We start from the raw sequence: 276224 nt of genomic DNA, 5'->3' as shown, positions 1-276224 counted from the left end.
ATAACTTTTTAGTTTAAGTATGTTCCAAATGCAGTATTTTACAAACACTCTATTTCCTCTGCCAACCATAAAAAGAATACAAGGAAGGCTGGAGGTGAAGCTCGGTGGCAGAGTGTGTGCTTAGTATACACTCATGCTTGACAACTGGATTTGATCCTCAGCACCTCACACAAAAAGAACAAATTCATAGAACAAATTCTCCTCGCAGTGGATCATAATTATGAAGGATTTTTGGAGTGGATCAAATTGAACATGCAATTCTACTTCTAAATGTTCACCTAATAAAAGCAAAAAGAGGCAGTCATAAAAATACCTGTGCAAAAATGTTCACATCAGCCTTATTTATTAAACGGTCAAAAATCCAGAAACAACCAAGCGTTCATCAGCAGTTCTGGATAAGCAATTTGAACTTCCAGCAAGATCTAAAGTGTTGCTGATGTTGCTGCTTCTGGCACAATACTTGAGCAACTCAAGTCGTTTGAGGCGAAATATGTAGAAAACGGACTGGATCAAAAGAACGGTAAGAGAAGATGCAAGGAAACTCCTAGCTCAGAGTCAGGGTGAGTGCAAACCCAGAGTTAGAAGGGGACGCTGAGACAGGATTGGGACAATTAATTACAGACCTGAATCCACAACAGCAAAGCCAGTCCTGTCTCTGACTCTCATCACCAGTGCCACTGGGTAGCCAGTCTCGGACCCTGGGTTAAAAATCTCAGGAGAACGCCCCTCCAAGGACATGAGGATATGTCCTTCCTATTTTAAGGAAAATTTTTAAATAGCTCTACATTTTTATTGGCATGTATTAGTTGTAAAGTGGGTTTCATTTTGACATTTACATATGTGCTTACAGTGTATCTTTATTGGATTCACCCCCTCCATCATTCTCCTTCATCTGCCCTCTCCTTCTCTTAGGACAATTTCAACGTTTTATTTTCATACAAGCATACTAAGTACATCGACCATATTTGCCCATCTTCACTGTGTCTGTTTACCCTCCCCCCTCCCACTGAGACTCACCCCCACACAGGACCTGTTTTACCTTCCTGTCTTTCATTTTCTTGGATTGAGGCATAGGAGTAGAGGACTGAGAGACCGAGAGAAATAAATAGAAACTTCAGAAGGAGTGAAAATATATCATTTTTGCTTAGGGCAAAAATTCACTCAAGTCCTCCCATGCCAAAGAAAAGCCTTCCTTTTTCTGGCAATGAGGGGAGAAAGGGAAGGCAGGAGAGCAAGGGGTCTTCAGCTGCCTGTTCCCCATGCCATGTCATCTGTGGTGCTGCCTCTTGGTCAAGGCCCCTGCCCACTCACGTGTATCCCACAGCCACTCTTTCTTCAGACTGTTGGGAAAAACAAGCCCGAGCAGCTGCAGGGCGAGCCCAAGCCAGATACCCAAAATCATAAAAGTAGGAAGAACTAGGGATCACCAAACAACAAAACTGTGAAGAAGCAAGAATAACACACTGACCATGACACTGACCATGATGAAGCAGAGCAGACCTTGAAAGAAATACTAATTTGTGAACTAGGAGCTATTTGAGAGCCCATCACACTTACAAAACAAAAAAATAGGAACAGTCACAGCCTAAGACTGCCAAAGAAATGTAATAGAAATCAAACATGGCGGAGGACAGTTTCCCTCTTGTTTTCTCTGTCAACAATAGTGGCAAGATATAAAATGTGCATGAGAGCTGCAGGAGGGAGAAGCATAGGCCCTGCCAGAGCAGAGCTGCGGGCTGGCAGGTGGTGCAGCCGTGGGATACCTCAAATTGCTCATAAACTGGAAGTGTATGAAATTCCAGATTTGGTGTGGGAAAGGCTTTTTAGGGGAGGCATGTGTAATGTGTGAAAATTGGGTTGTATAAAAGTTAAATATGTGAAAGTTAAGAACCATCTGTGTCTACATTCCTCTTGGCTTTCCCTAGAGCTAAGTAATATAAATCTTTCAGCTTAAATTCAGGGTCTCCAAAACAACAACTATCTATATGCTACTTTACCACTTAATAGTCTCCACCACACTTTTACTAATTCTTGTGTGTCATCCTTATCTTGGAAGGTAGCTAATACCCTTTACCATTCCCTTGAACAAATAGAGGGACAAAAATTTGTATCTATAACCTTTCAGAAAATACAGATTGCTCAGAATACAAATTATTTCCCCAAAGATGCTCTGCAGACTGTTGATCCCAGAAGACAGTGGTTCTCAAACTTCAGTGTGCATCAGAATTGCCTAGGGGCTTGTAAACACGTGTGTATGTATGCACAAGTGCACATGTGTGCTCATGCGTGCGCGCACGCGCACACACACACACACACACACAGACACACAGACTGCTGCCCTTCTCCCCTCCCCATTCTCATTTCTGACTCAGAAGGAGCTAAGAATTTGCTTCTCCCCATCCCAGCAGTGGTCCTGGGGTTTGAACTCAGGGCCTTAGGCTTGCTAGGCAGGTGCTCTATCCCTTGAGCCACTCCTCCAGCCCCTTTAGCTTTTAGTTATTTTTCCAGAGAGGGTTTTGCATTTTTGTGTAGGCCAGCCTGGACTTCAATCCTACTTTTTACATCTCCCATGTAGCTGGGAAACAGATGTCCACTACCACAGTCAGTTTCTTGGTTAATATAGGATACGACTAGCTTTTGTCCTGGCCAGCCTCGAACTGCAATCCTCTTGATCTCTGCCTCCCTAGTAACTGGGATTACAGGCATGAGCCATTGTACTTGGCCTTAGAATTTTCATTTCTATATATAATAAATCTAAGTGATGCTGCTGGTGAAGGTCTTGGGTGACATTTCAGGAACCACTACAATAAGATGCTCTTTGAAGAAAGGGCTTCATATTTGAACTGAGATGCATTTTTCTATGTAATAAAAATAGCTTCATCTCTGTAAAGAAAAGGGTAGGTAAAATGAAAATGACTGTACTAGAATAATGGGATTGTAAATAACTGCTATTTAAAAAATCTTTTAAAATGCCATTGAGACTATCTTCTGAGCCAAAATTGAAGAGGACAGAGTGTGTTAGGAATAACTAAGATAAAGATAATATACAAGACCTAATGGAACATTCTTAATGATCTGGGAAAATATTTATAATATACAATATGATCTTAACCAAAGATGTCATTTTTTGAGTGGGAAGGAGGAGAAAGAAATTAAAAGAAACTGCCTCAGAATTTTGCAGTGACTTTCTTTGGATTTTGAGCTTATGCATAATTTTTAGTTTCTGCTTTGTAGTTTCTACACTAAGTACATAGTATTAATACAGTCAGTAACATCAATCTGTAATTTCTTCAAAAGGTGCTTAAAGTCTACAGAAATCTCCATTTTAAAAGGAAAAATACCCCCATTTAAAGCCCACCTTTCAAATTCTACTTCCTTTGTTTAAGCAATCTCTCTGATAGAATTACATACTTCTTGTAACATAATTCATATAAAAGGTAATTTGGGGCTATTTGCTAGTGCAAAAAAGGGATAATACCATTAAATCAGCCAGTGTCAAATCACCACATTTTATTGTACATAGACTATAATTAGGGCAAGTCTAAACTAATCCCTCTGTTTCCTGTTTCCCATAATAATCTTGTTTTATCTCCTTCCCTATGACTCTTAAGTATTTTGCTCAGCTGTGTTTGAAAACTGCCCCAAAGATATAAGTCAATCTCTGATATTCATAGGTAATAAATGTTTTATTTCAGAAAAAGGATAGCAAGCCTATACCCCTTGTATGTGCGTTGCCTGAAGACTGTGCCCATAGCACCAGCTCATTCTGTTACAGGTTTCAGTGTAGGAAAAATATTCCTTTTAGAGAAAGAATGAATGTAAGGGTCAAACATTACTGCATTTAAAGATTTCTCAGATGGACTCAATATAATTTTTTCAGTAGATAACTTAAGTCAGAAACTTTCAAAATGGTTATTTCTATAATGTGTTCCTGAAAAAGAAAAACCTCTTTGAAAATTCAGTTAACAAAGTATTATGATGTACATCTAAGCTCCCTGGTCTGTGAGATCTACAGAAGTTTCCTACTGTAAGAAGGTTTATTTCTAAATTCTTAGAGCTAAAATTTGCACACTTGACACAAGAGTGCTGTGCATGGTGGTACGTATCAGTAATCCCTGAACTCCAGAGGCCAAGGCAGGGTGATTATGAGTTTGAGGTTAGACTGGGTGATACAACAAGGCCCTTTCTCAAATACCAAAATAAAATAAAAAACAGAAACAATAAGATACAAATGAAAGACAATATTGATGAGTGGTTTAGTGAAGTTAGCCCAGTAAATAGGTGATTGGAAGACCAATCACCTTCATCAAACTTCTTCTTTTTTTTTTGGTAGAACTGGTGGTTTGAACTCCAGGTCTTGCACTTGCTAGGTCTACTCTACCATTTGAAACACACTTCCAGCCTTTCTTGCTTTTGGTTATGTTTCAAATAGGGTCTCATGCCTATGTCTCTCACATAACTGGGATTACAGAGATGTACTATCACTCCTGGATTATTTGTTGAGATGAAGTCTCCCTAACAAATTTTTGTTTGTTTGTTTTTTGGCAGCACTGGGGTTTGAACTCAGGCCCTTATACTTGCTAGGAGAGTGCAATTATCCCTTGAGCCACTCCACCATCCCCTTGTCTGTAATGGGTTTTTTCATGAACTATTTGCCCAGGGATGTCTTCAAACTGTATTCCTCCTGATCTCTGACTCCTGAGTAGCTAGGATTACAAGCATAAGCCACTGGCACCTACTCAACCTAACAATTTTGTGTGTGTGTGTGTGTGTGTGTGTGTGTGTGTGTGTGTGTGTGTGTGACTGGAGTTTGAACTCAGGGATTCAGGTCTACTGGTTGATCCACACCTCCAGTCCATTTTGCTGTGGTTACTTAAGATGGGGTCTCACCAAGTATTTGCCTGAACAGGCCTTGAACTGCAATCCTCCCAATCTCAGCCTCTGAAATAGCTTATACTGAGGCATGAGCCTCTGTACTTGGCTTTTAAACCCTTGCTTCTTGCTTGAGACCCTTGCTTCTCACTGTGAACACAGATCACTGAAAGCCCAGAGTCCTTAAGAGTGTAGCAATTTCTAAAGGATTTTAAAGTCTACTTTAAAAGATTTTAAAGTTTACTAAATTAAATTCTTGTTGTGGGAAGTCTGGAGTAAGCGGCATTGCTTTTTTCTTTCTTTCTTTCTTTCTTTACCCTACTGCTACCAGCCTGTAGTGAATTTACTATTCTGGGTATAGACAAAGTGGAAGAGTTCCCCTTAGGCAGGTATGGCAGCTTGGATGTTTTTGGCTGCAAGTAAGAGAAAAGCTCATCGGACTAAGTTGATTGGGAAATCTCACAAGACAGGAAGTACAGTGAGGATGTGCTCCAGGTGGATCAGGATTAGCAGCTGCCATCAAAGAACTGGGGTTTGTCTTGATCTGCACCTATCTCTCCATCCCCAGGCTGGCAGGAAAATAATGCCATAGTTCCACAAGGCTCTCAGGTGTGGACACTGCACAGGGCAAGGGCAGGCAAACTGTGACCCCTGTGACAAATCTGTACCTGATTTTGTAAGTAGGTTTTATGGGAGCACGTCCAAGGGCATTCCTTTATGTCGTCAGTGACTGCTTTCACACTGTAACAGCACATTTGAGTAGTTGCAACAGAGAATTTGAAAAATTGTCACAAAGTTAGGCCAAGTCACTGCTTCTCACAGTTCATCTTATCCATTCCCATCTCCAGTGAGTATCCACATATCCAACCACTTGTTGGCCCTTGCTTGCACTAACATGTTGTGTGTTTCTACATGATTGCTGTGAGCAGAGAAAAGCTCACATGCATGCTTGCCCACCCACGACCTCATCATTATTTTAGGAGAGATAGAGAAATCCTAATCAGACCCTTGCTTCTCAGTAACAGGTCGAATCGCTTGACTCTGAACATTTCTGTACTCTTGTTAGCTTGTTGCTCCCAATCTCTAACCTCTCCCTGCCTTTTCAGGTCAAGTGTCTTCCTCATGGGGATCCTTTCCAGAGTGAGTCAATTCTTGGATAAACTGAGACTGTGAGAGTGCAAGGCAGGGTGAAGAGAAGAAAGAGAAATGGAATCGCATCTTCAAAGGGGCTCCTGGGGGCCGTGATTTGTGCGAGGCACACTCTGTGCTTCCTATCATCTTTCTGGAGTCAGCTGTAGACCAGCATGAGGACTCTAGGCAAACAACATGGGAGGGGACCACAGAAACAGTGTTTCATCAACAGTTACGGAAGAGAGCGCCTCCAACTTCTCTGACAGTCACCTGAAATCTTTTCATAATCTGCTCCTGATAAAGTACATATTATTTCTAGTCCTCCACTCCTCATCTAACATAAAGTTAGAGTGAAACTAGAGATGAACCTGGAAAACGTTCCTTGCTAGGGGATTTACTCTTAAAAGGAGTTTGCACAAAATGTCAATACTATCAGTTCACTAGGAAATGAGATGTGAAGAGAAGCATCCTGTCTTGAGCATTTGCTCTATGCCGTGTGATTTGTGTATTGATCTCATCTAACGCTCACAATAAACCTGTGGTATACTGAAGTTACTTAGGAATGGATCTGGATGAAAGTGCAGAAAATATGACCACAGTCATTAAAAGTACGGGCTTAGTTTGATTCAGCTTCTCAGTGATGGCATCAAGGAAACAGTGTCTTTCTGCCTCACTATCGTTAGCAAATTAGCATTCAATCTATGTCTGTCTTCTCCTAATCACAAAAACTGGGCCCGCTGCAGATATTAGGACTCCCTCAACTGAAGGAGGAGAAAGTAAAACCTTTGCCCAGCACCTCATCATCAGGCTTCTGCTTAGGTATCAATGGCTACAACTGGGTCACGTGGTTACCCAGAGGAAGACAAGGTAGGGAACAGCACTGTCAAGGTTGCCTTAGAGTAGAGCTAAGGACATTGCCTGGTTTTGTGAATAAAGGTTTCCTGAAACATAGCCACAGTTATTTATTTTCATATCATCTATGGCTGTTCTCATAGTACAGTTGCAGAGTTGTGAGAGACTGAATGACTTGCAAAGTCTAATATTGTACTTTCTGACCCTGGACAAGAAAGTTTGCCAACCCTCCACCTTACTATATTCATTAGCCATTACCTAAGCGAGACATTTTCCTCCCCAAACCAAACTGGGAGAGCTTCTGATAGCAAATAAAGGAACACTGTCAGTGCAAGCCACAGACATCTGCCACATAGGCAGCTGTTAATAGAGAAAACAGGCTTGGAAAGGACATTTTCTGAGGTACTGCCCAAGGACATGAGTTGAATGAATGCTGTTGAAACTCAGGGCTCCCTAATTGCATGTCTGCTATGGTTTGGATATGAAGTCTCTCTCACCCTCCAAAAATAAGGCTGATGTGTTGAACGGTTGGTTCCCAGCTGGTGGCGCTATTGGGGATGCTAACTTCTTCAATGGATTAACCCACTGATGGAGTTCATGAACAGCTGAGCGGGCTGTTGTTAGGAGCCCACAGGGGCCCAACTGGAGGAAGTAGATAACTGGGGGCAGGTCTTGCTCCTGGCCCCTTCCTGTCTCTGGCTCCTGTGGGACCATGAGGTAAGCCACTTTGCTCCAGCACGTATTCCTCACCATGAGGTTCTGCCTTACCATGCACAGGCACAGAAGCAAAGGCCGAGTGACCATGGACTGAAACTGTGAGCTAAAATAAATCCTCCCTTTAAGTTGTTTGTTCAGACATTTTGTCACAATGATGAAAAGCTAACTAAAGCAATGTCTTTTTGACCATATCATACTTTTGGGAGTTTTTCATCTGTGAAGGAGCTGTAAGATACCCACCTGTTATTCAAGTCAGCCCTTAAATGAGTTGTACAGAAGGACAGAGAACTAGTAGTCTATCTAAATAGAGTCACAAGACAATCATCCATTCCTAAATTGCATTTCAACATTCATTTCCCATCTTTTTTTCTTTCTCCTACATATGTATGCTGGCTATTAGATACTGAGCTACTTTATGATAACTTTTAAAAATTCGTCCATATTTTTATCTCCAGAACACCTAATACACAATAAAGACTCAGTAAGTTTTGTACCCTCCACTCCACTATTATCTCATGTCAAGTAAATACATTTTTCCATGTTTGTATGATTAGCTTCCAATGAGGTTATGAATTACATCAGTGGTCACCCACTCTGCATTTGACATATGCATTGTGACTGAATGACATCGCCCTCCCTCCCCCAGACCCCTTGGAACTGAAAATGACTGCAGTAGCAGTGTTCAAAGGCATCTTGAAGGGTCAGTCATCTTTGGCTTGGCTGGTTGCTCTCCTAAATGATGGCGGTATCATCTGTATGGGTCAAAGACCTCAAGCTTGGGCTGTCTTTACCATTTCATTTCCTCTGCAATCTTGAAGAAGTTACAGAGATGTACATGCTGTGTGACAAAGGAAAAAGGCCAAGTTTTGAGACGACAAAGAAGGCTTTAGAAAATTGACTTATCTTCTTTTCCTTCTCACCTTTCTCCAGAGTCAATCTAAGGGGAGCTGGGAAAACTACTTCCCCTTTTCACGTCTTCCATTCTAAACTTCAGAATCTTCCTCAAATATTCCTCACCTCTCTTGCCATCTTCTCAGCCTTCTTCTTTTCTACCCTCCTCATTGCCAGGTTAATTCTTTCACAGTTATGCTTTACAGTCAATTTTCAACAAAAGGTGATCCCTGTATCACAGCCATGGTATTCTGGGGGCTAATTGCTCCCCCTGTTTGTTCCTTGTATGAGTCTGTAAGCAAAACCTGTGAGGAGAAAAATCTGGCTTATCCTATGTACTTAGTAAGTAACTGGCAAATGAAAGAACAGAAAAGAGGTATAAAAATTCAAAAGGTCCCCAGTCCTTCTAATGAGTCAGGCTAGAGATTTCCCCACTATGCCTTACAGGGTGTTATTTGCTCCTCAGACCTTGGAAACTGTCACCAGAACTAGTGTCTCTGTTTGGAGATTTTATCTTGTGCCTCATCACCTCTGTCTCTTTAGCCAGGCATTCCTCAGCCACCATCCACTGCCTAAGTCCTGCAGCTTGTCATCCTGGACAGAGTGCAACAGCTACAGTGTAATCTTGCTTTCTTTCAGGGCCACTGATGAGAGGAAACAAAAACTGGCCTGATTGGGCTCTCCTGATGCTGATAGCCAGTGGCTCTGTAGTTTCTTTCTGTGTTTAAAATTCCTTATCTGGCTTTGCAAGCAAGTTAGCAGACCCACAGGTCAGCAGGGGCTTATCTCCAGAGCTGGTACTTCAAAGAGAAATGCACACCACTGCCCTGGTCAGATGTACTGTGTCAGTGAGACAGGAGTAATTCGGGAATCAGTCAACTTAACACATGTAACACAATCCAGTACCATGTTTTTTAAGTAAAGTTTGTTTTTCCCGTTTGTTTATAGAAGTAATCAGTGCTTATTGTAGAAAAAAATGACAAATGACATAAAGTGGAAAGAGAAAAAACTTAACAGTTTAGCATAGTTGATCTATTTCTCTTTAGTCTTTTACTATATTATTGAATAGTTTTGAATATATATTTTGTAACACACACAAATTATGTCCTGACTTTTTAAAATTTAAAAATATAATGGGAATAGTTCTCCCAATTTTTACAATAATGCAATTTTTACCAATAATGGGTAAACATAATTTTAATGGCTGCATAATTGTTTTGACATAGACTAAGTTATTTAACTATTTCTTCTCTCTCTCTCTCTCTCTGTCTGGTGATACTGGGAGATGAACTCAGGGTCTTATACTTGCTAGGCGGGTACTCTACCACTTGAGCCATTCCCTAGCCCTGACTAGTTCCTTTTATTTAGATGGTTTAGATATTTATATAGCTTCCAGTATTTTCATCTGGATTGTTATACATTTACACTTATTTAAACTATTTATACTTATTTAAGTTTTTTGGGGGAGGGGTACTGGGGTTTGAACTCAGGACTTTACGCTTGCACTCTACCATTTGAGTCTCTCTGCCAGCCCTTTTCTATGTTGAGTCTTTTCAAGATAGGGTCTCATGCACTATTTGCCTGGGATGGTTTTGAATTGCAATCCTCTTGATTTCTGCCTCCTGAGTAGCTAGGATCACAGGCGTGAACAACCAGCGCCTGGCCTTACTTAAATTTATACTTATTTCCTTATGCTTGGATTCCCAGGACAAATAAAATGATTTGAATATTTAAGTTCTTTGTACATATTGCAACACAACTTACAGAGAAGTTCTAATTTATGTTTCTGCCAGCAAGGTTTAAGGCTGCCAGCCTATTAATCACTAGCTAAGACTAGGTAGGCTCCCTCAATTTTACATATTTTTCTTGTTATATAGAAAAAAAAATTCACCACACATTTAATTTGTATTCTTTTCATTATTAGGAATGTCAAACTTGGACTGGAGGCATGACTTAAGTGGTGGAGCACTTGCTTAGTGGGCATAAGGCCTTGCGTTCAATCCCCAGTACCATAAAGAGACAAAGAAAAAGAATGTGACCATTTTCTCCTGTAAATTACCTCTTTTTAGACATGGTGTTAAATTTTGACCTTTAATAATTTTAATGAGAATTAATTCTTATCTATATATGCTGCACATGTGTGGCTTTCCATTTGATTTTGGTTTGTCTGCATACAAATTTTTTTTTTTTTTGCTCTTTAATGTATTGCTTTCTAACACTGTGCTATCTTTTACTAGTTTATTTACTTATCTGGTGGGACTGGGGTTCAAACTCAGGACTTCATGGTTGCAAAACAAGTCGTCTACCACCTGAACTTCACCTCCAGTCCATTTTGCTCTGGTTATTTTGAAGATGGAGTCTCTTGAGCTATTTGCTCAAGCTGGCTTCAAACCACGACCCTCCTGATCTCAGTCTCCCAGGTGTGAATCACTGGTGCCCAGCTCTTCTGTCACTTTTAAACTTAAATGGCCTTCCTTCTACAGATTTGACAGCCATTTGCTGCCTTTATTGACATTGATTATATCTGTTTGTTTACCTAATGACAGAATTGATGAAGAAATCACAATCTGGAGTCAAAATGCTTGAACTCCAGTTGCAGCTCTACTGACTACCAGCCATCTAACGTGGGTCAGTTCACTTAAACTCCCAGTGCCTAGGTTTTCTCATCCTAGAAGCTCATGGTGAGTGCTATGTAAGTGTTGGGTATTAATTTTTCATAATTGTAGGTTTATACTGTCTTAACATTTTTTTAGAGCAAAGCTCTATTTTTCCCATTTCTCAAAAATGCTAAAAACAACTTTACCTACTTGTTTCTCAGGATGAAATTCAGTCATGCTCCTAAAATTTTTTCCAAAGGCAATTTTATTGGCTTCCCCCATCTCCCTTTTTTCCCCTGATGCTTAGGATTGAACCCAGTGGTCTCGAGTATGCTAAGCACTCACTCCACCATTGTGCAACACCACAGCCTCCCTACTGCCTTTCATGCTGACTTTACAAAGCTGTATGTTACAGTAAGAGGTTAACAGCAAGAATTATATCATCAGATGTACTGGGTTGTGTGTGCCTCTCAGCTTTGCCACTTCCTAGCTGTCAAATTATTTCCCTGATGTTCAAGATTCCTTATCTCTAAAATAAAATAAGAGTAATGATATCAGTACTTGCAGACATCCACGTCTATCCACTGATGAAACAAAAAATATGTTCATATGACGGAATATTATTTGGTTTTAAAAAAGGAATGAAGCATTATATAGACTACAGCATGGGTAAACCTTGAAAAATATGCTAAGTGAAAGAAACTAGTCACCAGATACTACATATTTTTATTTCATTTATTTGAAATGTACAGAAGAGATAAGTCTCTAGAGATAGGAAGTAGATTAGTGCTTGTATAGATCTGGAGAAGATGGAGGGTGAGAGGAGTGGTAACTAAAGCATACAGGGTTTCTGGGCAGGTCTCCTAGGGTTAGATTGTGCTGAGAGTGCTAAAACTCTACGTCTGCGTCTTTGAGTTCTGACTATATTGGAAATTTTTTCACTTAAATGTGGGAATTTCCCTTAACATAGGAAAGCTAGTCAAAGACAATAGGCTCAGATGATTATAAAGAGATGCTGATTATAAGGATAAAGCATACACTCTAGAAAATCCAGGCTCTTAGGGGTAAGCCGAGGAAGAGTATCCCTAGAAGGATGTAGAGAAGGAAGGGTGGTATAGGCAGAAAAAAATCCAAAAAAGAAAATAATGTCAGAAAATGGATTAAAGCATTTCAAGAAGGAAGGAATAATCAAGAGCGGCAGTACTATACATAAGTCAATCAAACAAAGGCTGAGAATTATCTACTGACTTTAGCCATTAGCAGGTCATTCACATCACTAGTATGAGGAGTAACCCCAATTTCAGTGGGCTGAAAAGGAACTGGGACACAAGGACATAAAGACATGTACTATCTCAGCCAGACATGGCAGTTCGTGCCTGTAATTCCAGCTACACAGGAGGCAGAATTCAGAAAGCTCACCATTCCAGCCCAGCTTGGGTGAAAGTTAATGAGACTCCCATCTCAACCAATAAAGCCATGCGTGGGCATGGCTGTGGCTACAGCTATGTGGCAGGCTGTAAGTAAGAGGATTGTAGTCTAGGCTAGCCTGGGAGAAAACACAAGACCCTATCTAAAAAATAATCTAAAGCAAAAGAAAAGGGGGGGAGGAATAGGGGATGAGGGAGGCTCAAGTACAAGGCCCTGTGATTAAATCTCAGTACCACCAACAAAACAAAACCAACCAACCAACCAACATATAGCATCCCGAGACACAGGGATGTAGTCCTGACATGTAGATGTGATAATAACCACAGTCTCATCTGATTCTTGTAAAGCTTTGTGAAGCAAGGACCATTATTACTCCACTCTGCAGATGAGTGAACAGGCTTTGCCAGACTCATCAGAAATCGGAGTCAGAAAGAACTGTCATGCACCACATGCACTGCTAACATTTTGTAATAACTGTGGTTTGGGGGGAAATCTTCAGAATCAGAGATTCTCAGAGTGGGAAGGGATTTGAACTGTGCTCTTAGTTGTTCTTTCCTGGTTCCTTCTTGGATTCTTATAACCAGACTATATCCCTACCTAGCTTTTCCTTACACTATGTTTATATCTCTACTTTGTTTGATTTTGAATATATTCCCCCCACTCTGATTTCTTTTTCCTGTGAAGTATTACTCCCCATTTTCTGGACCTCAGTCAACTTGTCTGACTTCACCTCTGTTGCTCAGTCTTGACCAGCTGAACATGGCATCCTTCCGGTCACTGTGATAAGTTTAGAGATACGTTTGCAATAAATTCAGGCTCCTGTGTGTCACATCCAAGACTTATATCACACTATACTATTGTGGAAGAGACATGTTATTTTCTGTTACACAGAACTCTGGGAGGATATAGGCCTGGAGCTATAGTAAGCAATTTCCCTATCACATAGACTATGAGAAGTGATGCCTACACTTAGGGGAGCAGATCCAGAAGTATTTGAGCCATTGGAGCAGTCCCTATTTGAAACAAGCACTTTTGTACTTTTCATTCACTGAGCTGATACGTTTTATTTGTTTAAGTCAGTTGCGATAGGGTTTCTATCACCGGATGTCTGGATCCCTAATACATAGCTAATCACCGCCTGCATGGCATTCTCTCCCCCAGTGCAATGTTAGCTCCAGTCTTGCCATATTTCTCTTTCTGCTTCATTCCCACCAAGGTCTAGGATGGTGTCTCAAAAGTAGCAAGTGCTCAGGAAAGGCCTGATACATCCTGTAGAAATGAATATTGGCTGATCCCACAAAGTTCTCTAAAAGTGGCTTCAGGAGAGTCTCCTGTCTGTAGGCTTGCTAACTGCTACTTTTGTCTCTTTATCTGGAAAGTAATCTACAGAAGAAGTTCCAAATATTTGATCTTTCTGTTTGTTTGAATCCACATTAAACTGAAGCTTAATGTAAATATGTACTTGGAATGTTCACTGCATGCTCCAACAAAACAGACTGGACATGCAGGGACGATTGCTCCTGAACCACTGGCTTGATAAATGAGATGTTTACTTTCCATCCTGTGAAAAAAAAAGAAAACCGGTTTTTCTTTGGAGCTTGATTCCTTTCACACAAAGCTACCGACATAGTCTCAAATAAAAAAGGGATAGAAACGAGGGCATTTGTCTGTTTATTGCTGTGAAAACTTGGCAGCAATTCTGTACCCGTACAGCCATGAGCTGTTGCTGTCGCACACCACTTAGGAGCACTGCTCTTTTCAGTTAGACTCACGAAACCAGAAAGACATGGATAAAGGAAAACTTTCAGAAAAAAACGAGGAACAATATTAAATGATGTGTCATAGCTATTCTTGTCTTAATAACTGCTGTGTTGATCATTCCCCATTGAAACAGGAGGGGAGAGCCTCCTACCTTATCTTCGTGGCACTAGAGGAACGTGACGAGTTGAACGCGTTAGTATTTCAGTTCACGACAGCTATGGCTCATGCTGAGAATTTATTATGCGCCAGGCACCGTTCCATGCATTTGGCACATATCAGTAACAGGTAGTGACTATTATTACACCATTTTTGCAGATACAGAGCATAGGCACAGCACAATCACTTACCTTGCTCAAGACATACAGGCTGTGATGGAAGAGCTAGGATTCATACCATGTCAGCTTGCTCCAGAGCATCTGTTCCTAAACATTACACTTTACTGCTTCTCAGAACACTTGCACAGATAAGTTGTTAAACTTATGGGAATGTAGGAATGTGACCTTTTGGGAAAGCTGTTTTGCAACACAAATTAAAATCTAAATGATACTCAATTTTTTGGTAGAATGAGATTTGAACTAAGGGCCTCACACTTGCTAGGCAGGCGCTCTACTACTGGTGCCATGCTGCCAGCCTTTTTCGCTTTAGTTATTTTTTGAATAAGTGCTTGCGCTTATGCCCAGGCCACCCTGGACCTCTATGTTCTTACTTATGCTTCCCGAGTAGCTGGGATGACAGACATGTGCCATAACACTCAGATTTTTATTATTTGAGATGCAGTTTCTCTTTTTTGTTCCACTGACTGGCCTCAAACCATGATTCTTGATCTTCTCCTCCTAAGAAGCTTAGATTATAGGTGTGAGACACCAGGCCTGCCTAAATTCCACTTATGTTTGACATGATCTAGGAACATACTCTATGTAATAGGCATGTATTGATAAAGGATTTAAACACAAGATTATTTATTGTAACATTGTTAGTAGGAACTGGGAAATCTTGAATGTTCATCGATAAATAAAGCTTGAATTAACAGTGATACAATCATATTTGTCATGTATATCTTGAATGAATTAGATCTGGATTTATTGACCTAGAAGTTTACCCATGGTGTCATTAAATAAGAAAATAGCAGAGAACATTTTTTATCAAAATGGAGGTGAGTGGGGAAAAATGAGTACAAGGAAAGGTCAGAAACCAATGACTAAAACAATGTGGAACAATAGGGATGGCATAATGTCGAAAGAAAGTATCAAATATGAAATTCCATAGTATTTCTGCACATATGTAATAACTGAGTATGTGAACTCAGTTATTGGACTTTGGTTGTTTTATCATACAGACTTTTGTAATTAAGGATTATTAATAGAGAAGAAGGATTATAAACCTTTTTAGGAGAGGAACAAGTCTTGAATTCAGACATGAAATTAAGTAGTGTGGCCAATTTATGGTGATGTAAACATGTGCTCTCTGAAGAGAGAACATGGGCGCAGCACTGTCAAGTCTCGTGGCTGGAAGTCCCAGAGAAAAGGTGAAGACAGCACTGAGCTGGTATGAGTCTGATTCACATTTCTCATCTGTGACTTGATTGACCTCAAACCACAGCTGTCTTTGCCATACGTATTTATTGAAGCACCCCCTAGCAACTCCAGAGCTGCTGAAATGACTTACCTCCAACACAGACTTGTACCATCTATTCATCCTACATCTTGCCATTTAACACAGCTATGGCTGCATGTCTATCATGTACCAGGTACATATTCTGTGGTAAGGTGGCTTCTACTACAGAATACAAGCAGGTTTTCTCCTTCCTTCAGAAACCTTATCTATGCATGAGCATGCTTGCTTGCCCTGCTCACTATTCAAAAAATAAAGGAAAGGGATGCTTTTTCTTTCACTGCATTGGAGGGGACATTAGGGGCACTAATAATATTACTATTACCAGTTACAGCTCTACCAAATACCCATTATCTAGCATGGCACACAAGGCACATGCTTGACCTGACCATTTGCTTAGGATCTTCTACCACTTCCTGCCTCCATCAACACAACCACAGAACGTTTCTGATTGTTTCCAAACAGATTTTCTAAGCCTCTTTGCCCTTGGAAATGCCACTCACTGTGCCTGAAAAACTCCTACTGATTCTTTGATAATCAATTCAAATGTCACTTCCAAGATGCCCTCAGTTACTATCTCAGAGAATTTTGAATTTCTCAAGAATTCCTTCATTCTTGTTGTCATTACCAGCTGTTGATATTTGAAGCCTACAGTAAGTTCAAGAAGTGGTAAACAAGCCAGATATGGTGGTGTACACCTGTAATTCCAACACTCTGGAGACTGAGGCAGGAGGATTACAAGTTCAAGGCTAGCATGGGCTTCATGGCAAGTTCCAGGTCAGCTTGGACTAAATAGTGAGAACCTGTTTCAAAAACAAACATTCTAAACCAGTTCAAGGCCAGTCTGAGCTAAATAGCAAGACCCTGTCTCAAAAACTTAAATAAAATAAGCAAGGGATAAAGTTGCAAACTTATGAAATAATCCACCTGTGTAATAATGAAATGCTGATGAATAAGAGTTCAGGGCAGAGAGAAAAAACTACCTGGAAGATAGGAGAGTTTACAAGCTTAAAGGATTTGACTGTAATTTGATTGAAAGAAAAAAATTACAGCTTTCAGAGAGATTGTTCAGTTGCAAGGCACAGAAAAAATGTCTGAGGAACAAATGTGAGCAATGCCCTTTGTAGCATGGTTCCAAGGGGTGAAGTTTCCCTGCTGGAGGTAAGATATGAAGTATTTCCAGGTCCAATGACAAAACTATCCCTGTATGGAAGTGGATATAAGGGATTACTAATTTCATCTCATTATCTAAACCCTTCTTATTATGGTAATCATGTAACAGAATACCTTAGCCAGGCCTACAAAGCAATGCTATCATTATAATGAGGCTTCCATGTACTTTATAACAAGGAAAAAAAGCATCCTTCAACATATAACATATAACTGAAATAAAATTGTGTAAATATAAAGGTGTGCAGTGTGATGATTTGATATATGTATATGGTAGGAATGATTACTATAATCCAGTTGGTTAACACACTTATCACTTGGTTTAGTTACTTTTTCATATGTGGTAAGAATATTTAAGCTGTCTCTTAACAAATTTCAGATATGTAATGTAGTGTAGCTATAATTACTACGCTGTATATTAGCTCCCAGAATGCATTAATTCTGTAACTGAAAGTTTGTGTCCTTTGACCACTATCTCTCCACTGTCTATCTTAAGTGCCATGTGCATTTTATCTATCATAAGTCAGACTCCCCTAGTATCCTTGGGAATTGGTCACAGCATGAGTATGGATTGGTAAAGCAGCAGGAAGACTCTTGGGAGTTGGCAATCATTGAGACACAGGCCAGTAATTCTCAGCCTTTATTGCACTGCACACATGGTGAATGGTGTTCACGTGAACAGTTCCTATGAACAGCTCCAGACTTAGAAGGATTTCCAGTGCACTAGTGCTAGGTCCACTTCTTTCTTTTTCACATAAGAAAGCATATTGGAATACAAGTCAGTATAAGATTGCTTCAGAGATTGCCTTAAATCTGTTCTAATTTTTTAAGGTAAATTATTCTTGCTATTTTCTAGCAGCCTCATTCTGGTTTTGTCCTATTTTGAAAGTGAGATCTGTAAAGAATTTTAGCAGGTTAGTGACAGGATTTTAAACATATTTTAAAAATGACATTTATGTAGAATATTTGGGCAAGAGACAGTTATGGCTTAAATCAAGGTTGGGGCAGTGAAGATGGAGAAAAAGAATAGATTTAAGAAGTGTTTAGCAGTATATTAATAAAAATAAATGCATATTGGTGGGGGATGGAGTTGAGAGAGAAGTTATAGATAACATATGATTGTTTGAATGAATGAGAAATAATAGTGCTAATAGAAAAATATCTGCAGGATAAGGAGCTGGTTTGGGATGGGAGAGGACACATTTTACTTTATATATACTAAATCTGAAATTCATAAGGGAAATCTGAGTGGATATATATAAAAATACATGTCTGGAGAGTAAGATAGAAATATAAATATATACTTAGAGTAATTAACTGTGATACCAGCACTCAGGGTGGCTGAGACAGAGGATCACAAGTTCGAGGCCAGCCTGCAGTATACAGCGAGAGACTGTCTAAAAAAAAAAAAAAAACAAGATGCATGGTTGGTGGGAATGTAAATTAGTACAACCACTATGGAAAACAGCATGGAAGCTCCTCAAAAAACTAAAGATAGAACTATCATATGATCCAGCAATACCACTTCTAGGAGTATCCCAAAGGAATTTGAGTCAGGTTACAATAAAGACATCTGCACACCCATGTCTATTGCAGCATTATTCATAATAGCCAAGCTATGGAAACAGCCAAGATGCCCACTACTGATGAATGGATTAAGAAAATGTAGTATTCATGTATAATGGAATTTTATTCAGCCATAAAGAAGAATGAAATTTTGTCATTTATGGGTAAATGGATGGAACTGGAGAACATCACCTTAAGTGAAGTTAGCCAGGTTCAGAAAGCCAAAGGTTGCAGGTTTTCTCTCATATGTAGTGTATAGAACCAACACAAATACAAACAATATTATGAAAAACAGATCAAGCTAGGGGAGGTCACTAATGGGAGGAAGGGGGTAAAAGAAGGAAGTTAAGAAGGTGAACATGGTCTTTTGAGCCTGGCTAACCTTGCTCAGAATGATGTTCTCCAGTTCCATCCATTTACCTGCAAATGATAAGATTTCATTCTTCTTCATGACTGAGTAAAATTCCATTGTGTATAGATACCACATTTTCTTGATCCATTCATCAGTAGTGGAGCATCTTGGTTGTTTTCATAACTTGGCTATTGTGAATAGCACTGCAATAAACATGGGTGTGCAGGTGCCTCTGGATTAACCTGTGTTGCATTTCTTTGGGTATATCCTCAGCAGTGGGATTACTAAAAATTATATGTTCTCCTTCATATATGGACTTTAGTCTACGGCAAATGCAGCAATGTGGTTGGACTTGGATCACATGACAAGGGGAGAGCACATATGGGAGATATAGGAATAGGTAGAAAACCCAAAACATGAAAGCGTTTGATGTCCCCACTCCAGAGGAACTAATATAGAAACCTTAAAGCGACAGAGGTTAACATGATAAGGGGATCAGAACCAGTGTAAAGATCAGTTAGAGATGAATCAACATGGGTTGTAGCACATGTGTATATAAAAGCAATGCTAGAAATCTTTCTGTATAGCTATGCTTAACTCAACTAGCAGAAACGCTTTGTCTCCCTTTTTATGCTTATGTCTTTTCCTCAACAAAATTAGAGATAAGGGCAGAACATGCTCTGTCTGGAAGTTAGCAGGGAGGGGGAGAGAAAGTGGGAAAGGGGAGGAGAGGGTGGGAGGGGGTAGAGGGGAGAAATGACCCAAACAATATATGCATATGTGAATAAATGAATAATAAAAATAAAAATAAATAAAAATTTAAAAAAGAAGGTGAACATGATTGATGTGCTGTCTATGCAAGAATGAATATAGAATATCTGAAATGACCATAAGAAGGGGACCAAGGTAGAATGGAGAAAAATAAAGGGATGAACTAATTTAGGTCATAATACACATATACATGGAAATGTCTTAATGAAACTCCCTGTATGCCTATCTTAAACAACAAAAATGCCTTTTTTTTTTCCAAAATAAAGGTCAGGAAGGTAAAATAGGTCCTGTCGAGGGGTTGGTACCAGTAAGAGAAGGGAGGATATAAGGGAAGGATGAAGGAGAGTGAATATTGTGGAAATATTATGAACTGTTGTATGAAAATGGAAAAAAGAGACCTGTTGAAACTATTCTAAGAAGAGGTGGAGGGAGGAATAAAGGAGAATGGTGGAGGGGGTGGCTCTAACTAAGACATATTGTAACTAAGATACATAGTAAGCACTTTTGTAAATGTCATAATGTACCCCCAGTACAACAATAATATGCCAATAAAAATAAAACTTAAAAAAGCATAATTAGGTTATGAATAATAATTGAAGTCAAGGTAAGACAGGTGAAATCGAGGAAAGAAAGGTGAAGGATTAAATCTTGGAGTAGTTAAATATTAGGGCTGTCCAAGGGAGAGAAGGTAAGAAAATTGAGAGGAGAGATATTGAGATGTATCAGGAGAGTGGATTATCATGACAACAAAGAGAGGACTACAAAAAAGAAGAGTGTTGGGTGATATCAAATACCCCACGGAAAGCATGGGAAACAATGAAAAGTGGTCACTGGCCTTGGGAATCAGAAAGGCCATTGAAGACCTTTAAAAGAACATCAAAGTGCACGAACAACAAAAGCAAAAATGAGGAAGTGGGACGACATCAAACCGAAAACTCCTGTACAAGCAAAGGAGCAATCCACAAAATGAGAAAAAGACCCATACAACTGGAGACTACATCTGAAAATAAAATTCTGATAAGGGGTTAACATCCAAAATAAATATAAGGAACTCATGCGATGCATTAGAAAAAAACCCCAAATAGTCCAATTTTAAATGAATGGAGGCCCCGAATTTTCCCAAGGAAGGCATACAAGTAGCCCATAAGTGCATGAGAGGTGTTCAACGTCATTAATCTCCCGAGAAATACAAATCAACACCACAATGAGACATTACCATATACCTGTTTGAATGGCTGTTATCAAAAAAGACAAGAGATTAGTATTAGCAATGATCTGGATAAAAGTGAACACTTCTGGAGTATGTAAACTGAGCATGTACAAATGGTGTATGTACACTTCTGGTGTTTATAAATTGGAATAGTTGTTATAGAAAAAAGCATGGAGGAAGCACCTCAAAAAATTAAAAATAGGACTACCATATGACCCAGCAATCCCACTCTGGGTATATATCTAAAAGAAGTGAAATCAACATCTCAAGGAGATAGCTGCATTTCCATGTTCATTGCAGCACCGTTCACAGTAGCAAGCACAGAAACAACCTTAAGTGTCCATTGATAGGTGAATGGGTAAAAAAACTATGATATGTATTCAATGGAATATTACTCAGCCATAAAAGAAGAAAAGTCTGAATTTTGTGACAATATGAATGAATTTTTTGAGCTTTACGCTAAGTGAATAAGTCAAACAGAGAAAGACAAATATTGTATGATTTCACGTATATGTGGAACCTAAAAACGTTAAATGCATAGAAACAGAGAATAGAATGCTGATTGCTAGGGTCTGGGTGATGATGACAGTGGAGAGATAGTGATCAAAGGACACAAACTTTCAGTTACAGAATTAATGCATTCTGGGAGCTAATACACAGCGTAGTAATTATAACTACACTGCATTACATATCTGAAATTTGTTAAGAGACAGCTACCACACATGAAAAAGTAACTAAACCAAGTGATAAGTATGTTAACTAACTGGATTATAGTAATCATTCCTACCATATACATATATCAAATCATCACACTGCACACCTTATATTTACACAATTTTATTTCAGTTATACTTCAACAAAGTTGGAACACTTTTCCGAAAATAAAAAAGTAACTATATAACCTTAGGGATGGATATGTGTATATATAGTAAAACATGTATACACCTTAAATATATAAAAACCAATTATTTAGCTGGGTGCCAGTGGCTCATTCCTGTCATCCTAGCTACTCAGGAGGCAGAGATCAGGAGGATGACAGTTTGAAGCCAGCCCAGGTAAATAGTTCTTGAGACCCTATCTCAAAAGACCCTTCTCACACATACACATACACACAAACACACACACATACACATACACACACACACACACACACACACACACAGACAAAATAGGGTGGAGTGGCTTAAGATGTAGGCCTCCTCCCCCCAAAAAATCCAATTATTTAAAATGCAAAGAAAAACTAGAGTGGTCACTGGATTGCAATGGGTTTAAATGTCAAGAATGCAGAGAGGAGTCAGATGATGAAGGAAATAATAAGTATTGATACCTAACATTTTTTTTTGGTGTCTGTTTTGTGTCAGACATAGTGCCTGGCATATAACATCTCATTTAATTTCTTAAACCAAATATAATTATTATCCTCTTTTGTTAATAAGAAAGATACTTTGGAAGTTAAGAGAGGTGTTGGGGATCACACAACAACAGGTGACAAACATTATTCAAAGTAGTGCTGACTGACCCAAACCAAAAGTCTTGATCACCATTCTGGGATCAGAGAAAAAGGTGGCCCAAAGTTTCTTTTGTTTATGTGGTTATAAAGTTATAAAACAAATGCTTCTTATTAAATGATAGGTTTAGTTTTTAATAAAGAAAATCACAGGCAAAAATAAAATCACAAGGGACTGTTTTCCTCATATTACAATTCTGATCTTGTATCTGGAACAACTGATAAGGAATGACCCCAGTTCTTTCCATATCAGAACTTTGCACTTGGTCAGCTATCTGGTCAGTGATTAACATGCACTGAGCACACACTGTACATGATGGTGAAATTGAAGTGAATTAAAACACCAGCCTTACCTTCCTGGGCCTTCCAGGAAGAGCAGTCAATGACAGATCCAGCTTGACATTCTGACCTGTGCTGAAGGGAACTCAGACAGGTGTTTTGATTACAGAGTCCCTGCAACCAAGCAGGTCCATGTTTGAGTGGGCTTCATATTGGGACTTGGGGTTTTCTCCAGACTCTATCTGGAAAGATCTGAATTCTCAATTTTATTATAAAAGTTGACTTTCTGAGGTTGCCTCCATGCTGGGCTAACTGTGTGCCAGATGTTCTGAGGATATGAAGCTAGCCAATGATATGATAAAGAAGATAAAAAACATCACAACCTCATTTACTGTCCTGGAATCCAAATATAATCACATCTCTTTAATTTCTTCAATTAATCGTACTACCTTATATACCTTCACTAACAGAAAGTCCAATATCTCTCTCCCCTGAATCATTTAAGAAATCAAAATATTTCCTCAATTCAAAGCGTTATGACCCACTTCCAAAAGCCAGGTTCAGAGACCAGTGAGATGATCAATCCAAAAATTTCTTTGTTCTGTTTTTGTCATACTGGGTCCCTGCTGTGTCATCACAGTCTCCTGGGCTGGTTTATTGCTGTTGTAGATCCTGTCCTGGCACAGGCATCACCAAGCTTTACCTTCACGCTCCAGCAACTCAAGAGCCCCTGTGCACACTCAGTGCGTTCCATCACTGCTTCCCTGTGGCATCCAGCCTCAGACCGAAAGCTTTGCAGGGCCTGCACTCCAGATAGCCCTGCACTCAGAGCAATGGCCTCTCTTGAGCCCTTGTTCTTCCTTCTTGCTAACAGAGCTCAGCAAATACCAATCCAATCTATTTGAGGTACAATAACTTAAAACCTCAACAAGAGAGGACCAAAACTGCTTTCTTTTCCTTTTTCCAGGGATGTCCCCTTCCACAGCTCCAGGGGCATCATCCGTACAGTGCCTCTCACAATACATTCAATCACAATGGATTACAACATGAATCATGCCCCTGGAGTTAGGCTACCCAGCATTGACTCCCCTATCTAACTAAACCCCAATCCCAGCTTTTTATCCAAGGGAATTGGAAAGAACAGCAATTTCAAAATTCATGTCCCATTGTTCCCTTATTCCAAAGTAATAGGTCTCTTGTAGTCACATAATTCACTTACATGACTCTTAGAATAAATATGGTTTCCTAGTGCTTTCTTTTTAAAAAATAAAATACATTTTCTGGTCCTTTAGGCACTCCATTGCACAAATAATAACAGCTATCATTTAATCAGCTGGCAATGGTACTAATACTTTATGTGCATTAGCTCATCCTTCTTGCAGAAGAATTACGAATTTAATAGTGGCGCTAAAGGGTACAGAAACTATAGTACAAGGTAGCATGTGAAAAGTATTACGTGGGTGAGGTAAGTGCAACACACCAAGGGAGCTCAGAGGAGGGAGGGATTATTTCCAACCAGAGGGGCTCATTCAATCAACATCCGACACATGATAATTGTGTGTCTTTTATTTTCTGGTCTCAAGGATCTCACAGGGCCAAAGGAGAAAAGGATAAGGAAACAGATCATCTCCAGGGAGTGATGTCATCTGATGACTGCAATCAGTCCATCAGGGTAGGCTCCTTGGAAGAGGTGGCATGTGAGCTACAAATGCTGAAGGTTTGAGGTGTTTCTGAACAGACCAGGGAGGGGATCCCTGACATCCCAGGGTTACAGCTGGGTCTCATTACACCAGCCCCATCCTCTGGAAGAGAGAGTGAAACAAGGGGTTGTTAACCTCCAAATTCATTTCTCCTCTGAGGCCTTAATTTTGAAGCCTTTAATGGTAACCAGTCCTTCTCTTCCATACAACTGGCTTTTTTCCCACTGCAGATTGTACTGCACTTCTCCTTACTTAACTCGGTGCAGTTTGTGACCTCCCCTCCAATTTACCAATTCTGATTCACATGCTCCTTCTTTCTCCCACAGAGAAGAAACAACCAGCTTTTAGACTTCCAAACCTCTTGGGAAAAGGCCAAGCTTCCATAAACTCCAGAATATTATTGTGTGAATTAAAATGTTCACATGCTATCAGTCATGCAGTTACTCCAACGTTTATTTTGGAAAATATTACATTTGGAAAATGGGAAGCAATCCAAAACATTCCCTTACCTTGAAATATCAGTAGACATGGGGTATTTTGAGAACATTTCTTGCTCAAAATTATCAAATAATCTGTACAAATAGACACATAAAATTTCCTAAATAACATTAGTTAAGGACTTTGAGGCTTAAAAAATTCCTATAGAGTACTTGTTGAGAAATTTGGGACAAAAGGTTGCAATTCTAAGTCACTGAAGTAAACTTTCAGAATCCCTTTGAGTTAACTTCCACTTGGCTCTTGTTGCACATTTCTCTTCCAATCACTCATGATTAGACTTTGCACAATCGTGCTTTTTTTCCAAGATCTTACATGCTCTGAACTCCATCCCCCTGACCATAGGAGCCCTAGAGAGAATTATATCTAGCCCCTAAAGACTCAGGCATCTTTTCTCTCTTACTTTCCTCTTCCATCCTTTTCTTCTCAGCTTGGTTTTATAATGCTAAAGCCACAAGAGGAAAAAGCCACAAGGCCAGATGTCCTAGGGAGATCTCATTGACTCACCTCTTTCTTTAAGGTGGCTCACTTCCTAGTGACTATGATTATGTTTTCAGTGGCTATGATACAGGTAAAATGGGAAGGCTTTGAAGAGGAAGGCCTGCAATGAGAGGCAGTTCACTACCTTCTTGTGTATTCTTTCAGAAGTTGAAATTTGATATGGACCGAAACCCAACATTGACCATCTTCTCATTAATGAAAAAGAAAACTCAATACACTGTGTGTGTGTATGAATAGAGAAAAAGTAGGAGGATATATAACAACAGATAGCAATGTTATCTCTGGGAAAGGAAGTGTAATTTAGAAGAGGGTAAAGAGTCTTAAATTATGTATAGATCTCTTTTTTCTTTTACATTGAGAGTATATTCATGCAGTGTGTGAATAGTTAAGCATAAAAAGAATGCTTAAAATCAAATGGAAAATATTTTTAAATGAACCTTATAGAATTCTATGTATTAAGACAGAAAACTAGCTAAGAAATGTCAAGTTAAAAATAGTGAGCTTAAAGTGACGTAAGTTCAATTTTGGGGAAATATGTAACTATACTCCCACATGATAGATAGTATATGCATAGAAAAAAATCAAGAGGAAATTCACTGTGGTTATTTCTGGCTGGTAGATTTAAGGGAGATTTTAACTTCCTATTCTCTATAATATTTGAATTTTTACTATTAGTATGTATTGTTTTTTTTCAAGGAACTGAATTGATTGGCATTGCCATATGCCCTTATTTACTTGATAGTGCCCTCAAATGGCTTTAGTGGTCCAATATGTAATGCCTGCAGAGCTAATTACCCCTTAACCTAAATGATAATAGTCACAAAAAGTCTCATGTTTAATAAAGATCCCAGATTTCATACATATGCCTACCTTAAACAACTTCCTTCTGCTATATATTCTTTTTTGTCTTCTCCTCATAAAACTCCTATTCATCCCTTAATACCCACTTCAACTATTAGCTTTCTCCAATAGAACTAGCAATTTCTATTTTGTTCCTATAGCATTTGCAATATACTTCTATTTCCACAAGTTACTCCATGTATTCTAGTTCCTTTTCCCAACCTCTGTCTCCTTTTCTGAATTGTTAGCTACTCAAGGCAGGGAGAGTATCTTATTTTTCTATGTCTTTACTATAGAACTTAATGTAATGAACAGCACTTAGAAGGTATTCAAATAAAATGTTTGTTTCTCCAGTCTTTCTTAATATAAGAGTTTTAAGTTCAGTGAATCCCAAACATAGCTATTATCAGAATCACCTGGAGGATGATTATTACCTTGGCCACAGTTAGCCATGAAAGATGGCCTCCTGGGAGAGCCCATGTATCAGCCACAGAAGGTCATAGATAAGGTGTTGCTTTTTCATAGTTCTTTGCCTTCCCTCTAACTCCAAGAGGAGCAGCAGTCATTTGTCTTGCTACTTGCCTGATTTCCAACAGCTAGAATAGTGTGGCTCACATTGCAAATACTCGATAGATACTTGCTGAATTAGTAAGCAATAAACACATGCCTGGAATGTATCTTAATCCTCTATTCATCAGATAAACTCCTATTATTTCTTCAAGACTTATTTCAAGTTTTTTGGATTTTCCCTGACTCATTCATTGAGAATCCAAAGAAAGTTCGGCACCCTGCTTCTGCCTTTATGTACTAATATATCTGACATACTTTTAATCACACAAGAGAGACCACAAAGGCATGGATTGACTGTGTTTCAATATTTGACAAAAGGATCCCTTGCAGGGGACTAAACTTATGAGTTTTTGTCTCTGCTTGAAGAGGCTTTAGGGAATGAATAATTGAGGCACAAAAGCTATAGCCTCAAAGGTCACAGACAGGAATCCTGGGATGTGAAGTTTGGCATCCATGGCAGGCTTTCCAAGTCCTATTTGCCAGGAAGAACCTTTGGTGTGTAAGGGTCAACATAGAAATGCTGCCAGAGAGCACTGGCCCTGGAGACCACCCAAGCAGTCATCTAAGTAGGCATGAAAGGGCCCGTTGTCTGCGAGAGGAAAGAAAATAGCACTTTGGTATTTTAATGGTTGAAATGAAAAGTGGGCTGGTTTCTGTTTTTGCCATCTATGAAGGGTCAACACCTGAGTACTCTGAGTGAGGTGTCACAGGGTCAATGAGGCTCGAAGGAGAATGGCTACCTGTAATGGAAAGGACTGAGCACTGAATGCTGCAGACTGGGAGATCTAGCAAGAGGCATTCTCTGCGGATCATGGTATAGACAGACTGGTCTCTTATGAAGTCACCTTTCATCAAAGTACCATCCTAGTCAGTGCAATGAGCTGAACTGGTGCCAATGCAGTTGCCACAAGGCCAAGCTGACAGTAAGAGACCAACTTTTAACAGTGACACCACAGGGCGGCAAGAAATCACAGTGGTGCTTGGGTACTAGGACTTACCTTGATGGGAAAGTCAAATGGATCACTAGCCAAAGTACAAATTCTCCTTCAGTGTCCTCAGAAAAACTAGAAGGAAAGGGACCCCAAGAAATTGCCACCAGATTTCCTATTAATCTAATACATGAAAAGAGTCGTCATTTTTTAAGTAGAAAAGAATTGAATATATGATCATAATTCTATCTTGAGTGTTGAGAAGTTTACACCAGTGACACTTCAGTGGATCAGCTTTGATTTCTACCACACTGCTTGAAGCATGATGGGATTCAGTACTTTTTTTACTAAAATATCGATAAACAAAATGCGATTATAAATCATTCCGTGATCAATATAATTTCTACAAATTTAGTTGGGAACACTTTTAGGCCTTCTTTTAATTTCTCAAGCCTTATATTAAACAGGTTACTAAGGCACAAAGACTATATTTTATAGTGCATTACAGATACATACACTCAGTCAATCTGGAACCCACCACACTGTGATTAAAGATGAGGTCAGATTTACCTTGTAATGCCTAAGTTACTGTGGTTTAAACTTGCATTTCATCTGATGACAGGAAGTCATGTCTTTTATGAGGCCTCTCTCCACAGGTCTTTATACCTCCCAATTTCACAAATGTATACTGCCCTAGCCACTTCTGCGGTTCTGGATAGCTCATCAAAGCACCAACACTGTTGTCTCTCACTTCTTGCAAGCCAAGGATTGATGCCACCTCAGTTATCCTGGTCTCAGTGGGCAAGAAAAGGCCTTTCTTCTCTTTACTAGATGTTCCCAAAGGTGCGTGTCTGTGTTATAAAACTGGGAAATTTAAAAATAACTGTGAATTCTGAATATTTTCAGCTACACCAGTCAAAGCACAGACTATCTTGGGATCTTGGTGGATGCTTCTTTGTTTAGCTCTCAAGATTGGGCTATCTGACCAGGATCTGCCTATATTCTCCCTTTTGGAATGACCTCCAGAGAGTTCATCTACTAAAATGCCCCAATCTCCAGTAGATCTGAAGACTACATTTATCATCAAGTTTCTTTAGTCTCAGGTCTGCCTTTCCTATTCTTTCCCTTTCTACTCCCTCTGGAAAACTCTCGGCCTCCTGCATTCATGGAGTCAGGCTTGTGTCTGGCTTCTCTGAGCCAAGAAAGCAAAAATACAAAATTGGGTCACATTCTCCAAAGTCTTTTTAAGTATTTTTACCTGTGAGATAATAGTGGGCCAGTCTTTTCTCACTCTGCCTAGCCAAGTCCCACTTATTTTTATGGCATTTTATTCAACATAAACTCAAAATCAGAACTGTAGTTTCTCTATAGTCCTAAGGTCTCCACTCCTGATCTCCTGTGAGAAGCTGTTTAAACAGGAAGCACAAGCATTTCTATTAAAATAAACAATTATCACGTAGGTCTGGGTAGTATACACTCACACTTGAAACATCTCCAAAGGCATCATAAGCTATAGAGAAGTAGCTCTGACTGTAATAAAACGACTTTTAATATTATTATGCAGAAAAGTTCAGCTATCTGGAGATGCACTGTCAAACTTCATGCCAGAAAAAAGGGCCTAGCTCAGTAAAAGCATATTGAACCTGGTCTATTTAGATCATTTTCTCCAAACCCAAGATGAATCTGCTTTAAAATGAATGAACGCTTCTACTTCTTGCAAAAAATGACTTGAATATCTACAATTGAAACATTCCAGCCTTAAAAAGCCTTGGGCCCAGTTTTAGACAGGGCTGTAGTCACTGGGTGACTGTCTTCACCAGCAGTCTCTGCTTTTCTTGAGGGCATCACTTCTGAAGGAGAGTCCAGCCTAGGATGAGAGCAGAAGGAAGCTGCTGTCTCGTTCCAGGGAACTTTATTTTTATTTCTTTTTCTTGAACAATAGATACCTGGCTGGTCAACAATAATTTAAAATGAATTTTATAAAGGTTAAAGAATTAAAGTTAGCCAAATCATGAAATTGAGATTCTTTAGGGGTGCAGTTTCTGTGATCATGGGTCATTTGGAATTAAATAGATACGGATTTTAGTGGGTTTGTGTTGTAGAGACTGTCAACTCAGATAAATTGAAACAAAAAGTTAATTTTTCTCATTACATTCCTGAATAGACTTTAAGATTTTATCATTAAATAGACTGTAAGATTTTATAATTAAAACATGGGCAAACCCAGCAAGTGCCCACGTTTGTCTCCATTTATATTGGTCATTAGCCAAAATAATAAAAATAGATTTTTATCAATCAATAAAAATTACCAATCAGAAATACTATTTTAATCTTAAAACATAAGTGGATACACAGTATAGAGCAAGGAGACATAGAGAAATTTGTTTTCTTTTCTTGCTTCAGTTCCATTCCTTTAAGTATTTATTGCCTACTATTCGTCAGACACTATGCTAGGTCTTGAGTCAATAACAATATGAATGAGCAAACCTGTCAGGTCCTTACTACCTGACCAGGAGATGGAGGTCAGTAGAATAGGAGGAAATGGTTAACTAAAATATTAAAATAAAAAGACCATTCTCAGGTGATAGCAGAGGTGTGGATCACATGTTTTGGAAGTGCAGAGAACAGCTTAATAACTCTACTTAGAAGGCTTATAGAGAAGCTGTATTTGAATTGGGTCTTGAAAGGTGAATAAAAGGTCATCAAAAGAAGGAGGGAGGAATTAAATATTTCTCTGATACTTATGCTTATTTCTAGATTGGTAAATTTCATGTGGGTAGGGAATTATAGAAGAAACCAGAGGCCTGCACCCTGTTATTAACTAGCTATGTGATGTTGACAAAATGTTTAGACTATACCATCCTTAGTTTTCTCACTTGTAAAACAGTCTTTGAAGGGTATATTATTGCAAGAACAGAAGAAAACTAATAGAAGAATAAAGAATGTAGAACCGATTTTTCTTTCTTTTTCTAAAGCAAAATTAATACATGTATACCAGATTTAAGATGGCAGACAGTGTGCAAACTCATCATGCCCTTTCCAAAATTGTAACCCTGATGAAAAATAGATTAATGAATGTTCAAAAACAAGAAAGGGACATCCCTTGGTTCAGAAGCTCTGACTAAATAAGAAATGAGAGCAGTGAGCTGTGGCTTTTACCACTGCAAAGCCGCTGCTCTTTGTCATATGTGACCCTGAGTGGGGGCCATCTAGTTCTCTCTAACCTAACTAAAGAGAAAAGAGATAGGAAGATGGAAAGGGAAAGAAAGTATATGAGGAATGGGGTTACAGAGATTTTACCATCATTTAAATAATGCTTTAGGATCATAGATCTCTTTGGCAGTTTAGTGACAGCTACCTTTAAGTAACTGAATAAAATAAAATAAGTACGATAATAAAAGAAATCAATTCTATGGAAATGCACTTATCAAGATATTAAAATTTTATATATAGCAACATATCAGGAAATTATATAATGACATCTGCCAGTTGATTTACTGATATTTTTGAGATCTGCCCTAATTAAAATATGCAAATACCTGTACTTTCTATTGGTAAAAATGTCACAGATACTGCATATACTGTGGTAGTTTCTTGCCAGTATTCAAGTGGTAGAAAATATTGTATCAGTTAGAGGTTAGTAAAAATAAAAATGCAATTTTTTTTCTTTTTTTGGTGGTACTGGGGTTTGAACTCATGAATTCGTGCTTGTTAGGCAGATGTTTCATTGCTTGAGCTTGAGCCACACCTCCAGGCCTTTTTGCTCAGGTTATTTTTGAGATAGGATCTTGCTTTTTGCTCAGGCCAGCCTGGATTGCGATCTTATTTTATTCTTCCTACCACAGCTGTGATGACAGGTATTTGCCAGTGTACCCAGTGGGGTCTCATGAACTTTTGCCTTGAACTGTGATCCTCCTGAACTCAGCCTCCCAAGTGTCTAGAATTACAGGTGTGAGCCACAGGTACCCAGCTAAAAAATGCAATTGTAATGGTAGAGAAAAGAAAATTGTGATTCTCCAAGTTCACGGACCTCCCTGAATTCTATTTGCAGACCCCAGGTTAAAAACTCTATCTGGTCTAATAGAATTTCCAGGAGATTTTCCAAGAACAGAGGCAATGCAATAATTTACTTTTCTAGAACTGAAATAAATTCTGATAGTTCAGAATAAAAAAACCTCACCAAATGTTAGCAGAATAATACAAAAAGGAAATAAAGAAATGTGACTAGAAACACAAAGTAGGACATTGGAACATCAGAGATAAAGAGAAAAATCCTAAAAACCAGCAGAGGAGAAAGACAGAAAGCTGACAAAAGAAAAAGAACCAATAATATCGGATCTCTAGCTAGCAAAATTCTATGCAAAAAAAACAATAGAGAAAATCTTTAAAATTGCTGTAGGAAAATTTATTTTGAACCTGTATTTCTATACATAACCAAATTATCATTTAGTTTGAGTAAAATAACGACATTTAAGGATTAAGAACAATTAACACTTATGACCTAAAAATAAACTGTAGCAAGAAAAAAGTTAATTTAGAAGAAAGTGTTGGAATCCAAGTATAATTTATAAAAGTTGGAAAAAATCTAATAGAAGGGTAGCATATAGAGTGAAAGTCTAAAGGGCAATGCATCATTCCTTTTTAACTGTGTGGACATATACACACATATACATAATACCTTTTATTTTTTAAGCAGTAATTTACTCTATAAACTAGTTTGTATTTTTCCTCCTTTTTTATGTAATGCCACAAATATCCTTCAATACTGGCACATAGATGTACCTCAGTCCTCTTTCTATCTGCATTCCATACATGGATGATAACAATCTATCATTTAGATTTTTACTACTTTTGATTTTATAACTAATGCTTGGAGAATGTTTTGTCAGTATTTCTATAGAATAATGGCCTAGAATTAGGATTGTTGAGTAGCAAGATATGTACAGTTAAAATGTTGGTAGATCCTGCCAAAATAACTTCTAAAAATATTGCAAATTTATAATCACATTAGGAGTAGATAAGATACAGTATTTTAAAGGAGGAAATCTTCAAACATAGGAATAGATACACAGAGAATTTAATTAACATTTTTTAAAGACAGAAAATATGTATTGTTTTAAGTACATATGACATTTGGCTTTGTCCTCCAGACTCTATGGAAGACAGTTTTTCCAAAAAAAGAGCTCAAACCAATCCAAAAAGATTTAGTAAGCAAGGAGGTCTTCAGCTATTCAGTTAGGTTTCATTCCGTTAAAAGCAGATCATCAAATAAATTCTTTATAAGATAATCTTCGTGAGGAACTCTGCCTTTGTACTCAATTCTAACCATAATGGAACGGTGTTTTGTACCATAAAAGTAACACGATCCTTGCTGAAAAGTATCTACATCATTTTCTAATTCATAATATGCAAGAAAATGAATTATGAGTATGTTTAGACATATGTTTAAGATTTTGAGGAAACAATGGAAAGTTCAGAGAGAAAAATATAAATGGCCGGCATTCCTTCAAATTTGAAATGAAAATATAACGGTAGTGCTAATGGTAAGGCATTAACTACAAAGGTATACTTAAAAATTGTGTTTTCCTAATTCAACAAATATTTGAGTGTGCTTCTCTACTATATACTGCGCTAGGCAGTGAAGATGCTGCATTGATTTTGGGAAAGATTATAGTTTTGAAGAACTTAATACAATTGATGTCTATCAGTTCTGTAAATTACTTCAAGCAAAAATACATCTCCATTTTGAAAATGGGTAATGTAAGCTGCAGAGAAGCAAACAGTACTATTTATTTAAAAATGTTAGATTGACATCCTATTATGAGCATCATCTGCCACACAAAGAAACATGCAATGATTTCCACTTTCAAACCACTTGTAGTTGTTTTTAAGTAGCAGACTTCCAAATAATAATGTTAAAAAAAAGCATTGGGACTTTCACAAAGAAAATAAAATGCCAGTATTACATGCCATGCATAGAATTTTAAAGTAATAGCAAAAATTTAGAGAAAGAAGCATCTCATCAAGGAAGAGCACACAAGAGTAGCAGAGGAAATGCTGAGGACATAGCCAACCTCCAGAAAGAACAATTGCTTGACTGCTACAATGTGGTTGACAAATAGCACATGGGGGCGGCAGCTGTTAGAGGCTTCAGCTAAGAGAAGGTGTAGGCCTTGTGATTGGGAGCAAGTGATGCAAGTTAAGTGGACAATAGGCAGAAATCAAAATAATTAACTTCTCTTTGCTTTTACATTATCTATAAAAATAACTATTTATTAAAAAGAATGAAATTAAGGGTAATTGAAGCCACGGTGGGTGAGAAGATGGTAAGAATTTGCCTATTTTTCATGACTTCAGAAGTTCAGATCCAAACAAATGGCACTGATTGCATGTCATAGAGCTATAATAACCTGCAGGTATCGTGGAACTGTAGAGCTGATGGATATCTTTGTGCTCATGGGTTAAGAGAACCAGAAACTTTATGGCAGGATACATGGCTCTCATATTAAAAATGGGAGTGAAAGGTCATTTCTAGAAACTATAGACATTGATGAGCTAAAAATTCTTTGCTACAGGCAGTCATTTGTTCCTTCAAAATTTTGTAGTTCACATGAGTATTTAAGATGCTGAAGGAAAATAAGATTATGACAAATAGGATGTAGGATCTGCCTGTAAGAAACTGACAGTTTAATAGCAGGGCTAAGGAAGTAAAACAAAAATGAATAAGCAAGTACAAAACATGAAATTGTAAGTTAAAGTCTTGAGTCTTCCTTTTTCACAAGAAGAAAAACTTTATTTCATTTAGGTCCAGTTATATCTGTGATACAGTAAAAGCTGATTTGAACAATCAGTTTCGTTTTAAAGATACATTGGCATATAAACCTGAAAAATTTTAGCAATAATCAATTCCTCTTAAAATGAAAATTAAATCTATCTTGAGTCTTTCTTTTTAGGAAGAGTATAGTACTTTTAAAATTTCTCTCCCACTAAGTATTTCATTTATTTGTGCATTAAATGTTAAATGTGTTCTGTGCTCTATGAACTAGGTGCACAGGTGTAGGCAAGATGAATTAGAATAGACCTTGCCCTCAGTGAGCTAATGATGAGAGAAAGATTTAATAAAGTCTAAAGGTATGTGATGATGATTAGCTTGTGTTAGTTCATTCAACGTTAAGCTGTAAGTTGCACGTGTTCATTTATAAAGGAGGGTCCTGCAGTCTAAGACCTCCCTTAAAGTGAGAAAGAGAATCAATCATCAATATCAGATGGCCTGGTATTGGGGGTGGAGGTAGGGGTTTTGGTGTTTGTGGAAGAGACAAATACAAAATGCTTAACAAATCTCATTTCATCTTCTTTTTCTGATCACATGGGAAGGCTACATTTTGTGTTCTCCTTTGAAGTTAGGCTGGGGACAAGTGATAAGTTCTGGAAATGGGATGTAAGCAGAAGTAACATAAACTTCTTCAAGACCTTACCCTTAAAGTAAAAACAAGTATCAATATGTACTAAAGTTAAATTTATGACCGTGCTATGAACTAGCACCTTTATTCCTAGGAGTATGCCCAAGAGAAACAAAAGTGGCCCTTCTTTTTTTTAATTTTTATTTATTTTTAAAATTCTAATCCTATCAGCACACTTCTTTAGACGTATTGAATTAGTTTGACTTTTTAGATAGATGCGCTAGTTTCTGTGGTATTAGTACTGTACATGTACTCTTATTTATTATATGTTGATTTTGTATTTTTCCTCTCAAAGAATAATTGTAAATTCTCATAGACAATTAACATGGACACTGGGAATTCTATAGAAAGTGTCCCTGAAAGTTTTGTACAGTTATTTGAGAGTATTTTGGAAGGGAAGACATTCTTATCAGAGGCTGGAGAAAAATGGATGCCTGTTACATAGAGGGGAAAAGTTTGGCAATAATGGTGCCTGCTGAAGCTTGGAAGACTGAAAATGTGTCTAATCAACTGGTATATTTGGTTAAGAAAATTTCCAGGTAGATAACTGAAAGAACCAATTGATTTTCTGAAAATACTATTACATATAGGAAGATGAGATTCAAAATGAAGTTTTCAATTTTTATGCAGAATTTGAAGAAACTATCAAGAATCTAGGAATTTTGGGTTAAAAAATAACCATTTTTCATCCCCTCTCCAGATGATAAAAGGTTCTGAAATTACGGTGCTACTTTAAAAGTTTAAATCCTGGTTCCAGCTGTAAGAGTCTTTGTTAAGACTATTCAAAGATTTAAAGCTTTTCTCCCGAGATCCTTTAGCTAGACAAGAGGGCTTCCAAGTATATTAAAGGCATTTTCCATCAATTTCCTGACTGTCAGCCCAAGATAGTGTTTGGCTCAGAGATTTATGGGTGTGGGTTTTTTCTAATGTCATGGATATATAAGGAGATATATAAGGAGACCCCAAAAATTTAAAGAGAATTGCATTGGCAGAATCACTGTCTGGGTGGTTTGAAAGAGTACAGGTATCTTTCAATGTTTATATGGTAAACATTTATATTTACATCTAAACACTGAATGTTATTTAAAATTGTTATTTTAAATAAGATAAATAAGAAAGAATATGAAGTTATGTGGCGACAAAAATGGTGTCATATGTAGCTATTTTGAAAAGCTTGCTTATTCTCAACAAAGGGAACGTTTATATGAAAGGGTGCTGGAATTAAGAGGTAACATGGCTTAATACTTAGCATGAGCCCTGTTTTGTTATGTGCTTTGGCATCTCTACAATGGCTGTGTGTGGAGCTGAACAAATTCAGTGTTGCTAAATCCTCCACATAAGATCTTAAGAACTCTTCTATCCTTTTTCATTGATATCTTCAAAGCCAGATTATTGCAAGGGTAACCATTTTCAGCTTGGCATGTCTTCAAAGCCTTTGAATTCCACCAAAATTGCAAGATTAGTTTGTTTCATTCACTGTGCATCTTCTTTGTTATTGGTATGTATTTGCTGTGACATGCAGTGAATTTATTGTTTATCATGAGGCATGCAAACTACAAATGCTATTATGTTCTGAGGCAGCTGACAGTTTCCATTCATACCAATTGTTTGGTTATTAAAATGCTTTTGTGTGTGTGTGTGTGTGTGTGTGTGTTTGCGTGTGTGCATGTGTGTGGTGCTGGTGATCAAAAGAAGGGCCAATGTTACTCAAGCACTCTATCACTGAGCTACACCCTTATCTCTAAAATGCTATTTTTAAAGTATTGTGCATCACATCATAATAGCTTGTTACTTATACTTGACATTTTACTTTAAGCAGCTATATGAAATTTTGGGGTTGATGTGCAATGCATTTTATTTCTCTCATTTAGAAGTAGGCTCTCTCATTTCACATTTTCTTGTGGAACATCAGGTTTCCAGAAATGGATTATTGAAGTTAAAAGGTAATCTGCATTGCTATTCCTATAATTGCTATCATAAATTTATGCTGTGGTTCTGATCCTCTCAATTTATGCTGTGTTTCTGATCCTCTCACTTTCTGAATTGGAGATCTGTTAAAAATTGTGATTACCTTGTTCCTACTCACCATTGTATATTAGGTGTGCTGAGGGGGCAGATAATTTGAACATGAGAAGTGCATTTAGTCTTGAGGAACATCTTGGACTTTGAACAGGATGTAATAACTGCATGGGACTTTGGGTTGTCTCCCTTGGGAAAGGAAAGTATATTTATTTGTGGAAAGAATGACATGCCCAGATATTTGGGTAACCAGAAACATAGAACTGTGGCTGACATTATTAGTAGCCCAGTATCTGTTCTTTCCATTTTGCTAACCCCCAAATGTTACCTTGGCATTTATCCAACCAATAAAATCACCCTTAAAAGAACATATTTCCCAGCTTCTCTTGCAACTAAGTGTGGTCATATTACTAGGTTTTGGCCACGGGATATAAAGAGAAGTGGTTTGAAACTTGAGGATCTCAAGTTTCTTTGTTTTCTATTTCTTTGGAAACAGAGGGCTAGGGTGTGGTTCCAGTGGTAGAGCACCTGCTTAGCAAGTGTGAGGCTTTGAGTTCAAACTTCAGTACCTTCCCCACCCCCACTCAAAATTAGGTTTGGTCTCTTTATGTAGCCCAGGCTGGCCTCAAACTCATGATCCTCTTGCCTCAGCCCCCCAAGTGCTAGAATTACAAGCATGCACCACCATGCCTGGCCTGTGACGTTTTCTTAGATAACTTTGTTATTCTTTCCCCCTTTCTCTAGCCTCCCTGGGTAGCATGTGGATGTCATGCTAGGTTATGATGTAACTTTATAAGTTAGGGTAGATGTCACAGGTGACAGCTGGCAGAGCAACCTGTTAGAAAGAGTCTGGATCTCTTACAGCTGTGGAGTCACCATAGTAGTATACCAGATAAGCACTTTTATCTTTTTACGGTCATTACTTTAAGTTTTCATCTGAGTATTCCTCTTTCATTTCCTTGAACTGACCTAAATCTATTTTATTTGGTTTAGTTTTCTTGCTTATTGTGTGACTTCTTCCTCTTGAATGCTGGTTTCATGAAAATGGAAACATTGCCTTTGGTTCACATCCGTTTCTCCATGGCTTAGAACAGTGCTTGGAAAATAATCCTAGCTCAGTAAGTGTTGGAGAATGAATGAAGACTAGAATATTAGAAGGGGTTCCTCTAAAAGTACTAAGTTCCTACTTTTTAATAAAATACAGAACTTAGAATTCCAGAGTAACTGCAGAGTTAACATGGATGAGGAAACCGACATTCGGACGTTATGTGATTCAGGCCACACAGGTCCGTGTCATGCCAGTCAATCGTTGGCCAAACTCTCTAGTCACGCACGAGTTCTAACCCACCGCCGCGGCCTCCACCGTGTGTACTATTATTCGGTTGATGCACCTGCCAAGGATGCGGGGGTGCCCAGTCCTTAGGGTTTGGACAGGACCACCTACTGCCTTTTCCGCACGTGGTTAGGTGTATGGACCTAGCTGAGATTTTTCAAACCTTCCCGGGCACCACAGAGCTTAGAAGGCTCCGCAGTTAGGAGCAGTTAGCGCTGGCAACCAGCAGGCTGCCCTAGAATTTGTTACGTGGCACTCCCGGGAAGGGGAAGCGGCAGCTCAGGCCTTCCCTGGGGCAAACCTCTCTCACTCTACCAGCTCTCTTTGTTCCACTACCCTCAGCCCTACTTGGCTGGGCTTTGCGAGGACACAAACCCAAGTACAAGCTGTCGCAAACCATCACTTAGCTCTGGCGCTCGGGACAGAGCGCCTGCACTCCCCCGCCGGGCCCGGCTCTGGGGTAGGAAAAGCGGGCGCGTGTCCGCGCCGCGCCACCAGCACGTGAGGCGCGCGCTCCCCGCGCCGCACGCCGAGGCCGCGAGCGCGCGCACGCTCCGCCTCTCCCCGCCTTCCCGTGCGCGCCCCGCCCCCTCGAGCTGCCATACGCCAGGCGCCCAACATCCGAGGACTTTGGCCCCGAGTAACCCCGCTCGCGTGACCTTTCCCCTCCATTCGGCACCTCGAGCGGACGGCGCGGCAAGAGGGCGGCGGTTGGTGTCCGCGCCGCTCCCTCCCGAGCCCCGGCTGTTCCCCTGCGCGCGGCTCCCCGTCATGGCGGCCCTCAGCAAGTCCATCCCTCATAACTGCTACGAGATCGGCCACACTTGGCACCCTTCCTGCCGGGTCTCCTTCGTGCAGATCACTTGGGCGGCCCTGGAGGAGTCCCTGAAGATCTATGCTCCCCTGTACTTGGTGAGCCCCGTCAGCCAGCCGGTCCCCAGGACAGCTGCGTGTGGAGGATGGGCCTGGGGTCCAGGAGGCGCCGCGCCGCCGAGGGGCTCGGGGACTCGTTCGAGTCCGGTTTCCTTTGGAGGGGTTCGAGAGCTTTGGGGTGGCCGAGCGGCTTGGGGGGGCCCGAGGCACGCAGGTCCTAACTCCTACTCGGAAGAAGGGGGAGGGGAGCTGGAGGGCGAGCTGTCATCCGAATGCCTGTTGCATGGGCGGAGGGTGGGCTCCCAACTTTTAGGGTTAAGTGTAGGGCACTTAAAACCTGAATTCAGAGACAGGCGTCGGGTTTCTTCTCTCCCGCCTTGTGATGGAGAGGTGTCAGTCAGTGACGCGATGAGGATGCCTGCTATCTTTTGTCATCAACTCCCCGTCTTATCCCCCCCCCCCCATTTTTCCAGTAATAAGAAGAAGGGCCTATTTCATCCGAAGTTCCTGTGGCCACCCAGAGTTTGTCTCATTGTAGAATGACAGGATTGTGACTTAGATTCCTGGTTTGAGATTTTTTTTTTTTTGTAGTGATTTTAAAGACTGGTTTCCAGGCATTGAGTCTATGAAGGTGTTCAGCAGATCTGAGTCATGTCACCTGGGTCATTTTGTTACACAGCTTTCCATGTAAGGTCAATTAATAGAGACTATATGTAACACTGACTCAGAACTGTTAAAGAGGTTTGTTCTTAAATGTCGTCACCAACATCTTTTCTTCAGTAACCTCATCCTTGAGATGAAAGACTTATTACTTTGGCTGCTGACATTCATTGCCTCATTTTCTTTCTTGTACAGTCTGTGCCCTAAAGGAGGCAGAGATCATAGGTTTTTTTTTTTTTTGTACGTTTCCTAAAAATTCCTTTCAATGTTCAGTGAATGATCAAATAATTTTTCTCATTGAAGTGATACTTCGGATTTATACTCTAGTATGCTTGACACTGTGTCATGGCCTTTGTAGTAGTACTTGAAAAGTTTGGTTGGTTATTACAGAGATAACACAGGAGAAGATGGTGACTCTCTGAGGTTACAGGAGCCAGGTTTCATTTTTATGGTATAGACTTGATGATGCTTCTGAAACTTTAATGTGTGTCAGGAATCCCCTAGGGATTAATTTAAAGTGGAGTTTCTGATTCAGTAGGTCTGGATGGGTCCAGAGAATCTGCATTTCTAACAAACTCTTAGGTAATGTCGTAACTTGGGGCCACACTTTGAATAGTAAGGTAGGCTTATTATTTGAGTTGGAAACTTCTTCCTTGATTTTCATTGGCAAAGACTCATGTTTATCTGCTTTTTTATGTGAATTGTGGCCAGACTATGGTTCAGCTATTTTTGTTTGTGTGTTTGTTTGTGGTGCTGGGGATTGAATCCAGGGCCTCACTCATGCCATATAAGTGTTCTACCACTGAGCCACACTTCCAGCCCCAGACTTTTTAAAACATAGAGTTTATACAAACAATATTGATCTCTTGATGTGTTAAACTGTACAGAATGTTTTTGGGCAGTGGTAGAGCACCCTCCTAGTATGTGCAAGGCCCTAGCTTCTATCCTGGCATACCACACACTGAAACACACACACACACACACACACACACACACACACACACACACACACACACACACACACACTTGTTCCTGACTTCAGAGGATTATGAACTAGATGGAAAGAAGATTTATGCTATGTAACTTCTCCCTCTGAAATTCCAGAGCACCTCACTCATTCATTCATTCAACAAATGTTTGTTGAATACCTAACATTTATTATAGCTACAGTTTAGACAGTTTATTGATTATATTCTGTGATAGGGAAGTTTAGGGGAGCAGCAGGCACATAGATTCTCCTGCTCCAGCAAGGTAGGATGGGTGGTGGTTAGGAAAAGAGTCATTTTACCTTTATATCTCCAACTAGATTAAATCTTGAGGATAAAATTTTCCATCTCATGTGACCTTGTATCTTTTACAGCTCTTTATTTCAGACTTTGCATTACTGCTTATCAGTGGTTGTGAAATGAAGTCAGTGTGATCTGACTAGAATTTTATTTTATTTTAAGCAAAACAGAAGATGTTAGAAAATGTTAGAGCACATTGCAAGCACTAGGGATAATCATTATTTCATGATGGTTTTGTGGCAGTTGTATATGTATATGTGGATGGGACTACTTACAGCATATAGCAGCACTATGCCCTTTGTAAGCTTTGGATAGTTGTTTACTAAATGTATATTCCCATGTGCCAAGATGCATGGTGATGTGTAGGAGGAGGTTGGATTTTTAAAAGGGACCAGAAGTATCTGGATTTTAATCTCATCTCTATCAGTTACCAGTTTTGTCTTTGTGCATGTTATTGTATCTTTCCCTGTGAGAATGAAATAGAGATGAAGAACTGATGAAGTACCACATATTTTCTAGTTCATAATAATAGGTGTGGAGTGTGCATTTTTTCTTCCCCATTTCCCCATGGATTCTTGGGAGTGGAGTTCATTTCTTCATGGAGGAGGAAGTGGAGTTTGACTTGAGCCTTGATGAGGACGAACAGACGTTGATTCTTATAGCATGTACATCTAGAGTGCCTGTTCCTAATGGAGAGGAGGCAATAGTGTGAAGCAAGGCAGAAATCCAAGTGGCTTTGTAAGAGAAGCAATATGTACATTGTCTAAAACAGAAGATTTCTGTACTGAAGTTAGGAACAGTAACTCCTATTTATTGAACACTTTTGTGTTTAGTCCTTTACATGTTATATTTTATCTAATCCTTACATGTCTGCATCTTATTATTGCTTATTTCATGAGCAAGAAAATGGAAGATTAGAGAAATTAAGTGCTTCACAAGATTTAGAGCTTAAAAGGAAAAAAGACAGGATTTAGTTCTTTTTTTTAACTCAAAGTCAGACTGAAGGTCAGGCTAAAGGAGCTATTGAAGGTTTTTGAGCCAAGGGGTTCCATGTACAAAGGGTGCTTTAAGATGATGAATCTGGCAGCACTAGGCAGGCTGGCCTGGAAGGACTGTTTTAGGAGTTAACACACTAGATTCACCAAGTAGTGGCAAGAGTCAGATCTGTAGAATTCATTTTGCGGTTTACTAGCAGAGTGATTAGGGAAAGTTACTTGTCTCTTTGTGCCTCAGTTTCTCTGCTTTGTGGAAGATAATTACACTTATGTTTTAGGGCTGTTATGAGGCTTTCCATGGGACACCAGTGTGTAGGAACAGCAAATGACATATCGGAGGGGCCGACCTAATAAAGTGATATTGTCATTAGAACATTGCACCATTTGTGATGTACATCTCCATCTCCTGTTAGAATGGGTAGCTTGTATTCAGAGCTGGTGTAGAACTTCAGTAAGTGCGCAATAAGTGTCTGATGAGTATGGGTATGAATGAATGAACTTAGGCATAGTGCAAGAGTGAGCAGCTTTTCCGCAGGCCTGCAAGAGAAGTTGAAAGGGCAATTCTGAGGCATTTCATGGGAAAAATGGACAGGACTTAAGGACTGAGGGTATTGAGGCAGCATGAAGACCTGTTAATATTTCTAAGATTTCAAGTCTCATTGACACCATTGCCATCACTGATGGAACAGGGGAGTTTTAAAGGGAAACTGGTTTTGGGGAAGGTTTTAATCACGAGAGTTTTGTGGAACCTTTTAAAATGGGTCTCATAAAGATGTAATCCTTTCATTTGAAGTATTATTGTATATGTTGTACTGAATGGTTCTTTTCATCACTGTCATATTTACTTTCATTTTGTATGTTTGTTCTCATGTTGGCATCTACAACTGTTGTGTTTGAAACACTTCAAAGTGTAGATGTGCTGTTCTTTTCAATAGTGAATTTTTGTGATTTCATAATTTGTGAAAAACATGGTTTCCACTCAACAATTCACTTCTTCTAGTTTTAAAAAATCGATTCCTACATGTTTTGTAATATATGCTAATAACTTACACATGTACCAGAATATATTTTAGGATGTTATAGTTCATTTCTTGGATGTTAATTGTTGCCTCCTCACCACAAATAAACATTCAAAATAGTTGTTAAACTATTTAAATCCTAGATTGCCACTAATGTTGAGGAAAGTTTGGTGTCCTTGTTTTTTTTTGGCATGCTTAGAGTACATAGTTGCATATTTGAGAGTATGAATTCCATGCTCTTCAAGTAATTAGGTGCCTTCCCAAAGAAGGAAAACTTCTTCACTAACCTCAGGTGGTCTGAAGAACTTTCCTAATTATCAGTTTCTTAGGTGGCTTTCTGTAGGACCTCCAGGTGAGGGGACTGGCATTTACCCTTAGCTGAGTCCAAAGGACATAGATTCTTTGGTACTGTTGGTGAGGAATGATTTAAAAACTTGTGTTTTCATTCACCTTTATATGTATGATAATGTTTACTTACTATTTCTTCTCCTTAAACCATATAATCTAACAAATCTGTTGTTATACTTTAGTAAGTCTGTTAGATTACAAAGGATCAGTTCATCATCTATAGATCTTAAAGAAATAATTTAAGCAAGAATTGGAATTAATAGGAATAAAAAACAATTTGTGGACAGTCTCCAGTTATTGCAAAAGGCTTGAAAACCACTAACTGAAGAAATCAGTTCAGTGATATGGACTGGCTTTGTAAAGGTTGTGGTTTAGAAGGTTTTCTAGAGATAAACAAGGCCAGCAGTGAGACTTTCAATTTTTTTTTTTGTAATGGACATTTGCTTTTGCTTTTTGCTAGAACCCCCCACAAAGCAAGTAAATCAACAAACAAACAAAAAACCCCAAGAAACCCTGAAGTTAATGAATAATGCAAACTTCTAGAAATACCTGTTGTCTATCTGTGCATAATTTCCCTTGGTTCTTTCTGCTCTAGGCTCACTATCTCTCTATTCAGTAAGTGTATGATGAGTTTTACTTGCTTTGCTATTATTCTTTTGGAGATGGAGCAAAGTCATTTGGTGTTTTTTCTTTTAAGTGAGCAATAAAATGGCAAGTTTTTCTATTTGTTAATGTGCCAATTTGATTTTTTTTTTTTTGGTAGTATAGGGTTTGAAGTCAGGGCTTCATGCTTGCTAGGTAGGTACTCTACCACTAGAGCCACTCTGCCAGCTAATGTGCCAATTTGAGTTTGTTGAACTTGTTTTTGTGTGTGACTTTTTGTTATTCTCTGTTGAGTACAACTGGCAGTGTATCACCTGAAGTTGAGGGTCTACTATTGCAGCAAACACTTTCTCAACTCACCCTTTCTGTAGCAGCTATGTCTGGTTAACTTTACTTGCCCCTTTAGTTATTATAGGTCAGTTAATATTAGAATATAGGCTCTAAATGATTATGCACCATTACCATTCATGTTTCTGAGCTAGCAGATTCTCATTAAGGTAGGAATTTATTTGATTAAAAATGTTAATTGTCAAATTGTTAATCATATTGTTCAGTGCTAGCATTATTTCCTTTTGCACAGTCACTAGAAAATTTTTTTGAAATCAAAATGAATGTTCCTCTTCTGGGAAAGTTTATCTTCTTCAAGAATAGTATATTTTGAAATAAAGAATACATTTTAATAGAGATACCTACCTGAAGGAGTGAGGGAGCCAAATCCATACTGATAATTCCCACAGTGATAATTTTTTCATGAGTTTTTTTTTTTTTTGATATATTTTAAAACAGGGACTCACTATGTATCCCAGGCTGACTTTGAACTCATGGTCTTCCTACCTATGTTTCCTGAGATTTGGAATTACAAATGTGGACCATGAGGCCCATCTCATCAGATTATTTTTATGTTCAACTTTCCAGTTGGTTTCATTGTGATACAGATTATTTTTATTTATGTTTTGGTGGGACTTGGATTTGAACTCAAGGCTTTGTCCTTGCAAAGCAGGTGCTTTACTGCTTGAGCCATACCTCCAGTCCATTTTGCTGTAGTTATTTTGGAGATTGGGTCTCAGGAATCATTTACCTGGGCTGGCCTTGAACCACGACCCTCCTAATCTCAGCTTTCCAAGTAGTTAAGACTATAGGAATGAGCCCCAGGTGCCTGGCCTGATGCAGGTTACTTTAAATGATCAGGCCTTTTGTTTACTACTTCGAATATCGTATTTGTCATGAACTTTTGACTCTTAAGAACTTTTTTTGGAGGGAAGATAAATTAATGCAGGGGAGACTGAGATTTGGTGATTAGGTTTAGTAATATTTAACTGGGAGGTAAGGTGAAACTTAATGGAAGGAATTTTTTTTTTTTTTAATGTGGTACTGGGGGTTGGACTCAGATTCTCACACTTGCAAGTGCTCTACCACTTGAGCTACACTCCCAACCCCAGACGCCTTGAAGAAAATGTTGGGTTTGGAAAGGTAGAATTAGGTGGTAGATTTGGGAGAGGAATGAAGAACAAAGACATTCAGGTAGCATAAAATATGGTCTGCCTTGGGGAATAAAGATAGAGCTTGAACTTTGTTTGGCGAGTAGAAGGCCATCACCAAAGGTTGCCCACAGGGAATAATATGCTTGGAGTTGTTTTTATAAAACTTAATCTGGCAGTACCACTGTTATAGAACTGTTAAATACAAGGTAGAAAATAGAATCAAAGCTCTAAGATTTTAAGCCTTATTGTTAGGATATGTTGAAGGTAGTGCTTTGGAAATATATTTTCAGTGAAATATACTGGATTACTTCAGCGCATATTGAGTTTTAGTTACTAGAGCAGTATGTAAGTGGAGAATGACCAAGAGGCATTGAGAAATGCTGGTCTGCCATCTTAGAGAAAAACTTGGAGATGAAAATTGAAGCTGTGGAAGTGGATTAGGTCAACTGAGAGATGGAGAGGGAGGAAGGAGAGAGAGAGATAGAGGGAGAGGGGAGAGGGGAGAGAGGGGAGAGGAGAGAGGAGAGGAAAGAGAGAGAGATTAGTTTAGAAAGTGAAGAAACCCTGTGGAATGGTCATATTTGCAGTAGAATGAAAAAAAAAGAACAGAGTAATGAAGAGATGGAGAAGACGGTGATGGATTGAGAAAAGTTGCAGAGAAGTGTTGACCAGGGAGCTTTGGGAAGTATTGAGTATTGCTAAGAGCTGGGAAGAATATGGATCTTCCATTTACTATTTTTGTGGCTTTGAGTAAAGTTCTTAACATTTCGTGAACCTCATTGTCTTCCACCATAAAATGGGGCTAAAATACCTATTTCATTTTGTTTAAAAATGCAACTTAGCCCTTGTTATTCCTCTGCTCATAACTCTCCAGTTCAACAGAATGTGAGATTTTTGATATGCCGTGCACGGCCTTATGTGATTTATCTGTTGCTTGTTTGATTGCATTGTATACCACTTCCCCTCTTTGCTTAAAGCATTCATCTTCATCCAAATTTAATTACATATTTTATTTTGTAGTTTTGAATCTAAGAATACATAGTTCTTGATACACATATATATATATTTTGGTGGGAGTGGTGTTTGAACTCAGAGCTTCATGCTTGCAAGGCATGGTTCTACTACTTCAGCTACACTTCCAGTACATTTTTGCTCTGGTTATTTTAGAGATGGGGTTTCTGGAACTATTTGGGCTGGCTCAAACTGTGATCCTCCTGATCTCAGCCTCCCAAGTAGCTAGGATTGCATATATGACCTACTGATGCCCAGCTTCTGGGGTATATTTTAAAGTGAACAGTGGCCAGATTGTCAAGAAACAAGCATTTCTAAGGAATGTATATAAGGTGACCTTTGCTTTTTATAAATTTAAGAAAAACGTTCTTGCCTCAGTTTGTGCACAAGCCATATATATATATATATTTCTCTCTATATATTCTATATATATAGAAAGGCTGGACCGCAGACTTTTACTATCCATATAAACTTTGGAAGTGATCAAAATGTAGTAAGACCTTGATAATAGATTGATCACTTATTCATCACATATTCATTGAGTACTTACCAAGTCACTGTATTAGGTGATAAACTAGGGAAGGGGAGTTAATTGATGTGAAAGCTTAACAAAGAACTAAATATAGTTGTTTAGAAAGTCATTTAGAAATATCTTGGTACAATTTCTTTATTACAAGTACTCTTATTACTTGTATAATACAGTGAATGTGAAATATGTTTACACCCCCAAGGACTATACTGGGTACATGCTAATGCAGAAGAGTGATTGAAGCTTTGATATTCAAGTACCTTATGTTGTAGGTTCATTATTCTTTAATTATCATAAGGTAGTATTATGTTAAAGACTTGTCTGAATCCCTGTTGACCTTAGGTCAAAGTTTTAAATTGCCTTTTTATCAGTCACTAGTCTTAGCTTGTTTTCTACTCATTGATATGCTCTAAAACACAGTTTTGAGATTAAGATTTGTATTTTTTCCCCTTCATGTAACACAAAACAAATGTTTCATCTTGGGATACTAGGAATATAAATTATATGTATTTGTTAATGAGTCTGATTAATTAATGAATAAAATTAGTTTTGTAAATTGATAATATGAATCGTATATGGGGCTTTCACTTTCCTTATGATTACACTTTAATACACTCAGTGATTAAAATGAATGAAAGCAGATTTTAACTAACTTTGCTTGAATTTATTGAAAAATATACATTGAAATATGTTGAAAAATATACATTGAAATATGTTGAAAAATATATTGAAAAATATTCAGTAAATTCAGTAAAATGAACCTCACAGCATTTATGTGCACAAAAAAAAGTATTAAAGAGGGAAACACGTTAGCTCAGGTGTCCTTAGACTTGAGTAGTTTCCTTTTATGAATGACAAATTTAGTGTCTTCACCTTGTTACCAGTAAAGTATTTTGACTCATTACCTTTCTCAGGTTGTTTTGTTTTCTTGATTCCAACTAGAACTTTGAAGTTTGAATTGTAATTAGTTCACTTTGGGAGTTTCTTGACAGTGATAGAAGGTTTGTATTGGTCAGCCTTGACTCTTAAACCTAGAAAAAGACAATAGATATGGGACTATTTTTTTCTCTTAGCCATGTATCCCAGAAACTCTCAAGTGCAGGAGGCACTGAACTCATTAGTTCTTCATTTCTTCTCACTCTCTTTTCTAATCTCCATCAAATATTAAAAATTTCCTATAAGTCAGAAATTCAGGGTTGAGGGGATCATAGAGATTATAGTTAAAGGGGGAAGATGAACTTAAAAGAAATACATAAGAATTATTTCAACTGTGAAAAATGTTATTAAAATATACAGGGTGTTACTAGGTGTGTTACAAGAGCACATATTCTAGGGTGGAGGGTTTAGGAAGCCTTTCCCATGGAAATGACATAGTGCTCATGTAACTTTATATTAAGTGAATATGTATTAAGTTTAATATTTATGGCACAAAAATAAGTTTTAGCCCAAGGAAATTAAGAGAAACAAGAGGCAGTTATTTTACAGAAAAGGAGTTGATTTCATAGTTTCTTAAATCCAGTACCCCAGTGAAGAAGTTGATTTCTTTTCCTTCACAGTTGGCTTTTCTCTATACTTGAAGCCATAGGTAGTAAGAAAACATTACCTTAGACTACATGAATACTTCACTTAACAGATTTTCTCAAATGGAAGATTCCTTCTAATAAAATTTGTTTAACGTATAGTAGAAAATTTGTTACAATTGTTATCAAAAGTATTTTGAACTTCCGTTTCTCTAAACTCATTTAAAGATAAATTGAGGTTATTTTAGGCAAAATTATGATATCTAAGAAGTTAAGTATCTTTTTAAAACTTCCTTTTTCTCTGACTTTTTTCCATGACTAATTTTCATGGTTAGTTTTTTGTTTTTTTTTTTCTGTTTAGGTAGGTGTTCAGGATGTAGCGATTATTAGACTTCAGTGTGAGTGTGTTGAAATACTACCTTTTTGAGAAGGATTTATTTTTCTGTTAATGAAATTTTTATGTCAACAAATGGTGATTCAGTTGTAGTTTTTAGTCAAGGCAGCCATCTCTTCCCATAACTGTGAATATCTGATTTCTTCTCTTGGTCAAATTGCTCTATTTCCTGGGCTTAAACTCTTTAATTGAGTTCTGTTTTAAGAATTCAATTTATTCATTCACTTCATTATTTTCAGTGTTCGTATTATAGAGATTGAATTAAACTTACCTTCTATTTTTCATCTGAATGAGATTTGTTATAAGGAGAGTATTATTAGAGTTTTTATTGTTAATTAAGGTGATTTATATTAGCAACTGTATTTGCCCTGATGTGTGCAGAAGATGGCAGGGGACAGAAGACTGTTTTGGTTAAATTTATAGTGCATGGTGGGTTACATCAGTGAAAGCTGGAGCAATAGTAGGGTGTTTTCAAGATCATCCCTGTGTTGCTAAAAAATGTTGTATTACTCAGCTTGTAAGACAGGCATAATGTATGCAGGGCCTGGTCTGAGTTTTGATTATATTTTGTGCCAGTATTGTATCTTAAGTATACTTTCAGGTTTATCTTTAAAGCTTATCTTATATTTAAACTTGGAAGTGTAGGAGAGGACTGATATTATGGGTAAGCTGTGCAAGGCTTAATGGTCACTATTAAAGCTTAATTGTATGATTTTCTTTATAGTAAATAGTTAAGGAAAAGTTTTGAAGATTTGCTTATATCCTCCTACATAAACTATTAACAAGTTGCCCTAGTTTTTGGTTTCTTGCTTGTTATTTTAAAATAAGCTGGTTGCCGGTATCTGATGAGGTAGCAATGATGTGGAATGTTGGTTGTAAGTTACAGGATCTGAGTTTTTGTTTTGCTTTGTTATATATATTGTGATTTTCTTCTTTATAATTATATAATAATAATGCTTTAACTACTTCATAGCTTGCTGTGGGAATCATTTGATAATATATGTAAAAACTCTGAAAACTAAAAGATATATAAATACAACTCTGTGATACCTGACTGATTTCTTGTCATTTAAAAAAATGTTCACATTTGTCTTTTGTAGCTTAGAATTTTAACCTTACAAATTAAAACATTGGAAGCAAGTGAGATGTATTGTGTCAGGGTTCTTCACAGAACAGAACCGTGTGTGTGTGTGTGTGTGTGTGTGTGTGTGTGTGTGTGTGTACAGTTGACCCTCTGTATTCATGTCTGTGGGCTCTGTATCTGAGGACTCAATCAACTGTGGCTTCAGAATGCAGTCATATGCTGCATAGGACTTTTTTGGTCAACAAAGGACCATATATGAGTATATATCATGTAAAATAAATGTATAGTAAGCTACTATCAGGCTTATGTAAGTTCACTTTATGGTGTTTGCACAGTGACAAAAATTGTGAAACGACACAGTTCTCAATGTATTCCCATCATTAAGTGACACATGGTTGTACTGAAAAAAGTTACCTCTGTGCTCAACATATAGAGTTTTTTTCCTTAGTATTATATCCCTAGCAACTATTTACATAGTATTTACACTGTATTGGGTATAAATTAATCTGGAGATGATTATATAAATAATTGTGTAAGTTATCTATACAATAAATAAAGTATAAAGAATGTAGTATAATGCACATAGGTTAAATACAAATACAATTTATTATATAAGGAACTTGAGCACCTGTGGATTTCAGTATCAATTGGGTTCTTGGAACCATTTCCCGTGGATACTGTAACTATATATATATATATATATATATATATATATATATATATATATAGTTACATAAGAAATTACCTCACAGTTATGGAGTACATAGACCTGCAGTCTGTAGGTCTATGTACTCTATATATACTCTCTCTATATATATAACTATATATATATATATATATATAGTTACATAAGAAATTACCTCACAGTTATGGAGTACATAGACCTGCAGTCTGTAGGCACTGTAGACTTAGGAGAGCTAATTGTGTAAATGCTGATATGAAAGCCAGAGGCACCTAGACTCAAGAAGAGCTGATATTTCAGTAAATCTGAAGATTGGAAAAGACCAGTGAGTGTTCTAGCTAAAGAAAATAGGCAGGAGCACTTTCCTCCTTCTTCCTCTTTTTCTATTGAGGTTTTAGGATGACTGGATGAGGCCATCCAGTCAATGAAATCTGTTTTATTCAAATCTGTTCAACTGTTACTCCTACCAAGAAATACCTTCCCAGATACACCCAGCATAATGTCTGGGCATTTCTTGACTCAGTCAAGTTGACACATAAAATTAACATCTAGAGTAAATTTACCTTCTACTATAAATTAATTTGGGACAACAAAGTAACTCCAACTTCTTTAATAAGATAGTTTTTAATACAAGGGGTTATTTTGTTATAGTAACACAAAGATGATACTTAAAACTGTGAAGTTAGGTGATTGGGGGCATGCCTTGTAGGGGGAATATTGGGATCACAGACCCTCCTTTTCCTCTCTCTTTTGCCACCTGACTCCACCAGTAGAGTAGAGGTTCCACAGCCTCGCAGTAGCACCATCAGCCAGGGACCAAACTTTTAACACATGGACCTTTGGGGACATTTTTAAGATACAGACTGTATCACTGTGCTCCTGGCACTTAAACAGCACAGCCCATTTCCAATAGTCCTGAAAGTCTTAACTATCCCATGAAAAGTACCAAGTCTTAAAGTTTCCTTTGAAACTCAAGGCAAACTCAGCTGTGAGACTCTACAAAAGTTAAAAAAAAAAGTTGCATACTTCCAAGATACAATTAGCACAGAGTAAATATTCCTGTTTCAAAAGGGAAAGATAGAAGCATAGAAAGTAAGGATTGGAGCAAGCAAGACCAAAACTCAGCAGGGCAAACATTAATTCCTATCTCCATGTCTCCCATCTGAGACACACTGTGGTAGGGTATGTGCTCCCAGGGCTTGGTCAGTCCCATCAAATGGCTTTGCTGCAGAAGGTGTTCTACATTCCGGCATCTCTGTCTTCCTAGCTCCATTGCAGCTTTGGCTCCACTCACACTGCTCCACATAACATCCTATCAGGGACTAATTGTAGGGACTCTGGTTCTGCCATATACTGCCTGGTATCCCAAGCTATCCTCTGCAATCTTGGTGGACGCCTCCATGACCCCATAACTATTACATTCTGCATGCCTGCAAAACAAGTACCATGTGGACAACACCATGGTCTGCTGGTAGCTCAAGCTCTTGCTAGGCCCATTTGGGTTTGAACCACAGCTGCCTCTACATATGTTGCCATCTACCCACTGGCAGTTGTGGGCAAGCAGGGTGCCCCAGCAGCTCTTTTCAAAGGAAAGTCCTTGAAACAAATTTATACTTTTACACCTTTGAGCCTACAGATGGGATGGGTGCTGATTCCTGAGATTCCCTCAAGGTATTTGTCCTATTTCCCAGGGTGCATATTATTTGGCTTCTTTTTTAATGGCATTAATCTCTTTAGTAACTGCACCCTCCATAATTATTAGCATCTTTAAATGGTCTCCTTTTTCACCCAGCTTCAAATGTTTCAGATCTTTCTGCTCTGCTTTGTGCTCCTGATTTTGATTGAAAATCTGGCTAAAGGTAGCCAACAATACCTGCGTATCCACATGAATGCTGTGCTACCTTGAAATCTCCTCCCCCTGATAAACTAGTCCATCACTTTCAAACTCAGCCTCCCACAAAGTCTAAGGGCATGGGCAAAGTGCAACCAAATTTCTCGCCATGATATAGTAAGAATGGCCTTTTTTCCAGTTCCCAGAAAAGTCCTCATTCCTATCTTGAAACTACACGTACATAGCCTTTACTGACAACATTTCTATTAGAATTCTGGTTTCTGAGCTCCACAGAATTGCGTGTCAAGATTCACGTATAGCATCCTAGGTATTCTCTAGCCCGCACCTCCAAATGTTTCCAAATTCCTTCTTTGCAGAAGCCAATTCTAAGGCTTCTCTACATTGTCTCAGGGATAGTCACAACAACAGCTCTATATCATGGCACCAATTTTCTGTGTCAGTTACCTTTGTGTTACTGTACCAAAATACCTGAGTTAATTAACAGGAGGAAAGATTTGCTTTGGCTCACAGTTTTGGGAGTTTCTTTCCATGGTCACTTGTCCCTGTTGCTTTTGAGCCTGTGGTGAGGCAGTGGATCATAGTGGGAGTTTGTGACAGAGGAAGCTTCTCATTGTATGGGAGCCAGGAAGCAAAAACAGACAGGAAGGGGCTGCATTCCCACTATCCTCTCCAAGGGCACCGCCCAACCCCGTGACTTTCTACTAGGTCTCACCTACTAAAGTTTCCATCACCTCCCAAATAGGACAGAGGACAGAGACTAGGCTTTTAGCACACGAGCCTTTGGTGGACATTTAAGATCCAAACTATTAGCAAATAAATACATTGATTTGGCTGTTCTCCCTAAAGCAGTTGTTTTCACTCAGTAGGGGGCAGTTTTATCTCCTAAGAGATATGTGGACAATACCTGAAGAGCTTTTGGGTTGTCATAACTGAGAAATGCTGCTGGCATTTAGGAGGGAGAGGTGAGAGATGCTGTTTGACATCCTGTCATGCAGAGGACAGCCCCAAGTGCCAATAGTTTGGAGGTTGAGGGATCCTGCTTTAAAGAAACCGGTATTTGCTAGTGATTACTTTAGGAAGGATTAACAGAATAAAATCTGCTCACTGCAAACCATTTTATTGTTCAAAGTACATAGATTTGTCAGATCTTCTAGAAATGAAGTCTTTTCACAGAGTTTAATAATGATCAAGCTCTGGTGTTAAAAATGACTGTTAATTTACACTTTGATACTAAGCCTAAGATCATGGTTATCCCCTTTGAGGGCCAATTAGCTTTGTTCTAGTCCATGGCCAAAGACTGCAGTCTCCATACTAGTAAACTATCTCTATGGAAAATGTATGGCATTAATCACATGAGGAAACAGACAAGGGAATAAATAGCAAAGAGTACTAATGAATAAGATGAGATGCATATAGTCTTCATGAATGTTTTATAGTGGTATTCTTGTGAAGAGAAACTTCTAACTGGGTGTCATAGTGTGCACCTGTGGTACCAGCTTCTTAAGAGGCTGAGGCAGGAGGATTGCTTGAGGCTATGATGAGACCCCCCCCCCCCCCCCGCTCAAAAAGAAAAAAAAGAAAGAAAGGAAGGAAGGGAGGAGGGAAGGCAGGAAAGGGAAGGGAAGGGAAGGGAGGGGAAGAAAGGAACTTGTGTTGGTCAGATGTCTTCATATTTACTCTTCATGAAGCTGTGCTTAATGCTGCTTTTGTTTCTTGATCCACACTTGGAATGTTCACAGATATATTTTTTTTATAGTTACTTTAATGTTTTATAATTTAAAAATTTAGGCCTAGGATCTATTTCAGATTAATTTTTGTGTGTAGTGTGAGGCAGGGGATAAAGTTAATTTTTTTCCCTCACACAGATACTTAACTCTTCCAGTACCACTTATTTTTAAAGAAATGACATAATTTTGGAAGTGGGGAAAGGAAATCCTTGTGTCATTTAACCTCTTTATTTAAGAAATGAGGAAATTACAGTCTGAAGAACATCTAAACAAGTATCTTCCATAGAAGTAGTTGTGGAGTTTAAGATTAAAAATCAGATCTTTCTAATTATTTTGTATTGTAGCCTATTTTTATTCACTATTCATATTTTTAAATAATAATTAATCCTTACACTCTCACACACTTATCCCCCTCTCCTTGGTATTAAAAATTATTCCAGAGAAAGTCTGGAATATATGCAAATGCTAAAAAAAAAGAAAAAATAATCTGTTTCCTACTACTTAGTGATAACCAATACATAACATTTCAGTATTTATTATATATGTTCATTAAAATTATTATTTTATAGACCATCTTTTCACTTTATATATTTTGATTGATTTTTCCAGGTCCTTAAATAGTCTTCTAAAACAAAAATAAAAATATCAACAAATGTTGGTATGTGTATTTAGCCATAGTGATATGTGATATATCTTGTTTTTATCTAACTCTTTATATACATATTTGCAAAATTCATAAGGATTTAATGTGGAATTTTTTGTCTAAAGTATATGAATATTGCAAAGTCTTTGATATAAAGTGTGATGTTTCTGAAGGTGTCTGATGATGATTTTATATATAAATACAAGGGCTCCTACAATTGCTACATGGCTAGTGTGAATGCTGGTATGTTGTTTGGTTAGATCAGTGCTTCTTAACCTTTTTCATGTTGTAGCAGACTGTGGTACATCTAGCAAATGATGGGAAAAGTGAGGTGGAATCGCCCTGCCCTATACCACAGACTTGGCCTGGCCTCACCTTAGCCTGCTGTGACCCTGGCTGTAAGCTCTGGTTAGAATAAAGTGATGGTACAGTCCTGGGCTATTTCTTGTATTTTGTGTCAGATACTCCCAGTTTCTCACAATAGACTGTATGTGTTATAAATATGTAAAATCTGTCTATTTTATTGTCAGTGGATATTTAGGTTGTTCCAGTATTTGTAATTTCAGATAGTGCTACCAAAATGTCTTTTGATGGAAAGAAACACTGTTTCTTTTGGGCATATGCTCAGTAGAGGAATTTCTGGATCATAGAGTAGGTTTATATCAGTTTCATTAGATACTGTCAAATAGTTTTCCAAAGTAACAGTAGAGTTATACAGTCTTACCAGCAGTGTGTGAGTTGTAATTGTGCTTATTTCCTGCCAGCATTGTATGGTATCTGTTCTTTTCATTTTCATTTTCACCTTTCTAGTGTGTGAGTAGTGGCATTTCATTGTGCAGGTTTCTGATGACTAATGATGCTTTGAACATTTCATATGCCTGTTGGCTGTATGAATAAACTGCTTTTTAAAAAAAATTGAACTTTTTGAGAGACTTGTAGATTCACATACAGTTATAAAAAATAATACAGAGACCCCTTGAATTTCTGTTAGCCATTTTCTCCCAATGGCAGCATCTTGCCAAGCAGTAATACAATTTTACAACAAAAATATTGCCATTGATGCAGCCAAGACACAAAACATTTCCATTTTGGCAAGGATCCCTAATTTGTTCTTTTATAGCCACACTTATTTCCCTCCTGTTTGTTCATCTCCTGGTAATCCTTTCAGCCACTACAATATTCTTCATTTCTATAATTTTGTCATTAAAAGAATGTTATGTAAGTGGAATCATGCAATATGTAGTTATTTGAGATCAACTTTTTTTACTCAGTCTCTAGGAATTCCTCGAGGTTGTTTCATGTATTGTTGGTTTGTTCTCTTTTATTACTGAGTAGTAGTTATTCCATGTTATGGATTCATCACAGTTTGTTAAATCACCCACCTATTGAACAGCATCTGGGTTGTTTTCAGTTGTTGACTATTATGAATAAAGCTACTATAAACATTTGTCTATAAATAAATAAATAATGAAGTTGTAATTCCTGGTTATATAATAGTTGCTTGCTTAGTTTTTCAAGAAACTGCTAAACTGTTCTGCAGAATGGTTTTATCATTTCATATTTCTTCCAGCAATAAATGAGTGATCTGCTTTCTCTGAATTCTTGCCATGTTTGGTGTTATCACTGTCGTTTTTAGCCATTCTGATGTTTATATAGTTATAGTTCATTATAGTTTTAGTTAAGATTTCCCTCATGGCTAATGTGATTATTTATATTCTGTTCTGTGAAATGCCTGTCTAAATCCTGTTCTAATTGGATTGCATTTTTATGTTGTGTTTTAAGATTTATTTATGTGTTTTAGATACTAGTCTTTCTTATATATGTGAGTTCTACTTTCTCCTTTTCTGTAGCTTATGTGTTATGCTCCTAATAGGTCTTTTCCAAAGAAAAAGTCTCAATTTTGACACAGTGCAATTTATCAAATTTTTCTTTTATGAATTGTGCTTTTAATATCAACCCTAAAAACTGTTGGTCTAGCCTTAGAGCCTTAATATTTTCTCTAATCTTTTCCTAAAAGTTTTATATTTCACATTAATGTCTATGATCTATTTTGAATTAATTTTTGCTCAAAATTTGACACTGTTTTTCTTTTTTATGCATATCTTCTTGATCCAGCACCATTTGTTGAAAAGCCTTTCTTTCATCCATAGAATTCATTACCTTTGCACTATTGTCAAAAGTTAGTTGGATGTATTTGGATGAACTTGTAGTTCTGTGTTCTGTTCCATTCATCTCTTTATCTCTTTGCCTATGTCACAGTTAGAGACTATAGCTACATAATATCTTAACATCAAATGGACCTATTCCTTCTACTTTGTTCTCCTTAAAAACTTTTAAACTATTTTAATGCCTTTGTTTTTCTACACAAATTGTAGACTATCTTGTCTCTGTCTACAAATATCTTTCTGGGATTGTGATTGGAATTGTGTTGGATCTGCATTTCATATTGGGAAGAATTAACATCTTTATTGTGGTGAGTCTCCCAATCCCTGAATATGGCATGTGCTGTAGTTTGAATCTTGAATATCTCCAAAGCCTCATGTTTGAAGGCTTGGTCCCCAGACCATGGTGCTGTTTGGAAGTTGAGGACTGTTAGTAGGTGGGGCCAAGTGGGAGTAAATTAGGTCACTGGGGGCATGCCCTTGAGGGGAATATTGGGACCCCAGTTCCTTCTGCTTCCTGGCTGCCATGAGGTGAGCAGCGTCTTCTGTCATGTGTTCCCATTTTACCACAGGCCCCAAAGCAATAGAGCCAATCTATAATGGGCTGAAATCTCTTGAAACCATGAGCCAAAATAAACCTTTCTCCTAGTAAGTTATTTATTTCAGATTTTTTGTCACAGTGATTGAAACCTAACAGCATGGTTATATCTTTTTTGATTACTTTCATCAGCAACTGTGTTGTTTTCAGCATACAAATTCTCTAAATGTGTTGTGGATTTAAACCTAAGTCTTTTATGTTTTTGAGGAGTTAGAAATGCCATTATTGTTTTAATTTTGATATCCATGTGCTCATTGCTCTTATTTCTTATGAGAAATACAATTGATTTTGTATCCTATGATCTTGCTGAACTGTCTTACATTTTTATGTAGACAAGTAGTTTATCTGTAAATAGGAACAGTTTTATTTCTTCCTTTGCAGGAATGGAGAAAGGTTTTCTTTTTTTTTTTTTTCCTGTAATGACTTGAATGTATAACAGTCTCAGATTCTTCCCATTGTTCAGTCTAAAATGAAAGAGACATTATAGTCTAAATCCTGAAGATGCTAGGAATTGATGAGATGGCCTAAAATGAGGGAAGAATTAAGAATGGCACTGACATTTTTTTCCTAATTAAGTGGATATGATCCTGTCTACTTGACAGCACTGACAAGAATGGCACTGACATTTTTTTCCTAATTAAGTGGATATGATGCTGTCTACTTGAAGTAGAGCCCTCAAAAGTATAAGAATATTTGGGAAATATAATGAGTTCTGTTTTGGAACTGTTGATATTTTTGGTGCCCATGGAACCCAGTGCCCACTTGACATTTGAAGTGTTGCTTAGAATTGGGGGACAGGTTAGGAATATAATCGGACTTCTTACATTCCGATGATAGATGGTGTGGTAGGACAGAGCACATGTACACTAAGTAGAGATCAGAAGAGAAACTGCTAAAAAGGAATAGCATTTACAAATAGAGGAGAATGAAAAGAATATACTGTTACAGAATATTTTACAGAATTTGCTGTCCAAATCCTGCCAAGTCAAGTGTAGTGGCTCAAGCTTATAATCTTTGCTACTCTGGAGGCAGAGATAAGGAGGATCCTGGTTCAAGGCCAGCCAGGGCAAAAAAGTTTGTGACACCTGCATCTCAGCAAATAAAAACTGGGTGTGGTGGCACTTGCCTGTCATCCCAGCTATGTGGGACAAATAATAGGAGGATTTGAGGTCCAGCACTGCAGCCAGGGAAAAATTCTGTCTGTTGAGATCCATCTTAGATGGTTAAATCTTCCTGATGCTATCACCTGCCCTTTCCCATATCCCTTTGGTGGTTCCCTTATGTATGTTTCTTTTTTTTCCCCCCACTTTTATTGGAGTGTATTTGTTGTACAGGGGGGATTCATTGTGACAGTTCTGAATAGCCTTGTATTGTTCATTGGTTAGATTGCTTCCACCATCTTCCCCCTGCACACCCCTCCTCACCCCACCTAAAGCAATTGCAAGAGGTTTCATGCTTATATTTCCTATATGTATATAAAGCCATCAACCATATTCCCTCACCATCATCTCCTATGTTCACCCTCACTTCTCCCACAAGTACTATCCCACCCCACTGTACTTATTTTACAGTCTTTTATAGTCTTGTTTCATTATTAATTCCAAAGTCAATGTCAAAGGGGTCTCTCAGTGTATTTCTGCTGTGAGTCTACTGTACTTTGGTCAATTCAGCTCCCTCTGTTACTCTCCCTTATTCCTCCCCCCCCCCCGCGCCCCCCCCCCCCCCCCCCCGCAGTTATTCAGTAGCTTTCAGTACATACTCTGTGTGTTTCTGTAGCATTTTTTTCTTCCTTTAGTTTGGCACTTACTACACTGCCATGTTATAGTTTATTATTTGTGTATTTTTCTCCTTGTCAAGATTTTTATGTTCTTTGAAGGTAAGGGTTAGGTCTTATTCATCATTTTTTCCATCCTGTATATGGCAGTTGAATTGAAGCAGGAGATGGTCAGATTCAGAGGCTTCAAGGGGGTGGAATTTGAAGAATTTAGAAGAGACCATTAGATTTGTTGATTACCGACCTTAGGGAAAGTGTTCTTTCTATAAAGACAGGGAATGAATCGAGAGTTTTTTAGTCTTCCTGCTTCCTAGTCAATTTTGTCTTTTCTTATACCTCCTCCTTCATTCCCTAATTATGTTGTTCTAGCCTCTGTTCCTTTAATACAGTGTTTGGTCATGCTGGAACAATATTCCTTCCCATGACCTGAGAGAATTCTGTTCTTCCAAATCCAGTCCATTTCCCTTCTTCCACAAGATTTCTGCTCATATATTAAACTCACTTTGCTAAACTTCCATGGCATCTTGTATTAGATTACTAAGACTTAATCATTCTTCATTATCTACATCCATAACTTGAGTATATTGTGACTTATTTTCTGTTTTATTTCCCATAATGTGCTCTGTAAGTAGATTTATGACTTGATTTTATGTGTGTGTGTGGTGGGGGGTTACTGGGGTTTGTGTTTGTTAGGCAGGTGCTCTACCACTTGAGGTGCTCTCCAAGTCCATGTCCTCTATTTTAAAAATATATTATTATTATTTTTTATATATTCAAAGTTCTAAAAAAAAAAAGGAAAAAAAAAAAAACCAAAAAGGTTTTCAGTCTAAATTTAAAAGTTTGGTCGTGAAAACTGATAGTTTTTTTTTTTTTAAATAAAAGATGCATCCTCTCTCTAGGAACTTGTTCCTCTTTCTGTATTCTAGCAGCACATGGTGCTTACCTCAATAATGGCTTCTTAGATCTTTTTTTGATGGGCCCCAGGAAGACAGAAATCACTATTTCTGTTACTTTTTACATTCCTAGCATGTTGTTTCCCTCACAGTCATCATGTCTGAATACTGAATGATCTTTTTTCCTGGTTTCTGTCACTGGGGTTCTCTAATAGTGGTAGGTTGATAAAACCTGCAATGTAGTAGATTTGTTATAGCATCTGATCTTTATTTGAAATGCAATTCATTTTTTCCATTTAAAAGTACGTTTCATGTTTAGTTTAAAGCTATTTTTAAGTCATTAAAAATATTTACCTCAGTATGTAGAGCGTAATGCAACCCATGTTGTAATGTCTTGATGTATTTTTTACTCTGAATAAATTTAAACATCTTCTTTGCAGTTTGGAAAGTTGTATTTTTAGAGAATAGGAGCCAGTAGCAGCCAAAGTTTTTACTTTAATAGGTTTGTGTGTGTGTGTTTGTGTATGTTGTTGGTGTTAGAACTCAGGCCTTGTGCCTTGGCAGGCATTTTACCTCTGAGCTGTACCACCAGCTCTACTTTTTATTCAATAACTTCCATGTAAGAGCTAATTTAAGTGGGAACAATTGGTTGGATTAAACAAAAAAGCCTTTCTCTTTCCAGATTGCAGCAATTCTCCGAAAACGAAAATTAGACTATTATTTATACAAGCTACTCCCAGAGATCCTGCAATCTGCTTCATTCCTGACTGCTAACGGGGCCTTATATATTGTTTGGTTTTGCACTTTAAGGTTGGTACTTGTAATCACCATTAGATGTTAATACACTTTTATCTGTTGAAATGTAAACAAGTGGTTGTTTACATAGGTATGGTTTAGGTCATTGTCTCTATTTCGGTTTTTTGAATCCATAAAGTGATATTTATCTCAGAGAAAGTTAATAAAATCAGGAGCTTTGCGGTTCTTGGTTTCAAGATGTAATATAGAGTTCAAATTATTGGTATGATTGTATAGCAAAAATGCTTTAATATGTCATACATTTTCTGAGGCCTGGTATATTTTTGAAGTTGGTGATCAGGATTTCTTAGCTTTTCAATTTCCTAGATCAGGACTTTAAAGCAACTGTGTATGACATAAGTTTGGTCTACATGCAGCAAGTAAGCTTCAAAAGAACTATAAAATACACATGTTTATGTATAAAACAATGAATTAAATCCTAGTTTATAGAACTGTTGGAACATTTGGTCCTGATCCAATCTTGCATACATTACCTGTGGTACATACTTTACCCATTCTTGATGCAGGTAGACGTTCAGTCTTTTGAGTGCTGCTACAAAACTAACATATTTACTAGATATTTTTGATCTCTTTTACTGATTGGTGAAAATAAACTGTCCTTATGTCTGTTGAGTTAAAATATTCACTTCTCATTATCCTTATACTTGTGTTGCTCAAAGTAGTTTTATATATTTTAACTGCAGTTATATATATAATTTCAAAATGTCTTTTGCAGATTTTCCCACAGAGCTTGACTATTTATAAACTTTTTGATAATGCAGAAAACATCTGATAAAGCTTTTATACTGTTGAGAAAAAAAATCATGTTTAAGTTAATCTGTGTAATGAACTTTCTTCATCAAATGGTCTCTGGAAAGTTTTAAAGACTTGTTAAAACTCTAAAAGTAAGGTTACAAATAATAATTCTTTAAAAATTGCACTAAGTGCACATTGCTATTGCGGCACATTTTGTCATGTTCTGTGACCTGTTTGGCTAGGTTGTGGAATGTTAACATTAAGATAACACCCATGTTCTTTCTGTAAATAATTCAATGAATAAAATTTCATTTAATTTTTATATTCAATAGCTTGTTAAGTCCTTTTTGGATTTTATGTTGGAGGGAAAACTACCTCCAGTCTTCCCAGGCAGAAAGTTTCTGATCTCTATTTCAGAAACACCCAAGTGTCACATTAGTTACTCTAATCTTTTAAAATCTGAACTTTAATTAAAAAGATCATTTCATCTCTGATACTTGATCCTTGCCTGTATGTGCACATACACACATATTACATACGTACGTATTACATTAGGAACTGACAAACTTTGTAAAGATAAATTCTTAAATTTTTACGTTGTTTCTCCCTTTGTTAGGAACAAAGTGTTTTGAAAGGAAAAAAAAAATCTTCCTAACACCTCCAAATTTCTTTTTTTTTCTCTTTAAAAACCCAAGCAGATAAGGTCATTTATAATGTTTTAAATACTATGCAGATTCTTTACTTTTAAGTGACACATTCCAGTAAATAAAAAACGATATACATAGTCAACTAAAAAATATAAAAGAACTCAGTAAGTGCTGAAACAAAAGCTATTAAGAAAAAAAGGAAAACATTTGTTGACTATCTACCATGTGTTAAAAATTTTAATAATAATAAAAATAATAATTGTAATAACACCTAATACTTTCTGAGTACGTGCCATGTGCCCTGCATAGTGCTTGGAGGGGAGACTGACAGAGTATGGTTTTAGACACATTGAATGTGAGGCACTGTGGGACATTTGGATGGAGGGTGGACTGAGAAGGGAAACTTCTCTTTTTGTAACAACTGAGATGACCCACTGGGAATTTCATACAAAAATTCCAAATTTGAATTTCAGGAAGATACTTGGGAAATTCTACTCATGGACTCCTGGATTTGGTGCTGCTTTGCCAGCTTCCTATGCGGCCATTCTGATTGAAAGGAAAAGCAGGTAAGAGTGGACATGTCTAGATGGTTAATAGAACTGCTTACTACTAGGACACTTATTTGCTTATCACATAATTGTTGTCCGGGGATGAGAAATAGCTCCAGAATTATTCTTTTAAAATTTCTGCAGATAAATACTTGAAAATTAACTTTATAGTAACGTTATTTATATTTATTAAGTACATAAAATAAAGAAGTACAACATAAAGATTGATATTAGACAACAATAATATTCATTAGCTCCCACTTACTAAAATCATTACAGGGTTCTGTGATATGGCCTAATTAAAACTTGGCATGTGCAGATTCTAATGAAAGATCATTTCTATAGCTGTAATACAGTTTTTGCACCTAAGAAAGTTACTAATAGTTTTCTGTTACTGTTTAGGTCTGAACTTCATTTCAGTTTCATTGAATGACCTCTGTTAATACTAATTAGTTTTTTGTCAGCCTGAAATTTTCCATGTGAGTTAATGAGATTTTTAGAGACTCACAAACTTACATAAACTGTCCAGTCCGATAAATACTTCAAGTTAAAGCTTTGGTTTAGGGAATATTTTTCATTCCATGAATAATTATTGTTATTTTTGAGAAGTTTATTTACCTCTTTTCCAGAGAATCAAAATGGGATCATATATGGAAACTTCTTAGTTTATAAAAATGCTTATCAAAGTTGTTGACCTCCTTGTAAGAGTATGAGTAGATCTTACAGATAACCATATACTGACTTAAGCCATCTAAAGCCATTCTTCTATTTTTTATTTTTAATCTTTTATTATTTTATTTAGTGTAGTACTGGGGATTGAACCCAGGCTTTGAGCATGTTAGGCAAGTGCTCTCTCACTGAGCTATATTCCAACCTATCTGAAGCCATTCTTCATGCACTTTTGTGAATGTAATGTTATGTAAAATTTTGTGATTCTTTGATTTATCATGATACTTTTGCATTATTAGAATTACTAAATTCAAAGAACTGATGGATGTTATTACTGCTGCAAAATCAATTCAGTAATTCCAGAAACATAATTTATTCCACTGAGAGGACAGTATAGCATGGCAGCTAATGTGCAGGTTGTATAGCTTAGTAGACTGGCTCAGCTGCTTACTGTGTGGCCTCTTTGGCTTATTCCTTACTAAGTAAATGGAAATAGAGATACTTTAGTTGTCAGATGATCAAGTTAATGTATGAAAAATACTTAGAACAGCACCTGGCACATTAAAGCATATGTGTTAAGTATTTTTTTTTTTTGCTCATAACTTAATAAGTTATTCTGGTGTTTGTAACATCCATCAATTTTAAAACGTGAATATTGATTTTGAAAATATGTGTTTAAAATATATGTTAATTATACATGAAACTAAATCAAGTATATCAGGATTGGCCTAACACTTGAATAAGATAACTTTTTATAGTTATGTGTCTACTTTTTGACAGAATACTTTTGTACCATCTGAAGTCAACATTATGGTATGTTTACTTTGTATGTGAGTGTGTGTGTGTGTGTGTGTGAGGCTTTGTGAGTGTGTGTGGGAGCATGTTGTAGACATCATGACACTTTACTCCTGAGTACATCAGCAGCACCTTCTCAAATAAGAGTCTTGTCCTATGTAGTTGCAATACCATTTCACACTTAAGACAATTAATGATCATTCCTTAATACTATCTAGCTCATACTGCCCTAAAGTGGCTCTTATAGCTGTCTCTTTGAACTAGAATATAGTCACCGTTTATGTGAATCATTTTATTTTCTTCATTTTCTTTTAACCTGATAGTCTTTTCACCTTTTTTTCTCCACAGCATTGATTTATTGAAGTGACTAGGCCTGTTGTCTTGTTGTCTGTAATATGTTTCTGGTTTCATTAAATTGTTTTCTCATGGAATTAATTGGTTCATTTATCTAGTGTATTTCTAGTAAACCTCAAGCTTGGTTTGAAGACTTGATTAGATTTAAACATTATTTTTAAAAATTTTATTTTGAATTAGCATACATGAGTGATATGAGAAGATTTCATTGTGATAATTCCATACATGTATACAGTGTACTTTGAACAAGTTCACTCTCTTCCTTATATTTCCATTCCCTTTCTCTGTCCTCCCTGCTTTTTCAAACAGTGTTTTGTGGGTTTCATTATGCTGTATATTTATGTATGTAGTGTACCTCAATCCTCTTCACCCCTCAGGGTCCTTTCCTTTTCTCCTCCTCCACTACTGACCTTTCCCCTAGATAGTCCCCCATATGCATTCATGTCCCATCATCATTATCATCATTGTTATTTTAAGTTTAAGTTCCACAAATGAGTGAGAACATGGCAATATTTGGCCTTTTGAACTTGTCTTAGCTCTCTCAGCATGATGATCGCCAGTTCTGTGCATTTTCCTGCAAATGACATAATTTTATCTTTCTTTATAGTTAAATAATACTCCATGGTATATATGTACCATATTTTCTTTATTCTTTCATCAGTTCTTGGGTACCTTAACTGTTTCCATAGTTTGGCTACTCTGAAAAGAGCTACAATAAGCCTGGACATGCAGGCCTCTCTCTTGTATATCGATTTACACTCCTTTGTATATATGCCCAAGAGTAGTATGGCAGGATCTTAAGGCATTTCTCTTTTTAGTTTTTTGATGAATCTCCATACTGATTTCCAGTATAGTTGCAGTAATTTACATTTACATCACTAGTGTATCAGGGCTCCTCTTCCCTGCTCCCCCATCCTAACTAGCATTTATTGTTTGTTTTCCTGATGATTGCCAATCTGACTGGAGTGAGATGGACTCTTAGTGTAGTTTTGATTTGCGTTTCCTTTATGACTAATGATTTGTCTTGAATTCTTGTTGTAGTTGCCACATCTGCCTTCTAATTTCTGCTTCCTCAGAGTGACTAATCTGTTTTACAGTTCTGGATTCATGTCATTTTGAGACCTTTGGAAAGTTATATAAATTGAATTATGGAATATGTAGCCTTTTACCATAGGCTTTTTCTTTCTTTCTTTCTTTTTTTTTTAAAAAACTAAGTATCCTGTTGTTGATATCCATCAATGTGTTACCAGTATTACTAGTTCATTCCTTCTTATTGCTGAGTAGTTATATGAATGTATCAATTTATTTATTTAAACATTCATCTTTTTTGGGACATATATGATATTTCTATTTTTGGGCTGTTTTATTCATGAGCATGGTATTCTCCATTTATTTTGATCTTTTATCAGTTTTTATAATTTTCATAATTTGCTAAATGTGTCTTCTGTGTTTTTTTTTTTTCAGTATAAGGGTTTAAACACAGGGCCTCATACTTGCTAGGCAAGTGCACTACCAATTGAGCCATACCCATATAGCCTCTTGTGTATGTTTTGTTAGGTTTACAATCTATCCTGTTAGTGTTTCATTTTCTTTTCTTTTTTAAATAGATTTTTTAGTTATTTAGCCTTTTTTTTTTATTCATTTATTCATATGTGCATACATTGTTTGGGTCATTTCTTCCCCGCTACCCCTGCCCACTCCCTCTCCCCCACACCCTCCTTGCTTCAAGGCAGTGTTTCACTTCCCGGGGACAATTGCAATGGTACTATTAATATTATTTTTGGTAACTTTACTGAGTTGTATTTCATGCCCAGGCAATTTGCCCTTTTTAAAAGTATGCAGTTTGTAGGTTGTATATTTACAAAGATGTTTAACCATCACCTAAGTCAATTCTACAGCATTTTCTTCACCTCCAAAAGAAACCCCTTTAGCTGTTACCCCCTAACCTCCTTCATCTAGCCACATGCCAATCCATTCCTAACCACTGGTCAATTTTATATCTATACGTATTTGCCTTTTCTGGACAGAATAGGCTTTTAAACAGAATCATACAACATGTGGTCATTGGTGATAGGCGTCTTTTACTTACCATAATGGTTTCAAGATTCACAGATATAATATGTGTCATTATTTTGTTACTTTTTATTATGAACTAACAAGCCATTATGTGGCTGTACCACATTTTATTTATCTGTTTGTCTATGGATGGAAATTGGAGTTGTTTCTACTTCTTGGTTGTGAATAGTGCTGCTGTGAACATTTGCATATACACTTTTGTGTGGACATAATGTTTCCATTTCTCTGGATTATGTACCTGGTTGTGGAATTGCTGGCTTATATAGTAATCAACGCTGTGAAACTTTTTGAAGGGCCAAACTATTTAGCAGCATATGAAGTGTCCAGTCTCTCCAGTTTCTGGCCAGCACTTGCTATTATATGAATTTCTGCTTATAGTCATCCTAGCAGTGTGAAGTGGTATCGTATTATGGCTTTGATACACATTTCCTAGGTGACTAATGATACTGAAGATCTTTCAGTGTTCTTTTTGGCCATTTGCATATCCTTTTTGGAGAAATGTCTTCTCAGATCTTGTGTTCATTTTTTAATTGGGCAATTTACCTTTTAATTTTTGAGCTGTAAGTGTTCTTTAGATATTCTAGATGTAATTCCACTGCCAGATATACAATTTGCAAATGTTTTCTCATGTTCGGAATCTTCCCACTTCCTTGATCATGTTCTGAGCCCAACAGTCATAGTTTGATGAGGTCCACTTTATCTTTTTAAAAAAATTTTCTGAGACAAAGGCCCATATAGGCTTTGAACTAGTGAAGTTTTTGGAGGCCTCCAGCTCCCAAGTACTGAGATTACAGTTGTGTGTCAACATGCCTGGCTCTATTTTTTTATTCTTTTGTTGATTGTGTTTTTGGTGTCATGTTTAAGAAATCATTACCAGCTGGGCACTGGTGTCTCATACCTATAATTCTAGCTACACAGGAGGCAGAGATCAGGCTGTTAGAAGCCAACCCTAGGCAAATAGTTCTTGAGACCCTAACTCATCACAAAACAGGGATTGATGGAGTGGCTCAAGTGGTAAGAGCGCCTGTTTAGGAAGTATGAGACTCTGCGTTAAAAAAAAAAAAACCCAAAACTTTATAATTTTAGCTCTTACATGTAGGTCTTTCATCCATTTGGATTAATCATTTATTTATTGTTTATGTATTTTATTTATTTATTTTGCTGTACTGAGGTTTGGACTCAGGGCCTCACACTTGCTAGTCAGGTGCTCTACGATTTGAGCCATGCTGCCAGTCCTTTTTGCTTTTTTTTTTGGAGTGCTTGAAAAACAGGCACTCTATAGTTTGAACCATGACTTTAGTCTACTTTGCCCTGGTTATTTTGGAGATGGGGGTCTTGAAAACTATTTCCTTGAGCTGGCCTTAACAATGATCCTCCTGATCTCAGTGTTCCAAGTAGCTAATATTCAGGTGTGAGCTGAGCCACCCGTGCTTGGCTTACTTTGTTTTTTTTCTGAGATGTTGTCTTGCTTTATGCCTGGAGTGCCCTGGACTACAGTCCCCCCACGTGTGCTTCCCCACATTGCTGGGATATCAGGCGTGTGCCTCCATCCCCATCTTTTGTTAGTTGAGATGGGGTCTTGTGAACTCTTGCCAGGCTCTGGCTCCTGACTAGCTAGGATTACAAGCCTGAGCTGCTGTATCTTGTTTTGAATTAATTTTTGTATATCATATGAGGTATGGTAGTATTGTTTTAAATTTCATTTTCCACGTGTTTATTGCCACTGAATATAAATATTGACTTTTTGTATATTGATCTTATCTCTTGTGACCTTGGTGAACTCTAGGAGTTTTTGTGTTCCTTGTAATATTCTACATAAACACCTGCAAAATAAGAAAGTTTTACTTCTTCTTTTCCATCCTGTGTGTTATTTCTTTTTATGTTTTCTGTTTTTTTCTTTCTTCATCTTATTGTGCTCGTATTTTCTTACTTGTTACTGATCTTAGGGGATGGCTTTTTAATTTAATTTAATGGTCAGTCTTTGACCATTAGATATGAGGGTCACTGTAGTATGTTTTTAAAGGGATGCATTCTCATGTTTAGAAAGTTCACATTTATTCCTAATTTGCTCAGACTCTTTATCATGAATAACATTTTGCTAAATGCCTTTACTGCATCAATAGATATAATCATGTGATTTTTGTCTTTAGCCTGTTTGTAGTGGTTTTTAAATATCAGTGCGGTAAAGGTTGTTGATAATGTTATCTGCAGTTGGATTTCTCAGCCTTGGTACTATTGACCCCTTTGGGTACAGATTGTTCTTTATTGGGAAAGTTGTGTGCTACTAGCATTCCCTTCTCCTCATCAAATTGAGACAACTAAATGTGTCTCCAGATATTGCAGAATATCCCCATGGGACAAATCAGTCTTTATTGAAAGCTACTGATCTTTATCTTTACTGTTTTTACTCTAAGTTTATCATTTGCCAAAAGTGAAGTGTGAGAGCTCCAACTGGTTTTGGAATTGTCTAGTTCTCCCTTTAAGTCTTGTCAGTTTCTGTGATGCTTTTATTGGTATATACACTTTTATGATTGCCATTTCTTCATAATGAATTAACCTTTTATTGATGTGATATGTCCTTCTGACCTCAGGTAATGCTCTTTGTCCAAAGTCTGTTCTTATTTCATACCTATATAGCTACTCTAGCCTTCTTATGCCTACAGTTTGTATAGTATATTTTTTCTTTCCAATTAATTACATGTATCTTTGTCTTTATATTTAAAGTATATTTTTTGCAAGCAGCATGTAGTTGTGTTTTGTTTATTTTCTCACATCTATTTTGATTGTTTTGCCTTTTAATTAGATTATATTGCCCATTAGTATTTGGTTATTTATTAGTAAGGGTAGGCTACATCTGGCATTTTATTATTAATATTTTTTCTTTCATTTTTGTTTTCCTCCTTCCTTTGCATTATTTGTGTATTTAAAATTTCATTTTCTTTTTCAGTGCTTGCTGTGTGGACTACAGTGTATCTTGAACTTTGCATGCAGCTTCTTAGTGTTAATATTTTACCAACTCATAAAGGATGGCATTCTGAAGAGGTCCACGTTAGAGGTTGCTTTCCCATAGGGTGCTTTAAATTGTTGTTTTTCTTTTTTTCATCGCTTTTCTTCTTCTATAATACTAACATGAGTTTAGATACAACATACTGAAGTAAAAGTGTATAATTGCTCTTAAAGGCATAATTTCTTAGGGTGAGAAGAGAGGCTTCCTGGAAGTGAGATGATAGCAGGGATTTGTTTGCTAATTTAGTTCTTGTTTCTTGTGACTTTTGATAGGCAATATTTTTTAAACTTTGTGCTTTTGTTTCTTATAAGTGAGCTTTTTGCATTAGTGTTTCATTTTTAGACACTGGTTGTTCACAGAAAATTTCTGGTGTTATATAGATTATGACTTATTCTAAATGTTGGTTGAAATATTATTAATGTTTTAAAGACAAAAATGTTTAATTCTAACTTTATCTTCTTTGCAACTAATGTCACATGGCTGCTGAAGAACAATTGATCTTTTCCTTGATTATATTGTTATATAGTTAAACTCTTTGTTATATTTGATTTATTTCTATTGTTTATTAGGTGATACATTTATTGATAAAGGAAAGCTCTCTAGCCCTTTCTGTGGAGAGCTGTACATGTGTATGCAGATCAATCAAAAATGGTTTGGTCTGATTGAAAACTCCAAATTTTAGTTTTTTAGTGTTATTCAGAGATTAGTGATGTTTTTAAAAGAATGTTTTGATTTTTTGGGGTTAAACTTTAAAACTGAGAGAAGCAAATCTTTTTGTTTTATTTCTTTTACTTGCCTTATTGTGTGTTTTGTTTTAAACTAATCTCAGAAGGGCTTATTTGGTAACTCAGTTGGGGTTGTAATACATCTATACATGGAAATACCACAAGGAAACTCCCTGTGTAGTTACCTCTATCTCAGGCAAGCAAAAAATGTCATTTTTCTTTTTCTCTTTTTCTCTTTTTTTCTTCTACAAAATCTGAAAGCAGGAGATCGGAATAGGTCCTGCCCAGAGGGGAGGGTTGGCACTAGTGAAGGAGGGAGGTGGTGTGGAAAGAGGGTAGGAGGGGAATATGGTACAAAAATGTATACACACATATGTAAATGCAAAAATAATACACATTGCTCTATTGCAGGAATCAGGAGAGGGGGGAATAAAGGAGAGTGGTGGAGGGGCAAATTCAAGTATGATATATTTGAAACATTGTAAGAACATTTATAAATGCCACAGTATACCCCTACCCGCACAACAATAAAGGGAAAAAATAATAAAAAAAGAAGAATTTATCTGGAATTTTGTAAGTTAATGAATGTAGTGGCCTTTTTGCTCTGAAAAACTATTCTTACCTCAAATCTATATTAAGATTTCATTAAATGCCAAGTTCTTTAATAAATTATAAATAACTTATGAAGGTTGAAATTATATGTATTTTAAAATTATTATATCTAGTTCTAAGTGAAGCATATTAGTGTTGTAGTTTTTATTTTATAAGAAAAGGAATTTGTAATTATGTCTTTAATTCGCAGATAAATCAGTGATATACTGGTGGAGTGCAGAGTCAGGGGAAAGATGGTTGTTAAATAAAATGATCCGTTTGGTGATGAGATTCATTGGAATAGGAAAACCTGGAATGAGAAGAGGTTGACAGGAAGGTTTGGACACAGCATCATACAGTTCAGTCTTCTTTGAGTAAATACCAGTAATGTCTTAGAAAGAGTGCAAGAAATGTAGAAGAGTAGTTTTTTTAAATAGCCAATAGCAGTAGCCCTAGTTTTCATATCCCTAAAGCTTTATTTAGTAGTGATACATTTGCTCTGAGATTATGTGCATTCTGTACTCAGTTGTATAAATAGTTTTGCAAAAAGCACTTAATGAATAGAAAATGTACAGTCTGGATCTCTGTTGAACTACCTATTTTCTGGATATATAAGCAGATATATCAACTTATCAGGAGCTCTTCATCTATATCTGTTTAACTCTTTTTCCTTTTTTACCCTCTCTGTAATTGCTGCATCTAATTTTTCTCCTCACACGCTCCTTCCAGAGTGAGCATGTTTCCCCAGCTAGTTCTTGACACCTGGCAAGAAGGAAGCTTACTTAAATCTTAATCACATCATTGTGGGTTCTGACAAAGCTTTCAAGTTGTTTCCAGGGTTGCTTGAAAAATTTGTACCACAAAGAACTGGGATCATTGTAACTCAGCAGGAAGTACTGGTAACATCTAGTTTATCCCTAGGAGGGCTGTTAAGAACTAGTTTTCTCTTTTTGTAGGAAGTCCTTTGTTTGTGGTTCAGAAAGAAGTTGTTCGGATGGATTTGTTTTGTAGAATTGCTGTGGAATTTGCTTTGATATTTTGTATTAGTTTAGATAAGTTAAAGACTGCTGTATGCTCAACCATTAACATGAATTTAAAATGCCCCAAATTGCACATTTATTTCAGGCATATGCATGGGGTGAGATGTTAAATTGCCCTACAGTAGTTGTGAAGCTCCTGAGCAGATATGATCAAAACAAATGAATAAAAGAGTATTGTGAATTTGGGCTGTAAATTCTTGACATGATCACTTTTCAGTGGCATTTATCCTATATTATATGCTGTATATACTAGCATATGATCATATACTCTTGCTTTAATTGAAAGTTGATCTTGTGATTCCTCTACCTTGAGGAGGTATTTTTATATTCTTCTAAAACTTTCTGACAGATGAAAATCATTATCTTGAAGGATTTTCTGAAATGATCAAATAGCAGTTCTGAATATAATTATAAATGTTTAGGAACTTTTGTTTTATGTCTAAAACATTAAAACATTTATATGTACATGTAGAATACATGAATATTTAGAATTTAGATGTTAAATTGTTCTTCCCATATTCCCTCATAACTTCCGTGATAAAATGTATTATGCAGTTTTTTAAAGAAAGCATTATTGTTTAGTGATTCAGAAATAATATTGTTGTTACAAGATAATAATACTTAGAATTTGAGCAGGATGTGAGGTTTTTTTAAATCTACCAAAGATGTACAAAATTCTTTAAATGCTTTCTTACAGGAACATGGATACTCGAATTACAAAGTTAGTTTCTACAGTAGTGGTTTTTAATACTTTTGAAGATAATACTTCTGTATATGCATACTCACTTAAATTTTGTATACACGTTTAAGAGGTTCATCTTTCTACAGAGGCGGGGATGAGGGTGGAGGGAGAGAGAAGAGTGAATGAGGTAGCAGACTTATGCATGGTTTAGAGTAATACGTGGCTGCTTATTTGCTGGGCTTTACCAGCCTCCTTATCTAGTGATTCTCAGTAGAATGGGAGTATATGTGTATCAGAATCTCCTGTGAAGGTAAAAAAGTTACTTACTGTCTTTCTTTGCCCCAGTACCTCTCTTTGTCTCTTTTTTCACCCTCTGTTCTAAGTGATAGCTCTCTTTTCCCTATTATTGTTAAAGCAGTGTTTTAAAATGTTACTTGATTTCTGGAGAGATTTTACTCACTAGAAAGGGAGTGGCCTGTTTGTCTTTGATTCAGACCAGTTATGGTCAAGTGATAAATAACAAAATGGCAATTTCTCAGGTTCTTATGATACTTAACATAATTGCAGGAAAAATGAACCACTATTCTGATATTGTACAGCTACAAAATTTACATTGCCATGGAGGACGAAGACACTGCACCAAGGAAATCCAGCGGCCCTGTAATCTAACATGTCATCCCATTACACAGATATTGTCCTGTCATTCTCTAAGGATTGGAGGTGATTTAGGGAAGGATAAATCAAAACTTGAGACCAGAGTAGAGTATGTTATTAAAAATATATCATCTGCTTTTTTCACTGTAGCAAGAGTGTATCAAAGATTTATTCATCTTCAAGCACAGAATCCTGTTAGAGACTGTGTTAAATTTCAGAATTTAAAGGTATTTTAGTAGTCTAAGATTTTCTGTTGGAGAAGCATATGATTAGATGGAATCAACCTGGAGTCAGATGAACTTACTTCTAATTCCAGTTTGTCTTTGCTGTTTACATATTTAAGGAACTGTTCAACTTGATTCTTGGTCTTTATAGAGTAATGATAATTGTTATCTGCCTTATACTTCATAGGACTATTGGAAGAATAAAATATGATTTCATATTGATTATTCCTTGTATGTAAGTATCAGGTACTCTGATTACCTCTTTGCTTGTTAATAAATTGGAATCATTAATTGGCACTCTCTCCTAGTGGCTGGCTGCTTTGGGGTTATATGTCTAAAAAACCTGGCTGTACTAGGCTTTCTTTTTTTTTAATAAGGCTAGGTTTCTAGAATTACTTTGATAGTTATGTGTCTAGGAATCACAGTCATTTGTTTAGTGCCTTTTAGATACAGATCCTTTTGTACATTTGTGGGAATGTAAACATACACAAAATCATCTTTGCCCTGTACTTAAAGATAGTTTTGTTTTCTGATAGATGGAAGCTAGTGCTGAAGCTTCATACTGTTGAGTGTTATAGAAAAAAATTTAGTGGAGAAAGTGTTTTTGAAATAGCATCACATCTTAGTTTACTTTACAGTGAAATGTATTACCAGGGACTATCACTGAAAGCACAGAAAATTTTTATTTTAGAAATTACAATTGAAGAATATTATTTTTCTTCACCTATAACTAATCTTTGATAAAAATAGGTGTCACTTGAGAAGTATTTGACTTTGTTTTGTGTATGTGTGTGACTCTTGGATATTCATTTTTAATTTTTCTTCATATGATTTATTTAAAATAAGTAAAATTAGAATGTCTTTGATTTAGAATTTGATAGGAACTGGCAAGATTGGAAAGGAGTAATAAGAAGAATTTTAACCCATATGTAGAAGTCATAGAAAAGAAGACAGAAAAGTGAACTTGCCAGTGATTTTTATATTCTTTCTGGTGGAGCAGTCAGGTTCTGTTGATTTGCTGAGGTCCATTGGGATCTGCTGAGGAGGGAGATTCTCTAAAAGCTATCTATATACAGCTATCTATATCCCCTTACCCATACAACTAGAGTAGGTCCAGTACTACATTTTACACATTGGAGATAAATGTAAATCATTTTCTTTAAACAAATTTTATACTTAAACAATGTCAGCCGATAACTAATCCCACTTCTTTTTAATGACAAAATGAGTACCAGAGAAGTAAAGTTAACTAGAACGCTGATTTTCTTCTAGTAGTGTGCCATTAAATCATACTGCCTCCATGTGTCTTTGGAAGTACTACACATGTTAATAACCCATTTTAAATGATGAAGAGTCAGGACTATATATGAATACATCAAGAAGACTTCACTGAGAGTATTGATATGCAGATCTGACATTATATTTAAATGAGTGATTTGATATTGCTAGTTGTTTTGTATTTTTTCTTTTGAATACTGAAAATATCTATCATTCAAACTCAAATGAGGTTCTGTAATTTTCAGAGTTTATTATTTGAACTCTACCTTTGGACTCTTGAAACATGTTAAGACTTCATTCCTGGAGAATAAGATGTGTTTCATTAATTTCTTAAATGCAGTATAAGTTAAGTAAACTGTTCTTATTAATGTTTTATTTAACCTGAATTCTCATTAAATAACTTTGATAAAAATTCAATTTTTTCCTGTAAGGTGTCTATCAAACTTTTGTTTGTCCTTTGGCATTAGAGAGTTTCTTTACTTCCCGACTGTTCTGTTGAGAATGAAGAAAAGACCAGTGTGACTTAGTATGATTTGTAATGACATGTAATGAAATGAACTGTTGATTATAAATGAAACAAATAGAAAACCTAAGTTTTTGAATAAAATTTCACTTAGTCAGAATTGTTCTGGACTTGAGTTTTGGCAAGGTGAGTTCTTTAGGATTCCTTATTACTAAATTTAAAATTCTGTAGCATAAGCTGAGTGTAGTGACACCACCTGAAGTCCCAGATGCCCTGGAGGTGAGGCAGGAGGATCACTTGAAACCAGGAGTTCTAGAGCAGCCTGGGCAATAGAGAAAAACCCTGTCTCAAAAAAATTCTCTAACGTAAACAATAGAGTAGTAACAAATTACACTACTCTTCCTAATAACAAGTAATGATAGGCAATATTAATTAAAACATTTAGTTAATGACCACTTAACTGAATGATGTATAGAATCTGTTTTGATCTAGCTATTAAGGTACTAAAAGCTTAATTCAGCACAAGTTACCTATTTTGTAAAGATACTAATAGGTTTCTAAACACCTCATAATTCTTTTGATAGATTACAGAAAATGATAAGGTGATTATTAAGTCAGATCAAAACTTAATCTTATTCTCTCTTTTTAAAATTATTTGCAGGAGAGGGCTGCTAACAATTTATATGGCCAACTTGGTAAGTAATTTTTTTTTTTTAACTTTGAGATTTTTCCACAGGCCTTTTACTTTTATTTTTTAAAATTACGTTTCCTTTAAAAAAAAGCAAAAGGAAAACCACTTGAATATGAGACTATATCCTGTTTTTGTTTTAAAGGATGGACATAAATGTTTAAAAGACCTTGATAACATCTGGTTTGTTTCTGTTGTATAGGATTGACTTTCACTTTTTTTTTTTTTTTAGGAGAAAGGGATTCACTGTCCCATGCTCTCTGTGATTCTTTTTTTCTTTCAACTTAGAAAGCTTCATTTTTGATAGGTTATATAATCTATATATACTATGTTGAATTTCATACTCTGTCTCTGTTGTCATTTCTTATGGGAGAAATGATTTAAGGATGAGTTTTCATAATGTACCTTTTAAAAATTAAAACAACAGTGGTGCTATTTTTAAACACTGAAAACATTTAAAATGTTATTAGGTACACTTCTAAATTTCTAGGTTTGCAGAAATGAAATTCGTGTTATTTACTCTGCTACTTATACTAAATACATAATGATTTGCCAAGTCTGTGTTTTATTTTTCTGAACTATTTTTCATTAGCATACATTAATACTACAAGGTTTCATTATGATAATTCCATAAATGTTTACTTTGAGTGAATCATCCAGTACTGACGAATGGATTAAGAAAATGTGGTATCTATACACAATGGAATTTTATGCAGCCATGAAGAAGAACGAAATGTTATCATTCACTGGTAAATGGATGGAATTGGAGAACATCATTCTGAGTGAGGTTAGCCTGGCTCAAAAGACCAAAAATCGTATGTTCTCCCTCATATGTGGACATTAGATCAAGGGCAAACAGAACAAGTGGATTGGACTATGAGCACATGATAAAAGCGAGAGCACACAAGGGAGGGGTGAGGATAGGTAAGACACCTAAAAAACTAGCTAGCATTTGTTGCCCTTAATGCAGAGAAACTAAAGCAGATACCTTAAAGCAACTGAGGCCAATAGGAAAAGGGGACCAGGAACTAGAGAAAAGGTTAGATTAAAAAGAATTAACCTAGAAGGTAACACCCACGCACAGGAAATCAATGTGAGTCAATGCCCTGTATAGCTATCCTTATCTCAACCAGCAAAACCCCTTGTTCCTTCCTATTATTGCTTATACTCTCTCTACAACAAAATTAGAGATAAGGGCAAAATAGTTTCTGCTGGGTATTGAGGGGGGGAGCGGGAGGGGGTGGAGTGGGTGGTAAGGGAGGGGGTGGGGGCAGGGGGGAGAAATAAACCAAGCCTTGTATGCACATATGAATAATAAAAGAAAAATGAAAAAAAAAAAATAAATAAACTATGACTAGTTTAACGGTCATGGGACATCAGGGACATGACCTGTTTTCATGTATTATAATTAAAATACCAAGTAAAAAAAAAAAAAAAAAATATTCCCTTAACTGCCCTCCCACATCCCCCCCTTTTCAAACAGTGTTTGGTGGGTTTCCTTATGCTTTCTCCACATACATATTTATTTATGTATGTTATTTATATACATTTATATATATAGCTATCTTCAAAATATATATGTAATTGCTTTGATCCACCAAGTTCATATTTAAAACCATGTTTACATTAAAAATTTCAAAATTGTTTAGTAGAGTTGATAGGGATCATTAAAAAATTCAGCTAAGCACCAGCCTTGTGCCTGTGGCTCACACGTATAATCTTAGCTGGTTGGGAGGCTGAGATCAAGAGGAGCAGGGGTTAAGGCCAGCCTGGGCGAAAATAGTTAGCAAGACCCCTTCTCAACCAACAGTTAGGTGTGATGGTGTGTGATCAGGAGGATGGGCAAGCCTGGGTAAAACATGAGACTCAATCTCCAAAATAACCAGAGCATAAAGGGCCAGAAGCATGACTCAAGTGGTAGAGTGCTTGCCTAGGTTTTTGAATTTTGTACTCTGAAATATATTTCAGAGATATATTTATCAGTTCATTTCAATGATAAAATAATTTTTTTCTTGAGGACCTTGTGTTATAATGTTTTAGTTAAATGTACTAGATGCTGGTAAGCAACACAGCCCTTACATTCATGGAGTTTACTGTCTGGTTGAGAATAGAAAACTGCTCATGTACAGAAAGACAGTCAAATTTCCATATAGATTCAGCAGTTTCATGTACCACTGATTAAGAAAGCTTAGGGTATTAAAAATAAGTACTTCAGAAAACTCAGCATTCTAAGCTTTTTTAGTTGCCATTAGGTGGAAATTTCGGGATACCAGGGGCGCAGAGACTAGTTAAGGATTTCTTTTTTTATGTTTATTCTTGAAAGAATTACAGAAAGTAAGTTCCATCAGATCAGGGCTTTTTCTTTTTTTACTTCCCATTGTACTACAAACACTTATGAAGAGTCTGGCATATAGTACAGTTTGATAAATATTTGTTGAATTGTAATCATCTTGCTAGGTATAGTATTCTAACTTGACAATGATCTGAGGAAATAATTCTTAAGTTTTGTTTTCTATATGTACACTTTTTCAATCTGTTGTCAGTCTGGTTTTTCTTTGAAGTAATCTCTTTTTCTCATTTGTTTTAAAGATTTTCTTCTGAAGAATTTATTCTTGGCAGGTTGAGTTCACTAGGAAGTAGACTTATTTTTATTTGTTTTATCAGGACTCAGTTTGCTTTTGCTTATTCAGTCTGAGGACTAATGTTTATTTCTGGAATTAAATTCTTATCTATTCTGTTTTTGAACCTTGCTTTCCCTTTCTCTGTATTCATTTATTCTGGATTTCTTTCTAGATGTATGGCAAACTTTATTTTCCTTCTCCCTGTTTTGTTAATTGCTCTTTAACATTTTCTCACTTTTTATCTCTGTTAATTCTGATTATCTCTTCAGATTTGTCTTCAAGTTAACTGCTCTATTTACTTGCGTATATATGTTGGGGATTGAAGAAAGGGCCTTGTTTTTTATATGCTGCCCAACATTAACTTTGAATGATAACATTTTAATTTTACATAGGTGAAAATATCAGATGTAACATTTCAGTAAATGTATATAATATTTTAATAAAATAATCCTCTAGCATATTTCTTTTTTTCTATCATTTATTGGTTATAAACTATTCATTTCTTCTTCTTATTCATTCATTCACATCTGCATACATTGTTTGGGTCATTTCTCCTTCCTGCCCCTGCCCACACCCTCTCACTCCCCCACTTCCAGGCAAAATCTGTTCTTCACTTTTCTCCAGTTCTGCTGAAGAGTAGAAATAAGCAATAATAAGAAAGACATAGCGTTTTTGCTAGTTGAGATAAGGGCAGCTATACAGAGAGATTCCTAGCATTGTTTTCATGTACAAATGTGTTACAACCCAGGTTGATTCATCTCTAACTGATCTTTTCACTGCTTCCTGATCCCCCTCTTGTGTTGACCACTGTCACTTTAAGGATTCTGTATTAATTCCTCTGGAGTGGGAACATCAAATTCTTCATGTTTTGGGTTTTCTATGTAACCCTGTACCTCCTGTATATGTTCTCCCCTTATCATGTGACCCAAGTCCTACAACATTGCTGTATTTGCCCTAGATCTAAAGACTGCATATGAGGGAGAACATACGATTTTTGGTCTTTTGAGTCTGGCTAACCTCACTCAGAATGATGTTCTCCAGTTCCATCCATTTACTTGCAAATGATAAGATTTCATTTTTCTTATTGGCTGAGTAAAATTCCATTGTGTATAAACACCACATTTTCTTGATCCATTCATCAGTAGTGGGGCATCTTGGCTGTTTCCGTAACTTGGCTATTGTGAATAGTGCTGCAATAAACATAGGTGAGCAGGTGCCTCTGGAGTAACCTTTGTTGCATTCCTTTGGGTATATCCCCAGGAGTGGGATTGCTGGATCATATGGTAGATCTGTGTTTAGATTTTTAAGAAGCCTCCAAATTTTTTTCCAGAGTGGTTACACCAGCTTTGCATTCCCACCAGCAGTGTACCAGGGTTCCTTTTATCCCACATCCTCGCCAACACCTGTTGTTGGTGGTGTTTTTGATGAGGGCTGTTCTGACGGGTGAGATGGAATCTTAGTGTGGTTTTGATTTGCATTTCCTTTATGGCCAGAGATGCTGAGCATTTTTTCATGTGTTTTTTGGCCATTTGAATTTCTTCTTTTGAGAAAGTTCTATTTAGTTCAGTTGCCCATTTCTTAATTGGTTCATTGATTTTGGGAGAGTTTAGTTTCTTAAGTTCCCTGTATATTCTGGTTATCAGTCCTTTATCTGATGTATAGCTAGCAAATATTTTCTCCCATTCTGTGGGTGGTCTCTTTAGTTTAGAGACCATTTCTTTTGTTGTGTAGAAGCTTTTCAATTTACGAAGTCCCATTTGTCCATTCTTTCTCTTAGTTGCTGGGCTGCTGGGGTTCTATTGAGGAAGTCCTTGCCTATACCTATTAGTTCCAGAGTGTTTCCTGCTCCTTCCTATACTAACTTCACAATTTCGGGTCTGATATTAAGGTCCTTGATCCATTTTGAGTTGATACTAGTACAGGGTGATAGACATGGATCTAGTTTTAGTTTCTTGCAGATAGATAACCACTTTTCCCAGCAGCATTTGTTGAAGAGGCTGTCTTTTCTCCATTGTATGTTTTTCATCCCTTTGTCAAAAATGAAGTGAGTATAGCTGTGTGGATTCATATCCGGGTCCTCTGTAAAAACAGCCAGTACCATGCTGTTTTTATTGTTATTGCCTTGTAATATAGTTTGAAGTCAGGTATTGTGATACCGCCAGCATTGCTCTTTTTGCTGAGTATTGCCTTGGCTATTCACAGTCTCTTGTGTTTCCAAATGAACTTTATGGTAGATTTTTCAATCTCTGTGATGAAAATCATTGGTATTTTGATGGGAATTGCATTAAACATGTAGATTGCTTTTGGTAGTATAGCCATTTTTACTATGTTGATTCTTCCAATCCATGAGCATGGGATATCTTTCCATCTTCTGTAGCCTTCCTCGATCTCTTTCTTCAGGGGTTGTAATTCTCCTTGTAGAGGTCATTCACATCTTTTGTTAAATTTACTCCTAGGTAAATTTACTCCTAGGTATTTGATTTTTTTTGAGGCTATTGTACATTGAATTCTTTCCATGTATTTATTCCTTCTCAGTTTGTTCATTGTTGGTGTATAGAAAAGGTAATGATTTTTGTAAATTGATTTTGTATCCTGCCACCTTGCTATACCTGTTTATGGTGTCTAAAAGTTTTTGGGTAGAGTTTTTTGGGTCTTTAAGGTATAGGGTCATATAATCTGCAAATATATTTATTCCTTTTATTTCTTCTTCTTGCCTAATTGCTCTGGCTAGAAATTCCAGTACTATGTTGAAAAGGAGTGGGAATAGTGGGCACACTTGTCTTGTTCCTGATTTTAGGGGAAATGGTTTCAGTTTTCCACTGTTAATTATGAAGTTGGCTGTAGGTTTGTCATATATAGCCTTTACAATGTTGAGGTACTTTCCTTTTTTTCCTAGTTTTCTTAAAGCTTTTATCATGAAGTAGTGTTGGATCTTGTTGAACGCTTTTTCTGCATCTATTGAGGTGATCAAGTGGTTTTTGTCTTTGCTTCTATTAATGTGCTATGTTACATTTATAGATTTGCATATGTTGAACTACCCCTGCATCTCTGTGGTGAAGCTAACTTGGTTGTGGTGTATGATCTTTCTGATGTGTTGTTGGATTTGGTTTGCCATTATTTTATTGAGGATTTTTGCATCAGTATTCATTAAGGAAATTGGCCTATAGTTCTTCTTTTTGTAGGTGTCTGTCTGGTTTTGGCATGAGAGTAATGTTGGCTTCATAAAACGAGTTAGGCAGTGTTCCTTCCCTTTCTATTTCATGGAACAATTTAAGGAGAGTTGGTATCAGTTCTTCTTTAAATGTCTGATAGAATTCAGCAGAGAATCCATCAGGTCCTGGACTTTTCTTTTTTGGGAGATTCTTAATTGCTGCTTCAATTTCGTTTTGTGTTATAGATCTATTCAGGTGATTAATGTCCTCTTGGTTTAGTTTTGGGTGGTTGTAAGTATCTAGAAATCTGTCCATTTCTTCAAGATTTTCAAATTTATTACAGTATAGGCTCTCAAAGTAGTCTCTGATGATTTCCTGGACTTCTGTGGTGTTTGTTGTTATCCCTTCTTTTGCATTTCTGATTTTACTGATTTTGAATTTTTTTCTTTCCTCATTTCATTTTAGTCAGGTTTGCCAGGGGTCTGTCAATCTTACTTATTTTCTCAAAGAACCACCTTTTTGTTTCATTAATTCTTTGTATTTTTTTTTGTTCTATTTTGTTGATTTCAGCCCTTATTTTAATTATTTCTCTCCTTCTGCTTGTTGTGGGGTTTGCTTGTTCTTGTTTTCTAGGAGTTTGAGATGTAGTATTAGATCATTGATTTGAGATCTTTCTGACCTTTTAATATATGCACTCATTGCTATAAACTTTCCTCTTAGGACAGCCTTTGCTGTGTCCCATAGGTTCTGGTAGGTCATTTTTTCGTTTTCATTAATTTCCAGGAAGCTTTTAATTTCCTCTTTTATTTCATCAGTGGCCCATTGATCATTGAGCAATATGTTGTTCAGCTTCCAATTGTTTGCATGCTTTTTACTGCTGTTTTTGTTGTTGATTTCTAGTTTTAATGCATTGTGGTCAGATAGAATGCATGGGATTATTTCTATTTTCTTATATTTGCTGAGGCTTGCTTTGTGCCCTAAGATGTGATCAGTTTTGAAGAAGGTTCCATGGGCTGCTGAGAAGAAAGTATATTGTGCGGATGTTGGATGAAATATCCTGTAGACATCAGCTATGTCCATTTGGTCTATGGTGTGATTTAGTTCTAGAATTTCTTTATTGATTTTTTGTTTGGATGACCTATCTATGGTGATAGGGGGGTATTAAGGTCTCCCAGTACCACTGTGTTGGAGTTTATATATGTTTTTAGGTTCTTCAGAGTATGTTTCATGAAATTGAGTGCATTGACGTTGGGTGCATATAGGTTGACAATTCTTATTTCCATTTGGTGTATTTCCCTTTTATTAGTATAGAGTGTCCTTCTTTATTTCGTTTGATCAATGTAAGTTTGAAGTCTATTTTATCTAAGATAAGTATTGCTACCCCTGTCTGTTTATGGGGACCATTGGCTTGGTAAATCTTCTTCCAGCCTTTCACTCTCAGCCAGTGCTTGTTTCTGTCGATGAGATGGGTCTCCTGTAGGCAGCAGATTGTTGGATCTTCCTTTTTAATCCAGTTTGCCAATCAGTGTCTTTTGATGGGGGAATTAAGTCCATTAATGTTTATTGTTAGTATTGATACCTATGTGGTGATCCCTGTCATTTAGTTGTCTTTGTTGTTTAAGGGTTTGATTGTTTACAGCTGAATCAATGATACTGCCTTCTTTCTTGCTTTTTCTTCTCCTGTGGTTTGGTATTGCCTGCCGTCATGGTTCTGCTTGCTTTCACTTTCTGTGTGCAGAATTTCTTGGAGAATCTTTTGTAGTGGTGGCTTGGCAGTCATATATTGTTTTAGTTTCTGCTTATTATGGAAGACTTTTATTGCTCCATCTGTTTTGAATGATAGTTTTGCTGGGTAGAGTATCCTAGGGTTGAAGTTATTTTCATTTAGTGCCTGGAAGACCTCACTCCATGCTCTTCTTTATTGAAAGTTCCCAAGGAGAAATCTGCTGTGAATTTGATGAGTTTACCTTTGCATGTTATTTGTTTTTTTTCTCTTATTGCCTTCAATATTCTTTCTCTAGTCTCTGTACTTGTTGTTTTAATAATAATATGTTGTGGGGTAGCTCTATATTGGGCAAGTCTGGTTGGTGTTCTGGAGGCTTCCTGTACCTAGATGGGCATAGATTTCTCTAGATTTGGGGTATTTTCTGTTATTATCTTGTTGAATATGGTACCCATTCCTTTTGCTTGCACCTCTTCTCTTTCTTCAATGCCCATGATTCTCAGGTTTGGTCTTTTAGTGGAGTCAGTGAGTTCTTGCATATTCCTTTCACTGGTCTTGAGTTGTTTAACTAACAGTTCTTCAGTTTTTCTTTTAATTACCATTTCATCTTCAGGTTCTGAGATTCTGTCTTCTGTTTCAGTTTTGCTGGAATGGCCTTCCATTTTGTTTTGTATCTGTTTCATTCTTTTTTCTGAGGTTTTCCATGTTGTGGGTCACTTCCTCTTTAATGTTGTCAGTTTTCATCATTAATTCATTTATCTCTCTCTTTATGGTATTTTCTGTTTCATTTTCGTTTTTAGTAAGGGCTCCTATGATTTATATAGTTGCTTGTTTTCTCATATTCTTTATATTTGTCCTCTTAGAATTTCTTGAGTGCCTCTTCTATGTTTTAGTTGACCATGTCTAGTAACATCGCCACAAAATTCTCAGTGATCACTTGCAGGATTTCTTCTTTCAGGGCTTTCTTGTGGGCTTCCTTGGGATCTTTGTCATAGTTTATCTTTGTTTTGTTGGAGTCTTGATCTGGGTATCCATTTTCTTCATTTCCCTCTGATTCCTGTACTAATTCATTTTTTGGGGGAGAATGGCTTCCATCCCTTTTTTGTCTTCCCATATTTCTACTTGGTACTGTTTCTGTCCCTGGACTATGTGTAATTTAGTGTTAGCCGAGTTACAGTAGTGAAACTGACAAAATCAAGGAAGAAGGAAAATATAGAGAAAGAAAGAAAAGTAGAAAGAAAACAAAAGAGAAAATAAAGAATAAAAAGAATAAAAAAAGAGAGTACCAAGGAAAACAGCAGGGAGAGATGGTGGACGATCATAGAGCAAACCAGACAGCCAAACCTGTAAAGGCAGGCAAAAAAAAAAGAATAAAAAAAAAAATCACTTGTTCAGGAACTGTGGAATTTCAGTCTTAGTCCTTCTGCTGTTACTCCTTTAGCATTTAGACCTGTCCGTGTCTCCTAGGTAGGTTTGGAGCCCTCCTGTGGCAGGTGGCAGGTGGGTGGGGCCCCACGGACCTGTGGGTGGAGGCCTGTCGTTGAGGCCCAGTGGAAATGTGCATGCCTGTGGATCATTGGCTTAGCAGGCCTTAGGGGCACTGTCCCGGTAGAGATCGTGGGTGCCTGTGGATTGCTGGCCTGGCAGGCCTTAGGGTTGTGGCCTGGCAGAGATCATGCGTGTCTGTGGATCGCTGGGTTGTCAGGCCTTAGGGGCGTAATCTGGCAGAGATTGTGTGGGTCTGAGGGGTGGGAGTTTAGGGGTGATCTGGCGGGCCTGTGGAGCGTGGCCCTGGCGGGGCTGAGGAGCATGCTGGAGGATCGGAGATCCCATGGTTATGGGTCAGGGCTTGGTGTGCCACGCCGTATGTTCTTTTAGTAAATCATGGCGTTGAGAAGCCTTCCAGGAGCTAGGGGTTCAGAATGCTGATGTTTCAGCTCTCCCTTGTGCTTTACCTCAGCCATGTGTGTCTCCAGTGTCTCAGTAAAGTCCCTGGCTCACGGAGCTCCCGTGGTCTGTGGGTATTTTCCATTTGCCATCTTGGATCCACTATTCATTTCTTCATATGATAATTGTATGGTATTTTCTATGGAAAGAGTATGAAGATAATTCAGTGTTTCCTTTTTAAATTATTGATCCAATATGTCTTAAAAATTATTTCTACTTGGAGCTGGGTGTTGGTGGCTCATACCTGTAATTCTGCTACTTGGTAGGAGAGATCAGGAGGATTGAGATTCAAAGCCAGCTTGGGCACACAGTTCTCAAGACCCTCTCTCGAAAATGCCCAAGGGATAAAAAGGGCTGGCAGAGTTCCTCAAGTGGTAGAGTGTCTGTGTTGCAAGTGCGAGGCTGTGAGTTCAAACCCCAGTGCTGCCAAAAAAAAAAAAAGTAATAATTTTTTTTGATGTTTGAAACAGTTGTAACCATGTAACTTAGTACATGAATTTATTGTCTATTTTGAATTCTGTAGTAGTTCTAAAACTACTACCTACAGGAATTCTGAAAAATTCTTCGTCATAAAATTCCCATCAGGAAAAAAAATCCATAAAATTTTAGTACATTTATAGTAATTATAATTGTATACACTTCATCTTCTCAACAGAAGTCGTGAACCAGGCCTTGATAAGCATCAAGTCCTCCCTTACTACTTCACATGTCTGATGGTTAGAAGAGCCTTTAACCCTGCCTTCAGGCTCTGCATTTCAAATCCTATTTCTTTTACGTTACCTACGTATTTTCAGGGCTTGGCCTCCTTGGACATGTCCATATGTTAGTATACTCTCTGATCCTTCTCTTTTGTGTCATGGCACTGTGAGTGATTGAGCATCCCTGGAAACCACTCTTTCATGGGCCACTTGGAATCAACTGTCTATGCTGTGATACAATTGGGAAATAAATTAATGAATATATCTTGATAAACTCTAAATGTATTCCAACTCAACTACTAGTAAGCTGAATGCCAGGTAGTCTGTTGCTACCCTGTGGTATTCATTGCAAAGTGAAGTGTAGCAGAGAATTTAGGGATTTAATCATCTGTAGTTAAAATAGGTTTTCAAATTTTATAAAGTGTAGGGTTCATCTCAAGATTTGGAAGGAGCCTGTAAAAATGAGGAGTGTATCTTCTCTGACCTTTTCTTATCAGTCCCCTTTCTCATTCTCTATTTCTACCACCCTGCCCCCTCTGGTAAATTATAACAAGCATCCTCCTCTCTGGACCTGGTGTTTGCTATTCTTGGTCTCAGGTATCTGATTTCATTGAAATGTCAGGCATAAGGCCTTTCATATGAACCCCCATAAAATAACAGGTATTTTCATGTTACCCACACCCATGTACCCTAGCCCATTTTTTTCATTGAATTTATCAATGTCTAACTTTTTTTTGTTGCCTGTTTCTTTATTATTTGTCTTCATCTGGGAATTTAAGCTCCATATAAGGGTTTTGCCTGTATGATACATTGCCGTATCATGCCTGACCAGGACCTGGCATGTATTATGTGCCACAGTTTGTTAAGAGAACAATAGATCAATGTGTTTATTAAACAGAGATTCCAAGTTATATCCAGACTTTATTTCTAATCTAATTTTGATTATAAGATACTATTTATCTTGGTAAATAGACCTTGAATCCCTTGGCTACATTAAGATTATATATTTGATGAAAATATCTAATTATTGAGGGCTGGTGACTGTGGTGCTTAAAGAACATGACTTACTTTGAAAATGTGAAAGCTCCCATTTTAATCAGTATACAGTAGTGTATTTACAATCCCAAATTATATAATTGGGGGAAATCATCTACTTTATTACTCCCTATAAGACAGGCATAATAGCACTTACCTGTAGTCCCAGCAGTGGGAGGAGTGGGGAGTGAGCTGGGAGGATCACTTGAACTCGAGTTTGACACCAGCCTGGGTAATGAGGTGAAATTCTGTCTCAAAAAAAACTAACAGCCCCCCAAACTGTAAACTGATTAAGTGATAAATGCTATATCATATCATGAAAAATAAAGCAAGTGATGAACCGTGGTTATATATTATCTATATTATATAATAAAACATCTTCACTTTTCTTAATAGTCTTGCTGTCATGGCTGCTTTCTTTTTAGGAAACTGTAAAATATTATAGTGGCAGTGCATATAGAGTGGATTTGGATGTTGATGTATTTTCCAGCCACTCGCATGCTTTTCTGTACCAGCACCTAGTGTGCACTTTAATACCTAAATACTGCATGTGTTTACACATTAATCTTTACATTGTAAGTGAACTTCTAAAACTTGTACGTGTGGCCTGGGTTTGATTGTAAATTCCGGGGGAGGAGATCTTTGACTCTGTTTAGTAATTGCCATTGGAGAAAGTGATTAAAATAACTGTATTAAAAAATTAACTCTTTTGGGTCTGTCAGAGTGGCTCAAGTGGTAGAGCGCCTGCCTAGCAAGTATGAGGCCCTGAGTTAAAACCCCAGTGCTGGCAAAAAAAGTTAAACCCTGTTATTTAAATAATAGTAGATTCATAGGCAGTTGTAAAAAGTAATATAGACTGGAGGCAGAGCTGTGTGGATTATGGTTTGAGGTCACCCCCAGCAAAAAAGGTAGTGAGACCTTAGCTCAGAAAGCAAGCTGGGAATGGTAACACATGCTTGTAATCCTGGCAACATGGAAGGTGGAAACAGGAGGATTGAAGTCTGAAGCTGGCCTCTGGCAAAAAGCAGGAGACCCTCTCTGAAAACTAATCTAATGCAAAAAGAGTTTGAGATGTGGCTCAAGTGGAAGAGTGCTTGCCAAGGCCAAGTTCAAACCATGGTACTGCCAAAAAGGAAAAAAGCAAAACCAACCAACCAAACAATACAGAGATTCTTTACCTAGTTTCTCCTAGTAGTAACATCCTGCCATTATATAGTACAATGTCAAAACCAGGATATTTAACTGACACTGTTAAGACACACAACACTTCTGTCACCTCCAGAATTCCTCATGCTGCCCTTTTATCCTCTTTCTCACCCCCTTCTTAGTTCCTGAAAACCACTGATCTGTTATTTTTGTAATTTTGTTGTCTCAGAAAAATTATATAAATGGAATCAGGCAGTATGTGACAGGATGGGATCAGGTTTTTTCACTCAGCAAGATTCTGGGGATTCATTCATATCACTAGTTATTCCTTTTTGTTGCCGAGTTGTGTTCCACAGTTTGCGAATATCCACTGAAGACCTCTGGTGTGTATCTGCTTTCTGGTTATTGTGGGTAAAGCTGTTGTAAACATTCATGGGCAGGTTCTCATGTGAGCCTGAGTTGTCATTTGTCTTTGATAGATGCTTAGAAGTGCCATTGCTGATGTTATACTATAGTACATGTTTCTTTTTTTTTAATGTTAAATCTGTAATTATTTATTTTTAATTTTGATGAAAGAAGATGAAACATGATGCATGAATATATATTGCACTCCAATTTGCACATTCATAACAGACTGAATTTTCCATTTTCTATAACAGATATTATTCACTGGCTTCAATAATCTCTTTAATGACATTTCATCTTTAGAAAATTTGGGTGACCTTTCTTCCCTGATCATTCTCTGTTTTAATCATATGACCCAATAAGAACTGATTTCTTGCAAAAAGCTAAAAAATTATACACATGGACATGTTTTATTTTTAAAGAAAATTATGTTACAGAGTAGTGGCTATACCACTTTGATAGTGTTTCCTGGTCTAGAATAAATGGTTGAATCTGTATTTCTTTCTCAACAGAAAACTTTTGTTTTGAGTAAGGGGTGCATTTGTCAATTAAGTTTGTGATTTTTTTCGTCCAGATTAATAAATTTCAGTATTAGAAAAGTTTCTGGGAAATGCAAAATGTTATTTGGTCTTTTATCTTTTTCCAACCAGTTATAAAGGTTCCATATTTAAAAAAATGAATCAAGGATTTTAAACAGATTTTGATTTTGTTGAAGGGAAAATGAATTTTTACATGGATTTGTATTTTGGATGCTAATGATAATCAAATAAGCTTCATCTTGCTTTTACATGAATGGAGTAATTTATTTATGCTATTACTGTGTAACTCTTACTAAAAGGGTGGTTGGTGAAAATAGGTAAGAATTTAAGCATTTTCAGAGAGAACTGAATTTAATTTAAGATATAACTTTGTCACATAACTTGATTACATTGTTTGTTAAATAGACTAAATTGAAATGGTTGTCTTATAACTTCAACAACAAAATTTCTAAATGTTTAAACAAAATATTTTATTTAAAAATATTTAACAAAATATTTACTGTGTTGCATTTTGGTATGCACTTCTGGTTTAGAAAATACAGAAAAGCATAAAGAAGAAAGTAAAAATCATCTATAATTTTACCTTTTAGTAATTACAAACATTTTAATGTTTAGTTTTTCATTCCCCTACTCCAATGTACATACATAAGTAAACCAATAAAGATGACATACATAAGTAATACTATATGGCATATTAGTGGGAGGCATGTTGTTTTGTAATTATACTTCTTTTGTTACCGTGACATATTTTTATTGCTAATGGCATTAAATCATTTTAGGGGAATTTATGCCTTTTTCACTTACCTCTTGGCTATATCATCATCACAATGGGTTGGTTTAAACACACACACACACACACACATGCATACACACATACACACACAGAGTTATACATCAAAAAAGTAAGTACTTAGTGAGTTATGTGATTTTGTTAGTTTTGGCTATGCTACCTACTTACCCATTCTTTAATTATTTTGACTAGAAAGTTTTAAAGATACTGCTATTTGAATAAATATACAATGAAAGAGTATATAAAATTAGCTCCATTTTATCCTTTTCATCTTTGTCTTTATTTTCATCATTATTTATTGAATACAAAGCACTGTGCTAGGTATTGGGGTATAAAATAAGCTTTTATTCTGTTTTTGAACTTAATTTACTTGAGGGAACAAGATATAGGTAGATCTAGATTTTAAATGAATAGGTAATTAACAATTTGAGATAGTGTATTCATGACAAATGTGTTAATAGACACCACTGTCTTCAGAACTTTAAGAAAGGGAGTCAGCTTGGAACTGGGGCAATGTGAAGGCATTATCAGTTACACAGGACTTGAATGTTGGAGGATTCTTCTAAAGGCAGATACATCTAAAGCCATGTTTTTGGTGATCTCAGGATAAAATGGCTACTTTTCTAAATTTTGACAACCAAGGTTTAGGGGGAAAAGGGATAAGAAACATTTATTATCTCTATATGTTAGACACTGTAAGTAAAACTGGGATTGCAAAAATAAATAAGATTAACTGGTACATAAAAACAAAATTGTGTATATTAAGGGGGGTAATGTGATGTTTTGATACATTATGAAAGTGTGTGTCCTATGTCCTTGTTAATCTAAATTTTGCTAGTTGCGTTTGAGTTAGGTGCTGTGGGAAGCAGGTAAAGAATTGTATATTTTAAATAGGGGACATCTCTCTATAAAAAGGTCTTCCTTTGGTCTCCCCTATAGTCCCTTCAGTTATTCTTTTGCTGTTGTTGTGGTACTGGGGTTGGAAGTCAGGTCTTCTTACTTTGAGCCACACCTTCAACCCTATTCTTACCATTCATGCTGTCTACCAGTAAGTCCTAACAAGTTGCAGTTATTACACTTCAAGTTTATGTAGCTTTAGTGCTAAACACTCATTTTAATACAAATGTACAGAACTAATACCTGTCTGAAAATACTGTTCCTTGTTATATGTTATTTCGTATGTTTTTGAGTGAAAATTGTGCAATTTAAAAAAATAGGACAGTTCTTCAGATTTAAAAAAATAATAGAGTTAATTACTAAAGATCATAATGAACAAGAGATATATAGAAAAGGCTTAAAATAAATAAATATTTTCTCTGGCTTTTTCCTAAGAGAATAGCAATAAAATGATAGAAAAGTTTTCCTGGAGCTAATACACCAAAACTAATTACCTATACGAACACCAACTTCAAGGATTCAGGTTTGCCACAGAATAATTTAAAAGAGAACACAGAAACTGAATTTGCATTTACATGGTTTTTATTTATTAGTTTGGTTCCTGGTCTTTCAAAATGCATCATATACTGCTGACAATTACTTAAAATAGGATGTCAAGTGTAATTGTTTTATGTTTATTCTAATTATAAGAAAAAGAATTTAAGACATTAAAAATTCCTCTGTGTAAGTCCATTTGAAACTTCTTATAATTTTATTTATGCAGCCAAACATTTAACAGCACATGCATTTTAAAATTGTAAACATTATCTAGTTGTCTTCTCTTCAGCATTTATTTTTTAATGCTAAACATGAAATATCTTTTGATTAAAGCATCTGTATTTCATTTTTCAAACATAAGGTTTGAAAATGTTGATTCATATGTTTTTTTGGAAGACCACTTCAATTTAATTAAACTTAACAGGTATTTATATCAGTGCTGTGCTGGACTTGTGAGGATAGAAAAGAAATAAAAGACAGATTATCAACTAGTGGGAGAAGTGTGACAGATGAATCCAAAAGAAATAAAATGAGAGCATTGAATCAACAATTTTAAACATCCTCTCAATTTGTTCCCTCAAGCCTTCCCTATTATAGCAATTGGCAGTAATCATTCATCTAGTTGCTCAGGCCAGAAAGTTAGGAATTTAAAATCTCTTCATACTCCTAGGGAACCTTATTCTGCTTCTAAAATATAGTCTGTGTTTTATTATGTCTTAACCACCTGCACTGTTATAATAGTAGTTTAAGCCCTAACACCTTTTGTCTAAGTTATCTTAATAACCTGACAGGTCTATACCTTGCTACTCTTATTTTCCTGCAGTCTGTCTTTCACATAGCAGGTGAGTCATTAGAAGCATAATTAGAACTTACTGATCTCTGCTTAAAACTCAGAAAATTCCCTTTCCACTGAAACCCAAGTAAGATTCAAATGGCTTACTGTGGCTCACAAGGCTAAGTATGACAGCCTCTACCTCTCTGACCGCGTCTTCTCATCTGTCTTCTCATTTATTACATTGGCTTTCTTTCTTTCTGTTAACATTAATATATATTTTGCTTTTTATTTGAAAAATTTGTTTTTCCAGATTTCAGCTAGCAAAAATCTCCTTATTTATTTCTCAATCCAGTGTAATGTGCTTTTGTAGTTAGAGATATTTCCTTTTATTTCTCTATTCATAATCTTGTTTTATCTTGTTAATAGCATTTTAACATATAGTATGTGCTCAATAAGTAATTCTTTTTATTTATTTGTTTTATCATTTTTTTACATTTACTCACATGTATATACATTGTTTGGGCTATTTCTCCACTCCCTGAACCCCCTTCCAGGTTCTGCCCTCTTGTTCTCAGATTTTGTTGAAGAGAAAACATAAGAGATGCCAGTGTGAGATAAAGATAGCTATACAAAGAGATTCCTAGTGTTGTTTCCATGTACATGTGTACTATAACCCACCAACCCACATTGGTTCATCTCTACCAGACCTCTTTTCTACTTCCTGGTCCCCTTCCCATAAGAGGTCTCTGCCAATTTAAGATTACTGTGTTTGCTCCTCTACATCAACCACATTCAAGTTTTAGGTTTCCTTCCCTTTCCCTGTTCCTCCAGTGCACATTCTCCCCTTAGTGTGTGACCCATATCCAATAATATTACTGCATTTGTTTTAGGTCTATAATCCATTTATGAGGGAGAACATGCGATTTTTGGCCTTCTGAGCCTGGGTAACTTCGCTTAAGATGATGTTCTCTAGTTCCGTCCATTTGCTTGTGAATGACAAAATTTCATTCTTCTTTGTGGCTAAAATTCCATAGTGTATTCATAACACATTTTCTTAATCCATTCGTCGGTAGTGGGGAATCTTGGCTATTTCCGTAACTTGGCTATTGTGAATAGTGCTTCAGTAAACATGGGTGTACAGGTACTTCTGGAGTAACCTGTGTCACATTCCTTTAGGTATGTCCCTAGGAGTGGTGTTGCTGGATCATATGGCAAATCTGTGTTTAGTTTTTTAAGAAGCCTCCATATTATTTTCCAAAGTGGTTGTACTAGCTTACATTCCCACCAGCAGTGTGTGAGAGTTCATTTTTCCCTGCATCCTCGCCAACATTTTTTGTTGGTGGTTTTCTTAATGATAGCTATTCTAACAGTAGTGAGGTGGAATCTTAATGTGGTTTTTATTTGCATTTCCTTTATGGCCAGGGATGGTGAGTATTTTTCATGTGTTTTTTGGCCATTTGGACTTCTTCCTTTGAAAAAGTTCTGTTTAGTCCAGTTGCCCACTTCTTTATTGGTTCATTGATTTTTGGGGGCTGGCAGGGTAGCGCAAGTCCCAGAGCTCTGGCTTCAGGGTTGGGAGGTCCAGAGTTTGAATCCCATGACCACCCAAAATAATTTTTCCCTGGTGGTCTAGTGGTTAGGATTTGGCACCCTCAATAAGTAATTCTTAAGTAAATGTAGCTTAGGAGCAGATCCTCCTGAAAATGTCAAAGATGAGAAAGAATACTTCTCTTCTAACTTGTGACTATAATTCCTTTTCTTTTCTTCCCCCCTGCATTAGCCCCAGACCCAAGTCCTTTAAGTTAACCAAGTAATACCCCCCCACCCCCAAAGTAAACAAATCAATAAGTGAACCTGATCTCAGCTGAATTCACCAACTACTAGTCGATTCCATCTCTGCAAATTTTCTTAAACAACCAGTATCATTAGGTATGATATTCCTTTGTCCTTACTTTGATTCTTTTGATCACCTTGAGAAATGTAAGTTTCTAGTACCCAGTGTAGCAGTAAGCAGTGTTGAGCTCTTATTTGTGCTTTGTAGATAGTGAGATAACTGTTAAGCAAGGTGAATAGGTTCCTTAATGCTGTCATGGCTCAGGTGATCAGAAAGGTAGCTGCAGAGGGATTTTCCTGAAGACTGCTAGTTAAGCTTGGCAGTGCAAAAAGGGGAATTACTAGGGACCATTAGATAATTTCCTTGAATGTTAGTGGTAATAGTAGTTACATTCCTTCTCCTCATTTGAGGCCATTGATAGTCACAACTATTTTCTTTTCACATTATAGATGCATTAAGAAGGAAAGAAACTTAATTTTTAAAGAGAGGTGTCTCACAAGAATTTTATAAGCTTATGTGATCTCTTTTCCTTAAGTAGGTATAATCTATCTTTTGGAAAAGGGACTGAGCCTTGGAGTAACTTGCTAAAGAAGAGGGAGAAAATTTGTTGACCTCATTTATTACCAAGAGTAACAAGACATACAAATGATGTAAAGAGCCCATGGCAATGAAGGATGTTTCCAAAGGGTCTCTTGTAGTGGAAGATGGAGTTCAATGACAATGGGTGAAAGAAATGTCTTTTCTTGTTTAGCTCTGAGGAGCTAGGCCCCAAAGGACTTTGTGGTTTTGTTCTTAATAATTTTTCTTTTGTGTTCCAAATTGAGTGAAGAATATAAGAAGACTGTACTTTAAGGCATTGGTTTACACACTTGATCTTTATTGGAAGCGTGTGGACAACTTTTAAACTTTTTCAAGCCTGACCCCAGACCTACTGAATCAGAATTCCTTGTAGCTCAGGAATCTCTGTCTCTGTCCTTTTTCCTTTCTCCTGCTCTCTGCTCTCTCACCTCTCTTCCTCCCTCTCTTCTTCTCCTCTCTGTTTCTTTAAATCTTTCCAGGTAATTCTGGTGGATATTTGTTATCTGCTGTTTGAAAATTACTGCTTTTAGAGAATCCTCTTGAAATCTTCTTTGGAAAGAAAGTTGAGTCAATTTGGTAGTCTTTAGGACAGAGACATTTGATATAAAGAGAGATTCTCTAAAGGACTTGTTCTAAGGCGCTCCACTGAGAGGTTTAAGACCAGTTAATTTTTAAAAATAAACTATGAAATTACATTATATTTCCTTTCCAAAGCAAAACTTAGATTTACTTTGTCTTGTTAGGTTCTATTTGTGCACATCTCAGATAACCAGTTATTGGATAGGGCACAAATCATTTAATTATGTTTCATTTATTGTTTTTGAGCATGAAGTGTGGTATGTGGCAATACTGTCATCACCGGTGCATGTGATACTCCCTCTTACTCTCCTTTATTGGATAATTTAATACTGTTTTCAATATATAGCCATATTATATCCATTTTGAACTTGACATCTTTGTTGTTTTATATTTTTCTAATGCATTGCTTCTGATGGCTGCATAGTGTGTCAGAATATCTGTTATATGATTTCTGACAGCTTTATAAAGTTACCATTTAAAAGCATAAAGTCAGTGGATTTTTAGTGTATATTCATGAACTTATGTGACCTTGATCACTATCTGCGTTTAGAATATTTTATCTGCTACATTTTACTTGTCCATTTACGGATGTCCAGATCCATCCTAGTTCCTTAATAACAAAACATCTTTGTACTTGATTATTTTGTGAATTTCTCTGTGTATGCATGAATAAAGACTAAGAAGGTAGTGTTTTTGGATCATGTATTTTCTAGCAGACAGATAGAATGGCTTGAAATGGGAGAAACATCAATATGCTAATAGTTCATTCTAGGTAGATTTATTGTTAGTTTGGGAGAGAATTTTGTCCTTTGCTTCTTTGTCCTGAGCTTCTGAATAATTTGATTATTTATGGCTGGACATTCAACTTTGAAATTAGTGGTAGAGACTGTTAAAAATAGCTTGATAGACTACAGCAGGGTCATTTAAACCAAGGGTATAAAGGTATAATTTTTTGTGGGCATGTGTTATTGTCATACCTATTCTTTATACATCTTTACGTTCTGTTTGCTATGGAATAATAATATTTAAGAGTACATGAAATACTTGAAAAAGATAAATGTAAAGGAAAATAAGTAAAATGAAATAAGTAAATATAAGAGAGCAGATGTAAGGATGCACAATTTTGTAATGGAATATAAATAAGAGTGAGTCAAGGAAAGCAGTATATAATCGAAGAAAGGAAAATTAAAAAAAAAAACCTCACAAAAATCCATTCAATAAGCACTTAGTTTCTGTTGACCCTTGAAAGGAGATGCTATGGTTTGAATGTTCTTTCCAAAACTCACACTGAAATTTGGTTGACATTGTAACAGTATAAAGAGATGGCATATTTAAGAGTGTTTAGGTTATTAGGGCCCAACATTCAGGAATAGGCTAAAGCCATAATTGCAATAATCCCAGCATAATCCCAGGAGTGGGATTGCCCCCTCTTGCTCTCTCTCTCTTTGTCCTTCTGCCATGTGATGCCCCCCCCCCACCTTGTTATGGTACAGAAAAAAGGTCTTGTCCCGTGTCAGTACCTTGATACTAAACTTCCCAGTCTGCAGAACTGAGCCAATAAATTCCTGTTCATTATAGATTACCTGGTATTGGATATTCTGTTATTAATGCACAGAATGGACCAAGATGGGGGGTAGGAGTGGGAGTCCTGTTTCTCAGGTAGTCTCTTTTGATAACCCCAGGAATGGGGGAAAACAGGCTTTTTTAGTAGCTAGTGCGGAAGAAAGGCTCAGATCCCTGTTTGGTCTTCTGTGATAGCACCCCATAGTGGATGTGAGGGATGCCTTGCTACAGCTTCATGAGAACTTTTGATCTAGCTGTAGTAAGTAGGGGAGGAGTCATAAGTTTTTTTTTTGCCTGTGGTGGTTGACTTCTAGGGAAGGTGTTAGGAAGGCACAAAAGGGAACTATAGGTCATAAATGTATTAATTATCTTTATTGGGACATTAGGATTACAGATATATACATAGGTAAAAACTTACTCCTAAATTTGATGTTTTATAATGTTTTACCTCACTAAAGCTGTTTTAAAAAATTCATTTTTGCAACTTCAAAAACTCCTCAAACATCCTGGAGTTTTACATGCTTAAGCAATAAGGTATTGTTATGAGTAACGGAATGACTTCCTTTGGGTTGACAGTTTTTTTTTTTTTCTCCTCCCTCTTCTTCTTCTTCTTCCTCCTCCTCTTCCACTTCTTTTCCTTCCCCTCCCCCTTCTTTCTTCTTCTTTTTCTTTTTTGTAATTCACTTTAGTTTTTGTGTGAAAAATGACCACTCAAGTTCTCTAACTCACTTGCTAGATAGAAAGACTCATAGAAAGACTGACTCACTCAGATTTCTGGCTGGAATTTGGTCCTAGTGTTCATCTCTGGAGCAGTCATTTATGTCCAGGGTGGCCTGCTATAAAGGTATTGCTGGCTATGACAAAGCCAAAGTTCCTCTTGGAGAACGGAGTTCTCTGTGATACTATTTTAGATGGTGGGCCACTTCTGTGGAAGGACACATAAGAACCACAGTAGAGTGACGTGGTTAAGGACATGGGCTGTGGAATCAGACAGATTAAAATTTGAGTCCTGAATAAGCATATAGTAGTATTATGACTATAAGTGCATATCTAAGTTTTCTCATCTGTCAAATGGAATAATAAATATATCAGTTTTTGGTGGTTAATATATTTTAAAAGGTATAAGAAACCATTAACTTCCTGCACTGTGGTAATGAATCATTACACTAAGGAAGAGAAGAGTAAATTTTCAAGGCCAGTGCAACTGCTGTCTCAAAAACTGCTCAGTAATAAGATTTAGAATGTGGCACAATGTTTCATTATAAGAAATAATTCCATGGTTCATTGAAAAAGATGAATAATGTAAAGAAACATTTGATTACACCCAGAATTTTATTTTTTACTACTTTTTAAGGATTACGTATATGTGACTAAGTAAATAAAGATGAATAAAAAGTGACATACATTTTAAAATACAGATATTGTACTAAAGAGGACATACTTTGTAGGTTGTTAGTATTGCACTATCATATTTGTGATGTGCAGTTAGGTTTCTAAAATAGCTACCTGGAAGCTGACATGAAAGTAGGATCTAGGATTTGAACCTGTCATAGATGCCTATTTACTTGAGACTAAGTTTTCACTTTTCTAGCTGTGTATATTTTTTTAAACTAAATCTAGATTAGATAAGTAATTGTTAATACAATCTTAATATTTAGTTTCCTTAACACAGTTTTAGAGTGTATGTAGCCCAGACTAGGAAGTAAGTCTTAACAAGAAAAGCCAAAGAAATCTTTGTTTCTTTCTTTCCCCCTCTCTGTTTTTCCTGATTAATCTGTGAAATAGTTCTTTTGTCATGGATTTTAAGACAAGAAATTTAAATTTATTACATGGTTTTCTTTTTTTTGATAGTAAATTAATTTTATGTAGTTTCTTATTTTAATAAAGAAAGCATTTCACATATAAATTTAGACTTCAAGATTACAGTGTATATTTACCAAAAGGAGCTTTCCTGAAGAATGGCTAGACTTAGCTCACTGAGTGGACACAGAGAAGCTCACTCCATGGGGAATTTAAGTGGAAGTGCTTTAAAATTTCACAATGGCACTCCCCTGTTCCTCAACCCTGCCACCAGGTCTTGTGGCTGGTAAGAGAATCCACACCCATAACTTTGGAGCAGTAGCATTTCACTTAGGGGAACAGGAAACATCTCTAGGAATGAAAGCACAAAGCTCAATGATCCAGATTTCCCACAACAATCATTATTTATCTGCAGCAACAATATGACAAGAGTTTATTTTTTATAATTCAAAAGTTTTTTGAAGGAGGGCTAAAGGACACAGAATTCATTCATAAAAAGAATTTATATAACGAAATGAGCAGAAATGATTTTCTCCATATTACAATGCCTCTATAAGATAAGGCCCAAGGAAAAGACCCATTCAAATCTGGGCTTTCCTTTCCCAAATAAAATGTTTGGCACAATATTACATGGTTTTCTGTATTTTTACTTGTTTTCTTCTCTGAGAAAAGCTCTTTAGAGTTTGGGATTTTCTCTTCTATTTTTTCCATTGTAATTTCCTGCAGCAACAACTTGAATGCTTTGTATTAACTGACTGCTACCTGCATTTTAATATAGCTCGTATTTATTTATTGCTTTAGAACATGTTTTTCCCATGTATTTTTTGCATTTAACATGTTAAAACCACCCTCCTAAATAGGCATGATAGCTTTGATTATCCCTAGTAAGAATTAAGAAAGCTGAGTATGGGAGATTATGTGATAGGTTCAGAGAAATCCTATTGCATATAAGGCAATGTCAAAAACTCAGGCTTGATGCTGGGTTTAGTGGTTTTTGTAGGCTACCCTGTCCTAGTTAAACATTATTCATTAATGATCTTTTAGGACTTGAGACTTTTTAAAGGGATAGTATCAAGAAGCAACCTTTAAATGTGGCAGTGTAAAACTTGACTTTTCACTTATGGCCTTTTAATTAAGGTTGAATCTGAGGATCTGGAATGTATTAACAGTGTTTTAAAAAATTTAGCACCACTCTGACAGCCTTAGGCAGCAGCACAGGACATTAACAAAGTATACCTCCATGTTAAATCATGTTTTGCCACTTTGGTCTAGGAAGGTAAGTATAACTTATACTTCTAGGAATTAAAACTTTGAAATGTGTAAAAGAAAAATAAATGAATTCATATTAAAGTAGGTTATTATTTAACTGCTAAAAATATCTTTTACCTATTTTGCTGTGTTTTTTATCTCTTGAACACCTAACCATATTTCACAGGATTTTTATGCTCCTTCTATTTAGATATGTATAGCTGTGATTTCATATGATATTCAGTAATTCTTTTAAAAACAAAAGCAAAGAACTAAGACTTTCTTCATGTGATTTTTATTATGTTCATTCCTTTGATGTGACAGAAACTTAATAGCAAAATAAAAATATCTTTATAATCTTACCAAGTAAAATTATTATAATACTAAAGGGGTTACCCCTCAGGAAGTTTACAGGTAAATCGTAAAAACTTACTTACATTTAAAGTACTTCAGTACTTTAATTTTGAAACAGTGTCTTATATGTTGAAATTTTTGGAGGAAAGGTTGCAGACTTGACTCCTAGAATGATGTAGGTTCCATCATTGTTAAATGACAACGCTGAATGGCATGTGATAAGGGGATCTACTATCACTTTTTTTACCTGTATTATCTAACACCATTTACTGGTACCTCTTAGCAGACTTTCTTGAAAATAACACCAGCTTAAGCTAACAGTTAATTGTACTGCTTATCAGAAATACCTTACTGTTTGCGGAATTTTTTGGATATATTCTATAATGTGTAGATTTTGGAATTTCTTGTACTTTGTCATGACATAGTGTAATTGAAGATGAAGAAATTTTAAGAGGTATAGTTTTAATGTATAAGACTAATAGGTCACTTAGATTATGTCCCTAATGCATCACCTGTGTATCTCCTGTAGGGATTAACAAAGGAGAGAATGAAAAATCTTGGTCCAGCTTATAAATGCCATTTGATGGCCTTGTAATTTTCTTTCCTTTTATTTTTTTTCTTGCTAAAAAGCTACAGGAGGCAAGCAAGGATTACTTTTCCTGAAATGTGATCATATGTTTGTGTAGAACTATTTATTTAAAGAAAAGTAGAAAAAAAAGTGAAAAGGAAAAAAGAATGTACTAATATATAAAATGTACTATGTAAAAATGTATACTGTGACATAGGCCTGAATCTTTTGGATCTGTCATATATTATTTTACCAACGCAATTATTTTTTGTTCTTAGATGATTAATGGAATAATAGTTTAATAAGAATATTTTAAAGATTTAACTTTATTTCATAAAGCCATAAAACTTTTGACAGGATCTGGTTTATTGTATTAGCTGAGTATTAAGTTGATTTTCCATATCTGAAATCTGGTACAGGTCAAAAGACAGAACACAAGCACAAGTGGAGAGTAAATTATTATGGAATCTGGAGACCTAAATTCTGTTATCAGTTTTCATACCAATTAGAGACCATGTAACTCGACTCCTTGGCCCCTGATTTACTGGCCTGGGAACTCTTGAGACCTTTTGGTACTTTGCAGTACTACTTCAGTACTTTGTTTTTGGACAAATCATTTTGGTTTTAGTGTCTGTTTTCTCAGTTGTGAGAGGGTGTCATGAGAAGTACCTACCCCACAGTAATACTGAAAATTAAATAGCACACGTAGAGGACCTGCTGAGTTCTTACTCAGTGTCTGCTCTTACTGTTTTTGCTGTTGGTGTGCTGTGATTATGATTGCATCTGTGAGTCTTCACGGCATGAACACTGTTACTTTTGTCTCTAGGAAAGGTATACCTTGGGGAAAGCTCGTATACTATGAAGGCAGAAAGTTTCCTAAATATTCATTCCTTATTCTGATTTTATAGTATTATGTTAGAGAATTCCATTAAATTTAGGTATCTAAAACCCAAAATTTTAACTCCTCAATCCTTCTGTCCCTATATGTACATAAAATAGTATTTAGGTAAAGAACAGTTGGTGTTCTGTTTTTATGTGATTTTTAGTGATTTTGAGTTAAAAGTGGATAAATAGTCCTTGAAAATATTGTATAGCAACTTATATGTAATTGTCTTTCCTCCAAGGAATTTAAAACATTTTATAAATGCAACCAAGGACTTCAACATTTAGCATTTAGATAGCATTTTAATTATGTTTACTTTACTGAGGAAAAGTATATAAACTAGAGGAGTTGAGAATCTTTTCTGTGTCAGAGGAATTTGGAAATTGGTAATAAAATGCTTTTAATTCCAGTAAATCCTTTTCCTTAGGCTGTGGATAATATACAAATTCTTAAAATTTGTTCAGAAATTATCTTGTGAATATGATTGAGGTTTCTTGTTCCTGTGTAAGAAAACAAACATGGAAAACATGAACTACCAGGGGCATCAAAGAATGACAGACTGACCAAAGACATTGATGAGTTATGATTAGGTAAGTCCACACTTGAAATATTATAAAAATAAAGAAAGGTACCAGGATGTTCAAGAAAATGGACTTGTCACAGTCATTTACTACTTCTGTCCTTCACCTCTGTCCTCCAAATTCTAATGGCATGATAGTAAGCATGTGCAAAAAGGAATCTCTAAAAATGTTGGAAGAAACTACATATTTTGAAGAATATTTGAATATTGGAATCCTAAGAAGTAAAAATCTGGGGAGAGATAAGAATAGTTTGGCAGTTATAAATGGATGCTACAAGAGAGGGTGGGAGCATCCTTCTTGGTGGAACCCTGGGAGCTCAGAAAAGAATAGGAATCAGCAGGAGTCATGAATTAATGGGATGCATGTGGAAGAGTAGAGTCATATCCCCTAGGAATGGGAAAAGAGAAGTTGGGTGGTGCAGGAAAATTTTGTCCAAGAGTAAAATTTATTAAAGGATTTTAAGCATTTGGGAGGTCTCCCATCTCTGGCTTACTTATCTTCTCTCTGCTCATTCCATTATAGTGAAGTGTACCAGTCACTATTCCTAGTTCATTTTTCTCTCTCACAGTTTGCCTTTCACTTAGAGGAAAGTAAACAACCCCACAACTGCAATGGGCATTTCTGTACTTTCTATAGTGCATGTACATGTGTAAGTGTGCATGCATGTGGGTGTGTTTGTCCTGTTTTCTCTTCATAAATATTAATAGGCAGTCAAGTATTTGCAGGAATTTGAAGAAAATGAACAGATCCAAATAGAAGGATCGTGCTGAATAAACATTTGACCTTGGAGAAAAAACAGACAATTTGGGAATAGGAGTAACCCTGGAAAAAATTGTTTCCTCAACGAATTTTGAGAATATATAGCAATTATAAAAGAATAGAATGCATTGAAAAAGAAGCAGTTAGAGAAATAAAAATTGTTCTTAAAAATGAAAAGATTTTTAAACATCTCTTTAAACGGCAGAAAGATAAAGCAGAAGTTATTACCCAGAAAAGTGGAGTGAAAGGTGGAGGTGCAAAACATTGAAAGATAAATGAACAAGATGTGCTACACTGAGGTTAGTTAGAAAGAGAAAATAAGATGGGAGGGAAATATTCAATAGATAATAGGAAACAATTTTCTTGATATGAAGAAAGCCATTAGTTTTCACATTGAAAGAACTCATTGAGTGTTGAGCAAGATGAATGAAAAGAGATTCATCTGTTATATTCAGGTGGAGTTTTAGAACTAAAAAGATACAGTAAAGTTCCTAGAAGCTTCCAGAAGCCTACCTCATTTGGTCACCTACCACAATAAGGTAACCAAATTGTTATCAGTGGTCCTGAAAACCAGAAGACTGTGGGGAGATGCCTTTATAATCCTGAAGGAAATGCTTTTGAACCTAGAATTCTATGTCCAACCAAAAAGTGAATCTAACTTTTAATGAAGGGAGGGCATTTTCAGACATATGAGGACTTGAAGTTTATTTCTCATCTATAACTCATTTGAGAATTCACTCCAGCAAAATGAAAAGGAACCAAAAAAAAAAAATAATGGATCTTAGAAACAGTGGAACTTACCCAAGAATGCAACAAAAAGAAATTTCAAAATAACAGCTGTTCAGCAGATCTTAAAAGGAGTTGGTCCAAGTTTAAATGGGAATTCAGATCCTCCAAGGAGAGTGCCTATTTCATTTGAATATATTTGATTAAAGATGCTGGAAGCCAAGTGATGTAACAAAAGCTTGTTTCTCCCAACAATAAAAAAAGAGAAAAACAGAAACTCCATGAAAAGCAAAAAGCTGTGTAGGAAAATGATAGTCCAAATATGAAATTTTGTGGCACGATTTTGAGCAATTAATAGAAAATTGACCTTGGCCTTTGGAATATATCCTCAAGAGCAATTACCATTTTAGTTCTTAATGTCACATTTGACACATGCAGTTATTGATTCTGAGCTTTGTATATTTAATACTATTTTAAAGATTTACTTATGTTTAATTTTTTATATCAACCAATAGACATAGTTCAGGATACTTAATTATAGCTACAGAACAGACTGTAAGTATAAACTTTCACAATATAGAAATACAACTATCTGATAAGAGCTTGGATGTAGAAAAGAGATAAAAGAAGATTTAGTGATAATATCCTTTTATATACAAGGGAGTCAATAAATGAGCAAAGTTGACAGAATAGGAGCTGGGCATAGTAGCACATGGCTGTAATCCCAGCACTTCTGAGGTGTAGGAAGGAGGATTGGGAGTTCAAGTCCATACTGGGTCATATACAGAGACACTATCTACAAAACAGAAAAAGCAAAGAAACCAACAAGAGAGATAAAATGTTATCTAAAGTTTTAAAAATAGAAGAATGAAAGGTGACATAAGTAACAAGATTTGGAAGGGGGAAAGGTTGGAGGCCAAGGTAATTTGATGGTAGCTTAAGGACAATGCATTTCTTTTTCAAGTTGGTAAATCAGGAAATAAGTGGGTATTATGGGAATTTAATAAATATAAGAAATAAATGGATATTATGGGTATAAAAGGATTTAGATAGATTTATGGTGAAAGCCAGCTGAATAACTAAAGTCATTCCTAGATAAAGAAAACTCTGGGTTGCTTGTTGAAGGGCTAAAAATACTTAGATTTTGTTTCTCTGTCTTTTTTTTATTTTACTATTTTTTTTTAAAACCAGGGATGAGTATGGTATGGGGATTCTTATTATCCAGGTTGTAGTATGTATAGAATAGCTAAAACTATTCCAACACAGATATTCACTAATTTTACACAAGCATTCTCAGTTCAACACTGCCATGTACTCTTTGTTGTTTCTATGTTGCAGACACTTGAAGTTCAATGCATATTCAATATGGTCATTGCAGAATGAAATTATAGGTTTTGTAAAAGGTACAGCTTTTCCAGAATTCCTAAAAGTTAATGCTTATGGGCAAATGGAATCAGCTTGAATAAACTTTTTAGAAATTCAGTGTTTCGTACTATTTTCTTGTAAGTTAAGGTCCCAGTGAAACTTTTCTCACTACTGTGAAATAATAGGCCATATTTTAAGTTGACCAAAATTCACTTTGTATACTTTTTAAAGTTTTAATTATTCTTAGATAATTTAGACCTTTAAAATTCTTTTTAAAAATAGTTTTGTTTAAGTTGAGAAAAAAGTACTTAGAATATGGCTTAGGAACCTGAGGGAAGAAGGCAAAAGTCATCATTCTGCCAGTCAGTATCTTAGACATAGTGCACAGGACTGAGACTGCTATTGAGCAGTATTTTCCAAGTGTCAGTGAGTTAGTGTGTATGCTGACTAGACAAAATGAGTCCACTTTGTTGGTGGTAATATGGGGCTTTCTAATTGATTGAGTTGGGTTGAAAGAACTTTAAGCTGCATGTGTGAGTGTGAGTGTGTGTGAGTGTGTGTGTGTGAGCCTTTTCAACCCATTGTAAAATAGTTGGGTAAAAGAGCACTGTATTGAAACTGACTGAGAACTGAGGGACATATGTATGGGGCTTGGAAGTAATTGCACACGGTGAGCCAAGGGCTCCATACTTGTAATGGCATGCTGCTTTTACAGCACAGGTTTTGGCACACAAATCAGTCCTGCAAAAAGCTAGGAAAATAAGTCCAGAACAGCCTGCTGACTCCATCCCTGTTTATTCATGCATAGTGCTATTATTTGTCATCAACAAACCCAAATGAAAGCAGTATATGAGAAATGTTAAGCTGTGTAAGAGAAGCCTTGGTAATTAATTTGTTAAAGATGGAGACTGATTAAACATTTAATTATATAATTTATAGTGTAGGTTTAAAAATATATCAAGAAATTTGTTTAATTTCATTTAACAAACTTAGACAGGCCAGACCTTAAGATGTCCATTATGTTGTTAAAAACTTGGTCAATAATCCTAAAGCCTGTAAAGTATTGTTAGTACTGTCTTAATAATTAAACCTAAATTATAAATCATTTTAGTTTAACTGTTTTGTCTCTATGTTGGAAATAATTTGTGGCTTGATTCTTTAAAGACCCCTGTCTTCTTATTTTAAATAGAGCATTTTTTAAAAAGCAAAATAAAATGACTTTATTTGGGTTGAGAACTGTGGCTTATTTTTACAGTACTTCATACTAGCCCTTCATTAAAATACATTTTTAGTCACTTTCACTTCTGTACTTCTGGAGCTGAACTATATTTGCGTTGAGTTTACTACCTTTGAGGGGTATAAATTGTGTGATTTAATGGTTTAGTTGACATTGAGTTTTCTAGTTATAGTTTACATTTTGTTGATCCTAGGTAGCTAAATTTAGATTTAACCCTTTTGGGAATATTAATTTATTCATTTGTTAATTTGTTTATGGCAGAACTTTGGTATGAACTCAGGCCTTCATGCTTGTGAGGCAGGCATTCTACTGCTTGAGCCATGACTGCAGACTGCCCTTATTTATTTATTTATTCACTTATTTATTTATTTGCAGTACTGGGATTAAACCCAGGGCCTTGCACTTGCTAGGCAGGTGCTCTGCCATTTGAGCTATGCACCAGCCTGGGAATATTGCTTTATAAGAGAAGCTTACTTATGTTTTCAAAAATTTCCTTTTTAATGAAAATGAAGTTTTATACACATTGCATTTCAAAAACAAAAAGGAAAAGTGGAACTGCCATATCTTACCTAAATTCATTATGGACTGATAATGTTTGAATTTCAGTCTAAGAAGATCATTGGGAAACGCACAGCATAGTGTTAGAAAATTATTAAATATGAAATTGATTTATGTAGATTTTGGTTCATTTAACATATCAGGAAAATAAAATAAAAATATTCATCTTTTTTAAGAGTTTATATTGAAGGTAATTTTAGTTACTTTAGCAAATCTACTGATTAAAAAGATTTATAAACCACTTTTCAGTTATTGTTAAAGAAAATACATTAAGATTCAGTATGTTATTGTTTTATAGTTTTCACCCCCTCCGGCTAATGATATGTCATGTTTGTGTGAAAATAGCTGTTTATTGATGTGATATAATTACATCTGTTGCCATAGCTTGACTTGTAAAGTTTCACATTTTCTAGATTTGAGATTGACTGAATTCATTTGGATAATTGTTGGCCTTTACAGTTTTATTGTGCTTAAACTAAGAAAACAGTGACATTGAAAGCCTGTGCTTTTCTACCATATGGCTTCAATTTGCATTTTAATCAGAATGTGGAAGTCATTACTCTGACATCTGAAACTGAGGTAGCAATAAAAAATTATCACTAGCAGGACAGCAGACACAATTTATTTCGTGTTTATTACTGGGTGGCCCTCTTGAAATATTTCTCAGCTTAATTGATTCCAGATATTAGAAAATTACAATTAAATTATGACATATTTGGATTCATTTAATTTAAATTGTCTTAATAGAATTGTTATAAATGAGTGGCTAATATCAAGATTTATAACATACATATATGCTTATGTACTCATTGTATGTATTTAGATCTATAGATAGAAGGCTGAAAGGATTCATTTGAAATCACTAAATGGTTTAATAATTATAGTTAATATCTCTGAAATGGAAAGTGGTGGTGGGAAAAGGATTTCATATTTTATTCTAAATGTACTTCTATGTAATAGAAGTATAATAAAATAATTTGTAGTATGAGATGAACTTTTACTGATTTCTGAATTATTTAAACTAAAATGTATAATCACAATGCTTTAAAACATACCAATAAATTTTTAATACAAATTAACTTCTAAGAGTGGAAAATACTTACATGTATGTATAGAGTTCCATAATCTACAACTTTGTTTATTGTCTTGAATTAGATTTCTAAGATAATCTTAATTTACCCACTCAGCAAATTCTGACTTGTCACATGTCCCATTCATTGAGTTAAGTGTTATGGAATTAAGGGTGAATTGTGAAACCCAAGGCTTAATGAAGTATAGGTACCAGTAAATAAACCACACTGTGATAGCAAATATTATTTTAGTAATATGGAGAAAGGACAGAGTAATTGCTTGGACATGTGGGTGAAAGTTTTCTGAGTAGGCTATATTTGAAGTCTGAATAAGAATTTTTAAGTAGGTAAGCAGGGCAAAGGGAATTCTTAGCAGACTGAATATTTCATGTACAAAAAGGTGTCATGAGTTAGCTTATTTATTTATTCTTTCTATGATTATTTACTCATTTTTATTAAATTATTGTACACTTATGCACCAGCAGGATCCTGTGACATCACAGTGAATTTGATGAACACATTTCTATCATAAAATTCAGTCTAGTGTGGAAGGATAAATTATTAAAGTTATAATGGGTATTGCAAAAGGGGAAGCAATGGGGTGTTTTAGGTGAATATAACAGTATTAAATATAGGAGAAGCTTCTGGAATACTGTGTGGCTTGTGGTAGGACTGGAAGGAGGGGGATTTGGTTTACTTGTCAAAGGCATTATATTTTGAGCACAGTAGTTTGGATAATATTTTAATTAGCTGTAGAAGTTACACATTGCAATAAAACTTTCTATTGAAGTACTCTTAATAGGACAGATTATCATAGATATAGTTAATAGCTAGGATTATAGGTGTGAGCCACTGGAGCTTGGCTGATTACGAGGTTTTTTTTTTTTTTTAAATAATGTTTAGTTAATTGCTTAGAATTAGAATGTAGACAGGAAAGAGACTCCAGAGTGTATTGTCTACATCAATTTTTAAATAGCTTTTTCAATTGCATTTGATACTATTTTCAGGAGATCTCTGCTAGTTATTTTCTGCCTGTGTTATACATAATAAAGCAAATTAATAGTTTTATTCCTTTTCTATTCTTAGCTGCCTCCTAACCAATGACTAATGTCCCCTAATTTATTTCACAAAGACACTAAACAATTATTGACTAGCAGCTTTGTGTTTTGCTAGTCTTTTGCCAAATCCTGATTTATTTTTAAAACTATAAGCCATTTCTCATAAAAATCTCTATATTTCTTGTTTTTTCCTGTAGCGTTTTAATCAGCTGCTGCTTGGTGCTATTTCGTTGGTGTTCTGCAGATCCATGTTACAGTCCTCTCTTAGGCATTAATTCCTCTTCCATATTAAAGTTTAAGCCCAGGAATTGGCAGACTTTTCTGCTTTGATCCAGATAGCAAAATTTGCTGTTTGTGTGGGTCATGGATTCTGTGGCAACTATTCAATTTTGCAAGTGTAGGATAGAGTTATCCTACACATCCTAAATAGCCATAGGCTGTATGTAAATGAATGAGCATGGCTATGTCCCAGTCAAACTTTATGGACACTGAAACCTGAATTTTATATAATTTTCACATGTCAAGAAATATTGTTTCTGTTTTTAAAAACTATTTTTGCTATTATCTAGGACTGCTCTAACAATCACAAACTTAGTGGCTTAAAACAATGGCAATTTTTGCCTTCTCAGCTCTAGAGACCAGAAGTCTGAAAGCATGGTGTTGGGAGGCTCATGCCCTGCTCAAATCTTGAGGGACGAATCCTTTCTTTCCTCTTTCAGTTTCTGGTGGCTTCCTGCAATGCTTGGTATTCCTTAGCTTGTCACTATATCCTTCTAATCTCAGTCTCTGTCATTACATAACCTTCTTCTCTGTGTGTCTGTGTGACTTAGTATGCAATTTCCCTTTCCTTTCTCATCAAGATACCATTCATTGGACTTAGTGCTCATTTGTATGCAGTATGACCTTACTTGATCATCTCTGCTGACACCCCACTTCCAAATGAGTTCAGATTCATATGTACCAGGGCTGTGCTTGTTTTTTATGGGGATAATATCCAACTATTTAAAAAAATATAAACACTTTTTACTTTTATTTTTAAGCTTGTGAGCCAGATAATATAAAACAGGTGAATGGCAGACTTTTCCATGGGCTGTATAGAGTTGGCTTTTTATTTATTCCCTAATTAAACATCTTATCCTTATTGAAAAACACATGAGAATGAACACTTATCAAGCCCCTACTGTCTTCCAGATATTTTTTGAGTGCTTTACGTATTTGATCATATTTAATATTCAAACAACTCTGTAAAGCAGGTGTTAGCAGCAGCTCATGGAACAAACTGAGAATGTTATTAAATTTACTCATTCTGGCTCACTTTGTACAGCTTACAAATAGTGAATTTAGGATTTGAATCTGTTCCTGAAATTAAATGACAGTAATGTTTTTCTCTTTTCCACTGTATGATTGTAGTAGTTTCTATGAGTGACTTTATACTGCTTCTTGTTCCATAATCCTTAATTTCTTGTTGTATCTACATCTTCCTAAAATGATTTCAGATTCAGAGTAATTTACATATCTGTTAACGTTGCTTTGGCATTATAACAGAAACAGATTTAGATAGTTTAAAACACAAGTCAAAATTAAGAGAAGGACATTTAGATGACACAGAATGGATAGGCATGCTGTCAAATGTCAAAGACCGGAACTAAGAGTGGCTGCAGGGAACTCAGCAGGAGGACCTTTTAATATGACATTGCCATCGAAGTGAATCTCGGCTCAAACAGCCCCTTCCTCCCACATTGCCTTCAATCTCACATTTCAATCATTTGGAGGGATTTAGACGTCTCCACGTAATGTAACATAGCAAGCATGTGCTGTTATTTCTCGGTTCTATACCTATGACAGTGATAAACCTAAATTTAGGAATCTTAACCTTTAGAGTAAATTATATTCTGTTCTCCCCTGGCATTGAGTTCATTGCTCTGTAACAGTAATTTCCCTCCTCCATTCCTGCTTTCTCCCTCCCTCCCTTTCTTGCTTCCTCTTCAACTTGTCTCTCATTACACTGCTGATAAGCTTTTTCAGAGCTGAGATTTTGTATAGTCATATTTATCTTCTAATGTTTAAAAGAGAAAAATGCTCTGAGGGTGAATACAAATTTTGCTTCTTTGCTTCTGTTGCTTCTTTCACTTCATAAGTATTTATTGTGTGCTTGCTATATGCCTGACATTGCTCTAGGTCTTGGCTAGTACATAAACAGTCAATGCCCCTGTCTTTGTGGGCTTACATTCTAGAAGAAAAGCAGGACAATAGTCAGAGAATAAATAAATTAAAAATATGTGTCAGAAGTGATAAATTTGGTAGAAAGTAAGCAGATAATGTTCCAAGATTGAGTGGTAAGAAGTAAGAAGCAAGGGCTCTTTTAGTTTGAAAACACCTCTCTGGAGAGTAGTAACAGTAATACAAAGGAGCTAGGTGTGTGTAGGGGTGGGTGTGTGTGTGTGTGAGAGAGAGAGAGAGAGAGAGAGAGAGAGAGAGAGAGAGAGAGAGAGAGGAGAGAAAATCTTTGTTGTTCATTCTGGCCTTGAACTTGTGATTCTCCTCCCTCATTCTTCCAAGTAATTGGGCTTACAGCACCATGCGAAGTTTAGGAGTTACAATTTAAGAAAACTTCTGTAACAGTGTTCAGGGGCAGTAAATAGTAAGTAAATAGTCTCCTGTATGGGATCAAGTTGGTTCCTTTATAGCAAAAGAGACTGTTAGGGCTGGACGGAATGGTATGAAACGAAGCTGGAAAGATAGATGAAAGAAAGATCATATATAGGACATTGCAGGCTGTGATTAAGAGTTTAGATTTTAAGTACAATTGAAAACCACTGGAGATTTAAAAAGCAAAAGAAAAAGTAATGTGATTTGCATTTGAAAGTTATTCTAACTAATTTGGAAAGGAGTAATTGTAAGGAGGCTTTGGAAGACGGGGACCTATTCTCTAATTAGCAATTACTGCAAACTAGAAGAGCTCTAGAAAATGTATATGTCTTATAGTATTAATTTAGTTAAGCTTTGCAGATAATTTATTTGGTTAATTTGTAAAATTTATACTAATTTGTTTTACTCTTTCAACAAAGGAAAGTTTGCAATCAGTACCTTTTCTCTCCCTGCCATTTCCACGTACCCATTCTCAGTTGTTTTCAATAATGTTAGAAATAGTATCTTATTGATATCTACAGATAGCATGCTCCAGTACATTTCTGCCGACGGCAGTGAAATAATTAGAATTATCTCTTTATTAATGTTAATTTATCCTGAATTGCATCCCAGTGTACTTTACTGGTTGGAAAACAAAGGGGTTGAATTAGAACTGACATAACACTAATTATCTGTAATCTTGGGACTACCCGTTGCAGTGTTAGGTCAGCCAAAAGGGTTGGGAACTCCTGTTCTAGACGCAGTGATTTTATTTTTATTAAAGTCAGAATCTATTAAGTTAGAACATTTGTGTGAAAGTTAATTGTTAACTTTTTTTGTTTTGTTTTGTTGGGACTGGAGTTTGAACTCAGTGCTTCACACTTGCAAAGCAGATACTCTGCTGCTTGAGCCACTCCTCCAGTTCATTTTGCTCTGGTTATGTTGGAGATAGGATCTCTTGAACTGTCTGCCCAGGCTGGCCTCGAACCTTGATCCTCCTGATCTCAACCTTCTGAGGAGCTAATATTAACAGGCATGAACCACTGGCTGTTGGCATCAGTATGAATCTTTATTGATCATTTTAAAAAATAATTATAATTCATATCTTATCAGTAGCCTCTTGAAACATAAGTTTTATAGCTATCTCTTTAGAAGTGTCCACTATTTTGCCTATGTAAATAAATGTCTATTTGCATATATATAGTAAACACATTTTGATTTTTAATTTTTATCAAATATTTTATAATATTTTATTTAAGTCATTGCTATTACTCATCCTTTCATTAAAATGATAATTTAAAAATGACCAAAATTAAAACAATTACATTACTTAACTTGAAGGTGAAAAATTTAATATGTTTCATTGTTTTAAAAGGAAATTAGTCTTTGCTAAAATATATCCTTAGAAGTGCTAAGGATTTTGTTTTTCTTTATCATATAGTACACACTATACATATGTACTTGCAGGAGAAAGAAATTCATTGATTGTTTCATTAGAATGTCATATTAAGATATTTTCCACTTTGGTGTTAAGAATTGTTAATAAAATAAAGTCCCTGTGAAGTATAGGCTATGCATATTTAGAAGTACTAGAAGGAAACATTACATTTAAAGAAGCCTGGTTTTAATTAATAAGTAGGCATATGTACTATATGTGTTTATAAATTTATGTTTGTATTCCAGATTCCCGTTAGAGTAATTTATGATGGAAATAAAAGTCAGCAGCAAAGGCGAATTAATACAGAAAATGGTGAGAAATTGTGAGGTTAGGAGGAATGATTAAGAATTGGAATATTTTCTGTCCTTTTCAAGAACACATATAGAAATGTAGATAACAAAGGCTGAACTCTTTTGCAGTGTATTAATTAACAGCTGCAGCCTTAGTAGAAAGCAACATTGAATGAATGATTTTGGATACTTTCCAGCTCCTGTTTACTTTGTTAAAACTATAACAAGGTAATCTGGTTCCTTTTGACTTTAGACAGAGAATTCAATATTGAGACACTGTTTATAGGTTGTTAAACAGTTTGGTGTCTGAGAATAATGTTTGGCATTGTGTCCAGTTAATGGGAACTAGCCAGTTGAAGTGCCAAATTTGTAAATGTACTTAAGTCAGTACAAACTACTAAGGACTCCATTCATTCCAAGTTATTTGCTCCCTGGGTGCCAGCCCCACAGGGTCCATAATTTAGCCTTTCTGCGAACTAATCATGGCTTCCAGGTTTTGTGACACCAGCGTTTCAGTATCTGAAATGTTTTTCTCTTCCTGAGCTTCTCTGTTTTTATCCCTAGTTCTAGCTCCCATTTTCTATATGGAGTTAAATTTGAATAAATTGTAAGGTAGTTGGAAATGAGTGTAATTTACTATACTGGAATGTTAGTAAGTAAACAAATTCAAACAAAAGTTTATGTCAATTTAGGATATTGGCATTCAGTACTCTCAATTTTCATGAATTCAGTTAAGGACATCAGTCTTTGTTTCCTCCTACCTGTGTTAGGGGCAGATGTTGGTAAAAATGGTACAGAAGGCATATTTCATTTAGTACTTTCCCTCCTTTTCAGTATCTCTCTTAGTTCTACAACACTCCCACCCCTGCCTATCCTTGTAAGTTTCTGTGTCCAGAGATATAGCTTAGTGCAAATATTTGTTAATAAATGGAAAAAAGTCCTGAATGTTCAATTGGATGTAATAATATAAATTTTGTTTCAAGCAGTGTCAGAGGAAATGAAGATCTACTTTGGGGGTGGGATGAACTTGCAACTTTTCTTAAATCCAAATGTGCAAATTTGACTTTCTGGTCATGCTGGATCTAGAATCTCATTTTGGCTTTATTGTGTCTTCTTCCAGTTATTCTCTGAACTGATTACACATACAGTTGTATAGTCTAGTAAAATTCTTGATTTCCAACTTTTCTTAATTTCCTGTTAAGAATATAGAGCCAAAAGGAAAAACAAATAAAAATCTGTAGCTCCTGTCCACTTTGGTTGTATCTTTTTTCCTGATCTCAGTCGTGCTTGCATGTGCATGCATGTTGAGTATATGACTGCATAAGTGTGCGTGTGCACTTGCTTGTTGGAAATGTTCTTGTAAGTCTCCAATGCTTATGAAAAGAGAATCGCCATCAGAGGAAATGCATTTGATTACTAAGTTCCTATCACATGTCCACTAAGTAGGTAGTCAATAAATATTTGCTGAACAATGAATAATTGTACTTTATAGTATCTCTAGGTACTTTTAGGATACTTGATAGACTTTCTTTTATTAACTCTAAGGAAAATATTACCTATTGCTGCAAGGAGTGCCATGAAGATAAACACTTTGGAAAACATTTTGGCACTTTTTTTCTTTTTGTGATACTAGGTCAAACCCAGGTCCTTGTGTATTGCAGGAAAGAACTGACATTGAGCTATATCCCCAGCCCATTTTTTTTTTCAGTACTGATGTTTGAATTTAGGACCTCATGCTTGTGGGGCTGGAGTTCTACCACTTGAGCCACGCCCCCAGCCCTCCATTTGGTACTTTAAAATTGAATGTGTGTACATCCATCTATCCATCCATTCTTTACGTATATACTTAGAGAAACTTCTACCTATGTGTAGAAACCAGGAGAATCCAATAACAATATTTAGAGCAGTATGTTCATAATTATGAAAACTGAGTTCAACTCAAGGGTCCATTAAAAATCAAATGAACAAATGCATTATATGCTCATGTAATGGAATGCATCATGATACAGAAGCTCCAGTTAATTATTTATTTCAAATATCTGTGTTGTTCTCTATTTGGAAACTAACCAGGTTTAGATTTCCAACCTTTACTTACAACTTTACTTAAAGTTAATATCTGAATATCTAGGGCTTTTACATCTATTTTACTTTTTGGACTTTTCATTTAAAGGATCTACTAATAACTAGTTATTAATAATACATAGTTTGAAAGAAAAGCAGGGTTTGTGTTATAAGAAGGCTGTATTTTGTTATTTTGTTATATATATTTGTCTTTTTGTCATAAATAGTATGAAATTAGAAAAATGAGCAGAAATTAATAAACAAATGTTTAGAAAACGTTTGTAATTCTTCAGACACCTAGAACACAGAATAATTAAAATATAAGTAAAAGCAGAGTACCAATTCATGATAAGGAAGTTAGCAAATTAGAAAAATTCTGAGGCAGATTCTTTATTGGGCTTATAGCTTTTTGTGGATACAAATAGCAGGATACCAAACAAGTGACTTAAAGTATAAGTACATTTTTAAAAAGTAAGTTTCAAGGATTCTTGAGCATTACCATTTGCAGGATTTGGTGATGTTAATAAGGACTTAGGCTATTTCCATTGTTCTACTCTGCTATCCTTGATTTATAGGCTTTTTGCCTTTATATTTGTCAATAAATTCCATGATGATGATAGTAATGGTGCGAAGGGCATACAATTTCTTTTCTTATTTTTTTCTAGGGGTAGTTGGATGAATAAACTGGAAATTAGGGCATAAGTCTTTAAAAGAAATGAAACCATTTTAGAAATCATATGATTGAAATCCTGACATTGTGGAAAGGCAGTGTTCTGCCTTCTTTTTATTGTCCTTTTTATGGCTAACAGATTTTGGGCTGTGTATCTGGATATCACCATCAGTTTTCATGCTTCTTGGCACTCTAGTGTATAATGAAGTAGCTGTTAGATGTTTAAAATGAGTTAAATTTTTGTAGTTATCTAATTTCACCCATTTTTCTGTACTTACTAAGTTAACTTGATTACATAAAAGGTGATAATTGTAATTTATGTGTTTTGTTACAGCTTTGTGCTTTTTTCCCTTTTTATGTTTAAACCTTGATATATGATCTTACCCTTTCTTGATTGTGCATCATACTTTTAAAAATAGACTTTACTTTTTACAGAAAATTTAGGTTTACAGGTAATTGAACAAAAAGGACAGATTTCCCATATGTATATCCATCTTTCTGTTATTAACATCTTGCAGTAGTGTAAGTACACTTGTTACAAATTGATGAACCAATAATGATACATTATTATTAATGAAATCTGATAGTTTACAAAAGATACTGTTCCTTGTGTTACACAGGTCTTTGCGTTTTGACAACTTGTAATACCATGTATCTACCATTATAGTAATTTAAATAATATTTTTACTGCTGTGAAAATTCCTTGTGTTTCATCTGTTCATTCACTTGTAACCCCAAATCTTTTTACTGTCTGTACAGTTTTGCCTTTTCCAGAATGAAAGAGTTGTTTTTTGGCTTTTATCCCTCACTAAGACTATGATCTGCTGTGGACAGGGAATGTGTTATGTATACTCTTTACATCTGTAATGTCTTATATTTGGCATACAGTTAATACCAAATGCTTAGTATTTAGTGTATGGAAAAATTAATAATTATGTGCTAAATCTATGAATTTTTTTTAATTTTCATGAGAAGATGTGCTTCATTGTGATTAAAAATTTGTCTCACTGTCATTGGTGCCTAGGCTTAATGATCAGAATACCGGTCATATTAGATTAGCACTCACCATTGTGACCTCATTTTAACTTAACTAACTCTAAAGACCATATCTCCAAATACAGAGATACTGGCATTCAGACTTCAGCATAATTCAGGTTGTATGGTAGGTACATGTTTTGTATTTTCCAAAATGATTATAACATTAATTTTTTTTTTGTGGTACTGGGGTTTGAACTTTGTGCTTATTAGGCAGGTGCTGTACCATGAGCTACTCCGTCAGTCCAAGCATTTAAACTTTTAAAGATGTTTTATTTTAATATTTCACAGATGTGAAAATTCTCAATAAAATACTTGCAAACACAAATTCAACAATACATTAAAAATGTTATATACTAAGATCAAGTTAGTTTCCTTGCAGGGATAGTTCAACATACGTAAGTCAATAAAAGTAATAGAACACATAAACAGAAGCATGATAAACCCATGTGATTATTTCAATACATGCAGGAAAGTCTTTGATAAAATTGAATATCCTCCCATGATAAAAGTTCTGAAGAAACTGGACTAGAAGGAATGTACCTCAACATAATAAAGGTTGGATATGACAAACCTATACCCAACATCAGACTAAAATGAGAAAGACTGAAATCATTTCCTTTAAAGTCAGGAACAAGACAAAGGTGTTCACTTTCCCCATTCTTATTCCATATAGTAATAGAATTCCTATTTAGAGCAATAAGGTAATAGAAAGAAATAAAAGGCATTCAAATAGGAAAGAAAGAAGTTGAATTATCCTTATTTGCAGACGGTATAATCCTATATCTAAAAGACCTTAAAAACTCCACCAAAACAACTCACAGTATAAATTAAATAGTATTCCCCCCACCCCCCCTTTTTTTTTCCTCAAATTTCCAGAAGGATTTTGTAGAATTGAGTTACTTCTTCCTTAAATGCTTGGTAGAATTTATGTGATGTCATCTGGTCCAGGAGTTTTCTTTGTGGGAAAGTATTTAACTATTACTACAAGTTTTTTTTTTTTTTTTTTAATAAGTATAGGGCTATTTAGGCTCTGCATTTCTTTTTGTGAAACCTTTGGTAGTTTGCATCTATTTCTTTTATATTCTAAAAATAATTGGCATGAAATTGTTCATAATATTCCCTCATTATCCTTTTAATTTATTAAGAATTTGTAGTAATGTCACCTCATTTTTGATAAGGGTAATTTGTGCTTTCTATTCATTTTTTTTTCCCCACAGATGATAGTCTATCTTAGGAAATGTCCTATGGAAAGAATATTTAGTCCGGATTTGTTTAGTGTAGTGCTATATAAATACCAATTAGGTCAAGTTAATTAATACTTACTTTCTGGCTTCTATCTTCAGTTTTTTCTGTACTCCTTGTATCAGTTATTGTAGAATGTACAGAGTATAGTTGTGGATTTCTTTTTTTTTTATTCATATGTGCATACAATGTTAGGGTCATATCTCCCTCCTTCACCCACCCCCTCCCATACCCCCCCTCCCCCTCCCTCTCCCCTCCACCCCCTTGATACCCGACAGAAAGTATTTTGTCCTTATCTTTAATTTTGTTGTAGAGAGAGTATAAGCAATAATAGGAAGGAACAAGGGTTTTTGCTAGTTGAGATAAGGATAGGTATACAGGGAGTTAAGGAACAAGGGTTTTTGCTAGTTGAGATAAGGATAGGTATACAGGGAGTTGACTCACATTGATTTCCTGTGCGTGGGTGTTACCTTCTAGGTTAATTCTTTTTGATCTAACCTTTTCTCTAGTTCCTGGTCCCCTTTTCCTATTGGCCTCAGTTGCTTTAAGTTATCTGCTTTAGTTTCTCTGCATCGAGGGCAACAAATGCTATCTAGTTTTTTAGGTGTCTTACCTATCCTCATATCTCCCTTGTGTGTACTCGCTTTTACCTTGTGATCAAAGTCCAATCCCCTTGTTGTGTTTGCCCTTGATCTAATGTCCGCATATGAGGGAGAACATACGATTTTTGGTCTTTGGGCCAGGCTAACCTCACGCAGAATGATGATCTCCAGTTCCATCCATTTACCAGCAAATGATAACATTTCGTTCTTCTTCATGGCTGCATAAAATTCCATTGTGTATAAACACCACATTATCTTGATCAATTCGTCAGTAGTGGGGCATCTTGGCTGTTTCCATAACTTGGCTATTGTGAATAGTGCTACAATAAACATGGGTGTGCAGGTGCCTCTGGAGTAACCTGTGTCACAGTCTTTTGGGTATATCCCCAAGAGTGGTATTGCTGGATCAAATGGTAGATCAATGTTTAGCTTTTTAAGTAGTCTCCAAATTTTTTTCCAGAGTCGTACTAGTTTACATTCCCACCAGCAGTGTAAGAGGGTTCCTTTTTCCCCGCATCCTCGCCAACACCTGTTGTTCGTGGTGTTGCTAATGATGGCTATTCTAACAGGGGTGAGGTGGAATCTTAGTGTGGTTTTAATTTGCATTTCCTTTATTGCTAGAGATGGTGAGCATTTTTTCATGTGTTTTTTGGCCATTTGAATTTCTTCTTTTGAGAAAGTTCTGTTTAGTTCACTTGCCCATTTCTTTATTGGTTCATTAGTTTTGGGAGAATTTAGTTTTTTAAGTTCCCTATGTATTCTGGTTATCAGTCCTTTGTCTGATGTGTAGCTGGCAAATATTTTCTCCCACTCTGTGGGTGTTCTCTTCAGTTTAGAGACCATTTCTTTTGATGAGCAGAAGCTTTTTTATTTTTATGAGGTCCCATTTATCTATGCTATCTCTTTTGCTGTGCTGCTGGGGTTCCATTGAGAAAGTTCTTACCTATACCTACTAACTCCAGAGTATTTCCTACTATTTCCTGTATCAACTTTAGAGTTTGTGGTCTGATATTAAGATCCTTGATCCATTTTGAGTTAATATTGGTATAGGGTGATGTACACGGATCTAGTTTCAGTTTTTTGCAGACTGCTAACCAGTTTTCCCAGCAGTTTTTGTTGAATAGGCCGTCTTTACTCCATCGTACATTTTAAGTGCCTTTGTCCAAGACAAGTTGGTTATAGTTGTGTGGCTTCATATCTGGGTTCTCTATTCTGTTCCACTAGTCTTCATGTCTATTTTTGTGCCAGTACCATGCTGTTTTTATTGTTATTGCTTTGTAATATAGTTTGAAGTCAGGTATCGTGATACCTCCAGCATTGTTCTTTTGACTGAGTATTGCCTTGGCTATTCGTGGCCTCTTGTGTTTCCATATAAATTTCACGGTAGATTTTTTAATGTATTTAATGAATGTCATTGGAATTTTGATGGGAATTGCATTAAACATGTAGATTATTTTTGGGAGTATCGACATTTTTACTATGTTGAGTCTACCAATCCATGAGCATGGGAGATCTCTCCACTTTTTATAGTCTTCCTCAATCTGTTTCTTCAGAAGTTTATAGTTTTCCTTGTAGAGGTTGTTCACGTCTTTTGTTAGGTTTACACCTAGGTATTTGATTTTTTTTGAGGCTACTGTAAATGGAATTGTTTTCATATATTCTTTTTCAGTTTGTTCATTATTAGTGTATAGAAATGCTAATGATTTTTCTATGTTGATTTTATATCCTGCTACCTTGTTGTAGCTATTGATGGTGTCTAGGAGCTTCTGAGTAGAGTTTTTTGGGTCTTTAAGATATAGGATTATGTCGTCTGCAAATAGGGATATTTTGACAGTTTCTTTACCTATTTGTATTCCTTTTATTCCTTCTTCTTGCCTAATTGCTCTGGCTAGAAATTCCAGTACTGTATTGAATAGGAGTGGAGATAGTGGGCATCCTTGTCTAGTTCCTGATTGTAGAGGGAATGGTTTCAGTTTTTCACTGTTAAGTATAATGCTGGCTGTAGGTTTGTCATATATAGCTTTTATAATGTTGAGGTACTTTCCTTCTATTCCTAGTTTTCTTAGAGCTTTTATCATGAAATGGTGTTGGATCTTATCAAAGGCTTTTTCTGCATCTATTGAGAGGATCAAGTGGTTTTTGTGTTTGCTTCTGTTAATGTGGTTTATTACGTTTATTAATTTTCATATGTTGAACCACCCCTGCATTCCTGGGATGAAGCCTATTTGGTCGTGGTGAATAATCTTTTTGATTTGTTGTTGAATTTGGTTTACCATTATTTTATTGAGGATTTTTGCATCAATGTTCATTAAGGAGATTAACCTATAGTTCTCCTTTTTGAAGGTGTCTTTGCCTGGTTTTGGGATAAGTGTAATACTGGCTTTATAAAATGTGTTTGGCAGTTTTCCTTCCCTTTCTATTTCATGGAACAGTTTAAGGAAGGTTAGTGTCAGTTCTTTCAAGGTCTGATAGAATTCATCAGAGAATCCATCAGGTCCTGGACTTTTCTTTTTGGGGAGATTCTTGATTGCTGCTTCAATTTCATTTTGTGTTATAGATCTGTTCTGTTTATTAATATCCTCTTGGTTTAGTTTTGGATAATCATCTGTATCTACATATCTGTCCATTTCTTTAAGATTTTTGAATTTATTTGAATATAGGTTCTTGAAGTAGTCTCTGATGATTTCCTGGACTTTGATGGTGTTTATTGTTATCTCCCCTTTTGCATTCCTGAATCTACTAATTTGGGTTTTTTCTCTCCTCATTTTATTCTGGTTTGCTATAGGCCTGTCCCTCTTGGTTATTTTTTCAAAGAACCAACTTTTTGTTTCATTAATTCTATGTATGGTTTTTTTTGGTTTCCATTTCATTGATTTCAGGTCTTATGTTTATTATTTCTCTCCTTCTATTTGTGTTGGGATTTGCTTGTTCTTGTTTTTCTAGGAGTTTGAGATGTATCATTAAGTCATTGATTTGGGATCTTTCAGTCTTTTTTAATGTATGCACTCATGGCTATAAACTTTCCTCTCAGGACTGCCTCTGCTATGTCCCATAGGTTCCGGTCGGTTGTGTTTTTATTTTCATTGGCTTCTAGGAACTTTTTAATTTCCTCTTTTGTTTCACCAATGAGTGAAATTGTTCATTAAGCAATGAGTTATTCAGTTTCCAGCTGTTTGCATGTTTTTTGTCTTTATTTTTGTTGTTGAGTTCTAGTTTTATTGCATTGTGATCAGATAGAATGCATGGGATTATTTCTGTTTTCTTATATTTGCTGAAGCTTTCTTTGTGCCCTACAATATGATCATTTTGGAGAAGGGTCCATGGGCTGCTGAGAAGAATGTATATTGTGTAGAAGTTGGATGAAATGTTCTGTAGACATCAAGTAGGTCCATTTGATCTATTGTATATTTTAGGTCTGGGATTTCTTTATTGATTTTTTGTTTGGATGACCTATCTATTGATATTGGGGTGTTAAAGTTTCCCATGACCACTGTGTTGGAGTTAATATATGCTTTTAGGTCCTTCAGGGTATGTTTGATGAAATTGGGTGTGTTGACATTGGGTACATATAGGTTGATTATTGTTATTTCCTTTTGGTCTATTTCCCCTTTTATTAGTATGGAATATCCTTCTTTATCTTGTTTGATCAATATAGGTTTGAAGTCTACTTTGTCAGAGATAAGTATTGCTACTCCTGCCTGTTTTCGGGGACCATTGCCTTGGTAAATCTTCTTCCAGCCTTTCATCCTAAGCCTATGCTTATTTCTGTTGGTGAGATGGGTTTCCTGTAAGCAATAAATTGTTGGATCTTCCTTTTTAATCCATTTCAACAAATGGTGCCTTTTAATGGGGGAATTAAGTCCATTAACATTACGTGTTAGTACTGATAGGTATGTGGTGATTACTGTCATTTAGTTGTCTTAGTTGTTTGAAGGTGTGATTGTGTGTACCTAAGTTGAGTTTACTCTCTTGTGGTCTGCGTCTTCCCAAGCCATTTGGGTGCTGCTGTCTGGCGGCGCCACGGGAGCCTTCCTGGTTTCTCCGTTTAATGTGAAGTGGAGATTTATGCACAGGCTGGAGCTGTGGAGGTGTCAAAGTTTTGCCTCTTCTTGGTGGTTTTTCCTGTAAGGTGTGTCCCCAGTGTCTCTCCAAGATTTTACTTTAGGAGGCACACTTTCTGTTTCCTCCCTCTAGTTGCCATCTTGGAATCCTAGTTGTGGATTTCTTTTATTTATCTATGTGGTTGTATCAGGCTTTAATTTGTGAATTTGAAGTGTGCTAGTTTTCCATAACTATTACCAAAATACCTGAGAAGAGTAACTTTGGGACGAACAATTTGTTTTGGCCTACAGTTTCAGAGGGTTCATATTATGGTCACTTGGCTCCATGTTTTTGGGCCTGTCGTGAGGCAGAACATCATGGCAGTAGAGAGCACGTGGCAGAAAAGGAGAATGGGACCAGGGACCAGGTATCACCTAAAGGCTTAGTGACCTACTGCCTTTAGCTAAACTGCACCACCCAAAACAGAGCCTCCATCTGGAGAGAAAGCATTTAACACATGAGCCTGTGGGAGACATTTTCTATTTAAACCATAACATGAACCCTTTCCTTAGATGCAGAAATATGGAGTTTGTTATATCCTCTTGATAAATTGATCCCTTTATTACTATGAAATGATTTTTATTTCTGGAATTTCAAAGATAAGAGGAATGGAATGGTTATGACTGATTTATTTAAATCAAAGCCCTTGAAAAAGAAGGTTAATTATCTAAATGAAAAATCAGCATTTTATTAGAACAGAGGCAGAAAATGGTAGTGGTAGGAAGAGGGGTTTTGTATAGTCATCCAACAAGCGTTTACCTCATAGGCTAAACTTATGAGTTGGAAAAACATTTTATATCACAATTAGATGAAATATTATAAATTATAATATTTAATCTTATCCCCATTTGAAGGTTGAGAAAACTCAGTCATGTGAGTAGAGTTCCTGAATTCTGTTTTATTTTGAAACAGAAATGAGATGCAAGTCTAAATCTAAGCATTTGTGGAGCATTTGCTTGTTATCTTTTATTTGTTGTACCTCTAAATGTTAGACCACAGCATCTTGGGAAAAAAAGCTCCATGCTTTTCTTATGCTAAGTTTTATTATGTTAAAAGAAGAAAAGCAGAACATAACATTGTACATGATTACATCATGTCACATTGGATAGAACATGACAGAATATATATTTACAAAAGTACACTCTTCTTTAGAGCCAGATGACTGCACTCAATTTGGAAATGAACCATCTGCTTATCATTTAAATTCCTGGGTAGCTTACCAGCCCACATTTCTAAACAGAAGTAACATTCTTTATAACCTTAAACCACTGCGAAGGTCCACTGTCTCCATATGTATTGCATATTTCCTGTGTACTGAATGAAAACAGATTATGACATTTATGATGTCTAAAAAGACCAAGTTGATTTCATTAACATGAAAGGCTCAGCAGATTATATTTTCAGCATTTGAAATTGCTATAATACAGTTGGGACATATTTATTCACACTTTGGTTAACCACTTATCCCAAAACAATAATTTCATGAGCACTTATTTGACATAGTCCAAACAACTACTTATTCACATCTTATGTTTTTTCAACATTTATTATTTGTCAGGAATAGGTGCTAGAGGTATAATGAGTGAAATATGACCTATAGTCTGATGAGAATTTTAGATAAGAAATCACTATGTAGTATGCATAATAAGTTTGTTAAGTGAGAAGTATTCAAGTATGACTCTTAAGTTTCTTTATTTAAGAAACTTAATTCAATGGTGAATTGAAATACAAGAGCAATTACCTGCAAGTGAAGGTGAGATTAGTGATGCTTATTTGCCTGCTTGCTAGTTTTTATATATACCACTTATTTTATTAAATTTTCAAGTTAAGTATGTATTGGAGCAGTAGTTCTTTTTTTTTTTTTTTTTTGGTACTGGTGTTTGAAATCAGGGCCTTGTGCTTGCTAGGAAGGTGCTCTCCCACTTGAGCCACTTCTCCAGCCCTTTTTACTTTAGTTATTTTGTAAACATATTTTATCACTGCAGTCCTCTATTAATGCCTCTCCTGTGGCTGGGATCACGGGCGTGGACCACCATGTCCAGGTTCTTTGGGTCAGATGGGTCAGATGGAGTCAGATGGGGTCATATGGGGTCAGATGGGTCTTGTTATCTTTTTTGCCCTGGATGGCCTTGAGCCTCAAGCCTTCCGATCACCACCATCAGAGCCACTGGGATCACAAGTGTGAGCCACCTCCCCTGCTACAGGGGTTCTTAATTGGTGATATGTATAGAATTTTATGTTGAATGCAAGGTTTTCATAACAATTTGCTTTTTGGGTTTCCAGTCTCCCTCTACGAGTGTGACATGCAGACTCTGTCATATCTATCTCAGATTACCCATCTTTAGCACTTATTTGGCTTTAGTATTTCTGCTCATTTTGTGTTGCTTTGGTCACCTTCCATGTGTACTCTCAGTTTAAATGAGTTTATGTGAATTTAAGATGAAATCTAAAGCATATGAATCTATGTCCAATACATATATATGTGTCCTTTCTAAAAAGGTTCTACCATTTGAGTCATACCCCCGCCCCTTCTTCATTTTCTTAACTGAATCTTTATAATAGCAACAGGTTTTTAAATTTGATTATCACATTTCATGAATGATACATTTACTAGTGCTATTTAACAAATCTCTCAAAAATTTAGTGGTTAAAAATATTTTGCACTAGTCTGCAGTTCAGGAATGACTTGCCTAAAGTAGTGCATTACTGTTCCACTTGACACTTGACATTGGCTGATGCAGCTTGAAAGCACAGGGCTAAAATCATCAAAGACTCCCTCCAAGATAGGTCTTTAATTAATCTTCTTGCATTGCTTTTAGTTTTTAGTGTTCAGGTTGTATACTTCTCTTGTTAAATTTATTCCTATATATTTAATATATTTAGACTCTAATACAAAGGGAAACATTTTCAAAAGTTTTGTTTTTCAATCATTCTTTGCTAGGACAGAGAAATATTGAATATCGAACATTGACACTGTTTTATGGCCTTACTAAATGGTAGCACTGGATCATTTTCTTATTAATTACTTAGAATTCTTCTATCTATACAATCATGTCCTGGGTGAATTTGGAAAGTTTTACTGCATCTTTGCTAGTGTATACTCTTCTATCTTTATCATGTCTTATTTCACTGTGTAGGTGCTGCAGAAATATAGGAAATAGAAGTGGTGTGAGTCACCATCTTCAATGTAGTCTTCATTTTAGGCATACATTCTTTAAGTCTTATGTTCATTGTATGTTTTTCATGCTTGTCCTTCATTAGGTTGAAGAAGTTCCATTCTGTATCGGTAAGAATCCACTGTACAGATAGAAACCACATAAGTTGTTTGAATAGGAAAAATATTAAAAACTTAATATAAGGATTGATTAGCTATTTAAAGATTGTTAAGTACTAAAAGGGGCAAAAGTGGAAGGAAGCTAAGGGGTCCAGATGTAGCAGGTACTATACTAAGGCTAAGTGAGAGTAAAAAATAAAGGAACTAAGTATTAAGAGGGGTTTTTCTTCTTCCTACTCCCTCAAGCTTAGCTTTTAATTTTTTATAAGAGAGTTTGGTACCTATGTGGTTTGCTGGTAGTGTAGAAAATTGTTGGAGGTCAGAGGCCATGTCATGTCATGTGGCCACAGTATGGATGAGGTAGAGCAGGTCTGAAAATACCTGCTGTGTTGGGAGAGAGTGCCAGGTGGAGGGGCACAATATGGGCAGAAAGCTGGAGCTATTGTGGCAGCTGCCACTAAATGAGGATGGAATGGCCTGCAAGTGCAGATGAGCTGCTGTGGCATGTACCTGCGGGAGGTTCACAGAAGCAGTGCGTACTTTAGGAATACTTGGTCAGGACATGGATGCACTGTAGCTGTACTGGGAAATAACCAGCTAGAGAGGGCTGGTCTGCTTGCAAGAAATTCACTTCTCTTTAGCAACACCTCTGAGAGAAAGCCTATCTTTCTTTCTAGCTAGAAAACAGGGAACAGGGGCCCCTGTTTGTGATGGGAATGAAGTCTTTTTTGGTGTTTTTTTTCTTTTTTTCTCTTTACTCTGTTCCAGGGGTAGGACCTGGTTACAAGGTGAAGCAAACTAGTGCAGGTAGTTAAAAACTGAAAACTTATTTGTGTTTTTCTGACCAACAAAATATGGAAGGAAAAGGAGCTTCTGAAGTTCTAAGAGGAAAGGAAGCATTCCAGTTTTTTTTCATTTTTCTAGTCACTTTGTATGAATATAATGTATTCTCCCTTTTCTCCCTTACCATGGCTACTGCTATAACAGTAGTGCAAGCAGTCAAAATCCAAAGAGAAACTCCATTTTTATGGCAGTGGACCAGGAAAAAAGAGGTCTAATGAACCAGACAACAGGGAGATGATCCCAGAAATGAAGAGCCAGAAAAATGGGTCTCCTAAGTCTGAGTTACAACTGGTATGAGTATAGGGCTCACCTCTAATTGGCATGGGCATAGGACATATTCAGGCAGCAAAGCGATGGCTTTAAGAGCAAAACTACAATTAAAACTGCCATCCAAGTACCAGAATTACCTGTGAATCATTCTGAGAATGACCCAGAATGACATGGAACAGACCCAAAGCAACACGGGAAACGGAACCAACAATGGAACTAGTGCCCACTGAATATCAGGCAGAATTTTCAGTCTGAACCTAGCCAGGTGATTGTTGTCACCTCTCTCCACAAATCATTATTCCCCAGGGGATTTTTTATGATAAACAAAATGTATAGAACCAACCCAAAATAAATCTGCAAAGCATAAAAACTTGTGTACTTCTCAAGAGAAAGACTACTAGATGAGAATTTATCAGACAAAGCTTTCAAAATAGCTATTGTAACTGTGTTCCATGAGATAAACACATGAAGTTTGTTGAAACTTTAAGATAAGTCAGTAGAGGACTGTGGCCATGGCATAACTGATAGCACTCTTGCCTAGCAAGTAGGAGGCCTTGGGTTCTAATTCCATCATCACCAGAAAATTTCAAACCAAATCAAAAGAACAGAAAAACCGCCCTAAACCACAAGCACACTGAAAATATTGTGTAACGTTGTCTTCACGCTATATGCATAAGAGGACATGTATATTTGAAACAAATGAATTTCCTGTTCAGATTTGGGTCACATACCCAAGATGGCTTCATTGCGTATGTGGATATTAAAAAAAAATCCTCCAAACACTTATGGTTCCAAGCATTTTGGATAAGAGACACCCAACTTGTAGTTTGTTTCCCTTATTTTTTTTAACCATGTATATATACTACTTTTGTCATTTTTATAAGAGAAATTTATCAGCAATACCTGATAATGTGAGATAAAGAAGGCCTAGAAAACAATACAAAAACTAAGCTAAAATTGGGAAAACAATAAAAAGCAAGCAGGGACTCTACCCCTTTACAATACCCTCTTTGTCTGTGGTTTCAGTTACCCAAGTTCAACCATGGTCCAAAACTATTAAATGGAAAATTCCATAAAGAAACAATTCATAACTTTTAAGTAAGTTATGCAGTATTTTGTTATAATTGCTCTATTTTATTGTTAATCTCTTACTGTGACTAATTTGTAACTTTGTCATAGGAATATATACATATATATGAAAAACATAGTATATAGATTTTGGTACTATCCACAGTTTCTGGCTGTACTGGGGGTCTTAGAGTGTATCTCCTGTGGATAAGGGGGACTACCACATGTGCCTTGTGAAACAGAAATTTAAGAATAAATCATTCAGAGGTTGTTATCTCTTCAGTATATATTTTTCCAGATATTTTTGCTTTTTGTACATATAGAAACACACACAAGGATACAATCTTGAACTCTGCAAGTTCTTTAAAGCAATCTCTTGATAACCTGTTTTTAAACAAGGACCTGTATACAGGTTTCTTTTCCTGCTATCACTGAGATAGAAAATGTCAAATGAATGTTTTTTTAGTAAAAATCATCTTAGATGGAATAAAACTTGAGAAGGAAATTTTAAGCAAGAATTTATTATTGATAAATTTAGTAGTTGTTCAGGTACAGGTGAATTAAAACCAATCTCTTTAGTAGGGTTGAAAGAAAGTTGCAGACTGCAGAACATTCCTATAGAGACAAAGGGCACTTAGCTGAATAGCCAGTGTCATTAGGCTGAGCCATCCTTAAAATGTTGCTGGGAAAGCTGATAAAATGCCTCACTTGGAAACAAAACGTTAAATTTGGTATTCAGCTGGAGAGGGTAAAGAAAAGGAATTTGATCTTCGAATTGCTCTTTTTTTTTATTTTGAGACATAGAAAATAGTATGATTTGGTTTTGATAAACTGTTGTATACTTTATTATTTTTAGCAAACAAATGCTTGCTGTACTTCCCTCTCCCCTGTCCTTCTCAAATATATAGAGTAACTAACGTGACATAGATGAGTACTGTTAAAAATCACATCACTCAATTATGCATGGTCTGAAAAGAAACAAAGATGTAATGTGTAAATCTCTCTATATATCATTAAGAATAGAATAATTGAAAGTACATCATTGATGAGAAGCTTTCTTTTCTTTAATAAAAAATTCTGTAAATAGATCTTTCAATGTTTAGTTTTATATACTTTAGTAAAATTTTATCATAGTGTATTCAATTCACTTATAATTTGTGTTTGTATTTGAGTATGTGATTAACCTCTCCTCAATAATGGCATATTTTGAATCACCCAGTGAATTATAGATTGGAATTAACATTCATATTGTGCTGAATTCACATACTCAATGAACAGAATTTATTTTTGAATATTTTTGGAGAGATCAGAAAGCCAAGGGCCAAAACTGAGATTTGAAAAATTATGAGATCACAATGTTTAAGTTTGGTGGACTTGTTGTACCAACTCTGTGTCTTTTTATATTGAGATAATTTTTTTTAAAGTTCTTCTTCAGAGATGGAGGTCTTGCTGTTTTTGCCCAGGCTGCCCTCAAAATCTCAGGCTCAACTACCTTCTTGCCTGAGCCTTGGGCTACAGGTGCTACAGCTACCATGCTCTGCTGTATTTTTTTGAAATACCCTTATTTGCTTTATAATAGTGATACTACTTTTGGTTTTAACTTTTTTTTTTTTTTTTTAATGGGACTGGCATTTGAAATCAGGGGCTTCGCATTTGCAAAACAGGTACTCTACTGCTTAAGCCACACTTCTAGTCTGGTTTTTACTATGGTTATTTTGGAGATGGAGTCTCGAAAACTATTTGCCTGGGCTGGCCTCAAGCCTAAAGCCTAATCCTTAATCCCCCTGTTCTTACCCTTCCAAGTAGCTAGGATTGCAGGCATGAGCCTGACTCTGCTTTTGACTTAAAAAATAATAGCCCATAATTTTGTCCTTAAACAAAACAATGTCTAAACAATATCTGCCAGTTTGTCCTGAAAGCTTTTTTTTAGAATTTTCTAACACAGCATTTAGAACCAACTCTCACACCTCATGAAGTCTGTGTGTGTATCTATGTGTAGGAAGGTTCTGAAGATTGCAATCTCTCATTTTAAAAGCTTTAGAAAAACATTGCTTTTATTTATAAACTACATACTATATTTACTAGTGAAGTTGAATTACGGAAGTTACCTTTTCACCCGTCTACTCTATAACCTTGCTTACTTTGCCTTAACAATCCCTAAACTGCAAGTCCCTCTAGGTTTCTAATGCCATGCTATGTGGAGCTGTACAAAGGTTTAGGGTTTTCAGCTTTAGCTGGACTTCTCAGTACTCTCGTCAGTTCTGTGTTCTACTTCTTTGTTTCTCTTTTGTGTATATTATATACTCTCATGCTTGTCCTGAAGTCAGTATTTTCTCAGACTTTCCTGTCTCCTAGTTCGGGGAGGGGAAGAAGAGAAGGACTAGAAAGAAAGAGAGTGACTGGGGAGGAGAAGGGGGAGAGTTTAGGTATATTTGTACCTTTTCCTTTTTAAATTGCTTACAGATTGCTATGTGTGCTCTTGATCCTGCCTTCTGCAGGAACTTTCTTCATTCAGTATCTATTTTTCTTCTCCATCTTATTGACTACTGACCTCTACCTGGCCATTAAAAACTTGTTTAAGTCTCTTCTAAAAACATTTGTTATCAGTTTTCTCCCAATTTTGATTCTCTAGTTACAACTCAGTCTCATTCCATTGGTGTCATACTCAAAGTACACCTTAGTCTGCTCAAGATAGTCTGCTCAAAGGACGATCTTCTTAGTCGCAGTCTCATGAGCACTGTTCTATTAAAATTGTAGAATATTTGACATCATTGTGAAGTTGGGCACTGTTAATCACTTCTTTAAAAATTTAAAAGATTTTAATTCAAGAGAAGTGTCGAAGGAATTTGATAATCAGTAATATTCTTCTCTACCTCTTCCAGTGCCTTACTTTTATAACCCAGAGATAGCCACCTGCAGTCTTTTCTTTACTTCTGTACTTGCATACACTGCTATTCTTGATTCTCTTGCACAGTATTAGCTTCCTGATACAGAAGATGGGAATTGGGCTTTCCTTACCTTTGGGGTGTGGATAAGGATGTTCATAATATGCTGATAAATACAAATTTTAGGTTTGGGTTTTCTCCAAACAGTGCCAATGGGACTTTGTTAACTGTTGATCACTTTAGGTGATACTGACAGTGGTAAGTCTTCCCAATCAGGAACAAAAAATATCTTTGCATTTATTTGTACCTTTAATTTCCTCATCAATGGCTTATTGTTTTCTGTGGAAAAGTTTTTTTTTAAATCCCCATGTTTAAGGTTTTTCCTAAGTTCTAAAATTTTTTGATGCTTTTTAAAATGGAATTATTTTCTTAATTTCCTTTTCTAATTATTTATTGTTAGCCTATGAAAGCAATGGCTATTTGGGGATGTTACCTAATATTGGACATTACTAAATTATTTCATCCTCTTTCTCTGTTTTATTAGAGAAAATGGTTTGAACTGAATTCAAAATTAAATTCAGAATAAATGGTAACTTCTGAACTGAATCCAAATACTGAATTTTATCTTAATTTTTGTTTATCAAACTAGGAATAAACTTATCTAGGTGAACTAATTTGAAAATTTGACCTGGAAAAATGCAAACAGATCAAAATAACTTTTTGAAACAGTTTGGCTTGAGCTCTTGATAACATTCTCAAAAGATTGTGAAAGTTATATTTCTGGTGTGTAATTTAGAACTTCTGGCTCTTATTGTGCTATATTGATGGGTTCTCTAAAAGTTGCTGGATATGTAATAGTACTGGACTTTTTTTTATAGTTTTGGGGTGGGATATTCAGTTGTGTATAGATGATACATTTTAGCTTTTTTCCCTCCCACAGGCCACAGAAACACTGTTTAGAATGGGTGTGGCAAGAGGAACCATTACAACATTAAGAAATGGAGAAGTAAGATGAGAATTTTAATATAATTATTAGTTATTAATTAGTAGTTTATAATTTCCAAAATATAAAGTGCGGTTAATTCTATGCTGCTTTGTGTAACAGACAGAGAAATATTCGATACACATTATATTGAATATATGATATACAGATTTATTTTAGGTCACAGTTTATTGGAACCAGATCTTAGGTTGAAAATAATCTGTGGTTACCAATTGATTTACTCTTAAAATTGACACATTAATAATAACTTATATATGTATATATAAATGAAAATAATCCCTTATCTTCTTATATCTTCCATTTTATGTTATATAGAACTGATACTTATTTCTTAGGATAAAATAATTTAAAGTGTTCACATTTTACACAGGCAGAGAGAAGGGGAAAAAGAAAAGTGTTTTGTGTGTTGCTTCTTATTGAGACTCAGTTAAGATATAAATTCTAAGTTTTGATTTTTTTCTAACTGTTCCTGTTAATTAAAAAAATTCTATCACCTGAAGTAAATTTCCATTCTAAAATTATTACCAGGCTAATTATGCTCTTTCTTTTTATTTCCTCCTCACTGAGACATATTTAGGTTGAAGGTGAATGTAATGTTACATTGCTGTGTTCTTTTTACTATTATACTAGTAAATATCAGAAAATAAAACATAGTGCTTCCTATTCTGGAATTATGTTCTTTATCATTTAACATAATATTTATGACTCAATTACCTAAATATTTAATAGTGGGAGTGAGTAATTAAGGAGTTAAGTAGAATTATATATGATTCTAAAATTGATTGGTTGATATATTTGCTCATTAGACACAGATGTGCCATCATTTAAACGATAATATACCCTGAAATATTTACTTGCATATTAGCAAATCACTTTGCTTTAATTTTAGCCTATATATGTCTATGAATTGATTTCCTCATATCTCAGTAAGCAGTGCTATTTTGAGAAAGTCTTCTTGGTAATAAGGTCAGACCTATTTATCTTGTCTAGAATGCCAGAAAATGATTTCATTTATTACTACATTTTTACCTATGGGCTAGTGAACTTTTGAACTTTGTCTTCTGTTACAGGAAGGTAGAGAAAATGTATATAACACAGTTTTATGAATAATCACCTGAGCATATCAGTATCAATTGTTTATGTCCTTATTTCACTTAGTGAAGAGGAATTAGGTAATGGCTTTCCACCCATTTCTTCTGTAGTTATTTGGTATTGCTCCTTGTGACCAGTCTGGTTAACAGGTATTAACATTGGACAAAGTGTTTAAGCACTGTTTGACCTTCTGTTTTTACAATGAGTAAGATACACATTTTTCTTGTCTTTTAAGAAATCTGAAAATGGAATGTGTCATTTACTCAACAGAGTGTTAGCAAAGGCAAGAAGTGTAAAACAGGAGGATTGAAGTCCAGGCTGGTCCAGGCAAAAAATGAGATACTATCTCCACAGTATCTAGAGAAAAAAGGCCTAGAGGCATGGCTCAAGTGGTAGAGCACCTACTTAGTAAGCATGAAGCCTTGAGTTCAAACCTCCAAGTACTGCCAAAAAGGACATAAAATAAAAAAAAATTTAAAATTTAACCTACAGAATTATACGATTTTTTCTTTTTAAGCAGCAGCTCAAATGAAGCTCTTAAACAAAAGCATATGGGAAAAATGAATAGCATCCAAAGAAAAGTGTGGAAAAGGATCTTGAGAAAAAGGAAGGAGAAATTTGAAAGGGAGTATTTATAACAAGCAAGATGACCGCAAAGAAATCTCAAACCTATCTCTGCAATGTATTGGGAAGGAATGAGTTTTGATGACCAAAGAACAGAAAGTTAGAGATAAATTGAATCCACTGACCATCACTTCTGGGTGAGGAAAAGCTACAGGGAGCTTCAGGGAGGTTGTGGGATTGTTATCTTGCTTGTGAAAAAAATTTTTACTTCTTATAGTCTTCAATCTGGATGGTACAGATATTAAACTGCTAGAAGCAGAAGACAGGTCTAAGTAATGTGTGGATTCTTAAGTTCTCTATTTCTGTGAATCACAACAATATTAAATTTTGGCAGTTACTTAAAATTTTCACAATTTTTGAAACCCATGCCAAAAAGTTTTATGGTCCCTGCCTGAATGACATCATAAACACTGAACTTCAGAAGTTATGTTTTCCCAGAACATTTTATCTTTGCCATTAAATCTGCTTTAAATAGATACCATGATAATGTGCTATAACATTTTTTCATACTCAATGGACAGAATTTATTTTTGAATATTTTTGGAGAGATCAGAAAGCCAAGGGCCAAAACTGAGATTTGAAAAATTATGAGATCACAATGTTTAAGTTTGGTGGACTTGTTGTACCAACTCTGTGTCTTTTTATATTGAGATAATTTTTTTTAAAGTTCTTCTTTAGAGATGGAGGTCTTGCTGTTTTTGCCCAGGCTGCCCTCAAAATCTCAGGCTCAACTACTATCTTCTTGCCTGAGCCTTGGGCTACAGGTGCTACAGCTACCATGCTCTGCTGTATTTTTTGAAATACCCTTATTTGCTTTATAATAGTGATACTACTTTTGGTTTTAACTTTTTTTTTTTTTTGTGGGACTGGCATTTGAAATCAGGGGCTTCACATTTGCAAAACAGGTACTCTACTGCTTAAGCCACACTTCTAGTCTGGTTTTTACTATGGTTATTTTGGAGATGGAGTCTCGAAAACTATTTGCCTGGGCTGGCCTCAAGCCTAAAGCCTAATCCTTAATCCCCCTGTTCTTACCCTTCCAAGTAGCTAGGATTGCAGGCATGAGCCTGACTCTGTTTTTGACTTAAAAAATAATAGCCCATAATTTTGTCCTTAAACAAAACAATGTCTAAACAATATCTGCCTAACTATGGAACGTTAAGGATTTATTTTTCAAAAAGTAGAAATGCTCTTAAGATAACAGTTTGATTTGATCCTAATAAGAAAAGCTTTACACCATGGAAGTAATTATTTCTATATAGGTAAGGCCAGTCCCAATGAACTCCCCTACCCAACCACCCATTGCATTTTTTGGTTATATAGTAAATGTGGTAGTAGGCATAGAAAATACAGGTTGGATTTTAAAATTCAAGTCTTTGAAAATAAAGAACTATTTACTTTGTACAAATCATACCAAAGGAATTTTACATGTAACATTAGGATGAGTTCAGCAGCAAGTAACTTCAGGGTTTTGGAATTTTCATAGAAATTTCATTTGTACCTGTGTGTTTATCCAAATATAATTTTTACTATTTTGTTTGTTTATCATTTGTCTGTGTCCTCAACAGGTGAACTTGTATATCATGACAAGTATTACATGAGGTGCTTCAGTAGGTACTATTAATTTCAAACAGGTGATTATACAAATTTCCACACACCCTAGAATTGAAGAGGACTGAAGCATGTTGGAAAGATCATTTAGGTAGCTTGAGTAAGTGATATGATTTCAAAAATAAAAGTCTGATTTAGTGTTCAAAGTGCACGAGGAGAAGAGCTATTACTTTTTGCTCTTTTTCCCTCCTCACTTCACCTTTGAGGCCTATGTAGTCTCAGGAAACTTTTGAGGTGATGAGGAGTCAAAAATGCTAATTGTAAAGCCGGAGAATCAAGAAAAGGGCCCCGGAGACAGAGAGTGCAGAAAAAATTGTGGAGAGGAATGAAGGAGAAAGATGACCTAAATGTTTCTGTCTGTGACGTAGCAGACTCATCTTTGAGTTGAGCATCTGTGGAACTTATTCCCCGGAGACATAGTACAGAACTGAACTAATGCATAGACAGACCCCTGCACTTTTCGTAGATTGGCCTTCAGGTGACAAGTATGAAGAGAGATTAAAGAGCACTTAAAATACTTGGGAAAATGAACTAACATTGAAACCACAGTCTAGAGAGTGTGAATTGGGACATGTCCTTTGAGCTTAATAGAGTTGATTGCCTACAGCAACAATAACTACAACATTTTAAACAAAAACAATAGTAAATCAGTTCTCTAGGAGACTGAGTCTTTAACATGACCAAGAGTGACATAATGCAGTGTTCAAAGTTTCTAGATGTAGCCCAACATTATTTGACATGTCAAGAACAAGGAAAAGCACAAATAATTGTAAGGAAAATAACAATTAACAAATGCCATACCTGAGGTGACCTGGAGATTAGAATGATAAGATGGGGTTCTTAGAGCAGCAATCATAACTCTTCACTGTGAAGTCAGGAGTAGCACTGAAATTAATGAAAAGATTGATGTTCTTAGAAAAGAAATAGAAAGTATAAAAAGAACCAACTAGAAATTTTAAAATAAAAAAAAAACATCTAAAATATTAATATTAAATATTAAAATAATTAAATGTTTATTATATGAATTCAATATCAGAGTGGAGATGAAGAAAAGAATAAGTGGAGCTGAACAAAGATTAGTAGAAATTGCATAATCTGAAGATGAAAAGACTAGAAAAAATGAGCAGAGCCTACAGACCTGAGGGACAATAGAAAATGTCTAACATTTGTGTTTAAGAAACCCAGAGGAGAAGGCAAAAAGATTGGTGTAGAAAAAATGCTTCAAGAAGCATGGCTAAAAACTTCCATCCCTGGTGAAAGACATGCATTTACAGACTTTTAAAGCTCACTGAGTCCCCACATGCTATATTGTGTGATTTCATATGATATTCTGAAAAAGAAAAAGCATTAGGTACAAGAACAGATCAGTTTTTGCCACAGATTGGAGGTGGAAGGAGGGGTTGATTACAAAAGGCAGAGTGAGAGTGAGGGGCTTTTAGAGTGACGGGACCTTTGTGCATCGTGATAACACAGAGGCATGTGACTATACACATTTGTCAAAACCTGCCGAAGAGTAGGAGGATGACTAAGAAGTGTTGTACAGTTCTTTTAGGAGCACTGCATTATTGTAGCTTTATGTATATGTATATGTACATATATTTATTTAGCTGGGGTCTCCCTATGTAATGGCAACTCCTGGGTTCATGCCATCCTCCCTGTCAGTGTCCTCATAACTGGGACTATAAGCATACCCCCTGCAACTGGCTCTATATTTCTGCATAATGTTAAAGTGCTCAATTTTCTTTTGAATAAGGATATTATGGAGTCTGTTTGAAATCAGTATAACAAACCTTATTATTTTAATAAAGTGTATGAAAGAAGATGGAGAGTATTTGCCAAAAATAAAAATTCAAAAAATGTTTTCCATATGTGATGATACATAAATACCATGAAATGTATTAACACTGAAATTTTTGAATTAGCATACTTTTGGTATGCTATTAACACTACTGGTAAAAAATTCCAAGAGTTTAATTAATTTTTGTCTTTGTTGTTCTAAGAGCATGTTCTGAATTTCCTCTAATTAGAAAAATTTTGTAACTTTCAAATATTTTAGAATCTTTTAAGCTCTAAAAGCTCCATCTATCAGACTTACCTCATTTATTACTTTGGAAATTATTTTAAGAAGAATTAAAATGTTTCCTCTGATACTTATTTGTTAACTATGTGTGATCCAAAGAACTTATTAGAAAAATTAATTAAAGAATGTTTAAGTGAATATCCCATATATGGTTTACAGGACTGTTTGATTTCAGATAGACTTTTTTTTTTAATAACACCTGGATAGTTGGGTTAATTATTTTTTATTCAACAAAATTTTCAGAGTTCAGTACTAAAAATATGACTTTAAATGTTGCTTTGTGAAAATGCATAGTGAGGAAACAATAATGATTTGATAGCATGGTTTTTGAGGAAGAATTTCATAGAAGAAAAGATCTGATTATTTTAGGTTTTTAAGCAAAAGCAGTTCAATCATGAATTTTAGAATGTTTAGTGCATATATTAAAAGGAGTTTCTAGTGCTAACTATATTTTTAAAACTATAGAAATGAGATATTATTCACTCTGTAAGTATATTTCATAGTGCCAATTAGATTCACCACCTTTCCTTAAATATTTTTGTGTTATAAGGGGCTTTATGTATAATGAAATTATTTTCATTTTAATTTATTAATTCATTATGTTGCATGCCTGTAACTTCTAGTCCAATGCCTGGAATGTTGATGTTATTAAGCACTCTATGAGGAAACACTAATATGAAAGATGGAAGTATTAAAACATGTAGTTTTATCTCTTTATGGAAACCCAATGTTACAAACATTTCTTTTGTTAAATGAAAAATTTACAAAAAGATTTTTAATTAAATTTTTTATTATGGGAAATTTCATACTTATAAAAAGTAAAGAGGATAATGATTCCAATGTAGACATGATGCAGCATTAATAATTATTCAGTGATTGTCATTTTTTTTCTATATTCACAGCCATTCTCCTCCCCTTCCCTCAGTAATCTTGAAGCAAATTGGAGATACTGTATCACTATATAGGACTCTCCTTTTTCAAAAATACAAACACAATTCCATTTTTCTCACTTAAAATCTTTTCTTGGGTGGGGTGGGGGTAGCTCAGTGATAGAGTGTGTGCTTAGCATGCATGAGGTGCTTCAGTTTCCAGCACCGTGAAACCAAAACAAAATAAAACAAAAAAACTGAAAACCCCCACAACAACAAAAACTGTCTTTTCATTAATACCACCAGCATATATTTAATATGTTTATGTTTTTCCAGTTCTCTTTCTTTCTCTCTTTTTTGTACTTTGTTAAAATCATAATCCAAATAAGGTCCATACATTCCACTTGGCTAATACATCTTAAATTTATTTTAATTGGTTATCTTCCCCTCCATTCATCTGTCTTTAGATTCCTAGAAATTTGTTTATTGGAGAAATGAGAGTACAAAGCGCTGATTCCTATGGTATTCATTCTGTTTTTTGTATTTACTGCAAAGCAATAATGCATCTAGAGGCCTCATTAGATCCAGGTGTGATTTTCTTTCTTTCTTTCTAAAAACACTTCATTGCTGGTTTGTTTACTTCCATCAGGAGTTACATAGTAATGCAGTCATTGATGATCTTGCCTGTCATTTCTTGTATTTATGATACTTGCAAAGTGGAGATTTTCTTTTATTGATCCTTCATCAGAGTACTCGTGTAAAGGGAAAATCTGTTTATGTTTCATATGGGAAAGGCAGAATAAAATCCTGAGTTTTCCTCCTTTATTTACTAGTAATCAATATGAAGAGTTTGACTTCTTAAAATCTTCGAAGTTGAATGAGGTATTAAAAATTAGTATTATGAAGTCACAGATTTAAGCATATTTTATATGTTTTATTCAGTCCACAGTCAAATTGTCTTTTCTGACTAATGGAAACCTCTATAATTTGGATTCTGAATTCTTTTTATCATAAATCTAGTAAAATTCCTGTAAGAGAAGATGTCCTAGGTTTATTATGTACAATTCCTGGTCCTAGGTACTGTTTTTAAAGTTATAAAATATTTCAATTCTTTTTTGGTGCCGGAGGTTGAACTGATTTCTTCACACATGCTAGGCAAGCACTCTACTACTAATCTTCATCCTAGCCAAGAGGTTTCATTCTTTAAAAGTGGCCCTTCCTTTAACGAATTGAAGTTTTGATTTGGCATAGTTTTGTTTGTATAGGATATGTAAGTAGATGATTTTTTAAAAAAGATTAATCTACTATTGAGGATCATAGTCTGGGATTTAGTTTTTCCCTTCAGGAGTCCCTATTACAATAAAGTTCATATTTAAAGATGATTAATTTTTCCCATGGGAGATTTGAAAAATTATTATAATTATAATACTCATGTAGCCTCATACATGTATTTGTAAATTTTAGCTGATAAATAGGAAAACAAAGATTTATAAAATTATGATTTTGTAAAACTCAGTGATTTGAGTCACCAGATTTATACTCAGTTATATGCCACATTTTGATTTAAAATTGGTGTATAATAAATAGAAAGTTATTTAATGAAACAGAGGGAAAATTAACAAACAGTGCTTAAAGATGATACATTAGAAAATATAGTTATTATTGTATGATTAGTGTTGTAGATACTTTGGTTTTATGATTTATAATTAAGTGGGTCTTAGCTAAAACAATAGTTTGACCAAATGCTTTTGTTATTAGGTAAGAATGTGTTATCCTATTGTTTTTTCAAACTCTTTTGGACTTTTAGATTTTTAAATTTTTAGAGATGTCAGTGCATGATTTGTGTCTCATACATAGGAAGATAAGTCAAACCAAGTAAGAGTTCATTAATAAAACTTTTATACTTTATTTCCCACAGAGAGTTGGCTTGAGCATATGCCAAAGGGACTTCACAGACTGTCTCTATGGTAAAAAGAAATAGGTTTAGAGGGCCAGGCATGGAAATTATGTGTACTAAGAGGTCTTACTAGAATACCTAAAACCAGATTCCGATTAATGTGCTCACATGAGATGAAAACTGGGAAAGGAGAATAGTTATTTCTGTTCTAAAGTATTGTGGTGGGGTTGGAACCTTAACTGCCAAGTCTGACAGAACTCAGTCTCACCCTCCTCTGGGCCTTGAGGATCTTAAAGATCTTGACCTTAATCATCATGGATCTTCAAACCACACTCTGTTTTATCACAGTGCAGACAGTAAGATGGCCTGAAACAGGCTATGTGTATGTGTGTCTCTGCACAGTTGTGTGTGCATGTAGTTGCTGTTTGATTTGCTTTGTGCTCATAATATTTTGACTACTGATAATCTTTTGAGGGTTATTTTACAACTTTAAATTCAAAGATTGGTGAGTTTTCCAACCAAATTGTAAAATTATATAGAAAATGTCTAGCCACTGACTTATCTAGCTATTTCAATGACTTAATTTTGAAGTAAAACAAAATCAAATTCTTGTGCCACTTGCTCATCTAGCATGAAATATTACTTATGTCTGGCTAGGGACTTTTTATTTGCCATTCAAAGTTAAACCTTCTTAAGCTGTATTATCCTTTGAAACTCAGTTAATATTGTCTTTATTTTCCTTTGTTTAGAAAAAGAGTTTTGTGTTTGTGCTAAAAAGAATTTTGATAAACAAGGCTATTTATTCAGAATTCCCAGTTACAAATTCAGAATTACAAAATAAAAGAGATCATCCTCTCAGACCCCTTTCTTGTGATGGTAAAATTCAACAATCATTGCATATGTTTTGATGCATGTTTCTTTGGAATGTAGTAGAGAGGGAGCCAATGAAGTTTGTGTAGTCATCATTTTGTTTATACTCCACATTCCAATCTCATACAGAGGACTTTATTTTATTTTCATTTTTCTTTTATTATTCATATGTGCATACAAGGCTTGGTTCATTTCTCCCCCCTGCCCCCACCCCTTCCCTTACCACCCACTCCGCCCCCTCCCTTACAGAGGACTTTATGAAAAAAAAAAGTTAACTCATGGAGCATTTCTAGGTTAATTGGAGCTGATTTGAATATAAATATATGAAAAAAGAAATTTCAGTCTGGCATTCTATGTTTTGTTTTAACCATCCTCCTATCTTTTAATGTTTTCATTGGGTTGTTAAAAGTTATAAAAGTATTAGATGCTATTTGACAAAGCTTCAAAGTATGTAGAAGTGTATAAGGTAAAAAATATCTCCTCTTTTCACTCTCCGTTGTCACTCATTCTCACCCTCTGGATCAACCATGAATAATAGTTTGATGATGTATTCTTCTGGGTTGTTTTGTATTGGTCTTCACATATATGTCTCTATCTTTGTCAGCATAAAAAATAACATGTATGGTATGTCTATTTTAATAATAAAAATTAGATCATGTACAGTCTTTATACTACCTTTTTCACATAAAATGACTTAGGAATGTCCTTCCATTTGCTGCCTGTCCCAGTGTGGCTCATTCTTTGTAACTATCATATTGTTGTATTTGTAACTGTTGTATCCTGCAGTACAGATACATAATAATTTATTTATTCATCCTCTTATTGTTGGACATTTGGGTTGTTTTAATATTTTTTTCTAATAGTTTAAAAATGAACATTCTTGTCTACATAGTTGTAGCCACTTTTGTATTTTTTTTTTTTTTTTTTTTTGGCACTACTGGTGTTGGAGTTTGAGCTTGGGGCTTCACACTTGTGAGTTGCCCTGCCATTTGAGCCATACCTTCAGCCATTTTTGTACTGGTTATTTTGGAGATAGGGCCTCACATTTTGCTTAGGCCAGCCTGGAAAATAATCCTCCTATTATACATTTCCCTCAGTAACTGGGATGATAAGCACATGCCACACATGCTTAGCTTTTAGTTATTAAGATGGGGTCTCACAAACTCTTTTTTGCAGCCAGAGTTGGCCTGGAATTATGATTCTTCCTATCTCAGCCTCTTGAAGAGCTGGGATGTCAGGGAGTGTGCCACCACGTTCAGCTGTTGGTAGAGAGGGTTTCAAGAACTTTTTGCCTAGGCTGGCTTAGAACCGTGGTCCTCCTGATCTCAGCCTCCTAAGTAGCTAGGATTATAGACGTGAGCCACTGTCGCATTGCTGCTTTTGTGTATTCTATATGAAACAGATTTCTCATAAAACCCTACTAGGTTAATTTTCCTTTTTTTTTTTTAATGGTACAGAGGTTTGAACTTAGGGTCTAGGCAGATGCTCTACCACTTGTGCCAAGTCCTTAGCCCTAATTTTTCTTTTCTTTAAAAAACATTTCTATGCAGCCAATTAAGCTGACTAGCTTCACTTACGCATGGGGACTTGGTACGCAGTGGCTGTAAACAGGAGCCTCCTCAGTAGTGTACACAACCTGTTGCTTGTGTGGGTTGTTCTAAGGGACCTTGGAGATAGGTTTGAAAAAAATAAAATGAAACACAGCATTTGCGGTCTGAATTGAGGGTTACATGTTTTTTTAAGCTAGGGAGATAATAAACTCTCCAGGTCAGGTATGTGTCTGGTATGCTCTTTTTGACTCCACAGACTCTTCTGTAGTTCTTAGTAAGGGTTTGATTTACGTTGACTTACCATCAAGTATTAGACATTGGACATTGAATGTTGATTCGTACTATAAATTCAGGGAGGGAATACTTTTATTTATAAGTTTCAGAATTTAAAACTTGAAGAAGCCACATCTTAATGGCTTTTTTTCTAAACATGATTAACTTCTTTCTGAGAAAAAAAATTTATTAATTTTGTGAAATACTTTTATGGTCAGTTTTGAGTCTTGGTCAGTTATAATGCCTTCCTACATACCATCTTTGAAGTACTTGCCTCCAGTATTATTTTCTGATGCCTCTTGCAGTGAGCTTAGGGAATTCATAGTAATTCTGTAGAAATATACTCAGATTATAAATTTGTTGCAGAAGCTACCGCAGCCCAAGATAAATTGTAATGCAAATGCAAACTTTATATTATATGTAAAACTATAGGGCTGGGGAATGTAACTCAGGAGTAGAGTTCTTGCTTAGCAGACATGAGGCCGGGGTTCCATCTCTAGAATGGAGAAAAAAGATTAGCTGAACTGGAAAATGGAAATGGAAACGAAAATGTGCTTAGTGGTAGAGCACTTTCCAAGCATGCTTGGAGTTACCAGCACTAGTCAAAAAATAAAAAAAAGTAGAAGAAAGAAAAAAACATTATAACGTGTACACATGCATTTATATTCTGTTTAGCTTAAGTTCTAGCATTTTAGTGTACATTTCTCCCTAAGGATTCCATATCCCTATACTGGTCCCTTTTCCAGAGTTTGCATTGTTTTTTGTTTTCCACATGTCATAAATTCCCAGAAGACAGAGACTATCTTGGTCATTTTTTGAATCATGTAAAAATTCACATTTTCCAATGCAGAGGGTATTGTTTCTATGATTATATACAGTAGAAAATATTTTAAAATTCTGTTACTGGATTGCTGTCATGATTTTTAAGGCATAACCAATTATATGTGTCCATTCTTTCCTCTAATATACCAGCTGTACACATGACCTTCCTCACACTTCCTTTCAGGAATCCCAGGCAGTATCAGACTTTTTGTAATCATTACAAGCATATTAGAGTTAGTACAGTGATGAGGATAGCAGATAGGATCTCTCTGCATGGACAGCATCCCTCTGCTAACATTAGTTTGACAAAAATATTTAGATCTCAAAAGAATGCTTTGTGAAGCTGGTATTAAAATAGATTTTTTGAATGGTTCTCATAAATTTATGATGAATTTACAGTGCAAGGCAGAAAAGACTACATATACATGTTAACATTTTGTTTATATAAAATATGACTAAAGTCTTAGACTTGTAATTATGGAAAGATGCTATATTTTAAATATGCAATGGGAAGAGTCATTTTGAGTCTCAGACAGTATCCTGGGATGGTCCCATATAAATCAGGTGCGTAAATATATCATTTGGAAAGGCCAGAGATAGAGCAGTATGTTCAAAATTTTCTTTTTTCTTTCATTTTTCTTTTTAAACCAGTCATGCAAAACAAAGGCTCTGCTATTATAATACTCTCGAATCTACTTATTTCCAGGAAAACTTTTTTACAAAAATCTCATTTTTTATTTCATAACCTTGTCATATAGGACCAAAGTTGAGTTACTCCTCAAATTCTTTCTTGCTTGTTTGCAGATATTCTCCAGACTTCAAAGCTGTACTCTGTGATAAACATAATCACCATCTTTGTGGAGTGCTGCCTCTGCCTAATTCCAGTGTATCTTTGGCTGCTGTCTGTGAGGATTATTATAGATAATGCCGTGGAGAAGAGAAAACCATCTGGGTGATAGAGAAGCAGTGGTGGTGGGAGAGAAGGGCAGAAGGCGAGGAGAGGGAAGGAGGACGGAAAAAAAGGACGATTTTTAATAAGAGCCAGACAATATTTTTCTTAGTTTCTTTCTTTTTATTCCTTTTGATAGTCTTTTAGTATTTGGAAAATTTAGCCTCCAAAATACTTAAAAAAATTCTGGAATTTCAAGGAATTTTTTTTTTTAAAAGGGAACCCTAGTAGGCATTTGTTTGCAATCACTGTGAGACAGGATTACATTTAAAAAAACCCAAAACTTTGAAGACTAGGTAAACAATTTGGAATTAACATTAAGGAGAATAGCATTAATGTCAAGGAGCTTCCTGAAGGTTACCAGTGTGACAGATTTAGAGCAGAAGGTTTTGAAGCTTGACCTGAGAGAAAACCAGAAACTCATAGATGGTCTGTTGATTTTTTTTTTATTATGGTGAACAATAAAAAATACTGTACCACCAATGCATTATCATTTTTGTGGTAAATATTTCTTGGTTTTGTTTTTATGCTTCTTACATACTTAAATTGAAAAATATATTCAGAGGCAATATACTGTTTCTTCATTTTGTTTATTACCAGTTTGCAGATAATATATACTTGTATATAGATTTAAATACTCTTTCTGTTTTATTTGATTAATTAACTGAAAGTGTCATGTTCTTTATTACACAGTAAACGTTTCTGATTTGTAACATTTACAATATAACTTGTTAAAAGAGCACTTAACTTTCCCAGTAATAATTGTGGCAAAAATGAAATTGTCTTTTGGTTGGCTAATCATTTAGAAAAATATCCTTTCATGTAAAATTTTACTGGCCTCCAGTCATTTTTCTTCACTTGGTTTTGTTTAAATGAATAACATCATGCTTATTTTATACTAGGTTCTTAGTCTACAGTTTATATTTGTCAACAAAATAGGATCTGTTACATCCCCAAATATTTTCTTTCCTTCAAATTATATTGAACTTTGCCTTTTGAAAAATACCATTGAATATTGCTGCAGATCATTCATTATAGTACTTGCAGGAAAAACTAAATGCGTGATAAAATTCCTTTGGTGTTGAGTGTTCAGTCAAATACTACCTCAATTTAAAACTAAGTCTACTTTGACAATACAAACATGATTGGATTAATGTATCAAAGCTCAGCGGTTTTCAGTATTTTTTTAAAAACAATTTTACTGTGTTTATTTGGGCTAATTACTGTTAATTTAGAGCTTTGTAAAGAAAATGTAAATAAATGTAACATAGTTTAATTGCTGATTAATATTTAATAGATTTGGAAGTCTCCGAACAGTATGTATATGTTTTATATGCACCATTGAAAGGAAATTACTTTCATTATAGTGTTGTTTCAGATTTTCAGTTTCGTGTATTATTTAGAAAAGGAGGCATCTTCCATGTTGATAATACTGTCACTTTATGCAAGTGCTCTTAAAAATTTTTGTGGTACAACATATGTTGACTAAAGAGAGTTGAATGCTTTTTTGCTTAAGATTACTATGGAGACCTTTTTTGAGAAGCTGATAAGTAGGATACTCTGTTGTATTCAGTTAAATTGCCATTGTTTTTTAAGGCTACTGTACAAAGTACTAGGTAACACTATTTAAAATTTATTTTTAGTAGTTATGCTAATATGAACTCACAAAATTAATTTATATTGCAGTACATGAATTTTAACTTGTTTTCTACCAACTTCACATTAATTTTTATTACAGAAAATTTAAATCATATACCAAAGAAAATAATAGTATATGAACGTACATATCTGTATTATCTTAATTCAGCAATTTTACTCACGACCATTGATCTTCAACTGTAACTACTGTCACTTTATATGGGAGCATATCTCTGATCCTATATTATTTCATTGGTGAAAGGAAGTTGATAACAAAAGCATTGTCATACTTAAAAGGAACAATAATTCTTTAGTACCAAATATCTAGTCAAAGTTTAAATATTTGAAAAACTTTATCTTTTTATTTTATACTTTGTTTGATTCAGAATTTAGATAAAGTATTCAGCTAAGAATCCAGACACTGTCATTGATTAATATGTCATCAGAATCTGCTGATTTCTTCTTCTCTTTGGTTTTGCTTAGTAGTTGTTTGTAGTTCTTTTTTTGTGAAGAAATCAGACTTTTTTTTTAAACTGTAGTATCTCCCACGGGGGTATTTTGCTGAACTATACTCTTGTGGTATTATTTAATATTTCTTTTATGGCTTACTTTTTTCTGTACAGGCCTCACCAGATTTATGTTTGATTTGTTTTTGTTTTTTGATTATATGCATGAGTAGTGGTAGGTAGTTTGGATTGGGAAGCAAGTAATGTCCAGTTTTCCCTCCTCTCCACCTGTCTGTTTCTCTCTACATCCCTTCACTTCCCTCCTCTCACCTCTCCTCTTCTCAAGCCTCTGATATATTTAGAATTTTTAGTGATGTAATGTTGAAGGATGGATCAAGTATTAGTTGTCATAACACCACTTACAAAAAGACCATGTATCCCCACTGCTGTCATTATCATATGAAGTTGGTCTATTTCAGGATTTTTATTCCTATTTCATTTGTCTCTCTGCCAATTCCCCTATAATTATAGCAGATGTTGAAAAAATAACATTCAACAAAACAAATTTGACAGAGTTTATTTGAGCAAAGAATGAGTCATTAATCCTGTAGCATTCAAAACCAGAAGAAGTTCAGAGGGATCCCTTGGTAGTGAGTAATTTATAGACTGAGCATGGAAGTGAAATACAGAAACAGTTTGACTAGTTATAGTGTTTGCCTATTTTTGAACATGGTCTGATCTGTTTGTTGACAGTCTGTTATTGGCTAAAGTTTGGCTGATTGTGATTGACTGAGACTTGGCTGTTAAAAAAACTGTTTCTGTTAGTTACAAAGGGACTCAAAGTAAGAGATGTGCCTCAGGCCAAATGTGATTTGACAGAGATATACAATATGTTTCAGTATCTGAAAGGTCTGCCCTCTTAGCATTTATTCTTTACAGATTTTCCTGCCAATTTTGACTTGCTTGAAATGTATAATCACCTGTCTAGATAAGAAAATGTTAGAACATTTTAACTTAAGTCAAGTTAAACTTAAAAGTTAACTTTAGGGAGCATTTATATCTTTATTGATGTTCAGTCTTCCTACTTAAGAATGTTGTGTGTCTTTACATTAGCTGAGATGTGTATTGTCTTTCAGGAATGTTTTATTGTTTTCTTCATGTTGGTATTGAACATATCTTTTAACAGTTGACCTAATTATTTTATGATTTTTGCTATCATAGATGGATCCTCACTTCTTCCACATCTACTTCCATAGCTACTAACTGGATTTTGTTTATTTAGATGAAGGTTATTTTTTTATTTGTGGACTTTGCAACCTGTTCTGTTAAATTCTAATTTCTTAGGGATAGCAATTATTTAAAAATTTTTTTTTTTGGTATTTCTAGATATATAAATATAATATTTGCAAATAGAGGTCATTTTACTTCCCCTTTTAAAGTGCTCTTTCTTCTTTATGTTTTCTCTTGTCTAATTGTTGGTGTTAAAACCTGCAACTCAAAGTTAAATTGAAATGGAAATGTTGCTTTTCTGTTGACATTAGCAGGAAGGCCCTTAATATTTTACTATTCAATGAGATGCTGGCTTTTGGGCTGAGAAAGAGAGAGAGAGAGTGTGTGTGTGTGTGAGAGAGAGAGAGAGAGAGAAAGAAACAGAGAAGGAGAGATTAAGCAAGTTTCTATTAAGTAAATTAATGTTTTTCATATGAATTATTGATAAGTTTTATCGGTACCTTTTCTGAATCTGTAGAGATAATCATGGGATTCTGTCCTAAGCTATCTTAATATAATAGACCAAAATTTCTTTCATAATATTAAGTACCCTGTTGAAACTCTACTTGGTGATTATATTAGTCATGTATGATAAATTATCCCTAAATGTATGGCTTTTTTTTTTTTTTTTTTTTTTTTTTTGGGTGGGACTGGGGTTTAAACTCAGGGCTTCATGCTTGCAAAAGCATTGACTGGAGCCACACCTCCAGTCCATTTTGCTCTGGTTATTTTGGGATCTTGTAAACTATTTGTCTGGATTGGCCTTGAACTTTGATCCTCCTGAACTCAGCCTCCCAAGTTGCTAGGATAACAGGTGTGAGCAACTGGCACCTAGCCTAAATGTGTTGATTTAAAGTCACAAGCTTTTATAATCTCAGCATTTCTGAGGGTCAGGAATTTGGGGAGGCCTGGCTAAGGATGCCGTGAGGTTGTGGTCAAGATGTTGGCTTGACTGCAGTTGTCTGAAAACGTGGTTGGAGCTGATTTTGGCTTGCAAGATGGCTTACCTCATAGCCATGATAGAAGTCTAACTCCTTGCTGGTTGGTTGTAGGAGGCCCCAGTTCTTTATGTTGCCCTCTCCATAAACTTGCTTTGGACGTGAAGGCTAGTTTCCCTTGAGTGAGTGTTCTAAGACGGAGTGATGAGGAAACCACAAGTCTTTGATGTGCTCGTAGCAGAAGTCACACAGCCCTACATCTGCCATATTTGATTCACTAGGAGGAATTTGTTAAGTAGAACCGACATTGAAGGGGAAAAAAAAGAATTAGCTTCTACCTGTGGAAGAGAGGAGTATAAAGAATTTATGGTATATATATTTTAAAACCACTACAATCATTATTTATACTTTTAAAAGATTTCTGGTAAGAGTGTAATTTTGGATTTTTACAGTGTTAATAAATGACATGTATATATAATTTTTTTGATGAAGTTGCTTTTAGGTTTGGGATCAGTGTTTCTTTCTAATGATTTTAACATAGTTTCAGGTAGTGTTGAAGTATGCTGGTATTTTTTGTGAAGCCAGATGTGAGGCATTTTTGTTGGGTGCTCTATTACTACTTCTTCTATTTTTTTTTCATAATATTTGATATGTAGACTTGTCTCTGTTAGTAGGTTTTAGAATAAATTTCCAAAGCAAATATATTCTTAGAACATCGTATGTCTTGTTTTTGTGCTGTTAAGTTAGTGGAAATAAAAATGGAAATATACTTATGTATTTTATGTACAGGCAGACATCAGAAATGTATCCCTTCTTTAAAGAGAAGTAGGCTTTTCTTGCATGGGTTTGTTTTAAATCTGTAGTTGAAGGCATCATTAATTAAGCAAATATGAGTGAATGTGACTTTTACAAAACCATCTATGTAATTCTTTTGTTGTGTTTGTGCTACTTAAGATATCAGCCATCATATTGCTTATAAATAAGAGAGATAAGTTTTATATTATATAATAAATTTAAATTTTTGTTGATTTTTATGTCTATTCTTATAAAGTCTTGTTTAAATTTCTTTATACAGTTTCCATATAGAAATTTGGTTATGCATGTGACTGAGTTGTGTATACTGCTTTAAATGAATATTTTGATTGTTAGATTTACATTGTTTATTTATTACTTCTTTGTCAAACAATATAGTCTATCACTGGTCACGATTGGGTGGTGCATGACAGTGGCAATGGCACTATGATAGCCGCTCTGTGGAGCTGGAGTCCAGTAGATTTTTAACTAGTGCAGTGGTAGGAAGATTTCATTTAGAGATACTTAGGTACTGCTTGAAAAGTGTCAGAGAAATTTTTTTTATGGTTTTCCCTGAGATTAAATTGCAGATTATTAAATAGCTCAGCCTCCATTAATTTTTTCACTTTCTTTTTAATGTATATAAGTTTTTCAGGTTCTTTCATTTGATTCACTCCTCCTCCCCCCTTTTTATTTTACTTTTTTCATTCACTCTCAGAAAAGATTAATGTAATAATGTAAAAATTATGATAATCATGTTTTCTTTAAAATCTGCATAAAATGTTTTGAATCAGCTAAGAGTTGCTCCTCTGTGAATTTTTAAGCCTTTTCATAGTTTTACTTACATTTCATTTAATTAAAAAGAAACTGTCTTCACACAAAGGGAAACATTTTTCCTGCCTAAGTGAAAAAAATGAGGTAAATGTAGATCTTTGTTGAGTGAAGCACTGGGAAAGCTGCTGTCTCTTGCACACAATCTTAAAACCAGCAGAGCCCTGCCACAGAATAGTGGGTGGTTGTGGTGAATGTGTATTGCCCCAGAGTGAGCGTCTGCAGGACCAGAGCCCAGGTAACTGTACACTATTCTGCAAATTTTTACAAAGAATCTTGCAAATCTTTTACTGGACAAATACTTCTGTGATTCTCTCCCATTACAGTATGTCAGGTCTTTGCTGCTATTTTATGATTAGTTTCTTCTTTCTCTTATAGTTCCTTTTTCCTATTTTTTATTTTAAGAAATTCTTTTTTTTTGGGAGGCTTTTCTTTCTTTCTTTCTTTCTTTTTTCTTTTATTATTCATATGTGCATACAAAGCTTGGGTCATTTCACCCCCCTGCCCCCACCCCCTCCCTTACCACCCACTCCGCCCCCTCCCTCTCCCCCCACCCCCTCCCTTACCACTCACTCCGCCCCCTCCCTCTCCCCCCCACCCCCTCAATACCCAGCAGAAACTATTTTGCCCTTATTTCTAATTTTGTTGTAGAAGAAATTCTTTTTTTGGTGGTACTGGTGTTTGAACTCAGGACCTCACGCTTGCTAGGCAGGAGCTTTACCACTTGTGCCACTCCACCAGCCCTTTTTTGTGTTGAGTATTTTTGAGATAGGGTTTCTTGAACTATTTGCCTTGGCTGCCCTCAAACCATGATCCTTTTGATCTCTGCCTCCCTCATAGCTAAGATTATAGGCATGAGTTACTGGCTTCTGGCTAAGAAATGGGTTCTTCTTTGTTGTTCAGGCTGACCTTGAAATCCTGGGCTCAAATGATCCTCCTTCCTCAGTCTCCTGATTAGACCACGTTCTTAATAATAATAATAAACATGTGCTTATACAGACGTGCACATATATATGTCAGTGCATATATATGTATTTTATTGACAGTGGAAAGGTGAATTATAACATACATAAATTAAAGTGCACATAAAACGCTGGTTAAAATGGTTATTTTCTATTTGCTCTTATAACCTGTGTCAGCCCTTAGAATTCTCTTTCAAATCGCTGGTTACAACAAATATGGAATTAAAGAGAGAAGGGAAGACCTAACCCAGTGTACTTAAGAGCTTTCACTGAAGATGTGAACAAATGCTCCCCTCTTTCCAGTATTGAAGAATCTACACCTTAGAGTAGGTTATTGGTGATGTGGCATTTCAAAGAAAAGTATGTCTTACTAATTTCCTGATACTGTATCATAAGTTTAGGTTTTGTAAAACATCGTAAATAGATGAACTAGCTCTTCTTAGTAAAGTGATGTGTGTATATTTATTTAATGAGGGCTGGATTCTGTTTTTTATTATTAATTTTTTATAAAGTAGGATTTATTAGAGAAAGGAAAGTCTACAGCTAGAGAAATGCAGCGGCGCCCGGGAGCCGGTAGCTCCTGGATTCTGTTTTTTAAAACTTTAAAAACTTACTAGTGTCACACATTTTGGTTTTTAAAAACAAAGCTTGCTATTTTGCTAGAGTAAGAAACATACATTAAAATTCTCTTAGTTACATGTTGTTGAGGGAAGTTTATGAAAATCTGCTTATTTGGGGGAGCAGTACTGGGGTTTGAAATCAGGGTCTTGTGCTTGCTAGGTAGACACTCTTATCATTTGAGCCATGTCTCTAGCCCTAAATCAGGATTTTAATTAGTGTTTAACTAGAAAAAGGAATATTCTTTAAGATACCAAATGCCAATGAAACAGTCCAATTTACTACCAAATGTTTCTCCATTCCTTCTTTCTCCACCTTTCTTCCTTTTCTTATACACAATTCTGCCACAGTGATAAATTTTTATCTGTATGTTTGTAGTCATCATTTCCCTGCCTGCATGCAAGTAAAAATTATCTTTATATATCTGGTATTGTAGCCTGCAGTTGATTAGAGCCTTCCTCCTAACGTTCATGTTCTGTGGTATTAGCAATGAGTAAAACTTGAAGCCATTACAAAGAGAATATGGAATTTACTCAATATTGTTACTGTGGTGTTTTAAAGCAACGTTTAGTATCTAGGCAAGATTATTTTATGGTAGTTATAATCTTGTATGGAATGATACTGTTCTGTTGTTTACAATTATTATTAAATGAACCAGTTTTTAAATTCCCTTCATAATTTTAGTAGGAAAATAAAATCATCTTGAAATAATCTTTCTGATAATTTTTTTGAAACATATTTTGGAATTTTGCACTAAAAAGTGGTCTGTAACTTTATCAGTCTTTACAGTGGTGAAATATTTGTAAGTTCTTAGCTTAAATATTTAAACATTTTAAGCAATTCATGCCATAATTTATGCATATGCTTAAAATCAAAATGAAGGTCATTAAAATTAAACTATCATTTAACATGCTTTTTTTTCTTTTCTATGTAGCTTGGTTTGGCACAAAAATGAAATTAAAAAATGACAAAGACAGGAAATATGTGTTTGATAGTTTTATGCAATTGCCTGCCTTTCTATCCTAAAAATTGTAGTTTGTCTACATCAGACTGATGGAAAGTTTTCTTTTTTCTTTTGTAAATAGTTGGGCCATTACTTCTAGGGAATTTTATGGAATGAGAGGCTGAAATCTAGGCTTAGTCTTACAGGAAGATTTTTTCATAGTCATCAGGAAGTCGACTCCAAATATAATTGTGCACAATCTAACCACTTAGTTTTTCCTGAGTTTCTGATAAGACAAAGTCCAGATTGAGTCAAATTTTCAGTGAAACCTGAACTTTTAGACTTTAATACATAAAATTTATCTGTTCTGTGAGTATTTTTCTTGAAAATTACACTTCAAGGAGTTTAAATTACTTTTCAACCACCTACACATTTTGGAACACTTAGCTACTATTAAATATTGCTGTTTATAAACAAGACATTTAGAGTATTGTTGGTTAAACATAGTTAGCAATTCTCAGAGTTAAAAAATTTCAGTAATTATTTAAAATTCCAAAAGAATAATGTATTTTTCAAGGCTAGGCTATGTTTAACTTCAGAGTTTTTGCCCTTGTTAGAAGTTTCTTGATGCAGACAAAAAGTGCAATACTTGCATCCCTCAATTCAAACAGTTCCAGTTCATCATCATCAGGCAACATCAGATTCTCACGTAGAGTACTATTAAGTAGCATAACAGAAAAAGTAGACTAGCTCCTCTATGTCTTTCCATAAAGTAGAAAACACCTTTTCCTTAAACTGCAGTATACCTAAATATTTATATATCAGAACCAAAAAAGATGGTGATGTGTAATTTGACATTATAATGTAGAACTACCTGAGTTGCCAAGTACAGTTTGCTTAATTCTATTAAAATTAGTAGTTTTTCTGGTTCATTTATGACTAGTGTTTTTTTATGTGTGGTTTGGCAAAAAGTGTCATTTGGGGCTATAAGGGTGGCATGAATTTAAACTTAAATTCTAATTTCATATTTAGTTCTTTGAAGTTATTTCTTACAAATTCATTCGTCAGGGGCTTCATATAAATACAATGCTAATTAGAATGAGAAAGTTATAAAACTGCTTTATTTGTATATCGTCAGAGAATAAAATGGTATTCTTAACTATTGTTTAGTGCACAAATCAAGCATTCCTCCTTCTCTCCTTTTGGGTGTGGAAAATAGCCCGTTCCAACTGGCAGACAATTTTGATTGTTAGTATAATAGATATTTTCTTGGAAGTGTTCTTGTAAGAGAAAAATTATTCTTTTGACAACATTCTGTGATATCCATCACCATTAGTCCAAGAATATTAGTCAGCAGTTGTTAAAAGCTGTCAAATGTACCCAGTGACCCACCCCCAGCAGATCAAGTTTCCACACAAAGCCTCCACCAGTGGAATGAAGGCAAATGGCAATTTTTACAGATAATAAACCAAGGACATCTGACCAGGATATTTAATTAGGATCACTTTAATTCATGTCATATTTGAAAGCATAAATAGACAGTTAAGTGGGAAATGGCATTATTTACTTTGTTAACAGTTTGTTTCAACTATAGAAGTGTTTTCAGGCTGTTCTTTTTAATCACAGAAACAGACTTTCCTTTGGAATTAGGCATGTCTTACCAATGTGCACTTACGCCACTTCACAAACTGACTAATTTTAATGAGAGGAATACAGTTTATACACTGTATCTTTTCTTTCTACGTAATGCCTTTATGTAAATATATATTTTTATAATTTCCCCCCATTTTAAATATTACTATTCAATGGAATACTTTCCTTTCACATTTTTGTTTGGGTGAGAACATTAGTTTACACAAGCTATTTTGTAAAAATGAATTTGCTTGAATTGCATTGTTCTTTTTTCTATATTTGGAAGAACTTGTGAAATTCTGTAAGAACTGCCCTTTGGGAAAGTTAATTCATAATTCAGTAATTTAAGGACTTCAACTTCGTGTATTACTTTTCTTATATTCAATATCTTTTCCATAGTAGCATAATATAATTTTTGGTACAAATGACCTTTTATCTTAGTTTCTACTTTAGTGAAGACAAATTATGTATTTTGATTTTTGGGAGAAAAATTTAACCTCAAATACCTGATTTACAATTATTATCTATTATTTTAGCTCTGTTTTTGCTGAAATTGTGTAACATTATCATTGAAAATTAGGGATGGTACTTGATAATGAACTTTAAATTGTATGTTCAAAGATCTATTCATAAAAAAGAACATGTACAGGCTACCCTTTGCAATCTAAATAGTGCAGCATGCAGCACTGGGAACTCATGCAATGCTATTACCCAGTGGTTTAATTTTTCTGAATAGGGTAGGTTAAGAGGGAGTGTTAAATGGATGGAAACTCACACTGACCTCCTTGAGACTGTGTATTCATGTCAAAAACTAATCAAGTGCAGCTGCAGGATTAATTGTGTGGGAAGCTATAAACATAGAAAGGGTGACCTCTACTCTGAGCTCTGTTTCATGTATAAGCATTCACTTTGGAACTACTGACTATGGACAGTAATTTACTTAGTTGAGCATACAGTAGTAATATTTCAAAATTACTGAACTCATAGGGCATGAAGTGTGTACTTGCAGAGTTCTAGTTGAGGCATTTGAGGAAACTGGACGAGGAATGAGTAAATGAGAAGAGAGAGAATAAAAGAGTTTGTGTTTGTAAAGCCATGAGGCAAATTTGCTATCACTAACCTCTGAATATTTTTTGAGTCCTTTTACTCATAATTTTACTTTAATCCTCAATATAATTTGCTTTGTTCTGTCTCATTAATAATGGTTAAAACACTCATTACAATTTGTAATTATTAATAATTTTGACTCAGTAATTATTGTTTTACAGGAGTAAATAATGTTTTTAAATTATATAACTTCATTTAGTTTTTACTTTTAATAGGAAATGACTTACCCATCTAAGTATTTGTAATTAACATGAGCATTCACAGGCTTTGGACTTTGTCTAAATATATTAAAATTTATTGGGAAAGTAACTTAAGTGGATATTTGAATTATTTCATTAACTTTTTGGAAATCTTAGAATTCATGGTAGACAAAGTTATTTCATGATTTCTTTGAATAATGTTGAAGTTATTTTATGCTTTCTTTATAGTTAAAAAACCTGAATTTTTAGAGCAGTTTCATGTTTACAGCAAAATTGAGTGGAAAATATAAAAAGCTACCATTTTATCCTTTGCTCCCATGCATGCACAGCCTCCTCCATGGTCAGTACTCCATGTCAGAATGGCGCATTTGTTATAATCAAAGACCCTACACTGAGGCTTCTTTGACAACTGAAGTCCATAGTTTACATTAAAATTTACTCTTGGCATTGTACCATTGTATCTTCTATGGGTTTAACAGATGGATAAAGACATGTATCCACCATTATGGTATCATTCAGAATCCTTTGCCCTAATATCTCCTGACCTAGTGTCCTTCCTTCTGCCCAAACCCCTGAGAACTAATGGTTTTTTTACTACCCCCATAGTTTGCTCTTTTTTATAATGTCATGTAGAAGTCCTTCATATTGATTTCTTTCACTTAGTAATATGCATTTAAGACATTTATGTAACATTCTTAAGTTATAGTATTCATTCTTCCATGTGTGACCTTGGCTTAGCAGTTCATGTTTTTTTGTGATGAATGTTATTTTAGTTTTACCAAGGGAAGAGAGTTACATTACAGAGCAATTTTTTATTATTTTAATTTTTATTTCTGCTATACGAAGTACATTAGTTTTTATTTGCCTATGAAAAAGATGAGATACAGAGAATTTCTTTCCCCAAAACACATTATAAATTCAGAATTTGAATCCTGGAAGATCATGTCCTTGGTACATCATCCTTTCTTGGAGAAGGAATACATAACATATATAAAATCTTATATTTTTAAATTTTAACTGCAGTTTAAATTTCATTAAAATTACTATCTTTCACATCTTGTATGTTCCATTAACTTTTTTGTATGGAAAATTAACAAATTACTATTGGGAAAGAAAAATGTATGAGTCTAAGTAGTATATTTTGCCATTTTTCTGAGATTTTAATTAGAGTATCAGCAAATGAAATTTAAATATCACCAACTTTAAGTGTTCGTTCAATATAAAGTGATCTTTGGCTTCCATCCTTTTTTAATCTTGCAATTATATCTTTCCTACTGCAGTCAGTGAATATAACATGATAATTGTGAAGGTCATTGTTAAGATGCTCCTGAGTTGGAGGATTTAATTTTTCATATGATGAAAGATAATGTCAGTTGTATGTTATGAAGACTTCTGCTTTGGAAAATGTGAGAATTGAATTGCATTCACGTTTAATGTGCCTCTCTTCCCTTCATGTTCTTGGAAAATTGATATTTGAAAAAAATTACATATTTAATGACTAGTTCAAAAAATTTCACTCAGTTTGAAAAATATATTAATACTGTATCTATACTAAGCCATCTAGGAAGTTTACTTAAGAGATAGTTACAGAGGCATTTAATGTGTACCATTCTATAATGACACCTGTCATATTGTTGTATTCTATTAGAACCAGTAGGACATTAAAAACATAAATACATGTACATAATATGCATATACTTTTGGTTTTTATTTCAAAGAAAATTGTTAAATTATTTCTATCATTACTACTTTAGTAGCTTGCATTTTTACTAACATATGTAACTCTTGGGAGACAAATCACAACTCCTATGTGACTGTATAAAATACAATTTTATATATGTATGTTCTTATAATATGTTGCAATAAACAATAATGATTGATATTTGCTGTCAGGTACTTTCCTCGATTATTTATTCAGTTTTTCTCTAGCTTAACATTGGTAATGTATGAAGTAGATTCTGTTATTTTCATTTTAAAGGAAATTGTGGCTTGAAATTAATTAAATGCCGGATGATCACACTCTTGATAAACTGGATTATGGTCAAGAATTATAAAGCATGTAGGATTTTACCTTACCTGTAGGCTAAAAAATGAGTTGCTAAAGTTTTATGGAGGCTAGTAGAAGACATGAGCTTTCTTGTCAGATTAGACTTGACTACTCACAGCAACAGTAGCAAACAGAATATAGTGTCATGGTTTTTCTGAGCCCCACCTCTTATAGAGTGAGGAAGGCCAAGTGACACCTGCAAATGTATTAGATTATAGTACAGCAGAGTTCTGAGGCTAGGGAACTCAAATCTTTTATACTGGGAGTCAGCATACCTGCCTTTTAACCCCAGAGCATGAAACTAGCTCTGTCTTTCAAGGTTGTTCAGTATATACAAGCATCCTTGAAAGATAATCTGGAAAAAACTGTGAGTGTTTGTAAAATACACAGAAACATGATAAACCAATACAGAGTCTTCTCCCCACAGTCATATGCTGCCAGCTGACTCTGGAGTGAACCCCTGTTACACTTGTCAGCCCAAGAGAAATTGTTCTGAAAAAGACTATTTCAAAGCAGTTTAAGGTTGACAGTAAAGCTGATGAGAAGGTACAGATTTCTCATATTTCCCTTGCTTCCTCCCACACATTGTAGCCTTCCCATTATCAGCATCCCCATCAAGTGTCATATTTGTTACAATTGGTAAACCTACATTAACAAATTACTGTCGCCTCAAGTCCATAGTTTATATTAGGGTTCACACTTAGTGTTGTATATTCCATGGCTTTCAACAGATGTATAATGCAAGGTATCGATCATTACAGTGTCATACAGGGTGTTTTCCTTGCCTTAAAAATCCTCTGTGTTCAGACTATCTTTTCCCTATAACTCCTGACAATCACCTACCATTTAACTTTCTGCATAGTTTTACCTATTCCCGAATGTTATGTAATTGGATTCATATAGTATGTAACATTTTCAGATTGGCTTCTGTCACTTAGTAATGTGCATTTCAGTTTCTTTTGGATCTCTTTGGGTTTTTTTTTTTATTTTTTGGCTTATTTCTTTTCAAAGACAAATATATTCCATTGTCTAGATGTACAGTTTATCCATTTACCTACTGAAGAGCATTGTGTTTGGTTCCAAATTCTGGCAATATCTATCTGGAGGTTTTTGTGTATACATAAGTTTTTAGCTCTTTTGGGTAAATACCAAGGGACACATTGGTGAGAATGTACTATAAGCATGTATTTAGTTTTGTAAGAAACAATCAAACTGTCTTCAAAGGTGGCTGTTCCACTTTGCATTTCCTCCAGCAGTGAGGGAGAGTCCCCCATTGATCCACATCCAAGGCAGCATTTGATGTCCCTGGTCTGAATTTTGGCAATGCTCAGAGGTGTATGGAAGTATATTATTGTTTTCCCAAGTGAAATATTCTTGCCTTTATTAATTTTCCCTTTCTCCTCTGTACAGTCTTTTCTAGGTTGTTTTCAATCATTCAATATAATTTTTTCAGTTATACTTTTTTCTCCAGATTGACTGCCATTACCAATTCTGGACCTCTGTCCTCTTTTGGCTCACTTACTAGGAATACGTTTTACATTGCACCCACTCACCCCCTTTCATTTTTTTTGTTTGTTTAAAATGCCTTTTTCTGAAAGTCTCTTATGAAACAATAATGAGTTTGTTTAGAGGCAATATTTGTTAAATGAGCAAATGTATTGAATATTCATAGAAATGATTCAACAAATCCAAGCTTGCTTGCCTGAGATTCAAGACCATGTATAATTTCATCATCTCTTGTCTAGTCAATTTGTCTTCTTACCACTTCCTTATAAGTTACTTTCCGTCCCATTCAAGCAGGTATATAATATAACACTTGTTTTATGACTGTTGTATATATTGCATTTTTACCAGAAATTTCCTTGTAGTCTATTTCTAAGTTCTAGCAGTCTGCTCTACTTTTTCTATGAAATGTTCAGACAGCTCTGAATGTCCATTCTGCAAGTTTTTCCTGTATTTTTGAAGTCATTACTTTATTGTTTAACACTAGTTATTTTCTGCTTTTAGTAACCTCAGTATTGATGGGTAGCGTAGACATTGTAGTGTCAAAACTAATGCTTGAGAGGATCGGAGGATGGAGTAGGATTGGGGACATTGCCATTTCTGTAGGGTAATATAATTAAATATCATAGTGGAAGTCTTTGATTTTTTTTTGAAAGTTTGATACAGCAAGCTATGTTACAACCAGCTTTAAAAATGTTGATTAATTAACATTTGTGATGTTAGTGTCATAGGCCATGGGGCACACAGGGGAATGATATAATCTCCTAGTATTTTTCTAGCCTAAAATAAATCTTAGCTGAATATTAATGATTCAAATTAAATTTTATTATTGTTCTGTGTCCCCTCATCTTGAGTCATGTCATATGCTCCACCTCTCATTCTTTCTCAATGTGCTTTTGGTCAGGTTATAGGGACTTAGGGAGCTGGACGCAATAGCAAGTGCACTGACAACTGTTAGTTCTTCCTAAGGTGAACAAGACCACCTCTTTGGCAGATCAGATGAACTTGGGATTCATTTTCTTAGTTATTATAATAAACCTTTTTTTGTTTGTTTTCCCTGTATCACTAGGTTTCTCTGGTCGATCTGTACCAGTGGTTGTGAAATACTTTCCTAGTTATTTAAAATGTAATTCATTTTGTAATATAGTTATTGAATTTAAACTTTGTAGTAGTACTTAGAAAATTGAAGAAGTAATATGTATGTACCTGGTTGGATAGGACTATACTCTGCTCTAGATTGTTGACATGACTTTAGAACTGTGTTTGAGAATAATGTGTTATGTGTGAAATGCTGGGATTTAGTTCAGCAATGAGAGTAATACATGTTTGTACAGAGTAGATAGAATTTGAATACGGCAAAAATTTGTTATAATTAATCTCGAATGACTCCAGGACTGTGGAAGGGCACATAGTGGTACATATAACTCATTCAGAAACTTTTAAATGTTGTTTTCCCTGAGCTGATGTAGTGCAGATTGCTTCCATAATTGTTTAGAGTTGAGGATTTATTAATGAAATAATGTAAAAAGGAATCTTACAGTGAAGGCAAATTTTTGTATAGTGTCCATAAAATAACTTGTGGCAATGTTGCCAAGAAGGTGATCAGAAACATCTGTTTAGAATATTAGTATTTATTTTAGCTTAAGAATATGTATTACATACACATAGAGCAATTAACCATAAGTTTAGTCTACATAAATTTAATATTTAAAGGTATTTTAACAAGACACTAATAGGTTTGAAACTCTCAGAGTAGAAACTATTATTGTGGGCATTTTACTTCAGTTTCACTACTTAATCTTGTGCATACATTTGTAATTGCACATCTAATCTATAATTAGATGGCTATTTAAACTTGAAATTATTTATGTTAACATGTATTTTTATATTAATATGAGTGGTGAAATCTGTGTTGGTCAGAATAGCCTATCTAAAAGTAAGAGTAATCAATATTCCTTGTCCACTGTCTGCTATGATACCTAAAATCATGAAGATGTGCACTTTTTTTCTAGTCAAGGCATGATGAAACAGCCTGGCTAAGTTACTAAAGTACTACCTAGCTACCAGGGAGTTTTCTGATTAACTGATCGGTATAGAACAGAATGTAAGAAGACTGGAACAAAGTGAGGGGAAGGAGACAGGAAAAGTTTTAGAACATGTAGCTTAGATGTACTGCAATTTATAGACTTGGGCTATTTGTTTCTGAAAACAGAACCCAGGATAAACTTAGCTTACAAAACTTATCCTAAAGTTGGTGAAACTAATAATTCTGCTTTTGTTTTGCCTCTGGACATTCTGCTTACTTCATGACTGTTTTTCTCCTATTCTCTGTGACCTTTGATGCACCTGGAATAGGTTCAGTAGACATTCCAGGTGTCCCTCAGATCTGTCTTTGAGATTCAAGGACATATGTTTCCAGTATAATAATTTGTCATTAGGCAAAATTGTTTATTTAATTAAAAGCATAATTTTTCCTAGCTATAGTAATAGTCACCACAACTTCTTAAACCTCATTGTGCCAAGTAATGTGCTAAATGCTTTATATAAATTTATTGTTTCATTAAGTCCTCAACACAGCTCTGTAAATATTCAGCCTCAGTCCTCTTTTTAAAATTTAAAACCAAGGCATAGAGAGGCTACTTAATTTGCCCCAGGTACTTCAAAGCCATACTACTTTCCAGAATAACATACTACCACTTGGGCTATGAAATTTTTAATGAAGTTGGATTTTGTTATTTCATGTAAATATATTCTTTATTCTCATTCCATAGCTGTGCACTGTTAATGAGTTGTTGCTTCATGGAATATATTAAAAGCAGAACCGTCATGACTGTAGTGAAGTTTGTATCCTGGGTCTTACATTTCTAGGCTTCCTGTTGACATGTGCTTAGTGAGCACTATAGGATGAGAAGTACATTGAAAAGAATCAGGAAAAGAAAACAGAAGGTAAGAAGAAACTGTAGACTTGAGGCGACCACAAGGACCTCTGTGGGGTTTGGCGACTCCTACCATTCATTCTCTTGAGTTGCTATGCGTTACCTTTCTATAGATGCTCCTTTCAGAGGTTACTTATCTGATCAGTAGAAGGAAGGTGAAAAGAGAGGGAACAGCTAAACTTTTTTGTTAAATTGCTTCTTCATACTAAGATAGTCAGGTGCAATATAGGATTGGAATTCTCTTGAGACAGTATAGTGGGATGGTACTTTTTAAAGGAAGCGTTCTTTGACGTCTCAGCTGTGAGATCTTGGGCATTTTTATTAACTTTTCTGAGAATATTTTCCCATATGTAAAACAGCTAAAGTAATAGCTACTCATATAATTATTTAGAGGAGATATAATCTGCCTACCCATTTATAAAGGATAAGGCTTAATACATAGTAAACATTCAATAGTGGTAGTGAATTTTACCAGGTAGTGCAATGGATCTGCATAAAAGCCTTCGATTTTTGAATAAAATATGTGTGCATCTTTTAGTTTCCATCCTAATTAGCTATTCTGCATCTTTTCCTTTCTCATATATGGTAACTGTTTATTGCCCTATTTGGGAAAAGTCACAAAATGGATTAAAGCAGAAAAAAATAGTTACTCTTAAAGGTCAGAATTTTTCTCAGGTCAGAATGAAGTTTGATTGAAATATAGTTGAAGATATCAATAATTCTGAAGGAGAATTCTGTAAGTTATAAAAGGATTTGAGCATTCAAGAAGAGACAGAACAAGGAGCTGTGGACCAAAGATTAGCAGTGTCAGAACAGAAGAGAGATAACCATAAGAGCATAAATATAAAAAAAAGTATAAATATTCTAGGGCTAGGAGTGTAGTTGGATGATAAGGGAGCTTATCTGGCAGGTGAGAGGCCCTGAATTTTATCCTTCGCAACACACACATACACACACACACAACACACGTTCTGATTTGATACAAATGGTGAATTCTCTTAATTTGACGTCACTGTATAATATTTAAACTTTAACTTATCTTGCTTTAATCTCATGTTTACCAATAAATGGTCTCATCATATTCTGGCTTCTTTCGGATCTTACACTCCAGGGAGTGTTATTTATTGGTAAGAGCTTGCAATGTACAACTTCTTTGACAGTTAAATTTTATACTATATATTTTTAAGCTACATTTTGGCTAAAGCTGACTCTGTAATCTTAATGTCAGTGAGCATTTGTAATACTAAGAAATCAGATTTCTCTGCCTGCATGCGAAAAGCCAAACTAGTGCTTACTTCTCTACCAGTATTCTATGAAAGGTATGTCATTGAATTTAAATAAATATAACTTTTATTCTTATAACTGTACTGTTCAATCATGGCAGTGTAGGGAGAGCATTGAGTTGAAAGAGCCATGAAAAGTGATGTAACCTGGGGTACCTAGAGTGTTATGAGAAGCCAATGGCACCAAAGAAAAATTTCTGGACCATCTGAGAAGTTCGCCTCTTGATGCAGCACGATTAGAGCAATATCTACTTATTCTGCATCCCCAGTGTGGCAATAGGTGTTCCAATTTTTTAAAGGTCAGCAAGGATTTGGCAAAAGTAGGGCAAAGCAGAGAGAACTAGAAAGGGAAAGAGAGGCACCCCTGACATGTGGAAGGTGGGAACAAAGAAGCTGAGAAGGAAGCTCATTCCAGATGTATTTATATGCCCTCCAGACTAAGCTGGGGAATCTGGGTTCAACTTTTCACAGGTAAGTAGTCAGTCATCTGGTAACCTCTAATCATTTTACTAAATTCTCAAGCACAAAGACAGTAGGTTTAAGGGTGGCTTATTATTACCCATAACATGGAGACAATGAGTATAACCTTAATGGGCATTCCTTTCTGGTCAGAGAATTAATTCACCCAGGTTCACCGTCTGTTATTGGTAATGTCACTCGTCCTAACTCAGCATCTAAAGGAAGGGCATATATCCAGAGGAGCTAATACAGAAACCTTAAAGCGACAGAGGTTGTCATGCAAAGGGGATCACTAACCAGTGTAAAGATCAATTAGAGATGAATCAACATGGGTCATAATACGTGTACACGAAAGCAATGCTAGGAATATTTCTGTATAGCTATCCTTAACTCAACTAGCAAAAACATTTTGTCTTCCTTATTATGCTTGTCTCTTTTCTTCAACAAAATTAGTGATAAAGGCAGAACAGGACCTGCCTGGAACTGAGGGGGGAAAGGGAGAGAGGGTGGGGAAGGGGGAGCATGGGGGAGAAATGACCCAAACAATGTATGCACATGTGAATAAATGAATAATAAAAAAAATAAAGGAAGGGTGTACAAAAGAAAGAATGTGTGCATGTACCTTCCTTGCTTCTTAATTTCTTAATTGCAAAGTGAGTGCTCTGAAAACACAAAACAGATGGTATCCATCTACTAGAATCCTTAATGTCAGGCAGTGTTACCAGGGACATAGGGGACAACCAGGTGATCTGTTTAGGTCACCTGCCAGTGGAAAGCAGTTTTTTTTTTTTTTTTTTTTTCAAATTTCTATGTATTCAGTCCTTTACCATTACGGAAGTGCAGTGCAGTTTTTCTGGAGGTGAGAAGTGAGCAGCAAGGAAAACACATTACCTGTGTGAACCAGACTTGGTCATACCTTTTTGGTGTTTTCTTTTGGCTACAGCACTAGATAATGAGGGGATAAAAAAATGTATGTATACACACACATATATGCTAGTAATTACAGTGTTTGCGTAATTAAATGATATTTAAAACACTCCCCCCACATTATATCATCATGGAATGTTAAAGGTAGGAAAGACTGAAGCAATGGTGGATTTATGGTTTTTGCTATTAAAACCATTGATAAAAGATTTTTTTTGAGCCAAAGTTTTTAGTAAAATATTGGATAATGATGTATTAGCATCTAAAATATGCATCCTTGTTAGATTATTAAAAAGTATGTTCTATACTTTGTATTGATGAAAAACATAATGAAGAATAGATACCAGGGAATTTTATTTTCTAGTATAATTTCTATTGTATTAGTATCTAAAAGTAATGAATTTATTGTTTTTCAGTAATACAAAATCCAAGTTTTCTTTAAGTTTTGGATTCATTAAGATATTTTTGATCATCTTATATGAAATTGTTTCTAAAAGGTGTTGTATTTCTCTTTCTTAATATATAACTTAGCTTGAATCTTTTGTTATTAATTATTATTAATGTGAGATACTTTATTATATCATAATATTTACACATACCATATTAGGAAGGGCTCTTTGTTCTACATGAAGTGATCTTCTAATGACTATTAAGTTTTCGATTCACTTTCTATTATCTGTTGCTACATAATAAACTACCCCCCAATTTTTTTTTGTTTTAAAAATAATTGTTTTATGTTTTATTCTTTTGCTGGGTGTGGGTACATTGTTGTATTTACAAATGTTCTTACAATATATCAAATATATCATACTTGAATTCCACCCCCCCCACTCCGTTTTTCTCCTCTCCCCAATTTAATGGCTTTAAAATAGCAACAGTTTTCCTTATTTATATGATATGTGGATTAGCAATTTGGGTAGGACTAAGCTGGACAGTTCTGCTCATCTGTCTTGGACTCCCTCATGCAGTTAACAATCATTTGAGGCTTTGCTTGCAGATCCATGGTCTTACCTTGTGTCTCATGTTAAGCTGGTTGTTGGCTTCTATGTCATCACTGCCTCTCATCCTCAAAGTTGCTAGGTCCGGATTCTTTGCATAATAGTCTTGAGACTAAGAGGGGAGCACTAGACTTCAAAGTTACACATTGACACTTTTGTCACATTTTCCTGGTCAAAACAAATCATATGGCTAAGAAAAGGAAGGGAACTAATCTTTAACTCTAGGGACAGAGAAAAAGTCAAATGGCAGTGCTATACAGGACTAGGAGGATTGTGGCCTTCATTGCAAATAGTGTGTCATTCTTACCATTTTTGTTTTTACTTTCTCATTGCTTTCAATTATATCCTCATTGTTATTTTTATGTGTCCCTCTAGTATCCCCTTTCTTTTTTCCTTTTAAGCTAAATTTGCAATTATAGTTTTGAAGAACATTTAACACATTTTGCCAAAGTGATATGTAAAACTAAGAGCAGACTCACCTTGAGAGAGGATCTGACATATTCTACTACAAATCAAGTGGGTGGTGTTTGTAGTTGTGGAATTTTTCTTTCCCATGTCTGAATTTTTTTTTTTTTGAGAAGGGCATATAGGGGGAAGGTATATGGGATTACACTGCCCTGTTTTTTTGTTTTTTTTTTTTGCCTATCTATATCCAAGAAAGTGATCTCCAAGATGGTCTTAAAATGTGCCCAGAGTTTTGCTGAATGTACAGGGACTACTGTATACCATGATATAAGAGACAAGACACCCTGACCTACCTCAGGCAGAATGTCATTCTACTTACAGTTTCTGCATATCTAATTTTGTTTGAACAAAGCGTTTCTTTGCTAAAAAACCAAAGCTTTAAAATCAGTATTTTAAATAATTGGACTTGTTGGCTAGCTGAGTTTTGGATATGTGAGGTTAATTATATAGTTTAAAGCAAATGATTTATGGTCTTATAAAAATATGTTTGCCTTTAGCTAGTTCTTAAATGTATTTTCCAAGTGGGGAATTTATATGTTTAAATTTTATCAGGTAGTTTAAAAACATATTCAAGAACATAGCAATCCCAAATTTAGTGCACTAATTACAGAAAAAATAACATTACACAAAATTAAGGGCAGCCAATGTAATATAATATCAAAATAAAAGTGCTTTTAGTATATTTAGAGAGTCATATCATTTAATCCACCAATGAGTGAGTAGATATTTCTTTTTAAAAATCAGTTTATCAAAAATGGACTGCCTGTTTAAATGAAAAGGAAATTAACTTAAAAAGAAAAAACTTGTAATTTAGTGTATATTTTTGAGGCTATAAAAGTTAAATTTTGAAAAGTGTTTATAAGTGTTACTATAAATGTGTACATGATTTTCCAAGCCTGGAGCTGCCTAGATGTGGAAGTTAGTCCAATTTCTCTATACCCCCATTGAGGGATTGGGTAACTCCTTGATAGTAGGGCATACAGAATATTAGCTAAGATGTTTTTGTATCTTTTTGCAGTTCTGACCTGCAAAGGGAACAGGCATTGATGTTATCTTTTATTTGAAAAGCTAATTTATAGAAGAATGATTCATTTTCTACAAAACTAGGAATTTAACTATAAATTATGAATATACTTTTTAGAAAGGTAAATTTCAGTACAATTGTAAGAACTATCAAAATGAATTTCAAGTAGAACTTAAAATATGGATTTGGTTACTTGATAAAGTTGAGAGTTTTATGTTCTAGGATATGTTAAATGAAAGTTAGACTGATTTGTTATGGTTACTAAAGAAGTGATTGATTCATGTAGTAGAAAAAGGGTTAGATTAGATTGCTCTCATGGCTTTTTATTTTATTTTTTTAACTTTTATTTTATTCATATGTGCATACAATGTTTGGGTCATTTCTGCCCCCTTCCCCCGCTCCCTTCCTTACTCCTCCTTACTCCTCGCTACTAGGCCCTCTAATTTTGTTGAAGAGAGAGTATAAGCAATAATAGGAAGGACCAAAGGTTTTTACTAGTTGAGATAAGGATAGCTATACAGGGAGTTGACATGCACTGATTTCCTATACATGTGTGTTACCTTCTAAGTTAATTCTTCTCGAACTAACCTTTTCTCTAGTTCTTGGTCCCCTTCTCCTATTGGCCTCAGTTGCTTTAAAGTATCTGCTTTAGTTTTTCTGTGTTGAGGGCAATAAATGCTATCTAGTTTTTTGGGTGTCTTACCTATCCTCATACCTTCCTTGTGTGCTCTCGCTTTATCATGTGATCGAATTCCAGTCCCCTTGTTGTGTTTGCCCTTGATCTAATGTCCACATATGAGGGAGAACATACTATTTTTGGTCTTTTGGGCCAGGCTAACCTCACTCAGAATGATGTTCTCCAATTCCATCCATTTACCTGTGAATAATAACATTTCATTCATCTTCATGGCTGCATAAAATTCCATTGTGTATAAATACCACATTTTCTTAATCCTTTCGTTAGTAGTGGGGCATATTGGCTGTTTCCATAAGGGCTTTTTAATGTTTAAGATTATATGAGTTCTTTTTTCATTGTCAGTACTGGGGTTTGAACTCAGGGCCTCATGCTTGCTAGGCAGGTGCTCTACCTCTTAAGCCACTCCACCAGCCCTTTCTTTTGTTGGGTATTTTTGAGATAGGGTCTTATGAACTATTTTCCCAGGCTAGCTTTGAACTGTTAGCCTTCTCTGCTGTCTTCCAAGTAGCTGGGATTACAGGTATGAGCCACTTGCAGCTGGCTTAGAGTATATGAGTTCTAAGTCTCTACACTTTTTATAGGGTAGTGGTTCCAATTGGGGGAAAATTTTGTTTGCCTTCCAAGAGATTTTTGGCAATGTTTGAAGACTTCTTTTGGTTGTCATCACTGGGGAAGGAGTAGCAGGGAGTGTTTCTTGTGGGTAGAGACCAGGGATGCTATGCTGCTAAATATCTTCTTGTACAGGACCGTTCCCACTGCTCAAGCAACATCGCTGGTGTAGAGGCTGTGGAACTCAGTTTAAGGGATTTGGCCAAGTGAGAGACTTAGTTGGTGGTCTGGTTGATCTTGAAAACTAGTCTGGGCCTAAAGTTATTAGGGTAGCTAATTCTGGCCTTAGGCACAGATACAAAGTTAGCAGCACTCATTTTCAACCAGTTCTTTTTTAAAAAACATTTTTTATTAGGATGTAATAATTATATAGGGAGTTTGATTGTGACATTTCCACATATGTTTACAGTGAACTCAGTTAGGTTCATCCCCACCATAGTTGTCCCTCATTCCCCTCCCGCTACTTAAAAAGATTTGATAGTTTCAATGTCCTGTCTTCATATATACATATAAAGTACATGGCTCCCCCACAGTACTGTTCCCTCACAGGACCTGTTTTACATTCCTGTCCTTTATTGATGAAGTGTATTCCATTGTTCAGAGGGGTTTTGCCAATGTATTTCACCTGTGGATATACTGTATTTTAAATTAGTGTAATCCCCCCATTATTCTACCTTATCCTTTTTCCCAGCTGTTGCTTTGCAAGCATGAAGCCCCAAGTTTAAACCCAGTCCTCCCCCCGAACAAAAAAAAAAAAAGAAAAAAAAGTTGTTGAGGATGCAGGGGAAAGCAGGCAAATTAGTACAACCGCTATGGAAAGCAGTATAGAGGGTCCTCAAAAAAAAAAAAAAAACCTAAAAGCAGAATAGCTTTCAGTGTGCTTCCTGTACCTTGTTCCTACACACTTACTATGTATTTCAATATTATTCACACAATCATTCTCTTTTCCTCTTCCTTCTCCCCTAGTCTCCTCAAACAGTACCACTAATGAAAGCATGTTCTGTGTGTATGTGTGTGTATATATATATATGTATATCTATATTTGTATACTAATATCTGTATTATCATGCTTATATTTGCATATATGATTATCTTTTGTATTTATCTTACACATATTAGAGAAAACATTTGTCTGAACATGGCTTACATTTCTTACTATGATGTTCTCCAGTTTCATCTATTTACCTGCAAATGGCCTAATTTCATCCTTCTTTATGGCTGAATAATAGTCCATTGTATATTTACACCACATCCATTCTTAATCCATTCATCAGTTGTAGGACACCTGGACTATTTCCATAGCTTGACTGTTGTGAATAGTGCTGCAGTAAACATGAGTGTGCTGGTGTCTCTATTGTATTCTGACTATATTCCTTTAGATATATGCCCAGGAGTGATATCACTGGATCAAATGGAAGTTTAGTTTTTTTTTGCGTAACCTCCATACTACTTTCCATAGTGGTTGTACTAATTTGCATCCTTTCCCCTGCATTCTCAACAACTTTTTTTTTTTTAATGGGACTGGGGTTTAAACTCAGGGCTTTGTGTTTGCAAAGCAAGTGCTTTGCTTCTTGCTTACTTCAGTCCATTTTGCTCTGATTATTTTGGAGATGGAGTCTTATGAACTATTTGCCCAGGCTGGCCTTGTGCTTTGATCCTTCCCCATCTCAGTCTCGCAAGAAGCTAGGATTACAGGTGTTAGCCACCACCCTTTCCATAGTTTGTGTTCTTGATAATAGCTATTCTGACTGGAGTGAGGTGAAATCTTAATGTAGTTTTGATTTGCATTTAGTTTATAGCCAGGAATGTTGAGCAATTCTTCATGTATCTATTGGCCATTTATACCTCTTCCTTTGAGAATTGTCTATTCAATTCATTTGCTCCTTTATTTTTTGGGTTGCTGATTCTTTGGACGTTTAGTTTTTTGAGTGTTCTATAAATTCTGCTTATTAATCCCTTGTCAAATGTACATATGCCAAAAATTTTCTCCCATTCTGTGGATTGTCTCTTCAGTCTAGTGACTGTTTCCTTTGTTGTGCAGAAGCTTTTAGGTTTCATGTAATTCCATTTTTTGACCTTTCTCTTAATTGCTGAGCTATTAGAATTCTATTTAGATAGTTATTGCCTATCTAAATAGTAAAACACTATGTTCCAGTGTTTTTCATAATCTTTCCTTTCAAAAATTTAATGCCTTATGTTAAGATCTTTGATCCACCTTTAATTGGTATTAGTACAGGGTGAAAGACAGGGATCTAGTTTCAGTTTTCTACTTGCAGATACCCAGTTTTCCTAGCACCATTTGTTGAAGTTGGGTCCTCTATTCTGTTCCATTGGTCTGTGAAGACCTGTTTTTGTGCCAACACCATGCCGTTTTTATTGCTATGGCTCTATTGTAGTTTGAAGTGGGGATTGTGACGCCTCTAGTGTTGCTTGTTTTGCTCAATATTGTCTTGTGCTTCCAGATGAATTTTAGGATTGATTTTTCTATCTCTGAGAATTGTCATAGGAATTTTGTTGGGGATTGTACTGAACATATAGATTGCTTTTGGTAATATAACCATTTTTACAATATTAATTCTGCTGATCCACAAGCATGGGAGATCTTTCCATCTATTGATGTCTTCAGTTTTTTCTTCAGTGATTTATAGTTTTGTTGTGGATGTCTTTCTTTTCTCTTGTTCAATTTATTCATAGGTGTATTATTTATTTATTTTTTGAGGCTGATGTCAATGGGATTGCTTTCCTAAGTTCTTTCTCAGTCTGTTCATTGTTACTATACAGAAAAGCTACTGATTTTTGTATATGGATTTTGTATCCTGTGACCTCGCTGACAGTGTTTATGAGTCTAAAGTTTTTTGCTGCAGTTTTTAGAGTCTTTTAGTATGAGATCATATCATCTGCAAATAGAGATAATTTGACTTCTTCCTTCCCTATTTGAATTTCTTTTCTTTCTTTCTCCTGCTTTATTGTTCTGGTTAAGAGTTCTAAAAACTCTAAACTATGTTGAACAAGTGTGGGGAGAGTGGACTCCCTTGTCTAAGTCCTGTCTTTAGAGGAAATGTTCAGCCAGTTCTTGCCATGTCCATTACACCATTAATTCCTTGCTTTTATGTTCTGTAGGGTATGCTACTGTCCCATCCTTGGTCTTACCAGTATTAGTTTCTTTGGGCCCTGTTTTTTCAGCATCCATTCTCTATTACCTAGGTAATCTGAAAAATGAATATACCAACAAACATTAACTTTGTACTCTTCTTTTATGACAGTAACACTTGACTGTCATTTTTGTCCCTGTGATTGATGGTAATTCTGCCAGAGCCTTCCAAGATTGCCAGTTGTCTACTCACTGGTCTGAAGCATGTGCTATGAAATACACGAGTTGTTATTCACACACAGTGGATATGCATACTTTATTAAAGTAAGACATTGCAGTGCTTGTCTAAAATCCTTTAAAAATTATTTGAATAAAAATTCTGTCATGACATTAGGAATGGCTACATGCATTTATACATAGTTAATTTTAGTTAGCATCTCAGAGGTAGATTAAAACACTGACGGAAGCAATTTGAGTTCTGAAAATTATTAACACTGGGAATGGTCTACCATTACTGGGATAAATATCACTTAAACTTTTAGGGATTATATTAGTCTTATGGGCTGCCATAATAAAATCCTACATATTGGATGGCTTAACTGCAGAGAATTATTTTCTCACAATTGTAGAGTTTGGAAGTCCAAAGTCAAGATGCTGTCAGCACTGGTTTCTGGTGAGGTCTTTTTTCTGACTTGTAGATAGCAGACTTCTTGCTGTTTCCTCACTTGGGCTGTCCTCTTGCCTGTGGAGAGAGAACCAGAGAGAGTGAGAAAACTCCTTGGTGTGTCTTCCTCTCATATAGACACTAGTTCTGTTGTATTGGCACCTAACCCTTAAGGCTCATTTAACTCAGTTAACCTCAGCAATCTCCCTAAAGACCTTTATCTCCAAATACATTCACACTGAGAGGTAGGACTTTAAAATGTGAGGTTTGGAGAGGACAAAATCAGTCCATAAGAGGTGTTATGCCCATCAGTTTTATTTATGCATGTATACCGAAATGAATAGTAAGACAGTAGTTTTATGTTGAAACTTAGTTGGTATAAATTGTTCTGATACTGCGTTTTATAGTTTAGTACCATATAATCCAAAATAGAATTGAAGTGTCACTGTATACTTGTATCTACTATATATGGATAATATTGTAATAATGAAAGGTTATCCAGGGTACTCACTACTTAGTATTGCGTATATCCAGTTGGAGAATTTATTTTTACTCAGGTAGGTCTCAAAGCTTAAAAAGGCCTAAGTTCTAATAAAAGTTTTGAAGCAGAGTAATTAGCAATATCTTAATGTTTAGTTTTCATTAAAAGTGGTGATTTCACACTCTTTCCTTTGTATAAAAAATGAAATCATGCTTTCTCAAATGCCTATTTATAATTTGGCTGCTAACTTGAGTGTTATGAAGGAAATGTATGCATAAGGTACTTCAGACACTGGGACAGTGTATACCAGGAGCCACCTGCTTTCCTTGGGGGCAGTACTGTTAAAATATTAATCAGACTGTTTGTTTTTAAAGACAGAATTTCCACGTGAAAGCTTTGGCTAGCATACACCCTGTACACCCAAACCTCATTTTCACCACGCCCTATATTTCACACACTAAGAAGGGTACGCTTAGAAATGCTTTTGGGAACGCTGTTCTGTTCCCAGTCAGTCTGGTTTATCCTTACTAATGAAATGCAGGACAGAGAGGGCCAAGCCATGTCAGTTTCAAAGGCTTTGGAGGGTAGTACTCTTTCTCACTACTAATGAGCTTCCTGGCAGGATGATATAGTATTGTTCTGTTCTGCTTAGACACTGCTTACTCAGCTTATTGTAATTTTGTGTATGAGACCCTGGTATTTAGATATGGTGTTATACCAATATCTCACAGAGTTTTGTTTTTGTTTTTGTTTATTTTTGGAGACAGTCTTGCTGCCAGGGCCTTGAACTGATTCTTCTTTCTCAGCCTCCAGAGTGCTGGAATTATAGGCCAACATCACACCTGACCACAGAGAGAATTTCTGTGTGATATTGGGAGGGATTTACCATTCTAAACTGTAAAATATCTTTATAAGCAGACACTTAAAAATGTGGATGAGAGAAATAACTAAGTCTATAATTTATATGAGTGAATAAAATGAATATGTTTTTCTCTAACTATGAGATTTATATGTAGTATGCCTGTGTATACAATAACCTACATTTTCAAGGTACTACTTTGGAATATAACCTAGGCAAAGTATACCTTCAGGCTATTAGTATTTTTAAGATAAAAGCCAATATGGATGTATTCATGAAAGAAATACCACAATAAACCACATTGTACAATTAATCTGCACTAATAAAAATGTAGAAAATAAAAGGAATCAAATAGAAAAAATAGAGGAAAAGTAAACTAAAACTCTGAAGCTATGCCAATTGACACCAAAATAGGCTATGAAAACATTAAAAGTACTATCAGTAGAAAGTTGGTAGAGTGGCTCAAGTGGTAGAGTGCCTGCTGTGCAAGTGCAAGGCCCTGAATTCAAACCCCAATGCAGCCAAAAAAAAAAAGGAAAGAAAAAGAAGTAAAAGTTTAAGAAAACCTTTTTCCAATTCTTCCCTAATCTTTTAATGACATCTTTTGGAAAAAAAATTAGATTAAAATACACAAAAGTAGGTCAGGCTCAGTGGCTCATGCCTGTTACCCACAGGTACTCAGGAGGTAAAGATAGGAAAATTGTGCTTCTATGCCAGTCCAGGCAAAAAATGTTAGCATGACCTTATCTCAAAGAACAAGCTGGGTATGGTGGGACATGCCTGTAATCTCAACTATATGAGAGGTGATGGTAGTAGGATTGTGAGCTGAGACAAAACAGGCTCAGGCTAGATTTGCAAGGACCTATTTGAAAAATAAGTAAGGCAAAAGGGCGTAAGTGATAGAGCACCTATCTAGCAAACGCAAGGCCCTGAGTATTGCCAACAAACAAGCAAGCACACACACACAAAGCTAAATTTCCTTTCGTGACTCCTTTTATTGGACATGATGATTATTGGGTTGTGAACGTAATCGAAGAGCTAAAGTACCATACAAGGCACTCCTTCCTCATACAAGGCACTCCTTCCTCATTCTAAAACTCTTGAGTCCTCTTAGATACAGGTATTTGGACTTCATCAAACTCTTTGTTTTTTCAAATTTTATTTTATTGTTTTTACATTTACTTACACTTGTATACATTATTTGTCACCCCCAGCCCTCCCCACCACCCGCTGCAGAACTTCTTCGCCCTCTTGTTCTCAGATTTTGTTGAGGAGAAAACATAAGAGATAATAAGCAAGACATACTATTTCTGCTAGTTGAGATAAAGATAGCTGTACAGAGAGATTCCTGGTGTCGTTACCCTGCATATGTACATTACAACCCATACTAGTTCATTTCTACCAGACCTCTTCACTACTTCCTAGTCCCCTTCCCATTGTGGCCACATTCAAGTTTTAGATTTCCTTCCCTATCCCTACTCCCCCTGGTTTGTTTGTTTTTTTGAGATAGTTCTTGCTATGTAGACTAGTCTGGCCTTGAACTCACTATCCTCTTGCCTCAGCTTTCAAGTGCTGAGATTACAGGCATGTGCCAGCATGCCAGGCTTTTGTGGTATATTATTTTGAGCTTATTTAGAAAGTTAGGAAATACTTTCCTTACCTAAGAATTCTATTGGGAAGTTGTGTGTATATACCTCTTTATTTACTTTTAGATACATACTGAATATGACAACTTGTTCTTATGAGAGTAATGGGTTACAAGTTTCCAGATATTACTGCCTAAGTTTATGTTTTTGAGTTTAGGCAGAAACAGACTGCCTTGCTGAATTTTAGGTAAGATATATCAGATTGCCCTTGAAACTGGCTTTACATAAATTTTATGCAAGGTCTTGACCACTTGCATCTTGAGTACAAAGTATAAGATTTCCATGACAGAGACAACATCTAGTCTATAAATCTCTTCTCATTAATCATTTTGAAATCCATAACTAAAAGCTGATGCTCGATAACCACAAGTTTATAGTTGTACTATATTTTTTGTTGCTTTCTTTATTCTTAATTCCTTTTTTTAACTGTTGAAGTAAGACTAGGTAATTAAGTTTCTTCTTATTGGTCTAGATCTATTCAGTGTTGAACAAAGTTGATTCTGAATTTTAAAAGACATCAGTGATGGACGTTTCATCACTCTCTGATCTATAAATTGTTAAAATTCTTTTGTAGATTTTTGGAAACCATTCAGTTTTATGTCTTTTAGTCATAAATTAGACATGTCTGTCTTGCTGATTGGTGGGGAAACAAGAAAGTAAATGAAATTTTCTGAAGGTTTCTCAGCATAGTTTGGAGCCTTGGTCTGTTGCTTCCATGCTAAACCAAGCGTAGGAGCCTCTAGTAAAAATCTTGTGTGCTGCTTAATGTCAGAGGTGGTGTTGAAAAGTCTAGGTGCCACTGCAAATTGAGTTGAGAAACTTCTACAGTTTACCTGACTTAGAATTCAGACACATGCGCTTATTGTTCTGTAAGACTTCTTTTAACGTTCATTAGAGAAATGTATTAGTTCATGACCTCCTGCTAATTACCGGGAACTGAGTATGCAGAGAGGAATCCACAGCTGGGTAGAAATGGTGGGAACCACACCAGATATGAGCAATGCTATGGCTGCTCAGGAAGGATTTTCCTACATGATCCTGGAATGAGCATACGCCTAAGGAATTGACAAGCGGCTTGAGCGTAGGCACAGAGCACACCATTTGGAGAACTTAGTGGCATCCCATTATACTAATTCATGAGCACCCCCATATCCTGTGTTAACAACATTAAAGAGATTATATATCCTTCTCTCTGTCATTGGTGCCTGTTGTTTCTCGCATCATGTATTGGGGTTGAATTGATTCTCAGTGGTGCTCAGCTGCAGTGCAGCTGTTGGGCTCTTGTCTGCAGTGAGTGAATGCTGTCTTCCTGCCACCCATTTAACCATAATCTTTACTGTAACTGTTCTTATCATTATCAAACGGTGAAAATTGGAATTGCCATACTCCTTTGTGCTGTTTGATGTGGCCCTGCCGTTACCTTTCTAAAGTAATCTGGAAGCTCTAATTAATTTTTGTAATGTCTTTGAGGAGGGAAAAACATCTCACCCTAAGCCATTTCTTATTGGTATTTGAGGTCAATGGGAATACCACCCTTTAGATGGAAAGAACGAAACTACCACAGATTGTCTGTTTATAACAGGAGGCTTCACTTGGGTGACCTGTCTACCTTGCCCTACTGAAAACACAATATTTTTTCAGCTGTAACTTTGCCCTGAGTTCATATAGAACCTTTCTCCTCTGCCTCCTCCATGTGCTGAATGATGTGAGATTTTCTTATTCTTTTTTTTTCTGAATTGAAGAAGTAATGTGCTTGGCAACATTAGGATAAGGAATGGTCCTTTCCATTGTTTCATGAGCACATGGAAAAACCAGGTCACATGGTCCATCTACTCACCTCACTTTGCATATAAGCAAGTGAGGAGGCTGTTTGCTTTTGTTTGTAATATTTGGATTACTTATATCAGAAACTTAAAATACATTTCTTAGACCTGCCTTTCTTCACTGGAAGAAATGTTTTATAGAAGTTTTGGAGATTATGGAATTTTCTTGTCACCTTCATGTTTCTGAAATGTGGTTAATTATGTAAATAATGTATTCCTTGACACAGAGACTGCATCTTAACTCATTGTTTTAGTTTCTCTGCATGAAAAAAGCAGGTGTTTTATTATTAATTGAATGAAATTTGTAAAAGCTGTAAATCTTTAATGGGATTTAAAAAGCCTTTGAGAGAAATTTATGATAGCTCATAGACCTTGGGATTTCACCTGGTTTCAAAATCAATAACATTAGCAATTACTGATGTTGTTACATTGTTACTTTCTTTATTATTACACCGAACTCCAAAAGATTCTCCTTCCAAAATATTCGAAGTAATATGAAGACTATTTCCATTTTGGAAGCACAGTAGCCATTAAACCAACATTAATATGAGTCAAATATTTTCTAGAGGCATAATGGCATAATTAAAAGCCTTAAGGTGGGGAGTGGTGACTCATGCCTATAATCCTAGTTACTTGGGTGGCTGAGATCAGGAGGATCACTTTCCAGAGCAGCCCAGGCAAAAAGTTCAGGAGATTCCATCTCAACCACTGGTTGGGTGTGGTGGTGCACACCTATCACCCCAGCTTTTAGGAGGACCATGGTCCAGGCCAGCCAGGCATAAAGCAAGACACTATCTCATAGAGAATGAGTAAGTAATGGAGGGGAGAGGTTAATTTGATAAAAGCACAATATGCACAGACCTGAAGTACCAAGGCGAAGCCCCTTGAACTATCAGTATACACTTAATTAAAAATAATGAAGGGCAGGAGGGAAAGGTAAATCTTTTCCGGGGGTGGGTACCTGTGGGAAGGGGACTTCCCACAAGGAAAGGGGGAATGAGGGAGTCTATGGTGGATGTGTTTTGTATCCATATATGAAAATAGAAAAATGAAACCTGTTGAAATTGTTCTAAGAAGGGGGGAGAGGGAGAACGATGGAAGGGCAAATCCAACAAAGATATTTTAAATACATATGTAAGTATCACAGTGCATCCCCCTGTTCAACTATTTATGCTAATAAAATCATAAATTAAAAAAGACACTATCTCAGAAATAACCAACACGAAAAGAGTCAGTGGAATGTCTCAAGTAGTAGAGCACCTGCCTAGCAAGCAGGAGGTCTGAGTTCAATCCCCCAGTACTGCTTCCCCTCCAAAAAAGAGCCTCATGTTTTGAGTTTTAGTTCAGTCATGTAAATATTTTGTATTTTAAATGAGTAACTTCTAAGTCTGTTAGCTTCATCTTTAAAATAGGAGTGATTAAAACCCCTACCTTAAAGATCTACTTAATTCAAGGTAATATTTACCTGGTACCTGGCCCTGTTAATAAATAGTGGGTTATTGTTATTTTTTATTTGTCCATTTCCCTTCTCTCCAAGTTGTCTGGTTTCGTTTATTGACTTACTTTTATTTTGCCTTCCTAATGTTTGTGTTTAAACTCTTTCAGGATCTCTTTTGACTCCTCACTCTTCCTTTTTCTGGTTCCCTCATTTTTTTTGTTCTTTTTGAATTGCACTTTTAGTGGATTACAATGACCAATTAATTGACCATAAAATAGGGGAATTGGTATGAGGGGAATAAAGAAGCAATTGAGTATCTTGGTAATTTTTAATAAGTAGGTCATGAGCTAAACTGTCTGTAAACTGCATTTCCTTTACCTGATAGTAGCAGAGATGTCAGCAAAGTGCTGCAGGCATTTGGTGATGATGTCTGATTAACTTTTATGGTCTCAGCTCTGACAGTATGCTTTGAAAGACTGTTTTGTTAAATGAATGAGTTCATCTTGATTTTTATTTGATCCTTAAAAAATTTAAATAAAGATTAGATTTTTCCATGTGTAAGTCTTTATAAGCCTTCAAATAGTAAGTTGTTTCAAACTTTTAATTTTTAAAAACTTTTCAACAGAATTAGAATTTTGTGTTAATAAGGGCTGTAACTTCCAGTTTACATTAGTTACTAAATATTTAAAATTTCCAATTACATACTAGAAGTTGTTAAATTTTTGTAGAAGATGTGATCATTACCTATTTACTCCAGAAGAGCGAGGCATCATGTAGGGTAAACGTCCCAGACAATGCCTAGCCTACCTGCTTGTACAACCAGAAGCTCAAGAAGGTTAATATGTTGCTAGTCTTTCTTTGCTGACCTTGAAGATGTCAGTAAGGAATCTAATGTTATCAAAAGCCTTCTGTAATACATCAAGAATCTATCCATTGTGCAGTTAACTGGAGACTATTTTCTGGAACCTTGCTGTCTAAGAAAGTTCTGGAAGATGCATAATTAATATGAAACCGCTGCTTAAATGCATCAAATAATTGGAGTAGCAGTACAATCAAATGTTTTGGTGAATGCTGCCTATAGGATGAAGTGTAAATACTTCTGTCATAGAATATTTTACAGTAGTGATTTGTCATTGTGCCTGAAGTTCTGCAACACTGAGTTCCTAAGTTGTGGAAACATCAATCAAGTGTTAGGTAATTGGGAGTATAGCTGCTATTAATTAAATTAAGGAGGGTGAGGACTTGAGATTCCTGGTCTGTTCTGTTTCACTTCAAGATCCTGAGTGATCCTGATAACCTGGGGCTCACCTCTCTATCTCTTTGACTTGCTAAGTTACAAAGTACTAGACACATGAAAGCACACCAATTTTTGTTGGATGAGTGAGTGGATGTTTGATTGAATTATGAATGCAGTACAGATGGGGCAAGAGGAAATTTATTGTTTGTTTTCCAGGAAAGAGAGTTGTATTTCAATACATACATATTTGAGTAATAGAAGGAAGAAGATCTCAATCTGAGAGGAACCTGTACTTGGTGGGCAGTGAAGGCTACAGAGCCAGGGCATGACTGTCTTCCAGCATTCTCGTGACAATAGTGGGATCATGGGCAAGAAACATTAGACTGAGTCTGTTAAAGAAAGGCAGAAGAATTTTGCAGCAGGAAGTAGTTAAATGAACCATCACTCTGGTCTCTAGGAGACTGTAAAATAACTCTAGTATATATGTTTTAACCATTTTGAGGCTGGGTGATAAAAACAGCTTTCTTTACTAGGTCATATTCACAGCTGGCCATGGTCACATTTTTGTATTTCTGGTTAAGGACTTTAAAAGTTTTCATATGGTGTGATTCGTGTCTTTGTGATTGCCCTGAGAGATGTAGTTTTCATATAATTGTACAGGACACAGCGATGACAGCAGCAATCCAGTTTTCCCTGAACATTTGTCAACTTCTTACCAGGAAGCAATGCATTTTAAGTCCGTCACTATCTACAAAGTCTTTCTCAAGAGAACAGTGTTTTTCAGCTGAATGAACTTTATTTTCATAGTGTTTGCTATACTTTCTGTACCTGCTGTTCTTATGACTTAGCACATTATAAGATTATTTTTATTTAGTCTTCATAGATTTGGTGATAATGTTGTAATTAATTCCATGTTTTCTTATAAGTATATTCAGTTTCAAAAAACAAAAAAAAAATGGTTTCTAAAAGGTCAACAACCCAGCCAAAAGTAGGCAAAAGATATGAATAAGCAGTTAAACTAACAAACCAAAGCAAACAAACAAACAAAAGAGTGGGGTTGGAGTTGGGGCTCAGTGGTAAGCATTTCCTTAGTGTCTTTGAGGCTCTGGTTTCCATTTCCAGCACTGCAAAAAAAAAAAATTCTAAAGGTGGGAAGAGGCTCACATTTACTCGCAGGAGGAATGCAGATGTGATATGAAATGCGTTTCTCTCACCTGTCAGATTGGCAAAGATAAAACAGTGACCAGTGTGAGGAAGTAACTGTCTTCCTAACCCGCTGGCAGGAGTGTGTATTGCTGTAGCCTTCCTGGATGGAAATTTGTCAAAATTAAAAATGCACCTACCTTCACCTCACCCCAGTAAGAATGGCTATTACCAAAAAGACAAAAGATAAAAAATGCTGCCACAGAAGTAGAAAAAAAGAAAACACTTACAACTGTGGTGGGAATGTACATCAATACAGCCATTATTGAAAATGATATAGAAATTCTTCAAAAATTACAAGTAGAGCCATCATGTGATTCAGCAATCCCTCCTTGGGTATACATCCAAAGAAAATGGAATTAGTTTGTCAAAGAGCGCCATTTGCAGTAGCCAAGATGTGAAAACAAACCAGTGTCTGCTAGCTGATGAATGGATAGAGAAAATGCAGTGTATATACATACTGGAATACTATTCAGATGTGAATAATGAAATCTTACCTTTTTGAGGGGACAGTGTTGTGGGTTGAATTCAAGGCCCAGTGTTTGCTAGGCAAGCACTCCACCACTCGAATCACATTCCTGCCCTTTTTTTGCTGTTTTATTTTTTAGATAGTCTTATGCTTTTGCATGGGCCAGCCTCAGACTATGATCTTCTACTTCCAGCTCCCTCATAACTGGGATTACAGAAATTAACCACCATGCCAGGCTTTGTTGAGATGGGGTGCCAACAAAATTGTCTGTGCTGCAGTTGTCTGGGCTCACCTCCAGCTGCAGTTCTCCCATCTCTGCTTCTTATGTAGGTAGGATTACAGGTCTGAGCCACCACGCCTAGCCCTGCAACAACTATTATATTTTCTGTAAATGAATTTTCCTGTTTTGGAATTTCATCTAAAAAATGAACATATGGTCTTCTGTGACTGGTTTCCTTCTCTAATAATGTTTTGGGGGTTGATTTCATTGTATTATGACATAAAGCTTTTAAATTTAAAAATATTTTAAAAAGTCAAAGTAAAAATAACAATTTCAAAATGACTTACCCTGTTTAGGTATATTGCACAATGGTTGTGTAACCTTTGGAAACTACAGGGAAATTATTTTTTATTCATAGTTAGCAATTTGTTGAAGTTAATTGATGCACTATTCACTTTATTAGGCTTTTTGTATGTTAGGCCTTAGGATTTAATCCTTACAACGTATGCAATAGAGAACAATGGATTGTTTCTACAAAGGAACAAATTATTAGTTTTTATTATTAGTTTTTTGTGTTGACTCACACAAAGTCTAAAAAAGGTATAAAATTGTGTGCAGATGCATATTTTATGGCCAAAATTAAAATTTATGAAGTTCTTTGACATTGCTACAATACACAGTGAAGCTGTCACTCGCTGGCCAATAGCACTGTAGGATGAGCTCTACCTGTTCATGGTGATGGCCATCACCAGGTATGGCTGTCGATTACTTCTTGCATTGCTTGTGTGAATGAGGAACTGAATTCCAATATTATTTAATACTAATTAATTTAATGTAATAGTCACCTTCTACAGCGATTGGATTTATTCTCTCAAAACAATGAAGCAATTGAAAATGTGGACAAAATGTATGACACAATGGTTTGAAGCATATTCCATATGGAAGGATGGTTTCCCTGGGATAAGGGAACACATGAGCTCTATTATCACCCTAGCTTTCGCCTTGAGAGAATTCCAGGCATGAGTCAAGAGGTGCCACTCAGACAAAGCCTAGAGGACTTTCTGAGTTGAGGAAATAAAACTGGAAGAGTGGGCAGACCATGCTGGCCAGAGTTGACAGAACTGAGGCCCCGTGAGCAAAGTGCCCGCTCATTATGGATTAGGGCATGCATTTGAGGAGCCTACCTCAGGCTGAGGAAGGAACACCCTCAAAGATTAGAGGTCCCTAATTGAGTGCTTGGCATCCAAAAAAGAGCAGACCATGTTGGGAGATCTCAAAGAATTATGCGGCACTGGGTAAAGTATGTGTAAGCTTTTATCTCAGTAATGGGGAATAATTAGCCATAGATTGAGCACTACCATAGTCCCTCAACAGATTAAATTGTTCCCACGTAATTTAATTGTGATCCAGAACAAAGCTTAAGATTTATGGGAATACAAAACCGTTTAATACTCAATGCGGTGAAATTTGAAATACTTGACGTCAAGTAGAAAATGACCACTGTGCAGTAAAAGATGGGAATTTGACTTGTGATGAGAAGTCAGCCAATTAATACCAATCCAGAGCCAAGAAAGATGTTAGAATTAGCAGGCAAGGACATTAAAAAGAATTATTGTAATTAAACCCTGTATTTCAAAAAGGTTAAATTACAACATGGAAGAGAGGATAAAAATCCAAATCACACTTCTGCGTGTGAAAATTGCAGTGAATGAGATGTAAAGTTTGTGTGTATATACATTGATGGTAGATTACACATTGCAGAAAAATTAGTGAATTTCAAGATAAAACAACAGAAAGAATCTAAAATGAAACAGAGAGGAATGAGATTTTTTTTTAATAGAAAAAATTTTTAACAGAGAGATTCTGTGAGTAGTAGGATAATTGCAGATGCCTTATTGTGTAATTGGAGTTCTTGAAGGAAAAGAGAAAGGGAAGGAACATATTTGATGAAATTACAGCTGAAAAATTTTAAATTTGATGGAAACTATGACCTCATAGATCCAAGAAGCTTAAGAAAACTCTGTGCAAGAAACACGATGAAGCAGCCACTTCAAAGCACACCATAATCAAATTGTGACAGAACATTTGGGTGACTTCTCTAAACTACAGAAAGAAAATGACCCATCAACCTAGAAAAAGTATCTTTGAAAGCGAAGTGAAAAAAGTCAGATGTGTATTTTTAAGGAAAATCAATTAAAATGTAGTGGTGAATTTGTTATACACATGGACACACGTAGAGTGGATGGTAATTGTACAAAGATGGGGAAAAAGGGAAATATACTTTTTTTATAGTTCCTATACATTAAATGTTATAATATTGGAATGTTGGCAGGATCAATTTAAAAATATATACTGTGAACTCTAAAACAACCTGTAAAATAAGCCAATAAAGTAGACAGTGGAATCATAAAAAAATCCAGTTACTCCAAAAAAAGGTAGCGAGGAGGAAAAAAGAATCAAAAGATAAATAGAAAAATATATAGTAAAGTGGTAGATTTAAATCTAAACATGCCCTTAATCACATTAAATATAAATAATACAAAGATCTGAGTTAAGTGACAGAGATTTTTAGTATTTATTAAAAAAAAGACAAAAAGCAATAAACTTCAAGTATAATGACCGCAATTGGTGAAAAGTAAAAGAATATTAACACTAAGTTAATGAAATCTAGAGTTGTTATCAAATAATGAGAAAATGCCATAAACATCTTTTTGTGTGTGATGAATATGTTCATTATTTTTATTATGATGATTTTGCACATATAAACCTGTGTCAAAACTTTCAAAATTGTACGCTTTAAATACATTCAGCTTATATCAGTGATCTCTCAATAAAACTATTAAAGCATTTAGGTAGCCACAAGTGTCCATTAGTTACTGTACTGGACTGTGGAATAGTAGTACCCTGTAAGCTCCTGGAAGTCAGAACTGTATTTAAGTATCTTCTGTATGTAACAGTTTTCCCAATATTTACTTAATGTAGGATTGCAAGAAGCAGCCAGTCAGATAAGCATGGACATACCACCTACCCTCTCACGATCTCAGTTTCCTAATATCAAAAAAAAAAAAAAAAAAAAAAGCTCAGTGGTTTACTTTGAAGTTTCTTTTAGCTCTCAAAATCTATAATTTTTAAAACAAGATATTCTTCCTTATTTAACTTAAGAGTTACATTTATTTGGAAAAGTATCTTATTGAGCTCACAATGATTAATAAACTAGCATAATGAATTTTTAAAATGCTACTTAGTGTTACAGTTTGGATCTTGAATGTTCCCCAAACTTCAAGTGTTAAAGGCTTGGTTGCCAGCCTGTGGCCCTACTGGAGGTGGTGGGGTCTGCTGGGAGGTGGGGTGTGCTGTGAAGAGGATTTTGGGACCCCATCCCTTTCCTCTCTCTCTTTGCATCCTGGTTCCCATGAGGTGAGCAGTTTCCTCTATGGCATGCTCTGACCGTGAAGTACTGTGGTGCTACAAACCCAAAGCAACAGGGCCAAGCAACCATGGACTGAAGTCAAAATATATTTTCCTCTTTATTAGTGGAGTGTTTCAGGTACTTTGTTCCAGCAATGGAAGGCTGACTAACACTAGCTAAACATGAAATCCTTTCTTTAGCAGGTTTAATTAATATAATATTAAACATACTTTACAATAAGTTCCCATCTTTCTTGATAAAATCCAGAGTCCTTCCAGTGGCTCTGTTGATTTGATTCCTTGGCTTATTTATACCCCATCACCTCATTGTCTCTCTTAACAATTCTCTGCTTCCTTGACCACTTTGTATAAAACAACACTCTCCATTCTCCTATATTTCTTTTTCCTTATCCTACCTTATTTTCCTCTAAAACTCATACCGCAGAGTGACGTACTTTTTTTCCAATGCCCTCTCTCACATGACTAGAAGATAACTTTTATGAGGGTAGGGACTTTGTTTACATTGTGTGCTGTGGTACGTTTTAAATAAATGCCTGGTATATAGTAAGTGTTCCAGAAATATTTGTGGAATTAGTTCATCAATTGTACTTTAATGTTCCTTAGGTTTGTTCCCTACTTGTATGAGTTTCTTGTCTTGATTAGTTGCCATATGAAATAAATGAGCTCCATTTATTGGTGATTCAAGAGATTCCAATTACTTAAAATGATTTCTTCCCATCCCTATGTCTTGGGCTGGGTTTTTGTATCTAGATCACTTCTATGAGTAAGAAAACAAAAACAACTTGCTGAATGCCTGGCACTTTTGCAAGCATCATCTCATAGATTCTTCACTTTAATTCAAAGCAAGCTATTAGTATCAGTTTATAGATAAAGAAATTAAGCCTTTGGGAAATCATAGCAAGTACCCCAAATCAGACAGAACAAAGATTGAAACCTGTATCTGCCTTACTCCAAAGATTGGGTTTTTTAACATTTTTCCCAATTTCAAATGTATTGTTTATAAGGATAATTATCAGACAGTTATCACAGGATAGGTTTAGCGTGTTAGGATAACTTGACAACTTGAGGGAAGAAGAAGACTTTCAGTGTGTTCTTTAGTTTAGAGGGTGGAGAACATGAGGAAGATTTGTGAGGCACGTCTAAGAGAGGTTTTCTAGTGGAGTCAGCCAGGTGGACATTGATTAATGATTAATGTGGGGAAAACATGAAACATTGAACATCTGGGAAGTCTGGCATTACCCAAAGGAATAGAATGATAGTGAAAAAAAGGCCAAATTTCGTGATCTGGGTTTTGACTAGCAAATTATAGCCAGTGAAAAACTCACCTGGACTTTAATTTATAGTTGATTAATCAATAAAAATTATCCCATATGCTTTATGTTTCTAAAAGCTAATAACCTTAGTTATTTTGGATAAAATATTTTTAAATGGTAATGGAAAGAAGAGGTGGAGGAAGGGTAGAGGGAAGGAAGGAGGTTGAGAGAATAGTGGGTATGTATATATGTAGTACACTAGCTGTTATACAAATACATGTATGTGTGTTTGTTTAGTAGTAATTGATACCAGTCTTCTTTGGGCTGGTGTGCTTATTTATTCTAAGTCAATCAAGTTATATTTATAATGCTTACAGTGGGCTAAAATGGCAACCCTGTGAAGCTTGATTTATAATAGCTAACCATTATACTTTTACTCAAGTTGACTTGAAAATGTGCTGGAAATAGCAAAATATTGCTTTTCACCATTTTCATTTTTATTGTTCTTGTGGTCAGGCCTTTCCAAGCTGAAAGACTGTTCATTTCTTACTTGTCTATGATGTGAAAGCATTGACAACCCCCATGTGTACTTTACACCATTGTTGCTAACACAGGAATGTATTTACCATGTCCTTATTTGTGATGTTTTAAAACAACTTTAGTGATGTTGTCTAACTAAGCCTTTAGTCAGGACTGGAGTTCTGGATTCTTTATATATACCATCTTAGTAGGTTTTAGTATATTTTTTGGGGAAACTTCTTCAATTAGATTTATTGTACATTATTATGCTTTTTTTTTTAAAGGAGTGCTGCTTTTTTATAGCTAGTTCGTATTCCATAAAGCATGATTATATTTTTATGAGTTTTTCTCATTGATCAGAATTGGCTGTCAACTGAAATGTATTTTATATTAAAAAAATCTGGATGTCATGATGTAATAGTTAACAGGCTTTCTTTTTTGTCCCTGGCTTTGAATATATAGAAGCTACTGTACTTGTTCTGAAGTTACTTGATTCTTCAGATAGTCTAACAGACAAGTTAAAAAATTGCCTTCCCCTTTTTTGAGCCCTGTCACCTTTCTATCCAGTCTGTACAACTTGCGTGTGCATGTGTATGAGTACTATATTTGTGTGTGTGTGTGTATGCATGCACATACATATTGGGCCTTCTGTATCATTGTGTTCTGTATCCATGGATTCAGCCAACTACTGATTGAAAGTATTCAGAAAAAACTATTGGTGAGCTGTACTGAACATCTTCAGATTTTTAAAAAGTTATTTTCCCTAAATGATAGAGTATAACAAATGTTTACATAGCATTTATGTTATATTAGATATTATAAATAATCTATGATGATATTTAAATAACCTAGAGATGATTTAAAATACACAGGAGGATATAAGTTATATGCACAGACTGAGCCATTTTATATAAGAGAGTTGATCATTTATGAATTTGAATTTGGGTATCTGTGGGAATGGGGTAGTTGGGTGTGTTGGTCTTGAAAACAATCTTTCTTGGATGGATACCTAGGGACAATTTTACATATGTCATATGTGTATGTTGTAATTATAAATAATTATTACTTATTGTTGCCTTAATATAGTTTATTTGGAAGATAGAGAATGTGACACATGCATGACTAGTTTTATATATCCTTTTATTGTTTCAGGCACAAAACTCAGTAGTGGATATTTTGCTTTTTTATTTAACATAAATGATGGTATTGGTGTTCTTTTGCAAGTAATGTGTTTTCTTCTTGTTTCAGGTCCTTTTGTTCTGCATCACAGCAGCCATGTACATGTTCTTTTTCAGGTATGATCTTTTATACCTATTTACTTTAAAATATAAAATAGTATCCCTTCATAATTTGTTTTCAACCATGAAACTAAAGTATTTCCCCAAATAATTACCCCTTACAAGTGGCATGTTTTTTTCCCTCTCCAAAGTGGTTAGAGATAAATCCCTACCCCTTTGTGAGTAGAGAAAAGAGAAAAAGAAGGAAGGAGAATTTGCTTTTTTCCCTTCATACCCTTTGGGCTCATCCTGGAAAATTGAATATAAAGGGATAAATGGATTTTTGTTTTTATGAACCTGATTTTAAATATTCTGTATTCTCCTGATAAAACATTTTAAGTTTACATGAGAAAAAGTAATAGCAGGGGTCTATTCCATGTAAGTAAGCTTTCTGTGAAGGTAACTTAGCACACTACTCATCCTCTGCAGGTGTTAGGCTTGTGCACACCTCTGAGGAGTACTGTTTGCTTAGCCTGTGGGAGGAGCATGCTAGGACTGCTCAAGATATGAATGCCAATGAGGGTGTCTGTCCTCTTCAAATAACCACAGTACTATGAAAATGATTTTTGATTATGATTTTCATTTTCAGTGATATCAATTAATTCCGATTTATGCTATTCTTATTATATACATTTTAATAAATCTTTCTTGGTCTTTCTGGGTCGAGGTAGAATTTACTCACAACAAAAATGACAGAGTTTTTAAAATTAAGAATTGCACTCTGTAGACAAAGGGATTTATGGATTTTTATTAACATATGTTTTGTAGATATGTTTATATTTTTAAAATAAGAAAATTAAACCATACAAGTAATTTTAAACCATGGATTTCTCATTAGAAAAGTCAAATTATTTTGACTTTTCAAAAATGTTATATGCAAATCCAAAATGATGATGTTGCTGTGATTATTCTTTTAAAAGAGACAGCCTGGGTATTAGGACAAAATTTATAAAGAATGAAGATAAGAGAATATAGAGGATTTCTCCTCCTCTCCTTTTTTCCTCCCCATGTTCCTCCCTTACTTCTTCGCTCCCTCCCTCCCTCCTTAGTCCCCAGGACCTGATGGATGCTGGGCAGGCCCTCTACCACTGACTCACATGCACAATCTGAAAGTTTCTGATGTATTATTTTCACTGTGTTCCATCCACACTACAACACAGTGTACTACACTGGTTTACTATTATGCTATATACTAGACTGTTGTCTCTTTCTTATATTTTAGTAATTTAAGATAATTTAATAATTTAAAATAATCGTAGCAGAAATATTATTAAGACAATACTGCAAAAAATTGCATGGTTTATCTTTATATCTTTATGTCCTGTCTAGTCTGAAGATATAGCGTATACATTAGGGAAAATGCAGTCACAAAAAATTACAAAGTTAGAAACACAACTTTGGCATGCTTAGGAGGAAAGCACAGTGTAACATAAATTTTTTCCTTGTGAAAATTCCTAACAGAATAGGTAATTAAGTGAAGCAATCTGATAACATACATGCTTAATGTTTAGCATTTCTTCATCATAAGTTTTTAAGGTAACAAATTGTATGTTGAATACTCTGATAAATGCTCAATTTGTAGTATGGTTCTAGGAAATTGTGTTTTAAAAACTTCTGCCATCAACCTAGTATTTTTGGTGTAGAAAGAAAATTAGCCCTATAAATATGTGTTTTGGTGCAGAGCTATGGAACCTTTTCCTGTTTCAGTCACAAAGTCTGGGTTAAAAACAACAGTGTAAAATACTTTCCAGAAGGCTCAATTCAAGGTTAAGTGCCAAGATAAACACTTTCAATTTGTTGAGGAAAAGGGGTTGTTTTTCTCTGAAAAGAAGAACTATCACCAAATTCTTAGTGTTCTTAGTAGAAGTTAGTTTGAATAACTAAACAAAAGAGGTTTGGTGAATGGTAAAATAAAAGCATTTATAAAGTACTACAACCAAACAAAACAATGTTATATGTTTTTCTGAACTTTAGCTTAGGTTTAGAATGAACAAACAATATTGTACATAGCATTTGGCAAGTCCAGTTACATTAGAATATTTTATTCTTGAAATTAAAACATATCAATTCAGATATTTGTGGGAATATTGGTTCAATTTATTAATTGTTATTTAAATGTCATCGCATAAAATTGGATAATTAAATGTCGGATTCCTTTTACAGTAAACTCCTTTGCCAAGAGGATAAAAAAAATTATGTTTGAATAAGTCAACTTATATTTTTGTCCTCATCAATAAAGGAGAAAAAGAGAAATGAGACCCCTTTCAAAATGTACCAATCTTGCCAGGCACTGGTGGCTCATGCCCGTAATCCTAGCTACTCAGGAGGCAGAGACCAGGAGAATCACAGTTCAAAGCCAGCCTGGGCAATATAGTTCATGAGACCCTATCTTGAAAAAACCCAACAAAAAAAGAGGGCTGGTGGAGTGGCTCAAGGTATAGGCCCTGAGTTCAAACCCCATTACTGCCAAAACAAAACAAACAAAATGTATGAATTTTTTTTCATTTTTATTAGCATATATTCATTATACAGGGGGGGATTCATTGTGCCAGTTCTGAAAAGCCTGACTTTGTACATTGGTTAGGTCACCCCATCATCTTTCTCCCCTGCCACAGCCTCCTCCCTACTTCACTTAAAGTAATTACCAGAGGTTTCATTGCTCTATTTCATGTATGTATATGAAGCCACCAACCATATTCCCTCACCTTCATCTCCTCCAATTACCCTCCCTCCTCTGACCAGTACTGCCCCCAAGCTACCTGTTTTACAATCCTGTCTTTCATTTTCAATTCCAAAGTCAGTGTTCAAAGGTGTTTCTCAATGTGTCCCCGCTGTGAGGATACTTAACTATGATCAGTTCAACCCACTCTGTTACTCTCCCTTACCCCTCTCCTCCTTCCCCCATTATTCAACAGCTTTCAGTACATATCCTTATGTCCTCTACCTGCACAGATGTAATGCATTTCAATATTGCTGACTCTGTATCATTCTATTTACCCTTCCCTCCTCCCCAAATGCCATAAAGAAGAAATGTGTTCTACATATTAATTTGTATATAATCATGTTTGTTTTAGTGTATATGTTTATCTTTTGTTTCTATCTTCCATGTTTGAGAGAAAACATGTGGCTTTTGTCTTTCTGAACCTGGCTTATTTCACTTAAGATTATGGCCTCCAATTTCATCCATTTACCTTCACACCAGTTTCATTATTCCTTATGGCTGAGTAAAACTCCATTGTGCATATATACCACATTTTCTTAATCCATTCATCAGTTGTTGGGCATCTGGGTTGTTTCTGTAGCTTGGCTGTTGTGAACAGTGCTGTGCTAAATAATGGCATGCAAGTATCTCTATTGTCACCTGACTCACATTCCTTCGGGTATATGCCCAGGAGTGGTATCACTGTATCATATGGCCATTCTATTTTTAGTTTTTTAAGCAATCTCCATACTGCTTTCCATAATGGTTGTACTAATCTTCATTCCCACCAACGGTATATAATGGTTTGTGTTTTATCGCATTCTCGCTAGCATTTGTTGTGTTCTTGGTGATAGCCATTCTAACTGGAATAAGATGAAATCTTAGTGTAGTTTTGATTTGCATTTCTTTTATGGCCAGGGAAGCTGAGCACCTCTTCATGTATTTATTAGCCGTTTGTACTAATCTTTTTTGAAAGAAGGAGTTTAAGGAAGTAGTTACATAAGTGGTTATAGTGTGAATTACTTGAAAAGCAATAGTGTTTTTGGTATTGAAAGCTATGGTATACACCAAATGTATAATGATAATACTTTACTTTTGCATAGCTCTTAGTAGGTTTGTTTGTAACCCCTCACATCTGTTATCTCATACGTGGTGATTATGATTTTGTGTACATGCAAATACTGAGGACAGGCTTATGTTCAGATGGAGTCCTTGAGAGCACTTGAGAGGCTCAGATAGGAAGGGTAATGTGTGAAGAGAGCTCTAGCTGTCCTCATTTGTTCAATTACAGTATCATTATATGTGCTTCTGTCATAGCTGTACTAGGATGCTGTCACTGTCATTGTAGTCTAAGCAGAAATCATGGTTAGGGATTTGATAAAAATCCTTTAAGTATTAATTTTTAATTATGTATTTATGGGTAAAGCAGCCTATGGTCTGTCCTCCACCCCCCATACTGGTATTTGGACTTAGGGTCTTGTCCTTGCTAGGCAGGTGCTCTGCCACTTGAGCCATGGCCCCTAGCTCTTTAGTTATTTTTCAGTTAGGATCTTGTGTTTTTGCCCAGGGTTGGCTTCTGATTGCAGTCTTCCTACCTATACCTCCCATGTAGCTTGGATTATAGAATAAGCTCCTTACAGCCTAAGGGTTTTTTTCTTTTTTTTAAAAGATGGAGGATTGATCATACTTCTTGATTCAGGCTTGATAATTAGAATCTTTTCCACAGTCCTGTGGAAAAGAGAAATGAGTTTCTTTTGGCCATTAGTTTTTTCTATTTTCTTTTGAAATTCTTTCAAAGGAAAGAATTTAAAAACAAAACAAAAGACCAAGTGAAACTATAGCACTTAATCCTGCCCCATAAGGCTGGTGATGGTGGGGTGCTGGTGGTGGTGGAGAGGGTAGAGATGAAGAGGGGAAGGACGAGAGAAGGAAAACTGCAGCACTGTTAAGCATAAATTCATTGCTTTTATCTTCAACATTAGGTATGTGTGTATGAACAATATTATTGTTTTAGAGAAAGGAAGTAACTCAACATCATCCTTTTTGGTAGATTAATTTAAAATGAACAGTATCATAGAGCATATAGTAACAACTTTGAGCCCAGCCTAGTGACTACTTGTTAGAAATTCTTCCCCTGTGCCTTGTGAAGGAAACAATAAATTCAACTGTTTGTTTAAATCTGTAGATTCAAAAGCTCAAGGTTGTCATCGCAATTAATCTTTAAACTATATAATATTGATTCATAATGGATATCTTAAGTAATCGGAGCTCAGTATGGAAACAGCATTTCTAGTTAGAAACCAATGCAAGTAAAGGTGTATTGTTTATGTCCCAAGTATGGACTGAGACTCTCCCTTAGAATTGTAGGCAGGGGCAAAGGAATCAGTGAGGTGGGCAGAGTTGTAGCAAGAGGCAGTGTAAGTGTCTCATGAGAGTGAGAGACTGGCTGTTTGACTTTGGACAAATTACCTGACTCCCTGTACCTCATTTCTTCATTATGAAAATGTATAAATTAATATATGGTCCTATATATTTCAGCCTGTAAGGCTGAAGTAAAACACAGTATCTTTCAAATGTTTTTGAATGTGACCAAAAATGAGAAATATATGTTATGTTGGGCGAATATGTGATATACTTGGATATATTCTAATTTATTTATTTGCAAAGCTGCTTTGACACAAGCGTTCAGTAGTGGATGTGAAAAAAATACTGAGCTAATACACCTAGCACAGTGATTGGTACCTTAGCAAAAATAAAGTTAGAGTAGTGACTTTTGTTTTTAAACTAGGAGAAAAAGTTAATTAAAATAGTTCCAGGTATCAGGGCATTATCTCTATTATGCTATAGACATGTCTAGTAAAGTAAGGGTTACAAAATGTTTACTTGCATTAGCAGCCTAATGGTCAATGGTAGACTGCTAGACAAAATTTAAGTGGGTAAGAGAGGGCTGCACAAACAGGAGAGATAGACAAGTGGGGAATGAGAGATAGTCTAAAATATGATCCAAAATGTCAGCATATATGGATAGATCCTTATTCTTGTCTGGGAGAGATCACAATAGATGCTTAGGAGGAAATTGAATCAGTGTTTGGAAGCCTTGGGGTTCTTTCCTGTGCTTTACAGGAAAGAAGACTGATGGGTAGAAGAGGCAGAAATAGAAAAATGTGAAGCTTTTGGCTTCCTAGATATACAGTCACTTTCAGAAGGTAATTAACTTCTTACAAAACAGACACAGGCATGCGAAAGTACTGTTCCTCAGAAGATATAAGCAAATAAGTACGGCAAGTTTATTATTGGCTTCAAACCTATGAGCTTTCCAGAAATTGCAGAATTGATCCTGTGGAAAGAAGAAACAGAGATTTGAAAACTGTTGTTTTCCTTAAAACAAATGGAAGAAGTGAGAAAATACAGGTCCATAGATGTTTTAAGTTATTTCCTCTGGGAATTGGAAGCTTTTTATTAATCACATAGCTGTAATGTGACGGTTTTTTTTATTAGAGAAAGTCTGCTCATTTGATGAGTGTACTGCATCTAAGAAACTTGTGGAAAATCTGTTTTCACTTTTTGTCAGCTTTTGAGATAGTAGTGCTAAAATAAAGAAATTACTTGAAAATTTTACAAGGAGTATGTGTTTCTCATTGCTTTCAGTAGGAGATAAAGAGGAAGACTATGCAGAAGTAGTATAACTCAAATTGTAACTGCCTGAAGTAAGGACTTGATGGTACACAATCATATCAAAAGCAACCAGTTGCCTTTCAAAAACTTACTGCAGTGTTATTTTCAATATTAGCATTCAAGGTCTTTTTCTAAATGTGACTATTTTGTTACTTTCAAAGCTTCTTTCATCTCAAATTTTTCATGCACGAACTGTTCTCCATGGCTGTGACAATTTAGAACAGATAGTCCCATAAGAAAATAAAGTTTTTTAATAGCATTTATGTTTCTAAGCCTACCTTTAAAAGTTATTTGACCTATCAATGAATCTATAAACTATACTTGAAGTATGAGTGTGCCGTACATAATAATAGAAAGAAATATTTATGACAATGTTTCCTTAGGAAAATAGGTTAATGTCTGATGTACTGGAACTGAAGCAAAAGTACTGGGAACTACCCTTTCCTGAGCCATTCTTCAGAGACTCATATTTGGAGCAAGAGGTCAAAGCATAAGGAATGGGAAGTGAGGCGACAGATGAACACAATTGGAGCTCTGAGGAAGAGAATGATTGGAAACTCAAGCCAGCCATACCAATACAACCCATGACAGAATAATCCTGCAAACTGGGGAGCTAGGAATTTGGGATTATGGTTTAAAGTGAGAGTTTTCCTTTTAATTTTTGTTTTGCTGTCTTCTCCACCGCTTCATTGCCCTGATGCCATTCTGACTAGTGGTATATTGGGGCAGCACTGCAAGTGGGACTGGAGGAGAAGGGGTATGGAATAGATGGGTGCTACAGGTCAAAGAGGGGGAGGAGAAATGACAAGAAAGGGAATGTGTTGGCTCTGAATATGCAGATCTGCAAGCTTTTGCTGTTCTTCTCTCTATTGCAAGCCTTGCTCTCAACTAGTTGTTAGTCTATCTATTGAAAGCCAGTTAAAGTCTACAAAGATTAAAGTGGATGAAGAATGGAGTCATGCAGGCTATCCTGTTTCCTCCATGATCCAGATTTCTCCAGGCATTATACTGTATTGTATTCTATCATAACTCAACAACTAAAGCAGCAGGTGACTCTTAAAAGTATGTGCAAGCACTGTTTCATCATCTTTTTGTAGAAAAACAGCTGCCATGCATTTGACTGTCTTTCCCTGCAGCTGACTGTTTCATTTCCTGCCTATAGGGGAGAGAGTGAAGTCCTTGGAGAGGTAGGTTATGAGGAAACAATTCTTTGAAGCAGTGGGGTAAGAGGAGGACTACCCTGTGCTTAGCTAGAGTAACCCTTCATATTAAGAGGACACACATTCATATTGTGTGTGTTTTCAGTGTGTTAATAAGACCCTATTTTCTCAGAATTTGCTTGTTATCATCTGCTTGGTAAATTACAAAACTGGAAAGGACTTTTCAACCTTCTAGTGAATTGCATTAGTGTATTTCATACAATTTTATTGCAAAAATTGACCTAAGACTTGCTTGTTATCCCATGATATAGGTTACTTACTGTCTCCATGTACACTTCCTTTATCTTTTTAATTTAATTAATTTTTTTTTGGTGGTACTCAGGTTTATACTTAGGACTTATACCTTGAGCCACTCCACCAACCCTTTTTTTGTGATGGGTTTTTTTTAAAGATAGGTTCTCACAAACTATTTACCCAAGCTGGCTTCGAACCATGATCCTCCTGGTCTCTGCCTCCTGAGTAGCTAGGATTGCAGGCTTGAGCCTCCGGCACCTGGCAACTTCCTTTATCTTAATAAAGGAAACTCTTTTAATAGGGAACTTTTAAAATGAAGTCTGAAATTACAAATGACTTTGAATTAAATTGAATTTAATATTTGCTATTAGTGCAGATACCATTTCATGGGTAAGTATTAATAGAGGGTCTTTTTTATTAACTAACATAAAGGATTCCAGCAATACCAACTTACACATCTATATAGCTTAGTAATGATTACAAGTTGTTCCCTCTCATTTAGGTTTTAGTTATAAATCTGTTTTTAAAAATATGAGGTTAAAATCATTTGTAATATGATTTACAAATTACGCATGTCAAAGTTAGAAGCTGTTTGTCTATAAGATGATGAAGTACTTGCACATGCTTTTAAGAATCACCTCTTGATTTAATCAAATTGTGACATACATGGTATAATATGATGCCTAGAGGGATTATTAAATTTGAGAACTTATGATGAATATAAAACGATTTGTTGAGATTGATATAACTTACTCTATAAAGAGACATGATATCCTGTGTAATAAACTAGATAGCCAGAGGTTTATAAAGCATTTTAGGGAGCAAATGGCCTCAAGATTATATTAATATTTCATACAAAAAATCTTTTGTTCATTGGAGAAAAATGAGCAAATACTGCAAAACAATAATAATGATAAACATCCACAGTCTCTTCTGCAGAGATAAAAAAAACCTACCACCTTTTTGTATATCCTTTTAGGCCATCTGCTGTATTTGTCTCTCCTACTTGCCTTCCCTAATCCTCTTTCCCTTCCTTCCTTGCTTCTTTCTTTCCTCCTCCTTCACTTTTTTGTCTCTTCTTTCTCATAAATTTGCATGTTTTTTCCTCAGTTTCTCAAATAAGATTATACCATATGTAAGGAAATATAGGCCCCAAAATGACTACGTGGAGAGGAGTGATCTGGCCAAGAGATCCTTTATTGCTGGGTGGGAGAGGGAGAGAGCAGAGACAGCCGAGGGAGAGAGCAGAGAGAGCCAAGAGAGAGAACCAGGAAGGGCAAGGGCTTAAATACCCCTCAGTGGGACTCAGCATGATCTGATTGGTTAGGATCTTATGGTTCATGCTGATTGGAGGTTGGGGGCAGAAGGAGGATTCAAGCTAGACTTGAGGCAGGACCGTGACTCTGGAAAACAGAAGCTTAAGGGTGCAGTAAGAACCGAAACCTATCAGTGCCATTATTGCCAACATTCCTCCCTTTTTTTTGTTAAGGAAGGGGGGCGTTGTGTTCGCTCTGGCTTTTTCGAGCTGGCAAGGGGCGGCGTAGGGGAAGGGAGGGTTAGTTGGCAAAAAATGTTGGGGTGGTGAGCCTCATGGCGCCAATAGGTTTCAGTTCTTACCCCTCAGTGGGACTCAGCATGATCTGGTTGGTTAGGATCTTATGGTTCATGCTGATTGGAGGTTAGGGCAAAAGGAGGATTCAAGCTGGACTTGAGGCAGGACTGTGACCCTGGGAGGCAGGACCGTGACCCTGGAAAACAGAAGCTTAAGGGTGCAGGAAGAACCGAAACCTATCAGTGCCATTATTGCCAACATTCCTCCCTTTTTTGTTTGTTAAGGAAGAGGGGCATTGTGTTCGCTCTGGCTTCTTCGAGCTGGCAAGGGGCGGCGTAGGGGAAGGGAAGGGTTAGTTGGCAAACAATGTTGGGGTGGTGAGCCTCACGATGGCATACACCCAGGCTCCAAAAATGAAGATTTCCTCTTCCCTGAAGTTGATGAAGGTCCCTTGTAGCCATAGGTCATAAAGCCAATCCTCTGACCTCCGCATGGTGGGTATCAGCCAACTATCCTGGCGTTTTGGAGAGGTTGGTATCCCTGGAGGTACAACTGGTTAAATTTTTGGTTAGCAATAGCAGACATGTAGTATGATACAAGGGAGGAAGCTTAAGAATAGGAGAGCAAGAACATAGGCATTAGGATGGGCACTGGCCAGGAGAACCACTGTGAAATGTTGTTCCCTAGACAATTTCAAGAGTTCTCCAAATCCCTTCTCCATTTTCTAATTGTTTCTTGAGAGGTGCCGCCATTGGGGAACCCATTGAGCTTGACAGCAGTGGGTGTCATGAGAATGACCAGATGAGGGCAGGTCCATCGAAGTCCCAATGGAGAGGGTAGAAGATCCTTTTGGAGAACAAGATGCCCTGGTTTAACAGAAATTGTTATAGGGTGGGACAGGATCTGGTCTGCATGCTCTCTGAGAAGTTCCCTGAGAAGGCAGGTAGTCAGCCAGAGGAGCAGAGTCTGTTCGAGGCAAGTTTTTCTAAGAGAAAGGGGTGGCCATACATTATCTAAGACCCAAATAGGAATATTAGGAGGAGCATAAAAAGGTGTCTGTTCAGGGACTGCATACCTAGGGATCTAAATTCTGCAAAATCCTGTAACTGCCAGGAAAGCTGTAAGCTATCTTATGGTATGGGGGTTGGGAAACAGAAGATTGGGTTGATGCATTTAAGACTCAGGGAGTGAGTCTGTCCCTTTAAGGCCACACCTAGGTAGATGACCTGTGGGAGGCAGGGGCCGTCAGGATTTAAATGTAACACTCTTGGATAAAAGAAAACTTTAGCTCATTATTTTATATAAATTGACACTTTTAACCTTTTAAATGTTTGTACCATATTTAGATAAAGTATAACAAAACACTGTTACAAGGTAGTCATTTAAGACACATAGGCAAATATATAAATGAACTCTGATTTAGTAGTACTTAAAAGCTTGACAAGATCAGCAGAAAACACAAATAATTTCTTTGATAAAATCTTTCTCTGTAATGGTTTTTTGTAGATGTTACTCAGAGCAGAACAATATTAAGATAACCTTGTTGTTTTATAGACATAGAGGATTTTAGTTTCACATGACCCTAAAACTCTTTTAGGCAACTCTTAGATTATATTCAACTTTAACTTTATCACACACTGAAGTTTCTCATTATGCACCTTTAAAACTTACTTAGATCTTTATATAACATACTAAACCCTTTGATGGCTTGTTTTGATCCCTCCTATTTGAAACAATCTTTAGGATAAAACCTTTTTTTAAAAATCTCTTCTCATCCAAAAAAAAAAATTCGTTTTTCCTTTAACTTCTCAAAAAATACATTTATTATCTATCTATATCCTTTCCAGTTGTTTACTTTGTAACTTGTATTTTAAAATTAACTTTTATAAGAATTTTAAATTTATTGTAGGGGCTGGAGCAACTAATTAGTAGCCCTTGTTGTTTTAAGGAATTTATGATAGGCATAAGGCCTTATCATCCCTCAGGATTGAGGGGATATTGTTTGGGTGTGGAAACTGTGAGGGATTTTTGAGTTTTATTTAAATAGGGAGGGCTGTCCTGGCTCACCCTACACTCATCTCATCAGTCCACACTGTGGGATCTATTTGTTCCTGAAGGAGGGGGCAGCAGAGATAGCTGCCTGGGGGGAGGAGAATTTGAACTTTAATTGAGATACTAAATCCCGTCCCAGCAGGGACACAGGAGTTTCAGGTACAATGGGGAAAGAGTGACAGAAGAGGAGGTCTCCCCAAGAGCAGGCCAGAGGCCAGGTAAACTAGTACTCTAGGGGCTAGCCAGATTTGCCCCAATGGTAACTTGTCATTGGACTGAGGACCAGGAGAAAAAGGTAAAACAGAGAAACGGGCTCCACTGTCTAGGAGGAAAATTACCTTTTGTTTTTCTGCCATTATGGCTCCTCAACATTGATGCCAAGAAGTGGAGTATGGCCAGGAAGCTTGGACCCATCATTTCATAGGAGGAGGCACCTCATCTTCCAACTGGTGAGGGGAGCACTTAGACCTCCAATGGTACCCTTGCAGAGGGCAGGGTCCTGGTTGGGGGCAGGGCTGTCTTCCGGGCTGTCCCCCTTTAAGCATTCTCTGCAGAAGTGCCCCTCCTTTCCACCATGGTAGGAAGTTCAGGATACAGGCCCCAGTCGGGTGGGGCCCTCTCTGAGAGCAGCATGAGGCCATGGTGTCTCTTATGTTTTTCTCTCCTGTTAGTAAGGTCCTGGACATACAGACATAGCCATAAATACAGACGTTGCTAGCTGTATTACTTGGTTCAGTGACTTTTCCCTTGAGCCACAGTCTGAATTTTTTAACAAATATCTGGGACTGACTGTTAGAAATTTATCTTTGAGGAGAACCTCTCTCACCTGTGACTCTGAGTCCACCGTGGTATGCTTTCTGATAGGTTGTTGCTGTAAAGTAAAGTTGTTATTTTACATTGACACCTGACACTCTGGAGAGCAAGTCTCTGAACTGTTCTGGGCCTCAGTTTCCTCACTTGAAGAATGAGGGATCTGGTCTAGGTTAAACTACGTTTTTCCACTATGAGATGGCTGAAGTGACATTAATGCCACTTATCTTCTTTACCATTTTTTTTTTTTTTAAGTAATGCTGGGGAATTGAACCCAGGGGTTTGCACATGCTGGGCAGACATTCTCCCATTGAGCTACTTCCTCAGTCCCAAATATTATTATTATTTTTTACTTTGGCTGTACTGGGCCTGAACTCAGGACTTTATGCTTGTAAAGCTGCACTCTACTGCTCGAGTCATATAATCATTTCTAAACTGAGTGGCCTGGGCCAGAACCCATTGCTTTTCTAATGAGAGAAATTTGTATAGGGGACCTCAGTTTACCTTTTTTACTTTTATAGAAAAGGTCTATTATAATTTAAGGAGCCCTGTGAAAGCCACTTCTCTTGGTCACCCAAGGCATGTTGAGGCCAGGCCTCAGTACAAAGCTTCCAACATCTACCAGCCAAAGACTGGAAGATGCAGGTCCCATCTAGAAAGAACAAAACGTTAGGATCCTGTCTTTTAGCTAACAGCAGGCAGCCTCTTTAATAAAGGCTACCTTTTTAACAAAGAAAGAAATCATTTGTAAAGTTAGAGGTGGGCATTCACAGGGCATTTCAGGCCAATAACAGTGCCATACGGGACAACTAGTGTTAATATTTGGAGGGAAAAATTTATGCTGAGGCCAAAGGTATAGAAAATTCTAAATGAGAAATTTAGAGACCACAGTAATGTCTATTTAGTTATTTCTAGAACTATAACCTTGAGCTAACAATTGGCTTACAAGGGTCTGATGCTCTGAGGTGTGAGGTGGGGCTAGGAGCAGGACTTGTGCAAGGCCACTCCCTCCACACACACCTGGGACAAATGACCCTGACTGCCTAGGCCTGATCCTGCGGCCTGTCGCCCCTCCCCGCTTCCTGTGTACTCTGCACGCGTTTATTCTAGGGGAAGTGGCTGTGGGCCGCAGCCATCGCCACGTGTGGCTGGCGGCCCAGGATTTGCTGGGTCCTCTCTATGGACTCTCTTAGCTATGGCAGGCGTTTTTGCTGTGTCCAGAAGCCTGCATCCTGTGCACAGGGGCGCCTGTTTGCTTTCCCTCCTCCCCTTGTGGGGGCAGAGTTAGAGCGTAAGCGTGGCAGCTGCAGGTTTTTGTAAGCACTTTTGCAAAGCAGCTGATTTAAAGTTACTTTAGACTGAGAGGCCTGGCAAACTAGTTGGAATAGCTTAAGTCGTAAGGTACCATGCTACAGGTTTTTCATGGGAGGCAGGGTCCCAGTAAGCCCAGGGAGGGGAAGGCAGACAGAGACAAAGGACATGTGGGAGGAGATAGGTATGGTAAGCAGTGCAAGAAGTCTGTTTCAATGGGGAAGGAGGAGGTTTGGAGAGGAATTGGCTGATTTAGAAACTGGTTTACAGGCTGATAGAATCTGTGCAGTGGAGCAGAAAGTACAGAGGGAGGATTTGAAGTCAGAGAGCCGGATTTAGATGGAGGTATGAAAAGGCTTGGACATAATGGAATCTCTCCCCATCGTCCCGATCGCTCACAATAGTTATATGTCCCATAAAAGGTTGGGATTTAAAGACCCGAAAAGGGGCCAGTGATTTTGGTTGTCTAAAGGATAAGTGGGCCAGATTTGAGTGCAAAAGCGGATCAAATTTTTGGTTTTATATCTGGGGTCAAACCCAAGGTGTCTAAATTATTGAGGAGGCACTCAATGGGGAGTCAGACGTCAGAGAAGATGTAGAGGCACCCATTGTGTGGGACCTGGTCCCGGAATGGGAGAGGAGGATATTATGTACTGTGGAGTGTCCTCGTGCAGCACAAATATCCGAGAAAACGCAAAGCGCACGTGACCCAGCCGTCGCTGAGTTCAGGTGGTTTGCAGGCCAAAAAGGCCCGTGGAGGCTATGGGTCACCCGGTGCTGGAGTTTTCTTGGAGGGCGGCCTGCGAGGGCCAAGGATGACAAGAATAGACCCAAGCCCGTGGCAGATAGAGAGATCTTTCCCCACCGTCTGAGTCCCAGGGATGATCAGAAAGGGGAAATGTTGAAACCCCAGAGACACCGAAGGGAGAGACAGCAATGGGAGCCCAGTAGGGTTGTGTGGACTCACCAAGAAGATGTCCGGTGTTGGATGCAAGCGAGGGCGATTGGGAGGATGAGTCCTGGCCAGTCACATCCTCAGAGTGTTTGTGGGGTGAGTTGGAATCGGGGTCCCACCAAGATTGGTGGGGAGCCCCGCCTCGAGTCATGGCACCAAATGTAAGGAAATACAGGCCCCAAAATGACCACGTGGAGAGGAGTGATCTGGCCAAGAGATTCTTTATTGCTGGGTGGGAGAGGGAGAGAGCAGAGAGAGCCAAGAGAGAGAAGCAGGAGGGGCAAGGGCTTAAATACCCCTCAGTGAGACTCAGCATGATCTGGTTGGTTAGGATCTTATGGTTCATGCTGATTGGAGGTTGGGGGCAGAAGGAGGATTTAAGCTAGACTTGAGGCAGGACTGTGACCCTGGAAAACAGAAGCTTAAGGGTGCAGTAAGAACTGAAACCTATCGGCACCATTATTGCCAACACCATATAGACTATGTGATGATATAATACATAAGTCATACAAATGGATTCCAATACCAGTCTTCAGTTCTTCACTAAGAAACTGGTGATACCTCTTAACAGTGTGACTCCAAGCATCACAGCCTGTCAAATTCTGGAATCCTCTTCTCTGTGATAAGATGTCTGCCTCTTGTTTAAGGAAGATTAGCACTAATCACAGGAAGTTCTTGACTAGACTTTCCTGATACAGATGCTTAAATTTGAAGGTGTTAAATTTAACTGTTTGATTTACTGATTATAGGGAATGCTACAATCCACTAAATCTTTTCAGACCTGATTTTTTATTTCTATTATTTTCTACTGCTTGAGTTTTGTCAGAGTTAATCAAGGGACCCTGAGGTATAGCAGTTGTTTAAGAGCATCAGCTCTGGAGTCCAACTATATTTGCTCAAATGCTCACTCCATCTTACTTGTCTTGTGACTTTGGGTAAATTGCTTAGCTTCCCTGTGCCTCATCTTTCTTACTTTAAATGAGGATACTCATAGTACCTCATGCAGTTGTTTTTAAAGTGCCTATTGTAAAGTCCTCAATAAATATTAGTTATTTTCATAATTTAAATCTGAATTATAAAGATCGCGTGTTGTATGGTTCCATTTATATTTCATGTCACAAATAGTGAAATCCATAGATGAAATTAGATTGTTGGTTGCCTAGGGCTAGAATTATTGGGAGAAATGAATGACTTTTATTGGGTATGTGAGTTATATTAGAGGTGATGAAAACTTCCTAAAAGTAATTATGGTGATCATATTTATAAGTCTGTAAATATATTAAAAATCATTGATGCACTTCAAATAATTAGTTGTATAGTATGTGATTTATATTTCAATAAACTGTGAATATATTTTCAGGTGTAGTCCTAACCAAAATTAAAAGTCACAGATTGCCAGATAGAGATTGTCACCACAAGGATGCACTTCATGTATCTATGAAATTCCTTGCTGATAGTGTATTACAATTTTGTTTGAATGGAAATTAAGCTTACAGTCTTTGGAAATGTTAGGAAAAACACCACTCACAAAGAAAGCTCACGAGAAAAGTCTCACGTCCATAGAGCAAAGTTTAATGGCAGGCCCGAACCACTAGGCTAGCCTGGGGAAAGATGGCACAGCAGTGATTCTAGGCCAGGCATGGCTTTTGAAGAAGGGGGAGGTTAAGGAAGTTAGTGCATGCACTGTAGTCTCTGGTAGGGGTGGGGCTGTCCTTGGGAATTTGTTCAAGGGCGGGGCTGTCCTTGGGAGTTTCTCAAGTGAGGTCTGAGGATGAAATGGCCACCAATTTATAAATGGCGACATTATTGTTCTATCAGGAAATACAAATTATCACCTCATAACTTGATTATATTTTTAGCATGTATTATATTTCATAGATTATATTTGGCTGTATATAGATATTGATTGTATTTTGAAGAATAGTTGTACCATTGTATTTTCTGTTTATTTTGGGAGAGGATAATTTCAAATCAACTGTCTTGATCTAGCCATGCTTAATTTTTGAAATGAATAGAAAAGCATAGGAGGAAATTATGCTAACATATTATTTATATTTTAATTCAGTAAGATATAATTTTCCTTCATCATATAATTCAGGCACTTCTATAATGTCACAGCAAAAAATGGGACTATTTGGATTTATTCCAGTGTAAAACTATAAATGAAATATCCATATTTGAAGGCTTATTTCTCATTCTGTATAGGTTCAGTGACTGGGCTTTTACTGTCTAACCCAAGTTCAGCTGAAATTCATGAAAAACCGAGTATTTTTTACATTATTATCAATTTTAAGCATAGATTTTATTTCCAGTGTGTGACCAAGTCACTGAACCAGGAAGTTGTTTATTTGCAAGGTGAGTTGGTAGAAATGGGAAAAGCTTTTAAGTTCTAAAATTTCATCTATCTCAGTCCAGATTGTTCCCTAGAGAAAGAAAAAATGAGGCTCCTTCCTTTTTTATATTCCTTTGTCAATCACCAACTCTCTTTGTACTGGTCAAACTTGATAGTGACTGAGTGCTGGCTGTTTATAGTGTTCCTGTCATCCTAAAAGTTTCTCCTTTTGGAGGAAGAAAATACAGCTTTGGATTCTCAGGCCTGTGGCAGCTCAGGACCTCTGAATCTCATCTGCCTTGGAGTGCTTTCTGAAGTGATTTGATCACTGAAATGGGAGTATGCAATCCTTAATGGTTTGGGGCTCCTTAGGCATGTTCAGGACATGATTGATATTAAAAATCAGATGATAGAAAGCAATTGAGCTTATCAGATTTGATTTCTTTGACCTATCACAAAAGCTTCAAGCTATCATATTGGAAGAACAACTTCTGTCATAAATTGTTTCTTCACTGAATGTTAAAAAATGCTTTTTGAATTGGATAATTTCAAATTCTAATACTGTGAGTAAACTTCCTTGAAGGGTGTAATTTAAGATATTTTCAGAGATTTTTATGAAAGATCACTCCCCTTCCATTATCTTTTGAAACTGCCACGAATTTCTACTGATATAAAATATGCAGGGAGAGTTATTATCACAATTTTGTAAGCTTACTTTGTGAAATTACTTGGGTCCTAAAAGTTTTGTAAAGTTTCTAAATTTATTGTTCATTTATTTTGGATTTATCTTTTATTTCACAGTTATATTGATTAGGAAAAACTGTATGGATGAATGTGAGGTGGACTTACAGAGTTTTCACTTTCTTAGAAGAATGTAGGCCTAATAAAACAGGGAGTTAAATAAAATAGTACTAATAAGAATGCAAAAGAAAGGTTTTGTTACCAAATGAGATATTTCTCTTCATTAACTCCTAAGTACGTCCTTGTTATTTCACTGTTACGAATTTACATCTTTGGTTTCAGGACTATAATAGTTTTCCAACTTTAACATGCATAGAGGTCATTTGGAGATCTTATTAAAATGCAAATGACGATTCAGAAGTCTGGGGTGGGATCTGGACTCCTGCATTTTCAGCAAGCTCCAGGTCCTGGAATCTCATTCTCAGTAGCAAAGTTGTAAGTCACATCAAGAAATAAATTATGTCATTTCCCTTAAAATCTAATTTAAAAAATCCAGAGAATTTAATTCCACTGCCTCTCTTGGCAATGTATTACATAGTTCTCAAGTAGAGTTGCCACATTTTCTTCAGATTTCTTTAATCTCTGTGACAAGAGGGAATGAGCTTAGCTAAAGTCCTTTTCTCAAGTGAAACACAAATCACCTATTCATATAATTGTCTTAATGCTCAGAGATTATTAGGTCTCTTTTCTTTCTGTCTTAATTTCTTCTCAGCAGCATCTTTCTTTTACATTCCCCATAGATAGATAGATAGATAGATAGATAGATAGATAGATAGATAGATAGACAGACAGATAAAGGTAAAAATGATCACCATGGACTAGGAGGTGGGAACCAATGAGAAATTTTGGAGAGAAAGCAAACTGGCACTGCTTGTTTTTGCATCATCTATTAACGTGCCTAGTTTATTTGACCCAGAGAATCTATTTGTAGGTAACTAGCCAGCCTGCAGAAATATTGCAACATGGGCAAATACTAATTTGCAATAGTTTATTACCTGAATTTTAACTGAAAATCATCTATATAGAGAAGAAATTGTATTTTTTAAAGTATTTCATAGATCAATTGATGAAATAGACTTTTCTGATACAAAATTTGTCATTAATCAGTCTGTGAAACAAAAAGACTAGAGAAGCTCTTAAAGTTCCACATAATGTGAAAGTACACAAAGTAAAAATTAAATGTTCTTACTCACCCCTTTGTCTGTTTCCCTCTCCCTACTGCTCTTTTCAGTTGAAGCCTTCTTAACAACTTGCATATATCCTTTCAGAATTCTTTCTGGACCTATCTGTGAACCTATATTTGTGTGCTTTTAAAAATAAGATTACATAGTAGACTGTTCTGTGGTGTTTTTTCATTTAATAATGTATGTTAGAATTCAATGCTAGTACATAAAAATCTACTTCATTGTTTTGGAGGGGACTGCAAAAAATCTACAAATAATTCTTTAAAGTATTTCAACAGACATTTACACTATTCACAGTTTTTCACTATTACAAACTGTGCAACTAGAATTCTTTCAAAACTATCTTTGTGCCCATATTCCAGTATTTCTGAAGGCTGGATAGTTACCCACAAAGAGATTCTCTGGGTCAAAACTAGTCATGTTAACAGATGCTGCAAGATTATCCTCCAAAAACAAGCAGTGTCAGTTTACTTTCTCTCCAAAAATTCCTGTTCATGTTGATCATTTCTACCTTTATCAATGAAATGAGCTAAAAATAATCTCGTTTTTCCTTAGCTTTAATTTCCCTGAATACTGAGGTGGAACATCTTTTTCATCAGCTTATTAGCTGTTTTGATTTCATACCCTCTCTTCGTTTTTATTTTTTAATTTATTGTACTGATTTGTAGGAGCAGTTAAATGCTATCACTCCTTTTGCTTTCCTGTTATATTTGTATCAGTCAGCTAGTGTAAATAGCCAGACACTCTGAGTGACAAGTGCATTATCTGGCTGGCTGTGTTTCATACCACAGGTCTGCTCCCCACTAGTATTATCTGAAAAATATGGATACAAGTTTACCTTAAGTATCTAATTTGAACCTAGCAGTTAAATATGTGGTTATTTACCAAACCATTTTCTTTAAGAGTAAATTCTCTAACTGGAGCTCTGAATTGTTTTTGTTGTATGATACTGTCTTTTCAAAGCATTCAACTCAGTTTTTATGGGAAGAACTTTCTTCCTTTTTGTAACATCTAAATCAGTTACATAATTTCATTAACAAGTAACAGCTGACATTAATGCATTTGGGGACCAACATAGCTGACTCTAGGCAATCACAACTCAAGGAATATGAATGCAAGTGTATGGGGTCACATTAGAAGTGGTATTTTTGTCTTTGAGCAGTCATTATGAACGTTAGCATGCTTTACAGAGAAAACGTAGGAAACATAAGATAACTTTTTATTAAATATAGTCTCTTGGATAAGAGTGCTTTTATGATAAAGAGCACATTAAGAAGATTTACTAACTTCTCATTCTACATCTTTTGTCACTGCAGAATCATCACTGTCTTCTCCATTATGGGGAATTTCTTCCATGCTTCTCTCTCAAGATTCTGTCCCTACCTTTCTTTGGGGCTTGTTATTTATCCTAATAGAGTCAGACTGCTGTAGGAATCAGTTGATATATTTTGTGAATATCTTGATGTGTATATATTCTACCCTAAAAATAACCAAAGTTCAAAAATTTATAGACTATATGCTGATTTAGCATTATTTTAAGTTCATTTGATGTGTTGTAAGTTTCTATAAACAAAAGCATATTCTTTAAGGTGAGTAATACCAATACTTAATGTTTCAAAGGATCACAAATTTTTAGAGAAGGAAACAAATTAAAGATTATGTAGTATAGTATTGTCACTTTTCTGATGAAGAAACTGAATCTCCAAAATTTTTTTTGATTTGTTCCAGGTCATTGCAGCAATTAGTGCTAGAGATAGAACTAGAATTTTAAAATAACCTGAATTATTTTAAAACAATTGAGTATTTTGTAATTTATGTGAGTGGAATGGCAAAAGATTAAGTATTGTTTTTGTATTTATAAATTACAAGATGTGATTGAAGCCGTTTAGAGAGGAAAGATGAAATTCAAAAGGAAGACATAGATATTAAAATATAGTTTGGTGAAAATTTTCTTAATGCATATTTTGGGTTGTGTAAGGAATAGTTTAAAGTAGATCATAAACAACATCTCATGGGAATGCTTCTCTTTCTATTTGAAATAGATTTTTTTTGAGACAAGGTCTCACTGGGTAGCCTAAGCTGGCCTCAATTTCTCAATCCTCTTGCCTCAGTCCCCTGAGTGCTAGGATTATAGGCATGTGCTCCTATGCTTGGCTGTAGGAGATACTTTTGATTATTGCCATAGCAGTCTTTGAAGTTCCTTTCTTGTGACCAAGTGTTAAACCAGAAAGGAGGAAAAACTGTACTTTGCAGTCTATGTTTTAACATCACCCCTTCTTCCTCTGCCATATTACCTTGTTTCTTGTTTTCTCCCTTTGCTCTAATTTATAATATTAAGGAAATACCTAGTTAAGGCATTATTGATATTGAACATTAACTGTCCATCATGTCATTTTAAGTGTGACAGATTTGTTACTGTTTCCTTATGCATTATTCATAATGTCTTTTTGAAGAGAACTATACTTTATAGTAGCATATATTTATAATCATTTTTATTATATCATGAATTGATCACTTTTTAAAATAAAACATAAATAGCTATGTATTGAATACTCATGTAAATAGCAGCCTGTACCTTTTAAGGATTTCAGCTATTTAATCACTATAGTCTTGTTCCAACCATAAGCTTGCTAGTGTAGTCAATTGTCATTCATGTTCAGTTTTCTAAATATTTGATATGTTAATTTTGTCTAGGAATTCAGAAACATCTTAAGCTTTATTCTGTGTATTAGCGTTGAAGACATTACCTTATTTCTTGTATTAAATTTTATTTTATTGAAAAATAATTGTCTAGATTTACAAACAGATTTATAAAAAGAGATTATATGTTATCATTATTGTTTTTGTGTGTGTGTTGCTAAGGATCAGATTCAGGGCTTTGCACATGCTAGGCAGGCACAACCTCAGTCCCTGGATGGTATTTATTTTTTTTAAGGCTATGAACTACTTGTAATTTCACAAGATGGGTCTGAAATTATCTTATAAAATGTAAGTTTTGCATTCTTATTTTTTAGATAAAATTGGTCACAGTAATGAACTAGAGTTGCAATATGAAACTGTGACATGAAGGAATTGGAATGTTCCTGACAGCTGTTGTCATAGAAGAGATTGACTAGAAATTCACTGTGTCTCTAAAGCATTATGTCCCACAAGCCCCCTTTCTTAGCCTACCTAATGTGAGGTCTACTTTTGCTCTGCTTTTTTATAGACAGGGTGCTGCTGTGTAGCCCAGGCTGGCTACATACTAATGATTCTCATGCCTCAGCCTACCCAGTGCTGGGATTACAGGTGTGTACCACCACACTTGACTCTAGCAGATATTTTTGTTTATTGTCATTAGAAATCTTTGAAATTGTGACTAAGTTTTAAACCAGAAGCTAAGATTTAAACCAGAGCTAAGGATTTACCAGTGAGAGTGGTGAATATAATGAATCTGAGGAACAGATATGATCTAAATTTTACTAGCTTGGAAGGAATCATGTGTTAGTAAGAACTTCTCATATAAATGATATATGAGCATATTATGACTTAAATAATCCACAGTATTAGTCTGTGCCTCCCAGAGCTTCAGAGCTGGAAAGGCTTCCTGAGTAGTATGGTTTTGAGGAAAAGTGAAAAAATAGTAGCTAGCTAATATTTAGTGACTGCTTACTGTATACAAGGGTAGGTACTGACATTTTCTGCATGTTATAGGTAAGGGAACTGAGGCTTTGAGAGGTTAAGTAACTTGCCAAAGATTGTGTAGCAGAAACAAACAAAACTTGGATTTGAATTTGGTTCTCTCTAACCTTAGTGCCTGTTCTCTTCATTATTCAGTATACTCCCATTCTCTTTCACCATCATGCTACATATAGAAAATGTTATTGTGTGTTTGTATAGCACAGTAGGGAAAGTGGGTAATGCTGCTCAGAGCAAGTCAAATCAAGGAAAGGAAGGGCTCAGGATCTAGTCATTCAACCAGTTGTGTTAGGCACATCTGTTGGGGAAACTCTGTTCTATGCTACATTGTCTCCTTCAGAAAAGGATGGTGAGCAATAAAAGCCACTTTGTAATCTAACCGGTCTTATTAGGTCTTATTATCCTGGGCCAGGTAGTAGGAATTTGGGTGACGATGATGTGTTTTCAGTTCTCTCTTCCTTCTCCTTCTCACTTCTTCTGTATATGCTATGGTAATAACATATAATTGGTGGTTTTGTTCATTCAGGAAATATTTATTGAGCTATGTGCTTTAGTAGCAGAATACTAGTCTGCTAAAGTAGACACTGTTTGTACATAAGTTACTTTATATGGCATGTGTTGTGATATGTCATAAAACAGTGGTATAGACACAGTATAATGAAGAAGGACACTGAGGTTGGTTTTAAATGCCACACTAACAAGCAACATCTTATACAAGCCTTGAAAGATCAATAAAATTTAAATACAAGAAGTCAGGAGGTTGGTGATGGACATGATAATACAAAAGAGTCAGTAGCATCAGGAGAGACTTGGTGGTTGGAAATGTTAGAAAGAGAGGGAAGGAAGAAAGGAAAAAGATCCGTTTTTGCTCCATTATTCCTTCCAGTCATTGCCTTTTTTCTTTCTGTGTCTTACCAACCAGATTTCTCAAATTAGTTGTCCATATTTGCTGTTTGGCTTTCTTGTGTGCCACTGTAATCTGATTTTCACTCTGTGACTCCTCTGAAATTGATTTCTCTGAAGTCATCAGAAATATCCTGTAACTGATTTATGTTCCTATATTAAAAGGTCTCTCAGCTACTTTGGGCACTTCTCATCTCTTTTTAAAAATTTTAAAAATATTTGATTATTGTTGTACTGGGGGTTCATTGTGACATTGAAAAAAGTGTTTACAATTATCTTAGTTAAATTCACCCCCTCTGTCATTCTTCTTTATTCCCATGCTCCCCATTCTTAGAATAGTTTCAACAGGTCTCATTTTTTCCCACTTTCCTACATGAGTACATAGTATTTCTACCATACTCACTCTCCCACAGCATTTCCTTGTATCCTCCCTCCTCCCACTGGTACCATCCCCCAGACAAGAACTGATTTACATTTCTGTTCTCCATTTTTGAGGGGGAGAAAAAGATATGTTTAAGATAGCTATACAGTGAGTTTAATTAGCTGTTTCCATGTATATATGTATTATATCCTGAATTGGTTCATCCCCTTGCATTTTTCTCCTTCCTACCTTAGCCCCCTTCTTCTGGTGATTTCAACAGTTTTAAAAATTCTATATTCATTCTTGTATATAAAGTACATCACCTGTATTCACCTTCTTAACTTCCTTCTTCTGCCCTCCACCTCCCGTTAGTACTGTCCCCTTGACTGGTCTGTCTTTCATTCTTGTCCTTCATTGCTTAGGTGCCTTTTTTTTGGTCAGTGGGATTTTTGCCTATACATGCATTGTGCTTAAGTCAACTTAGGCCCCTGCCGCTGCACTTTTTTACCCTTTTCCTCTAGCCTGTGTTGTTTAACAACATAGTTTCAGCAGGTTTCCTTGTGTCTTGGTCCACACAGATGTGATGTAGTTTGTTATTCTCTATCTTTCCTTCTTTTTCTCCTCCCTTGGTCATCTCTGCTAGTCCTACTTTTGCATACATGCTCTGTATGTATTTCTAAGTATATATAATACTGCTTGTGTTTTTATTGGGCCTGTATGCCACATAAGAGAGAAAATGTGTGGACTTTGGCTTTCTGAGCCTTGCTAACTTCACTTTAAGATGATGTTCACTGTCATCCATTTGCCTGCAAATGACAAAATTTCATTCTTCTTTATGGCTGAATAAATTCTATTGTGTATAAATACCACATTTTCTTAGTCTGTTCATCAGTTGTGGGACATCTTGGCTGTTTCCATAGCTTGGCTATTGTGAATAATGCTACAATAAACATGGGCTTTTCATCTCTTAAAAGATGCTTTTTCCTAGTCTCTCTGAAATGATGCTCTGTTGATACTTTTTCTCTCTCTCTCTAGTGACACACACACACACACACATACACACAAGCACACACTTTAATAGTATTTAAAAACAATTTAGAGCTATTTTAAATATATATAAAATATTGTATAGTTATCCAAGTATCCTCATATATAGAATTTATTTTGTATTTAGTCTTACTGTGTAGAAAGAAAAAAAAAATACCAGGCATCAGCTTTGTGGCAAGAAAGTCCTTGGGAGAATATGATGGTGTTCAGTGGCAAACAATAAATATTTATCATATTGTAATACTTCAGGCTTTTTAAGTGAAATAGTCTACATTATGAGTAGAAGAACTTGTGCTAAATACGCCTGTCTCTTTGGTGACCTTTTGTAATTTTGCACATGTAGAAAACCGTAATACTGTATTGGCAGTTTAGAAGCTCTGTTTGGCCCTGATTCAATCAGCATACTTAGTACATTTCATTGAAAGTAGAGCATTTGGAATAGAACTTTTGTTTGAAAATGTTTGGGATGTTTTACTGGATTTTTACTTGTGACTGATTTTAAGTAGTGTTACATTAAGTACCAGATTTGTTTTTAAACAAAAAGCTGGCTAATTTCTCTTGTGAAGACAGACTGGCACTGAGTACCACCTCTATGGGTAATACTCTTCCTTCTGATTTCATTTGAAAGCATAAACAATTGTCATTTATCCCACATTTATTTTGATATCATGCATACCTTTTGTAAACTTTACTGTTTGTTCTTTCTTAAAAAAAATTGTTAATCTTGATTTTTTTTTTTCTTCCTTTGAAGACAGAATTTTGCTATGCAGCCCAGACTGGTCTCTAATTCTTAACTCGCCTCTCTCAGCCTCTCAAGTATGCAGATTACAGGCATGTGCCACCATAACTGCCTTGATATTTTGTTTTTTGACAACTTGTCCTAGCAGACCAAAACTCTGAACTGTTTATAATTTTCAGAGCGATAGTCATATTTTTTATTTTTTGATAGAGATTATAAACTTACCAAGATATAGATAACATAACTGATAAATTGAGATCTTCTAAAGGAAATAGGACTTACTTTTCACTAATACTATTTAAAGAGGGATGTTTTTTATTTGATTTATTCATATTCTAACTCTCTTCTGATTTTCCTTCTTTACTGCTATCTTCTTGGAAATGACAGGCTGGGGAATGATACCTCTTTTTTACTATTTATATCTGCATCAATGATTTCAGGTCACCAGTACCGATATTTTATTTTGAGTCAGTGGTGGGGTCGCATGAAGCTATAAACTCTCTTTTTTTTAAAGACTGCATTTTGAGCATGGAGCCAGCAGTTCTACAGAGATGAACCCAGGTTCATAGCCAGAATAATTTAGATTCAGATTCCATTTTCACCACTTACTCCTGTGCAGCCTTAGTTATTTATTTAATCTCTTGGAGCCTGTGTGTTAATTCATAAAGTGTCAATAATTTCTCCTTTGCTGATTGTTTGAAGATTAGCATGCATGTCAGACCCCTTCTAGTGACTTAAGCAGAGAAAATACTCAGTAAATGGCAATCGTGCCTCTTCTTTTAAGGAAGATGTTTTAATTTTATCTCAGCCTGAGAAAAGATCCCCCTTTTGGTCAAACAGCAGGATTTGACTTAACTGACCATTGACGGTAAGTGTAACCATGTGATTGTCTTTGGCCAAATGAATGTGAGTGAATGTGATGTTCGTTACTTCCTGGCAGCAGCTTTAAGGGACTGTGCTTTAGTTGACATATTCCTCATTCTTGTCTCACTGATTGAGGAAAAATATATACAAATTGTTTATGACAGTTCTGTTACTCAAGTTCATCTTGTACAGCCTAGCCAGGAAAACATGTAAGAGGCATGTTGGAATGTGGAAGTTAAACTACTTATGAGTACACTTACTGGAGTAACATTGTTAGGAAAAGAGGCTTTGTTACGTAGTGAAACCCTTGAGTTTCTTGTAGTAGTGTAGAGTTCCCCAGGCAAAGGTCGCTGTTTACACCGCTGAAAAGTACAAGTCATGAGAGAAATGTAAAGACCATAGGTTAAGATTAATGGCATTTCATAATAAGTGTCTCATTGTTGCTACTTGTATTGCAACTGCTGCCTGCCGTGTTGTGGAGCTTGGGAGGGAAAGCAGTTAAGTAGATTGGCATAGTTTGGATGCAGTTGTGGAAATGTGTGTACCGCTTGCTGGCTGATTAATCTTGAGCAAATTCTTTTATTCATTTGGTTCTGTTTTCTTACCCATAAAATGGGCATGATAGTTGCCTATTGATAATGTAAAGATGTGAGATACTCTATAGAATAATGTAGTAAATACTTAGTTTTATGACTACTACTTAGAAGATCCCCAAAATATTGGAATTCCTGTCTCCCTTCTTAGCTGCATTTTTGAGGAAAGTAGTTCTGATGCATTACCAAGATCTTCCTTTTTTTGCACTTGATTTTTGTACTTTTGCTTTTCTTATGAACAGAATCCTTTATAAATTCCCTTTATTTTCCTCCATATCACATAAAACTCACTGGACTATGAATTTACTGAAACATATGAGCACTTTTTTTTTTGTTAAAAAGTCTGCTAAAATATGCTGCAAAGTAGGCTTTCATAGATTAGATTGAATTTCTTCTGTAATTATTCACTAGTATATTTATTGTATTTATGCATTTGAACTTTATACATTCAATTTTATAGAGATACTATTTTTATATGTAGTGATTTATCTATGTAAATAGGTATGAGACTAGAAAGCAGACAGTAGATAGGCAGAATGGCATTCACATCATGCATATCTGATAATTCAAAGTTGTTGAAGCTTATTTCTTATTAAATCCCATTGTCTTGTATTTGAGAAAGACATTCTCCCTTTTTTTTGGGTCTTTGAATATTGTTGCTACCCGAGATTAGAGGCAGTTGTTAGTTGATATTGCAGCAGGGATCCCACAATTGCAAATTTATCCTAATCTATGTAAAGTGACTTTGTGTACATTATGATTCTGACAAAATTTGTAGATTTAATAATACACAGTTGAAACACCTGTCATGACAAATGTTGGTGTAGAAGCTTTTTTAGTTTACCCACAGAAATAGTCTTGCTTTATGTTGGAAGAGTCCTGTAACTTTTAATTTCATCAGAATTAGATTCTATACTATGTATGAGTGATACAGTCTGATAATCAGAACTTAGGGTTCCAAAGTAATTAAACCTGTCATTGACTAGCATATAAAATGATAGTACATTAAGCAGAATTTTTATTTGCCTGGTAAAAAACAGAATAAATTCTAATTATCAAATTGTTCTTTTAATGGTGTATTAAATACCAGGATTTGTGTAATAAGCAGAGAGAGGAGTATGAGTGACATAAATATTAAGGAGTTCTGTATTTGCTTGTGGTTATTCAAAATGGACAAATCCAAGGGTTGATCAGATACTTGCTTTACAAAGGAATCACTTATGTTTAAATTATAACTTTACATGTACATGGAAGGTTTCCTGTACTACATACTCTTGGCTTCTGGTAATAAATAATGTCTTAAAATGGAGAAGAAGAGAAAATACTCTGTTTCTCTATTTTTCATATTATAACTAGAATAAGGCTAGCATATATTCTTTTCCCTTGTTCTCTTTTTAAAACAGTTATATGGTTTCCTTAAAACTATATACATATTATATTATATTTCTTTTTTTAGACTTAGTTAAATGTATTCAGTTATAATAGTATGGTATATAGATTGAAACTCAGGCTAAATCTTATCTTCTTCCATATATATTATTAGTGTATAGTTTTGTTCCACTCATTTTGTTCCAGTAAAATAATGTTATGATTATAAGATGTTTATTACAGTCTCTCAATTGTTAGAAAAGCTACAGTGTTACTTAAAATCTAAGATAACATCTTCTATCATTTGGGTAAGAGAATAAAGAAGATCATATTAATGTTACAGAAAAAATATTCTTGGTATTTGACAACTGCAGTTCTAAGAATTGAATTATATAGGAATTTGGTAAGCATCTGAGTCCATATGTCCTTTATGGAAAACAGCCAGTTGCAGCTAAAACATTTCCTCATAGCATTCACCAAGTTTCCATAGAGAAAGTGTTTCACACTTAGGTCAGCTTTTTTGGAAGGAAGAAATTTAGAGCTAGAACAAATAATATTTAATGCTCATTTTATAAACCAATAGTGAGAGATCTAGCCAGAAGCCAAGAGTTTTAGTCCTTCACATCTGGTCATGATTATTTTGGAATCTGTATACTCCAATGATATGTATTTGTTTTAACTTTAGAATATTTTCTGACCAACTCATTAAGCAGGTATGGAAGAAAATTCTGAGTCAGAACAAGTTCCTATTATCCATGAAGAATGTTGGAGTTCTTCATCCTGAAAGAGAATAAATAATTCACTGTAAGGTTTCTGAGAGACATTTTACCATAGTGCATATAGAGTGTATTATTCTTCAGTATTTGCTTTTCTCTTCTTCTCTCTACCCCCTATCTGTTTCCTTTCATTTGAATACTGCTTTAGACCTTTTTTTGTGGTACTGGGGTTTGAACTCAGGGCCTCATACTTTCTAAGGAGGTACTCTACCACTTGTACCACAAGTGCTTTTTTTTCAGTTAGGGTCTCCCATTTTTGCCTGAGGCAAGGCTGGGACCACAGTTCTCCTATCTACACTTCCTGTGTAACTGGAATCACAGGCGTGAACCTCTACACTCAAGTTTATTTACTGAGATGGGGTCTTGAAAACATTTTTCCCCAGCTGGCCTCAAACTGAGGTCTTCTTGATCTCTGCTAGGATTACCAGCATGAGCCCCTAGCCCTTATTTGAATAAGAGGTCTGAAGGCTTCTGGAAAATAGTTGGTATGCATTTTTAATAAAGTACTTATACTTAACCTAATCAGCTGCCATTTTGATATACTATTGAGAGAAATTATAAGACATGTTAACTGAAAGATAGTTTTTTTTTTTTTGGCAGCACTGGAGTTTGAACTTAGGGCTTCACACTTCCTAGGCACTAACTTTAGCATTGAGCTGCTCCACTAGCCTTTTTTGTGTTGGATATTTTCAAGCTATGTTCTCTTGAACTATTTGCCTATGCTGGCTTCAAACTGCCATTCTCCTGGTCTCTGCCTTCCTAGTAGCTAGGATTGTAGGCATGAGCTACTAGCAGTCAGCTTGAAAGATAGTTTTTAGTTGGCTTGTGTAGTATGCTAAATTATTCTTGAGATAAAAACAGGCGCTCACGGTATTTTGTATTTCATTTCATCCCTTAGGCTTATTGTTGAATACTATTCAAAAAATATCAGGGTCATCGTTTACATTGAGACGAAGTTCTTCACACTGGGCATTTTTGCTGTTTACTCATAATGTTTCTTAAGAAACCGAGAAAGTAATTTAAGATCTCTTTACGTGCATTAATGAGCACAGTGTACTGAACTCTCTACTGAAAATACACACTTATTACTAAAAGGTTTTATTGGAAACCTTTCTGTTTTTGAGCAAAGACTGAATATTTTCCATGATTCAGTAATAAAAGGGAAATATTTATTTTGAGGATAAGCCAATTTATATATTATTGGACATAACACAGACCACCCAGGCCTTAAACCTACTGTTTATAGTTAAAGATCTTAAATCTACATATGCTCTTGATGAGTCAGAACTATCTCTGTTCCAACTAGAAAGTTTAATGCCTGCAATGAGTAATAATTTCAGCCTCCCCACCCTTCTTCTACCATCCTTGGCTAGTCAAATTTTGTCAAAGAGATTATTTTATTTTCATAGGGGAAAGGCTTCTTTGGATCTCTGCAATAATAGCATTGCAAAATTTCATCTATCAAAGGATTGATGTTTAATATTGTTGGAAAGCACTAGAGTTATATTTGCTTTCACAGCCATTTTCATGTGTGTGTGTGTGACTGAACATAGCTGATATGTTTTTAGTGCAAATTTGTGTTTCATTTGAAGTTTCATTCTTCTGTCTAGCCACTGAATTTTAGAATTCTTCAAGGATTGGTTCTAGGCTCTCTAATTGTGTCTATATATATTCTTGTTGCAAATGATTTACCTTACACACACAGCTTTAATTTCTGCTTGATTTAATAAAAGGGAAGAAATGAAAAATAGTGTAAAGCAGAGGCTACCAGACATGAATATCTTTAGCTTCCCACTGAAGGCCATATCTGCTTATTTCTGTGTTTCTCAGTAAAGTAGGAGGTAGAATCTTTGCTCACACTAAGGCTAGATTAATAGTAGGGATAAGAGAAACAATTTGAACTATGGAGAAAATCAGTGTAAAATTTGAGCCAAATGAAACACTGACTGCTCAAGGACATAGAATTCTCTATGTAAGTGTGGTGTATTGATTATATACACCTTAGAACTGAATCTCCTTAGCTATCTGGTGGTACTTAAAGAAAATGCTTCAGGGCCGGGCACTACAATCCAAGCTACTCAGGAAGTGGAGATAGACGAATCACTTTCTAAGCCTAGGCAAAAACATGAGATCCTAACTGAAAAACAAACTAAAAAACCCAAAAGGATCAGGGGCATGGCTCAAGTGGTAGAACACTTCTGATTTCAATCTCCAGTACTGCCAAAAAACAAAGGCGGGGGGAGGGGGTGAGGAAAAAAAACTGTTTCAAATTTTATATCCTTTGAGTTAATAATCCTATGATCATATTTTTAAATTATTGAAACAATAAAATTGCCTTTTCTTTAAAATAATGATTATTTATTAAGTGATAAAACTAAAAATAGAAATTTCCTATTACCCTTTCTGGGTAGTGATTTATGAACTTTCCTAGTGGATATTTTACTTCTTAATAAAGAGATGTATTTGTCAGCATCCTATTCCAGTGTTAGACTCTATATATATTTGACATAATCTCCTTGTGTTGAGCAATTTCCTCAAGTCCATTTAATTTTGAAATAGAAATATATAATAAAAGCTAATAGAATTTGTAGTAATTATGATAATGATACATATATCACACTTATACTGTGCTACACACTCTTTAAATGCTTTACATATGTTAATTAATTAATCAATCCTCAAAACAATCTTATGATGTATCAACCATTATTACCATCCCATTTTTCTAGGTGGGTAAGCTGAGATACAGAGACAATTCTTAACTTGCTCAAGGTCACACAGCTGAAAATGGCAGAGCTAGAACCTGAACTTAGCTATCTGTCTCCAGAGTCTATGCTGTTTTTTCTTGTTTTATTTTCTTGATATGGTCTTGGTATGCATCTCAGGCTGGCTTCGAATTCAGGATCCTCCTGCATCTGCCTCCTGAGTGCTACGGTTATAGGTGTGTGCCCCACACCTGGTGGGTCTGTGCTCTTCCTTATGCAGTATTACTTTATTTAATCTCAAGAATATAACCAATAATATATAAAATATCTTCCCTATTTGATTTCCTATTGTTCTCAGTTCATTCTGTAGCATTGGTTTTGTTCAAATTTCTTGGAAAAAATATAGTGGCTTAAACATGACAGATATTTATTTCTTACATGAAAGAACTCTGGAGGCTGGCAGTCCAGGGCCGATATGGTAACTCTGTAGTTACCATGTCATAACTCAGTATCTATTCTACCACCTTTGTATATTAGTTTCATTCTTAAGGTCACATTGTATATTAAGATGGCTGCTAAAACTCCAGCCAAACCCAAAAGGAAGGTAAATGGCAAAAAAGGATGAAAGGAGGCTACTCCTGTCTACATCAGTCTTCTTTATACAAAGCTCTAAACAACACCTCTACTCACATCTTATTATTCAAACTTAGTCACATTGCCATTCTTATTGGGGACTATGCCTTTTATTCTGGATAGCAACATTCCTGTCTAGAAGTTGGGTTTCTGTCTCTCATGAATAAAGGGATAATGTCTATTGGAGTTAGTATCTAGCAGTCTGTGAAATCTCCTCCTTGGTAGCTACATCTTTTCAAATGGGTCTTTAACATTGATTATTTATATCATTGCATTTTGAACTGAGAATTTAAATAAATGACATGTAAAGAAAAGAATTGAGAAACATTAGAATGGGATTTCTTGTCAACTGTATGGCATATACTGAGGACAATACAAAACTCAATTTGGATAAGGAATAAGTCAGATTTGCAGTAGCCACATTCGTATCAGAGTTTTAAAGTTAAGCCCTGCCATAAAGTGATAAGCCTAATTATACATCACATAAAGTGTGTGCTACATTATTAACAGGTCAATTGAAAGCAACACTGTTTAAACTTCTGGCTTCTGCATGACAAGGGAGGATGAAAAATCTCATTTATTTATGTATATAGAAAAGATCAATTATTGGATTAAGTCCTAAATAAATGATAAGGAGGAAGTTACTTTGTGATTTCCTCTCTCTTATAGGAGATACACATTCTAGCTTGCCCCAGCTTATAGAATGGAAGACTTGCTGTATCTGACTTTATGTAGTTGTGGAAACCCAACTTTTATTTTGTAGGAAAAAAAGATCAAAGTGTTTTAGAGAAAAAAAAACAGTTTAGTGGAAATGTATTTTTGTCCACTGAATATTATGATGAGCTTCAAATGGTTACTTAAACTTATTTCTTGTTTTACTTATACCCTGGATTTCCCAACTGTTTTTGGAGATATATAAAAACTTTATCAAAGAATAGAATTTTATGCATGATATACATTTAAAAAACAAATGTATGAAACTAAGGGCCATAATCCGTATTCTTATTTCCCTGTAAAAGACAGTATTCTCCTGGAGTACAAGATAGCTAAGTCAAGTCTTTTCTTTCCGGGTAGAAAAAGTACCTTCTCTTTTTCTAAAGAGAGTTTGAATGTTAATATTCATTATAATGCTTTGTCTTTTAGCTATTACATTTTAGATGACTTAAGTTTCCAGGAAATGATTTAAGAATTTGAACTAGAATGACGAAGTCTTTTTTTTTAATCTTCATTTTGAATTTATTAGGAACAAAGTTCTGATCTTAAGGGTCAAAGATATTGAATGGAGGATTATGGTTTTAACAAAGAATTTCATGTGTCTCCTCTTTGTTATTATATTTTTTTCCTCTTGTTGCACAATTAGTAAACATAGTTTACTAGTGTTGTTAGTTCTTTATTTGTTGTGAGCTTTTGAGAGTGGATTTCAGTTGGAATTGATTTATTTTGTGTATTTAAGCTAGATTCCAGATGTTTAAGGTTTTTCTCCAAGCTAGTACAAATGATTAAAAATGATTTTACATTGATTATTTGTTGGCATGATAACATCTTGGCTTGATTGGGTTAAGGGGAAATATAAAAATTAAAATATGGGTGTTAGAAAAATTTAAGTTACATATATAGCTTAGATTATATTTCTGTTGGACAGAGTGCTTTAGAAGATACAACATGATCTCTGTGGAGCTCTGGTCCCACCATTGTAAAGATTCTGATTGATACTTGATTGATTCTGGAATCGTTTTATTTTTGATTGTCATGATGTTGAAGTTGCTTTTCAGAGTTTTTACAGTATACTATTTTGGAATATAGAGCTCTTGGAAAAATCTTTTCTTGGTCTCAGACAATGAACCAAACTACTTTTGCTATGAAAGAATTTAGCCTTTTAAGCTTTTCCTTATGCTTAGATCATCTCATTTCTGAAGTTGGACCTTTCTCCATGGTGTAGACCTTGTTTTGCATTTCATCATCCTTTTATTGATAAAATCCTCAAATTTACTAATTTAATCTCACTGATTCTATTTATTCCATCTATTTGACCCCTTACAATCTAGAATGAGCTAGAATTATGTAGAAGAAAGAATGTGGTATTTAGAGGCAACACACTTAGATTCTAATTCTGGTTCCTCCTTTTATTAGCTGAACAGTCCTGGACAAGACACTTACTGAGCCTCCAACTTTTTAATGTACAAAATTAATGTCATGAGGATTAAATAATACACTATACATTGTTATTACCCACCTGTGGTCTTATTCAGAGGTCTTTCCAATCTTCTTGACAACATTTGGCTTCAAGAGTACTAGGTCTTCCCTTCCCTTCATCCTTTTGTATTCTTGGTTCCATCAATGCTTAATCCTTTCAATGATTATGGTTTTGAAGAAAATACAGCAAGCGTACAGATGCTCTTTAACAAAGAATGGAATTAGTTTTTATTTAAAAATCTCAAATTTTGTCATGCATTAAAATAATGTCATAAGAACAGTACCTAGAAATATTTCTTATAATAAGCAACCTACCTGTAATTTTTTATACTAAATAATTATAGAGCAGCTCTTATCCTCAACTTGCACAGAGGTACCTCTATCTCTGTATACATTAAGCTTTGAACACCAGTTGCTTTGAGTATGAAATCTGTTACTACAGGTGCTTGATGCATAAATGGATATTTGGAGATGTCAGGGAAAGATACTTTTTAATTGTATTCAGAATTGTATGTCTTAATCTATAATAGATCAAGATTTACTGGTTTAAAAAATGGGTGGAATTAACTTAAGAAACAAACTCACTTTTTTAAGATTAACACTAATCATAAATTAGTGCATTGAAAATTTCATCACTTTGAAAATTTCATCAGTCAATTATGCCAAAGTAGAATTCTTACAGCTTTTTTCCCAAATTTCAGAATAGTTTTTAATGGAATTATGTTTTAATAAACCTAGTGTAAGTTGAGAATATCATATAAGTTAAAAATGGAACAACATAGCTTATTAACACAGTACACTATAGAGTATGGATTGTTTGCCTTCCTGATTCTGTGGCTGACTGGGAGCTATGCCTCACTGTCAGTGCCAAACATCAAAAGAGAACCATACTGACTATCAGTAGTCCAGGAAAAGATCAGAATTCTAAATTAGAATTGTGGTTTCTGTTGAATGCATATTGTTTTTGTGACATTGTCAAGTTGAAAAATCTTAAGTTTAACCACTGTAAGTTAGAAACTGTCTCACAAAATGCAAATCATCACTTGAAACTTGCATTTAATTTTAAAAACTGAGATAAAGATTCAGAAAAAGACTCATTCCCCAAAAGGGGAAGAAGAAAAATACTGTAAATTGTAGGAAATGAGTTTCAAGGGAAAGGCAGAAAGGAACTTTTCATACATTGAATTCTTGCTATGGTCCAGGCTTTGCTCTTGATAGATGATTTATGTATTATCTCGTTTTATTTCAGGCTCACTACAGTCTTTTAAGAGAACTTGTTCACCCTATTTTATGGAGAAGAAAGTTGAGTGACAAGTTTGAGACCAGGAGCTCAAAGCAGCCTGGGCAATAGGCTGAACAAACCAAAATACAGAAAAACCCCAAAGTAGCAAACATGTTAGTAACTTTGTTCTTTGTTTGAGTCTTTCCTTGTTATTCCCCTTTCCCACATTACTTGGTAACCACTTGACTTTGGACATTCCAGTTCATGCTAATTATGATGGTAGAGTTGGTCTCAACTGTTCTAGCAAAAGTAAGTGAAACTTGAGTGTTTTTATACGTGGACATCAAATGTGAGATTTACAAAATGTATTTTGTACTGTTTTGGGAAACAGGTTTTCAGGCCAGTCTTTAGAGTGGGTTGAGGATAATTCTGGAAGCCTTCCCTTCCCAAGCTAGAAATGTCAACAGATCATTCAGGTCTGAAAGTTGTGGAACACTAAAATTGAAACCCTTCTCAATGTCTGATTTCTTTCTTACATTCTCTTAGAACCCAGCTCTTGTTATTCTGCCAACTACTTCTTTTCTTGGTTGGCAAGATTAAAATGATAATGTGAACGAGGCCATGGCTTTCAGGAAGACATCTATATTTATTTGAAATATCCTCACAAATGTGGCTGAACAATCTCTGCCCACTTTCCCCAAAGTGTTCCTCCTCCCTACACTTTCCTGCTTGTCAGCTTTTTGTGTCTTTCTCAGGTGCACCATGACATTCCTGCCTTCAGACTTTCTGAAACTTTTTTTTAAGAAAGCCTGAAATATACTAAATATCTTCTTGTGCTTTAGAAGGTTTGTGACAGATGTTCTGTTCTGATTCAGGTATAGAATAAGGAGTTAATGAATTCTTGAAAATTGAATACCATCTTTTCAGTTCCATGCCCCCATGTTAGAGAAGGCTAGACAAGATATTTATACATTATGACTTGTAAGTCAAGTAGCTTTTGAAAAATTCTTTTCCCCTTCCCCCCCATCCAAAGAGCTCTCGGAGGCATCTGTAAATTACTAGAGTAAATAAATAATCCTCAAAAATCTTCAACCTTTTCACATTTCTTTCCTTTTTATTTAAGTGAATGAATGTTTAAGAAGCACCTGTCTCCATATTCAGACTCCTAATCTTGTATTTAAAAAAAAAAAACAAAACTACATGATGAGTTACTGTTTCATCAGATAATTTTATTTCAAAGAACAAAAATGGAAGAATCATTTTCTTCCACTCTGCTGTCGTTGTCTTTCTGTTTTCACTTGACTCCCCTTGTTATCCTCCTGGAATTGTGCCTCTGAAGCTTGAGTTCCTTTCCTTTTTCTGTAAAACTGAGAAACAGAACAAGGCATGGTTTGAAGTCAAAAGTAAATTCCTATGTTTAAGGGTAGCAACCATTATAGCCTTCTTGAGGCCAAAGCCTGCCAAATGCCTGGCGGTTGGGTAAACCTCTATTCTAGGCAACTTTAAGAATGTTGAGTTTTGATACATTGTTGCCAAGAATATAAAAAAACCATATCACTCAGTACATTAATTTTTTTTGTCTGGCAGGATACTGAAAACTCAAAATACAGCCCACACATGCAAATTTGTTGGAAGACTACATTTTCCAGAGTCTCAGAGTATGATAAACCAAGTTAGTCTTGATTTTAAAAATTTCCTCCCACTTTGCCTCACCGCCAAGCTCCCTAGGGAACCCTAGTGAGGTAACACTGAAAATACTGTCTTCTACATTTTGAAATAATAGTATTGCTTTTGACTCAGCACCATTTAAATTTACATATGCACAGGAAAATATAAAATTGCAAGGAATGTATACCAGCTAGGAGGATGGTGCTTGAAGAGGAAATTGAAATGTTATTAAAACTACTTCAAATATGCCCACACAAAACTTTGCCCATCTTTAAAAGGGAAAATATAGGGTTGGGAGTGTGGCTCAAGTGGTAGAATATTTGTCTAGCAGATGCGAGGCCCTGAGTTTAAACCCCAGTATCACCAAAAAAAAAAAAAGAAAACACATAATCCTAAAGGAGCATGTGTAAATATATATATATGTATACAAATATATACACAAATAGAAGCATACAAACATATATATATATATACACATCATGTATGTATTATGTATGTATGTATAATGTATAAAGAAGCTTCTCTTCTTCTCCAACCCAGGGCCTTGCATGTGTGGTAACACTGAGCTACAACACTGAGCCTTTGTAGCTTTTAATTATTTCTTTATGTAAGTTCATTAATGTTCTAAGATTTTTTTCTTGTTAAATGTTCTAAGACACTTTCCTATAAAACATCGTATGTGTATATTTCATCTTTTAAAGCTGGTAAAGCAAGGTCATATTGCAAAAATTTTGTTTATAACAAATACTGATAGTACAATGTAAGGTATACTCTTGTTATTTGTTAAGCTTAATTCTATAGAACTCAGATAATTTTCACATAAAGAAGTATTATAGACTAATTTAGAAGTAGGTAGGCTACCTTAAGGGAAAAATATAATTTTGAATATTTGAGTATTTAGTTCCTTCAGTTATTAAATTTTCTTTTACTTTGGGTAGAATAATAATTTTACATTTTTCTAATTAGAATAAATGAGGTATCTGCAGTGGTCCTTAGAATTGAATATTATAATCTATCACATTTAGTATTGATTCAATAATAATATGTTAAGCTTAATATCAGGTTGAAACCATATGAAGTCTGAGCAAAATCATTAATTTGTGGATAATATTTTGTGTTAGGATTTTATGAAGAATCTTAAGGGCCATTTAAGTCAGCCTCTCATTTTACACATGGAAAATCTAAGGCTCAGAAACATAAGTTCCTTTTTAAGATCTTGTAATTATTTAATGAAAGAGCCAGAATTAAAAGTCAGATTGTTAGATTCTAACCATAATCAATTGTAGAGTGTGAAGTGGGAGAATAATGTTCACAGGAAGCAAAGTTACTATTAAGTCACATGTATCTGTTGTGTTCACGGAAGAGTCAGTCATTTTTGCCAAATATTCTAAGTTAATAAAGTTGTTGGCTGTGATAAAAGTAAATCAAACATTTTTCAAGGAGTATGGATCTCTTCTTACTCTTCCAGTTCTAAATTGTCATTGCCAAACGATTGAAACCTGAGAAATCCTTCCATATGGATTTCCTTCTGTTTACTGACATCCCTATTTGCAACACTAGTGGATGTCTTTGAAAGCAGACAGGCTTTCTAGTTTTAGATGACCTTTAATTCCTCCCCATTCCTCATTTAAGCAGGTAAAGTAGACTTTTCTCTCTTTCTTTCTTTCTTTCTTTCTCTTTCTCTCTCTCTCTCTCTTTTTTTTTCTTTCAGATAAGACTGTTTGCATATAAGTACCATTCTCACATTTTTTGGTGTATATTCAAAAACTTAGCTTTTCCAAATAGCTGTATAAATTAAATTTTTTTCCTGCCTGTTGTAGCATTTCACCTTTAATAGTATGTGAAAAAAAATCTTTTCTTTAATAAAGATTCCTTAGTTAAGAAGATGGATATGGTTGGTTTACCTCCTATTTAAGAATGAATATAGAATTTTTAAACCTGTAGAAATCACCATTAAGAAGGGGACTAAGGTAGAAAGGAGAAAAATATGTTTTAGGTCATAATACATATACATATATATATGTATTATATATGTGCACACACATATATATTGCATATGTATGTGGAAATATTACAAGGAAACTTCCTGTGTAGCTATCTTAAGCAAACAAAAATTGTTTCGTTTTTTGTTTTTTTTTTTTTACAAAAACAGAGAACAGGAGGGCAGAACAGGTCCTGTCTGGGGGATTGGTACTAGTGGAAGGGGTACTATGTGGAGAGGGGGTATAGGAAGGTGAATATGGAGCCAACATTGTGTACACATGTATATAAATGGACAAGTGAGACCTGTTTAAAACTATTCCAGGAATGGTGGGGAGGGAGGGATAAAGGAGAATGATGGGGGGGTAAATTCAGCTATGGTATTATAAGAACTTTTATAAATGCCACAATGTACCCCCAGCACAACAATAATAAAAAAATAAATAAATAAAAAGCTTCCTTTCAAAATATCAAGGTAGTCTTGTAACCACTCCCCCACTCATCTCTCCCCTGCCCGACTCTGCCCCCTGGCCCACCCCCAAAGTCCCCATAGAGTTATGAGTTCCAAAGTCATTGAACTTCAGCTTTCCCATGAGATTCTCATAGAAGGACCTGGGACACTAGGAACCTGTTCTCCTCTATATTCGCCCTTGATAATCTTTTTTCTAATTTTCTTTTGTCACTTATTCTCTCCCTTGGGCTGATTTGTCATCTTAAAATTATAATGCTGAAAGTTTATGGAAACTGCTTAGTGAGTAGTTTTGCTATTTTTATAACTTTTGTTAAAAAGATTTAAATCTCAATATTTTGTTATTTAGTACTTTCTCTGTTTCAGACTGTACATATTATGTTTTTTAATTTTCACAACAGTCTTATATGGTAAATAATATCTAATTTTACATTTGAGGAAACTGAAAGTATGTAAGTAACCTAACCAAAAGTGTCAGCTTTCAGAACTTGAGTTCTAGTTACATTTGAATTTGAGTTCCGAGAGCATCAGACCCAGGTGAGGATCATGGTTCTACACCAGCCTAGGCAAAAAAGTTTGCGAGACCCCATCTGAATGAAAAAAGGCTGGGTGTAGTGTTACACACTTGTCATCTCAGCTAAGGTGGGAAGCATAAAATAGGAAGATCATAATCCAGGCTGGCCTGGGTAAAAACCAAGATCCTATCTCCAAAATAACCAAAACAAAAAGGACTGGAGTTGTGGCTAGGTAGAGCCCCTACCTAGCAAGTACAAAGCCCTGAGTTCAAACCCCTATACTACCAAAAAACAAAACAAATAAACAAACATACCCAACTCTGAACAGGTCTTCCATTAATCTCTGACTTTTAGCCAGTTTATTACTCTAATATACCAATGTCAAAAGTTTGTATGTGTATATGAACTTACATGTTTATCATATGAGTGTGTGAGTGTGTACTGAGAGAAAGAGTGACTCATTAAGGAAAACACAAAATGATTAAGTTACACAAAGCTTCTTTATTTTTAGGATATTTGTGAAATTTGCGTTTTATAATTTAATATGTATAGAACTTTGGACTATGGGAAAATATTTCAAGGCAATAACCAAGTTCCTGAAAAATCTTTATTTCTCATTTCTCAAACTAAAACCCAATTACATTTTTTTTAAAGAGCTGTTGAATTTTAGCTTGTGAACTTGATGAATTAATAAAATATAGAAGGTTTCCTTACCCAGAAATATTACTAAAATTTTGTAAAGAAAAGGTTTTGTAAAGTATGAAACTACCATGTTGGGTCACCTTTGCTATATTCTAAAAATAAGAAATAACAATTCTTAACATAGATATGGCTTTTAACCATTGGAAAGGTGTTTCAGCATCTCCACTGTGACCTGAACTTGCTTCTGATACCCTGGAGTCATTCTCTTTCATAGAACATTTAAACCCTGGTAAGGAATGGCTGTGATCATGCCAGAGCTTCCTGTTACCTGTTACCTTGAGGACAGTCTTACTGCTTAACCTGGCCCAGGACTGCCATTGCCATGTCCTCCTTTCTAGACTTCTCTTGACTCACCCAAGCTGGGGCCTTTCCTGGCTCTGGGAACCCTTCCTCTGTTGTCTGTATTCTCAAAAATTGTCTTCTCAAGTGATATCTTTTTGATAAAATGATCTTTGATTCTTGAGTCTTATGCAATTTTTTTCTTTGAATGTCATAACTTATGCCATTTTAAAATTATCTCTTAATATTTATAACATCAGTTTGTATCTCTGTTTACTTCCATATTAGTGATTCAGGCAAATTTTCATTCTTTTAAAATTAACTTTGTTGAGTTGTAATTTATATACAAGAAAATGCACACATTTTAAGAGTAGAGTCTGAGTTGTGTGAAATTTGACAAATTTGAAACTTAATTGTAACCCCTCCCACTGTCAAGACTCACAATATTTCCCTCCCCCTGGGAAGTTTTCCTGTGCTCTTTTCCGTCTGTGCCCACTTCCCCACATCCCTCACAGCAGGAAAACCCTAATCTCCTGTTAAAAAAAAGGGGTGGTTTTGGCAGTACTAGGGCTGCAACTCAGAGCCTCACATTTGCTAGGTTGCTAAGCAGGTGTTCCACCACTCGAGCCACTCCACCACTCCTTTCTTGTGAAGGGTTTTTTCAAGATAGGGTCATGAGAACTGTTTGCCTGGGCTGCCTTTGAACCGCACTTCCCCTGAGCCACCGGTAATCTAACCTACTTTTTGTCACTATAGATTTAGTTTCCTTTAAATAGAATTTCATATCAGTGAATCATACAGTATAAACTTGTGATATGGTTTCTCAACTTTTTTTCTTTTTAAGAGTCATCCATTTTGTTAACTGCATCAATTGTCTCTTCATTTTTATCACTGAGTAGTATTCCATTATGGATGTCACAACTTTGACTTCACATGTTGATGAACTTGTTTCCAGTAGGTCACTTTTTCATTTGACAATTTATATTACATTTTCTATTATCCCCAATTTACAAATAATTGTGTGCTAATATCATATCTGTTTGTAACTTGAAAGGAGGCCTGTAATGATGAACCTTTTAGTTATATGTTAATTTTAGATAGATGGTTTTGTCTATTTCACCTCAAACAAGCTTGATAGATGCATAGGGACTGTTAAATTTCCTTGTACCCTAGTGCTTGAGATAGCAACTGCCACACTTTATCTTTGTGTGTCATATTTGTTGTAATAGCAATAGCAGCAGTAGTAATAATAACAGTTTTTCTCATAGGGTTATTAAATCATATAAGTTAGGTTCTATTATTTACATTTTACAGATGGAGAAACAGATACAGAATTTAAACAACTTGCTTGTCTGAATCCTTTTAGCTCTACTAAATCAGTATTTAATTATTACTTTTTGAACGAATGGATGATTGTGTAAATGATTAGCATTTACTTAATAGTTCTTTGAATATGTGTTAATTACACAAAACTGAATAGCTGTCCCACCTGAAGTGATCCTGGTTTTCACCATCCTTCCCTGTCCCTAGGGTAAGTAAATGATATGACTATTAATCTGATGCACACAGCAACTTCTTGAACTACACTATAGTTGACTGAGATGCACCAGCTGTAACATACCGGGGGCCATGCTGGGTGAGTGCCTCCAGTGGGCAATGCTACACAAGAAGTACACTTCTAGTATATTAAGACACTGAGATTTTTGACTTGTTTGTTAAAATTAATATTAATTACTTAAATTTTATGGTCTCTTTAAGCTTGATAATTTATCTTGATATTTTATTTAGTTATAGTTTTAAATTATTTTGAACATTATTTGAGTTATTTTTATTTAATACCTTTTTGACTGATTAGTCTGTTAGTCTAGTTGTATTGAAGTTGATGTGTGGTTTCATCTTTTATCTTAAAATAAGGAACCATATACATTTTTAGATAGTTTAAATAACCTGTTACTTTCAGCAAACTTCAGTTTGTAGGTTGTCATTAGAAAGTTTTAACAGATATTACTAAGTGAGATTATCATTTAAAAAATAAACAATAGGTGGAATTCTGTAGTGTAGGTCATGAAAGCCACACTGGCCTGGCCTGTTAGACACAGATCTGGTCATGCCATTGCTTTGAAGAGTGGGATCTTCATTAGAGGCACAGTTCAGTTCATTTTTGGCATGATCTGGTCTGTGTCATTCTTCATCCTTCTTCTTATCTCTGTACTACAGTTATGTTAAACCTTTCAGTTCTCAGAATACCCAAGCTTGTCTTTTTTATAAGTCTTATATATATTGTTGCTTTCTGCCTTCTCTTTCACTTCTTCCTGTATGTAGCATTTCGAATGTCTCTTTTTCTGTATCGTTATTTATTTGTATGGATACCCCCTTCCCATTGTGACTTTCTGGAGGGCATGGACAATAATATCCCCAGCACTTGGAAACCTGCCTGGTAGATATTTGTTATGAAATATTTAATTGTGTGAATGAGCGAATAAATTATCAAAGAATGAGAACAGTATCCCAACCTGCAAACTTTGTGATCTTGTCTGCTTTGCTGGATTACATCCTGGTAAAGCGATAAACATATCAGTCAGTCATGTTGCACACTCTAGCACTCTGGAGGATTGCAAATTTGAGGCCAGCCTGGGGTACATATGGAGACCATTCCTGCCTTGTATTAAAATCACTGTTATAGTTTATTTGGAGTATAAAACTATCTCCTAACTAAGAAAAGATTGGAGACCTCTGTTTCAGATATGCATAGTTATGTGTGAATGAATACCAACTTATTGGTGTAAAGAAACAAATGAGGGCTGGGGTTGTAGTTCAAGTGGTAAAGCACCAGCTAGCAAGCACAAGGCCCTGAGTTCAAACTCCAGTACTGCCAAAAAAGAAAGGAAACAAATGGAACTTTTTGTATATAAATGAGTATACTATATATATCTGTTTATATAAAATTTTATGCTAAGAATGATCCCTGGGACATTAGAAACTCATTAGAGTGTTAAAGTAGCTGGTTTAAAAATAAATGAATTTCTTTAGAAACTGAAAATCAAAATGGAACCAAAACCTGAGAATTATGTTATAAAAACAAATCTAAGAAACTTGACACCCAGTTAAGAATGTAAATATTTTAAAATGAAAGTTTTTTTTTTAAGTTACTACCCAGGTAAAAGCGTCTTTCAGCTATACTTACTGAGTGACTTATTGCCTTGTACTGCTGAAGGCACTTGAGATACAAAATCAGTCTGAAGTTTCTAATGGTTTAGCCCTTAGAAAAAATGATGCTCAGAAAACACTATATTCATATTTATGTGTATGCATGTACTATAAAATATTAATGCACAGGAGACAAGTCTGTTTTTCTAGTCAATAACCAAAAGTGTCTTCATATAATCAAACTTAAAGTGAAATGTTGAAGTTATTGTTAGAAAGACTAAGGGTAATATGTTAGGTAAAAAAAAGGAATTGTACTTTGAACTTCCTCAAACATTGTGAACAAATACAATTGATTCTCATCAGTTATGTGCTTGTCCTGAGTAGTAGACTATGCTATTCAAAAATTCTGCTGCCCTTCCCTGGGAAAGCATTATGTTTCCCTTCTCTACTGGACATCATGCCTGGAGTTATGGCTTGCTTTGACTAAAGAAATATGAGTGGACGTAATTTATGTTTACTTATGAGCAGAAGCTTTGGGTCAGAATAGTCCCTATACTCTTTTTTCCCCTAATTAGCACTAGTTTCACATTGATGTTTCTCCATCACCCTATGTATAAAATGAAGATACAATGCTTACATGTAGTTGAGCCATAGCCAAACTGTTTGACATGTGGCATGAGCAAGAAGTAAGCTTTTGTTATTAAAAGCATTGAGATTTTGTTACTGGAATGAACCTAGCTCTGTAGTTCTCAAACTTCTGCATGCATCAGAATCACATGGAGATTTTGTTCAAACACAGATTTAACAAATTAGATTGTTTGGCTCCCCTCTAAAGAGTCTCTGAATTCAGCAAGTCTGAAGGAGTGACTAAGTATTTGTAGTTCTGATGTGAAAAATAGCTTTTGTGCAGGGAAAGTGGATAAGAAAAGTAAGCATGGATGGAGTCTTGACCCAAATACACTTATAGGCAGATCATGTCCTGAAGTGAGGAACTGGATGGACATTGGTTCTTTTAAAACTGTCCTGCTCTTTGTCCATGTAAAAAGTCTGCATATTACCAGTAGAAAGACTGTTGTTCTCTGCAGTTGAGACTTGAGCAGGTATATTATTGATTGGGATGGATTGATTTACTGTTGTGTGAGGACATATGGGGACTGAACTGAGGGCAATCATTTTTCTCCCTGGCCTTGGTTTCTTAATCTGTAAAATATAATTACCTCAGGCTGTTTTAGTTCCATGTTTCCATTTTTCTAATAGCATTCTCTTGGCCAGCAATTCCAACATACAAAACATACCACAAATTAAATTTATAGTGTTTGAGAGGAAGTAAGCTGGAGTATTTACAATGTCTGTTTTTTCTTTTAGGATCAGATTCAGGATATTCTGTAAGTCCTTAGTTAATTAGAAAATAGTACTTTCCCAAAACTTCCAAAATGTTTTTGCTCCATTATTGAAAGATACATATTTGTCTTAGATCTGAACTTTGGTATTAAATAAGCATATGTTTGTGAAAAATTGCATCCTATTTTTTTTTGCTTATTTTGTCCAATATGAAAACTAATTGACATATTATTTTAATGACATAGATACCAATAAGCATTTGGAAATAAATTAATGTTGATTCAAAGATTTTACCTAATTGAAAACATTTGTTTTCATCTTTCTCACAACCATTATGGAAAGGAAAAAATAAAAATACTTGCCAATCTTGAGGTCTTTAAAACATAGTTTGGTTCAGTGTTGTGGTTATAATTTTGTTGAATGTAAATAGTTTTTCTTCCTCACAATGCCATGATTTTAAGATGCTTGTTAAATTTTTCCTTGGATTTATATGAAATACCATTTTGCTCCTACTTGGTTGTTGCCTAGACTCTGTCAAGTCTAAACACATGCCATTTGATGGGAAACTACATACAGGCCTTTCAATTTGGGTCCTTTGAAACCATAATCTGCCCCTTTTGTAAGTATTTGAAAGTTTGACTAGTGTTGCTATTAACCAGTTCATTTTGGACTGAAATTTATCCTAATTAACATTCCTTTTAGAAACACTCTGAAGGTGATTCTTGCTTGGTTCCTTAGCAATTGAAGGCAGCTTGGAGCATGACCTTTCTAGTTTAGAATTTAAAGCAAGAACAGCTCCAACTTTTCCAAGTTTAAAGAGAAATCTGATTCTATTGAAGTTGTTACTGTAAGTTTGAGTACAACTGCTTCCAATTTATATTTAGGATACACCAGAAAAAAGTGCACAGTAATCATCTGGGGACTTACAATCACTCTTGATTACCCTATAACTGCTGTCTGCCTTAGCAGTTTGCTTTGGGTTATTGAGGACTAACACAGTCAGCGGAGTTCTATTCTGTATGGAATAGAATTTGAAAAATAACATTTTATAGTACATATAGAATACTTATCAGGATCAAAAGCAATATTTTAATGCATTGGGAAAATTCACCATTTAATGGAATTTATTGGGAATATTTGAAGATACGAGTGTTCATGAAGCAAACAAAATAGTCTTATTCAATTTAATTTATTGCTATTCCAGCTTTAGATTTTTGTAGGTGAGGTTTCTTAAAATAGGACAACGATATTAGTTATTCTGTTTTTCATGTTAAGTGCCATATGCGGCTGTTACTGAACTCTCCCAGTCTATGTTACTATGCAAACAATAGTAGACATAAGAGGAAAAACCTTTTGTAATGTATTTGACCACACACCTTAAGTTTTGAATAGTAAATTACAAAAATTGATTTAACCTACTTATTAAACTATGAATATATGATTAGGCCATTGAAAATTTAAAAGTAAAACAAAAATGAAAGGCCAAAATTAATTCCATGCCAGTATTTTCTTGATATTATGATAGATAGGTAAAATAAAAATCTATAATTGTTCTTCAAATATTAGATATTAAATTATAATGTAGTATAGTACTAAGGTGAGTTTCTACTCTTGAAAATTAGTTAGGAAAACTAGTTATGAAACTTTTGGGGGGTTTATAAGAGTAATTTAATTTGACAACAAAGTACATAAACCTGGATGTGTTTTGTTTAGAATGAAGGCAACTACGAGTCATAAATTGGAGGCATCCAAGTAGACATTCTGATTGGTTTTTGACTTTTAAATTAAATTTTTCAAGTATAATCATTTTAAATATATTTATGCTTTCAATACTGATGCTATAGTAATTAGATAAATTAAAAATTTAAAGATCTAGCTATTATCTGCAATTATTCTGTTATTCTTTTCATAACCTCAGTAGAAAGTTTAATACTTGAACTTTGAGAATGTTTTTCCCTGGATGGGGGTACATTATGGCATTTACAAAAGTTCTTACAATATATCATACTTGGATTCACCCCCTCCATCATTCTCTTTTATTCCCCTCCCTCCATTTCTGGAATAGTTTCAACAGGTATTATTTTTCCATTTTTATACATGTGTATTCGGTATTTGTACCGTATTCACCCTCCTACATTCTTTCCCCACCTCCTCCCCCTTCCACTTGTACCGCTACTCCCCCAGGCAGGACCTGTTCTGCCCTCCTGTTCTTTGATTTTGTAAAAGGAAAAAAAATGACATTTTTGCTTGTTTAAGATAACTGCACAGGGAGTTTCCTTGTGACACTTCCGTGTATTTGTGTATTATGGCCTGAATTGGTTCATCTCCTCTATTTTTCTTCTTTCTACCTTACCCTCTTTCTTATGGTGTTTCAATAGGTTTAAAAATTCTATATTCATTCTTCTGTAGAGAGTACATCACTCATATTCACCTTCTTCCTTCTATTACCCTCCCCCTCTTGTATGTGACCTCATTTTGTTCACATTAAATAATGTAACATTTATTTTTGATACTGAGTGACTTAGGTGATTGTCAGGATGAAATAGAATATTTTAAGAACTATCAGTGTGCACTATTTTCAGTCTAATTTGTCTTTATTTTGTGCCAATCTTTTTGCATTTTTAGTTTGGCTTTTGCATATACTAGTTTCCTCAAATCATTTAAAGAGATAGACGATATAAAATGCTGGACTAAAGAAATTTAAAGCTGAGCTCATGAAGTAGAGTAGTTGAGGTGCTAAAAAGCTACCTTTGCATTCCCCAGATAATCAGTAAGTGTCTTGAGTAAAGATCAAGCATATAATATTAACCAATATGTGAGTTTCCTTGTACCAATTCAGTGAGTAAAAAAGATGACAAAAGACACCAGAAATGTTCCAACCCATACTTGATAAATGTTGTTCTTTGATTTTTGAGTATAATGTTTATGATTAGGTCACTGCTCCAGGTGCAGTTGAAGACACACAGAAGAGTAGGAAGACAGCATGAATGATTTGATTTATTAGCAAAACAAATGTACATCTCCAGTGAGGAGGGCCTTTCTAGTTAGGATCCATTGCATGGAAGCTCTCAGGTCTTGAGGTTATATTCAGTAGGATGGGGTTAACAGGTGGTGCATCCCCCCCCCACCCCCGTGGCCTGTTGCAAATGGTTTGACACTGCAATGGTAATAATGCCTATGCTTTTGAGAAAGTGAGAGCACCTGTGCATTGGGTCCTCTTTGACACTCAGTACACCCTTAAGACACATACAAGACCTTGATATGGGGAGAGGGCTCCATCAGGAGGGTATGGGAGGTGGGGAGTGAGGAGATCATTATTTTAATCACTGGTGCAGGGTATGGGCCATCTGGAGTTTTAGAATGGAATTTTATAACCTGAAGCATTTCTGTGTTCCTATTCATTTCTCCCTATATGCCCATGCTAACAGGTTTTTTGTTGTTGTTGTCTTTCTTTCTTCTTTCTTTTCATTGTATTTGCTTAATTAGCCATGTTCATTTGGGACCACAATGTCAGAAAAGTCTAGAAAGAACCATTTATTTTAGTCTCTAGCAAAATTCTTTTAGCACTGTTAGTAAAATTGACTAGGCTGAGTTTTACATTCTTGGTTAAAAAAAAAGATGAACAATTCTTACATCTTTTTAATCTGTTCCTAAATGTTCAAGAATTGGTTTTTTAAAATTAAACAGTTTACACAATCATATGCAAATGTGTGCTTGTAAAAATTCAAAATGATACAGCATTGGTTATATAGTCTTTAAGAGCACTATCTACAACATCACGTTTATATAGGCAATATTTTATGTTTTACCATTAATAATATTAATATCTAAGCATTTATACTAAATATAGCAGTAATGTAATATTTTACCATTAGTGATCATACACAGAACTGCTTTGTTTCGTTAACAGTGTTTCTTACAGGTCTTTTTTTTAGCATCTCAGTAGTTGGTACTTTAATCTTAAAAAAGAAAAGGCTCTCTTTTGAACCTTCGCAGACCTGAAAAATTATACAATGTTAAGCAAGTATAACAATTCTAGTAACAACCAGTAATCTCAAAACACATTCAGAATTTGTATTTGTGTATTTTTGTTTTTTATACTTACTGCTAGGGAGATCTTCTACTTTTAAAAAATATCATAAGTAATTTCATAGAATTCATCCTTTTCCAATTATGAGCTTAATAATGAAACTAACATTAAATGAAATGAGAAATTTCAGAATTAGAAGACATTAAATCAGCCAATTGTAATGCCTGTCTTTTCTAATAGACAAAGAAATCGAGTCCTAAGTAAGGTTAAGTGATTTTTTCAAAGTTGGTGGAGAAGTTATGACTCATATCTGTATCCTTAGTCAATACCCAGATTCTTTCCACTATACCATGCATTATCTCTATAGAAGTGTTTTACATGAGATTTATAAAGTATGTATTTTATATCCATTATATTTACCAAAAGAATGAAAACTGAGTAGACAGAAATTATTTTAGGAATCCAGTTAGTTTGTTCTCATTGTTTTCAGCTCATTAGAGAACATATAATGGAGCAGCACATTTACAGTACCTTACCATTCATGATGCAGCCACCCAGTAGGGTATTTGTAAACATTTTGTAACTGAATGAAATAGTAGTCTGAGGAACAGGAACATCAACCATCATTATAAGTCTAATATCACAATATTTCCTTGAAACTCAATGTAATTTAAGATTATTAACATTTTTGAATCTCTATAAATACACATTTAGGGGAAAACCTGCAAAATATGAAAAAATACAGGTCACATCAGAGCTACAAATATTTCCAAGAATGGTTTTCTAGTGACATCTGCTGGTAGAGTGTTGTAATGAAAATGATAGTAGTATCCCATGGAAATAATTTCATGAAAATTAAGCATCGGAGGAAAAAATGTTGTGGGTAGAACTTTTTTTTTACTGTCATTTACACTTCTAATTCAAGATTTTGACATTTGACAAAGAATTTTATTCCAACTATGATAACATTAATCTTCTTTATAATGTCTTATACAAGGTTTGTAATTCCAACCTGAACCTCTGTAGTCAGTTGTGTATTGACTAAATTATTTGATGCAATTCTGCAACTTCCTTTTCCTTCTTGGCTTTTCTAGCTCTGTTTTATATTATACTTTACCGTAGTCCAAAACCTTGGAAAACTAGAGGTTCAGTAAATGTAAATTTAATTATAGTACTTATGTTACTTGCATAGACCAAATAGAAAGCCAATGTATAAATGAGTTAACTGTAATATCTTTATGGCCACTTGAAAATAAAAGACTTTCATTGGAGGGCAATTTTATTAGTAATAGAGTTTTGTTTTTCTTTTATAGAAGTGACTTGTTTTCATTATAGATTATAGAGGAATAAAATATATTCAGTCCTTGCCTGTTTTCTTTATCTATACTTACTTCTTGTATGATTGCCTCTAGTCTTATGGGTATGTAAGCACTGCATATAAATGAATTAATCCTCTTCCTTGGTCCCTAGGCCTGTAGAGCCAGCTGATTATATCCCTTGCATTTCCACTTAATTACATTTAATGAACTAACACATCCCAAACTGAACATGTCTAAAACAAATTTTATTTTCTCCTTGAATCTGTTCTTTGCACATTATCTTTCACTTCATTTTCTTCTTCTCTTTGCTCAAACCAAAGATATCTTAATAATTTGTAAATTCTCTTTTACCCCACATTCAAAGCATCAAGAAATTCTGACTGAAATTTTGACATTTGAAATACATTAAGATTCTTATCCTTCTCTCCCACTCTGACCACAGCTAACTTTCCCATGCTAACTGGCCTTGTCTCTAACTATGTCCTCTTGTAGTCTGTTTTTCACCCCACAGTCAAAGCGGTTCTCTGTAAGTTTAATAAAGATCTCCTCACTCTTCTGTCCTTGCCACACCTAAAGGGCCCTTCCTCCACCCTACTACTATAATTTGATTTCTCACCACTACATCCCTGGCCTGTTCTGCTCTAGTTATGGAATCTCCTTGTTGTTCTTAACTTGCTGTACAGAGTCTCAGCTGGGTTTTGTACTTGCTTTTGCTTCAAACTGAAATGCCTTCCCTCAATTCATTTAAGTTTCTCTTCAGAGTACCAAATTTCACCTTCTTAGACCCTTTTTGGTCACACTATGTAACACAAGGAAGTTCGACTCTATCACTGCCCCCCACCCCAAATCTTGCACCTTTATGCAGTTAATGCAATTATCATGATATGACTTTTTAAGAAATTGTATCTCTCCCCAACTAGAATGTCAGGTGTATGAAAGCAGGCTGCACTGTTGTTCACTGTTTCATACTTAGAACAGTACTTATACATAGGTACTTACTCAATATCTGTTTAATAAGTCAGTGAGCATTAATACTTAAGTGGAGAATGTGATTTGATTTACATTATAATAATCAAATCCATAAAAGTATGAGGAAACTTCTGTGGTCTGCTTTACTTAAATCTTTATATCATGTCTTCTACATTTAATACCAATTATAATAGTGTTTCATAGTTAGGTTAATGTTCAGACAATACTCTTGATGTCAAGATGTAGGGCCACATGAGTGTTTTAAAGATTCTTTTTTATGGGAATAATTACTTTTTTGTTCTTTTGACATAGACATCTGACCCTCAATTGCATTAACAAACCTTATACACATGGATGGAGGGAAGAATAGCCTCTTTTGAATCCGTGTGAAGACTTTATCAATATGAAGTGCTTCCCGCAGGGTTCTGCTGAAAGAACCAAGCTTCCCTCATAATGAAATTGCAAATCCATCTGGATATGCTCCTTTTATACTTTAAAGCTACTTTTTGATGTTTTGGTCTACAATTAAATTTATTGTTCAGGGTCACAAATATGCAATGTTGACTAGACCAACTTGTCAGAATCTTTTATCTATTCAATTTTGCACAAAGATAAATGGCTATCTTTTAACAATAACATACCAAAACCAAAATTTGTTCCCAGATGTACATAATATTTTAATTGATGTACTGCTTTCTTTTTTCCAGTCAGTAAGTCCCCAGCCTACTCCTCACTGCTCCACCTATCAAGATTATGGGTTTTGAATTACCGTAAAACACTTTCTTCAGATGGAGAAAAGATAAATTTAAGAATTTTAATTCTATAATTTGCCTATGCACATTTTTAGTTTAGCATATGAATTCTTTTTATGGTGGAAATATTACATACTCGTGTATGAAAATGGAAAAATGAGACCTGTTGAAACTATTCCAGGAATGGGGGGAGGTAGTAAATTCTACTATGATATATTATAAAAACTTTTGTAAGGGTCAGTGTACCCCCACTACAACAATAATTTTTTTAAAAAGGAATATAGTGAGTATAAACATAAAAAGAAACATATAAATTCTTTTGACTTTGTTCCCAGTCTGCATAGGGTAGGTAATTATGTTGTTCTTTACCTAAATTGTGTGGTTACATTTCTCACCGTTAACATGATCACAAAGTAGGTCATGTTACTTAATGAAATGGAGTCTCAAGTGTTTAAAACATCTCTGTGCATGGATTAAATTTTTTCTGAGATTCTGTATCACCAACAACAAAAGTTAATATAGATTTATCTTGTGCATTTTCTTTGTGACTTTGTGTACAAAAGACATGCAGAAAGAGTTATCTAATTATATTTGAGGATGTATTTTTTATTTTGGCAGTACTGGGGTTTGAACTAAAGGTGCTCTATTACCTAACCCATGCCTCCAACCATTTTTGCTTTAGTTATTTTTCAGGTAGGGTCTCCCATTTTTTTTTTTTGCTCTGTCCATCCTAGATCAAGATCCTCTTCCTTATGCCTCCTGTGTAACTGGGATTGTAGGTGGGAGCTGCCACACCCACCCGATCTGTACTTTTTATCCAAGTGCTAATATTGACAAAATTAGAACATTTTTATATCACCAGTCTTTATAGATTTCTCCAAGAGATTTTGCTAGTCAGAGAACACACATAAAGGGCCCCAAGTCATGCCCAGCAATAGTTAGTACTCAATAAATACTATTCAGATTTGGAAACTTTCTTTGTGTTCTAACCACACCCAGACCTTGTTTCCCATTCAATGTTAGCCATTCTGGTTGACTGTAAAAAGGTAAAACTGTTGAGCTGTACATGAAGCCTTTTGTCCTTGCCAAATCTGTGTTGCTTTGTATTCACTGAGTTAATAAGAAAAGAGAAGTTGTGACCTCAAATTTACTTATATGAAATACCTAGCAAGTGTATGTAGCCTTTTTCTTCAAAGCAAATTACTCCTACAGGGACTGAATAGAATGAAGAATTCTGCACTCCCAGCTCTTATTAAATCCAGTTAGGGCTCTTAGAAGCTAAACACAAGTCTCTTCAACCAGCAGATCTGAGAATTGAGCCCTAGGGTGTGTTAATATGACCAAGGGAAGCATTACCATATTAATCATTTTGTGTAAGGTGACTTACTTCATTGCTTGTTGCCTCTTTGATCACGTGTAGGGCTTAGATAATTGCCTAAAAGAGTGTCACCTTAAAAAAATCAGTATTGGAAAAAAATAGCTATATAATATGCTACTTTATATTTCAAAACATGTTATTTTATGATTTTTGTTTTAGGTGCAAAGATGGTTTGAAAGGATTTACATTTTCTGCACTTAGGTAAGTAACATCTTATTTACTTTTATGTTGAGAGAAAATTTATGAGTTAACACAAAACAGTGAATATTATGTATAAGTACAATAAATATTTATGAACTCAATTTTTAACTGATAACAATTTTGAAGTCACAATAGTATTTCCAGGCCTTTGTGGCTAGTTTATTAGAAGAGTAATTTATTCAATATTTTTCTCCCTAATAATCAATCCACTTATATTTTGGGGGCCTGTTGTGTGCTTTCAAATACTATAGGGTGTTTGAAATGAAAGCTAACAACCCTCTTCAAGGAGCTTGGAAAGACAAAGATGACAATGTTTCCAAAAAGATTAATTTGACTGTTGTATTTAGGATACTGAAAAAGACAGGACCAGAGTTTGAGAGACAAAATAATAAGGACTGGGATTCAGATGATAGTGAGAGGATTAGAGAAAAAGACAAAGATAAGACAATGGGGAAGAAAATGAAGACCTAGTGACTGATATTTTCCTTCTTCTTCTTGCCCTCTACTTCTCAATCCCCTCAAGTATTGAAAACCTAAGCACCTAATACAAGGTGGTTATCAGAAAATCAGATGCCATGCAAAGAAATTGGTTTGGGAGGGAAGAAACAGAGCCCACTGTGTGATTATGAATGTGTTCAGGGCTAGAGATACAGCCCAGTGGTGGAGCAAGGCATTGGGTTCAGTCCTCAACACTGCAAACAAACAAAAAAACAGAAAACAAACACTTTAGTTGTAGAAACTCTGTAGTAACAAAAACTTTCTAAGTCACAATGCACAATGGAATTTACCTTACATTTTTCATTAAAACATCATGAAATTTATGACAAAAAAACCGTTTTTTATATCATTCTTAAATTGGCTACAAAGTATACTGTTTTAATGGAAAGTTGATAATACCAAAGGATGATTTTCTTCAACAAAAAGTTATGCCTTGCTTTTCTGACTCTCAAAAATCTTTGCAAAAAACTCAAAGTGTATCAGATATTTTTGTATCTCTTCTTCAAATCCACTTGCAATAAAGGGTTTGTTTGGGATACTTGCATTGTGTTATAGGAGAATATTTAGGGAAAAAAGTTTATTCTCGTGAGTACTCTTGTTGAAGAAAATTGTTAGTGTTATGTTTTTATTTTGTACATCTATTTGCACTGAACAGATTTGATTTCATTTTAGGTTCCTCACATTGCAAATTGATTACTCTCAGAGATTTAAAGTTGATACTCAGAAGAATAGTACTAACAGCCAAATTTACTTTTTATTGTCAAGTTTTCATTGTCAAAGACTATAGGGTTTATATATGTCATTCTTTTAACCTTCCAAAAGTATCATCTGACATGTTTTTCAGACTTTATCTATTTGCATTCTTGGCTGTCCTGATTTTTATGGCAGACATATGCTTTAAATTTATAGCATGTAACAAACACAACATTTAATATTAATTACAAAAGACAGAAAAGAAAAATGCTTGTTGTGGCCAAACTTAATACGACATCCTGACAGTATTATATTAAACTTTGATGAAGAAAAGATATTCAGATATTCAGTGCCTGATACAGTTGAGACTGCTCATGTATAAGATAGTATCTAGGCTACAAAGATAACATTCATTCAGTATTTATTTCATTATACTTTTACTTTGTCCCTGGACTTGTACTATGTATTGAGAATACACCGGTGAATGTGTCATGTACAGTATCTGTTCTCAGAATGTATGGTCTGATGGGGAAGGCAATATTAATTACAATCGTGTTGAATGTTACCAAAGAGAAGTGGAGGTTATCCCAGGAATATATTTTAGGCAGACCTAACTTATTGCCTGTCTCCAAATTGTGGCTGAGAATAAAAGCCAAGAAGAAAGCAAGAAAATTGTACAAAATTACATAAAGAACAGAAAATCTCAAATGATGTAGGAGAAAATAAATTAAGTATGATACAATTCACAGATGACTTTTGTTTTCTTTGATTAGGGGATGGGCAGAAGAGCGTGGAAGGAAGGCGCATTTAAGATGGATTTTAAGAGCAAGTGAGATTTTAGCAAAGATACAGGGAAGAATAGTTCAGATAAGAAGAGCAGCACTAAGGCATTGGTTTACTTGGAGAGTGGCTTGAAGTCCAGTTGATTATAGTGTGTGAATTCAGTTCATGTAAGTAAGCACTCACTCTGTCCTAGATACTCAGTGAATATCTAGTTTTGAACTTAAAGCTTATATATAATTCAGTAGATGATAAGCCAATGAAGTTTTGGAGGATGAAAAGAACAAGTTCAGATCTGCCTTTTAGGAAGCTTCCTCTGGATATTGTGTGTAGCATGACTTAGAAGTTATGTATCTGTGAAGATAATAGTGAAAATTACTGGACTAGATACAAAGAGTCAAGGACAGAAGAGCCAGTACAGGTGTCTGAAGGTGCACTAAGCCTTGATTAACCATAGTTTAAAACAGTTAGAAGTGTACATCACCCCATGATTAAGAGGACAGACTTTGAATTCAGTAATTTTGTGTTCAAATAATTACTGATAATTTATTGCCCGTGGACAAGGTACTAATTCAAGCCAACTTGTGTGGGGACTATGATACCTATAATACTGCTGTGAGTATTAAATGATTTAGTATTTGTAAAAGACTTGGTTAGCACTGTGCTAACCAAGTCTCAGAAAATGCTATTTCTAATTTCATTCATTCAATGTATATTTAATATTTACTACATGCCAGACACTATGCCTGACACTGGCATATAATAGCAAAGAAAACATATATGGACTGGCAGTCCCCACTGTTTAGTGGGGGATACAGACTGCTAACTTGGTGCTTACAGAACACAGAGAAAGATCACAAACTCACCCTGCCTGAGGCAGTGATAGCTTCCCCAGAAAGCTGAAGTGACCTCTCATCTGAGATAGTCAGAGCTGCCCAAAAGAGCAACAGAATTATGAAAGCGGTAAGAGATGCTTTGCATTTATTTTAGTTTTGTCCTTTTTGCTTATAAAGAACGGAGTAAAGATCCTCCAGTCTGCATGCACAGCCAAGAGTAACAAAACCAAGTTATTTTGGACTAACAGCCCCCATGTTCATAGCTGACATATGATGGCAAACAAACCCTTTGCTCACTCCTTGTTGACTTGCTATGCTACTAGTTTGCCTGAACAGGATAGGTTGCTCTTAATAGCAACAACTTTTTCTTTCTTTTCTGGGTGCTCGAATTTTCATATTTTGTTTGTTACAGACCTCAGCCCCCAGAATTTTAGTGTAGTATTATTGATCCTCTGTTTTATCCATATTTCGTTACATTTTTTTTTGAAAGTTTAGGAGGTATAATTTCCTTAGGAAAGCGTGTTCTTTTTTTTCTGCATAAATTAATTATACAAAAGAGGGTTTCACTGTGATATTTACATATACGCATATAATGTACTCTGATCAAATTCACTCTTCTATTACTCTTTCTTAACCCTTTTCCTCTTTTTCCCCTCTTTTCAGCAGTGTTTAGTGGGTTTCATTGTGCTATTCTCACACATAAATATTATGTACTTTGATCATATTTATCTCCTGTTATCTCCCCATTTGACTCATTCTTTATGAAGAGCAATGACTTTTTGTAATGCAGATGCAATAATGAAAACTCTGAGAAAGGATACTTTGTGAGTGATAGCTAATGGTAGTAATAATGAAAACTGTTGCATTTTTCTGTGGAAAATATTGTTCAGTTTTGATGAAATAGGAATGGTATTATCTGGGTGTTTGATTTTTCCAGATAAAATAAGTAGATTGAAATAACATGGAGTTTAGGCATTTTTAATGAAATAGTACGAAGATAGGTGGCATCTTGACTATATTTTATTCTCATTCTTTAGTTACCTCTATTTTCCTAGGGAACTGAAGTCATTTCCTTTACAAATGACTTTCTACTGTACTGCAGCTGTTTATGACTCAAAATGATATTAGGTATGAATTTAGTTTTATTTTAAGTGAGAAGCTAATTTAATTGTAACTGTTACCAGCATTTAGTAAAACCATTAAATTTTTGTGGTTGACCAGTAGACCTAAATTGAAAATCTTTAAGGCATGCAATGTCTGAAAAACTGGTGCCCTAAGTTAATGATTACTTCATAAAACCACTGTGCTGTATTTTACTTGATTAATTTGATTTAAAAATACCTGCATGCCAAACTAGTTACTATTAAAAGTTTCTGAGTATTCAGATTTTTAAAGTCTGTTTTTCTTCAAAGGATAATTAGATTTTATATAAATAGTGAAAATATTTTAAAAAATAAGAGTCTCTAAACTATATTTGTATATAAACAATTTTTCTTTTTATTTTTTTCCTTTTAGATGAAAAAATGCCTCACATTGTGCTCTTTTCTTTAGGTTCATTGTAGGGAAGGAAGAAATTCCCACACATTCTTATTCACCAGAGGCAGCATATGCAAAAGTGGAACAAAGGATAGAGGAACATGAGGAAAAACCAAGAAGAATGAACATAATTACTCTAGTTAAGAAACTTGTGGATTCAATGTGAGTTCTTTATCTTGATATTTTGGCATACTTTGTCACAGTTTTATATGATATCTTTACTAAGGGTACTAAGGGAAGGCATTTTTTTTCTACTCAAATAACAATGTTCCTTTTTTTTTAACCAAAATCTATACATAGAATTTTATAAAAGGCATATGATGGCACCATGGATGTTATTTGTTCTTTCTCATGGGAAGGTACACTATCACATACCTCTAAAATAGATTTTCATTAAATTACAATACTTTTCTGTTTTAGACAGCAGAGTTACAGGAGGTGATGATGGAAACAGATTCAGGAAATAGATTAGCCAGTGCTAATTGGACATGCTAACTATGGAAAGAAGAGTTCCAGAGAGTGATTCAGGAAGATGCAGGAATAATAAGAAGCAAGTCTCCAGTAAAGGATATTGTGTAACAGTGACAGTTTTAGGACTCTCAGACTGAAAAAAGAAGTCTTTGTGTGTTACACAAAGAATGAAATGCTTATATTTCTTGCATTCATTTATAATTCCAGTGTAGAGATTTAATGAAATAAATTTAATGCTTTAAAATTAGGATATCAGCCAATAAAAGTAATCATGGTAGTGATATTTTAGAGAGGACAGAATGAATTATAGGAAGGTGAAGCCCTTTAAGAAATTAGAAATGGTATCTTTCAATCTTATTTTGCCTCAACCAGCTTTGTGACTTTGGATGAGTATGCATCTCAAAGTCCTTATCTGTTTACTGGGGTTAATAATCTTTATGAATGATTACTGTGAGCATTAACTAAATAACACATGAAGTTGACTAATATAATGTAGGAATGGAGAGTGGGGACTTTGAATTTAAAGATTTTTGCCTTCATTTTAGCATACACAGCACACAGAAGTGGAGTAAACAGAAAAGGAATAGTAGATGGCAGGAATAATTGTGGTGAAGTTATTTAAGCAAATTCAAAAATAGTTATGGGTTACCTTAGTGGAGAAAGGGAGAGAGGATCCCCATTAATGGAAATAACAGAGAATACAAAGAATGAATTATGTGGGTGAATGATGCTTTGGTCTCAGAACTGATCAGGTCATAGCAGAAACTTTTAACATGTTAAGAGTACCCACAGTGGGTCCACTGGGATGGAGCAGATGCAAATTAATTGAGAAATAAAGCAAATAATATAAGAGATTGGCATTGTAGGACTTGGAAAGCTATTTTAATGAGTGACGAAGGAAATATAAAATGACAGAATAGTTGATACTGGCATTTAACTTCACTAGCGAAGCCAGTTAATAATTCCTATGTAGCTGTGGTAGGAAAGGCTGAAATGTCTTTGAAGAGGACACTCGGAAGTATGAAGAGTGATGCTTTGCCTAAGGTGATGCTGCTGTGGTTCACCTCTTTCAAAGCTGCCAGCTGTAGTAAACTCAGCATCTTCGCATGACCACATCTGTCTTATCATTCTTATGACATAAAGGGTAGGTTGGTGTGAACTGTTGCTGTCACCTGTGACTAGGAAAGGGTGCCTGTGTGATCCAACTGCAGTGCAAAGTATATTTCTGAAAATGTCATGCTAATCAATTACCAAATAAGCACAGCAAGGTGCAGAGCTGGAGCACTGCTGTGCAGTTATTGTTAAAAATAAGAAAGAGTATGTGCACCAATCATGAAAATAATCCTAGTCTGAAGGAAGTCATAAGGACTACTTAATGTTGGAACATGAGCCCTTCAAAGAGAAAGGGACAGAACTAGAACCCTGTTAGATAGTCTGCTTACATTTTTATGCCAAGGGTGAATAAATAGTCCTGAAGTTACCGCACCAAATGATTCAAATGAGTATGTCTTGAACAGTAGTCCTCACAGCAAGAATGTTTATATTAAAGACCAGAGGGTTAAGTGGTCTATAGTTAAATCACAAATAGCCTACTTTTAAATTCCTACATGATTTCTAATTCTATATTTAAAAAACTGAATTTTGAATTCTAATACTATATCATGTTTCTGTTCCAGATGTTTTCTTTCAAATATAATTAAGTATAAATTCCTGTAACCTGAGCACATTCTCATTATGATTTTTGCTCAAGTCCTGGCTTCACGGATAATTTATGGCCATAAGCGATGTAAAGCTCCCAAAGATTTGGCAATGTATACAGATAACGTATTTTTCATATTTAGTTACAAACACTTCTCAGTGTGGCTTTTCTCTTCCACATTCCAAGTGTTCTGACTGCAGTCACACATTTTGTACAACATCAAATAGTAAACCCAAAGGAAAAAAAAAATACCTGTTATCTGTGTTTCTGTATATCCTAAGGAAAAAAAGTTACACACATTTAGAAATAAATGGTAATGTTTTTCTCCTTTATTGTTTAGAGAGTTTGAAATAGATCTGCAAATACACAAGCACACGCATGTGGTCGCACATATACATACATAATTATAATTAGTTTAGTGGGGTTTTTTGTTGTTGCTGTTTAATTTCAGATGCAAGCATGGACCAAGGCATAGATGTTGCAAACACTATGAAGATAATTGTATCTCTTACTGCATTAAAGTAAGTATGTGAAAGTATCTACTTTCTTAACAATGGAGAATATATATATATATATATATATATATACACACACACATACATATATATATGCATTTACATATATAATTTAATTATTATGAAATACCTTTCAAGTAAATGGAAAAGTTGACAAAAATTGCTCTCATTCTTTGCATTTGACTTGAAAATTAAGAAGTTTATGGAACTAGGTAATACTATGACTTTTAATATTCACTTAATCAGATCTTTAAACATTTTAAAAATTATCCTGCTTAAAAATTAGATTATCTTGGGCTGGGCTTGGGCAAGTGGTAGCACACTTGCCTAGCATGTTGGAGGCCTTGGCTTTGATTCCAAGCACTGTTTTTAAAAAATCAACTTATGTAAAACTTATGAAGTTAGTAGAATGCCTGCCTAGCAAGCATGAGGGCCTGAGCTTAAAACCTAGTACTACAAAAACCAACAACAAAGTTAAAAAGAAAAGCCTTATGACGTAAGAGAGATAATGAGAGAACAACAAAAGAGAAAACATCCTTAAAATTTATACTTAGAAGTACATCCTAGTACAGGCCCTTGGACTATGTGATATGCCAGCCAGATCAATGTATAGTATATACAAACTGAGACATACTGTGTACAGTCTGGTACAGTGGATTTGGTTTTGGACTTAGAAATCTGTTACATTTTTTAAAGGCATTGAGCTAACTGGAGCATATCCACAGTTGTTCTTCATTAGGGAAGTTAGCTGTGCCCATTGGCATAAATTCCCTGTTCTCTTATATACTTAATGTAATAGCATGAAACTGTCCTCACCCCAATATTCACTGCCTGTGCTGTGAATCCTTCTTCCATCACCGCCAGCTCTGGGAAGAGTGTTTTCACTGCAGTTTGTCTGGCACAGGTGGCACCATCTGCTGCAGGTCCCTTGGTTTTGAATTGTACTTTAGTGATACCAATGCTTTTAACCCTTAATGTTTTCTTATAAGGTCTCATTCCCCTCGGTTGGTGATGGTAAGAGCTGAGTTGTACAGTACCTCAGAGACAGTCTCCTTATGGTTGTGTAGACAGAAGGAACCATCCCACATAAGTGCTGTGGGTGTGAATGCCTGTGCCAGTGTTGACAGTGGCATTCACCCAAGTCCACACTTAACCTTCAGAACCCCCAATAATATGTCCAGCAGTAGAGTATTCTTTCAGATGTCCAGGAGTTCCTGATGTACAATTTCCAAATCTAGTTTTCTGCCTCCCTTTTAAAGTGGGAGGTAAAAAGTCAACATTGCTGGCAATCCCAGAATTACCATTCTGGGATTGAATTACCATTCCTTTCATCATTATAGTTTAGACATAGGATTCAGGAGAGGTCTAAGAGAAGTACTCTAATTGAATCAGAGGTATTGGGGAAATTGGGGTGTGGGGAGTGATGGAGAAAACAAGTGAGAATTATCAAATAATTAAAAAACTAATGATTCTTTCCAATGTTTGCCATTTTATACTGTATTAAAAACTTGGTAATTTTTGTTTAAATTGGAGTATTATATCATGAATGTGAAACTGTTTGGAGGCCTGTAAATAAAGAATTTACAATGCAAAGGCTAAAATTTTTTGGCAGTTCACCTCATTATTACACCACATGTTAAGTCATGTCAGTGAGTAAATATTTACATTAATTTTATTCTCTTCAAGTTACTTTACTGTTAACTTTTTGTTGGTTAACACTAACTCTTCGTTGATTCCTGCTACCTGCCGGCCACTTTACTGGCTTTGTGCTATATGTCCAAGCTGTTTAAAATGTTTTTTTTCATGCTGGCTTCTTCTGTTTGGGGGTCTACTTAAATGTCACATCCTCAGTAACCTTTCTTTACCACTCAGTCTAGTTCAGGTTACTCTAATGCCCTGATTATTTCCTTCATAACATTTATTATAATCTGAAATTATTTGTTTATGTGTTTACTTTTTTTCAATGAGCATGAAAAAGCAAGTATTTTGTGTCTTCTTCACACTGTAGCCTCAAGGATCTAGTGTAATGCTTGGCACATGAACAGACATTCAGCAAACATTTCTGAGTACATGAAAGAATAATTTAAAAAATCACTTTTTAGCCTTTTGAAAATAGCATGAGAAGATTGTAACATGACTGTGAGCCCCCAAATCCCTAGGTTAATATTACAGGATTACAATGACAAAATAAAAGCATGACCATTTTATGCGTGAAACAAATAGGAGGTGGTTTCAGTTAAGCAAATACATGATAGTTTACAGTAATTAATTACCCCCCCCCATGTTTTATCCAGGTATTAGGTATTTTTAGGTAAAGTAACCAATACTTCTTCATGGTAATCCATTTCTTTCTAGACAAAAAAGCTGCAATCTGGAAAATACAAACCTGACTTTTAGAACTCATCAGTCAGTCAAGGATAGGGGTGCAGATATTATTCTATTCTAGTGTGGTGAGAGGAGGAGGATGGGGGGCCAGTATTGCAATACATTTTCAATTTGGTTTGATATACCTCAAAATGACCTCTCCTCTATAGAGATGTTTTAGACTGACAATTGAGTACAGGAATAAAAACTTAGATACTATTATTTTTTCCTGGTAAATTCTTTTAATCTGATCATTAGAAATTTGGTACCAAAGGTCTAGACAAATAATGAAATTATTTTTCTGTCAAAAGAATCCCTTTTTGCACTACTGATTAAGGTCAGTTTTATGTTAAAATTTCCAAAAGCATTTGGTTTTGTTAATTTTTTTTGGAATTTCAGTGTTTTGTTTCTAAAACTTGTGGCTTAGGAATTAAAAATCCTGGTTATTGTCAACAAAAAATGTCAAGAAATGGAATTTTAGGGCATAGGCAAGTATAAATCAAAGAAGGTATAATCAAGCTAAGATTTCACCCTTATTCTTTAAGGTAATTGCTTTAAAATCACTGAGGTTTTAAGAATTTATTTTGCAACCTACTATGATATAATCTTGTATGAAATAATTTCAAATTTTGCTTTGACTCTGAGATGGAAAATTCATAGTATGAAGCTAAAATTTGGTTGTAAATTAGAATTTTCTCCCAATTTTCTCTAGGGCTTCATCAGAATGTTTAGTGTGGGATACTTGATCCAATGCTGCCTCCGAATCCCCTCTGCCTTTAGGCATCTGTTTACACAGCCATCTCGGTTACTTTCTCTCTTCTACAACAAAGAAAACTTTCAGCTTGGAGCTTTTCTTGGCTCTTTTGTTAGTATATACAAGGTAAGCTTTCCAGAAGAGGAAAGAAAAATGAAAAATAAATAACATGACTGTTGTGAGAATAAGATGGCTTTAATTCAGCTATCATTGCATTTATTGTTTCTTTTTGGAATATTCATAACTATCTTGACATCACCAAATATATGCAAGATACATTGAGGATTCAGACTTGAGAAATTTCTTCCTTAAGGACGTTGTTTAACATGCTTGAATGTTTCAGCATATCGCATTTGCATATAATATTAAAGATCTTAAGGACTCATTTTTTATTTTTCAATTAATAGATACTAAGAAAATATGAATTTTCTGCTATTTCCAGTGCATGAATGATAATACACTGGGTCTGTTTTTTCTTTATTGTATTCATTGCCCGGTTACTAGTTTAAACATATTTCAGACCCTTCTTGCTGATATAATACTTGATTAAATTAAAAAATACTTGGTATTGTAGCTTATATAAGCAATGACTGATTTTCACTCCCTTATCTACTCACTATTCCTGTTATACCATCTCGAATAAAATTCTTTTATATCCTCTGTATGCCCTGATAAATTTGCGCACATATACCTAAGCTCCCACTTAAACACATCTGTAAAGTACTCCATAGCTTTAGGTAATGGTCTTTTGTCTAATGAGATCACTAATATGCTGATCATATTGCTGACATATTTTATTGAATATATAACATTCTAAATCTGAATACAGATTCAAAATTATAAAGTGTGTTAATTATGGTTGACCTGTAGGCATGTTTCTATTCTTTGACTTTAATCATTCTATCCTCATTTTAAACTGCAAAGTTAGTACTTCCTTTGTTTTTATCTAATCCATAATCTCTGTCTTTTAATTAGTATGTTACATTTCATGTACTTATGAGATATTGATGAGCTTGGATCTCCCTTCTTCCTAGTAGTTTTGTATTGGCTCCACTGTTTTCCTTGTTTGTCTTTTGCCTTTTTCTGACTTCTTCTGGATTGGTTGTAATTTTTTTATGGCTCCATTTTATCTTCACTATCAGCCCATTATTAATCTTTCTTTTGCCTTCGTATTTGGAACATATATCTTTAATTTATCAGCCAATCTTTGAATCATAGTAAACCATTCACATACAGTATAAAAACCTTCCAACACTGTATCTAAGTCTTCCTTCCCATCTTTTGTGCTTTAATTTATTTTTGTGCCTAAATTTCCCAATCATGTATTTTCAGTCTGATCTATGTAGGATTACCAGTTTGTCTCCAAGGTCATTATTACAGTAGTTTTGTTTTCATGCATTTCCTCTAGAAATAAAACAACTGAGGTCATTGTATTCTCTCCTTAATACAGGGTACGAGTTGCTTCTTGCGCTGGATCAGAAACCTAGATGATGAACTGCATGCTATTATTGCTGGTAAAACAGTAATAACAAAGAACAATTATTGTTGTATCAACTGGTAGTTAGAATGGATAGGAAATGCCTTCCAAGTCCTTCTGATTTCTGTGTACCTCTGTCTTTATTGCAACTGAGGCCCTTGCCCAAATAGTTCCTCTGCAAAGTCAAGGTATTGAGCCATTTGGTGTTTTGAGTTGGCAGTGTAATGACTATGGTATCTTCTATGCCACAGGACAGAAATCTTAGAGAATGTGTCACAAAAGAGCATAAAAACTTGAAAAATTATATAAGTAATTAATAAAAGTTCAAGTAAATTTCCTTTAAAATTCTGCTTTTACCACTGGAAAGACATACTTAAATAATTTTTAAAAGGAGCTTAACCATTTTTTATAAAAATAAAAGAGCTGGGCTACTCAGGAGGCAGAGATTAGGAGGATCATAGTTTGAAGCCAGCCCAGACAAAACGTTAGTGAGACTCCATCTCAACAAACAAGGTGGGCATGGTGACACTCATCTGCAATCCTAGCTATGCAGAAGGCATAGGTAGAAGGATCACAGTCCAAGGCTGACCTAGGCAAAAGAACACAAGACCCTGTCTGAAAAATAAAGCCAAAAGGGCTGGAGGCGTGGCTTCCGGGGGAGAGCCCCTGCCCTGTGAGGCTCTAAATTCAAACCCCAGTGCTGCCAAGAAAGATACTAAAATGAAATAAAACCAAAGATTGTTTTTTAAAGTGCAATATGTGTGCCACTTGAGTTAAATAGGTCACTTGTCAGAGATTTATTAGCAATAATCCCACTGTTGCTATGCCAGCCCCCTCTTTGTTTTCCATTTGCAGATAGAACATAATGCTTGGCAAGAAGTACGATGAGAGCCCTGAGAACCCTGTGGCTGTCGGGAAGCTGCATGGATAGATATTCCCTCCCAAGCCAGGAATGGTCTCACCATCCTTTAACATTTAGTTTTAAAAATTCTTCTTTGCAAGACCACTGCTATTTTTAAAAATTAAAGTTTCTTGTTATCCATAACTCACAACTGCATCTAACTCTAAATTTCAATTTTTAATCTTAAATATGGGTTACAGAGAACTGAGTCCATGACTGGTTGTAAGCAGAGGGAGTGCTACAGTGAATTCTTTCCTGTTTATTTAAGTGACTCACATTTCTGATGACTTATCGATAAAGAAATGATTTGCAAGCTGATCAGTTTTTCCTTATTTGTTGTTTCAGGATTTTTGGCAGGCATATCAATGATGTTTTATAAAAGCACCACAATTTCCATGTACCTAGCTTCCAAATTGGTGGAGGTAAGCAAAATGTTTTATTCATGAACTGTTCCAAAGGATGTAAAGCTTTTATAGCTGCTATCTAACTGCTTCAGCAGGAAATTTAAATCCCCAGCACAAAAGCAAATTGTAGTCCCTTCAAAGTATTTACAAAGTTAATTCCCCCCATTTTTAATTCTTTTTTTCATTTGTGCTATTTTCAAATATACACAAGTGAAGAAGGAATAGTGGAGGACTCTCATGTTCCCATCATGCATCCTTATAACAGTTACCAACATTCAGCCTGTCTCCTTTCATATACATTCCCCAGCCTCCCAAGTACCAAATCATTTTAAAGCAATCATTTTAAAGCCGGAGATTGTATCATTTTATCTATTAAAAACTCAGGACAAAGATTTCTTAAGGACAAATGAACAATACCAACAAAGTGCAACTGCAATACTATTATTATACATTTTAAAAACTCAGTTCTGCAGTAAAACAAATTAGTTTTCATCTTCACTAATGGTCTTATAAATATGTTTGTACAAACTGTTTGAAACATCCAAAGTCCCTTAGTTTGCAATAGTTATCACCTCTTCCTTTTTCCTTCTCCTCTTCCTCCTCCTTTCTTTCTCCATCTCCTTTTCTTTGTTTTTTGGTTTTTTTTTTCCCTGCCATCTATTTGTTGAAGATTGAGGTCATTAGCTCTGTGGAATTTCCTACACTTTAGATTCTGCCACATGCATCCTCACTCATGTTGTTTGTGATTTTTTTTTTAAACTGGGTTTCCTGTAAACTGTTAACTAGATCTAGAATCTGAAGCAATTCAAGTTTGGTTTTGGGGGCCAGGGTAAGGTGGCAGAAATAGTTTACTTTCTGTGTGAATGTCGTATTGTATCACAAAAATGGCTAGTTGTATCTCTTGGTAATTCTAAGATTGATCAGTGGGCTTAAGTGTTGTAGAGCCAACAGAAGTTTCCCTAATCTAAAGTTGATACAGGAAAGAGTAGGAGCTACTCTGGAGTTAGTAGGTGTAGGTAAGAACTTTCTCAACGAAACCCCAGCAGCATAGCAACTGAGATAGCATAGATAAATGGGACCTCATAAAGCTAAAAAGCTTCTGTTCATCAAAAGAAATGGTCTCTAAACTGAAGAGAACACCCACAGAGTGGGAGAAAATATTTGCCAACTATACATCAGACAAAGGACTGATAACCAGAATACATAGGGAACTTAAAAAACTAAATTCTCCCAAAACTAATGAACCAATAAAGAAATGGGCAAGTGAACTAAACAGAACTTTCTCAAAAGAAGAAATTCAAATGGCCAAAAAACACATGAAAAAATGCTCACCATCTCTAGCAATAAAGGAAATACAAATTAAAACCACACTAAGATTCCACCTCACCCCTGTTAAAATAGCCATCATTAGCAACACCACGAACAACAGGTGTTGGCGAGGATGCGGGGAAAAAGGAACCCTCTTACACTGTTGGTGGGAATGTAAACTAGTATAACCACTCTGGAAAAAAATTTGGAGGCTACTTAAAACACTAAACATTGACCTACCATTTGATCCAGCAATACCACTCTTGGGGATATACCCAAAAGACTGTGACACAGGTTACTCCACAGGCACCTGCACACCATGTTTATTGCGGCACTATTCACAATAGCCAAGTCATGGAAACAGCCAAGATGCCCCACCACTGACGAGTGGATTAAGAAAATGTGGTATCTATACCCAATGGAATTCTATGCAGCCATGAAGAAGAACGAAATGTTATCATTCGCCAGTAAATGGATGGAATTAGAGAACATCATTCTGAGTGAGGTTAGCCTGGCCCAAAAGACCAAAAATTGTATGTTCTCCCTCATATGCGGACATTAGATCAAGGGCAGACACAACAAGGGGATTGGACTTTGAGCATATGATAAAAGCGAGAGCACACAAGGGAGGGGTGAGGATAGGTAAGACACCTAAAAAATTAGCTTGTATTTGTTGCCCTTAATGCAGAGAAAGTAAAGCAGTTACCTTAAAAGCAACTGAGGCCAATAGGAAAAGGGACCAGGAACTACAGAAAAGGTTAGATTAAAAAGAATTAACCGAGAAGGTAACACACACGCATAGGAAATTAATGTGAGTCAACTCCCTGTATAGCTATCCTTATCTCAACCAGCAAAAACACTTGTTCCTTCCTATTATTGCTTATATTCTCTCTTCAACAAAATTAGAGATAAGGGCAAAATAGTTTCTGCTGGGTATTGAGGGGGTGGGGGGGAGAGGGAGGGGGTGGAGTGGGTGGTAAGGGAGGGAGTGGGGGCATGGGGGAGAAATTGACCCAAGCCTTGTATGCACATATGAATAATAAAACAATAAAAAAAAAGTTTCCCTAACAGCCTTTACCTAAGAGTTTTAGCAGGCATTATAACTATTTCATTAAGAGTTGAAGAATGGTAGTAATCTACTATGTATTGTTCTTCTGCACTAATTAGCTAGAATATTTCTAAGGAAATAGTTCCCTTTTCATGTATTTGGTTATTTTGAAATAATTTGTTAAGGAAAATCAATATAAAATGTTAAATTACTTCTTTTTAGTAACCAGTGTTCAGAATGATTAGTACCTTACTTAGCATTGCACAAAATTAGCATAAGTCATTATTTTCAAGTATCATTATAAAGGCATGGATTTTAACATATCTGATTGATTTTTAACCAATTGCATTCATTATGCTCAGTGTTTTCATCTTTACTCATGCCAGCCACTTTTAAGTTGACGCTTGTTTGTTTTGACGTATGCCATTTATCTTTGATACCTTTTTTGGTATAAGGCAAGATATTCCAAGCTCATCTGGGCCATTTTCTTCTCTAGACATAGAATTAGCTTTTTCTCCAATGGCTTCTAGCTTCTGTTAGTGGAAAGTGACAGAGTCTGAATGTTAGTTAGTATATTTTGTTCCCAGGCTGGCCATTGTTTCTTGGCCTTCCCAGTGAATAGAGCTAAAGAATCCATTTTCTGCCTTTCTTTTTAGAGAGAGAAAATACATTTTGAGCATATTGGTATTTCCAGTTCAAAGTTAATATTATAGATTTTATTTAACATGTTCATGTTTTTAAATTTTTTAACTGAAAATATGTCTCTAATGACATTAAGAGATTGCATATTTGCTTTTCCCGTGTGTGTGTGTGTGTGTGTGTGTGTGTGTGTGTGTGTGTGTATGAGAGAGAGAGAGAGAGAGAAAGAGAGAGAGACAGAGAGACAGAGAGAGACTGAGAGGTTAAAAGAATGTATACGTAATGAAATCAGGAAGACAGAGACAGGCAGAATCCAGATCATATAGGATTTTGAAAGCTGGGGTAAAGAAAAGTTTGGGTTTTTTTCCTCAATGCATTTGGAAGCTCCTGAAGAGTTCTAAGCATGAAATGACATCATTTAATTCATATTTTAAGAGGAACATTCTGGCTATTCTAAAGAGAGTATATTAAAGGGAGGCAAGATTGGAAGCTGATAAAACATAGTGTCTGGCAGAAGATGCTGGCTTATTCCAGGATAGTAGCAGTAGAGGTAGAATTACACAGATTTGGTTTATGTTTAGGAGTAGAGCTGATAGTTCTTGCTAACAGAGAGGAAAAGAGGAGTGAAAAACAGGAAATATCCCCTTGGTAACAAAATATATATCCCCTACGTAGCTTCTCTAAGGAAACCAATATTGAGATATAGTTTGTAAAAGATGTTTTACAGCTGCATCCTTAAGCAGCTAGGGTTTTTTAAGCCAAGCAATGATTATTCCCTCATTCTTTATCATCAGGTCACATGTGATCTTGTCAAAATCAATTGGAATATAAAGTGTGCTGATGAGAATTTTTTTAGTAAGGAGAATTAGAAATTTAAGCTTAGCATGACCTTTGTGAAACTAATTAAAATGTTATAATTGATAATCATTTTGCTATGATGAAAGCCAATTTTGTTAAAATGCTATATTACTGTATGGTAAAAATTATATAATAATAAGCTACATTGTGTAAGTCAGCTTTCTGTTACTATAACACATACCCAAGACCAGTAAACTTACAAAGAGAAGAAAGTTTATTCTGGCACATAGTTTTAGAAATTTCAGTGCACGGTCAGTGACTGTTGTTTTGGAGCTGTGGCTCCCTGGGTCTGCACGTCATGGCAGGTAGTATATGGTGGAACAAAGCCATTCATCTCCTAGCTGAGAATGAACAAGAGAGGGAGGAAGGGGCAGAAGTGCCAATATTTCCTTCAAGGGCATGCCTCCAAATGACCAGAAGACTTCCCACTAGACCCTACCTCTTAGAGGGTCTACCACCTCCCAGTAACACAACTGTGGGCATAAGCCTTTAATACTTCAGACTCTGGGGGACATTCCAGATCCAAACAGTAGCACATACAGACAAATTTTCTCTTGGGAGTAAAATGCATGTATTTATTATGCTCCCATTACTGTGCTAGGTGCTGGTGAAAATATAAACGTATTGGATAGGGTTCTTGCCCTTCATTAACTTAGAATCTCATTCAATAGAGAAGTTTTATTATAAGAAATATTTAGGAACACAATTATTTCATGTATCAAGGAAGAACTATTTTACTTAGCATTTATACTTTTACCTCTCATCAAGTGTATCAGTGATACCTGCCATGTATTATGCATTATGATTTGTTCATTTGTAAATTTCTTACTCCTGAAAGGGAGGGAGGCAAAGAGGGAGGGAAGGGAGAAATGGAGAGAGGGAGGGAGGGAGAAAGGAAGGAAGGGAAGGAGGGAGGAAGGGAGGGAGGACTTGTGCTTTAATGAAAAGCATTGGTGAATAAATGACATAAAAGCAGTAGAAATACAGTTGCAGGTAGGGAGCTGTGCTGCATTGTTAATGCTATTTAATGTTCTCTCTGTTAACTTGCATTATGCTTGTTTTACAGACAATGTATTTCAAAGGCATTGAAGCAGGGAAGGTTCCATATTTCCCTCAGGCGGATACTATCATCTATTCCATCTCCACAGCAATTTGTTTCCATGCAGTAAGTATAGTTGTTGAAATGAGAAATAGAATTGTCACGTTTACATTAAGCCAATGTGGGGGAAAGCCAGGACACATTTCTGTTTATTACATTTTATGTTTTTTTTGTTTGTTGTTTTTTGTTTTTCCAGCAAAATAGCTTACACGTTTCAAATCATCAAATTTGTTAACTTAATGGACCAGGCCCGTTTTATGAGCAGACCCATTTTTATAGTTAAGTAGAGTACAATCCTTACTCCAGTACCACAGGTAGAATGCCCCAATTTAATTACCCTCCATAGAGAAAACATTCCATGGGGATAAATATGAAAGATTACATTTCCCTAACATTCTTTAGGGAATGAGGATGGGGAAGAAAGGTTTCTTAGAAGCAGTGTTTAACCTGTTTAAATTCTATAACCATCATTATTGATGTAGTAGTTTAAAGGCCATTGTAAAGTTTTGGGGAGAGCTTTTATTTATTCTTTCTCATAGAAATGCTGTCAGAAAATCAATGAAGTGTCAGCTATTCTGTGGGTACTCAGTAAATACTGCTTTTTATTTTTTTTGGCAGGATTCTAGGCTGGGTTTATTTTAAATTCACAGCTGAGGTACAAATGGCTGACAATGAGCCACTGAAACTATGATTTTTTTTTTAACAAAAGTTGTTTATTCTTAAATGTACAACAGACTCCAATACAACACTTCATTCTGACCACAGATGGCAAAAGGCAGGAAATCCAGATGTTTAAATAGGAATGGAATCAGGGTCACCATCATCTCGGCACAAGATCAGTTTACTTTTTGCCAGATTTCTTAATTCCACCTGTGGCCAGGGGCCCCTTCCCCGGGGCATTCGCTTTTAGCTCCTTGAGTTTCTTCTGCTCCTCTTTTTGTTTCTGCTTGAAAGCCTTATCTTCCTCATCCATCTCCTTGGCCTTCTTCTTGGGCTGTTTCAGGGGCTTCTTCTTGCCACCTTTGTGGCCGGACATGGTGCCTGCTGCCCCTTCCCCAAGACCCTGATCCTCAGTGAATGCTTCTTGATAAAAGTAACTCTTCACTCAATTATTATTTCAAAAGGAGCATTTCTATTTGAAAGCATGTTTACAAAGATTCTTGATACTGAAGTAACATAAATGCATGTTTTTCACTTTCATTCATAAAATACAGTAAGCAACAAAGAAAGATAAAATTATATTATTTCTTAGGAGTGCAGATAATATTTGTATTTACTAAAAGAAATTTCACATTGAATAATCTCAGGCTGTCATGGAAGTTCAGAACTTGAGACCATCTTACTGGAAGTTCCTTTTAAGGCTCACCAAGGGCAGGTAAGTGACTGATATGCTTTAAATGCTTGCTAAAGAGCAACTTCTATAAAAAGATTATGAATCTTTTTGTTCTTTGAGAGAGTCTTCTTCCAGTTTTGTAAAGTAGGTATTTATATATAAACTAATATGGCTAACGTAATAAGGAATGTATGGGACATTCTTTGAGTGACCATTATTCTGACTTCTTTCCTTATAACATTTTAGGTATTTTAAATGTTCTAGATTAATATCATTAATATCAACTAACTAGTTGCTCCATAAACACTTAAGCCCACCTTTTTGAATCTTTGATTTCTTCTTTTTAATTAAAGAAATTCAGACCAGGGATATAGTTCAGTGGCAGAGCACTTGCCTAGCACGTGCAACGTCCTGAGTTTGTCTCCTAGCAATGGAAGTATGTATAACAGATTCATTAAAATGGTTCATCTCTGCACAATTAAATGACTTCAGTTGTGGAAAAATAACTGACATTGTTAAGTTGTTAAGTGTACTTTCCTCTGCTTTTCCTATCATGTTCTTTTTTCCCTCTCTTCCACCCTCTCTTTTTTAATCTTAATCTAATTCTTTGGAAGACAGCTTGGCCTAATAGTAAGTACATGGACTTTGGAGTCAGATAGACCTAAGTTTGACTGCAGCTCTAGTACCTTCAGGTTTACTGTGGGAAGTATATTTACTCTCCTAAGCCTAAGTTTCTTTCTCTCTGGAATGAAATAATATCACATACTACCTTAGTCTTCTTTGTATTGCTATAAGAGAATACCTGCTATGAAGAGGTCATAAAAGAGGCTTATACAAGAGCTTTATTTGTCTCTTGATTCTTGTATCTGGAAGGTTCAAATAGCATGTCACTAATGTTATGGTAGAGGCCCTCTGGCTGTGTCACAGCTTGGCACAGAAGCAGAAGTGGAACTGGCTACATGCAGAAGGGGCCAAGCATGTAATGTGGCTTTACTTTATACAAATGTGCTCTCACGGGAACTAATCAATGATCCAACCCACTATGTAAGGCTAGAATTAATCAACTCATGAGGGTGGAGCCCTCATGACTTACTTTCCACTAGGTTCCACATCTTAAAGGTTCCACCTTCTCGTCACTGCCACAGTGCAACCAAGTTTCTAGTACTTGAATCTTTGAAGGACAAATCATATTATTGTTTAAAATAATAGCAATATTTAACAATAGCATACAATAATAACAGTAGCAAATGTTTATAATAATAGCAAATGTCCCAGGTATGGTTTAAGAGGCATGCATATGATACATGTATATTTAATCCTTAAAATATCTTCATGAGATAGGTACTATTATCATCCTTGTTTTACATACGAGGAAACAGAATCACAGAGAAGTTAGATAGCTTGCCAGGGTAACACAACTAGTAAATGAAGGAGCTGGGATAAGCCAGGCAGTGCAGCTTCAGAATTCTTCCTCTTAGTCATGACAGTTGTATCCTTCATATTATTATATTTTCACCCATTTTTGTCATTTAGATTTCTGTACATTAATGACTTTACAAGTTGATTGTTTTGGAAGGGAACTTACTTTATGAAAGAACTACAAGTCACATTTATTTGTTCTTGGAATATTGACCCTGGTCAATGATTCAAAACATAAGTTCATTCTTCCGTCCTCTTCGGAAAGGAAATGCTTACGAATAGGCACAGAGCCACAAAAGGTCCATCCTTTACATTAGCTAAATATGTGTCTTTTAAAAATTTACAGGTTGGTGGACTGATTCAAATGAGCACCTGCCTAGAAAGTATGAGGCTCTGATTTCAAACCTCAGTACTGCCAAAAAAACAAACAACAAAAAAAGACAACACATGTCTATTGAAAATAATCTAAAATTTTTTATATCTCTTAGGTTAGATGATGACTAACATTAGGTACAGTTGTATTCTGTTGTGTCCACTAGTAAGCTGAGAATCTGTATGATGTTTGCTTTTCAGTCATTAAATATTTGCATATGTGGATGTGTTTTCTTTTGACTGTGAGGCATTAAGATCTTCGTTGAGAGAGAAATTACATTTAATACCTTTGCCTCATTGGAAAATGTTAGCTCATTCAGTTTACTTAGTTTCCTATGATTTCAGTCATTAGAAAAATAGCAATAAGCCAAATTTTCTATGTGAAGCACTCTATTGAAAGGAACTCTGGAAGCATTTGAAATGATTGAAATCTGTGCTTTCAGGTCTGGAGATTATTGCCTTAAATTAAATACTGAGCAGTGAATCTTAGACTATGAATTACCCATTTGACTTTTGAATCTGCTACTGGGTTTAGGTCTTTATCCATGTCTACCATTTCTGTTTTCCACTTCCCTGAAAACTAAGTCAAATAGAGTCATTTTATTTTGTAAACTTTGTTAAATATTGTTTCATTATATCTTCTGTTTTACAGATTTGCTGTCATGAACCGAAAAGCCCTGGATGTGTTTGGTACTGGTGCATCTAAGGAATTTCAGGATTTCATCCCTAGATTGGATCCAAGATACACAGTTGTAACACCAGAGTTGCCCATAGAGTTTTCTTGAAGATGACTGTAAATTGTTAATGTGACTGTCTGTTTCATCATTTTTATCCTGAAGGGTTATTATGTTCAACACAAAGAAGGAGGCCCGAGCTCCAACTTCAGTGTTATTTCAATGAGAGATGCTTTTTTTTTTTTCCTTATCAATCAGAAATACAGAAGCTTTTTAGACAGGTGTTGCTTAATAATTAAGCTTCCTCTGTAGCCAGAATCTGATTCTGGATCTCTGTAGTGGTTGACATTATGATATATTATTGATTAAATTATGTCCACAAACAATATTGAATAATCTATATAGAAATGAAATAACAAGAGTAAAATTACTTAAAAAGATGTCTTTAGTTCATTCCAATATATTCTTGGTTAAAACTAAGAATATTTCTATAGTTTAGGATTTACAAAGGATCACGGGTACATGGATTTGGTCTGTATTTTTTTAACTTTTGAATGGGTATCTGTAGTATGGAATGTTATAGATTTAAAGGACCTCTCCACAGACAATGCTGCTCAGTGTAGAGCAACATGGAGAAGGCGGCCATTCTTACATCAGGGATGCAAAGATGGTTCTTAAACCATTTGGGTCAATGTCCTAGTGGTGTGAATGCTCTTTTATTCAGCTGATGACACTGTCTTTCTCAGTGACCAGATGGGCTATTTGGCAGTCCGGTGAACTTACATTCTTGTGGCAGGTTAGGAACAAATGAAAATTAACACATCTGCTACAGTTGAAATCTTTTACAGTAGCATTATACTTGACTATTTAAAATCAAATATTTGAAAACAAATCACTTAGGCTTCCTATAAGTATAGGACATTTGTTTTCACTTAGAAGGACTGACTTCTTTGTAGCACAGTTTGTGTACTGTGGTTGTCTAAGAAGGGATCAAAATACAATGGAACAAAAAAGTTTTGGCAAGTTTGATAGTTTGTTCCTTCTCAACTGTTTCATCTACATAATTTACAACTGAATACAAAAACCCAGCAGTTGTTAAAGAGTCTGTTTCATTACTAACTGGATTCATGCTCTCATGCTTCCTTTTCAGAAGTCTTTGTCATCCGTCCTTTTCACTCTGGAGTTAAGAAGTGGCAAAATATAGTCATTGCTGATTATGAAAGTAGTTCAGACTGCTGATTGAAATATAGTCATTAGAGTATATCAGGGAAAAGTTATGCATTTTTAAGCTAATAAAAGGCTTAAGCGGTTGCGATGTCCTCAGTTAATGTAACATATAGGAACAATGGCATTTAAAAAAATATGATCTCATTGCTAAAATGTTTTTAGGCCATTGTAAATGATGCAGTAGAACTTGTGTTACAGCAGAATTGTAACCTAGAAGTTAAAAATGCTTAATCCTTCATATTTAATTTCATCAAGCCTTGTATACGTCTGTTTATTTGTAATCCTATCCTTGGTTGTTACGACACATTGAAACCCAACAAAAAGACAGACTCTAGTGCTGTGGTAACAAAGAGAGCCACTTTAATTTGGTCAAAATTTTGCATTGTGATTAACTTAGAGTGGATTTGTCCATTTGGCCATACTGTTAAAGGATCATTTTGGTTTTAGACTTCAACACTGATTAATAAATGTAGTTTTAAGTTTTTGTTCACTGGGATCAAAATGATGATTAGTACTGTGTTTATTTTTTTAATGAAGTATTAAAGCACTGAGAAAGCATGGCTACCTGCACCTCATTTTCTCTATTTAGAATTTATGTTTATACAGTTTTCTTGTCAGGTTAAAGATACATTGTAATCCATAAGTTATTATTTTCATTGACATTGAAAGACTGTGATACTGAAAAATAAATTCTATTGAAATTTGCTGAGATTATTTAGTAAAACTTTGCTTGTCAAAAAGGTGCATTTCTATGGAATTTTTAAAGCAAATTGCAGTCATGTTTTCTTTTATATAAAATGTAAAGTGAAATAGCCATCATGAAGCAGAATACAATGGTGGATATATAGCTTGAATGGTTAACTGATTTGCAGTGACAAGTTGAGAAGTCCAGTCTGACTTCCTTAGGACTGCCTGCAAAGTCTACTTGTTCCAACAGGCTGGAAGACACTTTGTGTTCCTGAAGTCTATCAAAATGAGTATCTTTCTACCTCTAACCAACCAGGTTCTGATTGACAACTTCTTGACATGGTAAAGTCAAATAGAGCTCTCCTTTCCAAAACATGTCTCTTTTAGTTCATTTAAATTCTGAAGCAGTTATTTCCATGGGAAGTTTTTGTCAAAACTGATTGTAGCAAATAATAATAATAGCCCCCATTAGCCTTTCCAGCATCTTTACGTGGAATAAAAAACAGTGCATTTAGAGCAGTAGTATTATAGTCATCTCATCTCCACTTCCTATGTTAATAAAATCCTAGAGCTAGGTCCAACCAAGTGAAAATTGAGGTTGAATCATAGAGTCTTACTAATTTTTCATCAGGTAATATTTGTGTCTATTCTATTACTCATTTCTGAGATTTCATTTTTGGTTCTATTGTCCTTTTTTTATAAATTCTGTATTTGCTTCTCTTTACTTTTTTCATGATCTATAAACATGGTTGTTACTCAATTGATACCTGCTTTATTTTGTGCCTTCACTTGTTATTGTTTAGTCAGTTGTTATTTAATTTCCATTTTATCTTTTTGTTCTTTGCTCTCACTTTAATCTACAATGAACATGTCTTTTGTGATGGAACCCATATTGGGCATTTGTCATATAGTATTTTATTTATTTTATTGCACTCGAATATGTATCTCTTTGTAGATTGTGTTGAAGCTAACATTTGATTTAGTTGGTAATGCTAACAGAAGTGCCTTTATTGTATCATATCCCAAGTTTCTGTACCCTTTGCCAATGCATAGGTAATGAAAACCAGTGTCTTTAATTCTTAAGGAGCTTAATCCACTTGTCTGTCACAGTCTCTCCTATGGGTGGTGCTTGAGTAGCCTTTTGGCAGGGCATGAGGAGAGTTGGCCCTGGAAGCAGAGACCCAAGTGTTATTGTTCCTTTTGGAATAGAAAAGCCATCAATCATGAGATTCTGTGAATTCTGCCTGTTACTTATTTTTGTTTGTCTAAAGAGAATTAATTGATACAGCTATGAAGTTCTTCTTTGCTCCATAAAGGTTAAAACATTCCTTTTTTAACTGTACCCTTGTTAAGATATGTGATTAATCTTATCTTCTCTAACACCTTGATGTATTGCCCCTTACCTCCTCAGCATTCATTTTCAATTTGGTAGAGAATTTAGATAACTGAAAATGAGTGACCAAGAAAATATAATAAGAAGTGAGTAATTTCTGTGAGGCTGGCTGTGAAGGTGATGAGAATAAGGTTACCTTAATTGTGGAGGCATAGCAGACTGTTCTTAGAGTTGCCTTGGCCATGTGCCTTCCTTGTGATAACCCTTCACTGTTGGTGCTACCTCTGTAATTTCTTCCTGTGGGATTGCCAAGGAAAGAAGGGTCAGGTACTGAAATGATCCTGACACTAGGTGTTGTCTTGGATTCCAAGACTGTGTCGTTGCAGCCTCAGGTGGCTTTGTCATAACTCTGGAGTTATGAAAGGGTTTTGATGAAGAAATGATATTGACAAGGGTGTATGGCTTCTAAAAAGCAGAGGTGTGCAGGAGGTTGTCCATGAGAAGTTATGTGTCCTAGGACTGCAGCAGGGCACTGAGTGGCCTTCAGCTTAGAGCTGTGGTAAGAATGTGTGCTATTTTCCATTGAGAGAAAATGACTGACTTTTAATTGGAGGAAAGAAATCATAGCTAGTCTTTAGGAAATTGTTCTCTTGCTCTTCTGCTCTCTCTCTCTCTCTCTCTCTCTCTCTCTCTTCCACCCTCCCTTCTCTCTTTTCCTCCCTCCCTCCCTCCCTTCTCTCTCCTCTCTCTTTTTCTTCCTCTATCTTTCTCTCCTTGTCCCAGTTGTCTCCTTTCTTCTCTTTCCCAACCTTCAGTTCTGGGTATTGAACCTAGGGCTTTGCCCATGCTAGGCAAGCATTCTACCAGTGAGGTGTGTCCCCAGCTCAGTGAACCTTGTAGTCATTATGCCTGACTTGTCATTGTCCTTTGTCTTTCTGCTTTTTGGTGTTGCTTTGTGTTCCTTGGACTCAAGGACTCTAGTGCAACTTTTGATGCCAGTTGGGCAAGTGGAGAACTCTGGAGGGATTATAAAAATGGAATTTTTAAAACATTTCTAGGGACAGTGATTTTGATATAGTTCTGCATTTCTTAGGCAGGATGGTAAAGAGGATAATTGCACAAATGTGGAAAGAGATGTTTCTATGTACCTGAGGCCTTTAAATCCAGAAAAATCTCTTCTTAACAAGCCTGTAACATCACCTGATTCTGGAATGTGTGATAGCTGTACAAAAGGTCTTCCTACTGTGGCTTAAGAGGTCCCGATCTCCACGAAGTGGGCCTACATTGTAGACAGTCTCCCCCACACTGCTACGTCTCTCCCTCCCTTAATTTGGACCAGTTGCTTTCTGAGACCTCTTTCCTCAGCATCTATTAAACTTTCCTCAGTCATTAATGAGCCTCTCAAGTGAATTTTCTTCTCAGAAGACCTTGAGACTATAGAAATGGATCAGTACCAAAGGTTCTAAAAGGTTTAAAGCATAATGTACATCATATGATTGGTTATTTTGGGACGGGGTGAGAAATCACTAGAAACATGTATTTCAAGCCTTTTTTTAACCCTCCTGTTTCTTTCTTTACAGTCCCAAGCATGTGCTCTCCTATTTGTTTCTCTAGCTTGATTTCTTGAAGAAGAAAAAAAGGTAGTTTTTCTTCTATTTCTTTCAGAGAAAGTTGAAGGTGAGCAACAGAGATAAGCATCAGTTTAACTCCTGGTTAGGTAAGAGCCTGAAGGATGTTGAGCCTATTGTAAGACAGGGGCACTTCCTCTTTCCCCCTTATCCCTCAGAGGTAAGCCACAGGGATCCAGTCAGAGTGGGAATGCTTAGGGTCATGAACCAATTGACATCTGATACAGGTATAGACTTCCAAACTTGGCCTGGTGAAGAGACAGAGTCTGTGATAGGAGAGGAAGGGGGAGATTTCACAGAATTATTGAAGTAGTGGTCATGTCTCTGACCATTATTATAAAACTGACTAGAGGCCAGTTCTCCAATTAGGGATTTATTAACAAGATATTCTGCTCCATCTTTTTCTTCAGTGTGTGTGGCATGGATGATTGACTGGCCTTCTGATGCTTAAGAAACGACAGCAGTTATTTCCTCATTAAGTTGAAAGTATAGTAAGTGTATTAAGAGAGTTTTTATATGAATAGTTTTAAGTTTCCTCCTTTTGAAATTCATAATATAGGTAAAAATCCACAAAGATAAAGGAAGAAATTCAGGTGCATTGAAATCTGAGTCTAAAGTTTTTGAAAACCTGTCATTGTGAATGGATAGCAAGAGGCTCTCTTGGCCCCAAGAAGGGTGGATAAATGAATCTAGGAAACTGGAGGTATAATTGAATCATCTGGGTAACCCCTCCCCCCAGAACTCTTCTTTTATAATTGGAATAAAGTTAAAAACTGTAATTGTAGTTGTTGTTAATTCTCACCAAAGGGCTCTTTAATTGTCCGTGTCAGGACAGCAGCACTCCCCAGGAAGTGGGTCATACTGTTCTAGGCCTTTCATGTCATGTTTTTCTACTTATCCAGGTACTTTTCCAGCCAGTCTTCTGAGAGTAGCCATGCAATCCAGTTTGTGCAAATAAGATATAACAGAAAATTTAGGAAACTCAGGAAAACCTTTCCCTCCTTTTATAAATCTCTTGTTTAGGACACTAGTATTTGTTCATGGGGCAGAAATCTTGTAACTATGAAGTGAGAAGTATAAAGATGAAAAACTATCATGTTAAAGGTGTCAGAAAAAAAGCTTGCTTGCTAGATGACATTCTTGAGCCAATGAATCGATGCCAATAAGTGGCGCTCATATTTCTGAGCATTTTAAGAAAGCAAAGCCCTATCACTTAAGGCTCTGTTAGTCTACACTTCTGGTTCATTCCAGTAAAAGTATTTCATATTGACACATTCCAATCACACATAGATCAGGCTTCAGGCTCATTTCCCATTATCTCCTTCCTTCCACTGATTTAGAATTCTCTTTTTTCCTTCCCTCTACTTCTGCATGTGTACAAAAGTATTCGGTTACCTGTTTGAAAGTAGTGCTCATCTTTTTAAAATTATGAACAGTTTATTATGATTTATAAGTGCCATTTCTAAAACATTAGTCAATCAAGCCATGTAGAAATAATTCTGCAAAAAGTCTATAGAATAAAACATAATTAGAATATCTGAAATTCTGGATTTTCCAGTCATGTTTTTATTATGCTGTGACAGCCAAGTAATCTTTAACTTTAGGTGAAGTACATTTTCTAAGTCCAACTTCATTGCAGATTAAACTTCTTTTTTTGTTTGTTTGGATTTTTTGGTTTGTTTTGGGTTTTTTTCAGTTTTTTTAATTCATTTATTCCTATGTTTGAGCCATTTCTCTCCTCTGCACCCCACTTCCAGGCAGAACCTGTTCTGCCCTTTTCCCCACTTTTGTTGAAGAGAAGACATAAACAATAATAAGAGAGACAAAGCATTTTTGCTAGTTGAGATAAGGATAACTATACAGAGAGATTCCTAGCATTACTTCCATGCACAAGTGTATTACAACCAAAACTGATTCATCTCTACCTGACCTTTTCACTAGTTCCTGATCACCTTCCCATATTGACCTCTGTCACTTTAAGGTTGCTGTATTAGCTCCTCTGCAGTGGGGACATCAGACACTTTCATGTTTTGGGTTTCCTACCTATCCCCATACCTCCTGTGTGTGCTCTCCCCTTATCATGTGACCCAAGTCCAACAACATTGCTGCATTTGCCCTAGATCTAAAGTCCACATATGAGGGAGAACATATGATATTTGGTCTTCTGAGCCTGGCTGACCTCACTCAGGATGATGTTCTCCAGTTCCATCCATTTACTTGAAAATGTTAAGATTTCATTCTTCTTCATGGCTGCATAAAATTCCATTATGTATAAATACCACATTTTCTTGATCCATTCATCAGTAGTGGGGCATCTTGCTGTTTCCATAACTTGGCTCTTGCAATAAACATGGGTGTGCAGGTGCCCCTGGAATAACCTAAGTCACATTTCTTTGGGTATATCTCCAGGAGTGGGATTGCTGGATAATACGGCAGATCTGTGTTTAGATTTTTAAGAAGCCTCCAAATTTTTCCCAGAGTGGTTGTACTAGCTTACATTCCCACTGGAAGTGTATGAGGGTTCCTTTTTCCCCACATCCTTGCCAACACCTGTTGGTGGTGGTGTTTTTGATGATGGCTGTTCTGACAGGAGTGAGGTGGAATCTTAGTGTGGTTTTTTTGTTGTTTTTTTTTTTTATTCATATGTACATACAATGTTTGGGTCATTTCTCCCCCCTTCCTTCCGCCCCCTCCCTTAACCACCCCACCCCTGCCTCTCCCCGCCTTCTCCCTCGCTTCCAGGCAGAAACTATTTTGCTCTTATGTCTAATTTTGTTGAAGAGAGAGTATAAGCAATAATAGGAAGGAACAAGGGTTTTTGCTAGTTGAGATAAGGAAAGCTATACAGGGAGTTGACATGCATTGATTTCCTGTGCATGTATGTTACCTTCTAAATTAATTCTTCTCAAACTAACCTTTTCTGTAGTTCCTGGTCCCCTTCTCCTATTGGCCTCTGTTGCTTTAAAGTATCTGCATTAGTTTCTCTGTGTTGAGGGCAACAAATGCTATCTAGTTTTTTGGGTGTCTTACCTATCCTCATATCTCCCTTGTGTGCTCTCACTTTATCAATGTGATCAAAGTCCAATCCCCTTGTTATGTTTGCCCTTGATCTAATGTCTGCATTTGAGGGAGAACATACGATTTTTGGTCTTTTGGGTCAGGCTAAACTCACTCAGAATAATGTTCTCCAGTTCCATCCATTTACCTGTGAATGATAACATTTCATTCTTCTTCATGGCTGCATAAAATTCCATTGTGTATAGATACCACATTTTCTTAATCCATTCGTCAGTAGTGGGGCATCTTGGTTGTTTCCATAACTTGGCTGTTGTGAATAGTGCTGTAATAAACATGGGTGTGCAGGTGCCTCTGGAGTAACCTGTGTCACATTGTTTTGGGTATATCCCCAAGAGTGGTATTGCTGGATCATATGGCAGATCTATGTTTAGATTTTTTAAAAAGCCTCCAAATTTTTTTCCAGAGTGGTTGTACTAGTTTATATTTCCACCAACAGTGTAAGAGGATTCCTTCCCCCCTCCCCCCCACCCGCCCTGCATCCTTGCCAACACCTGTTGTTAGTGGTGTTGCTGATAATGGCTATTCTAAAAGGGGTGAAGTGGAATCTTAGTGTGGTTTTAATTTGCATTTCCTTTATTGCTAGCATAAAGCATGTGAGCATTTTTTCATGTGGTTTTTGGCCATTTAAATTTTTTCTTTTGAGAAAGTTCTGTTTAGTTCACTTGCCCATTTCTTTATTGGTTCATAAATTTTGGGAGAATTTAGTTTTTTGAGTTCCCTATATATTCTGGTTGGGCTGGGATGTAGCTCGGTGGTACAGCACTTGCCTAGCATACGTGAGACCCTGGGTTCGATCCCAGCACCAAAAAAGAGAAGACAAAAAAAAAAAACCAAAAAGCCTCTCCACCTATATATTCTGGTTATTAGTCCTTTGTCTGATGTGTACCTGGCAAATATTTTCTCCCACTCTGTGGGTGTTCTCTTCAGTTTAGAGACCATGTCTTTTGTTGAGCAGAAGCTTTTTAGTTTTATGAAGTCCTATTTGTCCATCCTTTCTCTTAGTTGCTGGGCTGCTGGGATTCTACTAAGGAAGTCCTTGCCTATACCTATTACTTCCAGAGTATTCCTTGCTCTTTCCTGGACTAACTTCAGAGTTTTGGATTGATATATAAGTTCCTTGATCCATTTTGAGCTGATACTAGTATAGGGTGATAAACATGGATCTAGTTTCAGTTTTTTGCAGACAGATAACCACTTTCCCCAGCAACATTTATTGAAGAGGCTGTCTTTTCTCCACCGTATGTTTTTGGCACCTTTGTCAAAAATAAAGTGGGTATGTCTGTGTGGATTCATATCTGGATCCTTTATTCTGTTCCACTGGTCTTCATGTCTGTTTTTGTGCCAGTACCATGTTGTTTTTATTGTTATTGCTTTGTAATATAGTTTGAAGTCAGGTATTGTGATACCTCCAGCATTGCTCTTTTTGCTGAGTATTGCCTTGGCTATTCACTGTCAGTTGTGTTTCCAAATGAACTTCGGGGTAGATTTTTCAATCTCAGTGATGAATGTCATTGGGATTTTGATGGAAATTGCGTTAAACATGTAGATTACTTTTGATAGTGTAGCCATTTTTACTATGTTGATTCTACCCATCTTTGAGCACGGGAGATCTTTCCACCTTCTGTAGTTTTTCTCGATCTCTTTCTTCAGGGGTTTGTAATTCTCCTTATAGAGGTGATTCACATCCTTTGTTAAGTTTACTCCTAGGTATTTGATTTTTTTTGAGGCTATTTTAAATGGAATTGTTTCCATATATTCTCAGTTTGTTCATTATTGGTGTATAGAAAAGCTAATGATTTTTGTAAGTTGATTTTGTATCCTGCCACCTTCCTGTAGTTGTTTATGGTGTCTAGGAGTTTTTGGGTAGAGTTTTTTGGGTCTTTAAGGTATAGAAGCATATCTTCTGCAAATAGGGATATTTTGACAGTTCCTTTACCTATTTGTATTCCTTTACATTGTTGAGGTACATTCCTTCTATTCTCAGTTGTCTTAGAGCTTTTATCATGAAGTGGTGTTGGATCTTGTCGCAGGTTTTTTCTGCATCTATTGAGATGATCAAGTGGTTTTTGTCTTTGCTTCTATTGATATGCTGTATTACATTTATAGATTTGCGTATGTTAAATCACTCCTGCATCCCTGGGATGAAGCTGACTTGGTCGTGGTGAATGATCTTTCTGATGTGTTGTTGGATTCAGTTTGCCATTATTTTATTGAGGATTTTTGCATCGATGTTCATTAAGGAGATTGGTCTATAGTTCTCCTTTTTGGAGGAGTCTTTGTCTGGCTTCATAAAATGAGT

General features: G+C 35.6%; 2 protein-coding genes and 1 non-coding gene across 11 annotated transcripts; 2 read left to right on the top strand and 1 right to left on the bottom strand.

Moving 5' to 3' along the window:
- Positions 1 to 39146: 39146 nt before the first annotated feature.
- On the top strand, positions 39147 to 267908 carry Tmem135 (transmembrane protein 135). 9 transcript variants are annotated; one of them, XM_074081530.1, is made up of 17 exons: positions 39147 to 39474; positions 61379 to 61506; positions 63368 to 63460; positions 64892 to 64924; positions 74447 to 74494; positions 76662 to 76695; positions 133066 to 133131; positions 189667 to 189713; positions 244253 to 244294; positions 248653 to 248799; positions 251259 to 251328; positions 254399 to 254566; positions 255891 to 255954; positions 257164 to 257240; positions 262142 to 262240; positions 263482 to 263549; positions 265951 to 267908. In XM_074081530.1, exons 1-17 carry the CDS (start codon positions 39334 to 39336, stop codon positions 266081 to 266083), a joined length of 1458 nt encoding a protein of 485 aa, XP_073937631.1. In that variant the 5' UTR covers positions 39147 to 39333; the 3' UTR covers positions 266084 to 267908. The 9 variants fall into 9 exon arrangements, with proteins under 9 accessions (XP_073937631.1, XP_020032910.1, XP_073937643.1 ...); XM_020177321.2 differs by lacking the exon at positions 64892 to 64924; XM_074081542.1 differs by lacking the exon at positions 74447 to 74494.
- On the top strand, positions 143716 to 143850 carry LOC141416497 (small nucleolar RNA SNORA70). Its single transcript, XR_012441204.1, has one exon. It is a non-coding gene; the product is annotated as a small nucleolar RNA SNORA70 (small nucleolar RNA).
- Positions 262924 to 263234, bottom strand: LOC109695027 (translation machinery-associated protein 7-like). Its single transcript, XM_074081578.1, has one exon. The coding sequence runs from the start codon at positions 263208 to 263210 to the stop codon at positions 263016 to 263018; it is 195 nt and encodes a 64-aa protein (XP_073937679.1). The 5' UTR covers positions 263211 to 263234; the 3' UTR covers positions 262924 to 263015.
- Positions 267909 to 276224: the final 8316 nt, after the last annotated feature.

The sequence above is a fragment of the Castor canadensis genome, chromosome 1, assembly GCF_047511655.1.
Source record: "Castor canadensis chromosome 1, mCasCan1.hap1v2, whole genome shotgun sequence".
NCBI classification, from domain to species: domain Eukaryota; kingdom Metazoa; phylum Chordata; class Mammalia; order Rodentia; family Castoridae; genus Castor; species Castor canadensis.
Note: the sequence above shows the minus strand (reverse complement) of the source record. Positions and strands in the feature narration are given on the sequence as shown.

What these genes read in the sequence shown, in the direction of transcription:
- Tmem135 (XM_074081530.1), top strand. Translation starts at nt 39,334, where the DNA reads ATGGCGGCCCTCAGCAAGTCCATCCCTCATAACTGCTACGAGATCGGC. An exon ending in CAATTTATATGGCCAACTTG is followed by an intron (nt 76,696 to 133,065) that starts GTAAGTAATTTT and finishes TCCCTCCCACAG; the next exon opens with GCCACAGAAACACTGTTTAG. An exon ending in CAACATTAAGAAATGGAGAA is followed by an intron (nt 133,132 to 189,666) that starts GTAAGATGAGAA and finishes TTCTTGTTTCAG; the next exon opens with GTCCTTTTGTTCTGCATCAC.
- LOC109695027 (XM_074081578.1), bottom strand. Translation starts at nt 263,210, where the DNA reads ATGTCCGGCCACAAAGGTGGCAAGAAGAAGCCCCTGAAACAGCCCAAG.